Source organism: Camelus ferus, chromosome 29 (assembly GCF_009834535.1).
Source record: "Camelus ferus isolate YT-003-E chromosome 29, BCGSAC_Cfer_1.0, whole genome shotgun sequence".
Lineage (NCBI taxonomy): Eukaryota > Metazoa > Chordata > Mammalia > Artiodactyla > Camelidae > Camelus > Camelus ferus.
In genome coordinates this window covers 3,441,551-3,729,908 of record NC_045724.1, presented here as the reverse complement: position 1 = coordinate 3,729,908, position 288,358 = coordinate 3,441,551, and the positions used below count along the sequence as shown (strand labels likewise).

General features: G+C 39.4%; 4 protein-coding genes, 1 long non-coding RNA gene and 2 pseudogenes across 16 annotated transcripts in view; 2 read left to right on the top strand and 5 right to left on the bottom strand.

Moving 5' to 3' along the window:
- WWP1 (WW domain containing E3 ubiquitin protein ligase 1) overlaps positions 1–84,672 on the top strand; it is an 85,973-nt gene extending 1,301 nt beyond the window's left edge. The window contains exons 1-26 of one of the 8 annotated variants that reach the window (XM_032469922.1): positions 2,822–2,906; positions 15,372–15,416; positions 18,816–18,911; positions 26,565–26,658; positions 30,613–30,751; positions 31,366–31,490; positions 34,802–34,939; positions 35,033–35,099; positions 37,824–38,008; positions 44,006–44,342; positions 51,449–51,544; positions 53,037–53,211; positions 55,525–55,579; positions 55,664–55,748; positions 55,873–56,001; positions 58,848–58,923; positions 59,031–59,102; positions 61,798–61,886; positions 65,584–65,743; positions 69,304–69,437; positions 69,530–69,670; positions 70,375–70,495; positions 75,096–75,200; positions 77,587–77,683; positions 78,093–78,165; positions 83,689–84,377. In XM_032469922.1, coding sequence (XP_032325813.1) covers positions 26,586–26,658; positions 30,613–30,751; positions 31,366–31,490; positions 34,802–34,939; positions 35,033–35,099; positions 37,824–38,008; positions 44,006–44,342; positions 51,449–51,544; positions 53,037–53,211; positions 55,525–55,579; positions 55,664–55,748; positions 55,873–56,001; positions 58,848–58,923; positions 59,031–59,102; positions 61,798–61,886; positions 65,584–65,743; positions 69,304–69,437; positions 69,530–69,670; positions 70,375–70,495; positions 75,096–75,200; positions 77,587–77,683; positions 78,093–78,165; positions 83,689–83,788 — 2,772 coding nt within the window. In that variant the 5' untranslated portion in view covers positions 2,822–2,906; positions 15,372–15,416; positions 18,816–18,911; positions 26,565–26,585 and the 3' untranslated portion in view covers positions 83,789–84,377. Of the gene's footprint in view, positions 1–2,821; positions 2,907–15,371; positions 15,417–18,815; positions 18,912–26,564; positions 26,659–30,612; positions 30,752–31,365; positions 31,491–34,801; positions 34,940–35,032; positions 35,100–37,823; positions 38,009–44,005; positions 44,343–51,448; positions 51,545–53,036; positions 53,212–55,524; positions 55,580–55,663; positions 55,749–55,872; positions 56,002–58,847; positions 58,924–59,030; positions 59,103–61,797; positions 61,887–65,583; positions 65,744–69,303; positions 69,438–69,529; positions 69,671–70,374; positions 70,496–75,095; positions 75,201–77,586; positions 77,727–78,092; positions 78,166–79,011; positions 83,647–83,688 lie in introns of those variants that run through there. The other 7 variants (XM_032469921.1, XR_004315961.1, XM_032469920.1 and 4 more) reach the window with 7 other exon arrangements.
- LOC102513323 lies at positions 24,080–25,482 on the bottom strand (annotated as a pseudogene).
- A 3,919-nt stretch (positions 84,673–88,591) lies between the features above and the next one.
- On the bottom strand, positions 88,592–112,513 carry RMDN1 (regulator of microtubule dynamics 1). Of its 5 annotated transcripts, none has more exons than XM_032469930.1 (10): positions 112,237–112,512; positions 109,174–109,291; positions 104,651–104,747; positions 102,835–102,994; positions 98,563–98,652; positions 95,669–95,724; positions 94,261–94,348; positions 93,160–93,190; positions 90,695–90,828; positions 88,592–89,015 (listed from the first exon to the last, which is right to left on the bottom strand). In XM_032469930.1, exons 1-10 carry the CDS (start codon positions 112,363–112,365, stop codon positions 89,010–89,012), a joined length of 909 nt encoding a protein of 302 aa, XP_032325821.1. In that variant the 5' UTR covers positions 112,366–112,512; the 3' UTR covers positions 88,592–89,009. The 5 variants fall into 5 exon arrangements, with proteins under 5 accessions (XP_032325821.1, XP_032325820.1, XP_032325824.1 ...); XM_032469929.1 differs by lacking the exon at positions 88,592–89,015 and adding an exon at positions 90,148–90,273 and having other exon boundaries at positions 112,237–112,455; XM_032469932.1 differs by lacking the exon at positions 88,592–89,015 and adding an exon at positions 90,223–90,273 and having other exon boundaries at positions 112,268–112,415.
- On the bottom strand, positions 104,759–107,421 carry LOC102510199 (annotated as a pseudogene).
- A 7,769-nt stretch (positions 112,514–120,282) lies between the features above and the next one.
- Positions 120,283–154,276, top strand: CPNE3 (copine 3). The gene is given in 17 exon segments (XM_014567026.2): positions 120,283–120,301; positions 125,525–125,664; positions 125,942–126,079; positions 126,081–126,122; positions 127,700–127,774; positions 129,086–129,157; positions 130,878–130,961; positions 131,865–131,954; positions 135,303–135,401; positions 138,358–138,444; positions 139,323–139,382; positions 139,924–140,057; positions 143,811–143,865; positions 143,948–143,999; positions 147,161–147,294; positions 148,384–148,620; positions 150,514–154,276. Coding segments are annotated over 16 exon segments (1,602 nt in total). The 5' UTR covers positions 120,283–120,301; positions 125,525–125,532; the 3' UTR covers positions 150,625–154,276.
- A 15,105-nt stretch (positions 154,277–169,381) lies between these two features.
- CNGB3 (cyclic nucleotide gated channel subunit beta 3) lies at positions 169,382–279,386 on the bottom strand. The gene is made up of 19 exons (XM_032469998.1): positions 279,226–279,386; positions 275,549–275,630; positions 263,906–264,032; positions 236,743–236,897; positions 235,243–235,371; positions 234,170–234,378; positions 228,751–228,801; positions 226,173–226,259; positions 223,009–223,073; positions 222,139–222,261; positions 212,827–212,968; positions 208,747–208,906; positions 206,780–206,871; positions 204,198–204,203; positions 192,577–192,660; positions 186,634–186,752; positions 172,636–172,782; positions 172,229–172,403; positions 169,382–169,904 (listed from the first exon to the last, which is right to left on the bottom strand). The coding sequence occupies exons 1-19, from the start codon at positions 279,334–279,336 to the stop codon at positions 169,644–169,646; spliced, it is 2,325 nt and encodes a 774-aa protein (XP_032325889.1). The 5' UTR covers positions 279,337–279,386; the 3' UTR covers positions 169,382–169,643.
- On the bottom strand, positions 239,603–249,794 carry LOC116660455. Its single transcript, XR_004315992.1, has 3 exons — positions 249,585–249,794; positions 249,475–249,480; positions 239,603–239,614 (listed from the first exon to the last, which is right to left on the bottom strand). It is a non-coding gene; the product is annotated as an uncharacterized LOC116660455 (long non-coding RNA).
- Positions 279,387–288,358: the final 8,972 nt, after the last annotated feature.

The following is a 288,358-nucleotide window of genomic DNA, read 5'->3' as shown; positions in this document are numbered from 1 at the left end:
AGTTGAAAATTTACTGGCCAAGTTTGAGGAGCGCTTCAAATTGAGAAGTGTAATGTGTGTGGGGAAACAGTTCTTTCTGAAGCAGCTTATTGACGTCTTCAAATCTTTCTCCCCTTAAAATACAAAATTGTTTAAATGACCTACAACGTAAGGGCTTTGAAAAGCTGTAAGCAAGGGTTATGTTTTTTGGAAGCCTGGCTCGATAGAGGATGTTGCATGTAAAATCAATGCCTTCAAGAGATAGTAATCTGCTCACCCTATGAAGGCTGAAATTTCTTTTACTCCCGTACACAACTAGTAAGCATCTACTGCATGACTCTGCGATGTGTTTGGGGGAATATAAAGATGAGGATGATAACAATTTCTGCCTTCCCAGACTAAGCAGGTAGGGCTGTACACAGATGTCTGGTTTGTCTTTTAGTACATAGTCACGATTCATACGGAATTCAGATTCAGAGAGGTTAGAGCTCACATCTCATTTGCCAACGTGGGGTTGGGGGTTATAGAGTTTCTGGTTTCTGAAATCTTTGTTTTAGAAGATGATTATTGAACTATCTTTTGATAGGCTGGAAAGGTAATCCGGGCATAGAGAAGGGACAAAGAGCGCACAGAGTTCATACATGTGGGGAGAAGCAAGTAGTTATGTTTGGATGGAATATAAAGTATTTGGACCAGTATAAAGGGTCGTAGACCTTGAGGTGAAAATTCGGACCAGTTGATGGATTGCTTTTAGTGCCAGGCTAGTGACCTTGGATTCAGTAGGTGATGGGGATTTTGCAGATGATTTTTGAGTTGGAAATAAAACTTTTGAGCTGGGAATGAAACAATTGAAGCTTTGTTTTCAGAGGATTAATCTGGCAGCAGTGTGTAGTGTGAATTGAAGTAGGACCCGGAGATAGAAAGACTTCTTGAGGGCCATGGTCATAGGTGTGAGGGTCCGAACTGTGGCGGTAATGATAGGAATGGAAAGGAGAAGGAAGTAGTGTGGAATTTGTTGTTGAGAGAGAAAATGAAGACGGTGAAGATTAACTAAGATTCCGATCCAGTTTGGTTGGGAGAAAAGCGGTACCATTTTGAGCAGCATCCATGGAACCTTCAGCAGATGTGTGTTACTTTACAGCAGATGTTCTTCCTCTTGGGGGGATTAGTAATCCTTGGGGAAACGAAAGAAGTCTGCTGGCCTGGAAAATTTCCATATGCACCTGTGCTTTGTGGATATAATTTTAGGGGAGTCTGTGGACCACCTAAGGCTCATCCATGAAGCCCATGGGCCAGTGGGTTGGGAGCAGCACCCATAATTACTGGGGGCCTTTTAAAACAACAGAACCTTCAGAGTCTTCCTCTCACCAGTAAGAACCTCTTCTGTAGAGACAGATGGTGTATATACCTGGAGACATTTTCTGCTCAGACTTGTGTTGTGGTTTATAGTTTACAGAGAATTTTGACAGACTTATTTTATTTGCTATTATATTATAGAGCAGATATGTCCCCAGTATTTCAGTTAGCAAGCGGGTGAAGTGGAATCCAGAGATGAAGGACAGTGATGGTTTTCGTTCTTATCTGACGATGTGTGTAGCCAATTGACTGTCAGTGGGCTGTAGTCACTGCCTTGAAGTCACCTCGTCAGTAAGGACCAGATGATCCTGGGAGGATCTTTCCAGTTCTTAACATTTTGTGATTCTTGGGTTGTAGATTTTCCTTGGGCTGTCTGTACTCTTCTGGTTTTCCACCTGCAGGAGAGCTGGTGCAGCTGAAGGATGAATTGGGTGCATGGAGAGCACACAGCAGTAGAGTCACTCATGTTGAGAAGAATATACACTTTATGTTCTGGAATTTTGTGACTATTTGGGTTTATAATTAATTACACCCCTCCTTTTTTCTGATTTTGAATAAATTAGGCAAAAAGACAAGGAACCAGGTGAGCACTGTTTTGGTTATTTATTATTGTGTAACAAACAAACCTGGAACTAAGTGACTTAAAGCAACCAGTTTATTTTTTTTCTGCTCACAGTTTTGCTGGGCTGGGCTGGGCTCACTTGAGCAGTTCTGCTGGTTCTGCTGGTGGTCACTCTGACCGCTGTCATCCAGCCTGCAGTTCATTTCGGCACCAGTCTTGTCTCAGGGTCACTTCTTTCCATATGGCCTTTCCAGGGGGACTGGTGGCCTTACGTGGTGGCTTCTGGCTCACAAGAGTGCAAAAGCGGAAGCAACCAGGCCTTCTTAAGGCCTTGACTTGGAACCAGCCTAGCCTCATTTCTGCCACATTCTGCTGGTTAGAACCACTCACAGGTCCAGCCAGTCCCGAGTCAGGGGAAAGGGACCAGAGCAGACAGCTGAATTATACCACAGAGGGCTTCTGGAAAACTGAACGCTGAGACTTAAGCTGCCTGGTACTTTGAGTGCTTTGAATCTGGGCCTGTCGGAGGAAAAGCTGAGTCTGGAGTGCAGATGATAGCATGTTTGGCTTATTACACAGGTGGGAATGGCTGGCACTCCCTGGGTAGAAAAAAAGAGCAAGTGTTGGTCCTCTGGGCTTCACCCCGGCGTGGCACTGGAGTGGGGCAGGATTGACCCGCTCTGCTTGAGGGCAAGAAAGTGCAGGACGCAGAGCTCAGGCTGCTCTGAGCTGGTGATTTACCCAGTCTCCCGACTGGGTCAGACAGACGTCCTGGTCAGCACCCTCAGCAAAGAGTAGACCCTCGTGATTAGATGTGATCAGATGTGAGACCTGGGATAGCGGAGCTCCTCGGCCTTGAGCAGCCTTGTGCCTCACACAGTATTTCTGTTTGCAGTGTCTGGAAAAAGTTGGAGATAAGCCAGCCTTCCTTGAGGAGGAGTCATTATAGCAGAGAGAATATTCTTTTCTTGTGGACGTCTCCTCTCCTTAGAGAGATGTAAGGAATAAGGTAATGTCATCCTTTGCAGGAACAGGTAGATTCATTGATCCACACGCTGGGGTTTTCTCACTTCATCACTTAACTTTATCTCTCATCACTTTATCACTTTATCACTTTATCTCAGTCTCAGTAGTATCCTTTTTTTTTTTTCAGTTCAGGTTACACGCTAAGTAATGTTATGGCTAACTGGAATGAAGAAAGTGTGTGTTTCCCTGTTATCACATGATAGCTTCTAAGTGGAACAAGAATCAGTATTTTGTTTAAAGAATTTAGGTATGGATTTGGAACACTTTTGAATTTTGAACAGACTCAAAAATGGGCCCCTCCCTCCTAGTGCAAATATGTCTTTGCGAATTTCTGAACGTGGTAGCACGTTGGCTGTTGCAGGAGGACTTGGTGAGCGAGTGTGCTGGGAAATATGGCTTATATAAATAGGAAATGCCAGGGCAAGTGGAAGGTGTAGATAGGATTACCTTCAAGTGTTCCTTTATGGCTCCCCTCCCTGCCCTAAATTACACGGGTAGTTTAAAAATGTACTAGCATTAACAGAATTGTAGGCGTGATAACTTTTTGTTTAACTGAGGAAAGCAAGTTTGTTTGATAGCTGTTTAGGATACCCATAATTATGATGCAGTGGGATGGCAGAAGCAACCTGACTTGCGTCCTGACTTGAAGTAGACACGTAGAGAGCCCCACCTTGCCAACATGTGTTACCCTTTGTGTTTAGTTAGTATGGGGAGGAGAATTAGTTAAATGAACTTGCTCCGTGTAAATTAGGGCCTGCTCTACCTTAGGAGTAAATAAACTAGATCGCTTTGCTCTTAAGTTTTAAAAATTAAAGGCATTCTGGCATGTGGGTTAAGAGTCGTAGCTTTAAAGTCTGGCAGAGCTGCTTAATTGCAATGTTGCCTCAGTTTCTTCTTCTGTAAAAGGTAAAGAATATCTTCCTTACTGGATTTTTGAAAGGATTTATTGAAATAACGTTTGCAAAGCAGAAAGTGTGACCCCTGAGACGTTAGCAGCCCTTCAGTCAGTTTCATTGCTCCTGACGCGTTGTTATTAACAAGACGAAAATTCCAACAGGTAGTCCACGTTTCTGTGAGCCTCTCGTTTCTCAAGGGCAGTGTATTTTAGTTTGGCATGTGCAGAGCTGCATATCAGATCTCACCTCTTAACTTAAAAAATAAGTTGCTAAAAGGTTAAGAATGAATCTGAGGAAGATACTGACTCAGCATGACTGGCAGTGTATCAGCTGGTGATGGTTTGGCTGTACAGTCTGGAAACAAGCAGTTGTTAACACCGTCCCTGGATGAAGTGCCATGCACATCAGTATTTGTTGAGGTGCCGTCACTGCCCCAGTCATCTGGGATCTTGGTTGAACGTGTAGATTCTTGAGTGCGGTCCTTGGCCGTGGAGTTCAGGAATCTTCATTTTCAATAAGTACCTTAGATGATTTTGTACACATTGGTTTGAGAACTGCTGGTGTAAACTGCATCGGTAACTTGGGGCTCTAGTATTCTCTGAGACCATTTCTTAAGCTACAGTGTTCAGTAAATACACATGTATGATGTAAACACAGAGAGAGCTTAACATCTGAACCTATCAGATGTTTAAAGAGGCTTAAGATAATTGCCAAGGACTGGATCCAGACAAGCTATAGAAACGTGATCCCTGGTGATTTCAGTAAGATGTAGGCGAGAGAAGTAACGCTGCAGGAGGCAGATGTCATGACTCCTTGTTCAAAAAATTTCCCCGTACTTCTGCAAAAGACATTTTTTTGAACGAAGGTATTTCTTTTTTAAAAATGCCTACTAAAACAGGTTGGATAATGTTTTTATTTATCCGATAATCTTACTGCTTTCCACTTAAGTTACTCAGAAATTGAGATTTTGATTGAAGTGTGTCTAATTTGGAATTTGGTCTTCTGGGGAGAAAGTAGTTTGGATGGGGCCCACGATCTGCCTCTGTGGGGAAGAGCCATCGCTTAGCGTTAAGGACATTGTCTTGGGTAGAAAGTCACGAGAGAAGGTTTAAATTTTAAACTGATCAGTCAGTCAAAAACTTGAAGCTTATTTTCTCCAAATTTTGCTGTGAAGGCCTGTGTCTTTGTCACTTGAACCCTCCTCAGTCCTGTGACTGCATCTGTCATTGGAATAGCAGATCTTCAAATTGGGGCTGTTCCTGGAAAAACTTAACCTATGTTTGTATCAACCTTATTTTTATCTTGTTAGTACATTTTGTGGTTAAAAAAAAAAAAGGCCAAACCCATGGTTCTTTTTAAATTTGAGTGGAAAGGATTAGTTGGCATGTGTTTGAGAAGCCCGTTGTTCTTGTTTGTTTTTACTGACTGTGGCCAGTTCTTTGGGGGGAGCAAAGCAACAATGAACTCATCTCTTTTTGTCCTGCGAGCTGTGAAATGTGGTGTTTAGGTGCGAACACCCAGAGTAGAAAACATACCTCGTACTCCGGAATTTCATTGTTCTGTGATTAGAAGTCTTGGTAACCATCACTTGTTTTAAAATTTTCTTTGTGATTTAAATTTCCTTTTAACTGCTGGCTGTTTAAGAGATTAGGCCTTCAAGAGACACAAACCTAGATTTGAGTTCTGGCTCTTATTTCCCGGCTAAGTGATCTTGGTCAAGGTAACCTTAGGGTAAGCCCTGGCTTTATCGTGTGTAAACTGGATATTCATATGTAAAGTGGTGATAAGAGTACCTATTCACAGGTGGATTGTGTGGCTTAAACCTGACACTGAGGTCAGTGAATGTTCACTAGGGTGGGTTTACAATACCTTGTTTTTGGCATCAGATGTGTTTCAGAATTAATTTTTCAATTTTAGAAAGGTAACGCACCATATATTCCACGTTGCATTAAACCCCCGTGACGTCTTGGGGCAGCACCCTGCGCTCTCCTTGGCAAATGTTTAATTATGGATAAATAAGGACAATGAATCGCCACGTATCTGGTAGAGTCTGCTGCCCAGCGAGTTTAGGTCCGTTCAGTGTTGCTGGGAAGGAGCGTTTCAGTCTTTATAGCTTTCAGGGTTTTGGATTTGTGGATTGTGTGCCTGTATTTTAAACATGAGAAGAATCACGTTATTCAGGAGTAGAGTTTTAACTGTCTAATTGATTATCCCATTTTGGAAAGTTCCTCTGTTTTGGCTTCTGGTATTTTCCTCCAAGAATGGGGGTAGCCGGAAGTTCATACTTTTACCAGCCTGCTTTAAAATTCTTAGGAACAATATTTGTGAGTAGTCAATTAATAATCGTGTTCTGTTACTTGAGTAGCTTTAAAATATCTTGTTACTTGTATTTACAACAGAGATTTTGGCAGTACGATGTTCCTCTCAAGTGTTTAAATGTCATTTCCATCTGAGCCTTAACTGCTGATGTGGGGGAGCTGGCTTTGTGTGGTTTCGCAGCGCGGCCATGTGAGGAAGGTACCTCTCCTAGCCTCCTGCCCTGTTATCACTGTGGAAGCGTGGTGTGGCGATGACGGACTTTCTGTGCCTCAGAGTGGCAGCGAGTGTGACTGGGGGCGGGGTGATGGGGGAGGGTTAGGGGATGATCAGTGGTTGGCCATCATCTTCTGTGTTCCAGTCTAAAGCCAATTCTGGGCTCTTAGAGTTACTGCTAACACTTCTTTTCCCCTTCACAAAACCGCCTTTGTGTCTTCAGTTTACAGATAAGAAAACGAGACTCGGAGGGGCCCAGTGTGCCCAAGTAGTAGACCTGAAGTTTGGGCCTGGGTCCGTGTGAGTCTGAAAGGGGTTCTCTTACATGGCCCAGCATGCTCTTCTCACGCTAGGAATCGGCCCTGGAATTGGAGTTAGCGCATCTCCATGCTGCTTGGTGCTGTCAGATTAGAATCCTTAATGTATTTAGAAACAAACAATCAGGACATGTTTTGGGGGGAACATAAGTCTGGGTCACGATGTCCTAGTGACCAGCGCAGTGCAGGGGAGTACTGGCCCTGTCAGCAGGCCTGGCTTTGGCCTGTGACACTAAGAAGCTTTGTGTCCCTGAATGAGTCTGTTAATCACCTGTCAGCCTCGGCCTCAGCTCTTGAGCTTTGATGACTCTGCTTTCTGCTGCTTCATGAGGTGTAGTAAGTACTGTGTATTTGAAGGGTACCAAACCTTGAAAATTTGGGTGTTAGAAGGAAAAAAATGTCTGGTATTATATTGTTAAAATACCCCATGTTGAAACAAATGACAGATTATTTATATGGAAATGTTTGTGGGATTTTGAAATATGAGATGTTACATGATATAATTACATGAAATTTGATCTTTGCAAAGTAAGAATGTTAAGTTGCCTGGATGTTTTTCCCAGAATACATGGAAATGATTTATTAAACTCAGTCCCAGCAGCTTACCACTTTCACTGTTAATGGACTTATGTGCTTTTGCGCATTCTCTGTTTTAGATTACTTGTTCTTTCTCAACCCTCAGGAAAAGCATTTTTAATGAGTCGCTTAAAAGCCCCAGAAAACCACCCAACTACGAACTTGCTCAAGTGATAAAATAAGAGAATGTACACACCATTGTAAACTGACTATACTTTAATAAAAATGAATACATAAGAGAAAAGGAGCGGCAGGCTGATAGAGCAGACTTCTTGTTTTAAGGCTTGGGGTTAGCTCAGCATTTCTTATTTTACAGCATGTTTCTGTAGCACAAATGTAGTGAAAAGAGCATTGACTTTGAACCTATGAGATCTGGGTTCACAATCCTGATTTTCACTAGTTCTGTGTCCCTGGGCAATTGACTTCAATTCCTGAAACTTCATTTTCCTCACCTGTTAGTAGGAATAATAATGACTTTGAAGGGTAATTGATAACATTAGAGAGAGTTCTTTTTGTGGCATGACTGACAATAATAGGAGCCTCATGTTCACTGTGATTCTTAACTGTTTTGGGCATCTGAGATTGGATGCAGGTTCCGGGTTTAAGATTGGCCATGTTTCTGTGTCACTTACACAACCTCATAAGTGCCACAGGTCCCAGATAGCTATGCTCGGCCATCTCGTTCTTCTGCCTGAGGAGTGTAACTTAAGTTGATTCTATAAGTTTGGAACCCAGGTTTTAAGATGCTGTTATTTGAATTTTTTTTTCCTTAATTGACATTAGGCAGCACAGGAATGGGAAACCTGTTCTACTGATACTAAGGCATGGGAAAAATTACCAAATGGAAACATTTTCTGTTTGAAAAGTTTTGGTAATTTGCCATTGTCAACATAATAGTATTATAAGAAACTGAGAAATTATAGCAAATTAAAAGAAACAATTTCATTTCATTTTGGTGTAGTTTGCCTTTGTTTGATGGACATAACTTTTAGTATCAATTCTTTTAAAACAGAGAAATAGAAATTATGTACCTAAATTAAGAGTAATTATGAAAGTAAAAACGTGTTTCTTTTTTTTTGAAGGGGATGGAGCAAGGAGGGAAGGAGAGATGACTGTGATCAAGGACACAGTAATAGTGCCAGAGGCCTGGGTTTTTAGTTTATTTTTAAGGACCATAACTGTCTAGCTTAAAAACTACAATAGTTGCTGCTGGATTTGATGAAGATATTTTCTTCCTCATTAATGTTTTCTAGTAAACAGAGTGCAAACATTTTTGGTATCCCTTACATGCAGTGGAGGAAAACTATTATTTTCATTTTTCGGAAGGTTGGTATCGAGTATTTGATTCTTTTTTAAAGGTGCATTTTATAGTGCAACATCACCATCTTGTGGCCTTCCAGAAAATTGTTGCCAAAGTTGTTTTCACAACTACAAGCATAAATTAAATTGTTCTCTGATGTTGGCCAAGGGCTCAGATTTGTAACCCGCAGTTCTTACTATAAATGGGGGGGTGGGTAGGGAGTGGAAAATAAAGTGATTTGTACACTAGGGTTGCAACTTTGTTAAAAAACAGTCTATTGGAGGAAAGAAAATAATGGTACAGAAATGAAGACAGCTGCAGGTTAGGCTGGTGCAAAGATCCTGGATGGTTGCTGCTTTCATGTTTTCATGAATGTGCAGTGGTTACAGTCAAGTGGTTCTAAGCTAGACAATCTTAATATGTTCTGTCCTCCATTTTTTTAAAAAAAAAATTGGGGAGGTAGTTAATTAGGTATTTATTTACTTACTTAAAAAAATTATTAATGGAGGTACTGGGGTTTGAACCCAGGACCTTGTGCATGCTAAGCACATGCTCTACCACTGAGCTCTACCCCCCGCTCCCCCATTTCTTAATAAGGTTGCCAAGGCCCAGGGCAGTTTAGATGCCCTGGCGCATTCAGCCGCTTAATGAGACTGTTGTCCAGAGCAGTGTTTTCTAAGCTGGTAACTCTTGGAGAGGTATTTTCTACATGAATTTTCACACTTTTTTCTTTTCATTTTGATGTAATTTTAAAGTAAAAAAAGATCTATTTGAAAAGTACAGTAGTTCATTTAAAAGAGCACCTAGAAACTAAGTAAGACTCTGGTTTTAAGCCTGTGTTTACTTAGTTGTTTTTAAGATTCAAAACGTTGACAGTATCCAAATATCATCGTCTAATTAATGTTAAACACTCCTGTGTGCCAGGCTTTGAGAGAGACATGGTGGATCCAAGGCCAGTAGCCAGGATTTGTCCTCCACGCTGGAACTTAGAGTGTAGAATGCAGTGAGAAAAGTAAAGCTATTTTGAGGAACACAAAAATTTGCAGTCAGGGAGACTAGGGGGAAAAAAAGCTGTCACTCTTTACCGTGTGCCAGGCACCATGCAGAGTGCTTTTGGTACTTCTTCTCAGCAATTGATTTTGGAAGTTTGTTTTTTTTTTTTTTTTTTTCATATGCATACAAATACATATCTGTGGAAGCTCTGAAACAGTTAAGTTTCTCTGGACAGTGCGAGTGTTTCAGCTCTCATGGGTCTGGTAGGTTTTTGTGGTTTGGTCTCGGTATCTCACCAGCAGTGATAACATTTCTGTTGGGAAAGTTTGTGCTGTGTTCTAAGCAGCCTGTCTTTTCCCCCAGACTTTTAGAGTCCAACTGAGATATGATTTGGGGATTAGCATATGACTCTGAGTTACTTTGAATATTTAGTTAGGGACAGCGTGTCCAAGTTTAATAAGCTTTTGTTTACATACTTTGTTTATACACTTTTGGACGTTTGAGTGTTTAATAAATGAAATGAACATTTTATGTAACATTTGTCCTTTACTTTTATATTAGACATTTTTGTACTGAGCTTTTATTGTGAGCGTGGATGTGAAATCCCACTGGTGAGGTGAACGTGGACTTGGAGATCAGAATTACCAGGGCAAAGGCGGGAGAGGGTGTGGGTGGTTTAGCGCCCTACTTGCACGGGGTTTCCTTTATAACATTTTAATTTAAAGTTTCAGTTCTGTGCTCTATAGGTACATTTTTTTTAACCTAACCACTCTAACCAATTCTACAGGTTTAATGTTCTATTAATTGTAAATCTTCATTTAGCACACTTCTTTGAGTGTATAGCAGGGGCTGAGCAATGGGCGAGGGGCTGGAATTGTAAAGATGGGTACTAATATAGAAATTTACAGTGTCATGGTTGGAACACCATGTTTGCTTGAGCTGAATCTTGGGGGCTGGTAGGAAATTTGGAAGATGAGTGGTGGGAATCACATGTAGGAGGTCATTGGTACCCAAACGTGTCTGTGAGAATCACGTAGTATCCCCAGGCGAGTGAGATGTGGCAGCCAGGTTGAAGATAACTGGTGGTGGGTCAGAAACACGTGTCGTTAGTCAGCTCTGGGTGAAGAGCTTTTCTGGAGAGTACCAGGTATTTTATTTTCTCTAGCTGGATTTTAGTGAACGACGGTGTGTACATAATGCAGATGAATAACCAGAGGTGGTTTGATAGTAGCTGGAGTGTGTGTGGCTTTTTCTCTTCTGCAGCCTGTGCTCTGAACTGCTCTAACGTGTCTTTGCTTCTAAGCATGAACATAAAAGTGCCCTGGAAAGTCACACGTGGGACACGTCTGCGGGGTTTGGTGCTGCTGCTAATGGGGCCCAAGTCTGCTCCGCCTGCCTCGGATTCCTTCCCTGGCCACATGCCTGTTAAGACGGGATTTTGTCTGTTTGCTGACCATTGTATTCCCAGGGCCTTCTTCACTGAGGGAATCGGTTGGTAAAACCTCCTTAACTTTCTTCCCGGATCATTTCAGAGTTCTCTGCCTTCTCACGCATCCTTCTCTCTCTCTCTGGTCTCAGCGTGAGCGCTGTGTGTCTGCCTCTGCGTGACATCTCAGCCTGGCCTGCCTCCTCAGAGGTCTGGTCTTAGTCATCATTCTCTTCAGTGACTTCAGCTTCTTCCTGCCTGAAAACATGTGCAGGTCTCTCCTATCCTCAAAATCAAACCTATGCACACCTCCCTTTAAGCCCGTATCTCTTTTCTTTCACAGTCAAATATCTGAGCAGACGTTTCTGGCTGTTCATTGCTTCTCAGCTGCTGGCTTCTGGTCCTGCCACTCTGTCCAGATTGCTCCTGCTCAGGGCCTGGGAGCATCCATGCAGTCCAGTAAACAGTTTCCTCTTCCTGCTGATCTTACTAGGGTACTTGGTGGGCATGGCCACTCTTCTTGAAATTCTTTCTTGAGGTTTTCTTGTTTTCTTCAGCCCTGAGCATGGTCCTCCTCTCCTGGTCAGCCCTTCAGTGCTGTGTTCCTAGGTGCTGTCTGTTCTGCTGACTGTATGCAGCAGGCCTTTCCTGGGTGATTGCATGTGCATTCACAGAGCGCCTGCCACAGCAGGTGGCTTCAGTTTGCTCTTGGGCTGTGCTTATGGGATGTTACGCCTCCCTTTGCCTCCAGCATCTCTCTCTTTTCTGCGCTCTGTCTTGGTCAGTCAGTAGTATTTTGAGGGGTCCTTCCCTCCACCAGGCTTCAGCTTGCATTTTGGGAGTAGAGTGATGAATGAGGTGGAGTCTCTGTCCTTGGAGGCGGGGGTGGGGATAGGATAGGAGTGAGAAGACAAAATATATGAGCATAAATAATTGAGAATTACTAGGAAAGGTAAAACAGGGTGGGGTGGCAGAGCTGGAGGGGTGAGGCTTCTGCAGTGCCTGGGCTGGCTGGAGGTTCTTTCTGAACGGATTGTGTTTGAGTTGAGCCTTAAGACCGAGAAGGCAGCCAGGGGACTCTCGGGTGGAGCAGTGAACACAGAGGTCCCTGGGCAGCACAAGGTAATCCAGTTAGGGATGGCAAGCGTGCCAGTGAGAGCTGTGGGGGCAGCAGATCACTCGGGGCCACGTATGAGTCTGGATTTATTGTCGTTAAAATGAGAGCACGTTGGAGTGTTCACAGTTGTTGCGATGCATCCTGTTGTGGAAAGCTCATCCTGACTGCTGGATCCAGAGGATGGATATAGTGTGGAAGAGAGTCGGGGAGTGGGGGAGAGGGACGGGGCAGGGAGCACGTGTGCTCGCTGTTTGGGTGCAGCCAGGAGAAGAGGGCTGTGTGGAGGTGGTGAGAAGGCATCCTAGCCCCCCTTTCTTTATTCCTGCGTCTGGTTAGCCCACCAGTTACAGACTCCCGTCCTTAACATCTCTGCGTCTTCCTCTGTTTCAGGCCGAGCCTACCCTCAGGCTACCCTCACAACGCCGTTAGAGCAGTTTTCCCCAAGTTTGTCGCTATGTTCCTGCCCCGCTGAAAGTTCGTTGGCTCTCTGTGGCTTTCTTAGCTCGTCGTGGTTTCATCAGGTTTCACCTCTGGCGCTCCCCCTCTCCACACCCTCCCCGGAGCAGAACTTCTCGTGGATGCTCTGCCCGCATTGGTGGTCTCGCTCCTCGGCGCGCTGTTGTCTTGACGGCACCTGTGTCCTCTCGTGTGTACAGCGCCTGCGTGGGCATCCTTCCGCAGCTCACCTGTTGCCGTCTGCGGGGCCTTTCCTGACGCCTCTCCACCTGTACCCACGGTCTGGTCTAGGTGCTTCTCTGTTGTTCTGTTGTAGCGTTCTCTGCACGGCCCTACCAGGGAGCTTGGGGCTGCCAACCATCCTTTCCCACTGCTGTGTTATAAACCCACCAAGGGCAAAGAGCGTATCTTAGATGGCTTTTGTATTCCTAATGTTTGACACCCTGCCTGGAAGCGTGCCTAGTCTATGCATGTGCTGAGTGACTTAATTCAGGAAAATTGTTAAAAGAAGTACCTAATATCTAGTTTGTTTATTTGACCAGCTCTGTTTTGCCCCATGGTAAGTTGATTCTCTTCTACTGGAAAAATTAGAGGCTTGAGTCAGGATTTCATAGGGAGAGCATGGAGACCCAGTCTGTGCTTACTGAGTGAACCCTTGTCTGAGGGCGCATGGAGGTCCCGGAGGAAATGGGCACGAGGTGGCCCCTGTTTGGTCGTGGAAGAGGAGGGGAGATGCCAGAGTGGGGAGGTGGCAACCAGACTGCCTGAGTGGAGGAGTGAGTTGGAGGTGAGAAAGAAGGTTGACTATTTGAAGAAGTCAGGTAGTCAAAGCATTTGTCTTTTCTCCCTCTCTTTTTTTTATTGCTCTTGTTTTGCCTTGTTTTAATAGTCTCTGAGCCCCAGGTCTGTTTGATGGCCAAGAAAGAGGAGGGCATAAGGGAGGATAGGGAGGACTATCCTAGGAGGTGAAAGTCACGTGGGTACTCGTCCCTTTGGAAGGAAGGGGCATCGGCTTCATTTTCAGAGACGTGAGCATGTGTGGTATATTTTTATAAGAATCTGCATCAGAAATGATTTAAAATAAGTAGATGGGGATGAGTGTCCCAAAAGGCCAAAACATTAAGTTTTAAGAGTAATCTCAGTATTCAGAAAAATTAACTGATAAAATTGCAGTAAATACAGCAGAACTGTGTGTATTTTTCTAGAAGTGCTATAGTTTTCAAAACATTGTCTCTCATTTAATATCATTGTTCTTTTCATGTTATATTCTTAATGTTTAGCATTTAGACAGCACTTTGTAATTCACAAAGTGCTTACACAGCATTGACCTCTCCTGAGACATCTGCTGCTTAGAGAGTTTCAGTTACTTGTCAAAGGTCGTGTCAACTTACTTGTTAAGCTGTTAAGCATTTGTTATGTGCGAGGCAGTTTTCTAAGCGATTTGTCAATATTAACTCATTTAATTCTCTTAATAACCCTATGAAGTAGGTACTATTATCTTTCTCATATTATAAATATAGGAAAACTGAGGCACTGTGGGCTACAGGAGCTCGCCACTGGTCCAACTTAGTCAGGTGGGGCCAGGATCCGGACCTGAGCAGTCTGGCTGCAGAATTTACTCTTAACCACTGTTCCACTGCCTCTAAGTAAATGTGGGAGCAGACATTCAAATCCAAATTCAGAGTAGACTCTGGTGAACAGTGTGTTCTTATTTTCAATCATTTGTCCTCCCTCGACCTCCCCCCCAATCAGTCAGTCTGAAAGTCTTCTGTAAGTGAAGGTTTAGTTGACAGGGTCAGACTTGAGTTTCTTGTAACTTCTAATGTTACTAGGTGTTTAGAATTTTATATTAAGTTTGCAGTAAATGTAATTTTTTTTTTAATTGGTAACCTTTGACTTGGAAAAGAGGAAAAACTGGCACTTGGGTCAGCTCAGAATAGAAATATCTTTGATACTTGATCTTCCGGACTGGCCTTTACTTTGGTGTGTCATGGTCACTGCTAGGTTAGCCTCTAGTCCTCTGTCCAAAGTCTGTTATTAATTATTTATTACTTTTTTGGGGAGGAATTTGTATTCTGTATAGACTAAGTAGACCCTGTAAATTTTGCTGGATTGAAGTTTATGTGAAACACATTTTGCTTGAAAGGGCGCATGGTTAGTTTTGCGTTGGGTAGGTAATTGTAACTATTTTTTTTTATTAATCAGAAGCAAGTGCTTTGATAGAAAAAGCAGAGGAGGTAAAGTTGCTCTGATCGTGTTTTGTGCTGTGACGGAGCCTTGCTGTGATGAAAGGCTATTTCGAAGGCAGGGCGGTCGATGGAATTTAAAGTACCCAGAATCTAGAAGTAACTTGATTAGAATTAACTAGATTGAGGAAGAGAATTGAATTAAATAGTTTGACTAGCTACTGGGCTTGCATTTCTGTGAATGGTGAATTTTTAATGAAGAACAACAAGGAAATAAATTGCAGGAAGTTAGTTCCTGGGCAGTAGGTCTGAGGGCGTGTGCTGTGATAATTTGAGGAGGCGTGAGGCTATGTTCAGCAAGGCTCTCCAGCTGTCACAGTGAGGGGCCTGTTTGTTGATTTGAGAAAGGGAAAGAAATTTGTATTAATTGTGTAACTGATGGTTTAGAGCAGATTGATTATATAGACTAATTTTGAAAACAAGGCATTCATATACTTTGGAAACAGTTAAAATTGGCAGGAAAAAGAGAATCTAGATTTGGATCAAGACTTAGTGCTTAGAAAATTACAATTGCAATGTGTATGGTGAATTTCAATGTAAGATTCTTTAAAAAATTTTTTATATTAAAAAAATTTTTTTTGATTATTAGGTTGAAGTAGCAGCAGATACACAGATAAATGAGAGAAATTTTGAGGTAAGTTAATTGTAAAGTGGGTTTTCCATGTAATTGTTTGAGAGAAGTAGCACTTAAAAATAAAAAAAAATGGGTGAATGTAGACTCATTGTACACAAGAAGGTGAGTTAGGTGAAAAATAGCAAGAGAATGAACTTAACGAAAGGGGAGGTGTGCGATTTATCTGAAAAATAAAAGTCAGGAAAAGAGGCCTAGATTTGTGTCGCTGGAGAAGTGGAGGTAAAAATTGGAAGATGAGTGAAAACAGAGCCAGAAGTCTTGGGGAAAATTAATATATTTACCTCCTCTGGCTGAAAATCTGAAATTGGGTGGAGATAAGTGATAAGAGTTGGTATTAATATTAACTTAGGAAATTCGGCATTTTGAAGATAAATACATTTCCCTCATAAAAAACACTTCCTTGCTCTTCCCATAAAGTGCCATATACTGTGCACCAAAAGGGACTTTGAAATTGATTGAAAGTACAGAAAGAGAGGAGAGAAAGATGTGTTTTTCAGGTCCTGTGATTAGGTAGGCATTTTCAGAGTCAAATAAACACCCGCACCGTAGTTGGAGGGTAGAAGGTCCCCGTGGTGCCCATCTTTATAGCCCTGTGCCTGGGGCAGTCTGCTGGTGCGCGCCACGTCACTGGGATGGCACCGTTGACAGGTGTTGTTCCTTCTCACCCTGTGGCACTTGGAAGCATCAGGAGGGTGATATTTGCACTTGCGAGGATTAATCAATGAAATTTACGTAGCGAGATCAGTGTGGACAAGACAACTTTTTAAGAAATCAGCTAGCTTCTGTCCCAAACAATTAGAAGTATGTATTGAGACCTTTGCACCAAGTTTTCTTGAAGGCAGAGTTGGAAAGGCACAGTGGTTGAGAGATCCTGGGAAGGGAGGCCCCCTGGGAGGCGGAGTAGGAATTAAAGATAATGTTCATGTTGCATTGTTCACATTGGGAAGAGTCGTTCTGAGCCCGTTTCCTTGCGGGAGGGAATGTGACGGTTCAGTTCAGAGCGGGAAGTGCTGTGCAGGCGGAGTGGTGATGGGGTTGCCACCAGGTGCTGCTGGAATGGGAGAGCCGGGGGCCGAGGGTCCTGAGTTACGTGGGCAGAATCTGAAGGTGGAGTAGTGGTAGAGGTAACTGATCAGAGATGGGGAGCCGAGTAGCGGGCGCTCCAAGGCCTGGGTGGGGTCGTCCCCGCTAGTCTGTGGGACGGAAATCAGCAAGATTCAGGGCCGGGGGTTGTTGGCACAGATGTGGGGGCTGGAGTGCAGGTGATGGCGTGAGGTGGGGAAGAACAGCAGGATGGTTAGGAAGCCGCTCGGGAGGTTGCAAGTGTCTTCAGGTCCTAAGGAGACCACAGTGGTGATTATTCGGCGCGTTTGGGGAAAGTAAATGGTTCTGGGTTGTTGAGAGGCACTGGGTGTGGAGAAAGCTTCTGCTGCTTCCTCTTCCCGTCTGCCAACGTGTGGTCCCAGGGGTGCGAAATTGAGGCCTGGTGATAAGTGGTCCCTATAAAACCGATTTTTCCTCTCTGAATATTTAGGTCATACAGAAGTTGTAAAATCTATCAGGATTATGCTTCATTCCAACAGGATTCCACTGAAAACATACCCTTGAGACACATCAAAAAAGCCTTCTGTGCAATTAGAGCCATTCTGTTGTTTCTCACGGTTACTCCTAGGAAAGGAGGATCCCGGTGTGCCCAGGACTGAGACTTTTCCCAAGAGGCAGATCAAAAGCTGGATGGTCCTGGGCACACCAGGATGAGTTGGTCGCACTCTTGTTTACTGTCCTGCTTTATAAATTCATTGAAATGACTGACGACGTATTTTCATAAGTAATCTCTGTATAGAAGTAATATTCCTGTATTGTTTTACATTAAATCCTCTGTTTTGTAGTTCATGCTTTTATAAATGCTTACTCTCTGCTTGAGGGTTGCTGAATCTTGGGTATCTTCGGGGGAGGGGGGTTCTGTTCATCTATCTTTATTTTTGCCATATTCACTGAGCTTTAAATTTTGTGCTGTTGATACAGCAGTTTTGCCTAAATGCAGGTTTTCTAACCTTTCAAGTTCCACAGTCATTGGACTGAACTTCTCCAGCAGCTGCTGTGTGCCATTCTGTCTTGTTACTGAGGTGTTACTGTGTATTCATACTGTCTTCAAAGCTAGACTGCTGGTATGGAAACTGGGGCTTTGTCTTCTGCCATTTTTTGTGCCCTTGCCATACCTGCTTTACATTCTAGACAGTCAGTAAGCGTGTTTATTAATTGATCCAGGCAGATAGATACGTGACGATATTTCTCTGGCTTTTCTTAATTCCATGCATAGTGTGCAAAATGGATCAGATCTGTAGCTTCTGACTTAAGAATGACATCCTGAGGTACGTAGGCAATTAAGATACTCTTCTGAGTGAGGAGTTGGTAGTTCTGTAACCTTGGAGGACTGGGAATATAGATGCTTATCTGCATTCAGGACTCCCTGTTCTTTGCAGTTGAATATTAACAAACCTTTATACAGCTCTGTGGCATTTTCTTTAAAGGGTTGGGTTGCACATAATCAGCTTACGTTAAAATGGCCATATCCTCTGGGCATAGGTTATGACCTAAATTCATTTGGATGAATAACTGGTTCACTTGAAAGTTTGCTAAAACTCAAGACTTTGTTTTTTCTTTTGCCGCACTCTGTCACACAGCTGTTAGGTGGCAGAAGTGGAAATGGAATCCAAGCAGTCTTGACAGCAGAGCTGGCTCTTGAAAGCCTCGTCTCCCACAGTTTGCTCCTCCTTCTGTTCCCTGTCCTGGTTGCGGTGCCAGCATCCACCCAGACAGTGAAGTGGGGGATTCGGGTTGTTCAGAGTACTTCTTTCTGACCCTCCACTATCTGGTAATCGTTGGGTCAGAGATCTTACACACACGTTGAGCTTTTTCCTTCACACCATCAGGGCTCTGGTTCAGATAAATGCACTATTTTAAATCTAGCCCCACTGCTGCCAAAGTTACTGTTCTAAAATGCAGTTCTCGTTGTTGAAACCTGCCGGTGTCTGTCAGTTACCTTCAGGATAAGCTTTGAACCACTGCGCGTGGTGTGTCCTGAATACCACACGAGCTACCCCGGGGGACCCTGCACAGTGCAGATTACCCCGTCTGCCTGTCGGCCTCGTCCCTTTCACCAGGTTACAGCCTGTTTCCAGCCAGACCAGTCGTCCTGTGAACCCTCCAGACATCCCGTAATTCTTGAAGAGTGGCACTTGCAGACGGTTCATTCAGAAGTTCACCTTCTCTGTGAACCTTTTCCAAGTTCCTGTAGGGTAGATTATCCATTTTCTCTCGTGTGCCCCAGATGTGCCACTTGGCATTTTGATTCTATTTTAGTAACTGTCTTGCTGAAAGCTGTTTATTTGCTTACAGGTTTGTCTCCTCACTAGACTATGAGCTCCTTGAAAGAAGGAATCGTGTCTTACTCAGCTTTATATCCACAGTGTCTAGAACAGTTCCTGGTGCAGAGTAAGTGATTAACAACTTTTTTTAAACCAAGACTATATATATTTAATAGTTAAACTGTACAGTATCTTCATCTATAAGCTGGAAGCAGTACCTCCCCACTCACACAGTGTTTATTGTGACGCTTACATTAAAGAATGTATGTAATAGTACATTATGTGTGTTTTTAAGTGCCACGCAACTTTATGTTATTAAATGAAGTGTGAGAACTGATTGTGTGTTGAAATAGATAATTTTATTTGCTGTGTATCTTCCATCTTCAGGCAAAATAGAACCATTTGGAACCGTCTCTGTCGTTTGCAGTTTAAGTTTGCATTTCCTGGCTGCTATAGGCATGCGCTCTTGAGTCTGAGGATTGATTTATACAGAACAAAGGGAGAAAATAGCGTGGAGGTGGAAATCTGGATTCAGAAAGAGTTTTAAGCAGTTGGAGCAGACAGTCTCTTGCCTGTTTCCCAGTTGGCAGTTTCCCAGTCTGCACAGTGTTTGAAATGTAAAGTTTAACCTTAAAGTTTTTATTTAAACTTTACAATTCCTTTCAAGTAACTTATCCTATGCCTTTATCCTCAGCAATTACCTTTCTGTCTAATTCACTACTGAAGTCCCTCAATTTTCTTTTAATCTCCCTCCAAATGAATCAACACCTTCACTTATCCTTGGGTTCCTTACTTACTGTACAGAGAAGAAACATCTTTTTCTTGGAAGGCTGACTACGCAGCATCTGTACGAAAGCTGTGTCTTTACCTTTTCTTCTCAGGCTCCAGACGCACCCCCAGCCAGCAGTGTGTTTGGTGAATCAGTGATCTGCCCTGTCCTATGTCTACCTCCTTGCCTTCCATTTCTTTCTTTACATTTTTAAAACTTCTGTAATTTGAACATGCCAGATTACATATAACATATGGAAGTTCATAGTAAAAACAAACATTTGGGGACCAACCACCAAACCAGTTCCAACACAGTTAAGGAGCGGTCTGTGAGCCCCGCCGTAGTCCCACATTCCTGCCTTTCCCCAGCCCTCTGAAGCCACTGCTGATCTGAATTTGGTTTTTTATCTCCTCTTTTTAAAAGCAGTATTACCACAAATATATTTCTTTGTTTGAGCTTAATAGTTATATTTTAGAGTCTTTTTCTTTATTCAAAAAAAAAAAATGTAATGAAGGTACTGGGGATTGAACCCAGGACCTCATGCATGCTTAACATGCACTTTACCACTTGAGCTGTTCCCCCCAGAGTCTTTTTAAAGCTTGCACAAGTGGTATTTTATTATAGAGAAAAGTCTTAATTTATAAATCTGTGCATTTCGAAGAAAACATTCAAGCATCATAAAACATTCTCAGAATGCACATTCAAATTTGTAACAAGAAAATAATCCTGGAGACTTATTTTTGGACTGTGGATATTACGGTACCACATATAAAATAAAGCTTATCTAGAGTGCAGAAATGTGGAAGATCTATTTCCACACACTCCTTTTTCCGTTTTGGCAGAAGAGTTCTCTTAGATTTATAGCGCACTCCTTGGAAGACTGTTGTGGGTTATACACGCACGGTGGGCCGGTAACACGGGTTAGTGAAGAATTACCAGAGGCCGAGAAGAGTTCAGGAAAGTTTGCTGGTTACACTGCTGCAGGCAAGTGGGCCGCACAGATGCCTGCATGAGCGTTGGAGGGGTGGGGTGGGGTGGGGTGGGGGGACATGCAGGGTCTTTTATTGGAGGGAGGGGGCTGTGCACACAAGGAGGAGGGGGCTGCGTGATCAGTTTGTGCACAGGGACCTGACTAGTTGTCAGATCTGTCAGGGACTTCTCTGAACAGTAGGTTTTATGACCTTGGCAAGGGCAGGATGTGAGGCCTGCCTGCCTCGGGTGTTAGGATATAGTGAGCTGGGCCATCCCCTGGGGCAGTGAGTTGTGTTAGGATAAACACACATCAGGAGAAGGTGTTTTATATCTTGCAGAAATGCAGGTGCACAAAGGGTCCTGTAGCGGGCAGTGGGGGTTACGGTGTCAGTAGGCTCCAGGCACACAGAAAGCCCAGGGGTCAGGGTTTTATGACTCCAGAGAGTGCCAGCCAGCTCCACAGGCTTGTCATTGGATTGTCCTTGGACCCCAGCCATTCTTCTGTGGGCTTCGTTCAGTTGGTGATCATATGAGCTTTTGAGACTCAGGATCCACAGTGCCCCGAGGTTTCCAGGTATCTTTTTCTATCATAGAATCATGGCATTTTCAAAAGAAATGCATAGCCAAAGATGAGGTCAAGTTAACTGCTGAAGTAATTCATTTCTTTCTTCTTTGTCGTGAGGGGTTGGAAGCACTTCTTGATGACCTCAGTGTAGAATGTTAAATCTTGGCGGTGGGACTCAGTGAGAGGGAGATGTTAACACTCGCAGCTCCTTTGGTCTTGTTTCAGTTACTGTTACATCCCCAAGAGCCGTCCAAGTGCTCGCCTGCAGCTGTGGCTCATTCATGCTCACTGCTCTGTGATGCTCCGCTGTGTGTCAGCCTGATTCCTTTCACCATTTTTCTACCTTGGAATATTTGGGGATTTTTGTTGTTGTTGCTATTACGAAGAGTGCTTATACTTGGCACAAAAGTACAAAAATTTTTATAGTCTTTATCTAGAACTGCTCATTGAAAGGCATGCAGATGTTCGACTTTACATGATAATACCAAATTGTTTTCCAGCAATATTACCAATTTTAACACCTACCTATTTACCTCTTTTACACATGTACTAGCAGTGCTAAAACCTATGACCGCTCCACTTTTTTTTTGCCATAATTTGGTACTGTCAAAGTCCTAGTCCTTACCATTCTAGTGAGTTGAAAATAACATCTCATGTGGTCCTAACTTGTATTTCTTTGATGAATAATGAGATTCTGCATCTTTTTAAATGCTTATTGGCCTAACAGGTTTCCTTGTCTGTGAAATTTCTGCTCAGGTTTTTTTTGCCCATTTGCCTACTGTGTTGTCTTTTTCTCATTTTTGGTAGAAGTTCTCATATAGTTTAAATACTAATCTTTAATCAGTTTCACATTGTGTGAGTATCTCCCAGTTTGTGGCTTGTCTTCTTTTTCTTAAGTCTTTTAAGTCTTCTTTGTGATGTTTTATGATAAACAGAAGTTCTCAGTTTCCACATCGTCAGAATATTCACTCTTTTCTTCTTTGGTTAGTATGCTTGTTTAAGGAACCTTTGCATTTTGGGAGGAGGACATAAAACAATAGTTTTCTGCTGTAATTTCTTCTAGAAGTTTTAAAGTTTGCCTTTTCACATTAGTATGAAACTAGTCCATTTTGAATTGATTTTGTATATGATGTGAGGTAGGGATCCAATTTAATTCTTTCCATATCGATAGTATCAGGGCCGTTTCATTGTCTCTCCTTTCCCAGCTCGTATCTGCATTGCGACGTATGTGACGTATGTCCCTAGATATGTTGTTCTGTTATGAGGCTTTTTATGTTGTTTTATTTTACTTACCCTTCATCAGTCTTGCCAGGTGTTTATTTGAGTGTTTTCTAAGAGCTCTGACTTCGTTAGTCCTGTTACCTTTTTTTCTACTTCATGAGTTTCTGTTCTTTATTATCTCCTACTTTCTTTGGGTTTACTGTTATTTATTATGTTTCTAACTTAACAGGTTGGCCTATTAACTCATCAATTTTCAGCCTTCTTTTCCTAGGATAAATCTTTAAGGCTATAGAGTTGCCTCTATAACTTTTACCGTATTCCACAAATTTTTATATGTAGTATTTTTATCATTCAGTTCTCGGTATTTTTAGATAAAATTCTAGTATGTTTTCTTCTGACTCATGAAATATTTAGAAATGTTATTATTTTCTATTTGTATTTTAAAAAATTTATCTTTCATTTTTTTTTTAACTTAATTGCATTATGGTCAGAACTTGGGAACAATATGATATATATTCTTTGAAATTCAGTGTAATTTCATTATTTCCCAGTGTGTGTATTGTTTTTCTATATGTCCCACATATGCTTGATAAGAATATTTTCTAATAATTGGGTATAATGTTCTGTTGTGTTCATTAAATCATGCCTGTTCATCATTTTGTTTTTGTTTTTATTTTTATTCTTCTGGTCCACATGACCTATGAAAAACTAGAGTGTGTTGAAGTTGCCTGTGACAGTGAACGGTTTGTCAGTTTTTCCTGTAGTTCTAACAGCCCTTGGAGGCTTTACTTCCCCAGGAGATGGTGAGTTTTATTTTGTCTTGTCTGGATAGAGGTTTGTTTTGCTTAGAAATGATCTAGAGTAGAGAGAGACTAGGAAAAAGCACAGAATATTTAGGTCTATTTTGTAATCTCCCTCATTTTAATTTTCAAGTGGGAGAGCAGCATATTACAGTTCTGAATTTACAGGCTGGATTCTGTATTTGGCTCAGGTGCAGGTTGGGGGTTGGGGTTCTTGACCCTTTTTGCCATGTTGCCTTTCAGACTTTCTTCTGTTAATCTTTGTTCCCTTCATCTGATGACCCATGCTGGGGTTCCCACTCTCACCTTTGGGACACTCATTTTCATTCCCTTGGGATACTTATTTTTATGTTTCCTGGTTGATCCTGCCTGAGCCGGAGGGGCTTCTCCATCACTTGTAGGGCCTGCTGCTCTGAGTTTGAGCTCTAAGATCAGGCCGCAGGATTAGCACTTCACTCTGCCCAGGCATTCTCTTTTGACGGAGAGGCCAGCATTTCCTCTAGCAGCTAATCAGATTTGGGTGGTTTAGAAGTTGGAGAGTGACAGTCTTCATCCTTACTGAGTATTCAGTTTCCCTTGACTTAACACTGTCTCTCCTTCATGCATCCCGTCTGACTTCTGACAGGTGTAGCAGGATCCCAGTCTGAGATGACTCTCTTCCTGTCCTTGACCGTTACTGTTGTTGAGACCCTTCACTTTGCCAGTGTGGCTGTGTCTTCCAGGGTCGTCATTCGGTTCTGGGTTGTCTAGTGGCTGCTGCGACTCCTCCTGTTCCGTCGTAGCCGGTCTCCTGCTTGCTCTCTCGCGGCTGGGTCCACAGGCTTTGCCGCTCCAGATGGATGAGCTGCTGGGCTGGGCTGGGAGGCGTTAGGAGCGCTCTGAAGCTTCAGTTTCAGCTGGGTCCCTGGGAGGGTCCTCTGTCCACCCCTGTGATCATCCCGAGAGGAATCAACTTTGGAACTCCATAATCAGCCGTCCCATCCTTCTGTCTTCCGAGTGGTCTGGCTTCCTCTGTAGTTCTCGTCCTTTCAGTACCCACTGCTGCGTGCGTTTCTGCCACTGTTTATCCTGACGTCACATCCTCTGTCGTTGTCTCTGCTGCCTTAGTCATCGCAGCGATCCTGGCCTCCACAGTAGTCGTGATGTTTGCCCTCAAAGCTCTCCTCACCCTTGTAGGTGGGCAGTCGTCACAGCTGTCTGTGGCAGGGCAGTTCCTCCAGTCTGCATCTGTTCTGTGAGAAGCCTGATTTCTCTCTCAGCCAAAAGCACAGCCATGCTTGTCTTTATCCTGAGCAGTGTTCCCCAGAATTCTGTTACCGAGAGATGCTTTACTGAGGCTCAGGGCACTGAGCAGGGACTCCGGGTTCTCAAACTCAGCGTAATCAAAGCATTTTAACCTCTCTGGATTGCTGGTTCACATGGTAAATGCACCGCACTGCTATTTAATCCTCTAAAGAATTCCTCAGTGATGCCTTCTGTCACCACAATTTTGATTCCCCAGAAAAGCGGTGTCAGGTGGCATTTGGGGAAATGGCTCTGGTTGCCGTTGGGTTCTCAGGCAGACTGTGGGCAGGATGCAGTGGTCAGTTGCAGGAGCCATATGCCTGTTACCATCATAACTGTGCCGAGTGGTTGACACATCTTCCAGATCACCTGTGTTATCAGTGCAGCTGACTGGTTTGGGAACATGGGTGCTTCCTCCACCAGTGTTAGCATCCTCAGCCTGGAAGTCTGTTAGGGAGACAGTCTTCCCTTTCTTCTTGGCTGAGGTCACTGTGTTGGATTAGGGGAAGGATCCAAAGTTTCCTTAAAGCATGCAAATTTGGAGTTTTATGTCCACTTACTAGATTGGATCTTGTCTCATTTTCTTTGTTCTCCTTAATAATGCTCTTTCTCTGCTATTTAATTAATCCCAGCTTTCTTTTTGTTTATATTTGTCTAGTATGTCCTTTTCCTTACTTGATAGCAGGCCCAGTTCTTTATTACTTAATCCCAGGGCTGCTATCAGCATGCATGTCCAGAAAAAAAAATTAAAATAAAAAAACCTTTTTTGCTTACTAGTCATTATTTCTTTTTGTTATTTCAACTAAAAAAAAAAACTTTTTTAGGCTATTGCTGCGTGTGGTGGGAACAGGCTTAATAATTTCTTGTAATTCTTGAGAACACAGCCGTGTTTGAGAAGTGCATCGGTTCTGATTTATCTAGGATCTGTTCGCGTTGAAGCAGAAAGGCCTTTCTGGTATACCAGGTTGCTAGAAACTGAAAGCCTTCCGTTTCCATCGAGTTTCTTCAATGTGTGCTGATCCTCTGTGGCTTCCATTGGTTTTCCCATATGAACATGATGGCCGATGTACATGCAGGTGGAAGTCATCCTTGAGCCTGTTTTCTCATCTGCAGAATGGGGTTTCAGAACCTGTGAATATGTTAACTAGAATCACTTAAACAGTAAACAACTGTTTATCTTTTCACACACACACACACACACACACGTACACACATACAGACACATACTATATGCAACTACAAATAAGTGAAGAGAGTATAATGATTTTTAGATGGTTAGGTCTGTGGATTTGGTGGAAGGATCTAAATAGAACATAGAAAAGACTACAAAGAAGGGAAATAGGATAAACATGAATGTTTATTAGTATTTGTCAATCTTGCCCAGAATGTTCTACTTTATCTTAGTAGGCTAAGAGTGGGTAGAAGTTTAGCCTTAAGATATCTGCCATGCAGAAGAAAGCTGAAGTAGGTCTGCTTTGTATTGTATTTAAAAATTAAAAATTGGGTAGAGGAGTGAAGCAGAACTTGAGGGTAAAAAAAGGTCTAAAAAGAAGCATGCAGGTTTTACTGGAGACGTGACAACTAATGTATTTTATAAACCTGCGTGAGGTAGTATGTTTTAAAATTATGGTGAAGGGCATTGTTGGGACAGTTGATGAAATTACAGACTACGAATTGTATATTAGATACTTGTAATGCACTAGTTAATTCCCAGAATTCTGTCTTCGTATTATTATTATTTAAGAAAATACTTCTATTTTTAGGAAATGCATATTAAAAGTATTGCAGAGTAAAGAGACAGCTTACTTAGGTGGTTCAGATAATAAATAAATTATGTGTAATATATATAATATTTAATAACAAAAATATATAAAACCTTTGTACTTATTTTACATAGAAATCAACAAATGACCCTGGATTCTTACTATCATCATTTATTTTGTTGCTCAAGTTGACCCAGATATGGTTAATTGCCCATATTCTCCTGTAAATCTTATAGTAGTACTAAATCTTTATTTTAAATGGGGGATGGTGTGACCATATCAACATGTGATGGGTTGAAAATATTTAATTAGGTCTGATTTCTTAGTTAATTCAAGCAAATAGTGTTAATCATATTGAAAATTGTAATCTCTAATTTAACATATGAATAAATCAACTTTTTTATAGGTTTAAGCTGAATTTTGGGACATGGCCACTGCTTCACCAAGGTCTGATACTAGTAATGGTAACCACAGTGGAAGGTTACAGTTACAGGTAACTGGTAAGTTATTTTCATAATAATTTAAAATGGTGGTTCCCTGATGAAACTTTCTTTTTAATACCTAATTCAGCAGGCTTATTTCATAGGTGTCTTTTATTTTAGATTCACAGAGTGGTGTATTTGTTGCATGAGACCTCAAAGCTAGAAACTCTCTAAAAGTATTTTAGTTATTTAGTAAATATTTATTGAACCCGTGCTGAACGCAGAGACGCTGTATCCTCTCCGGTGGTGGGAGAGCTTAGGTATTGGAATAAGCATCATTGAGTTGGTCCTTAATGATTATTAGGGAGGAGGGGGCTGGTAAAGGCCTTCTTACATCCATCTGAGCCATTCATTCAATCACTGGCAAGTATTTGCTAAGTGCAATCACATATACGAAGGCACAAGGCCCTTGTTCTCCAGGAACGTCTGTGTCGCAGGATGGCTAGACACGCCAGCGTTGTTTCACCAGCTCATCGCTGGTAGGAGCTGAGGCTCCACTCTTTTGTTATTGCAGGAGGTGCTGCAGTCGGGAGCATGCGAGTGTCATGTCTTATTTTTCCCATGTGTCATTAGGGTGGAATCCTAGAATGAAATTGCTGGCTCAGAGAGTAAACACGTGTAATACTGCCAATTACAGTTGACCTCTGAACCCCAGTAGGGGTCGGGGACACCGACTCCCATGAGGTCAAATCTGTGTGTAACTTTACAGTCGGCCCTTGGTGTCCATGATTCCACGTCCGTGGATCCAGCCAGCCACTGATCGTGTAGCACGTATTTATTTTTAAAAATCTGCGTGTAAGTCGGCGCACACAGTTCAGAGGCCTGTTGTTCAAAGGCCAGCTGTGCAACCAGGTTCCCTCCGCAGGTCCTGTACCATTTCCATGTTCCTGCCGGCCCTCTGTGAGTGCCTGTTGTCCCACAGCCTCATCAGAACGTTGTCAGGCATGTTGACAGTCAGATAAGAAGTGCTATCTTAGTGTCGTTTTAAATACCATTTCTCTCCTTATGAGTGAGGTTGAGCCGTGTCTAAGGGAGGCTTGTCTTCCGTTTCCTGTGAACCAGGGGGATGTGTATTTTGACGCAGTTCCCTGGATGATTCTGATGTGCACTCCACTTGAGAACCACTTATAAGTGTAATTTCTGATACTCCCACTTCTGCTCTGCGTAAGCTTAAGAGCCACCCACATCTTTGGTTTTCGGTGTTAAAACGTGTGCAGGACCCGTGACCAGCATATCTGGGATGTAACTTTCTTCGTGGCCTTTACCTAGGTATGAATTCTTAGCTGAAGTAACAAAATCCTGATCTGGCTGTTTTGAGCCAGAAGGAAGCTCATTGGAAAGCTGTCAGGTAACTAGTGGAATCACCAGAAGTCTGGAGAACCAGTTGGAAAGTAGATGTGGAGCAAAGCAGTGTAAGTTGCCGGGATAGGGCAACCGCAGTGTTTATCACTTTGGGTGTCAGTTACTGTTCTTTGAAATGCAGTGATGCCCTTGGGAGGCTGAACTTGGACCTGTGCTAAATGGCACCGGATTTTAGCACCTTGCTTTTCTCTCTTCTCTCCTCCTTGTCTTTGCCTTTCTTCATTTTGTTGATCTAGTTTTTTAAATTACAAAGCACCTTAAAATCTGCAATCTTACTGATCTAACAATACCTTGTGGAATAAATATGTACTCCTGTTTTACTGGTGAAGAAACTGAAAATCAGATTAAGTGCCTTCCATTAGTAATAGGAAAACCAACCAGGGTCTCAGGACTCCAAGTTGTCGCTCCTTTTATTAGATAACAGCAACATGTATTGATTTTTCTTTATTTTTGAAATAATCAGATAGTACCAGGTTTAAGGTCACCTCTGCTCCTGCAGTCTGGCAGGCCATGCTCTGTAAATTAGATGCTCTGTTAGCTTATATATCTTCATTCTTATTTCTCTTCTTAACCCATATCTGATTGGCAGTAACAAATAAGAATAAGAACATTGACCATGGAAAGCAGGAAAACTATAACAGAAAAAATCAAAGAGAAAAGTACCCACGTAACACAGGCTAACGTACGCTTCAGTGCGGCACATGCGTAAGTGTAATAGCACACGGAAGCGTGGCATCTCAACATCCAAAGCAGTTTAGGTGTCCAGCTTTCTGCAGGAAAGTGACAGAAACGAAGTGCAAGATGGATAAAAAGACAAGATTTGAGACTGAAAAACTAATGGGCTGTTATATTCACATTTTTAGCTATTATGTCTTATAGTACCTTAATAGTTACTTTTAAATTAAAAAATTTAATCCTATGTATCATTTTTGTAAGTGTTGTGAATATGGATTTAACTTTATTCTTTTCACGTGCTTCAACATTTATGGAATAACCTGTCTTTTCCTGTTGAAATGCCACCCTTATATTTTTTCTGTTCTTTTCACCTCTGCTCTCACAGTGCAGTCAGTTTTAATTACTTTTATTTTATAGTGCTTTTTAATGATACATTGCAAGAAAGCTCTTATTACTTTGCATTTTAAAATATTCTTTTACTATTCTCTAATTTTCTTTTCATTTCATCTGAATGTTAGAGTCTCCCTCCCTTTTCCTCTGTCCTCCCTGGAAAGAAACCTCCCTCAGAACCAGTATTAGTGTTTTCACTTAAAACGTTTAAACATAACATATTAAACTGGAGATAATTGAAATCTTTCAGTGTTAAAAGGTCCAGGTCCAGGAATAGTCGTGTCATTCCCTGCACGTCTTGTATGTTCATCAGTGAAGGGTTATAGTTCTCTTCATGCATATGTATTGCTTATGTTTATCACTAGGTTGGGGGGCATGATTGTGAGTGGAATTGTTGAATTAAATTCTCACACACATGCACTGAGGACTCTATTTTTCTCATAGGTTTTTCCATATTTATATAATCTTTTAGTAGAGGACACTCTGGTATAACCCCCAAAGGAAACTCATGGGATAGGAAAATAAAATCTATCCTACGTATAAATTAGAATTCTTATTTAAATTAATAAGGTTATCTTTTGATTATTAAAAATTGTAGCATTCTAGTTTTTATGTGCACATTTTTGCCAGCATATTATGAATTCCTCATGAAATTAAAAATTGTCTTTTAAAAATCACTTTCCATACCCTGCCAGCATCTGGTATTATTGAAGATTTTGCCAGTTTAAAAGTATACAATGGGTGTCTTTTAAATATATCTACAGTTAGCTCAGAAGCGTTAATGCTGCGCAGTTACTAGTGATAGTAGTAGGTTAATAGTCACCAGTGTTGGGTGCTAGGCATTCGTTGGGATAATAGTACTTTGTTTGCCTTCACTCACCAATTCTAAGTATCAGGTACTATTTATTGCTCCCCTGTTTTTCAGATGAGAAAATTGAGGGTCAGACGGGTTAGTTGACTGACTTAAGGTCACATATCTAGTAAGTGGCAGAGTTAAAATGTGCATCCAGATATGTCCGACTCAGTGCTTTTTAAAAAAGACTGAATTTTTTTAGAGCAGTTTTAGATTCACAGCAAAACTGAGAGGAAGCTCAGAGATTTCCATACACGCCCACCCCAACACACGCGTAGCCTCCCCCAGCATCAGCTTCCCTCACCAGAGAGTAGATTAGTGCTTGCCTGGGGCTGGCGGGGAGGAGGTGAGATGGGAAAGGAGGGTGACTGCTCAACAGTATGGGGTTTCTTTTGGGGGTGATGGACATGTTTTAAAATTGCTTGTGCTGATGGTTGCACACTTCTGTGGGTGAACATATTAAAGGTACTGTATAGTTAAAATGGGTATATTTTGAATTATGTTTCAGTAAAACTTAAAAAGTTCAGATGGTTCTCAGACATGAACAGTAGACTTTTTGTATTGTTTCTTCATTCTGCCAGTGAGGAGTTTGCATTGCACAAGAAGCACAATTCCATGTTTATTGATTTATTACTGCAAAAAACTGCTTTTTAGCTAAATGTGTTCACTAGTGACTATCATGTCTCCGTTAGTTTCTAGTGCCAAACTAAAAAGGAAAAAGAACTGGTTTGGAACAGCAATATATACAGAAGTAGTTGTAGATGGAGAAAGTAAGAAAACAGCAAAATCCAGTAGTTCTTCTAATCCAAAGTGGGATGAGCAGCTAACTATGTAAGTATCTGGTGTAAGGGGTTCAGATTTTCCAAAGAGAATTTGCTTCCTGGAATGTTTTTCCGGTGGTGGTGGTGTTTTGTGGGGGTGTTTTCGTTGGATGACTTCAAAGTGAGGAATGCTACTTTCTAGTGTAAGTAGACAATTTCAAGTGTGAAAAATTTTTTGGTTCATTTTATTTTCTTTAGAGATGAGCCATGGTAATCCTTGCTTTTGCTGTACAAACTAGTATTTTCCATATAGCCATGTTTTCCCTTATTATCTTGTACAAATAAATAGGACAGAAAATCATTCGTTGTAAATTTGTATCTAAAGTATCACAGCTAATACCAGCAGCTGGCTTAAATTTTATCCATTTGTTCAAATAGAAATAATGTTACTGTGAAGTCTTAGTAAGACTTTTGATGTGTTGCTGGTGTTTGGCTTTATTAATTACAGAAAATTTTATCTGCTTATTAAAATCCTAATGTACTTGAAAGTAAATACTGTTTTTATTATATAGTTGACTATTTCATACAGTATTTTTTCCTTCAGTAAGCTGAATTCATGACTTTTTAAAAATTATTGAAGTTAGTGTTTACGCCTGTATTTTTGTTACAATTTTACCCCCGCAGAAATGTGACCCCACAGACCACATTGGAGTTCCGAGTTTGGAGTCATCACACTTTAAAAGCAGATGCTTTATTAGGGAGAGCAACGATAGATTTGAAACAAGCCCTCTTAGTACACAATAGAAAATGTAAGTTTTTTTGTTCTAATCTTTGTTTCTTTAAAAGTTTATTTTAGACACTTTGAAAATATCCTGAAGTCCAAAAGCAAAACCAAACCAAACCAAAAAACCCAGTTTTGTGTTTATACAGGAAAACTTCATGTATTGCCTGTACTTGCTTTTAAGTTTATGGTGTTATATGAAATAGGAAATACTTACCTGGCATTTCTCTATACAACAGATGTACAGACAATCTCAGTCCATGAATGTACTGTCTTATCAGTGGTATCAGTGGTTTATTACTTACTTATTATATACTTTAAAACTGAGGAAAAATGATCATTATCTGAGCCTATTCTGTTACTTAGTTAACAGTTTTATTTGTAAAAAATAAATTACAGCTCTTAAATTTTCTCTTTTCATTATGTAACTAGTTTATTATTAGAAAACATGGAGAATACAGAAAATCACAGAGGAATATAGAAATTACTTGTAATTTTTACTGTTGAGGGGTAACCACTTCTGATAATTTGGCATCTTTTTTTAAAAATTTTTTTAATTGAGTTATAGTCAGTTTACAATGTGTCAATTTCTGGTGTACAGCACAATTTTTCAGTCATACATGAATATACGTATGTTCATTTTTATATTCTTTTTCACTGTAAGCTACTACAAGATCTTGTATATATTTCCCTGTGCTATATATACAGTATAAACTTGTTTATCTACTTTATATATACCTGTCAGCATCTACAAATCTCGAACTCCCAGTATGTCCCTTCCCACCCTGCTCCGTCTTTTTCTTGTTCATAGACACAAATTTCTTTTTCTTCTTTGTATCCACTGGTTTATTCTCCTCTTTTTTTCATTTAGGAACATAATATGAATATAATGTTCCCATATTAAATTTTTCTCACTTGGGGATTCTTTAAGTAGTTTAAGCGTCAGTTATTTGTAAATTTCTAACACTGTATGCAAAAATTTGACCGTATTACATGTATTTCTATTTCTGGGGAGAGAGTTCATACTTCTATCAAATTCTCAAAATATTGTGTGGTCCAAAGAATATTAAAATCCAGAGTTCTAGTTTATGAATTAACTAATCTCATTATTTGACATTTAGGTAGTTTCTAATAGTTCACTCAAACCACCACCACTGTCAATCTTTGTGTCCATCTTCTTATTTCACACCCATCCTATTGTATTAGGGCTACCCTAATGACCTCGTTTTAACTTAATTACTTCTTTAAAGATCCTATTTCCAAATAAAGTCAGCTTCTGAGGCCCCAGAAATTAGGACTTAAACCTATGAATGTAGTGGGGGGAAGACCCAGTTCAGCCTGTAACAAAAGGAAAGTAGATTAATTTCAAAAATTAAAGCTGTGTTAGAATCATAGTGCTTTAAAGGCAGAGGAAAGCTATGGGCAGTAATCCCAGTGACTCATTTTATTGATCACATAACCTAATCTAAGTGACTTGCTCAAGATCAGAAGTAATTGCAGAGTTTTGACTTGAATACAGGTTTTGTTATTCTTAGCTGCTTAATTTGGAACAGAAGTAATAGAAAATTATCCTGGTTCTAGACAACCTTGCATAATCTAAAAATACACTCATAATTGATTAGATTCTTGGTTGCCTTTGATTCAGCCTCTTGGCTTAGCACTTGGACATTATCCTTCTTCAAATTTATGAGCCAGTTTCTTCCTGTGCTCAAAGCCTTGACATTGTCTTCTCATAAATTCGTGTTTTTATGTATCCTTTCTCCTGCTGTATTTGGGGTAAGGGTGGAAGAAACACAGCTTTGCTCATCCGTTTACGTATTTTCTACGGAGGCTTTCCCACGACAGTGGAAGGGCTGAGTAGGTGCTACAGAACTGCACGCCCTGCAGAGCCTGAGTATCTACCACCTGGCCCTTGGTGGAAAATGTTTGCCAACCTCTGCTTGTAGGTGGCTTCCTATAATCTGTAATCTTGGTGGTGAGTTCTCGCTCTCTGATGTCAGTCTAAGGGTACTCCTTCGGCTTTAGTCCAGGCAGGGTCTGTTTCTAATTCTGCACCTATCCAGCCCTCCCATTGTAGTGGGAAAGCCTCCATGGAAAATACGTCAATGAATGAGCAGAGCTGTGTTTCAGATAAAACCCTATTTACAAAAACAGGTGGTAGGCTAGACTTGGCCTGTGTAGTTTGCTGACCCTCATGCTTTTTATTTTTTTTCCCAGTTTTTTAAATTCAGCTTTTTTTCATTCAGGGTTTTCTTTTTTTGTACTTTAGTATTGTCTCTAGTGTCTCTGTTTTTATTAATGTTGATTTTGTGCTGTGGAGTGGAAGTGAGGTTTATGGTGGTGCAAATGGTTGGGGCAGACCTCCTACAGGGTTTCTCACAGTTTTTGCCAAGAGTTCCTGTTTAGTGATTAGTGGTTCCAGATTTTTTTGGTCTTGTCTCTCTATACTTGGATAATTAGTCAATATGTTTATGCTGGACATTTGGTAAATAGGAAAAAAAAAAAACACCTCAACTTTGTTAAATATAGACAAGACCAAAGTCAAGGACATACTCTAAGAAGTATGTTCTCTGATTTCAGAAGTGAAGATCACATTGAAATAACTGTCCTCGTTTTGGATAATAAAGGAATTACTGATAACTTTTGATTATTTCTGTGGAATAGAAGGTGTTGAAACAAAATGACTTTTAGTTAAGTAAGAACTAAATGTTCTAATAATAGGAAGAAATAGTTGGCCTTATATATGTATATATATTACCACTTATTGAGCACTAACTGTGTATCAGATGTGATGCTGAGAACTTCCTGTGTGGTTCTGCATTTGGACCTTATGACAGTTCCTTTAGTTTGAAGCTTTTTATTATCTTTATTTTATGGAGTAAATGAGGAAACTGAGGCTTTAAGGAGTTTGACCACTTACTCAAAGTACAGCCAAAGTTCCTGAGCTGGAATTAGAAACCAAACCCCCTGACTCTCATGCAGAAATTTTGGCTTAACCACAAGTCCTATGTGGTACCTCGGGCCAGAGAGGAAAGGAAGTTTACATGGTTGCTGTACTGTCTTGATGCATTTGTATGTTCTCTGAGGTTTATACTGTGCAAAGGAGCAGTTAAAGATGACACTGGGAGTGTGTGGTGGGGGGAGGAGTTACTCAGCTGGGTGTAAAGGATGTGATCCTGGGGTGATATGAAAGGATCTTCTGATTTCAAACAAATGATTCCTTCCATGAGTAGCCAGCAAGCACTGAAATACAGTAATTCTTGATATGTAGTTTTGATTTCTAAAACATATTTCTGTATGTGACAAAGCTTTTAAATTAGGATTATTTTTTTTTCCTAGTGGAAAGAGTGAAAGAACAATTAAAACTTTCCTTGGAAACCAAGAATGGTGTAGTGCAAACTGGTGAATTAACCGTTGTGCTCGATGGACTGGTGATTGAGCAAGAAAACATAACAAACTGCAGCTCATCTCCAGCCAGTAAGCTGACTTCATGTGTTTTTAGAATATGAAGGGAAAAAAACCCAGCAAGAAGTACATAAAAACCTAGTTTCTTTCTTTTTTGTCATTCAGTAGAAATACAGCAAAATGGTGATGCCTTACATGAAAATGGAGAGCCTTCAGCAAGGACAGCCACCAGGTAGAATATTTTATTTTAGTATTTGTGGCAAAGTAATGTAACATTTTCCATGTATGAAGTTTTAAATTTTAACCTCAGTTGTTTGCCATAGAATTTAAAAGCTTACACCTAAGCATGCCGTTTGGTTGAAGTCTTACCAAAATAGTTTTTTTTTTTAAATAATGGCTTTATTGAGATATAATATACATATCATAAGAAAAAAGTATATATTTCAGTGGTTTTTAGTATAACACAGAGTTGTGTAACCATCACCACTATCTAATTTCAAAACATTCTCGTCATCCTCAGAAAGAAACTGTACCATGAACAACTGCTTTCCATCCCTCTTTCCCTCCAGCTCCTGGCAGCCAGTACTCTGCTTTCTGTCTCAATAGATTTACCTGTTCTAACCGTTTCTTGTAAATGGTATCATATAATGTGTGACCTTCTGTTACTGGCTTCTTTTCCTTAGAATAAGGTTCCTCCCTTTTGTAGCGAGTGTCAGTACTTCATTCTTTTCTTTATTGGAAATGGCTTTTTAGAATCTGTGCTTGGGCATACTTTATCAGTAAATGGAGGCAGACAATGTCGGGAAATGGTTATCTTATTGCTGTCTGAGTTGGCAGCTTCCTGTCATCACCGCGAGGTAGATGTTTCACGGATTATGCCCCCCCCCCCCCTTAGAGGGCAGTCTGCCATCTCAGCGCCGCCCATGCATTCACATTTGATGACAATTAGTAGACTTCTGTTTGAAGTAATTAAATTAGAATGAACGCACGTAATAGACCAAACATAACGGAATGAACACCTGAAAATATGTTCCTGTGAAATTGACTTGTTGCATTTGAAAGAGCATGTTGGTATACGACAGTGCGACTTTTATTAATCAAAAGTTACTAATGTCATTATTCCTAAACTGCCATTAACTGATTTTCATAGAGCACTTGAACAGATAAGTATGTCTTCTGAATATATGTTTGGGTTAAATATATGTATTTATTTAGTGTCCATATTATAATTTACATTGAGAAAATTAAGAACTGAAAGGGTACAATTAGGTAGATTAAAATGTATTAGCGTGTGTGTATATCTGTTTTTATAATTTTTGAAATACAATTTTAGATGGATAAAAGAGCTTAAATCACTACCAGGCTAAAACCTAAAACCTAGTATTTATTGCATAGTAATACATTTTGAATCAAAAATTAATTCTGCAGCACCGTGAAGACTTCAGTCTGGTTCTTTTATTTGGACTCCGTGATCACTGACTCTTGCTGGGTGGCTTGGGGAGGGGTGTACAAATCAGAATCACTTGGGAGCCTTTTTAAGGCTTTATCTGTCTGAGTTCCTAGACATATCTCATCCAAATATATAGGTGACAGGGGAAGGGAGTGTGGCATTCATTCATTCGTTTATCCGTCAAGTGCTTAGTGAGTGCCTTTTTGATGCTGGACACTAGTCCAAGAATATCGGTCCTGTTCCTGTGAAATTTTCATTCTGGTGGGATAGAGGGAAATGGTAAACAAGTGAAGAACTAAACTAACTAGTCAGAGACAGGGATCAGAACTGTGGAGACATTGGAACACAGGACAGGGTGACAGGAGTGGCCTGTTTTAAAGAGAAATGTCAGAATCATCTCTGAGGAAGTGCCATTCAAGCTAAACTTAAAAAGTCAAAAATACACCATCCATGCAGAGTTCTGAGGGAGGAGCCCAGGCAGAGGAATTAGCAAGTGACAAGACCTTGAGTGTATTTCTAGTTAGCTTATGCTCTGCAAATTCTACCTCTAGAATATAATATTTAACCCTTTTTTTGGATAATCTTGTGAGTCATTATAATTTTACTCCCTGTATGTAATAATTTGTAATAAAGTTGAAGACTTACCATGTTTTTCATATACAATAAAATTGATATATTAGTATATCTGCTGCAAGGTGAGCCAAGAGGAGCTTGGAGAGAAAGAACTAGATAGAGAGATGGAGGGGTGGGGCAGGACTGAGATGTGGTCTGATTTATATATATATTTTTTAATGAAGGCTACTCTGTAGAGAACAGGTACAAGGCAGCCTGTGTGTTTGGAAAAGGTTGCCTGGTCACTTACATGAGTATCACCTAGCTCCTTTTCCACTGCCAAGATTTAAAATGTTTGATTTTGTAGTTGCAGATGTATTTATTTGTTTATTTGCAGTAATATAAACACTGTAAGTTCTTCTAACTCAGGGATGTGATTTTTAGGTTTTTCTGATCAACAAGTGCTCATTATTTTAGTGCTGGTTCATAACTTGCACTCAATAGTCGAAGACTTTTTTTTTTGTCTTATTTTCCAGTATTCAGTAAAATTCCAATACTTAGGAATTGATTTTTATAAGTTTTATGATCTTTTTGAAAATACTTTCAGAGCATTTAAAAATAAATATTAATATTCTTAGACAAATATTTTAAATGTACAATTTGGTCATTGCTTCATTTTGACTTAGTATTTTTATATACCTCAGTGTACATATATATGACAATGTGGATACACTTAGAACTGAAAGTAATTTAAACTTTAATGTAATAAAAATGTAGTAAAATGTAAGATGTAAAAAATAAAATGTAAAAAGTGTAATGAAAGTATCTTTTGTTCATTACTCTGTACCTGTCACTTTGCTTGAACGTTACGAACTCGGTATATGAAACTTCTGATGAGAAGCTATTTAATTGTACTTAATTCATTGAAGTAAGGCATCTTTTTTTTTTTTAAAGGTTGGCCGCTGAGGGGACTAATGGAGTAGATAATCATGTACCTACAGGCACTGTGGTACAAAACTCATGCTGTTCATACGTAGTTAATGGAGACAGCGCACCTTCATCTCCATCTCAGGTTGCTGCCAGACCCAAAAACACACCAGCTCCAAAACCACTCACATCTGAGCCTGCCAATGACACTGGTAAGCATGGCCCTTTGTGACTCATTGTTTAAATGAAGACTAAATTAAATGTTATGTAACTGTATCTACACTTACTGTACAGTCTTTTAAAATCTTCCATTCTATGATAGAAATGCAAAGATTACAGTGCAGTTTTTCATAATATTTGAATTTTTCTAGATTATTTAAAAATACACACATGAGGGACTAGAAATGAAGGCTCCATCGAACGTAATTCCCATGACATTCACAGTAAGTGCAATGAAACCTAAGACAATTGGAATAATAATAAGAGCTAACATTTGTGCTATGCATATTCTAAACACTATATCCATTTACTGATTTAACTCTCACAGTAGCTCTTTGAGATGGGTGCTAGTACTTTTCTCTTTGTCTCTGGGAGGAACTGAGGCACAGAGAGAGCCCAGCTAGGAGAGGAGGGGCTGTGACTGACAGCCAGCTCGCTGACGCTCAGCTCTCTGCTGTCCTGTTCGTTTGGATGCGTGTGATTTTTAGAGTGTCTCAAAGTTGTCCATCTTTTATACCACAATAAGCTTTAAGTGATATTCTCCCAGTCAGCTTCGTGTTTGTGTTTGCATGTTCTCTAATTATCATTGGTCACATCTGATAAAACAATCCAACTGCCACCATTCCATTGGCTGGTTTACAAAGGCTTCCAGAACCTACTGTGTTGGTAGCAACCACTTCACCAGTGTCACTGTATGATTTGTCATTGCTCAGTAGGAGGATGAATTCAGGCATCTTTTCAAGGGGTGGGGTTATCCCCTTTAAGGTGTTGGCACAAAACTGATATTCCTTTTTCTAAAGAAGAACTTTAAAAATCAGTTTTCATTGTTGGGATGGTGATGGGGGTGGGAGTGTGCATATTCTGTGTATAACACCTTACGTTTTTAATCCCTTCCTTGTGATCCCAGAATCCTAAAATCTTTAAAACCAAAACTCATTTTGATAAACTCATTTGATGGCAAAATGACTAGGACTGACCTGAGGGTATTTATCATACTTACTACGAGAATCCCTGCATTTTGCTGCAGAAATAATACTGTGTTTAATTTCAGTGTGTAGCGCCCAGTCCTGCTCAGTGTGAGTGTAATAGTATGCGTGCCATGTTACCTTTGTAAATTCTGGAAAGTTAGGAATTCTGGAATACGCTTGGCCCCAAAAGTTTCCAGATAAGGGACTGTGGACCTGTGCTAAGGAGTTTAAAACAAATGACTTCTTTTCACCAGAGACGTTGTCAAACGTAAGGGCTTTTGGCAGGGCGGGGGCGGGGCGGGTTGGGGGCGGCAGAGCGTAGGGTGCATTTCCCCGTCCTGTTCTTTTGAGGCTTAGGAGGATCCGTTTAACAAGTTTAGTAAGTAAATATTGGTACTTGTTCTAAGCTAAGATGGGAGGCAGTCATGACTGAAAAGATTAGATTTGGCTTCTAACAGGACGAGGCTTAATCCCAGCGCTTCCACTTACTGTTTTAACCACATGACCTTGGATAAATTTAACATCCTGAAATTTTAGGTTCTCCGTTTATAAAAAGAGACTAATACTCAATAATGCCTTACAGGTTTTTTTTGAAGCTTAAATGAGATAATAAATTTAAAACACCTACCACCTAGGACAGTGCTTTTTAAGAAAAATATTATTTTCTTTTCTACTTTCCGCCCCTCACCCTTAACTTCTAGTGTGAAATGACTATTTCTAATGTATAATTATTGTTCTGTTAGTAAAGTGGATCAGAGCTCAGTATGGTAAGTTTCAGGCAGAATTAACATTTCACAAGTTCATTAGACTTTTGCTTTTAGCTTTTTATTTTGAAATACAGATTTACAGAAAGTTGCCAAGAAATGTGCAGGTAGGTCCCATGCTCCCTTCTCAGTCTGTGCCAATGTTAACGTCTTGTATAACTATAGCACAATGTCAAAATCCGGAAATTGGCATCGACACAATCCACACGTCATCAGTTATGCCTGTGTTGTGTGTGTGTGTGTGTGTGTGTGTGTGTGTGTGTGTTTCTGTGCTATTTTCATGTGTGGCTTCACGTAGCTACTAGCACTGCAGTCAGGATACAGAACTACGCCATTACCAGAGGCTCCCTGGCTCTCTAATTCCTTCAGAGCTGCAGCCACTTTCAAGAGTGAATTGACTTTTAAAGAACCTTAGTGTGTATGTCATACTTTTTAAAAAGGGGTAAAAATGATACTCAGAGTCTTCCATATTTCCACCTTTTTCTACTTTATTTGGGTGAATTGTGAGAGTACAAATGCACAGCGCTATGAGATGTGCGTATCATAAAGTCCATGGGAAACTTACTTCTCAAGGACTAAATGTGAAATGAGGGAGGTCTGTCTTGTAACCCAAAAGTCGTAATGGCTGAAAGTAAGGCTTGAGATAGATTCATTAAGAAGCCAAGTCAGCAGATGTGGTCTTCTATCTGTAGAGAAGGAGATGCTCTGCATAAGCTTCTGCTGTCATTCCCGTCACGTAAGATTTCAGTTACTTGCTTAGTGTAATTCTCCATATTCTTTCATGAGCAAGGAACGTGTGATCCCTTTCTCCTTCCCTTCCTTCCCTGTCTATCTTGTCTTTTTTGTCATTGTTAACAGGTGTTTATTTTGCAGCTCCTGTAGACTGGACACTGCCTTGTGTCTGGGCATGTACACATCACCCTGAGTTTCTCAGCTTCGGCACTGTTGACATTTTGGGCCAAATAATTCCCTGTATGGGTGGCTTTCTGTGTGTTTTAGGATAATAGCAGCATCCTGGCCTGGACTTACTAGCTGCCAGTAATATCATCCCTTTCCTCTAGTTGTGATAAACAAACACTCCTCCAGACATTGCTAAATGTCTTTGGGGGGATGGAGGACAAATTTGCCCCCCGGTGAGAACCACTGTGTATGAATAGTAATCCCTCCAGTCAGATACATGCTCCCCATAGCCTGCTTAGAATTCCCCCTATTGTCAGCGTCTTGAATTGCTGTGGTATACTTGTTGAAATTAATGAGCCAGTATAAATGTATCATTGTTAACTGAAGTCCATAGTTGACCTCAAGGGTCATTATTGTATTGTATGGGTTCTGTGGGGTTTGAGAAATGCGTGTTGCCATGTACCCACCATCACAGTAGCACACAGAATTCTTTCTCCACTCTGCAAATACCCTGCACAGCTACAGTCCATTAACCCTCAACAAAGCAGGCGAGGATACACAATGGAGAAAAGATAGTCTGTTTAGCAACTGGTGTTGGGAAAACTGGGCAGCTGCATGTAGATCAGTGAAGTTAAAACTGCCTCACACCGTACACAGAAGTGAACTCAGTGGATTAAGGACCTAAATGTAAGGCTGATCACTGTAACATCCCTGGAGGGGAACATAGGCAAAACAGTCTTTGACATAAATCACAGCAGTACTTGTTTGGATCCTTCTTCTAGAGTAATGGGAATAAAAGCAAAAATGAACAAATGGGACCTAATTAACCTAAAAAGCTTTTGCACAGCAAAGAAAACCATCAACAAAATGAAAAGACAACCTACAGAACGGGAGAAAATATTTGCAAATGATGTGACTGACAGGGGACTAATTTCCAAAATATATAAACAACCCATACACCTTAATATCAAAGAAACAAAAAACCCAATCCGAAAATGGGCAGGAGACCTAAACAAGCAATTCTCCAGTGAAGACATACAAATGGCCAATAGACACATGAAAAAATGCTCAGCATTGCTAATTGTCAGAGAAATGCAGATCAAAACTACAATGAGATATCACCTCACACCAGCCAGAATGGCCATCACTGAAAAGTCTACAAATGACAGGTGCTGGAGAGGGTGTGGAGAGAAGGGAGCCCTCCTACACTGTTGCTAGGAGTATAGATTGGTGCAGCCACAGTGGAGGACAGAATGGAGGTTCCTTAAAAAACTGAAAACAGACTTACCATGTGATCCAGCAACCTCACTCCTGGGCATGTATCTGGAGAAAAATAAAATTCAAAAAGACACCTGCACCCCAATGTTCACAGCAGCACTATTTACAGTAGCCAAGACATGGAAACAACAAACGTCCATCAACAGATGACTGGATAAAGAAGATGTGGCACATACACATACATACAATGGAAGACTACTCAGCCATAAAAATGAATAAAATGATGCCATTTGCAGCAGCATGGATGGACCTGAAGATTGTCATTCTAAGTGAAGTAAGCCAGAAAGAGAAAGAAAAATGTTATATCACATCATTTATATGAGGAATCTAAAAAATAATAATCATAATAAGGACACAAATGAACTAATTATCGCTTTGATTTCTTGAACATGTGTGAGCACATCTGACTGTCCTTTATGATTGGATTACTGCATTCTGTTGATTCTTATTTTGTAGTTGGCTTTATTCCTTTGATAACTAAGTTTAAAAAGCTAACGCTCTAACCTGTTCTTAGAAACAATAATCAGTAAATATATGTAAAATAAAATGTGCAGTGTGCTGTATATATTTATTTACATGCAATATACTGTGTATGTGCGATCAGACTGTAATAATTCTACCTAATAAAACTGAAAGAGGAAAAAAATTAAAGTATTAATCAAAACAGACACAAATGTCTACGAATGTAAAAAAAAAAAATACTGTAATATAAAAGCCTAATAGGGATTAGACCAAATGTCAAAAGAATATGATGAAAAATTCATAAACAGGGAGGGAAAATGCACAATAAGTAAAGCTATATTTGAGTTTCATGCTTCTGTGTTAAAATATCCAAGACAATGTGATCACCTTCAGTCTCTGTAATTTAAAAGTAATTGCCATCTAGAGTATCTGTAAGCATTACAGTACTTAATTCTTGAATGGATGTTTTGTAGGTTAGCATTCCAGTTCCTTTCTCTGAGAATGTATATTCAGAAGAATTAATTTGTGATTTATTTCTTTTTGATTTTTACTTTAACAAACAATTCTAAAGCAAAAAAAAAAAATTCACAGAACGTTTTAAATCGTTTTCCTTTTTGTACATTAGACACATAAGAAATGAGTTTCTTCCAAGTTAGACTGGTTATAGATTCAACAACTCTAGAGAGACTTTTCAGAAAATGCTATAACAGCCCTTAGGAGATGGCCGGGTCCTTGGCCATCATCATTTCTGCACTGCAGTGTCTTACCTAGATCTTCAAACACTTGCATTTTTTTTGGCCTTGAGACATCACAAAGAAAACATTTTCATATAGTTCTAAGCAGGAGGACTCAAATTCAATATTTTCTTATTTTTGATAAATACACTGTAAAATTTTAAGAAAATAAAGCATTTTCTTCTAAAAAAAAAAAAAACTACCTGAAGATTCCATTGCTCTTAATTATATCTCTCTCCTCTATTTCACTTAGAACTTTAATGTGTAATTTTCTAATAAGTTTTGTTTAATAATCTATTCTCGTTCCAGTTTTAATTTGATTCACTTTTATAGTGACATGTAGTTGAAATGGATCAATCACGTTTAAAATGAAATTCAGAAAATTGTGTCACTGGATCCCAGTGCTGGCTGTTTCTCTAGGAAGTATAGAATGAGTTCCTGGATTTTTTTTTTTTTTCATTCTCCTCTAGGACTACCTTAAGAATTAATGCAACATTATATTTCCCACTATTGGCAAGAGTTCTTTTGATATTAGCTACATTTGCATATGGAAAGGGAGATTGAAACGAGTCATTTTAAAGTTTTTATGTAACCCATGCAGATTTTCAGAATAATTTTGAAGAAAAACATTTGGTATTTTAAAGTTGATTTCTCTTTCCTTAAGTTAGGGTTAAGGAATATATATATATTCTTAAATTTTTATTATTTATACATTCACATCTAAAATGTGAGCACAAAAAAATACCTGTTTTACTTTATTTCCATCGTACCTGATACATTGGTCCTTGTAAATTAGGGTCTGAGTAAGTGTAATTGATGAGTTAGTTGATTGCCTTGTCATTCCTTGATATTAATAGATCATCTCATGAATTTTCCCTTTTCAGTCAATGGAGAATCATCCTCATCTGCACCAACTGGTGATGCGTCCACCGCGGGTACCGCAGGAGTGGCTGAAGAAACCGCCTTGTCTTCAAATTGCATTAGCACTGCTGTCGAAGATCCTCCAGTTCAGGAAATCCTGGCTTCCTCAGAAAACAGTGAATGTATTCATCCTAACGGTGCAGCATTCGGATCTGAGGCTAGAAGCGCGTTAGACCCTTCCACCTCCAATTCTGGAAGTAGCTCAGCTTCTGAAGCAGCCAAATTAAGACAGCCAGAGGGGAGCGTGGAACCCATGCGGCCGCAGTCTGCAAATGCCAGCACAGAGACTCTGCCCTCGGGGTAGGTTGAATCTTTTTTTAAAGATAGGTAACTTACATTTAATTTAAGTGGCAACTTTTTGATATTATGTGACTGTTGAATATGTATATGTTTCCATTGTTCAGTAAGTTGAAATCTGATAAATAGAATTTGTTTATTTGCTAAAAACGAAGTATTTTATGGGGGAGGTAATTAGGTTCACTTATTTATTTCTAGAGGAGATACTGGGGATTGAACCAAGGACCTTGTGCATGCTAGGCATGCACTCTACCACTTGAGCTATACCCTCCCCCCACTAACAAGCCAAGTATTTTTTAAAACTATGAACAATTGCTCTTCTAGTTAGTATGTGCCGTATGTGCCTTACATTATTTGCAAGACCCTCCTGGTTTGAGTCTTGGTTGACTTTTAGTTAAGAGTGACCCTGACCCTGTGCATAATAACCTCGGTTCCCTAGCTTCCTTTATTGTTAACAGGCTCCCGGGCAAGAGAACGGGTAGCTGTCTTTTTTCGCAGTGAGTACTGAGTGCTGGGGAGAGTCCCCTAACCCTGCTGATTAGCGCTGTTACAAACTCAGGTTTTCACTGCTGCTCAGTAATTCTGGATCTCATTTAAATCTCCCACTGTAATTATTCAGCTTTCTGTGCTTGTCTTTAAAGGGTATTCCATTTGGTCATCTGTCCCACATTTATTAATAGGTCTTTTTTTTTTTGACTCTTTACTTGGCTCTGGTGATACTCACATGATTGATTCATTGTCTCTCCCTTCAGGAAGCTTATTTAGTCGCTCATTTTTAAGCGTATATACAATACAACGTGAAAATGCTGTAATAGAAGTGGGGTGTACACACGCCGTCGTACACAGCTTACAGCAGTTAGAGTGTCTACTCTCATAGCTGCTGGAGGTGCGGCTCTGAAGGTCTCGACCTCGTCACCCTCCTTGTCTCATCACAGTCACTGTGTCCGTGCGCCCCTCACGTCTGAACTGTTGTTTCTCAGTGCTCTTCACTGGCTCGCCTGGGTTTGCCTGTTGCCCAGGTGTGATTTCAGCCTTCGGTCTTCTCCTGCGTCTGTGCCTCCCCTGTTGAGTCTTGCACTACCCACCCCCCATCACTTTAGCTGTGAAATCTATTTGTCCAGGCCAGACCTTTGTCTGAGCTTCCTTTTCTCTACTTACTGGAAATCTCAACTTGCTTCCTGCAAGTATTTGGGGCCCTACAGTATCTTTCCTTCCCTCTGAAAAATTTCTCATTGTCCCTGTGTCTTCTGTCTTTGGCAACTTAATCATTTATCCTAGTCTCATGTGTCTGCAAGTGTGACTCAGGTATATAAGAAGCTGTTCTGACTGCCAAGGACATTCGTGATGTGGTGGGGGGTAAAGATAAGTAAAGAGTGACTGCAGTACAGTGAAGGCTGCGCCAGAGGGAAGTTTAGGGCGCTGCGGTGGGAGGGAACATACATAGAGGGAGGTAGTGGGGAGAAACCTGCGCTCTTGAGATCAAAGAATACCTTCTGGAAGAAATGACCCTTAAGCGGATTTCTGAAGGAGGAGGAGGGATGAGCAAGGCAGTCATGGAGGCACAGGTGTGAAAGGCCTCATTCTCAGCTGAGCTAACCGCGTGTTCAGATCTCTGGCGTCCTTAGAAAGCGAGTAAACTGAACTCAGGAAATAGGATTTTGTTGCAGCTTGCATTGAGCATTTAAGAAAGCAAGGAAAAGAGTCCTACGAAGAATTTTGTATACCTGCTAAGGGTTTGGGAGTTTTAAGCAGGGGAGTGGCATCGTCACATTTGCACTGAAGTACAGATCACTCCAGCAGTGGTGTAGACGGGCTATAGGAGCTAAGGAGACAAGCTAGGACGGCAGCCAGGTATGTGTTTTATGAAGGAGGGAAGCAGCATGCCCGTTTGAAATGGTAAGTCCCTAAACTTAATTCCGTGGGACCAGGTAAACGCTTCTCCACGCCTGTAGCCACCGCATGCTGTCTTTTGCGTTAGGAGAATTTTGTAGGAATCCAGATGAGTGATTTTCAGATCGCAGGTTGCAACCTGTTGATAGATTGTGACGAGCATTTCAACACATAATGAAGTATGTCAATATAGAATAGAGCAGAAAATACCTAAATGTGTTAGGTAAGTGTGCTAGTTATTTCTGGGAAGTCTTTTTCTGGTGTGTGTTTGTCTGTATAAAATCTGTAGGTAAATAGTCTGGCGCACACAGAGATGATTATGTCAAATATATTTCTTACTTTGTGATCTCTTGCCCAAAAAGTTTAGAAGCTGCTAATCCAGGTGAGAAGTTAAGGAGCCTGCAGTAAGGTGGGCGCTAGTCTCCTCAGGTGACGTTGGGCTGGGGGATGGTCACTGGCGTGAGGAGTGGAAGGGGGAGGGGAGCCGCGCTCGGCTCTCCGGCCCGTGCAGCACGTGGCTTCTGTAACCATGTGAGTCAGCAGTTTTCAGATCTACATCTTCCCTCTTTCCTCAGAAATCTCTTTCGTTCCTGTGCTTCCTCTCTTTGGTAACTTAGTGTTACTCAGTGTAACTTCGCCGGTGTTGTGAAGGAAGAGAATTCTAGCCCGAGGATGGCGTCTGAGCGTTACACCAAGTGTGATCTTACCCAAAGGCCGTTGCACTTGCTCTGACTTCTGTGTGGAATGTCGTTTGTCACATATCTGCATGTCTCTGCTCAAATGTTACCTGGTTCCAGAGGCCTTTCCCGATCGCTCTGTCCAAATCAGGCCCGTCTGTCCCCATCCCTCTTACCTGGACTTATTTTTTCCCAACCTACTGTTGTGAAAATTTACAAGCATGCAGGAAAAGTAAAAGAATTTTGCAGTGAACACCTATGTATCTGTCTACCACAGTGTCTGTAACTGACATTTTACTCTGCTTGCTTTATCTCCTGTCTCTTCATTTCTCCATTCGTCTAATTTTTAAACATAATTCAGTAAGTCACAGATATCAGTACATTTTGGCTCTCGAAACTTCAGCTTGTCTGTCATTAACTAGAGTTCAATATTTGTTTAAAGATTTTTAGGTAAAATGTACATAGAAGAAAATGCACATGTCTTAAATGTACCATTTTGATGAGTTTTGACAAATGCAAATCACCCAAACCCTTATCATGATTAGAATACTATCATCACCCCAGAAAGTTCTCTCAAGCCCCGTTTCAGTCCCTGTCCCTACTTTTAGGGAATAAGTCATCACTCTCCCAGTTTTTCACCGCAGTAGATTATGAATTAGTTTTCCCTGTTATAGAACTTAGCATAAATGAGATTGGTATGAGCTCTTCAGGGTTTTTTTTTTTTTTTTAAATCAGCATGATGTTACTTGTTTTATTTTTCTTTATAACATTTAAATCACCAGGTGACATGTATGTTTGTGTGTTACTGTCAGTTTCTCTCCACTAGACTGAAAAGGGGTTTACTGAGTCCATTTCTGTATTCCTCATGCCTAAAACGCTGTCTTCCATACAGCAGGTACTCAATAAATATTTATAAGTAAATTAGTGCTTGATTAAATGATTTTGAGTCAGTGAGCAATTGAGCAAAGCCCCTGGCTGGTAAATGCTTCTGAGGAAATGGTTGACAAGGTCAAAAGCTCCTGAAAATTCAAGTCAGAGGAGAATTGAAAGGCACTCATTGAATTTAATGACAGAGAGATTATTCATTGTTGACCTTTGACAAAGTGGTTTCTGGGAAATAGCGCTGTATTCAGATGGCTCTGTGATGGAGTGAATGGGCCGGGGAGGGGGTGGGGGGGGGTTGGAAGTGTGATAGAAAGCTCTTTGAAAGAGGGGGAACGATGGTGTAGAGCTTTTTCCCTGGGAACATACAGTGAAAGAGGAATGTTTGGTAGAGGCGAGCAAGAAGAAATACCGAACTGGGGAGTAGTCTTTCGTTTTAAAAAATGGGAATGACGTAGAAGGCGGTCAGCTGCTGATGGCAGGAGCCAGGAGAGGAGCAAGTGCACGGAACGGCCAAGTAGCTGCTGATCGTGGTTTACGAGAAAGCAAGTCTTACATCTGCCCATTATCCAAATTTGAAACCAGTAGAGACCCAGTTAGTAACTTAATTCTGTTGTTTTTATTGTAATGTCTTTACCAAAATCCTTCCACAGTGGGTTTTGGGGATTTATACACAGTGTCTTAGTGAGACAGGGAGACTGTGTCTAGACACTGGAGCGGGGAGGAGCGTGGTTGAAGGTGAGGGGCGGCAGTTACACGTCGGCGTGTGTCTCTCTGACATTAAAGAACTCCGCTAAGAAGTCTCGCCTGTCGGCCTGGTACCTGCACCTGTTTGGGGGGTGTTCGTGAATTTCTATGCTGGGATAATCCAGTCTCTGGCCAATTCCAGCCCCTCACTGTTACAGGGTCCACGGGGACAGCTCTTGTGGGCTGTCACTGTGAGTCCCCCAGACAAAGCCTGGGTGTACCCCTTTGTCCCTATACTGCCCCCCCCATTGCTGCCCAAATCCCGCTCTGGTCACCACTCAGGCCTTAGGAACTCATTCTTGGCGACTGTTGTTCCCTACCAAGTAGACTATCACTCTGGGAGTGACAGCTCAGTGAGTTGCTTCCTGGTGCACCGGCTGCCTGGGAGAAGAGGAAGCACACCGGGACCCCAGAGTCGCTGGGCAGATGGAGAAACTTGCCAGGCTCCTCCCCTGGTGGCCAGGAGCATTGTCAGCAGAGGGCCGCCGGGTACACAGCAGGGCTGCAGCCTGGGGCGCCCTACTGCAGGGGGTGGGGGGCGGGGGGGCGGTGTGATTTGCTTTTACTAGGGAAGTGCCTACGCGGTATTGATGTTGCCTTTTGGCCCACAAGGCCTAAAATATTTACTATCTAGCACTTCCCAGAAAAAGTTTGCCTACCCTTGATCTAGGGAATAGAACATAGAAAATTACAAAGATGGTATCCAAAAGTAGTTCTGAATATGAGGTTCTGTGTAACAACCAATTTAGTTGAGGAAGATAAATTCCCTTTGGAATAAAAACACTGAACTCTGGAAGTGATCCCTTGTGGAAAAATGAAGAACCATGTGGCTTGCATTATACTTGGAAGCTGAGTGCTTACTGAATATTTATTGACTGTTAAATTAGAAATGTTTGCAGTTAACTTAGGATGAAACTAAAAAAGGGCTTCGTAGTTCGCTTTATGGATGGCGCTCTTGATTATGTTTATTTTTGACGAAAGGGAAGCTTGTGGCAGATGTGAGCAGCCCCCACGCTCAGCGGTTCTAAACTGGCAGCTCCCCAGAAGGCAGGTGCAGCTGATCAAAGACCCAGTGAGCTTGAATGTTTTGGGAGACTTACGCAACTGGAAAAAATATTTGGAGTTCAATTAATAAGAAGTACATAGAAAATAAGAAAGTGGGGGGAAAGGAGACAATTAAAGAGACAAATCATGTCATGTTCCAATGGCTCAGTTGTTGGGAGGGTTTACCCAGCCCTAAAAATTGTAAGGGAAGGAAGGACATGGCGTATGAGTGTATTTGGAGCTGTTGGAAGGAGGGTCCAAGTTACAGAGTGTACGTTTGCAGTAAAGAGACAGCTTTATCTTCCATAGTGAGAAATCAATACATTATGTTTGAAATTAAACAAGTAGTAAAGCAAGCTTGTTAAAAAGAAAAAAAGACGTATATGTAATTTTGATAAAAATTCAAACCTAAATTAAAAGCAGTAAAGAGTACTTGTTAAGAAAGGATGGAAGCCAGGAAGTTTTGATAGAGAACAGCAATACAAATTCAACGACTGACTGTAGGAATTAATACCTAAAAATAGCGAAGGTACCGTTATCAGGAAGTTCTTGAAACTTGATACACTTTGCAGGTATTTGTTTCTGGCCATTAAGCTTTCATACAAATCAGTAGCCCATTGGTAAGTGTTCTAAGTATTCCCTGAAATGTCTTTAAAACGAAATTCCTTAAATCCTACCTTTCCATGAACTTTTTTGTTATATAAAAACAAAGGAAGTAAGTCTGAAATTTCAGGTTTTAGTGAAATACTTATATATCTAGATTTTTGTAGCACAGGATAGCATGGGTGTTTCAGTGTAGGATTTTATACCGCTGATTTGTGATAGATAAGGTTAATAGTTTATGTGATCCTAAGTCGCCTGTGAACTTGGGCACCTTCATTGTTCATGGTTACTATTTAAGCATCTCGTGACTAATGTTAGATGCGGCTTAAACAGATGATTATTTTTTGCATGCCATTTTAAGTATGTATGTATGTGTACACCTTGTTTAGGGAAAAACTTCAATATGTATGGTCATTGTGTAGGAAAATAACTTAATTAAAGGCCTCTAATCAAAAAGAAGTCAAATTAAATTGGATCCTTGTGTCTAAGAGAAAGGAAAATATTTTTCACTTTTTCTGCTTTCAGTTGGAACCAAGAATGTTAAACTCAGAAAAACCAGGTTTTTATTTTTTATATTTAAAATTTCTATGCCATTTTAAGGAAAGATTAGAGAGGAAGAAACAGGGATCACAGAGGAGAAAATGAGAGTGGGGAAAATGAGAGATTGAGAGTCTTCGAGATAAAACAGAGAAAGATAAAACTGAGATGCCCATAGACTCAGAGACTTACCAAAATGAGAGAGGGGTAGACGTGCACAAGAAGGCACTCTGCATCTAGAAGAAAGAGTTGTCTTAGAGCTGTGTCACCTCCTGCTTTAAGGCCATTTCTGCTGAAATCTTTCAGATGTGTATTTTTTTTAATAGCAGGCAAAAATGGATATTACTTCATTGACATTTTGTGCTTTGGGAGTGATATTAGGCTGAAAGTTCCTTTACCCTTGATTAAATTTCAGTTTTGTGATTATTTGGAATTCTGTAAATTAGTGACTTAAGAAATTCAGGTATTATTCAGTGCTCCCTGCTAACTGTACTTTCTGAGTTTCTGGTACTGGTATTAAAAAAGGAAAAATGAAAAAAGTGAAAAGCACTAATAATTGAGAAAAGAAACAACTTCATTTTGTGTGTGTGTGTGTATGTATATACATATACAGATATATATAAATGCGATCTTTTAAAGTAAAACGTATCTGTCATTTTCTGGATTATAAGGAGTAGTTTTTCAGGTTGTCTTGGTTTGTCATCTTTGACTTTTATTTTTGCGTTTTAGGTGGGAACAGAGAAAAGATCCTCATGGTAGAACCTATTATGTGGATCATAACACTCGAACCACCACGTGGGAGAGGCCGCAGCCTTTACCTCCAGGGTAACGTAGCGTCTCACCATCTTCAGCTGTGCTTTGTCATGCATGTAAACGTTTATCCAGTGCAACACAGAATGATTCTTCCATCCTGCGGGGTGCATGAGTTTCCTCGGTCTGCTTTTGTGGAGAGTGAATGTCCAGTAGACCAGATTGGTTATATTGTGTCTCTTTCACAATTAGTCTGAAGGGCTTCCTTAAGAGTTTGTCAAACACTGGTGTGAGTTTACTGAGAGTAGTTGCAGAATTTTGACCCAGTTTCGGTCCTTGTTCCTTTTTAGTGACGTACTCAGGACAAGTTACATGTATGAAAGGGACGCAAGTCTGATGGAGGACAGCTTATATGTGCGCTTCCCCGTAGATCGTGATCAAACCGGGCTTTACGTGAGAGATGTCAGTGTGATTCAAAATTACTATCTAGTAAATTGCTACAAGTAAAATTACATTACATTATGGCTAAAATCCTAGAGGATTTTTCATGAAAAAAAATATAAAAATTTTGAAAACTGAAAAAAGTTTATGCTCTTAGGCTGTGATTCGAGGCCATTCACAAACCGGTCTTCCTTCTCCTCCGTGCTCATTCATAACTCCCCGCACGCTGCGCCGAGAGCTGGCTGAGTTATGCTTACAGTCTCCTCCCTCTCTGCCTCTGCCCGGAACGTTCTCCTCACTGTCTTGGCCACTCGCGGTATCTGTCCCTGCACGCGCAACTCAGAGTCCGCCAGTGTAAACATACTCAAAGTCCAGAAAACTCAACGCAACAATTACATTATTTTGTGAGATTTGTTGCTGAAAGGGTTCTGAAATCATAAGAATTAATGACACAGATTGGCTTAAAGTGAGCTGCCCCCTGGAGGATGGGGAGAATTCTGGTTGGTGGAGAAGAGCCTTCTATTCTGAGGGAATATTAAAACAAAGCCGTGATAGAATGAAACGTATGACACATGTGGGGCCAGCAAGTAGCTGTTTGGCTCTCACATGGGGCTCCTGAAAGACCTTAATGGGGTTGAGGCTGAAATGGTGAGTTGATTTCTACACTGTGCCCAGAAACGGGGAGGTGACACAGTGTGGTCCCTTCGGCACTTCAGCGGGAAGGTGGGTTTAAAAGCTATGAATTAGTTGACTTAGAATCCTGTACTTGGGCAGGGATGATAGAGGCAGATTGCTAAGTATACAGTAAGCACGTAGTGTTTATCTGAAAAAGAGGGAGAAAGGAACGTCAAACTGACACGGGCACTGTTCAGTCTATGGCGTCTTTTTTAGACAGTCCTTAGAAATCACGTATGGGAAGAATGAGAAGGTAATTCAGCTAAAATAAATAGCAAGTGACACGTTCATAATTCTTCTGAAGGATGTCAGTATATCCTTTCAACTTATCATGTCTTAGACTTGGTTTTTAAGTGATTTAAGTGAAGAGTTACCGAACTATATTGTAGTTTCGTGTATTAAGAGATGATTGTTTATTTTCATTTTTCTCACTGCTGATTTTATTCGGTAGTTGGGAAAGAAGAGTTGATGATCGGGGAAGAGTTTACTATGTGGATCATAACACGAGAACGACCACCTGGCAGCGGCCCACCATGGAGTCTGTCCGGAACTTCGAGCAGTGGCAGTCTCAGCGGAGCCAGCTGCAGGGGGCCATGCAGCAGTTCAACCAGCGGTACCTCTACTCGGTAATGAGGGAGTTACAAGACATTAGCACAACCGCGTCCTCCAGGCACTTGCCCTTTTCTAACTTGGTGACTTTTCTCAAATGTTAGAGATTGCATTACAAGTTTTATTTTTCAGTGGCTGTTTAATAATTAGCATTTCTGATATACATAAGCACTTTAAGTTTTTTTGTTTTTCTTTAATTCTAGTTTACCAGCATCACTATACACTCAGGCTTTTGTCTTTATTAAGTGGTAGTTCCACCAGTGCAATTTCTTAATAAAGCAATTTGTCTTTGCCAATTCCCAATCCTCTGCTTTTAATTATAATCATTTTGTTTGCTTTAAATAAAACAAGTTGCTTCCTGCTTATTAAGGCCAGTCTTTCCATAGTACAGCTACTCTGATTCCCATCCCAGGTTCTCAGAAACAACGCTTTCATCTGCTTTCGCCCACCAAGTATGCATTCTTGGGATTGCAGGTAGTTTTGTCCGAAAAACTCAATGCTGTCTGAAAATTTGACCAATTGGTGGTCTATTTTTTGCCATAAGCAAACACCCACATTAGTTGGGGGGAAAATCCCTTTGTGAAATAGATTTGATCACAGTAAGTAGGAAGTACGAATTTTAAGTACTGGGCATCTCTATAGTGTTCTGAGGCAACTCGAAATCCCAAAATCTAGAAGGGAGTTAGGAAAGATACAAAAAGGAGGCTCACCTCTTTCTTCAGAATCCTGCCTCAGGCTGGCACATCCGACTCCACTTTCCTCGAGGGTTAAGTAGTAAGTTCTCATTTCCAGATTGCCCCACTCCTGGTTCTGTGCAGCCAGCAGAGAGCGGGCGGGCCAGCCCAGCCATCCCGCGTCTCCTGCTGCCATTGCTGGTTTTTCCATAACTTGTACAGAAATCTGTGTAAGGGTCCGCCATTTAGCTGTGCATAATGAACAGATTATATACTCTGTGTGGTTGAACTTCACTGTACACGTGAAAACCTTTGGGAAATGGCAGAATTAGGTGATAATGCACATCAGAAGTGTGTTCTGCACACAGCAGAATGTTTAAGGACGTTTCCTTAAACAGACTGAGGTTTGGTTATCCAAATACAACAGCAGGTCTAGGGTCAGAGTCTGGGCCAGTTCTTCCTTGGCTTGGTAGTGCCACCAAGTGCCCAGGTTCTCTCTGCCCTTTTGCTCCCCCATCCTCATCTGGCTTCATGCTTTGAATCTTGATCTTCTGGATCTGCTGCCCCCGGTCTCATTCTACATCCAGGCAAAAAGAAAGGGAAGGGGAGATTGGGAGAGGGGATGGCTTTTTTTCTAGTAAGCCCCTGCCCTTTACTTGGAAAGGATGCCCTCATCAGGGACTTCTGCCTGTCCCTCGTTGGCCAGAGTGGTCATTCTGCTAACGCAGCCACAGGGAAGGCTGGGAATGGAATATTCTCAGATGGACACATTGATACCACAGACAAAACAGTGATGTGGTTATCACACAAGGAGTAGAAAATGGATATTGAGTACAATTAACGGTATCTGTTTATAAAATATTTATCAAGATGTGTATACTTGTATCATTAAGAAGTGATTTTACAGGTAATGATTTTTATATTTGTCATTCTTTTAAAATTGATGGTAAAATGTTTGTATTTTCTTTTGACTATATTTCTGGGTTGTAATACATAAGCATTAATAAATTTTTAAGTATGAATATATAAAAGATACTAATACAAACATTAAAGTTTATTTGTCTGTAGATAATACTAAAGTTTAATTTTATTAATAGGCATTTGCTTTAAGGAGAACTGTGGTAACTATTTCTTTTGGGCAGGGCAGGGCGGGGTGAGGTGATTAGGTTTACTAATTTTTTATTTTTTAGAGGAGGTACTGGGGATTGAACCGAGGACCTTTTGCATGCTAAGCACATGCTCTACCACTGAGCTACAGCCTCCCCTTAGCTATTCTCTTTTAAAATAATATTACCTCATCTAAACACCACAATTTGCTATATACTCTCTGTCTCATGCCTTTGACTCCTGTAGACTGTTACGGAGTGGGCTAAAAGATTAAAATGTTAATGTCAGTATATCATTTCTAAATCATTTTAGAGAAACTAATTAAATTTTATCACTTGATTGACTTCTCTTAATCTATTATATTTTTAGGACTTTGTGTCTTAAAATTACTACATTCACATTCCTTTATTGTATTTTTTAAAGAATTATTATAAAATGTGATTCTGCCAAGTGCTTAGTTTATTCTTTTATATTAAAATACTGTTTTTAAATTTCATATATTAAAATACTGTTTTTAAATTTCCTCTCCCCACCCTCTTCTCCAATCAGGCTTCAATGTTAGCTGCAGAAAATGACCCGTACGGGCCTTTGCCACCAGGCTGGGGTAAGCGAATCGGTTGTTGGTAAAAATATCTGAAAGGTATATATAGCATATAGTTGTTAAATGCTCTCTCACTCTGTTTTTTAGAAAAAAGAGTGGATTCAACAGACAGAGTTTACTTTGTGAATCATAACACGAAAACAACCCAGTGGGAGGACCCCAGGACTCAAGGGTACGTATGTGCTGCGGCCTCCGTGTCCCGCACGTGTCTGCGGACAGAGCCAGGTCAGCCTGGCTTCGGGTGTTTCCCTGCACCTAGAAGATGCTCACCATGTGACTGTAACGTTACCTTTCAGCTTACAGAATGAAGAACCCCTGCCGGAAGGCTGGGAAATCAGGTACACCCGGGAAGGCGTGAGGTACTTTGTTGATCATAACACAAGAACAACAACTTTCAAAGATCCTCGCAATGGGAAGTCGTCTGTGTAAGTGAGGTTCTTAAATGCTGGGTGATGAGGACATAAAGGTTTGCTTCCCGTTTAGTCTCAAGGTTAGCAGCAAACTTCACATTGCACATCAAGAAAATCTATACAAATAATGCTCTAGTTTACCCGTCTTTGCTCTGCCTTACTACGGAATGGGTTTGTGCACAGAATTCCTTAATAACAGTAGTAAATGCTTAGCCAGTGAGTGCTCTGTGCCCAGGGTTCTTCTGAGCGCTTTATGTACATTAGCTCATTTTATCTTCCAGCAGCGACTTGAGGTAGATACTGTCATTTTCCAAGTGAGGCTTAGGGAGCGTAACTCACGCAGTCGTACGGCAGGTAGTGGAAGTGGCTTCCGACCAAGGCGGTCTGCCCAGGGTCTGCCCGTAACAGGCACATCTCCTGCTGCTGCATCAGGGAGTGCAGTGGTCAGCAAAACCGAAGCTCCAGGTAAACATGACATCATGAAGCATTTGAACGCTCTCCTTCATCCGCAGTCTACTTAGGTGTGATGTCCTTGCATCACCAGGGAAGGAGAAGCAGCCATAAAAGTCTTCCACAGATTCTCCCATCACATCTGCCCACCTGTCAGCATCGGGCTTCACTCTTCGTCCTGAAGACGAGCGCGCACTGTCGCTCTCGAGCGCCGTCCCTCCGCTGGTGCACCGGAGCCGCCCCGCTCTTCTCCGTTGCTGCCCCCGCAGCCGGCTTTCTAGCCCCCATCATCAGCTTTTCTTTCTCTACTGAACTATTCTCACTAGCTGTTATTTCTCCTAGGTCAAAAACAGACAAGCAAAAACCACAGCTCTTCACCTTACAAATCCATCAGTGACAGTTCACTTCTGTTGCTGCCCTTAGAGGAATACGACCTGGAAGAGCTGTCTCTGAATGGCTGTTTCTGATTCCTCTCTCAGACGGACAACAGGGAGGCTCCCCGGCCCTTGCCTTACTGAGGGCACCGGGGACCTCTGCGTTGTTCGTCTGGGGGCGGCTTTGCAGTTCTGTCTCATCTGACGCAGTCAGGAGCATTTGATGGAAATTTCTCTCTCCTGACTCAGCTTGCTTGGCATCCTTCTGCCTTTCTGGTCTCATTTCTTCCTCTGTTTTGTTGGGTCCTTCTTTTCTCTTCAGCCTCTTGAGGTTGAAGTGCCCAGAGCCCTTAAGTCTCTCCTTTTCTGTCTGTGCTCCTTCCATGGTGACCCTTGTCCAGGTCACACTAGTGACTCACAAGGCGTCTCTGGCTTGCGCTTTTCTCTTTAAATTTGCTTCATGCGTTCAGCGGCTTACTTGATAGCTCTAACTCGTAACCCCTTCTGGAGGACCCCCGTCACACCTGTCCGGCCTGGGCTGTTTCCTGTCTCGTTTGATGATGGTGTCACCCTCAGGTGTGCCGGGCCAGAAGTCTTGGACTCATCCTTGACTTCTCTTTCCCACTCACCTCACACACAGTCAGTCCATCAAGAACTAGCTACCTCGCCTTCAGAATGGATCCAGAATCCAGCTGTGGCCACCATGTCCACTGCCACCACTTGGCTCTAAGCCACCGTTGTCTCACCTGGAGTGGTTCCTCTAAGCGTCCCTCTGCTTTCTACCCACGCCTCATGTAATGTTATTCTCTGTATAGCAGGGAGACTGTTTTCCTTTTTTTTTTTTTTTTTAAGTAAAAAGTTATTCCTTTGCATAAAACCCTTCAGTGGTTTCCATTTTAATCAGAGTGAAAAGCAAAGTAATCACAGTGGCTTCCGGGTCCTTCCAGCATCGGACCCCAGCTGTCTCTCCAACCTCATCTCCGTTTTCCCTGCTCATTCACGCTGCTTCAGCCTCACCGGCCCCTTCCTGACACTTGAGGCCTCCACACTGGCCTTTGACTTCCTCTTCACCCAGTCTCACCTGTGTGGCTTTTGCCCTCCATGTCTTTGCTCAAATACTGCTTAGTCTCTGAACCCCACTCTGTTCACCCTTTCACAGGTGAAAAATTCCCCCCACTTCACTCCATGTGTCCTTTTCACACTGCCTGTTTTCCCTTCTTGAGGAGCGGGAGTGGTGAGACATTTATCCCCCTCTGCCACTATGTGGTTGACTTACTCATTCTGTTTCTTGTCTGTCTCCTTCACTAGCACACGGGCTCCACAAAAACAGGTATTTTTACCTGTTTCATTAACAGTAATGCTCTCACTGCTTAGAACAGTGCCGGGTACATACTATGCATTTTTGGAAATATTTGTGGAATGAATTCACTTGACCCTGACAACAGAAGAGAGCATTTTTCATCCACTCCAGAATGTTCCCTTTGATGTGAAAGTTCTTTGCACTCTTCTCTTAGGCTGTCACTCAGTAGGCGAAAGGCCCAGCCCCTCTCACTGAATAGACCCTCTCCCTGCCCGCTGCTCCCTCTGCCTCTTCCCTCACCCACCAGGTGAGCCGAGCCACCTGGGTGTCACTTGTTCCTGGGAATTCGATTCTGCTTTGCTGACTCTCTGCAGCCGTGTTTGTTTCTGTTTTGGATCAGGTTTAAGGTTCATGTCTCTTCTGTCTAGAGCCTCTGTCCTCCTTCAATTTAAGGGTTATCACGAGGTTTTCTGTGAAATAGTCAGTAGTAGATTTTAATATTTTAACTGACTTGTTTGCAAAAGATCCATCATACACACACTCTCCTGGTGTGTGTGTGTTGTGTGTCCTCATTGCTTGAGTCTCTGTTGGCCCACTAAATGCATCTTTACTTCTCTCTCAGCAAGTAAGTTTCCAAGGTCATTTGTAAGACTCTGGTACACTCCAGTTTCATACTGAGTATTAAATATGCAGCTTTATTGTGAGTTAACACATGGTTTGCTTTTATTTTTCTTTAGAACTAAAGGTGGTCCACAGATTGCTTACGAACGCAGCTTTAGATGGAAGCTCGCTCACTTCCGTTATTTGTGCCAGGTACTGCGGTGGTAAATAAAGCTTCTGCTCATAACCATTTAGTTTTACCTTCACACAGTACACACACTGGAACTCACATGATATTATGATACTGTTTTTGTTTTCAGTCGAATGCACTACCCAGCCATGTAAAGATCAATGTGTCCCGGCAGACGTTGTTTGAAGATTCCTTCCAACAGGTAAGAAAGAATTCATCAGAATGAAATAGTGCCGTCAGCCCCGCCCTCTGTATCTGCAGCTCTTGAATCCATGGCTTCAGCCAACTAGGTAGAAAATAGAAGAGGAAAATGTGAATCTGCTTTACGCTGGCAAATGACAGGCATACCGTGTTGTATTGCTCTGCACTTTATTTCGCTTTGCACATACAATGTTTTTTACAAATTGAAGGTCTGCGGCAGCCTTGTGTTGAGCACGTCGGTCAGCACATTTTTTTCAGCAGCATTTGCTCACTTGGCGTCTGTGTGTCACATTTTCGTAATTCTTGAAATATTTCAAACTTTTCCATTATTATTATATTTGTTATGGTGATCATTGATCTTTGATGTTACTGTTGCGAAAAGATGATGACTTGCTGATGGCTCAGATGATGGTGAGTGACTTTTTAACAATAAAGAATTTTTAAATTAGGTATGTGTGTTGTCTTCTGAGACCGAATGCTGTTGCACCCCAATAGACTACAGTACAGTGTAGCTTCTGTAAGCACCGGGAACCCAGGAGATTCCTGTGACTTGTTCTGTTGTGGTAACTCTCTTTATTTCAGTGGTCTGGGGCCAAACCTGCAGTATCTCTGAGGCATGCCTATACCTGAGAAGTACATACACTGTCTTAGGTATTGTAAGTAATTTAGAGATGATTTAAAGTGCACGGGAAGATGTGCATAGGTTACATGCTTGAGCATCCTCGGATTCTGGTGTCTGTGGTGGTGTCCTGGGACAGCCCACCCCGGATACTAGGGAGCACTGTACAGCTTGTCCCCTTGCATTCTGCGTCTCTAAAGGGAATTAGCACTTAGAATTGTAAATTATTCGGAACAGGAAGACTACCACAAAAAAGAGATAACAAGAGAAACTTGGCAAAAAAAAGGAAAAAAAAGAATAACTACCGCTTACTGATTGTCCATTATAATAATGGTCGTAAGAAACCCCATCATGTGTTGAGTGACTGCCTTATGCTTGGCACTAGCAGCGTGTATTCACCATTTCGCTTAATTCACCCTCACAGCATCCCTTTGAGACAGCTCCTATCATTATCTCCCTTTTACAGGCAGAGGTACTTAGGCTGAGAGACAAAATTATTCTGCCATAAATTAGATTAGTAAAATGAAGCTTAAAGAGCTTCTGGAACAAGTTGATGCATTTTGACAATTACTTTTCTAAGACTTTATTTACTGAGAGAAAAACGTCTTGATAATGCTACTAAATTAAAATTAGGTTGGTATAGGTACTGTATTCCATTTAAATACTCCTTTAATGACCTCAGTGTTAATTCCCACCTCCTCGGTTTCTGTGTAAGTGCCGTGATCCCGGGGGACCTGCCAGCGCCCCATGCAGACCCCGCTCACCTCCCTCGCGGTGCCGTTACCGCCGCTGCGCTGTAACACCGCCACCTCACGGGCTTCCTTTATCTCCCTTCCTGGAATTAGGCCCCAGGGGAGCACAGCTCTTTAGTTTGCTGCCGTTGCACGCAGGACCTAGGACGGTGCCTTGCACATGGCAGGCATTAGTAAACCTCTGGTGCGTGAATAGGTGAATGTAATAGGTCTGCCTCTCCTAAATCACCTGCAGAATACTTAAAAGATAAAAAAACCAAAATATTGTCAGTTTTTTTTTCTGATGAGGTTGAGAATTTTTCTTCTTAGTCCCCTCCCAGTGTATTACAGCGATGCGCTAGATTCTCCGTGTACACAGATACACGGGGACTTTTCTGTATATGAGCCAAAATGGAGTAACAACTCTCCGAAGTCAGAGATGTTCACCGCCCAGCTGCATTTTACTAGCTTTTGGAGTTTGGGCAAGATACTCAATGTGGCTATTATCAGAACTTTTTTTGGTTTAATAAATTCTTAGCTAGTCCAAAGCTCTGTTTGAACTTCACTTTAGAAAGCATCCATCTAAATTCAAGGTAGATTTGACTGTGCTCTGTCCTCTGGCCCGGGGAGACTCGCGCCGTGCACGACTGAGCCCGTGGCTGCCTGTGAAGTGAAGGCCTGCTGCCGACCTGTGCCCCGACCCAGCCCGGGCTCGGCTTTGGTTCTGACGTTTGTTTGGTGGAAGTAATTCATTTTTATCCAAAAGTAAAGCCTATTTACTAGTAACCTTTAAGAACTGTAAAAATTTGGTGTAGATACTGTTTGAAGATATGCTTTCTTACACATAAATTCATCATCTTATGAATAACTCTTTATAATAGCTGAGTTCCCTTCCTTTTTCGAATGGCAAGCGTGGTATAAAAGCAGGATCCACAGCAGTAACTTCCGCTTCTCATTAAGTGTTGCTAGTCAGAGAAATCTGCAGGTCACCTTTTGCAAGATTTTGGTACAAGTTGGAGAGTGACAGCGCAGGGGGTATTTTCCAACCTTAGAAACTGTGTCAAACTCTTCCTCTCTTGCTCCTCAAAGCAGAACTACCATTTAATACTAGAAGAAAGGAAAGATATTATATGAAAGTGGATCAGAGAAAGCTTAGTAGAGTAAGACACAGCTGTGCTAGTTTGTGGAACAAATCACTTGATAAGTATCATGAGTTAAAAGCACTGTCGTCTAAGATAAGGAAATGTATAATTTTGAAAATACAGATGAAATTTAAATAGAATTGCTTTGGAAGGATTTTGTGTTATATATGAGTGTTTAAATATCCATGTTTTTGTTTTAATTAGATTATGGCGTTAAAACCCTATGACTTGAGGAGGCGGTTATATGTCATATTCCGAGGAGAAGAAGGGCTTGATTACGGTGGTCTAGCAAGGTAATGCGAAAAACACATCTGCTTTGAAATAAGTATATCTCCATTGTATGCAGTGGGTATATTCTTGAAAAGATATATTTTTTCAACAGCAATCCAGAATTATCTTAAAAAACAAAAATTGAAATGTTGACACAATTCTAGAGGTAACCATTATTATGTTGGATATCCTATGCGTTTTCTCTGCATTTATGGTTGACCCTTGAAAAAATGGGGGTTAGGGACACCGACCCCTGCGTAGTCAAAAACATGCATCCTGCTGTCTCTGCCTCGGAGACAGAGGAGTGTGGGGTTAACAGATACAAGCTACTGCACATAAAAGAGAGGAGCAGCAAGGATTTACTGTACAGCCCAGGGAACTATATTCAGTATCTTGTAATAACCTCTAATGACACAGAACCTGAAAAATACATGTAAGTGAATCACTTTGCTGTACACCTTAAACACAAGAGTGTACATCAACTATAATTCAATTAAAAACAAAGCAAAGGACTTGATGAGTGACTCAGGCAAGGGTAGGAAGCTGAAGCAGCCTGGCTGGAATCAGAGCTCAAACCCTAGTTCTTTCAGTCCCACACACTGTGATCCCTAATTGAACACGAACTTTTCCCCACACTTAGTTAATTTAAAGATTTATTAAACAAAAATACAGGTACTATCTTTGTTGAAAAAAATCCTGCAGAGTTCAAAACATGTTGTTTAAGGGTCAGCTGTATATAAATTTGTATACATGTGTGCTCTATAGTACATATTGCTGTTTTGTTTGTTTTGTTTTTTAAACAGTTGATAGCAGCTTGATTTTGTTATTTTGTGTATCATGGATATCTTTCCATATCACATATTGAGCTCACACTAATGGTTGCACAATGTTCCATTGTAGAAAGAGAGCGTAATTAATGGAGGACCATGCATAAGGTTGTTTCTAATTTTTTGCTATTATAGCAGTGTATGTGGATTTTATGTTTGTGTTTTTAATCCAATCTCAGTCCTTTTGAGAATACAGTTTTCCACATTCACTAGATATAATGTTAACAGACACTTGTAAAGCACTATGAATGGGAAATCCTTTTTAATTTTTTCCCTCAATTACTTTGCCTAAACCTAATTTGACAGCAGTTTAGTTTTTAGTAAAATATTTTCATTAAATATTGCCAAAGAATTAAACTTGCTTTTCATAGAAACAACTCTCTTTTTAAACTCACATTTCATAGGTGGTCAGAATTATAAAATCACAATTTTAATACAACTGGCTTTTAAAGAGAGATGTGGGACTAGACACAACTGGTGGAAGTAAACATGTGGAATTAGCAGAGTTGATTATGATAACATATTTTCTCTTCCAAAACTTTATTAAGCTTTTTCAGAAAAGAAACTCTACTTATCACAATGAGTGTTCATACCACATCTATTGTGACTTGTCCAATTTCAGAAAAGTTCAGACATGAAAAAGAAACATACATCTTAGAAATGAAACATGGTATTACTTTCACAGCACCTGACTTTATAACATTCACATTCTTGTCTGAACCCTTACTCACCTCAACAGTTTGGGGTTTTATATTTTGATGGTGTTAATGCATATAGTCAGTTACTCCAGACCATGGTTTTCTTATTCCCAAACTCTTTACTTTGATTCACGTATTGGTTTTGGTTTATTCAGGAGTTCATAAGGGTGATATATTCCTGTAGTTTCATGTGTTTGAGAATGTGTTTTCTGTTGCTTTTGTATTGAAACAGCAGCACTGGATATAAATTCCTCACTCAGCACTAGTTTCTCCAGTGCTCTGTAGACATTGCTCCACTCGCCTCTGGGGCTGAACATGAGCACTGTCAGTAGGAGGTGAGCCCCTTGAAGGAAACTTTTTTCTTCTGGGTACCTAAACGGTCCTTTTCCTTGAAGTTCACTAATTTCATTGTTGATTGTTTTATATCTTTGTTTGGGAACATATTAAGATCTTCCTTAATTTAAGGGGAATTTTCTTCTATTATGTCTTTGAATATTTTTTCTGTTCCGTTTGTTCCATTTTTCTTCAGGAACATCAGTCATGGGTATGTGGAATCTCCTTTGTCAGTCTTACATGTCTGTCATCTTTTCTCTGATCATCTGTATCTTTGTGCTTTTTTATTTTGTCTTGGTTTTTCTCAAACCTATCCTCATGTCACTGTTTGCAGTACTGCTCTGCATTTTGCTGCTTCTTACGTGATTTTTTCATTAGTGGTTTTACTGTTTTCTTCATTTTCTTCTCTAGGCTCTGCTAGCTCATTGTTGTCTAATATTTTTTCAACCTCTTGTATCTCTTCATTTGAGAATATAGAGAAGGATATATTGAAAGTGAACTCTTCTGCCTCTTGCTAGTTAGAATTTTTCCTTATTTTTTCCTGGTATCAGGGTATAGGTTAAATGTGCTGTAGTCATTCTCCGTTTGAATGTATTTGGTTTTCCCTGGGCTGTTGTTTGCTAGAAGTAATCTTCAGCAGCTGGGAATTTGATTTCTAGTTTTTTTGTGTCTAAACATGTTCTCAGTAGATCTGTTCAGTCCTCTTCTCTGGGGACGTCTTGCTTCAGCCTCATCACAGTGGGAAGTCATCTTGGTTCAGCTGCTGTTTTGGGGCTGAACTTCGTTTTATAAATTGGTTTTTATCATTTCTCAGTTGATGTTGTGTAGGGACTCTCTTTACCCTTCAGGCAGTTTCCAGGATTGGATTTGAAAAGTTTTAGGAAGGCATTTGTAAACGGGCAGCCAGGCCGGATCTAGCCTGCGTAGTTTTGGCCCCCATTGTGGTTTTAAATTTTTTTTTTTTTACATTATTTGACAACATTAAAGAAGATCACTAGATTATACTTAAGAATCAAGATTTCTGGTTTCTCTTTAAAAACACCCCCCTGCCCACCCCACCCCCGCCCTCCCCACCCCCGGCCAGTCGCTGAACCAGAGTAACTGCTTTCCCTGTAGGGAAACATACACTTCCTTCCGCTTTGTGCCACTACTGCCCAGTTGTCTGAGGACTGTGATTATATGCCCAGAAGTAATTCTGCCTTAAAGCTGATGGTAACTTTGGTCAGGGATACGGTGAGGAAAGGGGGCTTGCGGCTGAGTAGAGAATGGGAACCCACGTAGGGAAGGAAGCCCCCTGTATTCATTTACTGGTCACTGTAGGCATTTGAGCTTAGAACCTTGCTTTAGAAGAAATTGCTGTTGAAGAGAATCTTTTGCGAATTGAGTTTATTTTGTAATATAAATTACCAATCTTTTATCTAGTTGGGTTTTTTATATTGAACTTAATTTGAAATGAGGCAGACTAGCTGGTAATAAGTTAAACAGTGCCTATCACATTTAAAGATTTCATCTTATAAAATATTAGTTCCATTTTTAATGCATTGGCAATAAAATTAAAGCCATTCCATAGCAGCAGTGCTACATGCATTTCGGTATCAACAGCAAACACTTACTAAAACCCATTGCGTACAGGTCCTAGAATGCCTATAAGAGTTAAGGGTACAAAGAATATATAAAGACGTGGCTTTTGTTTCGAGGAGCTTACAGTGTGGTGATGTAGTAGTCGTGTGGGGCTGAGGCTGAACGGCGGAGTTGTTAAAGGCTGTTGAGCAGAGGTATGTAAGGGTGAATTTAAGATCTATTTTTAAATTCACACATATATATATGACTGTTGAAAATAATGTTGACTTATTTTCTTATAGAGAATGGTTTTTCTTACTTTCACACGAAGTTTTGAACCCCATGTATTGCTTATTTGAGTATGCTGGCAAGAACAATTATTGTCTACAGATAAATCCTGCATCAACCATTAATCCAGACCACCTTTCCTACTTCTGTTTTATTGGTCGCTTTATTGCTATGGTGAGTCCTGACTTTCTGTTGCTTATTTATTCATTTATTTATTTAAATTTTGCTTATTTCAAAAGTGTTCTAGAGAGGGCTTTAAAAAAAGCTACACATTATCCTTGGTTATGGATGTTCACAAATTTTGTTACCAAGGAAGTGTGTCTAGAGAAGTTATCAAAACACAGTTTATTTTTTGAGTACCTGTATGAAACCGAGACTGTGAACCTGAGGGTTATTGATGTAGCCACTTGGTCTTTCAAAGTCCTTTCATTTAAGCCTCATTACAGCATGACTCCTTTTCTATAAAAGGAAGGTCTGAGTTGTGTAATAATTGAACTTGATTGATGTCTTTGGACTTTTCAGAGTTCTGCAGAAGCCCTTGTGAGACTCTTGTCTTCTTGAGAAGCAGTTGCTTTTATTTATTTGCACTTTATTATCTGTTCATTCACTCAGCAATTCACTGAGCACCTATTGTGGCATCGTAGTATGATATGGATGAAACCATGAAAAAAAGGCAGTCCCTGTTCTCAGGGATCTGGGTTCCACGAGAGGGAGACAAATAAGAAATCAGTGTGTGCCGAGGGAAGGGGAGTGCTGCCCTTTCATACACTGTGATTAGAGGAGGCCTCCGACGGGTAACACGCAGTACAGAAACAAGAAAACAAGGGGTTGAGTTATGCAGCTGTTTGGGAGAACAGCATTCTAGGCACAGGGAACAGCAAGCAAAAGACTCTTGGATGGAAGGACGTTTCTGAATGAAATGTCATGGCTGGAGCAGTGTATCGGAGAGGAGGTGGTGGAGGTGAGGTTGAGAGGTACTGCGTGGGGCCTTCAGGGCTCACTGAAGGGTTGAACAGGAGTGACATGATCTCAGTAGCACGACGGGGCTTAGCTTTGAGCAGGCTCGCCCCGCTGCTGTGCAGAAGAGAGAGTAACTGGGGGCAGAGGAAGGCAGCAGAAGCAGCAGGAAGACCTTGTGCGGCGACCCGGGTGAGAGGTGGCGGTGGCCTGGGCTTGGGTGGCGCGGCAGTGGGGTTCACGAGAAGTGCTGTGGAGTCTGGACGCGTTCTGCAGGTAGAGCTGAGAGGGTTTCTGATGGTTTAGATGCAGGGTGAGAGAGAGAGAGTCAAGTACGGCCCCAAAATGATGGGCTGTGTGCCTGCTCGCAGTTGCCTTTTCCTCGGGTGGCCGGGTTGTAGTGAGAGCATATTTAGGGGGTGGAGGGAGTCAAGAATTGGGATTTGGCTTGTTAAATTTTGTTACGTTTAAGGTGCTTGCAGACATCCAAGTGGAGAAGTAGACCAGCCGGATATACAAGTCTGCCCCGAGGGGTATCTGGGTTAGGCTGTGCGATTGTCTGAGGGTGACTGTGGGCAGAGAAGAAGTTGAAGCACACTTATAAGGAGGGAGGTAAGAAGGAACCAGCCGAAGAGCCAGGGAGGAGGAGGGGGTAGGAGAATCAAATGAGAGTGGTTTCCAGAAGACAAGGAAGAAGGAAGTGCATTTCAAGAAGAAAGAATTGATCAACCATATCAAATACTGGTAGGTTGAGCAAGATGAGGTCTGAAAAGTAACCGTTCAGTTTGGCCAGGTGAACGATATTCAGGAGCAGGGGAGAGGAAAGATTGATGGGAGTGAAATCAAGACAGAATGGAGGGAGACATGAATACAGATGGATGAATATAAACAGATCTTTTAAAGAAGTTTGCTGTAAGAATCAGAGAAATTGGGATTAACTCAGAGTCGGTTACTCCCAAACAGGGAGGGGAATAAAACATTTATATGCTAACGACGATGATCAAACAAGAGAGGAAGGAATTTGATGAGGTCAAAGAGGTAAGGAATGTGGGAGCAGTGACCCCGGATAGGAGAGTGAGGAAGAGCTCTGTGTGGTGCAGACCGAGGTAACAGGTAGCTTCTCCATCATCACAGGGCAGATTCAGGTGCCAGTAGTGAGTGAGCAGATGTGTGGAAACACACGAAGTTTCTCTTATGATGACTCTGCTTCGTCAGTGAAACAGGAAGCAAGATCTTTAGCTCAGAGTGAGGAGGTATTTGAGGAGCGAAGAGTCATCCAGAGAGTGGGGGCATGAGAGCCATGGGAAGTGTGATAACCGGGCGGCACAGGGCTCCCGCCTGAGGCCGCTGCTCAGGGACCGGTCGTCGTGGGTGCATATGTGTCACTGCGTGTTCCACTGCCCAGGCACAGGCGTGGAGGGGGGTGACGGTTGTATTTAGCTCAGCTTTGGATTTTACCAGCAACGCAAAGCCCTATTATCTTAGTATATGCCTTTGTACCAGGGAGGCAGGACTGGAAGGTGTACGAGGGAGTGATTTTAATGATTGACGATGGAAGTCAAGCCGAGTAAGGGGAGAAATAACTCCATGAGGGGCGAGAGACAGTGATAAAGTAATGGGTTCCGTGGATTTTTTTTTTTTTTAGATCCCAGTGGGGTCAAAAATTGCTGGTGTTACTGCTAAAGGCAGCGAGCTGCAAAATTAGGTGCTGTCTGAAAGGGACTTTGTGACGAAATCGCAGTCAGTGCTGCGAACAGTATCTAAGGTGCAGTGCGGAGAGTGTTCAGCGAAGCGAGAGTAAAGGCTAGGGCCATGGAAAGGGCTGAAAAGCCAGGGTGGTTAAAGAATCATCAGCGTGGACGTTGAAATCGTCAGATTGGTGATAGTCGTGTCTAAGAAGCCCGGGGATCTAAGGATGGCTGTGGTGGTGAGCCGCTGGTGTAGTGGGCTGGCATGGGCTTGAAGGCCGGGGCGGGTTTGGGGTGGAGGAATTGGTCATGGGAGGCAACACCCGCCCCACTTCCAGGCCTGGCTACAAGAGGGAGTAGGAGAGAAAAGGCCCCTCCTCTGAGAAGATTTGAAGGGAAGTAGAGTCCTCAGAAAAATTCCAGATTTCTGTTAGAGCATGATGCTAAAGGGTCTTCAGGGAAAGAGCTGAGGATGCAGGGGATTTTGCTAAGGATGGATCACGAACTTCAGAGGGCACAGCATCGTAGATGGTTTGAGAGTTTGGGGAGGTGTGAGGCACAGGATCAGATTTCGAGGTGGACAGGCAGTTTGGTGGGGAGAGTCAAGGTGCCGAGGGGTCTGGGGCTTCCTGGGAACAGGAGCAAAGGCACGATGGGGTTGGCCCTCAGTCTCTCTTGGGCAACTGTGGAAGAAGGGAGTGGGGAGGGGTCTTTGCAGACGCTTGCACAGGGAGCCCCGAGACTCTTTCATTTCTGCATCAGGTGAGGTTAACTTAATTCATAAAACATAATCCCAATAAAGAGTGGGGGTTTGGTAAAGCTCCTCTGTCATCCTCTCTTACACTCACTGATAGGTGAGTGTCGTTAAGTGTTTGACCTCGGTTAAAGAGAAGCTGTCTTAACTCTAATTTGTTTTTCATACTTAGCATTTTACGTAATATTTTAGTTTTTATGATTTATGCCAATTAGTTATTAAGTGCTTTTTTTTTGGCCTATAAAGCCTCATGATTTCTCTGTTATCATTGTTCTCTGGATAAGAAAATGGTTATTTTGTAAGTTTTCAAGTAAATTGTGTGTGTTTCTTGGCAGGCGCTTTTCCACGGGAAGTTTATTGACACTGGCTTCTCTTTGCCCTTCTACAAGCGCATGCTAAGTAAAAAACTGACTATTAAGGATTTGGAATCTATTGACACTGAGTTTTATAACTCCCTTATCTGGATAAGGTTTGAAGATTTTATGTTTCAATTAAGGTGTTTTTTCTTGAAACCAATTTATGTCTTTTGTTAACTAGTGGGTGTATGTTTATGTCACCCAGAGACAACAACATTGAAGAATGTGGCTTGGAAATGTACTTCTCTGTTGACATGGAGATTTTGGGAAAAGTCACTTCACATGACTTGAAGCTGGGAGGTTCCAATATCCTGGTGACGGAGGAGAACAAGGATGAGTACATTGGGTAAGGTGCTCGGCTGCTCGCCCCGCGTTTCTGGAACCACTGGAGCGTGTCAGAGCTCTCCACCTCCCTGTCCCTCTGTCCCTCGTCCGCTCCTCTGGGAAGATGCTCCACATTCGTTCCTTCCTTGACTTACTCCTTTTCAATTGTTTTCTCTCTACTTGGTCTTCCTCTCAGTTTATAAACATGCTCATTTTCACTGCTGAAAAATTCAACTGTAGTCAGAAACAAACACAAAACTCCCCTTGGCCCTGATAGACATTTATTGAAGTTCCCGACAGCGCCCGGGTTCTTGAGGGAGACTGTGCGATGACCTTCGCTTTCCCGCTGCCGCTTGCTGTGTGCGTCCCACCTCCGTCCCGATCAGAAATCAGGGAACATCGGTGCTGAAAAAGGGGGCTTTGCAAGGCTGAGGAGATGCTTCGTGTCTAGGGTAGGGGACAGAGACGCTCTGCTGGCCGGAGGCGCGCCGTGACCGGCCGGCAGGTGCGGGTCCCTGCGCCGCCGCCGCCCCCTCTCACTTGCGCGTCCAGGCGCGCTCAGCGCAGCCTCCGCTCGGAAGCTCTTCTCTTGGTTTCTGTGATCCAGACACCATACTGATTTGCTTTGCCTTCTCTTTTAATGATGGTTAAGAACTGCTGGTTGTTTTTAAGCCTTTTTACCTCACATACAAATTTCCTATTTTTAAATACCGTCTCCATTTTCAGTTTAATGACGGAGTGGCGTTTTTCTCGAGGAGTGCAAGAACAGACCAAAGCTTTCCTCGACGGTTTTAATGAAGTTGTTCCCCTTCAGTGGCTGCAGTACTTCGATGAAAAAGAATTGGAGGTTAGGATCTTTTATTCTGCTGTTACAGGGAACATTAACGGGAGGAGGGACTGTTTTTAAGCTTGTATAGAAGAATGTCTATGCATGGCACGATCTTCAGTCCTCTCGTTCATCCAAATCTTCAGGGGGTATTAAAACCCCAGCACTGGGTAAGGGTCTTACATTCTCTGAAACGTAATGACGTTGTGAGCACGAAGTCGTTAATCAGTGCCAACTGCCAGGATTCCTAGAGTGAGCACGACCTTGTGAGTAATTTGGGAAACTTTATGAAATCCTGGTTTAGTAAGTGAGTTGTCCCAAAGATTAGATTTTTAAATCATGAGGTTTTAGGTGTCTTTACTATGCTTAACCATATTTAGAATTGTTAGAAGCTTATCAGGACTTCTTTTTTTCTTTTGGTGATAAAATACACATACAATTTACCATCTTGAACATTTTTAAGTGTACAGTTCAATAACATTAATTATATTCACATTATTGTGCAATCAATCTCCAGAACTTTTTCATTTTGCAAAACTGGACCCTGTGCGCATTAAACAGTTCCACATTTCCCTTTCCTCCCCAGCCCCCGGCAGCTACTGTTCAACTTGCTGCTTCTGAGTTTGACTACTCTTGTTACCTCTTATAAATGAAATCATACAATACCTGTCTTGGTATTACTGGCTTACTTCACTTAGCATAATGTCCTCATGGTTCATCCATATTGTAGCAAGTGTAGGAATTTTTTCCTTTTTAAGGCTGAGTAATATTCCATTGTATGTCTGTACCACATTCTGTTTATCCATTCATCAGTCGATGGATCTTTGGGTTGCTTCCATCTTTGGGCTGTTGTGAATAATGCTGCTGTAAACATGGGTGTGCAGATACCTCTTTGAGACCCTGCTTTCAGTTGCTTTGGGTGTACACCCAGACGTGGTGTTGCTGGATCATGCAGTAATTCTCTGTTTAACTTTTCAAGAAACTGCCACACTGTTTTCCAGAGCAGCTGCACCATTTTACATTCCCACCAAAAATGTAAAGACTTCAGTTTCTCTACATCTTTGCCTATGTTTGTTATTTTCTGCTTTTTTTTTTTTTTTGGTTTGCTTGTTTTTTAGATAGCTGTTCTAATGTGTGTGAGATGGTAGCTCACTGTGGTTTTGATTTGTATTCCCCTAATGATTAGTTACTGTGAATTCCCAGTCTTCTTGCCCCATACAGATTGGAACTAGGCAGGGTGTTAAGAGGGTGCCTGCATTTCCTCTCCGCCTCCTCTAGGGGGCAGTATTTTAACTTCAGCAGCCTTGGGTCCTTTATTAAGAAACTTGATTCATTCATGTAATCTAATGTGCATATGAAAAGTTAGCATTTTAAATTTTATAGAGTAATATTCCTATGTAGAAATTAGCCTTCTAGAAACTCTGACATGGAAAGTATGTGAAAATCCAGACTGAGACTTCGTGACATGGAGACTCCCTGTAAAACTTAACATCTTTTCTTTACAGCTTGCTTACACAAACGAGCAGAAACACATTGAATAGAAGATATTTTTAGAGCTTTTTTAATCATTGATCATTTTTAATCACCAACTTCATTAAGAATCTGAAGAAAATTAAACCATTTTGTGTCCTCAAAATGCATTCACCTAAAATATTTCATAGCCCCAATTAAGACCTCCCATTTGGAGGCCCACTCGGTGACAGAGGGCTGTCATGGCGGGAGCCTGACGTGAGAGCAGCTACGAAACTGAAACAGGAGACCGAGAAGGACAGTGACAGGGGCACACTTTAATGTGAGCCCTTGCCAGGCTTGCTCCCCTCGTATGGAGCCCCGTGAAATAGTTTGGCCATATAACTTCCTTACACATGTAAGGAGACTAAAGCCCTTATTTATTACTGATTTGCTGTTAGGTCATAATACAGAGCTGTGAGGAAACAGATTTTTTTTTCACTTTGTCGTGATTTTTAGTCCTCTTGTTCTCTTACTCCCTGCATTGTCTCTCTTAACTATGAATAATACCACAATAAGGGCGACTCACACCATTCTCCGAAATAATGGTTATTCATAATCATGTCCCTTTTTACAGGTTAAAATCTGTTTTAACTTTAAGAAGATAGAACAGTCATTCTTTATAAAAGAACGCTTATCATACTAGGAACAGAAGGTAACTTTCTCAGTTTGATAAAGGGCATCAAGAAAAAAAATAAACCCTAATAACATCATTCTAAAAGGTGATACCTTGAGCATTTCTCATCGGGATTGGCTAACAAGGCAGAGACGCCCACCCTCACCACTTGTGCTCTGCATTGCCCTGGATTCCCAAGCCGGTGCCACAAGGCAACAGTTAGGAGTAAAAAGCATAAAGACTGAAAAGTTAGGATTGTCAACTTAGAAAATCCTAAGGAACCTATCAAGAAACTACTAGAAATAATAGAGTGAATTTAATAAGACCATAGGCTACAAGGGCAGTAATTTAAAAATATCTATTGTATATCTTGTGTTACTAGCAACAGACATTTTGAAATTGGACTAAAGCGTCAAAAAAAAAAAAAAAAAGGAACATTTAGCAAAAGATGTGGAAGACCTCTAAACTAAAAACTTAACATTGCTCACAGCAATTAAAGAAGACTTTACTAGATGGAGCGATGTACCATGTTATGTACTGGAAGAATCAGAATTGTAAATATGTCCATTTTCCCCAAACTGATCTGTGTATTCAACACAATCCCAGTCAATGTCCCACCAAAAGTTTTTATAGGAATTGACAGGCTACTTCTAAAACTCAAGGCAATGCAGAGGCTCTGGATTCGCCAAAACAATCTTGTAAAGGGGCAAACTTGTAGGAAGTTGATTTCAAGAATTACTATTAAGCCATAGGATTTAAGATACTGTGGTATTTGTGAAAGGACAGACAAATAGATTAGTGGGACGCCAGAGAGTCCAGAAATAGGCCCACGTGTATATTGTCAATTGATTTGCATGAAAAGATTTTGTTGGAGAAAGTGAAAGTCTTAAACAAATGGTGCTGGATCTACTGGATATTCTTATGGAAGAAAATTAACCTTGACCCCTGCTTGAGCCCATAAACAAAGATTAATTTAAAATAAATTATAGACATAAGTATGAAAGCTAAGTAGAAAAATCCTAGGGTAGGCAGACGTGTCTTAGGGAAAATGTAAAAAAGCAGTAGACCACACAGACCCACACCCACACCCACACCCACACCCACACCCACACAGGATAAATTGGACTTCATCAAAACTAAAAACTTCTCTTCAAAAGATGCTGTTAAGTAAATGAAAAGGCACCCTACACACTGGGAGAAACTCTTGAGACAAAGGTCTTCTATCCAGAATATATTAAAAACTCATAACTCAGTAAAAAGACTCATTTTTTTTTTAAATAGGCAAAGACTCACTTCACAAAAGAAGCTACACTGATGGTGCGTAAACAAGAAAGGTGCTCATTAGTCGCTGGGGAGATGCACATTCAAACTAAATAAATTACCACTCTGGGATAGTGCTGGAAGTTTCTTACAATGTTAAACATAATACATCAGCCTTATGCCCTAGCAGCTGCACAAGTAGGTGTTGGCCCGCGTGAAATGAAATATGTATTTACACAAAGACTTTTCGATAAATGTTCATCACAACTTTGTTCATCCAAGTTAAAAATCTGAAGTAATCTAACTGTCCATCAACAAGTGAATGGATAAACAAATTGTTGTGTATTTATGACAAAATACCACTTAGCAATATGAAAGTACCGGTACCCGTAACAACGTGGATGAAGCTCGTAAACACTGTGCTGAGTGGAAACAGAAAACAGAAAAGGGGGCGGGTGGGTGTGCAGTACACAGGATATTCTCAGAAATCTTATCTGTGGCGAAATCATTGATCACCTAGAGCACAAGGTGAGGATGATGGTTATAACTGCGACAGGGGACACATGGAAACACCCTACATCTCGATTATGGAGGTGGTTCCACAGGTGTATGCATCTGTCAGAACTCACCTAACTCTGTACTTAAAATACATCTTATCGTATGTAGATTACAGATCATAGTTGATTTGTGAGAAATAAGTTGTTATACCATTTATTATGCCCAAAATAGTTTTCATCCCATATATAAGAAACAAAGGTTATTTGAAAATTTCACATGTAGAATATTTTAATTCTCGAAGCCTAGATAAGTGACTAACAACAGGAAGTTAGTATATTTTTAATTTTAAGTAGATAAGATAGCATAGATTGAAAAAAGAAGAACCAGAAATTTGTTTGAAACTTAATAATTTGGATACTAATTTGGGATATATTTGTAGTAAAAAGAGGTATTAAGAAAGAGTGCATCCGTTTTGGCCCAGCTATTGTTTTTCTTGGAGAATAGTTACTTTCAGTGTTTTCAGTTTACGTTCAGTAAACGTGGGTAAGATAAGTTCTGAAGAATCCTGCGTGCTGAACTGTCACGCGTGTTGTCAGACTGGCTTTTTGTGATCACGGTTAGTTGTGCACGGCCGTTCCCAGGACCGTGCGTGTGCCCAGCTGGACGCGAGCAGATTCAGGCGTGAGCCGCTGCCCTCCCTGCGTCTGCGCCGCGGCCCACCGTGCGCTCCTTCCCCAGGTCATGCTGTGCGGCATGCAGGAGGTGGACCTGGCGGACTGGCAGAGGAACACCGTGTACCGGCATTACACGAGAAACAGCAAGCAGATCATTTGGTTCTGGCAGGTATTTGCTTTTATCTTTTTAAAGGAAAGTACCCAAAGAAAATGTTTTCTAATGCAACTGTCATTTAAAACCAGTTTGTGTTTTAAATTGAGACTGCTTTGGGATGTGGTTTTTAGCCTTTGAATTTTAAGTCAGAAGTAGGAGTGTGAACGCCTGCTTGCTTGTTTCCTACATGAAAGGGTAAATGACCATCTTCTCTAAGCCACAGTTTAATGGTAATAGTTGTAAGTACAGCATTTTTTCTCGTATTATGAAAGTAGTCCACAAATTCTACTTAATTCTAGAAGTAAATGAGGAGGGAGTATGTTTTTAATGAGAAAATTAGTGCAGATACTTAATTCCTCTAAATGTGATAATATGCTAAGAAATTAGAAAAATTTAGAGGATAATGTCCAAGAGTGACTTTATTTTCTTCTTTTTTTTTCTTTTCCGTCTTCTCTTCTCACCTTCCTTTCTCTCTCTCTCCTTTCTTTCTTTTCTTGGTGTTCATGTGTTTGAGAATTTAAAATCTCTGGGCCAGGGATATTCTCCACATAAATTTACCCACTGCAACTCATTTGAGCAACTTACTAACTGAACTTCTGGTTTACTCACACTTAACTGTTTCAGGTGAAAAGCCTGGGTTTTTGTATTATTATGGAAAGGTTTTCCAAAAGTTGCACCTTCTCATAAGGATGTGTCATGTTTATTGCTTCCATACTTTAAAGAAGTGTGGACACTTCTAGAAATGTATCTTTTAGGTACACTTCATATATGCGGAACGGCCCATCCCGGAGTGTTTATCGCTGCATTATTGGTGCGCTAATGGACACTAGAAACACCTAAATGTCATAGGGTGGGGTGACTGAGTAAACTGTCATATATCCATTCTATAATTCTGTACCTTGTCATCATTCTTTTTTTTTAACACAAATTAACAAAAATATTAGAGAAGAATGTTGTAGTACAATATTAAGAGGAAAAGGAAGGTGTGTGTAATATGATGGTATTTGGTTAAAAGGAAAATACATACTGTGCACAGAGTCAGCTAGGGCACGAATGCAGCCTGGGGAGGGGACAGCGCGCTGGCAGCTGGCAGGGGAGCTGACAGCGGAGGCACCGTGCACGTGCAGACTGCCCTATTATAAAATAATAAACAAACTAAAAGGCAGGAATGAGCCCACTTTCAAGCCTGAAACATCAGAACCGCCTCACAGAGTGTGGGCGGGTGTCCGTACTCCTCCCTTGTAGGCTCTTGACCAGCATCCTTCCTCCTCGTGGTCCCCGACTTTCCATTTAGACGTTCATGTCTGTATCCCTGAGGAGCAGAAGCTTTGGGTCGTGAAAATCCAAATGAATAGGTGTGTTTCTGAACTGGGTTTGTTTGAGGGAAAGTGGTGAGGTTATGCCAGACCTGGTAATATGCTCTGTTTCTTTGTCTTGACGAAATAGGTGTGTCAGCACAGTTCTGGGTGGACACACTTTTGGTCGTGATCAGCACCACGTTTTGTCTTGTCCTTAGCTCAAGTTTAGTCCCTGTTTTTAAGATACATTTCTACTCTCAGGCTTCCCTAAGTTCCTCGCCTTCTGAGATACTCAGACCAGTTCAGATCCGTATTTCATATTATTGATTTATGTCCCTCTTAGAAAAGAGATAGTCAGTGAACTAGATATTTTTAGAAGAATGTGTACTTTAGGTTTTCAAGTCTGAAGAACAGAATTGGGAAATGGTGTTTAAGGGAAGGAAATACCACAGGCTACTGAGTGGCAGTTGGGAGCTGCCCGTTCCTCTTTGGCAGCTCACGGCGGTCAGGATGGCAGTGGTTAGAGCTCACCCAGGCCCGAGTGTCGGTGTTAGTTCTGCCACCTGTTAGCCGTTTGAGAGGGGCACGCTGTTTCACCTCCGGGCCTCCGCTTCCTTCCATGGATGGTGGGGATGCTAACGACAGCCCCCGTCTCGCTGTTACTGTGAGGGCTGGATGCTCAAGAAGCGCCTGGTGCAGCGCGTGGCGGGAGCCGTCCACGACGGCAGCTCTCGTTGTGCGGCCGGGCCGCGTCTGCCCGGCTTCCCTCCTGACAGCCCGACCTCGGACAAGTGCCAGCCTTCCCAGGCCCCTGTTTCCTCTCTCAGATGCACTTACTGATGACAGCGGCCAGCCTACGTGTAATCCTGAGGAATAATGGAAGTACTTAGCGTGGTGCCCGGCCCTAAGAAATGATAAATGCAGCAGCCTCTTCTTATCACATGTTTTACACCTAATTTCAGTGTTAAATTTCTTATTCTTCAAGTTAAATTCTTGATTTTTCTGGAAGAAATTTAAGAATAATTTAAGTCTCTACTGTTTTCATCATTGAAGATAACCTAGTGCGTATTTGATACTGAAGTAGATGTGATTTTGTTCCGCAGTTTGTGAAGGAGACGGACAACGAAGTAAGAATGCGGCTCCTGCAGTTCGTCACGGGCACCTGCCGTCTGCCGCTGGGGGGATTCGCCGAGCTCATGGGTAACCGCGGTCTCACTGCAGCTCCTCCCCACATAAGTTTGTGGTAATCATGGCCTTTAGACACACAGCGGCTTGAACCTAAGAACTGTGCTTCTGTGCTCTGTGGAGGGTGTCTGCCAGTAGACAGGCAGACTGATGGTTAATATCAAATACGTTTGTCAGACGAAAATGAAGTCCGCTCGCGTGGGCTGCCTGGCCTTGGCTCTGTGAGCGGGAGGATTGTGCAGGGACAGCCGCCTTCTGCTTTGCAGTTCCCACTGCTGGGGCTCCGGCAGCCATGAGCAGCAGCCCACGTTGTAGTTCATTCTGTGTCCTTTGGTGTGACCGCGTGACATGTTCTCTTACTTGACTATTTATCAAAACCAAAGTTTAAAGGATCAATAAATTTTGTCTTATTTTCCTGGTTTAGGAAGTAATGGGCCTCAAAAATTTTGCGTTGAAAAAGTTGGCAAAGACACCTGGTTACCAAGAAGCCACACGTGGTAAGTTCAAGAATTTTAAATAGCAGGGTGAAAGCCAGTCTTTTTTTTTTTTTTTTTTTTTTTCTTTGTTTTACATAAGATGAACTATAATTATTTATTCATTAAAAGTAGTCAGAATTTCAATTTTGAGAACAGGCTGATTAATATAGTATTCTATAACTGAACACTTTAGAATGATTTCTAGTTGGTTAATACAGATACCTGAGAAATGTGTCCATTGATTCAACAAAAATAAGATTGAAGTGCTCCCTACTATTGACAAAGTTTGCGCTCCGTTGGGGAGGGAGACACAAATGACAAACAGGTAAACAAATAACTATTTGCGAATTCTAGGAATCCTTCAGAGGAATTCAGGACAGCGCTGTAATAATAGATTAGGTGCTCAGAGAGGTTTTTTGGAAAGAGTGATGTTGATAAGCAGCGTGCGGTGGAAGAAAGGGGGAAGTGTGTTCCGTGTACAGGGTCATGTCCAGAGACCTTGAAGTAAGAAATCATTTTTCAAGAAAATAAAGGACGTGGTGTGAATGGAGAGGGGGGATTAAAAGAATTTGGAAATGTAGGCAGAAGCTATATTATGTAGAGCCTTATTGGCTGTTATAAGGAATTTGATTCTAAGGGCAATTAGAAGACTTTGAAGAGTTTTGAATAGCAAATAAGATCCAGGAAAAGTCATTCCGGCAGCAGAGGGGAGAGTGAACGCAGGGAGGTGAGTTACAGAACTGCTACAGTGTCCAGGCAGAGGATGGTGATGGCTTACAGTGAGGTGCACGGTTCTTTCAGGAGGTCAGAACTATTTTCATACCAAGCCATTTTTTTTGCCTTCTTATTGTTTTGACATTTGCACAGAAGGTGCCAGAGCAGTGGCGGGTAGAACTGTGGACGCAGCGCAAGCCAAGGCAGTGGCAGCAAAGTGCGGTCTCTCTGTGTCTCTGCTCTTCAACACTGCACATCTGAAGTTTAAAACACAAACAAAAACGAGGCTTATTGAAGGTTGTTCTCTATGAAGTAGTAAAAATTATTAACTTTATTAAATCTTGATGCTTTAAGTATGTAGCCTTTTAATATTCTGGATGACAAAATGGAAGTGTGTGTACAGCCCTCTGCTGGTTGTCTTGAGGGGACGCCCTGAGGCAATTGTTTGAGTTGAAAGCTGAACAGCTTGCTTTTTTTATGGAACTCTCTTTTTGAAAGAATGACAGACAAACTTGTTTATTTGGACTTAGGTATTAGGCGGACATTTTCTTGAAAAATAATGAAGTGAGTTTTCACTTCAAGGGAAAACAGCATTTGTTGGCAATGAGAAAAGTTGAGGTTTCATGCAAAAAGCAGAACTGTGGAAAACTTGGCTATACCATGATGAGCTTGACAGGTTCCCAAGGCTTCGCAGAGGAGACTGGTGGTGTTACTAGCAAATGTGACTTTCTTCAGCATCTGGAAATCCTCTGGAACTTAGTGAGCTGGTATTTCCAGATGACCAGTGCATCAGGTTACCAACTCACGTGTGGGTAAAACATCCTTTCAGAGTGCAGAATAAACCAGTGGATTTTACATGAGTACAAAGGTTCTTTGACATGACTTCAAAATCCGTATTATGTGTAACCTTGTAAAATTTAGTACATCATCAAAGAATAATAATACCCACAATTATCTGAAAAAAATGACTCAAGTCCATCTCTGTTTGCTAACTGCATGTCTGTATGGGGACATTTTTCATATACTTAACCCAAAACAATATAGTGTAGCAGAAAAAACACACACATAGGTATCAGAATTCAGATGCCTGCTCTTCAGCCAGACATTAAAATGATTTGCAAAAATAGAAAACAAAGCTGTTCAGCACTACTTTTTTGAAATCTTTTTTTTTAAATAAAAGTAAGATTATTTTATTTTAAAATAAACTTATTTTTCAGTTTGTTTTAACTTATGGTAAATATCAATGGATATAATTCACATGAACAAAGGCTTTTTGCACTTCTCAATGTTTATAGGTGTGAAAAAGGATCCTGTGACCCAAAAACATTGGAGAACAGCAGCTTCAGCTAGTGAATCCAGCAGAGGCGGGATGGCTGAGGCAGGGGGCAGAGAGTTCATAACCAAAGGAAGTCATTCTTTGAGAAAGATGAAAACACTTGGGATTCTGAGGATGAGTTAAGGAACTGGCCTTTGATAAAAACAAGGACATTTCTTTTGTTTTCACAGAAGAGGAGGAAAAGCTGGGGGCAAACTACAGATAGGGTTTAGATTTTGTGAAGGGAAGATAGAGTTATCAACTGTTGGTTTCTTTTTTCGCAAAGTATAAGGTGAGGTCACTGGCTAACAGTGAAGAAAGGAAAAACTTTTGAGGAGAAAGAAAGGGAGAGTTGTCAGGAAGCAGACGACTATTTACTAGAGAAATACGGCTAAGAACTGCTGGGCAGCATTGGCTTGCCCATTGGGTCTGGTAGCTCCTCTGAAGTGACACTAATCTATCTAGTTGTAGGACCCCCCACAGGGATTTTCAACTGTTAAGGAACAAGGAACGAGAAAGAAGGTGGAATTCATTCAGAGTTTGAGTTTAAGTTCAACAAGGGAAACAGGGATTTAAAAAGCATGTGCAAGGTAGTGATTATAACGGTGGGCCACAACTCTAAAGTAGTTATGATGGCTTTGGATTAAGTAAAAAGTGAAGATGAGGGGAGTGTGAGGATGAGATAGGATGGTGAGAAAGTAATGGGTTAACAGGTTGGCATTGTAATTGAAGTAAGTTGGGAAGAACAGATGGTCAGAGAATAGAGTATTTAAATTATTAATTTCCTTTACGGGTGATGACAAGGTTCAAGGTACAACAGTGAAGTAGACAAAACAGGTCACTGAAGAAGGGCAAGAGCCCGAGGCCCTGGCATTGCAGGTCACGCACGTGGGTGGGAGGAGGACTGAGAAGTGGGTGCCAGAGCTTTCAGTGGCTGCAGGGGCACGGTCAGCGATGACGGTGGAAGAAGGAAGTTTGCATAGCTCGACTGTGTCTCCCTAAGAGGAGGGAGTTTTGACTGGCTGCAGAGGAAATGGTATGTTTCAGACTAGCTGGGTTTCAGTTAAGAGGAATTGGTAAGGTTAGAGAAGCCTGCAAATCATAAAGCAGGAGTTCAAACCAATGGATTGGAAAGTTCTGAGATTGCGGAGTCAGGTGGGGATTTATTTTTAAAGGAGGTCCTGGGGATTGAACCCAGGACCTCGTGCATGCTAAGCACGTGCTCTACCACTGAGCTGTCCCCTCCCCCAGGTGGGACTTAAGTCAGATCAGAGGAAATAGAGTTGATCAGTACTGGGATGAGAATCTAGATGAAAATAGATGATCCAGAAAGACTTGAGTTTTCCAGTAGTGACTGTGGTGAGCAGGGCTGTAATCTGTGGGGAAAGCAGCGTTGACCATTCTAAGGTCGGTCCATTCTGCTGTCATCCGCAGGGCAGGGGGACGTCCGGCTCTACACAGTGCTATGGCAGGCCAGTAAGGCTCTGTTCCCTTAGAGCCCATGAGTGTGTTGGTGTCTTCCCTTTTTATATATAAAAAAGTAGAAGTAGCAAATTCTACTCAGAGCTGGAACTAAAAAGCTAAAAAAAATTAAGACAGTACTGTGATATTCACATAGTAAGTACTCGAAGACGAACAGATTTTAGTATGTCTTTGTCCCTCCTGTAAACCAGCACAAAACGTAATGGCTAAAGTCTTAGAACCTTGTTGTACATGTTTTCAAGTAGGCCCGTCAGTCATAATTTAGCACGTGCTAAAATAGAAATTAAAGAGTTTACAGAGAAGGGGAATCATTAAGTCTATAACTTGTTCAGGGAGAGATCTTGGAGGAAGTTGTAGCGTTTGGATTGATTCTTAATAGTATTTCATATACCAGGAAAGGGCGTTCCAGAACGCAGGAGAGCCATGAGAGCACGGTCACAGAACAGCCATGTGTGTGGTTTGCTTGGAGAGTATTAAGTAAGCTGATGGGGGGCCGTGCCAGACAGCACAGGCTTCCTCCCCACTCCCCCCGCCCCCATAGGGCCTGGGAGCCGCAGAGGTTTTTTCAAACTGGCATGTCTTTTTTTAAAGGTACCTCTGGCAGCGATAAAAGACTAGACAGGCTGTGAAATTTTTCCTTTTTTTTTTTTTTTAATTGGATGCAAGATCAGTCGGCAGGAAATTCTGATGGTCCAGATAAGAGCTGATGGGAAGGTACATACAGGAGACTATGGTAGCAGTAGAAACGACCAGGAGGGGGAAGATGGGAGATCAGTGGGTAGAATGGCAGGATCCGACGGGGGCAGGTGAATGGCTGTCTCAGTATAGGGCTCTGTGGACAGTTTTCTCCTGACCTCCGCTCACTGTCAGACTGTGCCTGGAGGCATAGGTTCAAGGCAGGAAGGGGAGGTGGGGGTAGGGATGGGAAGATGTAGCCTGCTTGCTTAACCGTAACTGTTAATATATTTAACAACTTTTCACACAAAGAAGAAAATGGTCTGAGAAAAGCACCATTTTAACTGGCTGCCTTGTTTCAAAAGGCTCTTGACTTCCCTGCTCTTAGATCCGAGTCGAGGGGAGGGCAGACGGGAGCGGTGGGAGTGGTGGAGGGGACTGGACCATCTGTAGAAACCTTCCGCACGAGCAAGTGGAAAGTCCAGACAGGCTTTGGCTTCCTGAGAGCTGTTTGAGCACACACACTAACAGAGGTGGGGCTGGGGGCAAAACCCTGGACTCCCCTGTCTGAATTCATCCACGCAGGGCTGTATCTTAAAAAATGAAATGTTATTCCACACCTTTGTAAATTGTAAAACACTGATATTTAAGCATTTTCAGTATTTCCTATATTTTGTTGGTTAATCCCATCAGGGAATTCTTTGAGTCTGGCAAAACTGAAAACGTATTATTTTAGAAATGGTTATACTTGATGAGATGATTTGAAAAGACAGAAGTACGCATTCAGTTATTGACTGTCTCCACCCTGGAATGTCAGTTCGATGAACAACAGGGTCTTCAGTTTTTTCATCATTGTATCACCAGCTCCTGGGAAAATATGTGATAAATAAGATTCTCAGTAAATAACTGATGAATGAATGAATTGGGTGAGTGAGTGAAAGAAATGGACTCTTCCACCCAAGAGAAGTTAGGGAGACTCATGACACAATGTAACAATAATAGGTAAAGAGAAAAATTAGCAATTATTTTAAAATTGCTGCTTTTATCCGTAGTGCCACAATTACTATTTGTCATTCCAGTTTTCTCTGGGAAATGGTAAAATATTTTTATGAATAGGTCTTAAATGTGAATAGACTGCTATAAGAAAATGTGTACATTTAATATTATATTCATTAACTAATAGCATAGTAGTAAATTATCTGTAGTAAATAGTGTTAGAATTCTTCTAACAAAATTTTTATGTTCTTCCTCTATGCGTTTAGTTTTTCAAATGTGCTTTAAAAAATATTGTTATTAGAAATCTTTTCAGAGTTTGTTTTATTGAAAACACATCTGATTTTGTTTTTGTTTCTGTTCAGTTTTAATCGCTTGGATCTACCACCATATAAGAGTTATGAACAACTAAAGGAAAAACTTCTTTTTGCAATAGAAGAGACAGAGGGATTTGGACAAGAATGAATGTGGCTTCTTGTCTTGGAGGAGCTCTTGCATTTAAATGCCCCAGCCAAGAAAAATTGCACAGATAGTGTATATAAGCTGTTCATTCTGTACAGTGAATTTTCTGAACCTCTCAAAGTATAAATGTTTTCCGTTCTTCCACAGAAATATGCAAAACAGTTCATCCTTTTCTACTTTATTTATTGTTCCCTTGAAGTGACTGACCAGGAAAAAGATCATCCTTAAATTTTGAAGCAAGCAAGAGACTTTATTAAAAATAATAAGTATATATCTATATAAGCATATACGATAGTGGCTCTAGTTTTATAGAGCGCCAAGTGTATTAAACATGACAGCCGTTCATTCAAAAAAATAATCTGGATTTGCTCTACCTTGTTTCTGTTATCCAGGGGAAGAGGTTCAAGTTGCGCCATGTTTTTCTCCCTCACGTAACATCTCCTGAGGGTGTTTAGTTGCATGGCTGTTCAGGAAGGTATTAAGGGCTTAGGCCAAATCTTTGAATATGTTTTAAAAAATGCTGCTGGCTTTTCTGAAGACAGGTGCTTGAACCTGTCAATTTGTTTTAAATAAATATAATAGTTGAAAAATTTCCCTCTTTGCTACATCACTAATATAGTTAAAAAGTCATGAATGAAATTGTAACTTACATGGAAGTCATATACTAGATCCAGTACCACGTAGTTTATTCTAGAAATTGGAGAGAATTCATTGAGCAGCTTAGAGGTTTGTTTACATGTTACTTTGGGATGCTAGGTGTTCGTGGAATTAAAAAGAATCAGACATTTCTGTACTTTTGTTTTAAAAATCTGTGATGTTCTTTAAATTTAATTCATAATAAATTGATGCAGTTTGATACCTAGGAACATATAAAAAGGTAATGTGAACCTTTCTGCTTCTGTTTGTGTTAAGTTTTGGTTTTATAAAACCAGATGAAGACTTATGTAAGCATTTGAACACTCAAATAAGGCTAATGATTTTCTATTATTAGTGTTTAAATATCTTCATTCCTCTTAAATTTATGAAAATTCTATGTATCTGAATAGGTATATAAAAAATATTTTGGTCCCTCCTTCCCCCTTTTTTTACAGATTATTATTTTTGTCCTAAGTAAATAACACTGTTTTTCATTATCAAGGGCATTTGCTAAACTACAAAGATGTATATAACAAGTTAAAATCTGATGTGAATAATATCAGTGCTACTTTAGCAAACTGGGCTTCCTTATTAATACACAAATTTAAATTTCCACTTGTATCATTTCAATATCACTGTAAATTTCATTAACTTAAAATTTTTTATAACCATAGAACTGACACCTTAGAATGTTATCTGTAACACATTTCACCAAGGACATTCAGAAGATACTAGTATACAATTTAATTTCCCTAAATAGTAGTTTTTGTTTTGCCAAAATTTTATTTTTCTACATATTTAGATTATATTCTCCATTTCTATTCAAATTTCATAGTCAAGATGAAATAAAGTCAGTGATCCACTTGGTTGAATAGACTCCTTTCCCAAATCCTAACTGCTGCTATTGTAGTTATTCTGAAGCCTAAAGATTGAAAACAAAATAGAACCCTCATGTATATGACAGACTATGCAATAAAGGGTGACCAGACTTCGAAAGGGCTACTTAAATTACACGATGCAGCCCGCACCACTGCAGGTGACTTCTCTCTGACAGGGACACTGTCATTCAGTGGAGGTGTGTGAGAACACCGTTTGGTAGATTTGACTGAAGGCAGGGTGCCGGTCCCCCTCTCCTCACTTCAGGTGAGAAATTATTGTACAGCATTGGTGGGTACACAGAGCTGCCTGCAGAGGGGCCGGACCAGCTTTCTGGAGAAGGCTAGTTTGGAGAACTCATCTGGGCCTTCTGTCTTCCATGCCAGTTGTAGAAACCCCGGCCTAGCAGCAGGATGTACCGTCCTGATTTACCCAGCCGGCGGCAGTGAGGCCGGAGGCTTGTTCTCCCCTCCCCCCACCCTGCCCCCCGCCCCCGCCCCGCCCCGCGTGGGCGGGCGCCGAGGAGCGAGGGGGGCGGGCTCGCTATGCTTCGGCAGAGACTTGGTGAGGCGGTCGGCAGGAGCGGCGTGCTCGGTCTGTCCCTTCGTTTCAGCGGCATTCCCCGCCACTGTCGCCAGAGCGAGCCTGGTCAGGGCGTCACAGGCACGACTCGTCTCATCAGATTAGGTGTCTGTCTGCCAGCACAAAAAGCAACAAGTGGTGGTTTCGTTTTTGTGTTCAGTACTGCCGAGGCAGTTAGAGCTGAAAGCTCTGCCCGCCGGCCTTTGGTCACGGCCCGGCTCCTCCAGGCCTAGACTAGACCAGGGTCGGGGTGGGGGGGTGCCAGCAGTGTTGTCAGGCAGTGTTGCTTCCGCTAAAAATGACCCCTGACTGACGTGCTGCGTCTGGACTGGGCGAATTCCAGACACTCGACAGGGAACCATAGCCGGGAGTGTGGAGACGAGTAACCACACATCCCTCAGGAGGCCCCTGAGCTGGCACCTGGGGAGACGATGGTTCCGGGAGCTGCAGTGGACGTGCTGCTGTGCGGACTTGCTGCTGTAAGGGCACCTTTTGATTGTGCGGAGGCCTGACAGACCTGCTGGGCCAGCTTTCATTTCTGTAGCCTTCTGAGCAAACTGGTGCCAAATGAAGCCTGTCATGGGCTTTTTGAGTATGAATATTTGGTTGACCTAAGAAGATCCTCTTGTGTACACTGCAGAAGTCGAACAGAAATCTCTTGTTGAACTAGGTGGATGTGAGAATAAAGGTTCTCTTATGACACTCCCTTTTCGTAATCCATTGAACTTAAAAGCCAAACTTGAGGTCAACTCGGGATTTGGTCTGTCTCTCAAGGGAAAAGCCCAGACCGCATCAGGGGCGGCTTTCCTTTTATGAGGCTCCTTTGTACGAGTGTATACTCCTCAGTTAGAAGACGGACACGCAGGTCCCCGTTCTAAGAGGGCAGTACCGTGGGTCAGAGCAGGACATTCATTAAATAAACTCCTTGGCCCTTGCCAAAGTAATTAACCCCTCCTATTATTTCTCCCCAGTAATGCCCAGGCAAGAGTCCAAAATAGGTTGCATCATGAGTGCCACATGAATGCAAAAAAATCCAAAAGCCCCAAACCAACAGCAAAGACATATAAGTCCAAAAGTGGCGCTCCTAAATTCCAGATTCCTCCCCAGTCTCAACCAAAGAGAACGCAACCAGACGCTGATAGCACTTTATAATTACGTACTGATACTCATGGTAAATCCTTTCTTTACATGACCTTTAGCCCTCAAAATTCTATGAGGTTGGGTGGCTTTTTTTTTCTTTTTCCTTGTAATTATGCTTATTTTAAAAAGTGAGTGAGAGACGTCATTTTTACAAAGTCCACAGCTAGTCCACAGTCTATAATTGAACACTCGGTAAAATTTTTGGTAACGAGCAGTTAATTGAGAGCTTTCAGGGTCTTGTAAGATAACGGCCGCTTTCCAAATCAGATTTTTTTTCTCTCTTTCATAAAAGAAGGAACATATCCACAAGAGGCCGTTATAATAACTCACAGCCCGTGTTGGTAACATGTTTAGAAGGCAGAATACTAAAAGCTTCGGTTTACACGTATGTGGGGAGAGGCATCTCCGACTAGCAGGCATCCCTGGGCGCAGGCAAGTGGGTGCTGCGCACGGAGAGCACAATGGGGCCCTAGGGTCCCTCCCCAGAAGTAGCAGGTCTCACCCGAGTGGGGAAATGCCAAGAATCGGACTCCTGGGACGTCAGAAGAGGCTGAGAAAGCGCACAGGCTCAGGAGCCTGGGAAGACACCACATCTGGGAGAAGGGAGTGTCCCTTTGTAAACAGGAAAAGAATTAGGAAGCTCTGTAAAAGGCCCAGCAGCCACGCTTGTGGACGTTTATCCCAGAGAGATAGAAATTGATGTTATACAACCCCTACCTAACGTTCACGACAGCCACAGATCGGAAAGGGCCTAAATGCCCCAAGCGGACGGTTGAATAAACTGGTAGGCCCATTGAATGAAACATGATCAACAATAAAATAGAAGGAACTGTTGACTGGATTTAGATCGGTCTCAAAGGCGTTATGCTGAATGAAAAAAGCCAATCTCGAAAGGTCACATCCTGTACGATTCCATTTATGTAACATTCTTGAAGTGACAAGTTACAGAGAACAGATAAGTGGCTGTCAGGATTAGGGATGGTGGCAGCGGAGGTGGGTGTGATTATAAAGAGCAGCACTAGGGGTTTCTGTGAGGGGACAGTTCTGCATCTTGACTGTCGTGGCAGTTACAGAAAACACGTGTGACAAAACTGCACAGGACACACACGAGAGCATTTAAATATGGTAAAATCAGTAAGCCTGCGGACTGTGCAGTTTCCGGGGTTTGATACTGCACTACAGGTAAATGTTAACCACTGAGGCAGACTCGGGGAAGGACACACAGGACCTCTCTGCACTATTTTTTGGCAACTTCCTATGAATCTATAATTATTTCGAAGTGAAATTTTTTAAAAATCTCCTTAAAAGGCTTTATTACTGAAAGATTCTTCATTTTACAGAAACCACTTAGCAGAGGGAATTTCTGAACTAACCCAAGCCCCTTACCTCCCATTTGATAACCTGGCATAATGGCTGGCAACTCAACACAGACAAAAAAACAAAAACAAACAAACAAAAAACACACCTCCAAAAAATAACAGTCAAAGTCACAAAGACAAAATTGAAAATGAGGAAATTTCAGGTGAAAATGCTGAAAATAGAAAAAAACAAATTCTTTAACACAAAAACTAATAACTAATTAAACATAAGTAAATAATTGCAGAAATGAAAGAAAAATCCAAATTAAAGGACTCAGATTTGGACAAACAACATGAAGATATAGAATGCCTGCTAACTGAAACCAGGGGAAAATGTTGAAGACAAAAACATCTCAGAAGTGCAGACAAATGGTATCTAAGGAAGAAAATATATAATTAAAATAAAGTAAGGGACATGAAAGACAGAAATGAAGAGAGTCAAGATAATGAAACAGAGGTAAATAGAAAAATCAGAAAGAAAGTGATAATTATAAGAGGCAAAGATCTAATACACATACAATTAACTGGAGTCCCTGAAAATAAGATGGCACAGTGTGTCTCTAACTGTGGTCTGTGAGGCCATTCTGGAGTGATGGGCCATCTAAGACAACTGGACTGGCCTCTTCAGAAAGTCAGTGCTGTGAGGAGAAAAAAAAAAGATGAAGGAACTGTTTTAGATTTTAAAAAACTAAGGCAGAAAATGAAATGCAATGTATGATCTTTGAATCCTGGTTTTAAAAAGTGTAAGACCTTTTGGGACATTTGAGGATACTTGAATATGGCTGGGTATTATATGACGTTACAGAATTACTGTTAACTTTCTAGTTGTAAACGTTCTGGTTGTAATGTGGATTTGTGTTTGTTTAGAAGGATGCCCTTATTCTGAGACAATGAATGCTGAAATATTTAGGGATGAAATATATTGTCTTCAACGGTTTAGAAATACATATATATACAGGAACAGAAGTAAAATATAGCAAAGATCGGCAATTGTTGAATCAGAGATGGGTATATAGAGTCAAATGCGTTCAGTTTTCCCTTTTGTTTGAAAATACACATGATAAAACAGAAACAGCACATCCCCACAACATTACAGTGTGTCTCCTGTGAGGAAAACCCATGCACACACGCACTCAGGTTATCTACGTGGCATGCACGGTGCTCCTTTTTACAAAACTTAAGAGTTTGGAGTGGTGGCACCCCCAGTAAGTAGCATCGTTCTATTTTAAATATTTTAATTTCCATTTCACCCTTGATTTCTGTGTTCCTTTCATCCCATTAGGGAATAGAATTTGGGCTCTGCCTAGTGACAAAATCAATCCACTTGTGAGACTACTTCACATTTTAAAAAGCAAACCACTCCATTTTCAGTCCTCCTGACTTGAGTCCTTTCCTTATGCAGGCTGGCTCCAAGACACGTCCTTTAACTGCTTTACACCAAGAACCCTCACAATCCTAACCTCTTACCATTCATTGCACCTTCTCTGCAAGATCTCAACCTTGAATCACTCCAACCTGAAAATGCACTCCCCCTATGCCACTTCTTCCACAGAGCTTTCTTTTCTTGATCTCCTCCCATCCTGATGTGATCCAGTCCCCCTTAGAAATCTCGTACCACTCTGTATGGCTGGTGTCTCGGATGCACAATCATCTCTACCACTCTTGTGACAGTTACTTATATTGCCTTGTTATTTGCAAAGAAATCTAGAATTTTGTATATTTAATTTGTTAAATGGTCACAACATTAAAAGAACTGAGAAAACATCCATGGAACAGTTAATGTATTTATTATTGTTATAATTTGATGAAAAGGCAGTGTTTGTTAGATATTTCACTGGAAAATTCTTAATTCTTGTCACTGAAACCTGTAAGCAACTGAGCAGCTTCTGTCTGTACCTAAAATACAAGAATAAATGTTGCAAATCAACAGTACAGCAGAAATCAACTTGTGAAATTTAAGTTCATAAAATCTAAGAGTTTCCAAAAAGCCAGGAGAGCACACTATAAAATTCCTTTTATCTTGACCTGGTGAGACTCACAGAGCCCTTCCACATTAGTACACACCCCTTGCTTTTTATGTTCTAGAAATCTTACTTGATCTGCTGTATATATCAAACAGGACTAATTCTACACTGCAACACATAATTCACACATCTGTTGATAGCAGCTATTTGCTATACACACTTGAAATTAACACTGTTATTTTAACAATATGCACTTAGACAACTACGCTTTTAAAGAAGTTCCTAATTCACCTGTACTTCATGGTGCCTCAGTGGAAACATTAGGTTTCCTTACTCTATTGGTGACATTTTACCTGTTTATCCTCCTCTGTGTGCGCTGGGTAGTCCTTGGCTTTTGTTAGCCAGAAAGCAGCAAGCTTTTTGTTACGTAGCTTCAAATATGTCTTTCCTAACAGAAGCAAGTTTTTGCTGTAGAAGTTTGGATCCACTGTACATAAGAAAGAAAAACAAATTTATCTCACGTGAAAGAGTATTGCTCTTATTTTTAAGGGCTTAGTTTTTTGGCCTAAATTCCAGTAATATTTTGTGTGGTCAATAAATGATTAGGCTAACTGGAATTCCCTTTTGTTCTATCATTCTATTCATATCTCAAAAATTTTATAATATAATTACTATTTATTGAGTGTCTACTATGTGCTAGGCACTACAGTATACACATTTCTCATTTCCCACAACAAGTGTATAAAATAGATACTCCATTTTGGAAGAAAACATGGTCCTGAGAGAATGTACGCCCCATAAGGACAGGGGTTTTCTTTGTATTATCACTTTTATTCTCTGTATCCTAAGTGCCTAGAACAGTGCCTGGAACTGTACTCAATGCACATTTGCTGGGTGAGTGAATGAAATCATGATGATACACACACTTGGGATCAGTGTTTACTGAATGTGGGCTATCCTTAAACATCGATAAAACAGAGTCACTGCTCTTTGGGAATTTACAATGAAAAGGAGAGGCAAGCATGAGCACAACCAAGCGTCACATGAGAGTAAAAGGAAGGCTCTCACTGGTGGACATAGTTAAAGTGCTGTGAGAAACCAAAGAAAAAACAACGGACACCTGGGCTGACTTGGAGGCTGAAGAAGATTTTAACAGAAAAAGGGAGAACATTCCTGGCTGAGGGAAAAATGTGAACAAAAGCCTATGAATGAAATCATGTGACTGTTTCACTAACTTCATTAACTCTTTACAGTTTGCTCCTATCTACCTGGGACCCTTCTATATTCAAAGCATACTTTTTCCTGGATATAATTTATGATTAACTCCATTTGCTCCTTAACCCAAAATTTACTTTAATTTGAACACACTGTGAGATGCCATGGCGATGTGCTTAAGGTTTCCCTGCAGTTAAGTAAATTCATTCATTTATTCATTCATCTACTTATTCAGCAAATTTGCCAAGCATTATATTAAACAATGAGGATGCAACTGGGAGCAAGAAGACAGTCCCCACTTTACCTGAATTTGGTTTTAGACACATAAACTTCATACTGTGGAATGATAAGGGCCATGATGGTGGAAGTAAGAGGTACTCAAGCATCGGAGAAGCCTCCCAACCAGTCATGGGCCATAAGGAAAGGCTGCCTAAAGGCTGCCTTCAAGGTAAAGCCTGGAGGGTGACTGGAATTCCTGAGGATTATTTTAGCTCCACAAGAGTATGGCCATGTTTTTCTCAACATCCCGAACCCCTAGGTCTCTAAGGCCCTATTTTAACTTTACAGTTACACTTCTAAGTCTCTCTGAGGAAACCGCATTCCCAGGTCATATCTATGATATGTAAAACTACCATTATGAGAGGATATCAATGGAAGATGGTAACAGTAAATGAGGATAAATATATTACAGAGTTAAAATTCAGACAATTCTTTAGAAGTAATGTTTTAAAAAATGCTTTGCTATCAATGAAAGCTTTTGAACAAGTTCATATGAGCAGGCTCTCAAATGTAATAAACTTTCTTTAGTTTTCTTCTGATTAAGTTTTACAGAAATATATTTGCTTTTCTTTTTTTTTTTCGGTGTTCCTGGCAACACAGGGCTTCTGTCCCTTACTGCTCTAATTTGTGCTGTAAATATTAGGGAGGATAAACAGGATAGGCTGATGTTAGTTTCTAGACTGGCTATTTCTTCAAGTAAGAGTGACATGAAACTCTTCTTCACAAAAGGCAGTTAATCTGCAACAGAACAAAAACTGGCCTGAGAGTTTTTTTTAAAACCAGGTCTCATCTAATTGCCATCTGAAATTTGCGAAGAGTCAATCTTGAAAAAATATTTTTTTCTTATTATGTAAGGTGACAGGTGTTAACTACACTTACTGTTGCAGCTTTTCGCAGTGTACACAAATATCAAATCATTATGTTGTACACGTGAAACTAATATGTCAATTATACTTCAATTTTAAAAAATAAAAATTTTAAATGAAAATAAATATATGTCTCTAATTGGCTGTGTAATCTTGAATAAACAGTTAAATCTTGACAGGTTAACTATTCAAGATTACACAGCCTTCTCAAAAAGGAAGGCTGAATTCCACTAAAAGAAGGACCATTCCAGAACTGTAGCTCTGAATTCAGAAGTGGGCTGTTTCTCTTACTCAGGTGATCTTTAAATAAGGGCTTTAAAAATTATTGGATAATGTCTAGCTAAAAAGTTTATTAAATATATCAGAACAAATAATTTATTTTTGTTTAAAAAATTTCTATTATACATATGAAGCATTCATCAATTTCAACAATTAGTATGTGAAATTAAAAACGTTACCTTGCTCTGCTCTGTGAAAGTAGCCTAGAGCCTGTTAAAAACACAAAGAGCCCAAACATAAGGAAAAGGATTAAAACAGAATCAATACTAAAAAAGCATTTTCTCAAAAGATCTATTACTATGTTAAATGTAAGATAGGAAGTACATGAAAACATCTTAAAATAATGGTCCCCCTTAAAAAAATGATCAATTCATCAACAGTAAGTTAGTTAATACAGCAAAACTGAACATAACACTATTAAATCATCAAAGTACAGATTACAATATGTGGACCACTTCTAATAATAACGTGACTGCTCTTTAGAACTTGTACCAAACCAGCATCATATGCAGAGAGGAAAGAACATTATCATGTGCACCTCAGGTATTTTGATCTCCCTCTTCCTGAAGCATCACGGTGACCACTGTTAAAATTAGATTAAGTCAAAGCTGAGTCCACTCAGTAATACATAGGTTGCGCCAGTGAATATACACAGGTGTACCAATGAAACTCCCTGCTAATTCTTTCTGTCCCACTTAAAGCTTGTTATTATACAAATATTGAGAAAGCTTCTTCAATTGCCTATTTCCTTACTCTAAAAATTTTGTGATGGGTAAACCCAAAATCCTTTTCAGATTTTATTAACAGGAAAATCAAAAGGCCTTGGACATATGAGACACTATAAGCCTTTCAAACCTGCTTTAAAAAAGATGTTATAATTACTCTTCCTTTATCAATACAAACACATGCTTTATTTTCCAGGTGAATGACTATTACTGTACAGAATGTGTACCTAAAACATACTGAGAAATAGTTGCTGTATTTCTTGTTCTAGTTTATGACTTTGGTGTAGATTTCAAACAGAAAATGAAGGTAGACTTTAGCCATCAGCTATATTAGCTGACAATATACCAGAATTATCAGCCACTCACCTAAAGGGAAAAAAAACACTCACCAGTCATGGACAATACGTATTAAGACTTTGTGATAAAGACAGTTGCACTGGGTCATTAGAAACGTGCTCAAGTCCCTCACTGATCAGAGCTCCAGATGTGTGGACACCGCAGCGTGGCAGAGCAGTTAAGGAATCAGTACTAACTTAACAAAGGACATCACACTACCTCCTCGTAGGTGGAACTAGGAGGAGCTGCAAACAGCATTTTAGCAATTCTTCTTTGATACCAAGGCATTTCAGCAAAAGTGTAACACCTACAGGGAAATAAAACAGCACTTACTCAGCTGAATTGCACCTTCTTTTTTTCTCTTAAAGAGAACTAAACATCTTAACATTTATAAAAGGAATCTTCTCCTGTTCTATGTTTAAAGAATTTGTACTTTACATAATATCCAGCAGGTTAATATTCATACTGAATTACCTAGAGACTGACTTATATTGATCCATCAATTAGGATGTATTTTGTGACTAAGTATAAATAGTAAGAAATATTTGTAACAGCAATGGTGACACACTATCACTGACCTCTGAACGCTCACTTTGTGCTAAGTGCTCCTCTCCTCTACTCCTTACAATAACTAAATGAGAGCAAATCATTATCCCTCTTTTTCCCATAAGACAAACTAACTCAGAGAAGTGAGAAAAAAAAAAGAACAAAACTAAACATGATATGCATAAATAATAATGGCAACTAACAATTTAAGTCTACATATTGAAAGAGTGAGGCAAATGTTTAACATCCAGAGTTCCTGACAACTTTCTGAAATAAGTAGGAAAAAAAGTGTTGGATCTTAATTTGTGTCTGAACTCCCTGAGAAAGAAACTGTCTCACTCACCAGCATCTAACTTGCTAACTGTCCCTCAATTATCATTAATCCTCAGTAAGTGTTTTGTTAGTTTAATATGTCCTTTATCCTGAAGGATATTTACTTCTCTTTTAAAAGAGTTTGATACAGTACTTTGCACTGTTACCCTTCTTAGAAGACAATAAACACTTAGATCCGCAGACTACACCCAAATAAAACAGGGTAAACCTGTCTCAAGAGAGACTCTTAAATCAGAAAGCACTTAACACATTGGTATATGTTCATACTAGCAAAATTATGATGTACATTGAACAAAAGTTGCATAAAAATGGAAAGATACTGAAAGTCAGATTATTCCTCAGGTCAACCAGACTGTATCTGATACACACTGAAGATTCAAAGATCCTCTTAGGGCATCCTGTATTACTACAGTTAGATTAATCCAATTTCATTTTAGTCTGGCAAATAAGAATAGTCTTTCCCAACAAAGGGAATTTAAAGGTCTAACAAAAAGTCTCAATGCTTTCTTATTTTTTAGTCTTAGTACATGTTTCTAAATGATGTAAATAACAGTGTTTAACATGATCACAATCAAATTTAGTATTTCCTAAATACTAAACTAAATAACTAGTACAACTCCTAGTTAATGTACGGTTTAGACACTCTTGGCTGCCAAATAATATTTTAAAATATTTTAATTTTGCTTTTTTACATACTACAAAATAAGATCATATAATACCACTGAAACATTTAAAGAAATTTTCTTACCAAATACCCATAAGGTGAACTGAGGTAGCATCTTTAGGGTTCAGTTCAATTGCTTTCTAACAAGAAATGAGAAAATGAATCATATTTGTTTTTTAAACACCAATAAGTCTTTTTCTATGTATGATGAAGCCATGATTTTAAAAAAAATTTGCAACCCTGAATTTCAGTTTTTCTATAATCAACTTTCTTCCTCCTGATTCTTTTAATTTGTTTCAAACATGATAGCTATAAATGAATCTAATTTTGAAAATAACCTATAGCTCTCAATAGTTCTTCTAGATTAAAGGAAAAATAAGTAAAGAAGTTCTTTTTGGCAATTCCCATATGAATACTGAATAAAAGGTATTCTTAAAAGAACAAAATACATAATAATTTTACAAAGTCTCTCCCCGTAGGCAGATTTGATTTAACTGCCCCATCTATACTTAACAAAGGAAAAGTAACTATTTACTCACAGAATAATTGAATAATTATGTACAATATAAGTTGATAAAGTCTCCCTATTTCTACTCACTGTGTGAAAGTCCTATGTAAGTTAATGTAAAGCATAAACTACAGAATACTTTAAAGAAATTACTCCTCCTTTTATCCCTTATTTTGCAAACTGCTAAGGAAAGCTCACAGGTTGATGTTAATCCTATTGAAAAGACCCTTTTTTAAAAATTAAGACTTCCTAGTTTATGCTTTTCTGTAAATCCACATTTTCACTTGCAGCTAATAATGTTTGAGACACACATTTTGAAATACACGTATTGGTCACCAGAGTGGGCTGGGAAGCCAGACCACCTAGGTTCAAATCACAGCTCAATGACCTCTAACCTTTTGACCCTGGCAAGTTCTACACTCTTTCCATGCCTTAGTTTGTTCTTTCACAGAATCATGAAAGTAGCACACCTACCTCATAGGGTTGAGGTGAAAATTAAATGAGCACATAACAGGAGGTGCTTAACACAGTATTTTCTATCACCAGAGTCATTATTATTTTTACTTTTCATAAGGACCAGACACTGTATTACTAACACTGGTTAACGTCAGTAGTAGGAGAGGAAACAGCTAGAGTAGGGAAAACCAAGTATGACTTGGCAGAAATCTTATCTCAGTAACATGGGTAAGAATCAGCCTGGACCTAATTTTTACTTTTCTATAAATACAGTGATATGATTTATATGTCAAACTATATTTTAAAGTATATACAATTTATATTCTAAGCAACCTTTCCCAATGAGAGTTCCACTAGAAAATTAAGCCCTACAAAAATTACGTGAATAACTATATTGTCCACTCTGCCAAAAATGGTAAAGAGCTAGTCCATGCAGATTCAAGGGAGAGAAGTTAATTCACCATACACAATGGATGTCTTGGGATGTTAGAGTTTAATTTTCTTATGGGATAGACTGAGAGGGGCTACTCTCAAGCAAAGCTTTTCTAATTTTTTTTTGCCATTAGTTTACGTGTCTTCAAAATAAGTACAAAAATAATAATTTCTTATGACTTTAAATGTAATCATGGAATTGAAAATAAAAGTAGTATAAATGATCTTTTTAGTATGTAAATACTAAATTGTCACTTTTTTATATATACTTCACACACTTGGAAACTCACACAAAACACTTATTTTTAAATACTGTACAGCCTTCACTGTTTCTTTTAAAATATACATTAACATATTTTACGCAATTTTTCATTATTCACATTGGAAGTTATTTGTCATATATTTCTATATTCCAAGGCAAAGTAATTTAAGTGATTTTTCTAATGCCACTGAGTAAATTACTGTATTTCAGTAAATTGAAGACACCATAAAAGTTATGATACATCATTACTTTATGTTCCATTAAGAAAAGAAAAAAAGCACTGCCAATTATAAGATACTGCTGATTATATATAATGCAATCTGATTTCAAAGGTCTTAAAATGTGAAAAATGTACATTATTTAATTGAAATATATATGTAAGAATATACATATACATATGTGTGTATATACTATTTATATACTACTGATGCCTGAATATGCCCTAATCCAATGTTCTTTCCACTTGTCATTACATAAACCCAGGAACTGAGACTATAACCATAAAGTGTTTCATCACTTTCTCTTCCTTTGTTGTTTTTTTTTTTTTTGAGATGGTCTATAATATCAAAAGAAAGAAAACATTCTGGATTTTTAGCTGCAGTTTTTTTGTTGTTTGTTTGTTTTACTGGACAATGGAATAGTGTATTTGCAGCACATCATGAAGTATATAAACTCCCGCAGAATTTCAGGCACCTAAGGAAGAGCTTACTATAAATAAGTAAATTAACTTTAGGGGGAAATATTAAAATACACACACACGTAACATACACTCAGAGACCATAATCATGTATCACTGTGGGAGTGGTATGAGTGGTATGTCAGTTGTGTCAGCCTGTTAGATGAGACCACACACCCTAGCACTTGGGACCCTGTATGGTCCCCTCCCACATACTCTGGTCTTGGCCACATGACTTGTTTATTACGTCGACAGGTTCTTACTAAGTGTGATGCAAACATGCTTGATGTAAGTTTGCACACTGGAACTTTTTCCTTGGAACGTTCACTCCTGGAAGCCAGCTACCATGCTATAACGAAGCTTTGGCTGGACTACTAAAGGATGGAAAGAAAAGTAGAGAGAAACTGTCGCAGGTGAGAGGGCATCTTATCCCTGTCCCAGATGAGGGCCCAGGTAAATGCAGCCATCTAAAGACCTCAGCTACAAGAAGCAGAACAGAAGTACCACTGTGCACAGTTAATCCACAGAATCGTGAGAAATCAACTGTCACTGTTTTAGGCCACTATGTTTGGGCCTATACAGTAATAGATAAATGAAACAGAAATCTACTCAGAAAACTAATGACTTTTAACATTCATCAGTACCTCAAAATGCTCCTTGATAATGTAGGAATTGGCAATTTTAGCCTTGATGCCTTCATAATCTCCAACATCACTAATACAGATGGCATACCACTAAAAACAGAATAGGAAAAAGATGTAAGAATAGTAACACACAATAATAGTCCATTCAATACAAGGCAAAACTGAATAACTATTCCTCAGTAGTCATTCTCATTTAACAAAAAGCTGAGCACAAAAACCGTATTAAATATACTGGAATATATATTCCTCACGGAACTCAAGGAGAGGACATGTTTTTAGAGAACTGTATTACAAGGCAGAGAACAGTGAATCTCTAAGAAAGTTACCAACACAATGGAGAAAGAATGATTCATATTTACGGTATGAATATAAATTTAGAAAAAACGGTCAATTTAGTAACTATCATTTATTTCCGCCTCCTCTTTTCTGGGTGTGCTGCTCCCACATCTGCACTGTTACAGTAATAATACCATATCTGTCAGTTGTGACCTTGTCCCCACATCCATGGCTGGACAACAGACCCAAACTCAGATAATCTAAGTTTTTTTTTTTCTCTAAGAACTGAATCCAAAATATCCAAGCTTCATATACCCAGGTGCTGTGGGAAGTCACAAGACTTAGGATGAGAAAAAAAGTTTCAGTTAAAAAAGATTTGCAGATAACAGCAAAGAGAAAAGACACTGAAGCCTCAAAGCAATTGAGCCAGTTTTTCCTGAAGCCTAAATGCATCGTGCCTTTAGGTTCTGTGAAATACAATAGTTTTCTTATAAACACCTCCCCTTTTCTTTTTCTTTGAGTTTACATCTGTGAAATTTTAATAATTATAACTAGAAAAATTTTAACAAACACTTAAACTTCTGTTTAAATCTATTTTCCACCAAAATCTTTTATCTTGATATTTTTATTGAAAATTAAAAAGTATAATTTAAAACGCATACCCTCTCTATAGACCATGCTCACTTAATCTCCACAGACAGTTACCCAGTTCCCCAAATTCAGACGACTAGAGGGGTCATACAGCGTTTCAAGTTTGGTGCTCTGATCTTTTCCCATGTATCAAGGCTCTAGATAAAATCACCTCCTCTTATGCATTTAACTATCATCTATACACAAAGCAAACACAAGCTTACGGATGAATCCTCCACATTCTGCTGAGGTTGGCATTTAATTACTGCATAGGACTGTTAATTTATGATATTCATACTAGCAAGATGATAGGAGCTGTGATCACGGGTGATTTTTATTTCCATATTTGTACTTCAGTTTCAATTTCCAAAGTGTCTGTTTTCTGTAGTGAGTTAATTTTAAAGGAAAGTTTTATAATAGATCTTCTAGCCAAGAAGGGATAATAGATACTATACTTACCTTCTTGCCTGAAACACTAAAATAAGCAAAGTAAAAGAAATAAAGACTCTCAAGACATCATACAGGGCAATAGTAATAACTTGAGAGACCAGAAACAAACGAGATGACTGCCCTATGACTGCCCTGGAGACATACCCAGGTTGAAGCCCAGGGAGGCAAAATAGGCTAAGCAGTCTCTTTTCTTTGAAGAGATGGAACTGGGAGTCTGCGGAAGTCCACATGGCTGGAGTTCACAGAGAAGAGCACTGAAGAAGAGACAGCTGACCAGAGAACTACAGAGGGTCACCCGTGAGCGTTCAGCTGAGTAAAGGTTAACCCCTGCATGGGAAGAGGCTACGCAAGGCTAGAAAAAGAACCCCTCAAAAGGTTTAGAAATACAGAGCTCACAAAGAGCTACAAATATCAGTTGTAGGAAAAGACAAAAACCCCTCAATATTAAATGCTACTCTCGTCCTGCCTAAAAACCTTAAAGCAAAATCCAAAAGATCAAACTGTTTGAGTAACTCAACTGTGTCCCAGAACAAAGTTCAAGAATATTTTTCCAGTTTTATTGAACTACAATTGACATACAGCTAAGTTTAAGATGTATGAAGCATAATGATATGACTTACAAATATTGTGAAATTACTATCAAAGAATATTTTTAGTATTACAAATATACCCAGTACCCAACAAAGTAAAATATATAATGTCTGGCATCAATTAATCAAAAATCACAAATCATACAATAAGACTCTTACTGAGGAGAAAAAAATCACTCGATTAAAAAAAATCTATAAATGGCATAAATGATAGAATCCACAAAGACAATAAAACCACGATTATAACTATATTTCATATATTCAAGAAGCAAGATGAAAGGCAAACATATTAAGTAGAGAAATGCAAGATACTAAAGACAGAGCAAACTGGAAGAAAAGCTTACTGAACTTGAAGACACAGAAATGAAAATAACCAAAATAAAAGACCGAGAGGGAGAAGAGTAAAAACCAAAACACACAGCTCATCACAAAACTTCTGGACAATTTTTAAGTGGGCAAGCACATGTGTAACTGGAGTCCTAGAAGAAGAGGAAGAGTCAAGGGTAAGGACCAAAAAACTTTTTATAAAAAGAATGGCTGAATATTTTCCAAATTTGATGCAAACTACAAACCCACAAATCCAACAAACGCTATGAAACACAAGAAACATGGAAAAAAACCATACCATGGCACATCACGTCAAATATTTTACAACCACTGATAAAGAAAGAAACAGCCAGACATCCTCCGGCCAAGAAAAAGAAAAATACCTCACATACAAGAATTAAAGCAGATTTCTTACTAGAAATAAGGCAAGCTAGAAGATAGCTAAGCAATATCTTTAAAGCATTCTTTACTCAGAAAAAATATTTTTCAAAAACAAAAGTGAAAAAGAGAATTTTTACAGTGATAGAGATGTTAAAAGAATTCATCATCAACAGACTATAAGAAATGTTAAAGGTACACATGTTGAAGGAATGTTCTACAGAAAGGAATGATGGACACTGTGATGGTAACTATATGGGCAAACATAAAGACTCTTCCTTCCCTTATTTATGTCTTTTTAAAAGATAATAAACTGTTTAAGACAAAATAACAAAGTATTCTGGGATTTTTAACATATGCAGAAGAGACAGCACACTAATAGCACTAAGAGCAGTTATTACTACATGAAGTGTTGTATCACTTGAGTGGGCTATAAGTTAAAGATGTATATACTATAGACCTTAAAGCAACCGCTACAGTAATATAATACAGAGTTATAGCCATTAAGGCAATAAAATAAATAAAATGCAAAGGTAGAAAAAGAAGAAAATGAAAACAGATGGATGAAACAAAAAACAAATAGAAAGATAAGAAATTTAAATCCCCAAAATATCATTAGTCAAACAACCCCTTTTAAAATTGCATCCAAAAAAATAAAATACTTAAGAATAAACCTGACCAAGGAAGTGAAAGACTAATATGTGGAGAAGTACAAAACACTGACAAAGGAAATTAAAGATGACTTAAAGAAATGGAAAGATATCCAATGTTCTTGGATTGGAAGAATTAATATTGTTCAAATGGCCATACAACCCAAAGCAATGTACAGATTTAATGCCATCCTTATCAACACCCAGGACATTTTTCACAGAACTAGAGTAAATAATCCTAAAATTTATATGGAATCACAAAAGACCCAGAATTGCCAAAGCATTACTGAAGAAAAATAACAAAGCTGGAGTAATAACCCTCCCAGAACTCAGACAATACTACAGACCCAGAACTCAGACAATACTACAGAGCTACAGTAATCAAAACTGCATGGTACTTGGTACAAAACCACACATATGGGTCAATGGAACAGCAAAGAGAGCCCAGAAATAGACCCACAAGTTTTGGTCAATTAGTCTTTGACAAAGGAGACAAGAACACACAATAGAGTAGACAGTCTCTTCAGCAAATGGTGTTGGGAAAAACCGACAGCTCCATGTAAATCACTGAAGAACACTCCCTCACACCATACACAAAAATAAAGTCAAAATGGCTTAAAGTCTTAAACATAAGACAAGATACTATAAACCTCTTAGAAAAAACATAGGCAAAACATTATCTGACATAAATCTCAGAAATGTTGTAGTCTACCCAGGCAACAGAAATAAAAGCAAAAAAAAAAAAAAAGCCTTCACAAAAATAATTTATCAAACACACTATTGAAGTTACAAGTTCAAGAATGCAAAGAAAAAAACTACTTCCTTTTGGAAAAAGTTCTAAAAATTAATCTCTTCCCTACTTTTTGAAAATGGAACAATTTTCTTTCCTATGTCAATTAGGGATAACAGATAAGTATAAACCTGAGGTCCTCTCAGTACATGTAAAAGTTTCATTACTTTGAGCACCTCACCTTATGAGCTGCAAAACTTGACTCATTTTTTTCTAGTGCTCTTTTTGCATACTCTAGGGCTTCATAGACCAGGAGCTTTTTCTCCTCTTCTGAGGTTCCGCTAAGTTGAGCTATATCACGTGATGCCCGTGCCAAACGCCACAGTAACTCTGCATCTTCACTAATTTGAAATAAAATATAAATAACAACCATTTTAGCTCACATTTAAAAACTGTTGAAAGTCACATCACTAATGAATACATATGATCTTTCATGTCAGTGAGGATAAGGCAAGCAACATGGTATCAAAAGCCATTATTCTTCATGTTAAATTTATTATTTTCTATCACACAAAAACTTTACCTGCTAAAAGTCCCTACAAAATATCCATTATTCTTAAGTATTAACTTAACCCATAATATCTAAAATACTAAGTTCCTTAGAAAATATCTCATATTTGACTCTCTAAACACTTGCCCTACAAAATTCAACATATAACTTGAGGCTTGATTTCAGCGGCTACTATGCTTCAGACAACTAACTGGTTTAGACAGTACTATAAAATACATAAATTTATAGACAGGGTCATGCTCTATAAAACAGAACTGCCATATCCCTAGTTCCAAATACAATACCTAGCACAAAACAGGTATATGGTAAATGATTGTTAACGAATGAATGATTAAATGTAATGTAACCTCAAAGTAAATCCTACCTTTGAATGTCATCTATGCCATGATGCATGGAATATTTAAAGCAAGGGCTTTGGACTCCTTGAAGAACTGACATTGAAATATGATTATATAAAATATGAAATGGCTAATAAATAAAATGGAAACCAAGATTTAGAGTTAGAAATATTTTTTAAAACTAACCTTACATTCCTTTTTATTAAATGTTTGTCTTTAAGCCCACTACCCTATATATTTCTTAACAAAAAATGGTATTCACATAAAACTGTGAAACTAAAAGTAACAATAGTATATTTATAATGCAATGACTAGGAGTAACTATCTTATAGCTTACTTTTCAAGTAATTACCAAAATGACTATAAAATGCCCAAACAACCACCGCAAGTTACTGAGGGGAGAACGGAGAAGGAAAGTTGCATCCTATAGACATTTTAGGAAGTAAATTTGATGGGTCCTTGGGGGGAAAAAACTGGTTTGGGGAGTCTAAAAAAGGAAGTTGAAAAAAAAAAGGACAATATTTTTAGTTTAGGGGATGAGGTAGAGTAGTGATCTGGAAATGCAATTTAGCCTGATTTGACTTATTTTATGGGGCTGAATCTCCCTCCACTCTACCCTCCCCCCCAAAAAATAAATGCACGTATTAATGGACTCTGGACTAAAAAGATAAGCTGATAGTGAAAACAGAAAAAGGTATTTCTGGATCATCTATGAGACTGCTTGTACAGTGACACAGAGATAGTAGTCAATGGTGGTGTAAAATCATCCTATCTCATTTAAATCTTAAACCAGTAAGAAATTAATATAAAAGAAATGAGAAATAAATAATATACATAAATGAGATAAATATCTATTCAGTGATTACCTTGTATCCAAAACAAAGTAACAAAATGGAAAAAAATATTTCAACAGTCTATTCGAATGAGTAAATTGAACCACCTTTTCTAAATCAATGAGATACATGTAGCACTTCTGAGTCATTTAACATAAGGAAAAAAATCACACTATAAATTAAACTCTTAAGAAATGTTATTTTGAAGTAAAAATTTAAAAAAAACTATAAAAATTAAGCACTAAGAATATTCAAGTGTTAAATAACCAAAAATTTGAGGAAACCACAAACCCAAGGCTATCACACACAGCCCACCTCTCTTTGTATTGGGATAGCAACTGATAAAGTTTTTCTGTTTCTCCACTTTCATACAGGTAGTCTGCTTGTTCGAGGATTTCTTCAATTCTGAAGACTATAAAAGAAAAAAGACACAATAAAGTAGGTCTTCCCAAGCCAGATGGCAATAATTCTAAGAAACATAAACATTTTCATATATAAGCAAAAGAAAGTAGATATAGAAATCACCTATAAATAAAGATCAGAAATTCTGAAGACTCTGGATGGAAGCACAGCAGAAATAAGTATAAAGTTATCACACACAGTAAATGATTTACTGAAAACATGGAAAATAACAAATTAGAAAACTTATTCTGGTACTGACTAAACATGATACATTTTAAAAAATTAAAAAATTTCCTATGAGGAATTTATGCCACACAGTCTTTGTTGTTGTTGCTGCTATTAAGTACCACCCACTGTAGAAAATGATGACATAACAGCCATTTAGAGCACTGAAAATTATTATATTTGCATAGACGGTACCACACTCTTTTACTAGATCCTTCTTATGGCCTAACTTATACAGACATCGTTGTGGAAAAAGAATCAAATCTGTCATCAAAAACTTAGACGAAGCTAATTACACAGAGGATCTGAAACTTACCTCATTGGCACTATACTCCAACCAACTCATTAATGAGTTTAGACATTACAACAAAACCTGTAAGCCTTACAGAGAGGGTAACGCTCTAAAGAAGTTGACTAGTTACTAAAAACCCAGGTCTGAATTTCAGATATTCTAATTATTACCAAGGAACATACACATTTAATTTTGTCTTCTATAAAGGTGCTGTATTACTTAGTTCTATATATAAGCCAACATTCCAATGTATTCAGTTAATGTACTTTATTTGAGGTTAAAAGTGTTTTTAAGTTTATGAAAAATTAAAATCTAGACTGAAAAAAAAAGCAAAAACAAAACCTCATAAATTTATGACACAACTGTGTAAAGCAAACTATTTTTAAAGTTAAGATCATCATTGTAATTATAATAATTTAAGAAAAATTAAATGACAACAGCAAAGAAACCCGAAAATTAAGTAAAGATTTTTTCCTCTATCATCCTACTTCAATCTGGTTAGGTACTATAGTTTAATATCATTCCCTTGGCTGGTTAATTTTCTTAAGTTTGCTTCCACTCTACTCTGTATTTTTATCAATGGTGGATTCTCCAAATTTGGGTTATGAAAACCCAAAGAATCTTAAAAAGAATAAGTAGTAGCCTCAGTATTCTTAGCTGGTATTTGTGGCAGGCAGAATAATGGCCACATTTTAATCCCTGGACCTGTGAAAATGTATAGATTACTAGGGCAAGGGGGGGGGGTAATTTTGTAGACAGAATTAAGGCTGCTAATCAGCTAACCCTAAAATAGTAAATTAACTTGGATTAGCTAGGTGTGTCCAATACAATCACAAGGGTCCTTAAAAGTGGAAGCAGGAGGCAAGAAAAAAAAGTCAGAGTTGGTATGACAATGAAAACAAGGTCAGATGCAATCACTGGGGAATTGTAAGTATCATCCAGCATCTGGATGCTAAGCAAAACAGCTGGAGGGCTAAATAAACAGAGGAGTCACTCTACCCCATTTCCTTTTCCAACTTTCATGAGTTGTAGTTTATTCAAAAGTTCGATATGTAATCCTCTATTATCTCTTCAGTAACTTCAGAATGGTAGCTTTAAACAACTTTAAAGCGTGAGCTCTTCCTGAATTTCCCAAAGTTTTTCTATGCTCTTTTTCAAACGGACCTCTACTTCAGGGGTCAGCTTTATCTTTAAGGTCTGCAATACCATTTCCTCCCAGAATACAAGGAATACTAAGAAATACTTCTTATTCTGTAGAGGTCCTTACTTATGGTGGAAACTCTCCTAAGATTCTTAGAAATGCTTTCTATTCAATCAGCCAAACATAAGCTACTGGCCCAATTAATATAACCTTTCCTTTTAACCATTTCATAGCCATAGGTAATCACTTCTTTATGGACATCTTCCTACTGCTCAGGATCTTTACCCATTTCTACATCTTGAGTTTCGATCCTTCAGAGGGACACAGCAATGTTCACTCCACTCCACACAGGTAAGTTGAGTTTCCATGCTCTCTAAGGATCCATCTATGACAGCTTTCAGAGTAGATACCATTCTTTTGCCCAATAAAGAAATGGAAACGGGTAGAGTTCAGATTACAGCCACTTCCAGTAACATGGTTCTGGGAAACACAAAGTTAAGATATCCACCGGATTGGAATCAAGTATCAGTTTGCAGCCAGGACTATACTGGGTAGTATGAGAAATCACTAATTTGGAGATGGGCACACTTCATTTGACTACAGCAAGGTGTGTTTCTCTTTTTCCTGGGCGTGCACCAGGCTGGAGTCTGCAGTGACGAGGCAACCTTTGCAGGAAACAGTATTTGGCATTTTCAGTGAAAGCGCTGCCGTGCTAAGCGCCACTGTCTCAGCCTCCAGTCTGCCTTCAGCACCATCCTCAAAGGCAAGTTCATCACTCAGGCCTTTTAATAAGATGCTGCCAGGCCAACCAACCCTGTTCCACTAATGGAGGTCTTACTGTGATGAATGGTTTCCTCTAAACTGGAATTCTTAAGAAGTTCATACTTAACCGTGGCCATTTTGGAAACAAGAGTGAAGGGCCAGCCATCCCCGAATGGGCTGTGTGAGCCTGGCTGGGAGACAGCCATCTCTGGGCAAAGGACACTTGCCCCTTCAGTGCCTACTCCCTGGCTGCTCTGCAGGACTCCTGTTACTCATGACCACTCTCTCAAGGGGTGAAAGAGGAAAATGTAGGAAAGCCACACCAAAGTTCCTTCAGGTGCAAAGTAAGGAAACAACTCCCTTACCTCTGCTATAGTGACTGTGCAAGGTCACGCCCCAGATCATGCAGGTCTCACAGGGGCCTAGCACCTTAAAATCTTCTTTTTAATTTACTAAATATGCAGTAATTTCTTGTCATTAGGACACTTAAAAAACAGACTACGATCACTTAGGCTATAAATAATTTTGGCTTTGCCTTTCAAAGTGCCATATTGTGTTGCTTAGGGAAACATTACATTTTTATACTCATTTCTGTAATGAAATGGTGCTAAAGCACACTGAAGCTATGACAGACTCGAAAAGAAACAGATAAGAGTTCCAATCTCTGCTCTGGTACTTTCAGTTTGAAGAAGTTTCACTTTGTGAGCTTCCTTTCAAAAATTAATATAATGGAACAGACAGAAAAATCTTAAAGGTGCAACCATTGGGCACATCCCTCAAGGGATGTTTTAAAAAAACATTAACATTGTACTGTGAAAATAGGGCTTGTCCTAACTATTTTAAAAGACTGCTGTGAGAGTTGGAAGTTATAGTGAAAAGTGTAGGAAGTTTTAAAAAGCTGAGCTGTTATAAATATTTGCCAAAATATGTCATTGGATCAGTCACAAAACCGAGTCCTCTACTTTGTCCTTAATGAAAATTATGTTAAAAAAAGAAAGAAAAGGTAAAACAGAAATGTAATAATTCAAATATCTGCTTTCATTAAATATAAGAATAATCACAAATAAATGAAATCAATTAATAACTAGTAATTTTTAGCTAATATTCTCAAAATCTTCATCTACCAGAACTTTAATAAGAATATCTATTCAAAATCAAATCTCTGCTTCTTTCTCCAGTCACCTTCTTGATGGTTAAAAAATGAGGACTGTGAAAAACAAAAAGGCTTATTATATTAACCTATAAATTAAAAGAGTTTTTGACACAACATTGTAAAATGACTATAACTCAATAAAAAAATGTTAAAAAAAAGCTTTTTCTCTAATAGATAGAAATTTTGGCTCTATCCACATATACAACTGGTTTAAATTTAATTTTTAAAATATGGCAAGTCTTAACATACGTTTATATATCTACAGGTATGCCAAATAAAAAATTTGATGGAATTTTTCTATTTTTCAACCAGTTATTTAATATTCAGAACCAAACTGCATTCTATTTGTAAATAAAATATTTCTATCTCAGAGTAACTGGGCCTTTCTTAATTACATCAAGAAGAGTGTAACACCTTGGCGGTAAGGAAACAAAAGAATTGTTGTACCTTTATAAATGATTGGCAAACTTCTTCTATAAAAATCCAGAAAGTACATATTTTAGGCTTTGTGGGCCAGATAGGGTCTCTAGTATATTCGTTTTTTTCTCCCACAACCCCTCAACCCTTTAAAAATGGGAAAAAAAACATCCTTAGCTCAAGGGGCCTATACAACTATAAAGTATTAATGGAGTATTTCTCACTGAAGCTCTACCTGCTAGAAAGCATTATATATACATATATACAGACACACACACATATATACATACATACATACATATCCCAGATGATAAGCAGAGAAAAGCAGAAAATAATCTAGCCTATAACATGTTAGTTTCATTATCTATTCAAAAATAACTAAATTATTAACAAAATATAACAAACAAAATAACTCTAAGTGTTCCTGGCGTTTAGCTTAGGCTTACCTTTGGCTGCGGCGTGAACCACAGCAGCTTGGGAAATGACTTGGTAAGTTTCAAAACCCAAATAAGACAAGGCTGAGAATAAAAGACTTCTTTTGAAGGCTCCTGGGTTTCCCATCACCTGTGGAAAGAATTATGGTCACAGTTATCAAACTTAGAAAATCTGCGGGAGCTGCTATCTCAAGTAAAAATTACATCAGTTTTCTCCTACCTCCAAAGCCATCCCCAGTACCTCCATTAAAAAAGAAAAAAATAATAATAAAACAAATATATTAAGAACTCATACAACTCAATAGCAAAAAAAAAAATCAAAATGGGCAGAGGACCTGAAGACATTTTTCCAAAGAAAACATACAGATGGTCTAGAGGTACATGAAAAAGTGCTCAACATCACTAATCACCTGGGAAATGGAAATCAAAATCACAATGAAATCTCACTTCATACCTATTAGAATGGCTGTTATCAAAAAGATAAGATATAACCAGTGCTGGAGAGGTTGTGAGAAAAGGGAACTCTTGTTAATGGAAATGTAAATTGGTGCAGCCACTATGGGAAACAGTATGGGGGTTCCTCCAAAAATTAAAAATAGAACTTTAATATGATCCACCAATTCCACTTCTGGGTATTTATCTAAAGGAAACAAGACCAGTAACTCAAAAAGATATCTGCACCCTTATGTTCACTGCAGCATTATTTACAATAGCCAAGACATGGAAACAATCTAAGTATCCATCAACCAATAAATAACAACAAAAATGTGAATATATATACGTATTTCTGTATCTATAGATATGTATATATATAATACACATACACACACAATGGAGTATTAGTCAGCCATTGGGAAAAAAAGAAACCTTGCCATTTGTGACAATATGGACCTTGAGGGTGTTATGCTAAGGGAAATAAGTGAGACAGAAAAAGACAAATACAGTACAGTCTCACTTATATATGGAATCTTAAAAAAAAAATCCAAAGTCAAAGACAAGAGCTTAGTGGTTGCCAGAGGCAAGGGAGGAGCGGGGGAAGGTGTGTGGGGAAGAGCTGGGTGAAATGAGTGAAGCTGGTCAAAAAGTACAAACTTGCAGTTGTAAAGAAACATATCTTGGGGATATAACGTACACCACGGTGACTGCAATACTGTATTGTATTTGAAAGATGCTGAGACAGTAAATCTTAAAAGTTCTCACCACTAGAAAAATAATTTGTAACTGTATGGAGATGGATGTTAACTAGACTTACTGTGGTGATTATTTCACAATATATACAAATATCGAATCACTGTATACCTGAAACTAGTATGTTAAAGGTCTACATCTCTCAATTTAAAAATAAACAAAATAAAATAAAATGCCCCCTAATGATCCCTGCTTTCTGATATTCATTCCCTTTTGTAGTCCCCCTGCCTTAAATGTTGGCTAAACTTACTGCCTCCCTTGTAAGAAACAGACTACGCAGAAGCAAAGGGATGTTACTTCCAAGATGTGATTATAGAAAGACTGTGTGTCTTTCATTTTTGACACTGACTCTCTCGTGTGTTCCTTCCGATCGCAGGTCTGCCTTGGGGGAATCTAGCTGCTGTGTCTTGAGGCAGCTCTGAGGAGAAGCCCTCCTGGTGAGTAACGGCCTGCTCACAGGCCGTTGAGTGAGCTTGGAAGCAAAACTTAACCCTCTACCCCCAAACTCAGGGTTCTCATGAGACCTTAGCAACTAAACAGCTCGATTCAACTTTAGGAGAGATCTTCAGCTAGAGGCAACCGGACAAACCTCACCTGGATACCTAATCAACAGAAACCATGATATAATAAAAGGTTTCTGCTTTAAGACATTATGTTTTGTGACAATCTGTTATACAATAACAGATAACTAATAAACTAGCACATGCCTGACTTTCCAGCCTTGCTTTATTTCAGTCTACTCTCCCATTCCAGGATTCCGTTACACTTTTAGTTTCCCCAAAATGCCACTTTTTCTTACTCAAGGCCTGTATCATGCTGCTTTCTTTACTGGCATATTCTTTTGTCCTCATCTTTCCTTTACCAATTCCTAATCTTTTTTTTTTTTTAAGGTATAGTCAGTTTACAATGTTGCATCAATTTCTGGTGTACAGCACAATGCTTCCATCATACATGAATATACATGTATTAATTCTCATATTCTTTTCCGCCATAAGCTACTACGAGATATTGAATGTATTTCCCTGTCCTGTACAGTATGGAAACGAGGCTAACTAGTTTCGTACTGAGTACTCTTCCCCATCCCTCTGCTTATATCATTTAACATCAACCCATCTAGGCTATAAACTCTTCCTAGGAAAGGGATCAAGCCTTACTGTCTTTCATCCCTCCCTTTTCTCCCCGCCGCCCCCCATAATTCCGAACATAGCAAGCAGTCAAAAAGTATCTTAGAATTTAAAATAGTGAAACACCCAGTTCAGATGATATATATGATCACCCTCACCCTTCAATACCCTTTCAGAGGTAAACAAACCAAGGCCCACAAAACAGTCTAATAGAAACATCAACGCTGGGATGACCATCCAACATCCTGACAGCCTCCCTTAACATTATGCAGATAAAACATGAAACTCAAAAGTAATTTTTTTAAAACCCAGATAAGTGCAAAACCAATGTTTCTGAGTCATAGGAATTCAAAGGTACACCACAAACTTTTCAAAGTCTAGTAGACTGATAACCTCAGGGGCTGTTGTGGAATCTGGCATTACTGAAAGTGAAAATGACCCCACAGCGGCCCAGGTCTTCTCCCCTCCCCCCCGAGTTTACACAGGAAAGACCGGCGGGAGACAGGCTCTCGGGGCAGACGGGAAGGGCGGGGTCTCTCTCCGCGTCCTCCGACCCGTTTTCAGAAAGGGAAGGAGGTTTGCAAAAGAGAGAGGATCTGGCCGCCGCGGTCGCCGGGAGCGCGCCAGGCGCACCGGGCCTAGTTCCTTCCTCAGGTCACCACATACCCCAAGGTGGTGCGGGGCCACCAAGCCTGAAGGAGCAAGGGGCCGCCGGAGCCCAGCCGGCAGGGGAGGGAAGCGGGCGCCAGGACGGCGCGGGTACCTCAGAGCCGCGGGGTCGCCAAGGAACGCACCGCCCGCGGCTGCCGGCAGCACAGGTGGGGAGCCGAGGTGCCGGGGCGGAGCTACGTCCCAAAGGGAGAAAGCGCCCGAGCCGCACGGCTACAGCCATGACCTACAACTCGCAGGCGTGACCCTTCACCCGCTTTGGGCTGCTAGGGAGCGGGGCGGAGCAAAAGGCGCCCGACCCCTTCCAAAGAAAGCCGCGTCTACCCGCTTGCTGGCGGGCGCCTCTTCCGCTCCGCAGCTTCCGGTCCGCGAGTTCTGGGGGCCGGAAATAGCCCGCTCGGGCGGGACTTAGAAGCCTTTCCGCGCCTGCGCAGAGTAGACTGGGGCAGTAAGCGCGCCGCTGGTCGCTGACTCCCTTCTGCGTCTCCTCCCTGGGGCTGGGGGTTTGTTCTGGTGTGGGCGCGAGCAGAGATCACCAGAACAGAATGGAAAGCTCGGAAACAGACCCGAGAATTCACATATGCAAGAAAATAATGATTTGTTATTTATAATTCTCTGCTACCTTCAAAGGTAGGGAGAATCCTGGTACTGGCAGATCCTTTTTGGAAAAAAAATGCTTGGAAGAATTAAAAACTGTTGCACTTAAAGAAGGGGATGAAGAGATTAAAAGGGTGAGAGGCAGTTTCTTGGGGAGAAGAGAGAAGCCAGAGATGAACAAAGAATTCAAAGCCCACGCTGGTCTAGTCAGGAACGACTAGGGAGAGGAGGCCTCTTGACAGTGTGTGCAGTGGGATGTGTGGTATAAACCCCCTGGCTTCCTCTCCGAATATGTATTAAGGGCGATACTGCTTGTCACCGAACTGGAACCCTTTTGGAGGGAATGAAGAGGTTTTAACTCCTACTTCAGAGTTGATGTGGATGAAGACACAAGCTGCCAATGGAGTACCCACTATACGGACTATATGTAAATTTTTTATGGGCAATAAGGAAGGTAGACATAGTTTTGAAAACTTAGGTTGCACTTATACTTTTAATACTACGTAGTGAATTAACACACTTTTATTTTATTTGACCTTCTCAGCTACCTTGTGAAGTAATTGATATCGCAAGTTAATAAACAGGTTAAATTGTAGCTCAAAGAGTTTTATTAACCAAGGGCACAGAGTTAGTAGGTGTTGTTAGAAGACTAGAATCCATGTCTCCTAACTCTAGGTCCAGTGCGTCTTCTATATGATTGCTGCTTCCACCACTTCCCATTAAGTTAGCCGTATTTCTTCAGGATTACATCAGTAATATCTCAATTTTCTTTGTTTTTAAAGCACATTTAAAAAAAATATATAGACCCTCTTCCCAACTTTTTCTGAACTCTGGCCTTTTTCACCAGGCTTTTTTTTTTCCACTTTTTTAAAAAAAGTATATATTTTTAGATATTTCTACTGGAGCTATCTCAATATTGCTAAATATTTATACCACTGGATGCCATGATAATCCTGAAATTGAGTTTCTGATATTTCAGCCAGACTGAAATTTTAATTAAATTTTTCATCTTGAAAAATTTTTAGATCCTGAGAAAAGTTGCAGGAAATCCCATATGTTCTTCACCTAGATTCATCCATTATCAACATTTTGTCACATTTGCTTTATCTTTCTTTACATATATTATATGTTATATTTCTATTATTATTTTCTGTTGTTGAATCTTTTCAGAGTGGATTACAGATATCATGAGTCTTCATGCCTAGAAACGAAGATGTTCCTTATTTAGTCCCAATACAATGATCAACTTCAGGAAATTGAAATCGACAGAATACGCTTATTTAGTATACAAATTTTGCTTATTGTCACAGTGCTGTCCTTTATATCAACTGTTTTTTCTCCAACTCGGTTCAAATTCTGATTATATATTGCATTTAATCGTCATGTCTCTCTAGTCTCTTTAAGTCCATAATATTTGTCTCTCGGCTCCGGGCACAGTGCCTTTTCTTTCCTCCAATGAGCCTCTCAGACGTCCCTACGTGATAGGATTCATTCCTATTTCACCACCTTGGCAGCCTTCCCCATCCCCTACTCCACTCCACAATTCCTTACCTGCTTAATTCCTGTTTATCTTTCAACTCTCAGCCCAAATATCACTTCCTTAGAGAAACTTTTCTTGATTCTCCCAAATACACTTTCAATTCCTTTATGGCTCTAAATGCATTTTGTAATTTCATGTTTATATTTGTGATTATGTGTCAATCCTAAGTATATTTTGGAGGTAAAGTTGGTAAGAATTAGTAATGACTGCCTTTGCTATACTATAAACTGAATAGCATATCTGATTTCTGCCTATAACAGGGCCTGACACAGTTTCTTCATTTATTAAACAAAGATTTATTGCATATCTGTAACATGCCTCATGCTCTTCTAGATGTAAATGAATAATTCTTAGTGGAGTGTATATTCCAGTTGAGGAAATATAGCAAGCAAGATACATGATGTGATAGATGCTGATAGATGCTGAAAGGGAGATAAAGCAGGAAGCTGTGCAGGCATTGCAGTTTTAAATAGGGTGGTGGCCACAGAAGAACTCACTGAGGGAGAGTTAGAATAGAATAGAATTAGACCCAAGGAAGAGGAAATGAGCCGGGAAACGACCCAGGAGCCTAGCATCCAGGGGATATATAGCATATGTATCTGGGGACCTGGCATGTAGACAGAACTGAAAGTGCACAGGCCTTAACTGGGAAGGCAAGTGGCATCTTCCATGAACATAAGTCCACTCTACATGGATGAGCACGGAGGAGATTATTAAGAGATAAAATCAGAGAGGAGATGGAGACCAAGGAATATAGGACCTTATAGGCAATTGTAAGGGCTTTGATTTTTTTTATTTAATTGTGTATTTTTTTGGTATAATTGTGTGTGACATAGTCTAATTTACATTTTAATTAAATCCTTCTGACTCTTGAAAATAGACAGAAAGGGAGCAAGTAATGAAGGATGCTACAATAACCTAGAAAGAAACAGTGGTGACTTGAACTTGGCTGGAAAATATGGGTCGTCAGAATCTGGATGTATTTTGAAGTAGAGCTGCCAGGAGTAGCTGACAGACCAGACCAGATGGGATGGGATATGAGAGAGGAAAAATGTCTGCAAGTGTTTTGGCCCAAACAACTGGAAGGAAGCTTTGCTATTACTTGAGATAGAGGAGACCATGGGAGATACAGATTTGGGGAGGGAGATCAGGAGGGTGGATTGGTACATTTAGATTTGAACTGCTTATTAGACATCTGTGGTAGCCAGTTTTCAAGATGGCTCCCCATAATTCTTAATTCTTGGATTTACTCCTACTGTTAGATATAGGCTGGTCTGTTTGACCATTAGAATGCTGCCAAGGTGGTGGTGTACGACTCTTGAAGCTAAATTATAAAACTCATTGAGCTTCTGCCTTGAACTCTTGGATTTTGTGCCCTAGGGGAAGCCAGCAGCCATGCCATTAGGTTGCTCAAGCAGCCCTATTAAAAGGTGCAAATGGAGAGGAACTGAGGTCTCCTACCAAAAAGAGCATCACTGTTGCATGTGAGTAAGCCCCCTTGGAAGTGGACCCTCCAGCCTGTAAGATGACTGCAATCCTTATAATACCTGACTGCAACTCTCATGAGAGGCATTGAGCCAGAATCACCCAACTAAGTCACTCTGAAATTCCTGAAGCTATGTAATAAATGACTACTTAGTTGTAAGCCACTAAATTTGGTATGATGTGTTATGGAGCAGAAGTTAACGAATACAACATCTGAGTATAGAGTAGGGAGTTGGAATCTAGAGTTTCAAGGTTTACAAGTGTAGTAGCCTTCAGAATATAGATGGATTTCAAAGCTGTAAGACTATATGAGGTAGCTAATGGTGTGGATGAAGATACAAAAAAGAAAAGTGAAGAACTAAACCCTGGGGGCACTCCAGTATGAGATCTAGGAATATGAGGCTCAAACAGTTTCAGAGATTAGAAAGAACAGCCAGTGAGGTAGAAGAACAGCAGAGTTGTTTATGAATATCTCATTCATTTCAACATCCATTATTCATTTATTTATTTATTCTTTTTTTTTAATGGAGGTACATGGGGATTGAACCTAGGACCTCGTGCATGCTAAGCATGCACTCTACCACTTGAGCTATACCCTCCTCCCTGGTTTATTTGTTTATTCATTTATTTATTTATTCTTTTTTTGATTTTAACGTCTGTTAAAATCTCCACCAGCCGTTGGGTTCCATACTTATTTGTTCTTTACTTTTTGAAACTTATTATACCTGATAGATAATATGCTCTCAATACATGTTGAATACATGGGTGAATAAATAAGAACAACAGTGGAATGGAATTTAGACCATGTTTAAGGAGAATTAAGTACATTGACAAGCTGTGGTACTATATATTTAAATGAGAGGTTGTTTATTGGGTAATGAAAAGACAGTTTCATTGTCTCTACTCCTTATGTTATAAAAGGTCATGAAAGTTGGGTATTGATGCCGCGTATTCTGGAACATTTGAAACTTGCAGCTAAATTAGTGATGCCTGAGGACCTTCGCTTTAATGTAAAAGCAGAATCAAAAACAAAACAATAAGGTTGTTTTTACCAACCTTTAGTAAAAACAAAACAAAACACTTCTCTTTCCTCCCCCACTCTGCTCTGACCACAAAAGCATTATTTCTGTCCCTGCGATTTGCTAGGTCTGTTCTTACCTTTGTCCCTCCTATCATTCCTCTGCCCTCAGATCTTTTGCATGACTGGCTCTTTCTTATTTTTCAGGTCTCACATAAAGTATCACTACCTTAGAGAGACCTTCTTTGTCTGAATGGGTTCCTGTCTTCCCCAAGGCCCTTTCTGTCCCTTTACCCTGTATTGCTTTCCTTGTTGAATTGTTGAACAATAATCAATAGCAAGGCTACAGTGAACAAAGAGCTTTATTTGAGGATGTAAAACTTGCAATTTGGAAGATATAGATTTGAGGAAAACCATAAGAATGTTTCTGGGAAGAGAGAGTCAGAGGCTTAAAAGGTAGAAATCACAAGGTGGTTAAAGTTGTCTGTCGAGAATTATGGATGATTCTGATGCAGAAAAGGAGATATTTTTCCTTAAGCGCTAGGCTGTCACAAGTGATTTTAGGGTAAGAGTCTGATCAGTATCTTGAGTTTCTGGAACATTGGGCAGGTGTTAACAGTCCATCTGGGCTGAGATGTGTTCCTGGATGGGCTCCTGGCTGCATTTTAGAGAACTCTCTTAGCAATACCAACTCCATTTTAATTTTCCTTTCACTGAACTTATGGCTATCTGAATTTTTTTTTAATTGAGGTAAAGTCAGTTTACAATGTTGTGTTAATTTCCTGTGTACGGCATAGTAATTATCTGAAATCATTTAAGTTCATTTTTAGTAACTTATTATTTGTTCTCCCTCTGGGATAGAAGCTTCTCTCTGTCACTGGTTTATCACCAGTCTCTGTATAGAGCAGTGCTTGGCGCGTAACAGACACTCAGGAGGTGTTGGGTAAGTACATGAATGAATCTTCACTTGCACTAATACAATTATTTTAAAGTGTTTAGTTTGCATTTTTTGATTAAAAGTTTTACTTCGAAAAGTCTATATTTTTCGTTTGTTTCATTTTTTTCCATTTCTTCTGTAATTAAAAAAATATTCTTAGCCAACTTTCTATTTTTAAAAATCAGATTTTTAAGATATTAACTAACCCTTTATCTGAATGTCAGGTTTGTGGCAAATATTTTTCTCAATGTGTTTGCCTATTGATTTTTTTTTTCCTGTTTTTTCTTGGGCATAAGTTCTAAATTTCAAACAATCAAATGCAGCAATGTTTTTCATAGTAGTTTGCTGAATCACAAGCAGCATCGTCTCAGTCATGTGGGGCACTTTGTTTACTTAGAATCTGTGACTTTGGGCAAGTAGCCAAGTACTTAGCTGTCAAATCAAATTAATCGAATTTTCCTCGTTTACAAAATGGGGATAATGGCACTAAATACGTCACAAAGTTTTGAGAATGAAATGCAGTTAAGACTATCAAAAGACTGGTAGTGTGCACATTGAAAGCGCTCTAAGTAAGAATGGTTAGGAGTTAGCATTTCAGTACTTTCATGCTGCTGCTGATTCTTTCACGGTTCAGAGAGCAGCATAAATTTTCTGAAATATGAATTATTTTATCCCCAGGGACTTATTTTGGTGCCCCCAAAATAACTTATTCCAATGCGTGAAGTCAATTTGGGGTTTTCGGTAAGCAAGTGAGCTCTGCTAAGGAGCCTGTACAGGTAACAACGGATCAGCGTGGAGAGCTCCCAGAAGGCTGCGGCGGGTGGGCGGGGCCGTCCTCGGCCACGCCCCTCTAATCACAGTCCCGCCCCCCTGCCGGATCCGCCCCAGGTTCCTGCGAATCCCCAGCGGCGGACGACTCCGGGCTCTGCCTGCCTGGACTCCGCTTCGGCGCGATTTCCACCCTAGAGACGGAGATGTGAGTGCGGACCTTTCTCTGCTTCGGGCGTGGTGTGGCAGGGCCCCTGCAACCCACCGATCCCCTGGGGGAGGAGGAGAGTCAGGGCGCGGAGAACCGGGCCCTCAGGCTCGGCGCGGCGGGGCCCGCCCGGCCCTAGCGCTGGAAGTGCATCCCGGGCTCTGCGCGGCCCGGGGATCGGCCCCGGCGCGCGGGGCCTCTGGAGCCGCTGCACGCCAGGTCTAAGTCCTGGCGCGGCCCAGGTTGGCTAGAGCCTCCGGGGGGAGCTGGGGAGTTCAGGAATCAGCTCCGGGCCTCGAGGCCCCTCCTGGGCCTGAGGCTTGTGCACCTGGGCGGACGGTGCCTGGGGTCCTCCAGCCTCCCCTGGCGAGGGGCCGGGCCTGCAGCCCGGGGGGATGGTGTCACGCCCCGAAATCGCCTCAGCTCCTAGCGGAGGGAGGGACGGGGTCACGCTCCCCGCTCTGCATTAAGCGAATGCCCAGAGGAACGGGGCGCCCTTCAGAGTAGCCGATGGTCCCAGGAGGAGCTGCTAAATGGGGTGGACAAAAGTGATTCTTGATTTTGGTGTAAAGCAGGAGGTTGTGAGATGGCGTATCCCACAGCTCCTGTTCGGGCTCCAGCTCCGGAATTCTGTCTAGTGTTTGGGGCTCACTACAGCCAAGGGCGTGGAGGAAGTGCTCTTTTTGAAGAGCAAGAACCTCCGGGAGACGAGCAAACTTACCCTGGACGCTGCGCTTGATAAAGATCCTCTGTTTTTGCGCATCCTTGGTGTTACCTTTTCGTCGCTGCCTTTATAACTGATAGTCAGATAGAAGGAAGGTGGGGATTGAGTGCAAGTGAGTATTGTTTACAGCGTCCCACAGACACTGCCAGACAATTTTTACACATGTTCGCTCATTTAATGCTCACGAGCACCAACTTTAGTAGTATTGCTGTTCCACTTCATACTCTGGAAATTCAGATTGAGTAATTTACCAAATTGCACAATTGGTAAGTGGTAGCATTAGGGTTGAAATTCAGGTCTTTGTGATTTCAGAACACAAACTTAATGGTTTAATGTAAAGAACATTATTACTCTTTGGGTGAAGATGGATACCTAGATTTCAGATCTATACTTTGAGATTTGTCAGCTGGATGACCTTGGGCAGGAGACGTAACCTTTTAGGGCCTGTTTCTGCATTTGTCAGATGGAGATAAAATACCTCCTCTGTCATAGGGCTGTTATGAAGGTTAAAGAAGATCATTTTTGGGATACACTTAGCAGAGTGTCTGGCACATGGTGGTAAGCTATATATAGCTGCATATATCCTTCTGTTGTCATTAACTGGGGACAGCGGACTCCAGCTCTGAGTGCTGCCAGCCAGAGCCAAACACAACTTGTGTGTGCCTAGAGGCATAGGTGGGGGGAGGCAGGAAAGGATAAGAAAAGAAAGGAGAACTGAGCACAGATGATATGGCTGATGGCAATTTTAAGGACACCAGGTAGATTAATCTGTGGTACCCAGGGCCACTTTTTTGCCTTTGTGAGAATCTTTTAAAAGGCAGTTTCTTTTAGCTGATGAATTGGAAAAATACATCCCACTCTGGGCTGAAGACTTTCCAAGAGGTGAGTGTCTGGGCCAGGACCGTCCCTGCCGAGGCTTTCTCCCCGTGACAGTGCTTGGCCCAACCCCACAGGGAAGCACGGGTGGTTCTCTTTCAGGATTTCTTCTCTCGGATGGAGGCCCTGAAGAAAGGAGAAGGACAGGAGATTCCAGCAGGAGGGCAACAAAAGATTGCTTTGTTTTGCCTTTTGAGAATTGCTTAATGACTGGACACCTCTCCCAATTTTATCTATAGCTGTGAACACTTTAAATACAATGATCACCATTTCCACATATATTTAAAGCAACCTAAGTATTACAGCTTTTTATATAGTCTTTAAAAAAATTTTTTTGGTTTTTTTTGGGGGGGAAAGGGGGGATTAGGTTGGTTGGTTTGTTTGTTTGCTTGTTTGTTTATTTATTTATCTTTAAATGGAAGCACTGAGGATTGAACCCAGGACATCATGCATTCTAAACACGCGCTTTTCTTCTGAGCTATCCCCTCCCCCTTCTTATATACTCTTTGCAGTGCTATCACTATTGCCCGGAATATTTCCTTTGTAGCACTGGCTCAGGTACGCGGTTCATGCTGCACCCCTGCTCCTGTCAATTCTTGGTATAGCTTTTGACATAGTTTTCCTTGCCCCCTTTCTCTTTTGTCTATTTCTGTGCTCTTTTTCCTACCATTGTTAGGGTTCTTTTTCTTTTTTCAAAGCTTTCTTTAGCCAGTGATTTTTTTATGCTAGAAAGTGTGCCTGTCAGCACAACCAAGAGAGTCAGTGTTGGATGTGAATACAATTAAATAACATTTTGACCTTCAGAAATGTGTCATCAGCCACCACTGCTCATCAAAAGGTTGATCTTTTAGGTGTATCTTTTAGCAAGGATTAAGGCCTCTTTCGCTGGTGGCACTCAACAAGTTTGAGGAGGCCAAACTTGGCCATTCCTTTAATGTACCCATTATTACCTTCACCCTACCGGTGACCTTCCTTCCCACCAATATTATCCCTTCATGTTCTCACTTATAAGGACTACTCATCAGGTTAAAGTCCAATTAAGTAGAATATTTGTTAAGAATTATTGAGATGTTGGCTGAGGAGGAGGTTTAAATTAGCCTCCAAATGTGAAGTATCATAGATTTTATTTAACTACATTATTTAAGTGTCTGATATGATAATCAAAAGCAGACATTATGCAGACATCTGTATTTATTTATTTAATGGAAGTATAATTGATCTATGTTAGTTATAATTGACTCTGTTAGTTCCAGGTTTGATATTTCTATACATTACATTACAAAGTTATCATCACTATGTATGCATTTTGACAAGATTCTAATAGCTACGTTAAGTCAATTATGCTGGTTTAAATATATTTGAGGAAGCTGAGGGGGAGGGTATTGGGATTCTTTTGGAGAGACAGTTTATTCTTTTAATATACAACAGCTTTTGAGTATGCAATCCTAATTTTTAAAAAGACCTGAAAGTCAATACAGTGGTCAAATTTATCAATATAAATGAGATAGATAGCATACTAACACAATTTCCCCATGAAAAATAGAAGGAAATAGTTACATATTTGTTTTAGCAAATAATTTTGAAATGTCCTCTTACCAAGTGGATGTATTATGTCTGGTTCCGCTGAAAATTACCAAAGCAACAGTGTGGTTGCAATATGCATTGTCATCAGGCTACTTCAGTATTCTGAGCATTGAGTTTACCCTGCGTCTAGACCCTAAGATGATGTTAAAATAGGGATCCGCAACTTTAAGGAGCAACTTGTCTCCCCTGCCCCCCTTCTCTTGGTATTTGACTTTATAAAAATACGCAACTTGAGTACATATGACACTCTCTATATAAGACGTAAACAGCTGTGAGATTTAACTTTTTCAGTTATTTCAACAGAAAGCAAATATGAAAATTACCTCGTAAGGGCAAAGAGTTTCTTTAGAGACTGCCTTCACAGTCCAGAGAAAGAACACGCCGCAAGCCATCACTGTCCATGCCAGAAGCTAACCCAACCAACCAGCTTTCCAAGTCATGTCCATCCCCGCAGGGTCTTTATAGCACGGCTTCAGGTCACACTGCTTGTTAGACACAGTCTGACTTATCCAAACCACAAGTTTAAGCTTTTGTCTTCTCTAGAAGCATTTAATGAGAAAAAAAAAACAATGTACAATCTGCTTAGGGGTCAGGATTTTTTTAAAAGAATGGAAAATCAACACAAGTATTTCTCAATGGTGTTGTCAAGATAAGTTTATGAAATATTTAAAGTTGCACCCCACCTTCAGGATTTCTTGCATCTCCTTAGCACTTGACCACCACTTAGCATACCGTTTATTTTTACTTATTTATCTTTTTTTATTGTCTGTCTCAGGTGTTTGTTTTGTTCATCCTTGTCTCCCAACCCCTTAGAATTGTGTCTGACACACAGTAGGTGTTTTATAAACGTTTATTGAATGAGTGTTGAGTAAATGAATAGAACTATTAAACTCTTCATGATTGGGAAATATGAAGCAGTTTGCCAGAAAGTTAGAAACAACTGAAATGTATGTGAAATCAGGAAATGTATAAACATCTCAACAGGCCTTTCCCAACATACAAACTTTTAAACCTTGAGGACGAAGTAGTTGTAGTTGTTGCTGCTTTAAGTGGAAAGAATTTTCCTATCATCGTTGACCGTGAACTAGAGAGGAGCATATAGTGTTAAACCGTGAAACGCCTGTCTTGCCCAGTTAGATAGCACGGGGATGTGCCCAGCCACGAAGACAAGGAAGGAAGCCACGTTTTAGGAAGTGTGCTTTCAGAGCCGGGCAGAGTTGGATAACTGGGGCAGGCGATATGTTCTGATTGCTGGTCCAGCATCTGGGAAGTTGCAGAAAGTGGGAAGTTATTAAAAACGCTCTGAGGGGAGTGAGACCCCAAACCTTCAGTCTCAGCCTTAATAAAATATCCAGCTGCCTGCTGCACAGCTGGTCGGCAGCTTCACTGTGTCTTTATAATTCAAAAAAAATTTCAATTGAGCATTCTGGAACTTTGTGCTGGGGGATCCGGTTCTGTTTTTTATCAAGGTAGTTTTTGGTAAAAGATGATTCACTTAGTAGGTGAGGTGTACACGTTGTGGCTAACTTTGCCAAGATGCTTGTTTCCACAGGTGAGGCAATCCTGAGCTGTCACTGCTGCTGACTTATTAACACCTCACTTTGGTGCACCTACGATGAACTGTTCATTTGATAGGCTTGAAAATACAATCAGTGCCATTTCTTAAATGTATGTACAGTAGCCAAGGGATACAGTGTTTACTGAAATACAGTTTAATAGTGCTATTACTGTATTTACTGTACAGTAAGGCAGTGGAACCTGAAACAAGTTAAACTTATCTCTGTAGCCTGCTGTGACTCATAGAGCAGGGCCAAATATCTTCGGAATCTTCTTGAGAAATCAAGGAAGGGGCTCTGGTGGATTGCTCACTTTGTAGCAATGACAGGGTGAAATGCACATACTTCTTGTGTTTAAAGTAAGAATGACCCGTGGGGAGGGTATATCTCAGTGGTAGAGTCCATGCCTAGCATGCAGGAGGTCCTGGGTTCAAGTACCGCCATTAAATAAATAAATAAAAATGTAATTACTCTCCCCTCTACACACACACAGAAAAAATAAGGTAGGAGTGATCAAATGTCACCACTTCACTATTACCTCCTGCTGTCCACGATTCTGTGTGTTCAGGTATCAGCAATCATATCACTATTTAGATATTACTCAGGATAATTGAAGAATTCTGGAAATTCATTAAAAAAAAGTGGCGCTCAAAAGCTGATTCCCTTTGCTGCCCTGCTGTGAGCTGAGAGTTTAATAGTGTGAGAGTCCCCGGTTGGTAGTAAAACTCACTTCCTTATTATGCTGCTTGTATCCAAGAGACTGGGCCCCGTGTTTTGTTTGCTGATGTGAATTATTTTTTCAAGTCATCTGGGGACGGGGAATTGAGTGACAATATGAAGCAAAGGTAGCTCCGTAAGTGGGAAAGTATTATAAATGTATGTTTTTTCAGATACAGCTTTTTGATAATGGGAGATGGAGGCTGGCTTTGGAAAACTTTATCCTTTTCCTTTCATTTCTCTTTTTGGTTCTTATAAATCTTCTGCCTGACCTTACTTTTTTTTTTTTCTCCTACTCCTTTAGTACCAGTTTCTAAACTAAAGTTCCATATTCACTGTAATTAAATTAGTCACAGAACATTACCTGGAAGAAGCTTTAGGAGTTAAAGTGATTGACTGCACTCCTAGAGAAACTGAGAAGCTGCAGCACTTGTGGTGTGACTGACACAGAGCTGCAGTCCAGGGTTTCTGACTCCTGAGCCAGTGACCCTTCCTGTTGGTCCCTTTTGCACATTGAAAAGCAAGCATGCCCCTTTCTCTGTTTTTGCTTGTTTGTTTTTGTTTTTGTGCTTTTGTGCTTGACCAATTCCCTATCCCTGCTTCTAGCATCCCATGGCAGGGATTAAAAATGTGGACGTTGCTGTCTTCTGAATACCAGACAAGCTCAGTGTAATTTTCTTTACTGTGAGTTTTTCCCGAGAGCGCGCGCGCACGCGCGCAGGACTCTCTAGCGAGGAGAAAATGCTTCCTTAGCCTAACGTCATTTACAATCTAATGTGCTGCCTTAAAGGGGTGTAGGGGTAGAGCTCAAGCTTAGCAGCCAAGATTGAGAACCACTGCTGTATAATGTGGGGGGATGGGGTGAGGAGAGAAGGGGCTGTTTGGGATCTTTCATTCCCCGGGTTTGGATCTTAGCCAAAATTCCGTGAAGATAGCAAATAGCTCACTCGATATCTTGTCAAATGAACATCCATAAAATTAAGGTTGTGGTTTAATCTGTTTTGTTTTGTAGCTGAATGCTACATTTACCTTTAAGTGAAAAGTAAAATTCTACTTGAACGGTAGAATTTATAGTAAAGTGAGAAGAAGATGAGTATGCCTTATTTCCCATCTTAAAAGCTGCATTTTATTGTCACGTAAGTAAATGAGTTTTATCCCGGCCAGAGAACCTGGCTGAAGCCGCATCACTGGGTTGGGCTCACGGACCTCTGAATCACCAGGAGACACCCAATAACAAAATCTTATTCTAGCAGGTTCCTTCTGTGATCCTGGTCTGACCGCTTGTCTTAAGAGTTCAGATGTTTCATTAGGAATTCCTGGGCTTCTTAAAGGCACCAGTTCACTGGCTCTCATCTCCTTGGTTTTCTTACAGCTCAAGAGATGGCTGCCCAGTGTGTTACAAAGGTGGAGCTGAATATTTCCTGTGACAATCTTTTGGATGCAGACGTAGGGTCAAAGTCCGACCCTCTATGCGTGCTGTTTTTGAATACAAGCGGTCAACAGTGGTATGAGGTAATATTAAATACTTGTAGGTGAAAAGCAATCTGAATTGCTCTATTGACAAGGTGAAGAGTTTATTAAAGATATTAAAAATAATAAAACCATCTCATCTGTTAATGCAGTTCTGGGGGCAAGTTTGTCCTGAATTTGTGGAGTTTTTCATATACATATAGACACTTCCTTTAGCTTTCATGCCTGTATTTAGTTACATGTGGTACATAAAGATGTTGAAATCTAAGTGCACTTTTGATCTGAAAAAAACTTTTTTGTTTTGGGGTGGTGGGTATAGGTTGACCGCACAGAAAGGATTAAGAATTGCTTGAATCCCAAATTTTCCAAGACGTTTATTATCGATTACTACTTTGAAGTGGTTCAGAAGTTGAAATTTGGAATTTATGACATCGACAACAAAACCATCGAGCTGAGCTGATGACGACTTCTTAGGAGAATGTGAATGCACCCTTGGACAGGTGAGTTTAACTGGCAGCTGTCCTATGTTTTGTCTAAATGTGAACCAAAGAATTGGGTGTCTTTAATAAGTGCTCATTGGTTTAATTTTTAAAGTTGAAAAGCATGGAATCACTTTAAAGCCTGAGTTCCCATGTTAGTATGGTTGCCTTGAACAGTGTAGAATTTATCTTACTTTTTATAAGGGTAGGGAACGTGTTTTTTGGCAAAGTCTATTAATTCTTTCCCGTTAAGCGTATTTCATTCGTCATTTCAGTAAATAGTACCATTGCTCTAGGCTTTGTCTGCTGTTGTTTACAGGTTTCAGTACAGTGTTGTTTCTATGTTTAAGTCATAATTGCTGTCAAAGGCACAGCAACCTTTCTGACGTTCTAACTAGCATGACTGGTGCCTCTTGACCCGCCAAGTCCCAACAGCATTCCTTTACCTAGCTTGCTCCCCCGCTAGCCCTAGGCGTAGACCTGACTGCCCCTAGCAAGCCTTCCCTGATGCCCTGGAGTAGTTTGGATCTCGTCCTTGTGCTCGCTTGGTCCCTCCTTCGCTTCTGCCTCGACACTCACCATATCTTGCTGTAGTTGCTAAATTATCTGCCTTTCCAGTATATGACAGGTTGGGTCAGAGCATGGGTGTGTCTGTGGGCCCAACATCGTGCTCCTAGCTCAGAGTTTGACTTCTAAGGAGAAATCAGGACCATTTGTAATAGAATGGGGAAGGTTTCAGGAGAGAGGAGTCTTTTTTTTTTCCCCCATGGGTAACATTTTTCCCCCCAGATTTGTCTTTTATGAGTTTATTTTTCAGTGTTGAAGTTCTTGGAGCTCATGGTATTTCCAATGTCTCAAGGACAACATAGAGCTGATCAGTTTTCTCAAACTTTGGTAAATAGTATCAGAGAGAAAATTAAAAAAGTATTTTTGGGGAAAAAAAAATCACAGTGTATCTAAAATTATAAAGAACTTGAGAAATATATCTGCTTGAGAGTACCTAGGTCTACTACATTATTTTAATCAAAGTGATATTTTGTGGGGGTTATATATTAAAGTTATGTGTCAGTTGACGAATTGAACCCCATTTATTGAGTATTCTCAGGCCCACCTTTAACCTACAGGAGTTTCAGCTCCATGATTTGTGTATGTGATGAGAACCTGATCCTCTTTTTTCATTACAAGGAAGAAGTTAAACTTTGAAGTAGCTGACAAAACGACCAGGGATGGGGAGATTGTATCTGCCAGGACTGGCTCCTTGGATATCTTTTCCAGTGGGTTTTAAACGTGTAGATGCATTTTATAATCTCTAAATCTTTTTTTTTTTTTTTTTTCTCTTAAACTTTGTTTTTCCTTTATTTTTTAATGGAGGTACTGGAGATTGAGCCCGGGACCTCGTGCATGCTAAGCATGCACTCTACCACTGAGCTATTCCCACCCCCCTATAATTTGTAAATCTTTAAGGAGTGAATTTAATGTTTCCATTTCTAATGACTGTCAAGTGAACTTTATACTCAACTCTTTTTTGAAACCATTCAATTTAGATGTTCACCTGTTGAAGTGAAATAGCTCTTTGTCTCACTTTTGAATTTTAACAGATTGTTTCCAGTAAGAAGCTAACTCGACCACTGGTGCTTAAAAATGGCAGACCTGCAGGAAAAGGAAGCATCACGGTGAGGATAAGATGCTTGTCATTTGCCTCCAACGGTTTAGTGTAATAGGACATGCAGACACTGTACCTGTGAGAAGATACTCAACAGTCTTGCTCTATCACTTGATCCTGAATGTTGCCCTCCATCCACCCTTGCCCTGTAGTGATCACTAACGGGAACTGTGTTGTGCCGGAAAGAAAGAAAAATGCAGTATGAGAATCCCTTCTTTGAGGTTTTTTAATTTGCCCATGGAGTCAGGAGCACTTCGGCGACGCTCGCCTGCCCCAACTCTTTCCCCCATGGAAGCATCACTTCGCAAGATAGAAAGAAACTGCGTAATAGTCTGAATGGATCAGTTTGGACCTCTACAAGTCAAACCTGGTCCCCTCAGCACGACAGAAACTTTCCATAATGGATTTTATTCCAGAATGATCTTGTATTATGACCTGGCCACTGAACCTCTCAACTCTTAACAATTTTTTTGGGGGGGGTGCTTGCACTTTGTTGGCCATCCTCCCACCTAGGTTTTCCACTATTGAGTACTGGCCCTGGGCAAATGAATATATATGCATTGGCCTATGTCAGGTTTCAGTTATATAATGCCGTGCTTTTAAATATTGTTTCTTCTAGAGTTTCTGTCCAGGTAATCACTGCCTACAGTGATAGCTGTCTAACTGTAGTTCTGCCTGAGGATGGAAGGCTGGCGCCCTGAGCGAGCCATGTTTGAGGATGACTATGATCATCAAACACAGTTCTCTGAGCAGCTCTTTTGCTCTAGTTTAAATTCCTGAGGCATAAGAATATTCAGTCCGGTGAGACGTTGACATCTGTGTGTGGGCCCGAGAACATTCTCAGTCGTTAGCTTTACTGCCTTTGGGCCATGGTTGGCTTAGAATTTGTTTTTAAGTGAAACAAGTCTTTCAGTTACCTTGGATGGAAATACTGATCTGATAGTTTGAATTTACAGTGTTCTCTAGGTATGAGTTCCTCATACTTCTCAATATTTGGAGAGTTCTCACTAGTGTTGTACAGTCTTAAGGAGCTTTGATTTTTATACTGGAATAGGGAAGAGCCAGTTTGGGCAACAACATTTAAAAAGGAAGTTGCATAATGTAGATTTGGCATATTTTCGGAAAATATTTATTTTCCATACATAAAAGAAATCATGATAACTCTTAATGGTACTATTTTGTTATTAAACATTTTAGAATTTGTTTATATTAGTATAGACTTTATAGACTATTAGATAACAGAATAACTCAGTACTTTCTGAATGTATCAGAATCTCAAAATATATATATGTATTTTTTCACTTACCCTGTCTACTCATAGATTTCAGCTGAAGAAATAAAGGATAACAGAGTAGTCTTGTTTGAAATGGAAGCAAGAAAACTGGATAATAAGGTGGGTAGGTGGATGCAGATTGCAACCAGGGTATCATGTTTTGCCTCACAGTGATTCCTTTTTGAGAAAATAATAATGCAGTTGATATTATGACATGACCTCTGTCATCTAAGCATCACTAGGGAGTGTGTTTACTTCCAGATTCTACTTTGAGTGTGTGAGGGTGTATGTGTGTTTAAGCAGAATCCATTTCTCTTTATCTCCTTCCTCTAGATGTAATCAAAGAGTTTGTATAGCTTAAAAGAGGAGTTAATACAAGCATTAATGTTACTAGAAGAGACATTTGAGAGTGTAGTTGTATTACCTTAAGGAAAAAAGCAAAAATTCCATGCTTTATTAATTACAGATTTTCCCTTTTGCGTCCAAAAGTCAATCTTTTTTGAAGGGTGAGTACAATGCATAATACACTACAAATTTTTGTATAGCATGGATTAATAATTCTTTGAGTGATTTTTGTATATATTTCTATAATTCAATCAATATCCTTTACCATTTACATTTACTTTACAATTCAGTTTGCAAATATCTTAGACTAGTAGCCAGTTTCTTTTTTTTATTTTTTGAAAAATTGAAACATATACAAAAATAGAATAGTATTTTAAAAAATTCCATGTCCCCATCACCTGTCTTCAACAATTTTAACTCATGACCAATTTTGTCTCATCTCTACCCCTATCTGCTTTCTCTCCTCTGGGACATCGTATAATTTCACCCATAAATATTTTGGTGTATCCCTAAAGACTCTTTAAAAATTATAATTGGTTCATATGTTGTTAATTTTTTTTCAGTCTATAAATTCCCCCCTTCCTTTTATTTCTTTCCTCCCTTCCTCTCTTGTTCCCTCTCTCTCTCCCTCCTTCCTATCTGTCCATCCATGGAATTTATTCAATAAAGAAACTGACTCCTTTGTCCTGTAGAAGGCTCTGCACTCTTTATAAACTGATGAAATCCTGTGGTATCACTTCACATGCTCCTCTCTCCACCTTCATTTCATGAGTTCTGTAAGCTGGAATTGAATCTAGACGTATGATCTGATGGTATTTTGAACTGTTGGTGTGACAGTTCCATAGGTGGTGGCATTCATTCCAACAGGAGGCTCACATTGTCAAGTTCTGTGTTTTTGGAGTATTAATGACCCCGATGATAACTACCTAGATACATTATTTTGTTAAGGGGTCTGTAAAAAAGTGATATTCTCATGCTGCCATTGCTTCTTCGTTTATTAGTGAGAATCCTTCTGTAGAGAGAAGTATTCTTCTCCACATTAGGTATTTATTTATTCTGAGCTACAGTTTATCCAGAAAAGGCAAGTTAAAATGTTTGATTTTTTTTTCTTATATTTACCATTTTTCAGAATTAGAATTCCTCTAAATGTGACCAATGTGGGTTTTTTGTGTTTTTTATTTTTTAGTATTATTATGAACTCCGTTGGTTAATTGATGCTCAGAGTATCCCAGCTTTGGCCTGTGGGAGGGAACCTCTGTATGCCAGTTCCTAAGACCATTTGGCACAACCCCAAAGGTCTTTGAATAGCTTCCTTGCTCTGTGGCGTGACCACGTGGTTTGTGAGGAACATGATGGGATTTGTGTTTACTGCTGTTTTGTACTGTATGTATCCGTGTTGTGGAATTAGACTTCAGGTACTGCTAAAATGTAGCATGTATTAAGTCTGATTTCACATGGTTTAGAGGAAGATAATTACTTTTTTTTTTTAATGTAGGATCTATTTGGAAAATCAGATCCATACTTGGAATTCCACAAGCAGACATCTGATGGAAACTGGCTAATGGTTCATCGAACGGAGGTGAGTATCTGAATTTGAAAAGTAGGGTTGAAGTTTCCTTTGGGATTGGCAGTAATCTGAATTTTAAAAAATTATGTGTTTATGAAAATATCAGTCTGAGTTCAGACATATATAATTGCTAGAAACACAAGGTCAACATAGTCAGTTTTTTAAATTTTAATGAGGAGATGCTACTATGCTTAATTTTTAAAACCCTGTAGGGGAGGAGGGTATAGCTCAGTGGTAGAGTGTGTGCCTAGCATGCACAAGGTCCTGGGTTCCATCCCCAGCACCTCCATTAAAAATGAATAAGTAAGTAAATACCTAATTACCTCCCTTCTCCGCCTCTAAAAAACCCCTGTGAAGAACAGTAAACTATATACCAGTGTATCTTTCTCCTAGATTCACCACGTAGTCTTACCTGCACACATGATCTCTCTCACACACATATACATTCACAACTGAGGAATATGCATGTTTGTGTATATATGTTTATTATGTACACATTTAAAAAAATTTTAAATCACAATTTTAGGCTATTTTTTCCATTGAAATCCAGCATAGCAAGATTCTTTCTCATCCTTTCTTATTACATATTTGAATCTTCTATGTCCTGTAATGAAAACTCTGGTTTCCAACAAAATCAGTAATCTTGTATCATTTCTAAGTGCACTTTGTAATGGGTGCACGTATTTCCCAGTTGTTTCCTTTCCTCAGAATGTATCACAACTAGACAGTCTATTGCATTTTTTGCGTAACACGTGGATAATATTGTCCTAGCTAGTTTTTCATGGACACAGTTGGGTGAGTGAAGAGATGAAGGGCTGATGGTGAGAGTGTGGCAGGAATCTAGGAAAGGCCAGAGCAAAGCGTTTGATGAATGGAATGCTTTTCTGACTGGTCTTTGAATCCTCATTTTCACAGGTTATTAAAAACAACTTGAATCCTGTTTGGAGGCCTTTTAAGATCTCTCTTAACTCCCTGTGCTATGGAGATATGGACAAAACGATTAAGGTAATTTGAAATTATATGTATGTTCTATACACACATTCGCACTGCTTTTATAAACTAATTCATTAGGTAGTATTTTTTAAAAGTACATGATGTAAGGTTGAATTTTATTTACATCTAGGAACCCTGAAGTAGGAACGTTGCTGGTAAGTAGTCAGTCTGAAGGAGCAGACATTTTGAGTGATCTCTTGACCTAATGCTTAATCAAACGTTGTGATTTTTATTTTATTCTTTATTTTTTTAAATAACGTATTTAATTTAAGGCTTCCTTCCTTTTAATAAGATTCCTTTGCTCTGCGAATAGGAACCTTAAGTCCACTCTTTGCTTCTGGTGTGTCCCTTTCAAATAAAAAGAGATGCTACCTCCTGCCCTTAGCCCAGAGCAGGACGGTGCCTCCTGCCCTTAGCCCAGAGCAGGACGGTGCTTCCTGCCCTTAGCCCAGAGCAGGACGGTGGTGGTCACTGACTTTCACAGGAAGGTATAATTCATTAAAACATTTGGATGGTTTTAATTTTAGAGTGTCAAGAAAGCAGAATGGAGAATAAGGAGCAGCAACAAATAGCAAAGAATTTTTAACATTTATGTATTTATTTGCTGTTTATTTGTTTATTTACTTACTTATTTATTATTTTTATGGAGGTACTGGGGATTGAACCCAGGACCTTGTGCATGCTAAGCACATGTTCTACCACCACTTGAGCTATACCCTGCCCCCCAGAATTTTTTTTTTTTTTTGATGTTTTCACTTACAGCCATCTATCAGGATAGATACATTATTTTTAAGACACTTTTATACTAGAGTCATGTCTTTACATAAGATTCCAGATACAGGCCGTTTCTTATATTTAGGTGTCAGCAAAAAGAGGTGAGTTTTTTGTTTATTTTGGGGTTTCTTGTTACTGTTTTTGTTTTTGGTTTTTGATAATTAGTATGGGAAAAGCAGGAAAGGTGATGTCATGGGACAAACAACGGACTTACAAGTGGACCACAGTCCAAGGCTTAACTTAAGCAGCTAAGGGAACTTGGGCAGGGCATCTGACTTCTTCACTTCTATAGTAGACAAAAATAATATCTACCCCCCAAAAAAGGTAAGGATTAAGTTAACGCAGGAGAAACTTTTATAAACTCTTAAACACAATACAGACGCTGTCATCATTGAAAACCCCTTCATTTCTTAGATCTGTAAAATTTTGTCCTCAGTTTGCAGAGAATTTAAAAAAGCAATACAAAGCTGATTTGTATGATGTATCAAATAGCAGTGAAATCTAGGTACAAAATAAACAGTAGAAAAGTAGCTTTACAGGTTGCTTTTAATTGTTCCACTGAATCTAGAACTTTTGGTCTTCACACTAAACATAGTAAGTTGAAACTTCATTAGATCTGAGAAGCAAGAAAAGCTGAGGGAAAAAATGCCTAAACCAAAACTATTTGATTGTTTATAATAATATGTTAACAATGAAACGATGTTTTTAAACTTTGTTTTTTGCACACAGTGGCATGCTTTCAGGGCTATTTTATTATAGTAAGTAAACTGATTTTCTGAGCTTTCTCTGATGAATGTCTACCATTCTTAAAAATGTCTCCATTTGTTTTAACTATACACAACTTGGTTTCCCACGCCATCACTGTCTTTATTTCTTTAGTTCTGTATTTCTTCGCAATATCAGAAAGTCATACATCTGTGATTCTCTTGGTGTTTGGAAATTATTTAGAGGTGTAGTAAAGAGTTACAGAGGAAAGAGTCAGGATTTCTTTGCTGCAGTGGAAACGTGTCAGTGTTATCACTCTAGCATGTATTATTATTTTCATAAGATCATGCGAATAAGAAAAATAATCATGCATGCTTAACCTGGGAATGCCTTAGTGAATGTACTATTGTGTGATGTGTGTAATCTTTTACATATATACATATGCACATATGTATATATGCCTACATTTCAGTTTCACAAAAACTGTTTAAAGCAGCCAATGGTACTAGTTTTTGAATTCTCGAGAACAGAAATTAAATGACAGATCATTACATCATTTACCTCAAACTGTATTTGGATATATGCCAGCATTATAAATGTTACATTTCCCTTAGCATCTAACATTTGCCTATAATGGGGCAACAGTGAGTTTTTCTTATTTATTAATTACTGTGAATTGTTAATAATCACATTTTAAAAATATTTTTACATCCCCTGAAGTTTCAAGCAGTTTAAACATGAACAGTTTTAACTCTTCTATCAAGTTTTGTTTAAATAAAATCTTGACCTTATTAAGGCTTCACCTTGTCTTAGATTTAAACTAGAGTTTCCTGAATGCAAATCTAAAATATAACATTCTGTTTTCTGTAATTAAAAAAACTCTTAAAAAGGAAATTATTACAATATTAAGATTGTTTTTGACTTTATCTTAATTTTGGTTCCTTTAGAAAAACTTGTTAAGGTCATTAATCTTCTTTTGGCTTCAAAAATTGAGTGTCAGAGATACAGGGCAAGAGTTAACCGATCAGAATCGGTCAGTGACTGAAGTGTTTGAAACCAATAAAAACTCTCTACTTGCTAAGAGTTCTCACCACCTTAATTTTTCTCATTTCAGTGAAAAGTTCAGGTATTCTTGTGAATATTTGCTCTTTAATTGCATCTGTCAACCTGGTACAAAACTACATGGAGATCAAATACTCTCAACTTTCTTCTGTCTGCTTTAAGAAAGAGCAAGCATTCAATGAGAGTCCTAGCTAAAACTAGAGCTGACCCTGTCTTAAAATGGAAAGCGTAATTATGACCCAGTATGATAGATTCTTCCTCAGAACACTGCAGAGCTGACTTCAGCATGTATAACTCCTAAGGGAAGCCTCGCCTCACCAGGTTGCAGCTAAGGAAACACGTTTTCCATAATCCTAAGTCATCTACACTTACACAGTTTTTAGCTGCCCAGGATACTGGCTTCCTTTCTTCCTGTAGACATACAGTGGCCTTTAGCCGTTGTATAGTGATAACCAGGTAAAAAGTGGGTGAGAAAGAAGGTCTAATTCCCTTTTGATTTTATCGGCACTGGTAAAGGCGTGTACAGGAACTGGACGCTGCTTAATGTGGAATTTGAACAGTATTTGTGTTTTTCATCTGTCTGTGAGCTAGTCTAGAGCCCCATTCCAGGGATAGCTAGCAAGGGTTTGAAAAGCGTTTCAGTATTTCTCCTCTAGGAAGTTAAGTCAGTTCCTACTTCTCCAAGTAGGACTGCATAGTAAACATTTTCACTTATTTTAATTAAAAGTGCACTTCTTGGTAAGTCCCGTTTGATTGCAGCCAATCCTTTTAAACAAAATTATATTGATCTTTACAAATTTTTATTATACTTACTTCTAGGTAGAATGTTATGATTATGACAATGATGGGTCACATGATCTCATTGGAACATTTCAAACCACCATGACAAAGCTGAAAGGAGCCTCCAGAAACTCACCTGTAAGTTGCATCTTTGTCATTTGCATATACCTTATGGTTGGGCCCTGTATTTATTAGTTCATTTTTCCCTCTTGGCAAAGCGAATAGTTTTTCATGCTTTTACTCTACATTATGTAATGCTCTGATATCCGTGGATTTTGTTTGTTTAGGAATTGGGTGATCCAAAATTCTTATTTGGGGCCAGTTTTTACATTTGTATATATAAAGGTTTGGTTTCCTTTGGCTTTATACAATGTTCATGGTTGGATTCAAAATTCTTCATATTAGAGATTTTGGCATTTTGTTGGCCACGATAGTTAAAATCTGTAACACTAGACAAATACCTAGGCTTGAATCTTGTACATTTATTCTCCTTTTGGACATTTCCCAAGTTGGCTTTTACAGTCTGCCTCTGGCTCTCCCCTCTGACTTGTCTTCACCCACGGGAAGGATAAATGCATAGTTACGCTACTTCAAATTATGTAATATTAAGCTGTGACCTAATTGTACTAACTTTAAGATGTTTATCTGCCTTAACTACATTCAGTTTATTGTTAGCATCCCCACATCTTTCTAAGGGTGCTTCTGAAACTTCTCTGTCTCTAAGGCAAAGTGCCTAAAAACTATTCCAGAGACTTTTATAAACAAAACTCGCAAGTTGCTTTCTCTTATTTACCTTTTCTAGTTTGAATAAGTTGTTAATTCTCTGTATAGCCTACGTAGAATAATATGAATTATTTATTACCTCCTTAGAGACCTGAAGAATGCTCATATATATAGCATTTGCTTTTGAAAATCCAAACATGAGGTTTAAGAGGTAAAGGATTATTACGGTCAGTGGGAAGGTCTTTTCTACCAAGTCATGTAAGTGAAGTGACCCAAAACAAGATACTGATAGTTGTAGATCAAAACTTAAATACTAAAGGAATAAATAAAACTTATTAGCTATTTGATTTAAATAGCTGGGAGAAATGAGTTTTAAACAAACATAGTGGGACTAGAACTTTAAGTAGGTCACGTAGAGATCTCTAGTCTTGTTCCAGCACCCTGGTCACAAAGCCCAGGTACTGGAAATGGAAATGCTTGTGTAAAGCAGGAAAGTCTTTTCAAATCACCTAATGACTTAAGTGCAAAGATTCAGTTGACTTTTAACAGACTGAATTAAAACAACAGCAAAATTCAGCAACACTTAAAAGCCTCATCTCTCACGGGGGAGGGCTGGATCAAGTTAGCTGGGCTTAAAGTACTTGCCCCATAAAGTGATTTACAGTTAGGTGCTGGTTCACTGTCTCCTAAAAGCATGTCATTTACTGATTCTGGAAAATAACAAACTGAAATCAGGGGAACAACAATCCAGATTACGCCTCGCATTTAATTCTTTTAGTTGGCTTGTTCATGTCTTCACTATTTTCCATTAGTTCTGCCATTTAAAATTTCAAAGATCTTTAAGTAGGATATTTACAGCTGAATTTTCACCCTCTCTTGTTCTTCAAAAGCAGGGCTTTGTCTTACCTCTGTGTTCTCAGTGCCTAGGACAGTGCCTGCCACTTGGTAAACACTCTGTAAAACTATGAATAAATGAGATGAAGTAATACAGCTTTTTACCAATGAGCATTCTGTTTAGGGCATTTCTGTGTCTCTAACAGTCAATAATTAATATGTATGATAATGACTTAGACTTTGGCAAGATCCTGAAGCATCAAGGAATTTGTTTAATATAATTTTGTTTTGTATCATTGTATCAAATGCACTTTTTATTTTTTAATAAAGCTGTTTTTTCAAAAATTTATTTGAAACACTTTTTTGTGTGTTTGTATGTGTGTGGAGGAACTGAGGATTGAACCCAGGTCCTCGTGCATGCTAAGCATGTGCTCTGCCACTGAGCTATACCCGCCCCACCATCAAATGTACTTTTTAATGTTTGATTCTTAGAAAATTAGTAATGACTCTGTCTAAAGTAGGTAAGTTGCTTTCTGTTAACCGGAAGAGGTGACTTATCCAGTGTTCACTGAGCACCTTTCATCTTATTATTAGGCAGGACAGTGAGAATCTCAAGGCATAACTTAGAAGTGATTATACCCTAGCTCTGAAAAAAAAATTAATGAAATGAAACAATTGAGAATAATATTAACCAAGAATGTAACTAAGCTGTATGTGGTTGGAGAAGTTCGAGGAGATAGATGGAGATCAGAGAAGACTAGCACAGGAGTTGGTGTTACGGAGGAGGATGACTTGAGCCACGCCTCCCACGTGGATAGGTGGGTTGGAGGTGGAAAGGACGGTCATCTGTCTGGGGGAGGGAACCGTACTGAGAAGATGTCATTTATTAGATCTATTTCTAACACATACTCCCAGTGAAAAGACATGATATTTGCTGAATATTTTACCATAGTGTTGGGCTTCACATGTTTCTGTTTTCTGAGGTTTTAAAACATTTTCTAAGTAGCGTGTTTTTGTATTTTGTGTAGGTAACAGCTAGGAGTAATATTTTATTTCCTTTATTACAAAGAAAAATTTTATTACTTGGCACATTTGTAAGGAAATGATCTCCAGAAGCAAAATTTATTCTTAGGAACTATTTTAAAAGGTACACAATTTTAAGAGGGGTGGATATAGCTCAGTGGTAGAATATGTGCTTAGCATGCATGAGGTCCTGGGTTCAAACCTCAGTACTCCCATTAGAAAATAAATAACCCTAATTACCTCCCCCCAAAAAAATTAAATTAAAAAAATTTTTTTTAATCTGAAAAAAAAACTTATTTAAAGGTAGACAATTTGAGAAGTGCTTTTTGGAAATGTTACTGATAAATATTTCACATATTTAACATACTATGTAATTGTTTCAAAGCTGTATTTTGTAACAGACCTACATCAGTAGGTGATTTGACTCTAAGAGAAAAGAGTCATTCATTTAAATTTACATTGACATTTCTTATCTCACTAGTAATAATAAGCATTTTGTCTTTTCTTCCTGCAGATTGAATTTGAATGCATAAATGAAAAAAAGAGGCAAAAGAAGAAAAGCTATAAGAATTCAGGGATTATCAGTGTGAAACAGTGTGAGGTTAGTCGCTCTTAACTACTTACAGTGTAATGAGGTCGCATTACAAGTTTTCTATCAATGTGGTGTATATCAAACAGACATGTTGTTTGTACGGTTGAAAATTACATGAGCATCTGGGCGCCTTTAGGGCAAAGAAGAGAGTAGGAAATAATAAAGAAATCTTTCAAGTAACTTTGCAACCAAGGTTTAACAACTTTTTTAGCACAGGACAAAGAATATTGAAGTTTTCCGTTATCTTAGGACCTATGAGGCACATTGGTATTTTTGCAGCATATTAGAGGAAATGGCTTGACCCAGTACGTCTATCCTGGTCCTAATTTCAAGATAAGATGTTATGTATGAAGGGAAAAAAAATCCGAGAGATTTCTTACAACAAACAAGCGGGAGTTTGGGGGCTTTTTTTAAACACCTTTATTGTGGTATGACTCCTGTACAGTAAACTACACACATTTCAGATGTACAGTTTGATGAATTTTAATAGATGTATATACACCAATAAAACCACCACCACAATGAAGATAGCTAACGTTTCAGGTGGGAGTTTTTTTTTGTTTTTTTGTTTTTAATCTTGTTATTATACTTGCTAAAGCTCTCAACATATTAGACTCATTACTAGTTTCTTAAAACTTACAGTGAGTGTATGTCATCTTTGGCTCTTAATATTCTAATCATTGCTATAATTATCTTGAAGTAAAATCTTCCAGATTCATGATGGGAAGGGGCGGGGGTGCCTTAAACGCAACATGCAGGGATAGTTATCACGTGTTTATGTCGTGTGCCGCTCACTTTCAAATGGTTAAAAATAGATGCCAGAGAGCTCTCTGCTTCTCTTGTGTAATAGGAGAGTTTTAATTTTCAGTTTACTGTTTGTTTTTTAGATTACAGTGGAATGCACGTTCCTTGATTATATCATGGGAGGATGTCAGCTGAATTTTACTGTGAGTAGCACACTGAGTTTTTCAAAGTAGGCTGTAACATGTTGCTTTTTTCTCCTCCATTTTGCAATACACTTTCTTTTACTGCCAGACTGACTTTGTGATGAAATTGACACAATCTGTTGAGTGTGGACTCCTCAGACAGGTTGTCAACAGTCACCCAGAGGCTTTTGGCCTTGTTGATAAGATCTGTTCCTCTTGCAAGAAAGCAGATATGTACACATCAGTGCTTACCCTGAACTAATTTAAATAATCAAAAGCGTTAGTCAGACAAACACAAAAACCAAGCCTTCTGTCTAAGTCGTGGGTATAATCATTCATGATTTAAGACATCTAGAAAGATGAGAACAGCACGTTGCTTCATGCTGAGGGTTTAATTGTTTATCTGTGGGAATACCTGTGGGTTCAGGCAGTTGGTAGGAGATGGCAGAAGCAGGCTCTGGAATAAATGTTTGCATCTCAACATTCAACATGTGTTTTCCTGGACATCGAGCACAGTGTCCTTGACATCACTTTAGTAAGGGCTTCAATTGTCATTTGGCAGGTGGGTGTGGACTTCACTGGCTCCAACGGTGACCCACGTTCTCCTGACTCCCTTCATTACATCAGCCCCAATGGCGTTAATGAGTATTTGACTGCCATCTGGTCTGTGGGATTGGTCGTTCAAGACTACGACGCGTGAGTATGACTCCAGTGCCCGTTTCCATAGCTACCCAGAAAGGGCAGTTTCTGTGTCATCTGCTGGGTCTCTGATGTAGCTGAGGGGATCAGGGTGCTGGGGAGAAGCAGCTTTCTCCCTAGTCTCTGGCTCTGATCAGTTACATTATGTATAGCTTGCTTGTTTAACAGCTCACTGAGGTTGACAATGCTTTCGTTACTCTGATCTGGTTTTCCTGGAGTTGACCCGTTAGGGATAAGTTGTCTGTGTTACTGAAGTCCAGACGACACATTTTGTAAACACTCATAGACACTATTTGTTAACCTATTTCCTTGGCAGTCATTGTCAAATTTATTTTCATAATGGTGACTTTCAAGAAGTACTGAAGGCTAGCTTGACATAATTGCTGTAAAATATTTTGGAAAGATTCTCAATGGATAGATTTTGGTAGATTTTAAATAGGTCCCCTTGAAGGTTTACTAAACAATAGGAAAAACAATCCACATTAGTAATTTTTTGTTCTGGATCTGTTAAGGCACAGTTTTCACTTGTTTTTGCCTGTTATTTTATGATAAAAGCCCTTACATATTGATGGAACTTTTCATGAATTTGTTATGACATTTAAAGAGATGAAGTTTTCAGGCAAATGCAAGCAAATCTAAAGCAAAGGAGTCAGTTCCAATATCAGCCTAGTACAATTTCAGGCAAAACTTATTAAATCTAATTTAAAAATTACTTTATAGGATACTTTGTTATATAATCCAGAATGAAAATATAACCACAGACATGTTTAGTAACAGAGTGGTAAAGTATTTCAATTGAAAATAGCTAGAAATACAATAAAAATTTCAAATAACACAATTGTAACCAGACTCAGATAAAAAGTACAAAGTTTACAGGCTTATATGCTCAGACTGCCTCCTTAACAAAAGGATGACTAAAGGAAATTTACCACAAGGAGATTAAAAAAAAAATTCTTTAATGTTCTTTAATGATTAGAGTAACAACAGACTACCTAGAAATAAAGGGTAATGAGAGAAATACATGTGGTTCTGTCTTTATAGAGGAAAATGTCTGGCTTTATGTGCTTTTATTTTTAAACAAGATTTGCTTGTTAGTGAAGTAGGTTTTCAACAAAGTAAAATTAAAAAATAGGAAGAAAAAATACAGATACAATAGTAATAGGAGATTCTTTTCACATATTAGCTATGATATGTCAGAGAAAATTTAAAATACTTTCTATATGATATTCATCTAATCCTCACACTTAACTGAGATAGGTAGTGTTACCATCTTCATCTTCAGATGACAAAACTTGAGACGTAGCAGAGTGAGTGGTCCAGGGTCACTCAGCCGGTAACTGGTAGCGACAGGACTGAACCTGGGCTGACTGGCTCACAGCTGTGCTGTGCTGTACTTCTTGTAAGCACAGAGTGCAATGACTTGGAAAGTTTAAAAAAACACACACCAAATTAATAAATTAAATGAGGAGATGAGTCTTTGCAAGTTCAACAGAATTTAGGCAAAACTCTGGCAACACTGATCTCCAATAAAAAGAGGAAATGTGTAGACTATTAATAATGAGAGAGATTATAAGCATAAATTCAGAAAAAAATTAAAAATTATGTGTTAATATTCTGTAACATCTTATGCTATTACATTGGAAAATCTGGATTAAAGGATTTTTTTTTTAAAGCTGTAAATAACCAAAGTTGACCCCAGAGGCAGGGAAGCAGAGTAGCCCAGCAATCTTGGAAGGAAAGAAATGGCTGGTCAAGGAGCCACTCTTCACAAAGGCACCAGCCAAGACAGTTTCATACATAAATTCTAGCAGACCTGTGAGGAATGAATTCAAACCTGAGAGAATCAAGTGAAAAATATTAGAAAGTAATGAAAGTTCCACAAGGTGGTCAGATACAATGTAAAGTAAGAAATCAACAATTTTTCACCAACCAGCAATAACCAAGTGAAGAAATTATTGTGGGTAAAATACCACAATTCATAATATTATAAAAAATGACAATGAATGAGGGGTCTAGGGCCTTTAGTGATGGTAAATGACAAAATTCTACTGAGGGACAAAGAAGGAAGCTTGTTTAAATGGAAACATGCCATGATTCTAGATAAGCAGATGTGATAATTGTGTAAAATACAACATTTGCCCCTGAATTAGTTAATTTTAATCAGAATTGCAGTGGAACCCTGGCAAAATGACTCTTAAAATTTTCTGGGAGGCAAAATGAATCAGAACAGCCAAGAAGTTTTTCAGAAAAAAAGTGAAGGGGAGTTTGTTCCAGCAGGTATTAAAAGTTATTTTAAAGCTATATATATATAATTTAACTTTTTATTGATTTATAACATTATATAAGTTTCATGTGTATAATATTATGTATTAATTAAGAGAATGGAGCTTGTATCTGACCAGTAGAAACAATAAGCTGTCTTGAAATAGACCCAAGAGTGTATATGAGTTCAGTATGTGATGGAGATGACATTTTAGGGGAAAGGACTGTAACAGCTGTCAAACTGGACAGGAACTGAATTTGGATCCCTGACTCATACCTGTATATGTTAGGAAACTATTCTGTATAGAGTGTAGACAAAACTGCTGCAATGGAGACCCCAAAACAAAGTGGTTTGGACAAAAGAGAGGTTAATGTCTCTTACGTGTTGCATGTCTGGAGGGGAGTAGTTCAGGTCTGAGGGGCGGTTCCACCACTCACAGCGTCCATCCTGGGGCCGAGGCAGCTGCTCTGATTCTCATCCTCTGCAGCCAGTGGGGCAAGGACAAAGGGACTGAGAGGGCACGTGCTCTCCCTTTTAGGGTGTGATTCAGAAGTGGCTGACGGGGAGGGTATAGCTTAAGGGGGAGTGTATAGCTCAAGTGGTAGAGCACATGCTTAGCATGCAGGAGGTCCTGGGTTCAATCCCCAGTACTTCCATTTAGGAAGAAAAAATTAAAAACAAAAACAAAAAAAAAACCAAAAAAAAGACAATCAACTGGGAAAAACACTGTGACATTTATGATGTAGGTTCTATCCTTAATGCAATTAAGAATTAACATAAAAAATATTCTTTGTAGAAAAATGACTATATTCATTGCAGTGTTTTATAATGGCAGCACATTGGGTGGCCATCAGTTAGAGGAAACTCTCCACCCAGTGGAGTCCTTAGCAGCCACTCACGTGGTGTTATTTGTTCGGGGCCATAATCCTTTATCTGTAAACCTTTGGGGTCAAATACTCACACATTTTGCTGCAGAAGTGTGAGAGTTTTGTAATATGTGGCATTTGCACGATGTTTCAGTGGCCAAAGGAATGACTGTTCATATCGAGTGGCATAAGTAAAGGCTATAAATAATTTCATGTCATTGAGGTCGGGTGTTGTAGCCAAATGAGTTTTTGTAAACGAGTGAAATACCCTGTACTTTTTAGGACTTTATGGATTCACTTACATATTTATTCAGTGAAATGACATACAGTATGTAGGTAGAAAAGAGTATGTTATAAAACATGAATATAAACTCCACTGTAATAAATATATATAGAGAGAGACATTTTTCTCCATCAATGCACAGAAAAATACTAAGAATGAGAATTGCCAAATATTAACATTGGTTCTCTCTGGTGATTATTATGGCTAATCTTTGTTTTTGTATATATTTTTTGAAGAGTTTTGAATTTGAAAAAAAAAGCTGATATTGGTTTTATTATAAAGGTAAAACTCTGTTTTGAGAAAAACAATCATTTGCTGTTTTCAAATTTTCTTTCCAGTGATAAGATGTTTCCAGCTTTTGGATTTGGAGCTCAGGTGCCTCCTCAGTGGCAGGTAAGAGGGACCCTCATTGTAAAGCTTTGCCTCCCAGCAAAGCCAAAGTGGCCTCGTCAGCCTTCCTTTCGTCTTTTCACAGGTTTCACATGAATTCCCGATGAACTTTAATCCATCCAATCCCTACTGTAACGGTAAGTTAAAAATAGACACGAAGATTTTAAAACGAAAGCCTCACTAGTCTTTGTTACTTTTCTCCCCCTGTGGTTTAAACCTATTCAGATTTCCTCTGTAGGTTCCTTTTTGTGACATGTTGCACTTTCTGTTGTTTCAAGTAGAATTACACCAAGTCGGTGGTGGTTGGCGTGGTGAGGATGATGGTGGTGCAAATCACAATGATGATAAAGATTGCAAGCTAAATCCTTCTACCTCCTGAGGGTTAATAGAACAAAAGAATTCTTAATCTTGAGGGTAGATCCATAAGAAGAATCATCTTACTTTCCCATAAAAGTTGATTTTAAAATAAACCTGCAATACAGTGAGTCATTCAGTGTACGGATTTTCTGAGGCTTTTCTCAGAGTAGCAGTTACCATCTACAAAGAAAGTGTCCAGCATCAGATTCCGTGCTATACAGGGCTCTGTAAGGAGATGGGGTGGCTCAAGGAACAAAGAATTGGGCTCTTTCTGAAATATTCCAGTACTTCTTCCTTTTTACACCACTGAGCCATCAACCTAAAATGCCAGATCTCCCACAGAATTATGTAAGACTGAACAGTTTGGAGGAGGAAAAGAGATAGGGCAGAGGAATAAAATTGTAGACAGTAAGCTTATTTTCTGCAAAGGGTCCTTTTGATAATTATAAAATGTGTAGATTTTTCACTGAAGAGGGTGTTCTTTCTTTCTCTACCTACAGAATGTTCATAAAGTAAAAGAGCATGAGCATTGTGTCGGGGGTCGTTCGTATGAGGATTTTCTCCTTTTTCTTTTTTTTCCAGAACTCTTTTTCTCGTACTGATTCGGTGTTCTCTGATACACTTTCAGTGGCTGGCCATGACCTTTTGTATCCCTAGCCATAGGAAACTGGGAATATTTTTACGTTTCAGGATGACAAATTAGTGGATGCCAAAGGTTACTAAGGAAAGGGTAGGGGCCGGAGGGAAGTGAATATAGCTTTAAAAGTGCAACGTGATGGATCCTTGGTTGTCCATTGACATTGACCACGTCATTGTCAATACCCTAGTTGCATGTTCTACTAGAGTTTTGTCAGATGTTACCCTTGGGGGAAACAAAATACTTTTACCACGAATCTCTTTGTATCATTTCTTACAATTGCATGTGAATCTATAATTATCTCAAAATAGAAAGTTCACTTAATAATTGAAAAAAAAAAAAGAAACGTGCTTCATGCTGCTGATGATATTGGAACAAATTTTTGGAAATTGTCGTAATTGGGTTTTACTTATTGCAAGTAAATTTGGATGACTTATAGCATGGGATAATTCGTTTCAGAAGTTGATTTAAAAGGAGCCCATCGTTGGGCTGCCACCATACACAGCTTTTCCGCTTTTGCTTTAAAGTCTGGAAAGAGGAATCAGTTTGGCTTTAGACAAGGGAGATACTACACAGAAAAACATACAGCCTTATTTTAAGGCGAGGAAATTTAATCCCCCTTTTCCCAATGAATCATTGAACTTAGTTGCCCAGAAAGAACACGTCTCACTTTCTTCTTGAGTGCAAAGGAACGATTTCGGCACAATTCAGTTTTAGTTGAGAAACTGAAGGCAATTGAAATTATGAAGATATTTAATTAATAGTTTTGTATACCTGTCGATTGAAGAGCAAGCTAGATGATAGAAATGGAAGAAAATACTATTATTGCTGTGGTTTGGGGCTCAATTTTTCTACAGTGTGTATCGTTTCAGTAAGACCCTGCCGGCCTGTGTTAGTATTATTAGTTTTGTTACTACTGGAGCCGCTGACCTCATGCATGTAAAATCACTTCTGTGTGTGAATTAGTTGCATTCTCAGGTTTTTTGTAAGACCACTTATTCCTAAATTCAAGGTGCTTAGGACCCTTTTACTGGCACTTTTACATTATTAATATAGAGGGTTGGTCACGTGAAGAAGCTTTTACAGCTGGTAAATATTTCTCTCCTTTGTTGATCTATGTTCTGTTGGACATTTCTTTAAGCAAATGTTTTGGTTTGTGTTAAAAGTCTTTTAAGATTTCCTTGAAATCTTAGCAAGTACTGAGGGGAATTTTTGTAGGATTTCAGTATCTTCCCTACGTTCCAGACACCACTGAGTATCAGGGGCAGATTATCAGCAGTGCCTTAATCGGGAATGCTGTTCAGCTTTCCAATGGTCGTGCTATTGTGATCAACAATCTCTAAATCTCAGTGACTTACAGCGACAATAGGTAATTTCTTGCTCGCTCTACAAATCCCTTTACTTGTTGGCAGGCAGCTGCTCTGCTCAATCTATTCTCATTCTGGGTCTCAGGCTGAAGGCACAGCCCCCACCTGGGATATGCTGCTCCCCTGGCAGAGGGAAGAGCAAGAGAATGGGTGAAAACAGGCAGTGGTTCTCGAGACATCTTCTTAGGCATGTGCATTCGTATGAACTGGTCAGAGTTAATCAGATGGCCCTGCCCAGTCTCCCGTTACAGAACACCCAGCCCAGGCCATACCCAATAAACAAACGAATTAGTATTTCTGCAGCAAAATGCAATGAATAACTTGAAAGTGAATATTTGGAGTTGAAACAGTCTCCCACAGATACCATGCTTACCCTGTGAGTTATTGAGTAAACCCTTGGCTAGAATGAACGTTAAGTTTATAGCCATCTGGTATGGTTTTAGAAACTGTGTATGTAAAAGTTTTCCCATTTTATCAGTTACTTTTCCTTACCTCTTCTCATCAGCCGTATGAGGCAGCATCTCGTTCATGGTTATTTTTCCATCAGAGTCTTATTCCCAAAACCTATCAAAATTAAGCAGTTTGACACAACATTGTAAAATGATTATAAATCAATAAAAAATGTTTAAAAAAAGAAAATAAATTGATAAACATGTGAAAAAAAATTAAGCAATACAACAGTCCTACTGTAGACTAGTGAATAATTTGGCTGAGATGAAAACAAATGCCTTCTACCAGGGGTGAGTAGAGTTTATAGGTTTTTGTGATGGAATATAGCTATGCGGTTCTGTAATATATACCTTAGAGGAACCCCTGAATAGGGCACTTTTGACTGTTTAAAGCACTGTATGTTGGTATATAAATTAGCCAGCACGGTGAGTAGTAAACAGTTAAATTGTACTTGAGAATTTTTAATCCTGCTTTTTTTTTGGTCTAGGAATCCAAGGCATTGTAGAGGCATATCGGGCCTGCCTTCCTCAGATAAAACTCTATGGACCAACGAATTTTTCTCCAATCATAAATCACGTGGCCAGGTTTGCAGCTGCAGCCACACAACAACAGACGGCTTCTGTAAGTGCCCTGTCGCGAGGGGACAGGGAGAGTGTGGATTGGCAGTTGCTCCTAGGGCCATTTTTCTATTTATTTTGTCCATCAAGATACAAAGGCAGGGCATGAAGCAATGACATGGTCGTGCTTGGCTTGGGAGTAACATCTCTTGTTGTTAAATTCGTGATCATTAAAAACAACACAACAGCAAAACAACCTTTATATTCATGAGTATTTTCTCTATCTTTTGAAATTTAAAAGAATATCTGTTGTCTATGTTTTTGAAGTAGATTTTGCAAATTAAGGCTTGAGAAGACTTACCCCTTCAGTCGCTGTTGCAAATTACTTCCTAAAGAGACTTGCATTAGATAATCATTACCTGTTGGATCTTGGATACCACATCTCGCTCAGCTTCAGTATTCTCAAATAAGGCAGGAATGACTACTTCATACAGTTGTCCAAAGCGTGAGAGGAGGTGATTCACATAACGTGCACAGTGCCTGAGTCAGAGAAAACACACATCATGTGATAGCTACTGTTATAAACCTTATTTCCATTTTAGACTCAAATGGCCCAAAACATGGAGTCAGAACTTTATGTAACACTTTATCACTCTCTAAAAAGATTTATCAGAGATGACAGGATTGAGAGATCCCCCTCCCCCAACCAAGTTCATTTTTTTCCAGTATATTTTAGTTTGATAACCAATTCTGCTTCTTCCATATTTGATCTTTTGAGAACGGAGTTGCCACTTGCTCCCTCGATCGATACTTTGACATATTTAATACTTCGGTTACATCAAAGGGTTTATTCATAAGCTAACTGGAAGTTTAATCTTTGACGTTAAGATGTCTTGCTTCTGCTTATTTATGCCAGCCCTCTTTTGTGGTCTGTTGCACTTTTGATGACCCTGCAGTTTTTGTATCAGTAAATTTCCTTGTCACCAGAGAATCTTGGAAAATTTCTTGTTGATGGTTTCCTGGGTGGAGACTGGCCGGGCAGATGAGCAGGAAGGAGACTAAATGACTCATCGAGCTGGAGATGTCATTAACCATTGCTTTTATTGTTTGGGAGCTCAGCCTGCTCAGTGGACATAATTTTCTCTTCCGGCAGCAATATTTTGTGCTCTTAATCATTACTGATGGCGTGATCACAGACCTGGATGAGACCAGACAAGCCATCGTTAACGCTGCCAAGCTGCCAATGTCCATCATCATTGTTGGAGTTGGAGGTGCCGACTTCAGTGCCATGGAGTTTCTGGATGGCGATGGCGGAAGTCTCCGCTCCCCATCCGGCGAGGTAGCCATCAGGGACATCGTCCAGTTTGTGCCTTTCCGGCAGTTCCAGAACGTGAGTACCACTCCCTGCTGTTCTCCGTGCACTCGGAGGCGTTTGAACCCAGACCTTTGCCCGTCCGTAACCAGGCAGCTGAGTAGGTGACTGGGGTTAAAAATGTGAATTTTCCATTTGAAGACCCTTGACTAGATTTGGCAGTTTTGTTTCAGCTTGTATACTTGTGTGACCCTTACACAGTACGTTGTTAAAACCGATGTTGTTGTGAATGTTTTGAAATATGTTTCATCTTCACCTGTGTAATAACAGAAAAGCTCTATGCAAATATATGATGAATTGACCACACTGGAGGTTGATTTGATGAAAATCTCTGGGGAGGCTGTTTTACGCAGTTTACTCCAGCGGTAACACCTTGTACAACTCTGGCCCGGAGTCGTAACCAGCACACTGACACTGATACAGTCAAGGTCCGTTACAGCAGGTGCCCTCCTGTAGCCCTCTTATAACCACACCTGCTTCCCTCCCGCCTTCATTTCCTTTTTAACTACTGGCAACCACTAATATGTTCTCCATTGCTGTAGTTTTGTCATTTCAAGAATGCTATGTGAAGGGGGGGAAGGGTATAGCTCAAAGTGGTAGCGCGCATGCTTAGCATGCATGAGGTCCTGGGTTCAATCCCCAGTACCTCCTCTAAAAAAAGTAAATAAACAAATAAACCTAATTACCTCCCTCCCCCCAGAAAAAAAAAAAAAGAATGTTATGTGAATGGAATCATACAGTGTATATAACCTTGAGATTGGCTTTTTTCCCACCCAGCTGAATTCTCTGGAGAGTCTTCCCGGTCGTTGAATGCATTCCTTTTTATTGCTGAGGGCCCTCCTTGATGTGGGTGTACCAGTTTGCTTAACCTTTCACCCACTGAAGGACATTTTGAACTGTTCCCAGTTTTCACCTATTACATACAAAGCTGCTATAAACATTTGTTTGCGGGTTTTTGTGTTTTTATTTCTCTGAGATAAATATGCAGAAGTGAAGCTGCTGGGCTGTCTGGTTGTTGCATTTTAGTCATTAAAGAAACTGCTGAACTTTTCTGGCACAGTTATGGCATTTTATGTTCCAATATTCTAAGTGAGGGTGGGGTGGGGAGGTAGAGGGTGGGTGTGTATTAAAAAATGTGGTAATATGAGGGATCTTTGTGGTGAAGCAGTTCTGTATCTTGATTGTGACAGTGGTTACACAGATCTACCAGATGATAAAATTACACAGAACTATACACACACACGCAAATGAATGTGCGTAAAAACTGGCGGAATCTGAGTTAGTCCTGTGAACTGTATCAGTGTTCATTCCCTGGTTTTGATGTTGTACTATAGTTATGTAAGATGTTACATCTAGAGGAAACTGGGTGATGGTTACATGGGATCTCTCTGTACTGGTTTGTGTTTTTTTTTTTAGGTTGGGGGTTGCAATTAGGTTTGTTTATTTGTTTGTTTGTTTGTTTATTTATTTATTTTTACCGGTACAGGGGATTGAACCCAGGGCCTCGTGCATGCTAAGCATGCACTTTACCACTGAGCTATACCCTCCCCCCAACTCTGTACTATTTTTGCAACTTCCTATGAATTTGTAATTATTTCCAAATAGAAAGTTTTTAAAAAATGAATATCAAGTGAATGAAAGACCCATATTTAAAAGTTAAAAAAAAAAATCATTGAATGCCAAAATGCTGGCACCAAAAAAGGACTTGACAAATGTTAGGGAGCATAATAAAGCATCCCCAAGTGACGTTGGTTAGTTTAATTCCATGTTTCACGGACTGTCCCTGAGACAAGCCCAGGAATCGGGAAGTACTGCTTTTTCCTCATGGGTGATGTGTTCCTCGTCTTTTATCAAAATGGCAGTAAAAACGTGGTTGCTAATAAAATCCCTTTGCTTTTAATTACTCCCCAGGCTCCCAAAGAAGCCCTTGCTCAGTGTGTCTTGGCGGAGATCCCCCAGCAGGTGGTGGGTTACTTCAACACATACAAACTCCTTCCTCCCAAGAACCCGGCTGCCCAGTGAAAGGAGCTGTGTGGTCTGTGGTCACCGGAGCGGGATTCTTCTGTGCTGTGTGGAGCGACGGCTTCCTCTCTGACACCAGATCATGAATCTGTCATTTTACCTGGTTTTCCCCAACCCCAGCATTTAGGATATAAACCTGGTTCTGTGGATTATTCTTTTCATGCTTTTTGGGGAGGAAAGTGCTAAGTTAATCTTTGCCCAGTCAATTCAGTGATTGCTAGTAATTGCGGTGAGGCTGTTTGCTCAGGAACCAGTGTGAGAAAAGCAGATTTTGTCGTGGTGGTTGTTTGCTTTCATAGGATGAAAATGGTGTTTTTGAGTATATGTTAATTGAAAGAATCGAAATGGTTAGAATGATGGGATTTACAGATGGGTATACACTGTTTGCTCCAGGCAATAAATGTTTTATAAGCCACTGTTCACAGCTGATGACAAGAGCTTCTTGAATTAGATAGTGTTAGAGGGGAAGATATAGCTTAGTGGTAGAGTGTGTGTTTGGCATGCATGAGGTCCTGGGTTCAATCCCCAGTGCCTCCATTAAAAAAATAATAATGATCAATAAACCTAATTACCTCCCCCCTCCCCCCCAAAAAACTGAATTAAATTAGATGATACTGAATTTGTTCCTATATTTAGTGCTTTTCCATGGGATAAAACTACCTTCACTTGTACCTGAATTTTGCTGCAGTTCAGACATGCATAGTTCAACGCAGCATGCATTCCTACAGGACTTCATGAAAAATACTATGAGAAGGGAAGGCATACATTCAGTTCTTAAAATTGTACAATCATCACGTAAAAAGAGCCTCATATAAGTAAGCCCTTTTTATTTCCCTTCCTAGATCTTTTATTTTCATTATGGAATACTATAAACATGGTCCGATGCAAACTCTTCCCTGCCTGTATGAGACACTCAGGATTCTTTTTCTGCAGAGATGACAGATTGTCCTACATTGAGCATTGTTAGCTTATTTTAATTGGAGTTTGTCAAAATGGTCAGTCCTGCTTTGTCTAGGAAAGCTGTAAGGACAAAACATAGAAGGAGAAATTCATAATTCCATTTCCTTAAAACTAATGAAAGACTTAGTTATTTAAAAAAATTTTTTTTACTTTCCTTGCTAAGATCCCATATATTGATTTGTGTACTTGTATAAATTCATTAAGATATTCTCTCCTTTTTTTTTTTTTTTTTTTTTTTGGTAACACTTTTAGTCTGGTTTTTTAAACTCATGATAGTGGTTATTAATTAAAATACCATTTGACATTTTAATAATGTGCTATTTCCTAAGCCCAGAATATATTGTAGTAAGTGTAAAACCTGTTGTAATTAGAAACAAAAAATCCAACTGCTGCATAGGATGGAGTGGTCGTTACATGCTTTTTATTAGACTAGACTTTTTTCCCTGATTTTTACCTTTAGAACATAATTCTTAGCAAGTGTTACATGTTCAGAATAGACTCAGTAACGTCTTACTGAGGACCTGTGCGCCAAGTACTGTGCATATCCGTATAGTGGCCACTCATCTTTAACATTCGGAACTGTGTGTTCATCACACGTCCTTCAGTGGATCCACCCTGTGCCATTCATTCCTGTCACTCTTGTTGAAAACTTGCACCACAGCTCATGTCTTTTGTTCCCTGAAATTTCTGAAAGACGTGAGCTCTCAGCCGTGAGCAGCTCTTGGCTTCTCGGAAACAGCTCATTGCCAGGGTCAGGCTGAAGAGAGTGGGGACCTGCTTGCCATCGTGGTTGCCTCGTCCAGGTGAGCCGTTACCACCCTCCCACTCGGCCGGCTGGCCTCTGGATGTGTGTTGTTGACCTGAAGGTAATAATGAGCAGTCTGTTACCCTGTAGCATGTCTCCTTAGTTGACACGTCCCTTTGACATCAGTTAGGGGAAAAAAAGAACTGGTGCGTCTTCCCCTGGTTTGAGCCTTTCTTGTCTAAGATTTTCTGGTTGCAGTTCTCTTTCCATGCTTAGAAACAGCATATGTATGTTGCTGTTGTTTTCAGAATTTTCTTTTTAAACACATGAAACCTTTAACAAACTGGTTTACTATATTCTTTCTCAGTCTGCAGTAAAACAGATAGAAGGTCTCCTGTTTGAAGCTGGGGCGCGGTCCAGAGCCCTGCTCTCCGGGCCTCCTCCCCACTCTCCTTGACCAGATCCTGGTGGCGCCGGAGTCCCCTGCACAGGACCCCTGGGAAGCGCTGGTCACGAGCACTCATTGTTCTCATTGGCCACATAACAGTGCTGCTGGCACCACTGTCCCATTGATGATTTGGTCTTCATAATTTTCTGTTCTGATTTTAACCAAAATTGTTCCCTTTTGAAAATTGCTTTTGTATTATTCAGTCTTGACCTGGGTCATCAGGAGATGCTGTTTTTCATAAGGACCACGATTCCAGCAAATTAGGGTCGCTGATAACCTTTCTGCAGTTTTGAATCGAAGCGTTTACAGTTTCTAAATTACCGTTTTTATAAAATTCTTACAATTTCAACGTTTCACCTCATCACATACTGGTTTAATATTGTTTTATATTAAAATAGCCCTTTTCCCTATTATGTCGGCTTTCATTAAAGTGCTGTTAGTTCTTTTTCTTTTTTTCTTTTTTTTTATTGAAGTACAGTCAGTTACAATGTGTTGATTTCTGGCGTACAGCACACTGTCCCAGTCATGCATATATATATATATATACACACACATATATTTGTTTTCATACTTTTTCATTAAAAGTTATTTCAAGATATTGAATATAGTTACCTGTGCCATACAGAAGAAATTTGTTTTTTATCTATTTTTATACATACTGGTTAAATTTGCAAATCTGAGACTCCCAAATTTATCCCTTCCCACCCCCTTTCCCCCGTAACCATAAGATTGTTTACATGTATGCGAGTCTGTTTCTGTTTGTAGATGAGCTCATTAGTGTCCTCTTTTTTCTTTTTCTTTTTTTTTTTAGATTCCACATATGAGTGATATCTTAAGTGCCATTAGTTCTTAAAATGTATTTAGAGAAAAATAACAAGTTGACTTTCACACCTCATATGAGCAGATATACTGCAGACATACAGTGGGGGTGACGGTGCCCTGGATAGATGTAAAGTTTCTCACATCTGCCTGAACTGAGAAAATAGTATACCAGTTAGCACTGTCATGTCGCCTTGTGCTTAGAATTGAAAATTTTTAAATCGTAAAAATTTAAAGTCAGAGCAGGGATTTACAACTGTCCACTTGGGTAGTGCCTTAAGCAGCCTTTCCAGAGTAAATTCAGGGCCCCCTCGTTGCTTAACGCTTTATTTGACCTGCTTTGCCTTTTTCATTTTGTAAATTTTCTGGAAAGTCATCCTCAATAAGTTTCTCCTTGTCTCTTTCTGTGTGTGGTGGATAGTCAGGGGAGTGACTCATCAGGTCAGCTGGAAGTTTGGTTGAGGTCACGAGAGACTGGTTTTTGCTTGTCCGGATGTCATACTTGATAATAAGTGTATGTTACTAATGTATGAATTGATGTTAAATGTATCTTCCACTTGAATTCCCTTTGGATAAAATTATCTCTTGATGTGATACAGTAATTCCTCATTTTGGTTTTTATTCTTTCTCTAAATGTTACCAGTTGAAAAGTTAGAAATAAAGTGAATATAGTACTTGAAGTGACCTGTATTCCATATTTTACTGAATTAAACACCAGGGTGGGGGGGTTATTTTATGGGATTTATTCGTGTTAAAGATATTGAATGCATTCAAGATACTCTTCAGGGTGCAGTAAGGGACAGGTTCTCAGCTTAGTTAGATAGTGCACTGAGACATGGCGCTCAAATCTTAATAGTTGTGTTAAGCAGGAGAGTTTACCCACCTGACATTAAAAAAAGATGCTTCCATTACAATGTAGTCATTGGACAGAGCCTTGGGGATACAGTGGTCACCTAGGCAACCAGTTGCTGCCTTCATAGAAATAATGGGCTGGGGAGTAAGGAAATAGTAAATGAGTAATCGTAGAGACATGAGATTAGTGTGTGCTGTAATATATTGTGGGGGAGACCCGACCACCTACCTGTCGAGGGGTGCTTTCCTGAGGAGGTCCATTTAAGCTGAGACCTGAAAGTTCACTGGGTGAAGAAAGTTCACACCTTCATAAATGCTTTCAAGTCAACAGCAATATGGAGTTGAACGTTTTAGGAATGGAAAGACATTTAAGTCTGCTGGATTACAAAGTATGAGCAGGCAAGTGGTCAGGCAAGAGTGGAGAGATGGGGTGGAGGGGTTGGTGGGTCTTGCATTCTAAGGGGCCATCTGGGGCATCAGGGGAGTGTGTACCTAGGCTAAAAATAATGGGATGTCACTGAATGGGCTTAAGCAAAGGAATGATGTGATCAGAGTTGTAGTTTTGAAAAACTGGAGGTCTTTGCATTTTGGGACAGATAGGTGGGACGCTGTGTCAGACTTGGGTGTGGCCACAATGGCTTTGTCTTGGGGAGGCCCTGATGAGGGAGTTGGTGGTGGCCACCTTCAGGCAGAGACTCGGCTGTTTGATGACACACTTGCCGAGTTCTTATTCCTAGTCAGTTTCTGAATTCTGGACTTTTCCTGCCACAGCCCTGCCTCCACATCAAATCATCTGTTAGCCCCCTATCATCTCATCAGGTCCTAAATGGTCCCAGCCTGGCTCCCACCTAGTGACGACACAGACCCCGGTGTTGCCAGACCCTTGCTTGTAGCAAGACCATCACCTTTGTCATTTATCATGCTTGGTGTGATCCTGGACGCAGGGATTTGGGATTTTGTGTTTTGTATAATGGGGGCATGGAGTAGGAATCTCCAAATTCCCTTTCAGTTCTGAGATTCTGGAATAAACAACAACGACTGATTTATTTAAAGCTGGGTGCGAGAAGCCACGCCATGAGCCTGGTTAATAACTCTCGGCAAGCACTGTGTCCTGAATGCTGTGTTACATAGGAGTCCCAGCGCGGAGAGTCCTCGTAAACTTACAGCGGAATCACGGCGTGCAGCCGGCAGACAGTGACCGGGGGGCAAAGGGACGTGAGAGAGGCTGTGACCTCTCACTGCTTCCCCTTCCTCATCCGAGGGAGGAATCGTCTAGAAGTGTCAGGTTGTACTGTTTAATGATGCACATTTATCTGACCTTTGCTCTGTCAATTCCAGTCACAAAAGTTATAGTAGGAAAAATACGGCCAGTCATAAAAACTCTTAGAGGAAAACATCAAATTTTACCACAGTGTATGGGGAGGGTACTTAAAACATGAATTTCAAGTATCCTTGATCTGATTAGATATAGTAAATTCCAGGACAGCATAATGATTAATATCTTCCAAAGATTTTTAAAATGCCTCCTAGGAAGGTAAAAGAATTATCATTAAGTCTGGAAGAGGTCCAGATTACAGAAAACGTAGACCCTTCTCTTGTTAGTGTTCTGTGAAGCATTTTTTTTTTTCATCTAATGCATAACTGAAATGAAACAGACTCTGTTCTGTATTATTTTAGGGTTATTTAATACCAGTGTTAAGCTGAGACGGTTCCTAGACTAGGAGAGGGGCCGAGTTACTCCTTTCCTGTGGGTATACTTGGAGCTCTTGGCTCGTGCTAACACAGTATTTGGCCCACTGTAAAAGTAATTTCAAGTTCAAAGTTCTTTTTCTCTTTCAGATAAACAAATTTTTTTTTTTTTACTTTTGACATGATCTGTGTGTACGGTTGCCAGAGAGTAAATAAAAATACAGGACATCATGTAAAATTTCAATTCCAGATAAACAAAGGATAATTTTTTAGCAGAGACATGTCCTAAATATGGCATGGGACATAGCTATACTAAAAAATTCTCCATTAACTGGGTGTCTTGTATTTTATCTGGCAGTCCTAGCTGGATTGCAAAAGTGGCCATAATCTTTCCCCTCTCTGTAACCACCTCTTCTGCAATGTAACTTTGCAGTCCTCTCATCAAGAGGTGATTCTATTTCTCCACCCCTGGCATTTAGGCTGGTCTTGTGACTTGGCTGGTAGAATGTGGCAGAAGTAATTATGTGCCGTTTCTGAGGACAGACCTCAAGAGCTTTGCTGACTTCTGCTTTCTCTCTCCTGGAACCCTGTGGAGCCCGTTGGAGGCTGGAGACCACATGGATGAGAGACAAGCTTTCCCATCCGGGACTTCCTAGCCCAGCATCCCGCAGGCAATCCAGCAGCTGACTACAAAGTGTGAATTAGCCCAGCTAAAACCAAAAGAACCACTGGCTGAACCTAGCCCAAACTGGCAACCTACAGCATCACGACTGTTTGAAGTCATTAGATTTTAGTGAGCAAAAGCAAATGCATATAGTCTAACAATGGCAAGCAGAGCTGGGCATTTTTTAAGACTAGAGAACAGCTCATAGTTTGAGCTTAGTTTTGAGGGCCACAGATGAAAAGAGGTAATTTTTGTAATCAATTTTGAGCAAATAACACTTGAAGATGGCTTCAAGGAATCAGAGGGAAGTGCTTGTTGAATAAACACTGGGCCCCCCCCCCCCCACACACACAGATCACTTCTATAGAGAGACATTGTTTTGCCTCTTTAACCATTTGATGTTTATAAGGAGTAGGGTGCCCTACTTTCTGCTTCCTTCTTTGTAGATCTTTACAGGGCGCACTCCTTGTAACCAGCCCATTCTGCATTACACCTTTGGCGAGTGACTACGGAGGTGAGATCCGGGGGCGGGGGGGACGGACATGTATCTGTGCATCATCAATTAGCCAGTTAGTCAACAGACTACATGTTGATTAGTCAAATGACTAGTGGACATGGGCTGTCAGGGGTTCAGAGAAGAGAGTACGTGGCTTAGCTGTGGTCGGGGAAGGAAGAAGAAACAGCAGGGAAAAACTCAACCTCTGTCTCTGGGGACCTCCTTGCTATCTGAGTATTGACTCTTGGCCAAGATAAAGCGCTCCACTCTGCTGGTGACCCCAGAATCAGTCTTCACGGAAGGTTTTCTAGTGGCTTAAGTGGTTAGTCAGCCTGGCTTCATTATGTGGCTTCAGGGGCATAAGATTCTCACTGGGAAACTCAGCTTTGAACTTTCCTGAAGCCTAGATCCCTTACGCAGATGTGGGGATTTCAGTCCTGAAACAGAATGTGATCATATCCTTGCATGACTAAGAACACTGGGAGCTTGTTCATGGAATTTTAATCAGAAACCCCTCCCCACCCTCCACAGATGCTTGAGGGGAGGGTAGAGCTCAGTGGTAGCATAAAAATAAATTAATAAACCTAATTACCACCCCACCCCCCAAAACAGACCCCACCCCCATGCTTGCCTTGACTCTTTCTTTCTGCATTGTATCCACTGCCTTTACATAAAGTCCCTAGGGAGTAAAGGGTGCTCTGTGCAGTATGGTGAGAGTCCTTTCCAACATCCTAACTTGGGAAATCTTTGCACTCACGGTGACCTGAGGCAACTTAATGATTACATGTCTCATTTTCCTTATCTGGAAAAGGGTGAAAATGATAAAAAATAATGACTACCTCATAGAGTTAAGATGAGGTACACCACATAGAACAATGTCTGGCGAGCAGGAAATGCCATGTAATGTTAGCTATTATTATTTTGAGCCTATCTGAAACCTTAGCGTGGAAGACTTAACTCTTGCCTCAGCTTTTTGTTTGTATGTGTGTGTATGATAATTGTTTCCTCTCCACTCACCTAATATTAAAAATAATATATCTTATTTTAAAATAGTTTAGGTTCTTCATTGTTTGTATGAGTGGATCATCCTGTGGTGGAGCCCACACAGTTAAAAGTTAATTTATTGTTTTTCTGCAGTACAACATTTGAACTTTTCTTGGTCACTTTCAAAAGCCCTAGTGTGTGTTAAGAGAATAGCACCCAGGTAACTGTTTTGCTTCCTTAATGATGTTGGTTTAAGCTAGTGCTAGATTTAGCTTGCATTCCCTGGAGAGCACTACTGTGTAGGCAAGGAGATGGGTGAAGGAGGGAGGTCCTGCAGGGAGGGATGTCAGCGCTAACCCACATCTCGCAAGAGGAAACCAGGGCTGCATCACGAATGCGGATTACTGGCAGGAGACAGCATGCCTTTGGGGAAATCAGGGATGAGGTTGGGTGGATGTTCTGCACCAGTAGCATTTGGAAGGCTTTGTCAACAGCAGTGAGACTTAGTGTTACTTGAGATCGAGTACAGGATGCTGGAAAATCAACCCTGCCTCTTGAGTGGATCTGGGTAAGGAAGAGAAAACCTGAGTGAGCACTCCCTGGGAATTTATAGATCCTCAGCTGAGGAAAGTGAAGAGAGAACAGAAGAATAAGACCTGGAGGGCTCTATGTGTTGTAAAGCCAGATTATTTCAGCAGAAATCTCAGCAATAATACAGGTGGAGTCAAGGAGGCTGGGGCTGGCTACAGCACTGGACGGGGGGATTCCCACATTTAATTCGGAGATTCCACTCACTCTGCTACTCTTTTTTTTTTTTTTTAATGAAGTACAGTTGATTTACAATGTTGCGTTAGTTTCTAATGTACAGCACTAGTGATTCACTTATATGTTTACATATATTCTTTTTTATTAGAGATTATTATAAGATATTGAATATAGTTCCTTGTGCTATATAGTAGGACCTTGTTATTTAATTATTTTATGTATTGTAGTCTGTATCTGCAAATCCCAAACTCCTAATTTATCCCTCCCCTCTACTTTCCCCTTTGGCAACCATAAGTTTTTATCTATGTCTATGAATCTATTTCTGTTTTGCAAATAAGTTCTTTTTCTCATTTTTAAAAAATTCTACATATAAGAGATATCATACGGTATTTGTCTTTCTCAGTCTGACTTACTTCACTTAGTATGATCATCTCTAGGTCCAGCCATGTTGCTGCAAATGGCATTATTTCATTCTTTTTTATGGCTGAGTAGTATTCCATTGTGCACATATACCACAACTTCTTTATCCAGTCATCTGTCGAGGGACATTTAGGTTGCTTCCATGTCTTGGCTCTTTTTTTTTTTTTTTTTTTTTGAGTAAAGGTAGATTTATTCAGAGAGATACACTGAAAGGCAAGAGAAAGGCCACAAGGTGTGTGCGTTGGGTGCTCAGATCAAAAGTAGGTACACATTCCATAGACAGAGTACAGGCCATCTCCGAAGAGGGAGAGAGAGGGGGCAGCCTCTTGGCTCTTGTATCATCACTCAGCTACTTTTTAATTGAACACAAACTATTAGTTATGCTATCCTGTGGGGGAGGGGGAACCCCACCTTTTAAAAATGTTTTTAGTAGGTCAGGGCAGATTCCCTGCCTTCCTGTAAGGGACAAAGCAATGATCAAATAAATTGTCCCACAGTGGAAAAAATAAATAAATTTTTAATCAGAAAATATTTTTGGAATTCATAGGAAAATAATGTCTCCCCCATCCATGTTTACCACATTCCTACCTTCCCTCTCACGTATTTCACATCTTTAAGCACAGCATGGAATTAATGTTATTATGAGTGGGCTCTGGGCCTGGGGCCTATCAGGATCCAGGAGATGATGATACCGTGGAGCTTTATGAAGAAGGATGAATGTATTAGGCTTTGTTGAGAGGAGTGTGGTCAACATCTACGGAGGTTACAAATCCAGACTTCAACTACTCTTTGTCCCCAGAGCCAAGTTTCTGGGAACCGTGTTTGTGACGTACCTAACATCAGAGCTGATAAATCTAAGGCTGGCACTCAGGATATTCATGCACTGCTGCTTCCCAGCTACTGTTATCCACACCCACCTCCCCGACTGTCTCATCACTGCCTCTTGAGTCCTCACGATGGACTCCTCATTCTTGTTTCCTAGTTCTCCAACCAACAGCATTTGCCACCAGAGTTCACAAAACTAAGTGTATCAGTCTGCTGGGGCTGCCCTACAGAATACCACAGAATAGGTATTTAACAACAGAAATGCACTTCCTCATGGTTCTGGAGGTTGAAAGTCCAAGGTCAAGATGCCCGAAGGTCTGGTTTCCCCTGAGGCCTGTCTCCTGGGCTTGCAGACCGTCTTCTCACTGTATGTGGTCACATGGTCTTTTCTCTGGACACAAGCACCCCTGGTATCTCTCCCTCCTTTCCCGCTTTTTATAAGGACAAGGACGCCAATCTTACTGCATTAGGACCTCACCCTATGATCTCATGTAACCTTAATTACCTCCTTAAAGGCCCTATCGCCAAAGTCACATTGTTACCGAAGGCAAGTTCATGTGCCCAATGTACAGTGAGGCCAAACAAAACACTGGAGTTTAGAGCAGAGAAAGCAGGGTCGAGCAAGAAGAATGGGTGGCTCATGCTCCCCAAACCCTAACTCCCTGAAGGGTTTCAGCAATGCATTTTTCAAGGCCAAGTGAGGAAGGGGCGGCCTAGGGTACGTGATCAGCTGTGCACAGCTCCCTGATTGGTTGATGGTGACCGATTCTTAGGCACTGGAAGGTCCAGGGGTCACGTGCTCAGGATCATCAAGTAGTTAATTTCTTCCCTTTGGTGGTGGTTTTTAACATCTGAGAAACTCAGGCAGTATACATGGGATACTATTGTCTGGGTATTTCAGAGAGGAGCTGCAGCAGAGGACATGGGGCGAGGGGTCTGTTCTGGGAAGGCCCCACAGGGTCCTGCTTGGTGACACCAACACTAACCCTGCAGGGGTCAAGTGGAGACCTGTGCACATGCAGAAGAAGAGCCTCACTGGCAGGTGAAGCCCCAGAGAGCAGAGGAAGTAGCGGCTGTGTCTACAGCGGCTGCCTGCGTGACTGAGGGTAATGAAGGCTGAAGGAAAGATCCCAGGTTTGATGGGGCTCCCATTTCTTCATTGGCTTCTTCCTAGACACAGCGCACAGTGCAGCACATAGAATTGAGTTACGGATGTTCCTCAGTTCATGGCACATTATCCTCATTAGCTGATGCTCTTGATGTATTATTCTTTCTCACATCGTCTGTTCCTGTTGCCATTTCCATGTTCCTCTCCCCTCATGGCCACCATCTCTAATGCATTTGACTTAGCTCTTTAGGCATGTATATAGGTTTGACAGACATATACTGTTTTGAGTATGTTTTAAATTGGGAGCCTGTAAACACTGCTTTTGTTCATCGGCAAAAGGATATAGTGCTGAGAAACTTTGCTCTCTAAAACCATAGATTGTTGGAAACTTTGCAGTTGTCGGATCTTATCGACAGACTGAACCACCTCACTTTTGCCTGGAGGATCTGAGTCATTCTGACACCAGAAGCAACCAGGTTCACAACTTCAGATAGGGGGCTTCTGGACATTGCAGTCTATTTATCTTAACTGAGTAGTTTCCAAGGAAACAGGACCCTGAGTCTGCTTGTTGGCCCAGGACTGATATTAACTCCTTTACATGCAATCTTGCTTTCATTTGAGCCTCTCAAAACATCACTTCATTTAAACTCTACCTAACCTCTGCCTTTCCCCAGTATCTTCCCATAACCCTGTCCTTTTGCGTTTGGTGGGACATCCATGTTTCTTGTGGGGAACGGTCTTCGTTGTTGAAGCAACTTAACAAACTTGGCTTTGCTGGGCTATGGGTTTGTCCCTGAAAGACTTAAAAAAATGTATTGCTATTATTTTTAAATTAAAAAATTTTTATACAATTTTAGAGGTTACTTTCAATTTACAGTTATTACAAAATATTAGCTGTCTTCCCTGTGTTGTACAATACATCCCTGAGCCTGTCTTATACCCAATAGCATGTACCTTCCACTCTCTTATGTGGCCTCTCCCTGTTGCCAGAGAATAGGTTCTTGACTCTCACAGGAAAGAATTCAAGAACAAAGTGTAATAAGTGAAAGCAAGTTTATTTAGACAGAGTGCAGGCCATCTCAGAAGGCAAGAAGCAGAGACACTGAGAAGTGCAGGGGGTTTAGTTTAAAGAAAAAGCAGGTACACACTTGGTAGACAGGGTGTGGGCCAACTCAGAAGGCAAGAGAGAGCGACCTTGAGGTGCAGAATTGTTAGTTTTTATGGGCTCAGTAATTTCATATGCTAATGTGTAGGAGGATTATTCCAGCTACTTTGGGGAAGGGGCAGGGATTTCCAGGATCAGGGCCCCTCCCACTCTTGGACCTTTTATGGTCAGCCTTGGAACTGTCATGGCCCCGTGGGTGTGCCATGAGGCTCAAGGTCTACCGGAAATCAAATCTTCTGCCATCTCGGTTCTAACCACGTTGTCCTGTCCTCAATTTCTCTGTCATTCCTTCAGTGCTTGTGCCCTGCCCACTTCCTTCCTGTCTCATCCCTACACTCTGGTAACCACTACTTTGTTCTCTGTATCTGTGAGTCTGCTTCTTTTTTGTTTTATTCACTGGTTTGTTGTATTTTGTTAGATTCCACATATAAGTGATATCATACAGTATTTGTCTTTTACTGTCTGACTTATTTCACTTAGCATAATACCCACCAAGTCCATTTATGTTGTTGCAAATGGCAAAATTTCATTCTTTCTTATGGCTGAGTAGTATTCCATAGTATATATTTAGACCACATCTTCTTTTCTTTAATTTAAATCAAAATATAGTCGATTTACAATATTGTGATAGTTTCAGGTATAAGGGAAAGTGATTCAGTTTATGTATGTATGTATGTATATATATATATATATATATATATATATATATATATATATATGTTCTTTTCCAGATTATTTTCCATTATAGGTTATTACAAGATACTGAGTATAGTCCCCTGTGCTATATAGGTCATTGTTGGTTATCTGTTTTATATATAGTAGTGTGTATGTTAGTCCCAAACTCTTACTGTATCCCTCCCCCGACTGCTTCCCCAAAATAAGTTTGTTTTCTATGTCTGTGAGTCTATTTCTTTTTTGTAGATAAGTTCATTTGTATCATTTTTTAATATTTCACATATAAGCAATATCACATGATATTTGTCTTTCTCTGACTTACTTCACTTCGTATGATAATCTCTAGGTCCATCCATGTTGCTGCAAAGGGAATTATTTCATTCTTTTGTATGGCTGAGTAATATTCCATTGTGTATATGTGTGTGTGTGTGTATAGCTTCCATGTTTTGGCTATCATAAATGGTGCTGCTATGAACATTGAGGTGCATGTATCTTTTTGAATTATGATTTTTTTCAGATATATGCTCAGGAGTGGGATTGCTGGAGCATGTGGTAACTCTATTTTTAATTTTTAAAGGGGCCTCCATACTGCTTTCCATAATGTCTGCACCAATTTACATTCCTACCACCGTATAGAGGGTTCCTTTTCCTCCACACCCTCTCTAGCATTTATCATTTGTAGATTTTTGATAACAGCCTCTCTGACCAGTGTGAGGTGATACCTCTTATAGTTTTGATTTGCTTTTCTCTAATTAATTAGTGTGTTGAGAATTTTTTCATGTGCCTTTTGGCCATCTGCATGTACTCCTTGGGAAAATGTCTATTTAATTCTTCTGCCCATTTTTTAATTGAGCTGCTTGGTTTTTTGATATTAAGCTGTATGAGCTGTTTGTATATTTTGGAAATTAATGCCTTGGCAGTCACATCATTTGCAAATATTTTCTCCCAGTCCATAGGTTGTCTTTTTCTTTTGTTGATGGTTTCCTTTGCTGTGCAAAAACTTCTAAGTTTAATCGGGTTCCATTTGTTTATTTTTGCTTTTATTTCCACTACTCTAGGAGATGGAGCCAAAAAAATATTGCTGTGATTTATGTCAAAGAGTGTTCTTCCCATGTTTTCCTCTAGGAGTTTTATAGTATCTGGTCTTACATTTAGGTCTTTAATCCATTTTGAGTTTGTTTATTTATTTAGAATGTTCTGATTTCATTCTTTTTTACATGTAGCTGTCCAGTTTTCCCAGCACCACTTTTTGAAAAGACTATCTTTTCTCCACTGTATATTCTTGCCTTCTCTGTTGTAGGTTAATTGACCATAAGTGTGTGAGTTTATTTCTGGGCTTTCCATGCTGTTCCAGTGATCTATGTGTGTCTGTTTTTGTGCCAGTACCATAGTGTTTTGATGACTGTAGCTTTGTAGTATACTCTGAAGTCAGGGAATGTGATTCTTCCATCTCTATTCTTTTTCAAGATTGTTTTGGCTATTTGGAGTCTTCTGTGTTTCTATACAAATTTAACAATTTTTTGTTCTTGTTCTGTGAAAAATGTTCATTGGTATGTTGATGGGGATTACACTGAATCTATAGATTGTCTTTGGTAGTTGGTCATTTTAACAATATTGATTCTTTCAATCCAAGAACATCATATATTTTTCCATCTGTTTGTGTCATCTTCCATTTCTTTCATCAGTGTCTTATAGTTTTTGGAGTCCAAGTCTTTTGCCTCCTTAGGTAGGTTGATTCCCAGGTATTTTATTCTTTTTGATGAGATGGTAAATGGGGTTGTCTCCCTAATTTCTCTTTCTAAACCCAAAGTTAGTACAAGGAAATAAATCATAAAGATCAGAGCAAACATAAATAAAATAGAGACAAAAAATTAGAAAGACCATGAAATTAAAACCTGGTTATTTGAAAAGATAAAACTGATAGATCTTTAGTCAGATTCATCAAGTAAAAAAAGGAGAAGGCCAAATCAATAAAATCAGAAATGAAAAAGGAACAGTTACAACCAACACCACAGAAATACAAAGAACCATAAGAAACTACTGTGAGAATTTACAAGTCAATAAAATGGACAACCTAGAAGAAACGGACACATTCTTAGAAAGGTATAATCTCCCAAGACTGAACCAGGAAGAAATAGAAACTATGAACAGACCAATTACCAGTACTGAAATTGAATCAGTAATTTAAAATACTTCCAACAAACCAAAGTCCATGACCAGACATCTTCACAGGTGAAGTCTACCAAACATTTAGGGAAGAGTTAATGTCTATCCTTCTGAACCTATTCCAAAATATTGCAGAGAATGGAACACTTCTGAACTCATTCTGTGAGGCCACCATTGCCCTGACACCAAAACCAGACAAAGATATCACTAAAAAAAACTATAGGCCAATATCACTGATAAACATAGATGCAAAAAATCCTCAACAAAAATACTAGCAAACCAACTCCAACAATACATTAAAAAATCACACACCATGGTCAAGTGGGATTTATCCCAGGGAGGCAAGGATTTTTCAATATACACAAATCAATCAGTGTGATACACCACATTAACAAATTGAAGGTTAAAAACCATCTGATCATCTCAATAGATGTAGAGAAAGCTTTTGGTAAATTTCAATATCCACTTATGAAAAAAAAAAAAACCTCTCCAGAAAATAGGCATAGAAGGGACATAATTCAACATAATGAAGGCCATCTATGACAAACCCACAGCTAACATCATACTCAGCGATGAAAAACTGAAGGCATTTCCTCTAAGATCAGGAACAAGACAAGGATGCCCACTCGCATCATGCTTATTCAACCTAATTTTGGAAGTCCTAGCCACAGCAATCAGACAAGAAAAATAAATAAAAGGAACCCAGTTTGGAAAGGAAGAAGTAAAACTGTCACTGCTTACAGATAACATAACACTATATATAGAAAATCCTAAAGACACCACCAGGTAACTACTAGAGGTCATCAGTGAATTCACTAAAGTTGCAGGATACTAGTATTAATATACAGAAATCTGTTTTATTTCTATAAACTAACAACAAAGTATCAGAAAGAGGAATTAAGGAAATGGTCCCTTATAGTCTTGATCAGATAGGCTTTATGAAAATATACATACTGAAAATCTCATTCTTTTTTCTTAAAAAAATCCACACTATTTTTTAAAAGAGAGCTATCTATGTTGCTATGTGTAGATTTAATTAATTACTACTAATGGCTGAATAGAATTTCATCTTAAAAACACATTCCACATTCCCGCATGTCATATTTTTGGGGGGAAGGGTAATTAAGTTTATTTATTTACTTATTTTAGTGGAGGAACTGGAGATTGAACCCAGGACCTCATGCATGCTAAGCACAAACTCTACCACTGAGCTACCCTCCCTCCGTCATATATATATATTTTTAACCACTCTCCCAGTGTAGTCATTACATTGCCTTCAGTTCCTTTGTACTGAAAACAATGCATTTCCTCTTGCATTTTCTTTTATCGACTTGCTTGAGAATTTTCTGGGGTATATATCTGACGAAATACGGCTGAGTTCTAAGGTGTATTTCCAGAATAGTAGTTCCAATTTACATCCTTGCCAGCACTTGGTATTATCGTCTACTTTCAAATATTTTTCCACTTTGACGGGTATAAAGCAGTCATCCATTTTTGTTCTGATTTGTATTTCTTTGAGCACAAGTGAAGTCATGCATCTTTTCTATGTTGATTTCCTAGTTATTTTGCTTCCATGGATTGACTATTAATATCCTCTCTCCTTAAAAATAAACTGGGCTTTCTGTCTTTATACAAATAAAGTGTAAGAGCTAGTCCTTGCCTTATTATAATTTATAATTAAGCACAAGTTAGAGAACAGTGGAGTGCTGTACTATGTGATATGTTGTAAATGTGCAAAAGATAATCCCTTGAGACTAGAACCTTCATGGGTTGATGTTTTCAGAGGCAATAGGGAAAGATTTAGAAGGAAAGAGGTAAGTGATGGAGGAGAGACAACACTCCACACTATAACAGGCAGCATGGACAAATGCCAGAGGAAGAGAAGTCGGTGGTGGTTCCAGAAAAAAGAAGATCAACTTCAGTAGAGGGTATGGTTGGGATAATGGTAATTAAATTTGGATAAATAAGATTTAATCCATAGAAAGGACTAGTAGGTCCGTGAGCAGAGAAGTAACATAGTCAAGAATGATTGTCATGGTTTGAATGTTAGTGTCCCTCCCAGTTCCCTGGCCAAGAAAATGTATGTGTTGAAATCCTAACCCCAGGATAGTAGTATTAGGAGGTGGGGCCTCTGGGAAGTGGTTTGGGGAGAGTTCTGTCCTTGCAAATGGGATTAGTGCCTTCATAAAAGAGGACCCAGAGGGAAACCAGGAAGAGGACTGTCACCCGACCACGCTGGACCATGATCCTGGACTTCCCAGCATCCAGGACCGTGAGAAATAACTTTCTGTTGTTTTTAAGCCACCTAGTCTGTGGCATTTTTGTTATAGCAGCCCGAATGGACTAACATAGTTGTATTTTAGAAAGATCTGATTTTACCCGTGGCAAAAGGGTGGAGAAGGTAGCAAGGGATTCGAGCAGATAGTCGGTAAAAAGTGAATGTTTGAATTGAACAGAAAATGTGAACTGAGGTGTTAGCATTGGAATTGAAAAAGAAACGACAACTTGAAAGCCTTAAGACAGAAAAAGGACTTAGTGACACTCTAGATGCAATGGAAGAATTACTGATTATTCTTAGATTTTAGCCTGAGGGACTGGAAGAATGAAGCTATTGTCTGAAATAGGACCTTTTGGGAGGGGAAAGAAACAACAGGGGAAGAACATAAAAATGGGGTATATTTTAATCTATTTAAAGGATGTAAGTGGAGAACATTATTCACAAATGCAGGATTTTCTTTTCCTATGATCAGATTTTTTTCAGGACCTATGGCCACCTTTTCTTTCTGGCTTTTCTAACCACTCTTTCCACACAGAAACTCCCATTTATTAAGCAAGCCCTGCTTAGCAACGTCTCTTCATTGACTTAAATCCTGAAACACACCAAACAGCCTTTTGTAAAATTTGTCATGTTTCTATGACACTCAAACACTATATTCAGAAATGGTGAGTATCAAATGATACATTTTATTATAGTGATGGATGTAAACATGGTTGGCTGAATACAGCTATGTTGTAGGCTTTTGGGCTAATTTGTTAAAACACTCTCAGTGAAGTGCTGTTACAGTGGCCATCTTCTGGGACTTGGAAATAGCCTCATTATACAGAACTTAATGTTACACACTAATGGCATTTATTAGAATGGAGTTCTATATGTATTATTACTTCCGACAACAGCCTGGCTTTTTTAGCCTCCTCACAGCATGAGATTTGGGTAATTATGCTAATGCTAGGTGATTCATGAGGACAACTTCCTAAAGTGCGCTTAATTAACTGGGAGATTTTTGTCAACAGCTGCACATGTAGGTTCTGCAAATTGTAGGGATATGTCAATCTGACATGTGTACAGCCTGCCTTCCTAACCTCATCACTTTTTACTAAAGCTGCAAACGAGAAGCTCAAATCTGGCACCTTTTGAAGCAAAGGCTTGCAAAAGTTTCTGGAAAATGTTGCGTGACCCTACGTGAAGTTGGGGATAATCTGTGTTTGAGTCTGTTGAGCCAGATGAGCCTTTCATGATGGAAAATATTAAAGTTTGTTTCTTTAGCAAAGGGTATGATTTTTCCAAACATGTTGCTGTAATGTGATTTTGCTCAAGTGTTTGTTAGCATTGCTGACCAGCACTCTCTTCAGAGGACTCCTTGCAAGTCAGATTCACACCCATTGGCTCATTGTCGCCTCTTCCCTTCAGTCTCAGCTACTTTATCGGATTGATTGATCGGATTGATTGATCGGATACTTGACTAACTCATCACCCTAGCTTGAATGGAAATCACCTGATCTTTGACACTTTTATTAAAATCTCCTAGCCCCAAGTAAGAGGTAATATTCATATACATAGACCATTTAACCAAGACACAGTGTAATACAAGACTTTAACACACACACATACACAATTAAGAGAAAAAAGTTAGTAAATCATTTCAGTGCTAAGACCAAGCTAATCAAAATGGAGGGAAGAAACATCCAGAAAGAATGGAAGAAAAATAACCTACTACATACAAGTAGAAGAAATACCAATTGCACAAAGCTAATGACAACAGAGAATACGGATGGCTTTTTTAATAGTCTTATTACCACTGCATAAGGTCACACTCTCAGGTAAGTCCTAGAAACTTAGCTAGGGTTTGCCTACGGTTTCTCAAGGGTCCCGGCAAGGTTTTCCCCTCTCATGAACGTGAGCTACCATCCTGGCTACAATCTCTTTGGGAACTAGCTAGGTTGTATCTAAAGATGGGCATTTACTGCTTAGCCTTTTCTTTGACTTCAATGGTCAGAACCTCTTCCCCCGCCTCGGCCGAGGGAGCCATGCTGATGATGAGTGATTGGCCGGTGGTGCCTCTGGGCAGACCTGCCCTTCTGATTGGCTGGGGCCTTGCCTCCGCTGTAACGGAATTTGCTCCATGTTTAGCTGCGTCCAGGGGTGTCTCTGCTGGCTCGCTTCCTTTTTCTTCATGTTCTTTCGTTTTATCCTCTTCTCCTTCAGCATTTTCACTTTTTTCCTAGTTGTTGAAAAAAATTGGTATTGAAATCATAATCACCACCAAGGCGAAGACTGTCCGAATGAAGTCAATAGGGGACTTGTGTCTGCCTCTGACTAGCACCTGACTGCTTCCTGATGTGCTGGAGGACGGGCCTGAGCTGTCACACTTGAATTACGGTGTTTGTCCGCACTGCATTTCTGTGCCTGTCTAGGAATTCTCTTCCTATACCGGTCTCTGAATTATTAGACTTAATGCTTAGGACTCTTTGCTTTTTAAATATTTGCTTATTTATTTTATGAAGATGAAATTTTAAATATTTATCTCTTCTTAAAATAAATATTAACCGAATACCATAAAAATACTATGGAAAGTATGATTTTCCTCTTGGAGAACCTCATAGAAGAACCTCAGGGAGAAAAATCTTCTCTCTTTCCTAGTACAATCTTCTCCATGAGTCTGTCCCATGAATGTTGGATACAGTTTTAGAATCTGCTGTATTTAGGTCATCTGTAGAATTTCCATCGTCAAAAACATGCTATGCTCTTTATGGGTGAGGCCTGGGATCAGTTTGAGAGAGGCTTGTACAAGGCATGGATATGCCAGTATGAAGCTGGGGACTTGACTTAACTCACTGACATATGTTTCTTTACTGTCAAGTCTTTTACCCAAATTACTATTTCTATGCCGATTAAACGAGGCATTTGGTAATTTTCACCACAGCGTTGTGTGTGTGTGTGAAAAAGGAGGAGGCAAATTTTAGTCTCTTGAGTGTGACTTACGCTAATATTTGATTTACCAGTTTTCTGAAAGGTCCACGGCCACCTATTTCTTACAGTTTTAGAGCTAACATGATGACTAGATTCAGAAAACCTGAATCCCTGCTCCATTCTTTAGTGTCTGCCCTCATAGACTTATCAGAATCAAATAAATACGAAAAAAAGGAGAGAAAAACAATAACATTTGAGTTTCTTAACATTACTAGGAATTGGGAGACAGCTTGGTGTAGACCTGGAAGTCTGAACACCTGAATAATAGTTTTTGTTCTGTCATCGATTGTGACCTTATCCAAAGAAACTGATCCGGAGCTCAGTTTCTCCACCTGTAACATGAAGGCTTGGATGACATCCATGAGGTTATTTCTGGCTTTAAACATTTGTGATAATAATTGAATGAATATTTGTGAATATGTTTATTGGCTTGTTGGCAAACGTGTTATATATTTAAAGATATATATGTATATTTATACATATACAGTTCATCCTCACTATTCACAGTAGTTTTGTTCTGTAAAACTGCTGAATTCTATAAAACACTGAATTAGCAAATCCTGAACTATGGCTCTTCGGGGTAACACAAGTTTAGGTTCCTAGGAGACTGGCTACAACATTTTGGTCAACCGATCAATACATAACCTTGATCCATGTGCGTTTCTGTCTAGAAACACCTCACTTAATAGATATTATCTATTCGTCACGTGGAATTCACAGCCAACAGCGCTACAACTCATGCCTAAATGAAGCTTATCTCACGTGTATGTCTCTGTAAGGGACATCAGAGCATTTTGTGGTTGGGAACACTGGACAGCACTTCCACACTTTGCTTGGGGGCCCTTTTTAACCACGGGGGAGGCAGAGGGGACAAGAGACACAAACACGCAAAAAAACATGGCGCTAAATAGACCATGAAAAGGTCACTTGTTTGCAGTGTGAGAATTGAAACTAGAAGGCAGAGTGTCCCTCGTTCAACCTCAGCTGGGAACTTGTGCCTCTGGCAACTTAAATTTTTCGCAGCAGTGCACACGTATGCCTGCGAATGACCACAGAAACACCCCAGATGTTGATCTGGAGGTTGCAAATACATTTTCGCAAGTAGGCGAATTCACAAACAGAATCTACAATCATGGTCAACTGTATTTATGTATATATACATTAAAACTCTCTATAATAAACCTATGAGGGTGAAATGTGATGGTATACGGGCAAGCAGTATTAATTTTCTTTTTTTTTTTTTTGGTTTGTTTTTTTGTTTTTTGTTTTTAATTGATTGAACCCAGGACCTTGTGCATGCTAAGCGTGCACTGTACTACTGAGCTATAACCCACCTCCTTTCTCTCTTTTATTTAAAATTTTTCTTTTTTTCTTCATTTTTCCTTATTCTTTTTTTTTTTTGGAGGGGGCATACAGTTTAAATAATAATAAGAGTTATATGTAAAGTCATAATTATTTGCATTAGATGAGTCCAAATTATCCCAGTGTCTGAAATGGAATTAAAGCAGGGGCTTGTCTGGGTGTCCTTAGTCCTGTGGTCTCTGTGACAGCCCTCCTTCCACTCTGTCTTATTACCTGAATGGCTTGTTCTCTCTTCAATGTGAGCAGTCTGGCAAGACCTGCTTTTCCTGCGCCTCCTAGGAGAGCTTTAAACATCTTGGGTGTCTCTTGTTTCGGTGGGAAGAGAAAGGCAAGCCCTTTGTTTGGAGGGGTCGCCCCTTTGCCTGGAGCCTTCTTCTTTAGAAGCACCCTGTGGACAGGAGAGAAAGGCCGTTTTAGACAGCACTGTGAGAGTTCTGGCAAAACCTACCAGAAATACTGTCATTCCTCCTAACCTGTGACGTTTTCAGTGTATAACTGCATAAGCAGTTGTTAAGTGTATCTCACGGAGAAAGTTGATCCCTGCCGTCATAATATAGTTCTCAATTTAGATTTTACGAAGTAAAACCACCTCCTCTTTAATGAGGTTATAAAGGTTGTACCTGGCTTTCTTCATGAGGAGCTTTTCAGAATCTGGATAATGCACTAGAATTTCTTGGAGGGTCTTCTTGTCCAGGGTGAGAAGGTTGGCAAAGCCGTGCGCCACCACGTTGGCAGTCCTGCGGTTTCCCCCTCTCGCTGCTAGAAGGCTGAAAGAGAGAAGAGCGAATCTGGGCCACCACTTTCACTCTTCCTTCACCAAAATCTTTAAAAAATAAAGAAAATCAAATATTATAACCATTTATGCTGCTTCAGAGATCATTCCCTGGAGGTGAGAGTTCAGATAATTGTGCAGAGAGAGTCAAGATGTGGTGGTAACAGAAGTGGCAAGAGTTTTCAACATGTTTTGCCTCCAGCTCCCACCTCAGATCAAGGCCCTGTAGCCATCGGAGCCCTGTGAGAGTCTTCATCCCAGACTGCAGGCTGCAGGCTCCCTTTGGACTCCATCTGCCCTTCCGGATTCACTTTTCATCCTTCCCCATCCTCTCTGCTCCCCAGGAAGCTGACCTCTGTGGGCTTGCTCTCTGACTTTCGTTTGGGTTCAAACAATGGGAAGTACCAGTAGGAAAGCAGGAAGAGAGTGGGGATGGGGCGTTTGTTCCCTCATTCTTTCCTGGCCAGGCCTTAGGATAGCAATGCCTGCAGTTCCAACAAAATCCACAGCTCTTGACACATGCCATCTCCCAGAGATACAACTCCTACAACTTCCTGGGCTCTGGTAACCTGCCCTTCCCTTGTCCCCTTTTGTCTCAGCTATGGAAACAGCTCCCTTGTGGCTAGCTTTGAGACGTATCAGCATCCCTTGATGGGTCCTCAGATTTTCCTTCTAATTTCCTTCGATTTTTTTTTAATTGAAGTGCAGTCAGTTACACTGTGTCAATTTCTGGTGTACAGCATAATGTCCCAGGCATGCATATATATATATACATATATTCATTTTCATTAAAGGCTATTACAAGATACAGAACATAGTTCCCTGTGCTACACAAAAGAAATTTGTTTTTTGATCTATTTTTATATATAGTGGTTAATATTTGCAAATCTCAAACTCCCAAATTTATCCCTTCCCACCCCTTTTCCCCAGGTAACCATAAGATTGTTTACTATGTCTGCAAGTCTTTTTCTGTTTCGTAGATGAGTTAATTAGTGTCCTCTTTTTTCCTTTCCTTCTTTTAATTTTTTCAGATTCCACATGACTGACATCATATGGTACTTTTCTTTTTCTTTCTGTCTTACTTCACTGAGAATGATGATCTCCAGGTCCATCCATGTTGCTGCAAATGTCATTTTTCTTTTTTATGCCTGAATAGTATTCCATTGTATGAATATACTACAACTTCTTTGTTTTTAGCATTTTTTTATTGAGTTATAGTCATTTTACAATGTTGTGTCAAATTCCAGTGTAGAGAACAATTTTTCAATTATACATGAACATACATATATTCATTGTCCCTTTTTTTTTTTGCTGTGAACCACCACAAGATCTTGTATATATTTCCCTGTGCTATACAGTATAATCTTGATTATCTATTCTGCATTTGCCTGTCAGTATCTACAAATTTTGAAATCCCAATCTGTCCCTTCCCACCCCCTGCCCCCTTGGCAACCACAAGTTTGTATTCTATGTCTGTGAATCTGTTTCTGTTTTGTATTTATGTTCTTTTTTTTTTTTTTTTTTTTAGAATCCACATATGAGCGATCTCATATGGTATTTTCTTTCTCTTTCTGGCTTACTTCACTTAGAATGACATTCTCCAGGGACATCTATATTGCTGCAAATGGCATTATGTTGTCATTTTTATGGCTGAATAGTATTCCATTGTATAAATATACCACATCTTCTTTATCCAGTCATCTGTTGATAGACATTTAGACTGTTTCCATGTCTTGGCTATTGTAAATAGTACTGCTGTGAACATTGGGGTGCATGTATCCTTTTGAATTAGAGTTCCCTCCAGATATACACCCAGGAGTGGGATTGCTGGATCATATGGTAAGTCTATTTTTATTTTTTAAGGAATCTCAATACTGTTTTCCATAATGGTTGAACCAAACTGCATTCCTACCAGCAGTGTAAGAAGGTTCCCTTTTCCCTAAAGCCTCTCCAGTATTTATCGTTTGTGGACTTTTGAATAATGGCCATTCTGACTGGTGTGAGGTGATACCTTATTGTAGTTTTGATTTGCATTTCACTAATAATTATGATACTGAGCATTTTTTCATGTGCCTTTTGGCCATTTGCATGTCTTCATTGGAGAATTGCTTGTTAAAGTCTTCTGCCCATTTTTGGATTGGGTTGTTTGTTTTTTTCTTATTAAGTTGTTTGAGCTGTTTATATATACTGGACTAATTTCCTTCTATTGACTTCTGTCAATAATCCCTTTATTAAAGTTCTTCTTAGTTACCTCTCTTGAGTGTACCTTCAGTCTTCGCCTGAACTCTGACTGAAAGCTCTGACATCAAACCTTAATAATACCCTGGTTACATTAGGTGAATTCGGTCTCTTCTGATACTTAACTCCCAGATTAAATTGTTTCTCAGTAGCATAAATTGCTCTGTAGGATAGTCAGACACATTCAACTTCCTACTTGGAATGTCAGTGAGTTCTGGGCTTTAGATCGCTCAGGGACACAGCTGGGGCACACTGCATTTGGGAAGTGACCCCCAAGTAGTTATCAAATAAGTGAACTCGCAAATGAATAAACACGCAAATGAATGAAACAAATGAATAGAACTTCTATCGTTCACAGATAATCTGGAAAATAAAGGCTGGTCTTTGAAACCAAGACAAGAAAAAACACATTTCAAGTGTTTAAAACAAACAAACAAAAAGACATTGCAGGCTCTGCATGATAAGGTAACACAGTAGATTTTATCTCTTGGAGTCAGCCACTCAGAAATGAAGAAAGAAGGCTCACATTAAATAAAGCAGTCCCTAGGGTTGGAAAAGACAGAGCAAGCATCTGGAGATCGGAACGTTCACACTTTCACAGCCCTGCCTTTGGGGGCGATGAGACGTGAGAAGCTGCTTGGGTCCTAGGCCTGAAGATGGATATCAGACCGTGTACTTTTCTCCAACTGTTGCTGCAGAGAAGGGAACATTCCGACTGGCTGTTCGTCGTTAAAAAAACTAACATTGGGTTTCAGCTCTGACATGTCGAGAGCTTAGAAGTTGTCACTCCTGTCCTTACAACACCAAAAAGCTGAACAAACTGAAAATCAGTGATTTCCTAGCACTTATCAGGGACCTGAAGTTGCAGGGTAAACTCCCACCCAGATCTGAAGAGACAAGACAGGTGAATCCAGAAAGCCATCGCCAGACCTGCTTACCTGGAACAGAAGCCCTTGGAGTTTTAACTGGTAGAAACACTTATATGGTAATTTAGACAAATTGCTATAGGTTGAGAGTGAACGAGAAAACTCTGGGGGGTCACAATTATGGGGAAATATACTTGTATGGGTTTTACCTTGAGAAACTCCAGCGGGTTCTCATGGCTAAGAGCCAAGAAAGATCTGCTTGTTGCTCTGGCAGTAGAAGGGAATAACTGATCATTGTAAAACACACTCAAGAGTTTATTTGTTTTCCATTAAAAAGGTCTACTATCCAGGGAAAAAGATTACCAAAGCCTTACCCCACCAGGAGGAAAGGCATTTCTCTCATCTTTATCTTTCCCGTCCTACCTAAGGGAGTAAGAAAAACTTGTGAAGTGTCCCCAGGCCACTTACGAATGGATTTACTCCTCCAAGACAGAAAGCATATACTTGGAATCCATAAATGTTGACCATATGAATGCCTACTTATTTTGCTCAAGATTGCACATTGACACTTTAAAGTCTCTTGCTCCATGGCAAAAGAAACCACTTACTTTTTAGTCCTTTCCTGAGGTTCTCCCCAAGACAAGCTCTGCCTTCACCTTTTTTTTTTAAGGAAGAGAAACGAATTTTACTCTATCATCCATCTATCTGTCCATCCATCCATCCATCACAATCATCTCTTCAGTCACTCACCTACCCAACTTCCTACCTGTCTTCCTACCTATCTGTCTCTGAAATGGATGTTAATACACGAAGGACAATGATTAGATGAGCCTGTTTCATTCACATTCCTGTCACCTTGGACACGGAGTAATCCAGTAGCTAGGCAGGGCTAGATGGCATTGGGGAGCTTAATTTGGACCTGAGAATGTCTGTGTGTGTCAGACTGTGAGAGCAGAACTGAAAATAACATATTTAAATGTCAGGTTATTTTGAGATTTCTCAAGCTTTAATTAAACTTGCCTTCAGGTTACACACTTGGAGTGCTTGATGAGTTTTTGAACGGAAGAAATTGTCTGTCTGCCAGATGGATTTTGCCCAAACTGGCATCTATTTTTTTGTTGTTGTTGTTTCTCCTCCTGTCCACAAAATGCTTCTCCAGCACTCCTCCAGTGGAAAGTTTCACTCATTTAATAGCTTAGTAAGAAGATCCCTAAGTATTCCCAGGCCCACACAGAGTTTCTCAAAGAGCACGTGCTGCAGGACACACCCCTGAGGTTGATGGCAAGTGTCCTCAGGTCAAAACCTAGTGAGCAGAGCAATGGCCCAGGAAGCAAAGGAATGGATTTTGATTCCAGATCCACCTCTGTTTGATGTGGATAACTTAAGGACAATACCTTAATGGCCTTTCTGATTTTCACTCCAATTGTATGTTTATTAAGTGCCTATCCTGTATGCAGCAGGTGAAGCAGGACAAAAGGAGAACTATGAAAGCATGGTATGGTTTTTTGGAAAGAATATAGATTTTGGACCCAGATAACTCTACCATTTAAAGTGTATTTCTGAGCAGGATACTTAATCTCTCTCTTAGGAAAAGACCATCTTTCAGTACCTAATATGGGTGTCTGATTACTTTGAACGAAAAATACCACAAACCATACCAGTAAACAAAGAATGCTGAAGCCATCAAGTCATCCGTGGCTGCCACCACCCTAGTAAAGACAAGCCTGCAGCCCGGCCTCTGCAGCTACTCACAGTGGTGCACCCTGAGGGGACTCAGAATAAGAAAGGACAGGACACTGGCCCTAGATAGCCAGGTGCTTGTCAAAGGAATGAATTCAGTGAGCCCAAATGTTTGCTTCCTCCCATACACAAAAAAGTGCTAAATTCTTTAACTTGAGATGCCTGGCTTTCTTTAGTTAACAAGTAATCTTTTATTATTCTAACTACCTGGTCTTTGTTGTAAAGCTCCCATATATCCTAGCTCCTCCCCTACCTCTTGGGAGCAGTCCTTCTGGGAGATCTGAGAGGCTGTCATCCTGGCTTGAGTCCTCCTGCCAAATAAAACATAACTCTCAACTTTTAGGCTGCGCATTTATTTCAGTTGACATTATCTTTAGGGAGATACAGGTGTTTACAGACTCCTGATATTCAATTAGGAAGGTGTTATTAGGCCAAATTTCTGGCTAAGAAGTTTTAAACCCTAATTTGCTGTATGTAACTGTAACAAATAACAATAAGTATAATGACTTTTATTACTCAGGGTTCTCCAGAGAAACAGAAAAAATAGGACATGCACAGATATGTACAAAAGGAGATTTATTATGGGAGTTAGCTCCCATGGTTACGGAGGCTGAGCATCCCACAGTCTGCTGTCTGCCAGCTGGAGACCCAGGAAAGCTGGTAGTGTCATTCAGCCTGAGTCCAAAGGCCCGAGAAGCGGGGAAAGGGGGAGCCTCTGGTTTAAGTCCAGGTCTGGTTTGAAAGCCCAAGCACCAGGAATGTCAGTGTCGCTGTCTGAGGGCCGGGGAGGTGGATGTGTCAGCTCCAGCACACAGAGGGAATCTGCCCTCCCTTCACCTTTCTGTTGTCTTTGGTCCCAGTGGATCAGATGAGCCCGCCTGTGGTGAGGAGGGTGGCCTTCCTTACTCAGTCTACTGCTCCAAGTGCTCATCTCACCCAGGCACCCTCCCAGACACACCCAGAAATAATGTTTTATCCACTGTCTGGGCATCCCTTAGCCTCGTTAAGTTGACATGTGAAATTAACCGTCATAGTGCTAGTGTGTCAGAGGCGGGTAAGTGGATGGAATCAGTGTGTGAATGGCAAAGGGAGAAAGTATATGTAGTTTGAGATGACCTGTATGTGCAAAGCTGTGAATGTGAGCAATATAGAGCAACATGGAGATTATACATATGTGTGTTATAACATATTCATAGACACATATACACACATGCATATAAATACATATATTATATAATATAAATTATAATAAGACTGTATACAAAAGAATGTAGTGAAAATACAAATGCATATGTTTAACACAGGCAATGTGTGCAGGTTTGAGCTAGGGGAAAAAAATGGAAATGGAAAGTTTTTCCCCCTCAATATTAATTGATTTTTCTTACCTCTGCTCATACTTCCAATGTCTCTACTATTTCTGTCTTTTAGGAAAGGCAGGGTCAGGGGGAGAGGAATGACAGAGTTATTCCGATGAAGACTATGTATATGGAGTTAGAATAGTCCTAAGAACTAGAGGTCTACCTTGGTACTCTCATTTTGAAAACTGAGTCTTCAGGAGAAACAGGCAAACACTGGAGGGAACAAAGATTTAAAATCATTTTTTTCAAAATATTTGACTTCTTCCACAATGATACAGAATAAATATTTATTTGATATGCAGAATGACCCACTTGACCAATATAACAAGTGGAAACTCAGAACTTAAACCCTTTAGATGAAACCCAGACTATCTAAAACATAGAAGGCTATACCAGTGCCTAAATTCTACTCAATAACTTGTTATATATGATGAAAAAGGGATGTTGTACAAAGAAAGAAATGCAGAAAATAAATGATCACATTTATGAAAATAGTAGGTTCATAGGAAATTAATTCATTTAGCAAATATTTATTGAGGACCTATTTCCCAGGCACTATTTAGAGAAACTGCAAATTAAAACAACCTATTAAAATGCAAAAGCAACGAGAATAACGAGGTTATATCACTGACGCTGGGGAAAAACAGCCCTTACACTGCATGTTGTACCTGTAAATTGCTTCAGTTTTTCTAAAAAATAATCTGCCCCTATATTCCAAGAGTTTTAGAAATGTTTCTACCTTTTGACCTAGTTATTTCACTTTGGGGAATAAACCTCAAAGAAATAAAAGAAAAAACAAAATAATTTTACAAAGATCAACATAGCAGAGCTATTCTTAATACTGAAAACTGATAAAAAGGGCACAAGGCTGTATATGCATATTCATGACAAAAATGTATCTGCATTAGTCCATTTGCAAAGATAAAAAGATAATTACATTCACTTATTTATTCAACAACCATTAGGCATTTAATGTGGGCCAGGCACTGCCTTAAGGGCTGGAAGTTGGGTGCCAAACGATAAAAACATGATGTCTGCTAGGGCCTGTGTCTTTGTGCAGAATGGAAAAATACAGCTTCCCTGGGCACATGTGGTCCTCTGGGCACAAAGCTTGACTAGAAAAATGCCCTGCTTTTGTAAAGCAGAGGGCACCTGTGGCTGCGGGAGAGCGCAGCAGCAGGGCTCACGCTCAGGAGCAGAGTGCAGGCTGCAACCCAGCCTTCCTGGCCCCTCCCCTGTGAGGCAGGAGGGAAGGGGGCAGGGCACAGCCACTTAAGGAATGACAGCAATTGAGACCAAAATGGTGGAAGATTCAATAACCAGTTGGCCTTGAGGATTAAGCTGGCCAGAGGTTTGACTTCTAGTAGACCTTAAGCTTCATTATATGCTCATTGTAACATTAGCAAGGTAAATAACATGCCCGCAGGCGCCATGACAGCGCCAAGGCTAACCGTAAAAGGCCGAAGAATGGGCGGTGGCCCAGTTCCTGGGAATCCCAGCCCCTTCCCCAGGGTCCCACCTGCAGGCTACCGAGCCCATAAAAAACTAGCAACACAGCGCTTGGTGGCCGCCTCTCACTTCCTCCTCTTTGGAGGTGGCCTACACTCTGTCTGTGGAGTGTCTACTTACTTTTAGTCTAATCTGAGCATCCAACCCCCACACCTCATGGCCTTTCTCTTGCCTTCTGATACAGCTTACACTCTATGCAGTATGTATCTCTCTAAATAAATCTGCCTTTATTCAACTGTGGCTCGCTCTTGAATTCTTTCCTGCGAGAAGCCAAGGACCCACACTTCGGTGGGGCACATCCTAGGGGTTCAACCGAGACCTTGGACACGGCCCTCCTCATGCCCCACATCTGTTTTTCCTGCCTCATCTGGACATCTTGAGGCAGAGTGCAACTGCCATGGTCATGCGCAGTAGTCCTCGTGCTTATGATTTAGCGGGGAAGGAAGACATTGAAGAATGAATGCACCAGTGAGTGTATAATTACAAAGGTAAGTGTTCCAGAAGGAAGGAATGTAGTCCAACCAGAGCAGGTAGCAAGGAGACCTGGGAGGCCCTTACAGTGGAGAATAAAGCAAGTCCTGAAAGACGCTGAGATGAGGTGGAAGGGGTGGGAAGTGTAACCCAGCAGAAACTCCCTGCTGCTTCATGGAAAACAGTGTGGAGATGCCTCAAAAAATTAAGAATAGAACCACCATTTGATCCAGCTATTTCACTTCTGTACCTGCATCCAAAGAACACAAAAACACGAATTTGAAAAGATATATGCACGCCTCCGTTCACTGCAGCATTATTTCCAATAGCCAAGACACCGAAGCCACTGAAGTGCCCGATGCTGAATGAATGGATAAAGCAGCTGTGGTGCAGATATATATCGAGGTACTGTGCTGAGTGAAATAAGCCAGAAGGAGAAAGACAAATACCATGTATTTTCATTCATATGTGGAAATATAAAAAACCAAGCAAAATAAATGAACAAACCAAGCCAAACCAACAAACAAAAAAACAGATACAGAGGACAAGAGTAGTGATTACCGGAGCGGAAGCGGGGTTAGGGAGGGCAAAATGTGTGAAGGGGATCAACTCTATGGTGACAAATGGAAACCAAGCTTTTGGCAGTGAGCACGTTACAGTGTATACAGAGGTCGAGATGGAATGTATACATGAAACATACATAATGTCATAAACAAATGTTACCTAAAAAAACTTTTATTCCAAAATTAGGAAAAACCCCAACTCCCCACGGCTGGATGGCATTCAAGGAACCGCAGTCTGGGTTAGAGACAGCCAGCGGAGTGGGGTGCAGTCTGAAGTAGAGAGGTAGGGGCTAGACTCTGCAGGATCTTGGAAGTCATGACGAGGACTTCAATCTTACTTCTGAGCACGGTGTGAAAGCATTGTCTGGTTTTAAGAAGGAGGGCAGTGACATGATCTTATGTATGATTCCAAAGGATCCCTCCAGCTGCAGGGTAGAGGCTGGATTACAGAGGGTGAGGTCCTGGGCGTGGGAGACTGGAAGTAGGCTGCTGCAGCTGTGCAGCGAGCGAGGGACATGGTTTGGACAAAGGTGGGGGCAGTGGAGAAGGTAAGGCACAAATGATCAGGGTCACACTTTGGAGGTAAAACTGATAGGTCGTTAGAGGTGGACTGGCCATGTAGTGTGCGTCAAGGGCATGTCAAGCAGGCTTTTTCTGTGCTTTTTTTCTCCCCCAGTAAAATTTCGAAAGTTAACACTGTGAAGAGCTGGGTATTACGTTAATTTCTTAGGGCTGTTACAACAAATTGCTAAAACCAGTGACTCCCAACAACAGAAATTTGTTCTCTCATGATTCTGGAGGCCAGACGTCCAAAACCAAGATATTGGCAGGGCTGTGCCCCCTCCAAGGCCTCTAGGAAAGAATCCTTTCTTGCTTCCTCCAGCTTCTGGTGGCCCCAGGAGTTCCTTGGCTGAGGCCCCTTAACTTTCATTTCTGCCTCAGTCTTCACACAGCCCTCCCCCCTTCCCCCTGTGTTCGTGTGTCTTCTCTTCTTCTGTCTCATGTAAGGACACTTGTTGTTGGATTTAGGGCCCATCCAAGAAGATCCAGAATGAGCTCATCTCGAAATCCTTACTTCTATCTGCAAAGACTCTTTTTCATTTTTATTTTTCCCAAATAAGATCACATTCCCAGGTTCCAAGGCTTAGGGCAAAGGGCATCTTTGTGGGGGTCAACATTCAACCCACTACAGACATCATGCGAATAATCCTTTACACAACCCCCTGTGCTGGCCACCAGGACTGACCTTTTTGCCCACACATTGTCTGCACACATTATTGTCTCCACGTGTCTCTTGAGAAGCGAGGACCATCTGCCTTCAGTTCCCAGATAACCTCAAGCTACTGCTAAGTCTAACGGACTGGTCCTTGTGAAGCCTCAGCCCTTTGTAACATCCCGTGTCTCCTCCATTGCTGAATGCAATCCAAATGCTTCATCACCAGGCATTGGAATCATGTGTTTCCTTGCCTCTTACTTGTCAGGCCCTTGAGGGAAGCGGCTGCTTCTTGTTCACCACGTCAGGCACGGCCTTCTTTGAAGCACTTCATGTCACGCTGTAAGGGATCCTGAATATAATTTTCTGTTGTTTTTATCAAACCACAATTACATACTTAATTAGGACTCATAGCACCTGCAAATTATTTTTGAATGAAGGCAGAAGGTCGACGAAAATCGACACTCGTGTAGTTTTTATGTAGCTGCTGGTGACATAAGTGTGAAAAGTTCTGGTTTTTGTATTTTAATAGCTTAGTCTGTTGAGATCCATTTGAACAGATTAGTTATAAATTAGTGGTAAATACTGTCGCAAAGTCATGGATGAACTATTATGGAAGAATAGCACAGGGAGCAACTAGCTTTTGGGGGGATGGTTAGAGATGGCTTCAGAGAGGTGACATTTAAACTGAAGTATCGAAGGGTGAGTGGGTATTTTCTGGGGGAGAGGACATTCCAAAGAGAGAGAAAACCAGAAGGGATTCCTCTTGAAATCGTAATAGCATACAAGGGTAAAAATTCAGATGCATTTCAAGAAAAGTGGGATTTTAACAGATGCTGCAGGGAGAGGCAGTGGTTAAACACAGTCGATGAGTAAGACTTGGCAATAAATGTATTTGGAAGGAAAACAGTGGAGTCAGAATGACCATGAGGCCATTCCTCGGCAGCCCCTGGGTCTCTCTATTAAAAATGGAGCGTTTGCACTCTTCAGATGTTAATCGGAAATGTGGTCTGGGTTTTCTCCGTGACAGGCTGTAAAATCTTTATTTTAGTCAGGGCTTTGCTCTTTTGGGTTGATGTATAATGTCCTTGAAAGCCCTCAGTCCTTTTCTTTCTTAATTGTAAAAAAAGAATGTTCTTTAAAAAGCTGCAGGATCGTGCTGGATTTAGCTCCTTTTAACAAAGGTCACGGCATTTTTGAGTAGGAAACCATGATTACTAGATCTTTCCAGTATCTAGATGTTTGGCAGGTATCCCTCAATTGCTGAAATAAATAACTCAAACTCCAGGGGCGTATGATAGCTGTGAAGCCTGGGGGTATCTGGGAAGAGGCAGACAAATCCTATTTCTCCTCAACCACAGCCAAGAAGAGAATCGAGGCAAAAAAACTCCCTTTTGCTTGAATCAACCAGATTACTGAGCAAATTTAGAGCTTGTCTGGTCTACTGGTTTCAATTTGGCCTTAGAAACCAAATGGGTAACAGGAGATTTATTTGAGAAACCGCTGTCAAGAATGGAAAGATGCCTTTCAGTTGCAGCTCCGCGGCACCTGGATTCTATTCCTAGGTTATTTCCTCCTGTGATGGTAACACCAGCAATTAACATACTTGTATTTATAAAGCTTGGTTTTTTAGGGAGCACTCAGCCCTTGGGAGAGATCAGTTTAATTAAAATCTGCAATGTTTTAGATTAGACTTGCGTGTATTGTGACCTTGAAGATTACAGTGATTATTAAGTCACTCAAATATTAAATCACTTTTGCAAGGACTCCCAGTAAGGAAGCAATAGAAAATGGTCAAAGAACACCCAGGTCTGGACATACTGAGATGTGTTTCCACCACTGCCCCAGAGCAGAACCCTCACAGGAGAGCCCATCCAGCTTTAAGCAAGGAGGGGGAAAAAAAAAAAAAGAAGCCACATTGTCAACCGAAAAATAAGTCTTTAACTCTCTATGGAAATGCTAATTATGCTAATATGAAGTCATCTGAAATTATTCGTCTCTCTGGAACCCTGAAGATAACTTCTTAGCAGCTCTGACATCAGAGGTTGGATGAACACCTTTCTTCCGTGGAGTGGTAGAAAGATCACTGGACTCAGAGCCATGAAACGCATGTTTGAATGTTATCCCTTCCACTTATTAGCTATGTTATCCTGGGCAAAATAATTGACCCCTTGGAACTGCAATTTTCCTACTTGTGAAATGGATATGTTAACAGCGCACTCGTCTCTTCACCTTAAGAGCCAACGGTCTAGTTCAAGACTCCATCATCTTTCACCTGAATCACGGCCAGTGACTTATAATTGATCTCCTCTGTTTTATTCTTGCTCCTCTACTGCCTCGTCTCCGCGGAGCTGTTGGAGTGGTCTTTTAATAGCATAATTCAAATTGTATCATCCTTTTGCCCCAATCCTCCACTGGCATCCATTGGTATTTAGAATAAAATACAAATTTCTTACCATGACCTAAAACACCTGTATAATTGGGTTCTTGCTCACCTCTTTGACCTCGTCTCCCGTCAGTGCCCTGTATTCACCGAGCTCCAGCCATACTGACCTCTGTGTCTTTCAGCCTTGCTTACCGCTGGGCCTCTGCACTCGCTCTTCCATCATCTGGGAGGCCCCTCCCCCATTTCCGGTTGGCTGCTCCATTTCCTCTCTCAAGTCTCACTTGGAATATCATCTGTCCAGAGAGGTTGTCCCTGGCCACTGCATGTCAGGTAGCATCTCCAGTCACTTTCTTAACCATCTGTACCTCCATAGCAGTTACTACAATGTGGATTTATCTCGTCTAGTTAATTGCTTACTTATTGTCAGGTTTTGCCCACAAGACTGTAAGCTCTTGTTCACTGTCTTCACAGTATATCCCAAAGTTTACAGCAATACCTGAAATCTAGCATGCTCCAGGCACTTGATACATGTCTACTGAATGAACACATAATATGTTTAAATACAATAATGCATATGGAATGTTTCACCCACAAAATGCTTACATTTGCCGTCTGTAGTGTTGGACCTCTATACTCACGACTTGTGCATTTGCATATGGGTTGTGTAATCGGGTTGGTTGAATTCTGAGCTTGTTGAATCCTGGGATGTGGAACCCTCAGATGAGGAACCCACAGACACGAAGGGTCGACTGTATTATGCCATTTCACATAAGGGCCTTCAGCATTGGAGAATTTTGGTGTCAGAGGGGGTCCTGGAAGCATTTCCCTGCAGATACTAAGGGATGACTGTGATCTTACTCTTGGGAATTTACTTGTAGGATAAACGTCTCCCAATACTGGCCAACAGGAAATAGTAATAACAATGTCATACCTACTGAGCTCTCAATAGATGTTGGACATTGTTCTAAGTGCTTTTAATGAATTTAGTCACTTACCAACCCTCCAAGATACGCACTATTGTTATTCTAATTATTAAGATGAGGAAACTGAGGAACAGAGGGGTCAAGTGACAGAGGAACAAAGCTAGCAAGTGGCAGTACTGGGATGTGGACTCAGGCAATTTGGTTCCACCACAATAATCATTATCACTCACCTACTCGAAACCACTGTCTTAGTTGGCATTCAAGTTTTCCAACAATTTGACAACTAACTCTCCCAGTCTCTTCTTTCATCATTCACTCACTCACATAGTCATTCAACATATATTGAGCACCTTCTGCCAGGCACTGACCTAAATCCTGTGCCTACAGGGCTGAGGGAGCTAGGTCTTTGGGGGAAGGGAAGGGGTGAGTAGAAATGAGAAAATCCTTATTTTACCAATGCTGTCAGTACACTCAAACCATTGATAAATTTGGGCAGCAACTCTACTTATTTTATGACCTAAGATTTTTCTTTTATGACAAATGACAGACTTCAGTATTTACAAGGTGTCTTTCAGTTACCTGATTTCTCCAAACACTGCCCCAGCCTTCAGAGTAACCAGAACTTGAGCACCGTCGGCGCCTCCGAGAACTTGGACTTCTCCTTGCTTGATGATGTACATTTCCTTGCCAATTTCTCCCTAGGTGCCAGATGGAAAGAGGAAATGGCAATTATCTCCCAAAGTAAGAAATGTAAGCTCTTCCAGAGAAATAAGTACAAATGAAGAAAGCAAAGAACACCAGAGTAAAAGTAATTATCTCAAGACCCGAGGCAGTTATGGACAGCTGGATGCATCATGTGAAAGGAAATTATTAGGAAAGTGGTCCTCTCTGCCATGTCAGCACTGCAGGCCATCACTGGACAGGTGCAAATATTTCTGTGAGTATCAGCACGTTGTGTCAGGAATGCGCATGGGCAGAGGAAATAACAAATTGTAAGCATGGTCACCTTGGCTTAGGTGACCACTGCTATGCCTTGAGGAAGTTGCTTGGTTTATCCAAAGAGCATGAGTTACAGTCATTCAGAAGTCAACTCTGCTCTTCTGCCTATAGCACTGAGGTCTGATTTTAGTAACTGGGGCACAGGAGACCGTTAAGCGATTATTCTTGCTCCATTTTGAGAGGGAAGTGTTAATGCAGCAGGTTTTACTCAGTTTTTGCTTATCTCTGGGGACTCGGGAACCAGGGCAATGACCCTTGTTCAAGCCCTAAGAACTAAACTCCTGCATTGTTTACACAGCCACTGGTTAATGATGTTATTCTGTATGCCTCAGGCAGTGTGGCTGGATGTGCCAGGCTGTCAACACTGTTTAATGTAAACACCAAGGTTTATGATGTGCCCTTGGTATCTGGTTTGGAATCTGAACCATGGCTGGGCATGCAGCTATGTGACCAGCCCCATTTAAGGACTCTGGACCCCAAGACTTAGATGAGCTTTCCTAAGTGGAGATATTTTGCCCTTGTCTCCATGGTCCACAGTGGGAAGATAAAAATGCATCCATGGGATCCTCTCAGAAGTGGACCTAGGAAGCCTGCACCTAATTTCTTTAGTCTTTGCCTGTGCATTCCTTTTTCTTTCTGTTCCTGCACTGTATGCTTTGCTATAATAAATCTTAAGTGATGAATATAACTTTATGTTGAGTCATGCAAATCACCAAACTAACAGGTGGTTGTGAGACCCTGGGAACACATCTTCTCACTCCAGGATCCAAAAAGAATAAACATTACAAGAGATCTAAATGGCACTTGGGTCAAGAAAAACTGTGTGTAACTCTAAATAAGCCAGTTTATATTATTATTATTATTATTAGGCAAACTGTTCTTGGATAACAGTACCTACATGTCTTAGTGAGTTGAGTCTTGATCACTTTGAGCTATAAAAAATAGCTCAAAGAGCAATAAATTCTCTTATACGTGGTTCAGGAGAGGACTGGGTTGAGTTCATCAAATATTCTCGTTAACCATACTTTCAAAGGATCAGAATACACTAAAATTAATTTAGGATTAAACACTGTTGATTACAGTTCAGTGATGGCTGCCACAATGTCTACTTGGTTCCAGAGCTGAGCAGAGGGATTATGACAGGGGCACCCATTTATGAATGATTTATAATTTAACCATTCTCTGGGAAGCTTTGAAGTCCTTTAATACCAAGGGTTATTTTCCTAAACATTAATTATTATCATATGACAACTTTTAGGTTAAATTTAAAGTTTTCAGACCACCTCTTGGTTAACATCTGTGACACTGAAATTCTCATTTTATCTCCCCACGGCCTTTATCAGGGAGTTAGAGTAAGTATTATTATGTCCATTCTACAGAATGAAAAATAAAGGCACAGATTGGCTAACTAGTCAATATTTGGCTGAATAACCAATGCCCCATGACACTCATTAGAAGCCAAAGGAAAGCTAGAATGCACATCTCCTAAGTGAGCAATGCAAAAAGTATATTTAAATTTTGCATTGTGTAGACTATTCAACGTATATTTATTCTCAAACATAGATCCAAGTAGAAATTCCAATGCAGATGGGTGTGATTATAGTTATTTCCATAAAATCAACGCTAATACATCTTGCATTTGCAAAGTATTTTTAAAAATCTTAATATCTGATTTCACATTGCTCCTAATTTTAATGTCTGTGTTTGTTCCATGAGAACATGTTACTTTTTGGTTGTAAAACATTTTTATAAATACTAACTTATTTAATTCTTGCAAAATTCCCAGTGAAGTCAAATGGGAAAGATATTATTACTCTTATTTAAGCATTGGTAGCGGAGGCTTGAAAAGTTAAGTGTCTTAAGCAAACTTACAAGGCTGCAGATGACAGCAGTCAGAACTAGCAATACCTATGTTACCGGACTATATAATTTTTATGTACAAATAGACTGTATCTAATGATGAATCCAATATCAAGACTGATCGCTCTAAAGCCAATAAAATAGCTGTGAATTATTTTAAAAATAAAAGAAAGTGTCTGCAAATTAGTTTTCCAAGAGATGCTCTAGGAAGTAATGATTAGCACAGGGTCATATTCCTTAATTCTTTGCATGAAGTAATTCTCAAGGAACTGGAATGATTTTTCAAAGGCAGTTATTACAACTGACTGGACGTAGAAGTCCATAATGGGTGCTTAAATATAGTTCGGCACTTTTAATTATTTTTTAATGATCATTTCAGTAATTTTCCAAGGAGATCTGGCATAATCACCGAACCAAAACTTCCACTATTTCTTGCATATTTCTAGGCTAATTTAAGACTTTCCTGCAAGTTTAATTAGCGTTCAGATGAAGTAGGCATTCCCTAGAGGGCAGGGCCTGCCAGCATGTGCAAAATAAGATCAAACCAAGCTCTTGGGGTTGGTTTATGTTCTAATTTGGAGAAAGTGTAGAAATGCAAGCATTTTATGTGCAATGGGGTAACCCTTAGAGTACTTCAGATTTATGGGGGTCCAGTGTAGAAGGCTTTTTCCAAGGCTCGTGGGGGCATCACGACACTCACATTAATTCTTGCAAATTAATCCTGGGTAAATTCCCCACTACTCTTTGAAACAGTCCAAGCTACCAAGATACCCACTCAGTTAAGTTTAGGAGCCATTTCAAGGATTGGGTTAGGTCAGCAAACTCGGTCTCTAGCCCTGCCATTTCTTCAATTATTTAGACAACTTCCAATGGAAAATGTTCTTTTTTTTTTTTTTTTCCCCTTCCCCTTTCCTACAAGGATTTGTGGAAATGATAAAGCAAAAACCCAAAGCTGAATTCAGCTGTCTAAAATCTGGTCAAGTAACAACTTTTCATCTCTGTCCACGTCTACTATTAATTAAATCCCTTCTCAAAAACAGAAACGAGGGAATGTGGTTTGGAGTCTCGTGGCTTTTCATTTCTGCTCCTCCCCTGCTGCTTCTTCTTCTTTTTCTCTCTCGTTTGGGTTCACTGCTCTGGTTTTATTATTGAGTGATGAATGTGATGTGAGGAAGAAATTAGCAATGAGAAGGCTGCATCCACTCTGCATTTCACACTTTGTTAAGCAAATTTTCCTTGCTTGGGGGCACAGATCCTAAAGTCTCTGTGAGTTATCTCGGTTTTCAGCCCTAGCTGCTATTGGAGCAAGCTGAAAGGCCATTTTGGTGAATTAAGGCTGTGTCATTCCAAATGCATCACTGCCCTAAAGGGGTCCTTAAACTGCACAGTGGTTTATTATTTCCCATTTCGATGGAAATGATTTCATATCACCGATCTGTCTACTTTTAATCTGGGCTAATTTGTAGGGGATTGTATATTCTTGGTTTCTATTGTATCACAATCTCTCCTCCATTTTTCCTTTTTTTTACTTCTGATGGTTCCTTCTCATCGCTCTCTCTGGTGGTTCTTCAGTGACCTCCTGCATAAATACTGGTATTCTTCAGAGTTACAACCTTGACCTTCTTCTTTTACCTCTTTTTCAGCTTTTTATTCAGGCAGTTTCCATTATAAACCAGTTCCCAAAGATCTACCTCCAGTTCTAACCTCTCTCATGGGCTAGACTGACACCCACCTCCTTACTAAGTATCTCCACCTGGATGCCTTGAAGTCCTTCACTCTGTTAGACTTTGTCTTCCATCATTATCCCAGATGATCATTTGCCTCCAATTCTTGAATATGTCCAGCTCTGTCCTACCTCATGGCTCCAAGTCTTCATCTAAAATACTGTCCTCTCCATTTTTTTTTTTTTGACAGAAAAACTATTTCTCTGTAGAGTTTCACAAAGATCATGCTTGACAACCCAAAAATCTTCCCCCTTTGGACCCCCCTATCTAAATCTAAGTGCCTTTGCCACCACACACACCCCTAGAAAATTCCATTTTCCCTTTATAGAAGTTAGTACATTTTGGAGTTAGGCATTTATTTAATTTCATTTATTTATTGTTTGACTCTTCCATCAGCTCAGTGATACCCAACTTTGGCTGCATTTTAGAATCATCTGGGAGCTTTTAAAGAATATTGATATGTGGGCTCCACCCAGACCAATTGAATTGCTAGGGATGGAGCCCAGACTTCCAAATTCAGGTGATACTGATGTACACTGTGAAATGAATGCCCTGGTATTAGACTGTAAGCCCCTGGAGGAGGAGAACTATCCTTTTTTTGCTCACTGCTTATTATGTCCAATACCCAGCATAGTGCGTGGCCCATAGCATTTCAAAATTATTTATTGAGTTTCATTGAATAAATGATGCTAAAGTTTTCTAACTTTTGAATTATTGTAGTTCTGTAAATTCCTTCTGAAGACACAGTTGCTTCCTTTCTGCCTTAGCTCATGCTAATTCGTTCCTCTATCTGGAATGCCTGTTTCTTCTTCTTCTTGGTTCATGCTGAATCATTTTTAAAGACTTAGCTTGAATAGCATCTTCTCCAGGAAATCTTGCCAGTATCCCAGTGCAGAAGTGTCCTTGCTCCATGTCCTTCCACTTTACTTCTACCATAACCCTTAACAGTTTATTTTGGAATGACATCAGTGCTTCTAACCCTCACTTGCATGTGAACCCCCCAGGGTTTTGGATCATCTCTCATTTCTCTGAACTGCTCATCTTTCTCTGTTTTTTATTTTGATTATTGACTTCATTATTGATCTAATATCTCAAGAGATAAAACCCAAGGTTTTATGTATTCCTTCTCTCCCTCCTTAAGTTAGCCATCAGAGATGTGCAAAAATGTTCACTTTAGAGTTGTTTATAATTTTTTTCACTTTAAAGTTTGTTTATAAGGAAATATTTGGAAATGGGTTGGGATATATACATAGACTGGAATACTATGCAGTGTTGAAAAAGGAGGTTTTAGAAGATGACTTAATAATATGTAAAATGTTCATATGATATATTGTGGCATGACAAAACAAGTTTCAAACATAAATACAGTATGATGCCAACTTCATAAAATAAGCTCCAACTACCCATCAATCAGTAGAAAAAGATAGGTTGAAATACATTAATGGTAGTTATTTCTGGATGGTGGAATTTTTGTCAGTCCTTTTATGTGTTTCCCATTTTAAAAAACAATGAACATGTATTACTTTTGTAGTCATAAAAAGTACAGTAAAATTTTTAAAAATGTGGCATTGATTATCCACTGGCTGGGTGAGCTGAATGGAAATAACTGATAGTTTGCCGAAGACATTAAAAGGACGGATCTATCTTTCACTTTCCTCCACTTTAAATATTTGGAATTAATGGGGTGTGATGACTGATGATTTACATTTACATAAGGCAACTTTTCAGACCACCCACACTTATATCCTATCAGTAATGAAATCCATACTGTCTGGTTCCGTTTTGAAACCTGAGAATACATTATTGTCTTACAGAATTGTATCTCATGATTATTTCTACGCCGTGGAATTCACCAACAAATTGTTTAAACCATTTTCTTATGTCTGAACTCCTCAGGTATATCTACTAGTCATGCATTTGAAAAATAGCACACACTCACCTTTTTACAGACAAAGTCACCAGGTAAATAGACAATGGATTTCAATTTTAGCAGCATGTCGTAAATCATCTGTGTGTCACAACCCTAAATAAAAAATAATAAAGAGAAAAATAATCCTTATAGACGCAGCTCAAAGGCCAATATCTCAAATGATTTCAAAATGCAATGGAAATAAACAGCCATAGGTGTTGTCTGTGTTAACACAAAATTATTAGTTGCCAGTGGATATAAGACTTGTCTTAACCCAAAATGTAGGAAAAAAAATACTTATAGTATGATGGTTAAATGGCACTTATCTCAATGGTAAAATTTTACTCATGTAAAGTTTAACATAATGCTTAATTACTGATAGCTATTAAAGATTATGTGAATAGTGAAAATAATAATCATTGATTTTTTATATATTAATGCTGACATAAAAGTCTTTGCTGAATATTTTCTTTTTTATAACATCTTGCATACTTTTGTTAGATATTACTATTTAACTTTGCAAGTTTGTATGTTTTCTTCTCCAACTGAATTATCGTCTTCTTAAAGGCAGGGTAACTGTACAAAGAGATAGAAAAGCAATATCTGTTGAGTGAATGACTGACTGTCTATATCCACTTCAATAGTGTAAGAAACACGTTTGATTTGCTAGAACACATGTCTGTATTTCTGTTCTGTCTCAATAATTACAATTTATCTATATGATAGGCTAAAAAAATCTATAGACGGTTCAAAAAAATCTCACTTTATGTCATGATTTTGAATCTTCTGCTTTCACTGAATATTTTTAGTTTTTCCTCCCAGAGCTGTTAACACATAGCAGCTTTCCTTTTGTGGTTGGCCGTGCCCACCCCTTAGGAGAATTATTATTTTGCAGAGAACTAATCCTAGAGAGTAGCAGAGGAAGGAGGCAGAAAAGCAAAGGGCCTCCCCACAGTGTGTGGATTGGATAATCATTCCTTGAGCAATCACCAGTTTTCCATAATGACTTCCGGAGCAAACACTTGACCTAGATCCATATGAAATTCAGACATGGCAGTTGCTTCACTGATAAGGAAAGTTAATGATTTGTGATTGAAGTATCTTCAAGTAGCCATTGGTGAGAAGCATTCAGATGAACTTGAAGTCAGAATTTTAAAAATTTATTTGAGAAACTATAGCTTTTGGTTATCCAGGGTAGGAACAAAAGCCCAAGGCCGACAGGAGTACCTCCTTAACACAGTTCAACAAGTGTGCTGAGAAGCTGCTGTGAGCAAGTCTTTGAACCCTTGGTGCAATCAAAGATGCAAGAGAATAAGTCTAGTTGGGATGATGTTTTGAGTAAACAGGAAAGCTGTAATTGGCGGTAGAAGTTACTCATAAGCCATCCCAGGTAAATACCTATAAAACTGTTAAGAGGCGGGGGCTTTAGTTCTGCCTGGGAGTGGGGATCGGAAAGAGAGGCAGCAGCAAGAAGGCGCTCATTTAGGTCATTTGAAGATGAATTTGATTTGTATTTGCAAAGACGCACACAAGTCCTTTTAGGTAGAGAAAATTTGCCTTTTCTTTCCTTGTTATATGTTCATTTTGTGCAAAGTGTGTAATTTTTATTTATCTTTGCTTTATCCTTTCTATCTCATCAGTTACAATATTTGCCAAAGCAAGTAACAAATATTAATGTATTTCTAGAAAGTATTATTTTGGTAAGAAATTCTCTAAATATATGGCTCAGGCATCCTATTTCTCTTAACACTATCACTGGTTTAGGGTAATTTCATTTTAGAAATCGGTGTTCTGATCACTCAGAACTCTCTTAGAAAAAAGAGCAAATCTTTAGATTGATCTTAGGGCCTCACACCCTCAAGAAAGTAGACACAATTCATTAGATATATACTTGGGAGTTCTTAAGCATAAACGTGTCTGGAGTATCACTGCAATGAAGCTAACACTCTTCAGATCCATGGAGAAGAATAACCCTGCAAATGATCACAAACAGGATCTAAAAAACCCACTTACATTTATTTTCATTGGCACAATTTGATTTTTTTGGCATTAATTTTTACAATTGTAATTATAATCTCTAGGCCAAAATTAAGTTTCCATTCCTTGAATAATTCCTGCTGGAATGAACTTTGATGAAAATTCCCAACTGTCTTAAATTGTATTCATAGGAATTATTCATGATTTAAAGTTTTGTTTTCCTATGATAGTTCCATAAATGCACAAAGGTGGAAACAACAAGATGGCAATTTGTAGACGGATAAAAATATTGAAAAAGTATTGGCTGCGATACCACAGAGCGGTTAAAAGAAAGAAGCCAGTCCTTTCTCTATCTCTCTCTCTCTCTCTCTCTCTCTCTCTCTCGATATGATTGAACTCAGCAAATAACCTGGTCTGAACAAATGCAAGGTATAGAATATATTCAGTATGACTCCAGCTATGAAAAGACTACACAGAACAATACTGCATGTCATTGATGATTATACAGATAAAAAAATTAAATTATAAAAATGAGGATTGGAAAGATACCCTTCAAATCACCTTAGTGACCACCTCTGGGGTGGGAGAAAGGACAATGGAACTGTGGAGAAGGACTGGTGAGGCTTCAGCTATAACCTGTGTTAACATTGACAAAAATAAAGTAAGACATGTGTCCCAAGATCATTCTTGGGAACAAAATCCTTTTCTGAGAAGGAGCATATTTTATCTTTTGTTTTCCGCCCTTCAGGTTAGCTCACTGGCAGACAGCACTACAAAGGAAACCCAGTTATTGGAAAGTGTTGGACCAAACTAGGGGATAAGCCCTAAGACAGATTAGCAAGCAATTAGTGTTTTTCCTCAGTAGAAATGCCCAGATACTCACATGGAGGGCTGTTAGCTTAGAGCTTGGATTTTCTCAGAGAAAAACATCTGAACCATTATAACTATGAATTTTTACGAGCGCACTTGTGTAGAAGATGTATTAATTCATGTAAATGGAACATAGCAGCTGTGCATAATAAAAAATTACCATTTAAGCTTCATCAATGAAGTGATTCTGTCCCCTAATGAGTGCCTGATGGCCAGGTGCCAGGGGCCTTGGGGCAGCCGTGATTTAGGGTTAGATCCTTCCCTTCCGCATCCTGGCTTAGTGGAATCAAGTCTGCATTAGGAAGTCGTTAAATTTTATGAGGCGTTTGAGAAGAACTATCTCCTCCTGCGCCGAAAATGATTATTTTCTTGAGATACACCTTGGTCCATTGTTGTATGATCAAAAAGAATGACATCCCAGGGCGAGCATTTTTTTCTTCATAATGCAGCTCCATTTCCTTTCTAGAAGTAGTTAGGGACATTTCTGAAAGAACGTGGTCATTGTTCCATGAATGTCCCTTTTTCTATAAAGTGAGAGTACTTGTGTAAGTGTCAACGTTAACGTTATATTAACGCAATGTTTGTATTAAATTGTGCCTGTTTAATTCTTCCAACCTCCCTGTGGTGCTTGGCATTGAATAGTTTATTGTTAACCTTTTTTTGATTTTGGATGAGGGAAAGGAGGCTGAGGAAGTCTATTGTCTATTTCCCTAAGGTCACACATGCAATAGGTGTCAGAGAGAGACTCACCAGAGTGTGTGTGTGTGTGTGTGTGTGTGTGTGTGTGTGTACGTGTGTGTGTACGTGTGTGTGTTTAATCTACATTCTGAGCCACTCTATATACCCAGGGTCTTGCCAGGGCTTGGGGCATGCTAGGCACTAAATAAATATGGGCTGATGTATATAGAATGAAGTTGTTGGAGATTATTCCATTTTCAACAATGGGAAATTCAGTGCTGTATCAAAACTCTGTTACAGATTTGAATAAGGCTTCTGGAGATTGAAATGGAGTTGGGAGAAATTCTATTTTTATTTAAAACATAACCTATACTTTAGATGATGGATCCTAGGAAGTTCTCTTCACACTGGCAAGCTCTGAACACAATTGTGAAGTTGGTAACATTTATCTTTGGATCCCTACCTTCTCAGTCTTGAAGGATTTCTTCATTTCTAGTCTCATTCCTGCTTAAGTTCTTCGAAACTGAACTTAAGATATTATTGGTAATAAATAACTCACTATGACTTTAAGTCACTCTCATATAAACAGCAGCCTTCAGGGCTTTTCTCAGCTCAGCCTTGTTTATTATAAATGCCCGGGCTGTGCCCCTTCTTAAACTCCGTTCCCACTAAGCAGGGGATGGGTGACATGTCCAGGGCAGGGAATCCTGCATCCACTGCCCATGCTATTGACCATGTCAGTCATTGTCAATAGCTACCGAATGTAGCTGTTGGGAGCAACAATGTCTAATGGCATAAATAATTTGCAAGGAACTGTGATGTCATAACTTACTGAGTTTTAAGTGATATTGGACCCAAAGCTTAAAATCTGCAAACACTGGTAAAGTCATCTCCATTACGCTGTCCTTGAGAGCTGACCATAATCTATTTTTCTAGGAGCTTCAGCATCACATAGCCAAACTGGGAATCACAAGTTGGATGGAACCCTAAGGAGAAATCTAATCCACCATCCTATGATCAAGCAGAGCCACACGCTGACTTGATCTGTGTGGAAACTCCCCTGTGATTGAATGTTTTATTTCTGGGTAATAATAACAATGTAACTTACTGTGGCCGAGGTATTTCTACTAAGCACTTTTGTATATTTTGAGTCACACAACAACCAAGGATGTTACCTCAAGGATGTTTCTTTAGAGTTTCCCCATCTTCCTGGGAAGCACTGGAAAGCAGGGTTTACGTCGGGTACCCTACTAGGGCTTTAGACAGAGTAACTTCTTGGGATGTAGCTGAATGGAGTTCATCTGGGCTATAAGCTTACTGTTCAACATACTTAAAAGTCTAGCAACACTGCTTTATTACTGATACCACCAGGGTTAAAAATAAAGTTAAAACAATGAAATGTACTAAGTCTCCCGAAATGCTCCAATTTCAAGCCCTTGGGAGAAAATATGTGACCGCGACACCTGATGAAGGTGGTCACCCCGGGGGAGCCGTGCGTGACGGGTGGAAATAATCCTGCCGTTCGCCTCCCACTTCCTGGCTCGGTCACTCACAAACAGAACTCCCTCCGCACCTGCTCGCCACTGACGTCACTGCACTCCCAGGCGCCACCCGCCACATAGTCACAGCGGCTCACGGGGCCCGGTGAGGTGTCTTGTCTGGGACGGGTTCTGCATTTTCACCAGGGCAGCAAGCAGTGGGACACACTGTGCTCTCCTTGACAACCGGTGTCTCACTTTGGTGGCTCTGGGTCCCTTGTTTTCCTCCCGTTCAGCCGTGGGCTCTTTTTCAGTTTCTAAAGGATGCGATTTTAATTCTAGACACTAGGTGGCGCAACAGAACTTGTATTAAATTTTCTCCCATTTCTGGTCATTAAGCTGTACAGGCAAACTGATTTTCCTAGCATTTAATTTGATAAAACATATTTAAAAAAAATCAAAATAATAAGTCATCAGAAAGGAGGGGAAGTTTCCTGGCCTCATAGAAATGAACCACTATTTATTAGCTTAATACTTGACCGTGGACTGGAAAAACATCCAATCAGCAAGAAAGAAAGCCATTTTTGTGAAAAAAATTTTAAAAAATGACTGTTCATCTCTAAGCTCCTTAGAAACTCTGATTACACCACGTAGAAGCAGCAACTCTTAGTAATTAACCACAAATGATTGAAGCAAAGTTTTAGTGAAATTCTATGACTTTAATTCTACCCGTTTTGATTAAGAGGGAGATACCACGTGAGATTCAAGGTCTTGTCTTAGTAGAAGAGTAGCCAAGGGTGTATGAATTTAGATCTCTGGGTGTGAAACCAACCGACACGTCAAGTCTAAGTCTGTGAAAATCGCCAAAGGGGGGCCTTGAGCTTACGTTGCTTTTGACCCTTGGGAAATTTCTTAGGAACTTATCACTTATCCAGACAGGGCTGGTGGGGAACTGAAAGGTGGCATCACTGAGTGGTTACATTTGTAGACTGCGGAGTCAGAAAAAATCTGTGTGCAAACCCTGTCTCACTGCTTCCAGCTCTTTGGCCTCAGTCAGGTAAGTAGTTGCTTTTTCTGTAAAATGGGGTTAGTAATACTTTTCTCAGAGGCTTGCTGTGGGAATTGAGACAGGGTAACAAAGCAGATAATACACCATAGCACATGGTCAGAACTCAATAAATAGTAGCTATTATTTTTGAGAAGAGTCAGGTATCAATTTTTTTTTATGGTGGGGGCAGGTAATTAGGCTTATTCATTTATTTTTTGATGGAGGTACCGTGGATTGAACCCAGGACCTCATGCATGCTCAGCCATGCACTCTACCACTGAGCTATACCCTCCCCACTGAGTCAGGTATCAGTTTTAAAATTTGGGTTTAGCAAGAGCTTGATTGCTTACCTTTGGCTTAATTATATTCCATGCAGCTTAACAATGCTTGGGGGTTGTGATGGTTAACTTTATGTGTCAACTGGGAGAGGTGCTCAGATATTTGGCCAAATACAAGCCTCAATGTCACTGTGAAGGTATTTTCAGATGAGATTAGCATTTAATCAGTAGGCTTTCAGTAAAGCGAGGTATACTCTATTATGTGGGTGGGCCTCATCCAATCAGTTGAAGGCCTTAAAAAAAAGAGTCTGAAGTTCCTGAAGAAGAGGAAATTCTGCCTCCAGGCTCCCTTTGGAGCTGCAACACTAACACTTCCCAGGGGCTCCAGCCTGCTGGTCTGTCCTGAAAGTTTTAGGCTTGCCAGCCTTCAGGATTGCAGGAGCTAATTCCTTAAAATAAATCTCTCTCTCTATATATATACAAATCCTATTGATTCTATTTCTCTGGAGTACCCTGACTAATACAGGGGCCATGCAAGGGAATAACAAGGTATATGGTGACAGTGTTGAGAATGAAAGATCATGGACAGTACGGGCCACCTTCATGCGACATTGTCCGTATTATAATTTATGCTGCTCCAGCATTACTTACATAACTTTTGCTAAAGCTTTAGGACACTCACTGTTCCACTAATATAAAACACATTTTACAAGGCTCAAAGGAAAGGAATATAAGCACGTTGTCCTTTTCTAAGTTTTAAAAATTGAATATCATGCAAAATGAAAGCAACGGACCTATGTCTCTGGAAAAACCGAAGCAAGGTTATTTCGGATAGAATCATTCTCCACTGCTGTGTTGCAAACAAACGCACCTGCATCTGTACCCATTCACAAGTGGACAAAATGGACAAAAGTCCTTGTGTGATTTTTTGACTGAAGGCCCAAGATATCAACCTAAAATAGCCTTTAGGGCATCTTAAACTAGATATTTGTGAGTTAAATGATTTTCAAGGATGTGTGATGTACCCTAATCCTGAGGGTGGGAAAGACACAAAGCACGCCTGTCAGCCTCCAGTCTTGGTGTGAGATCTCTCTCTTTCTCTCTCTCCTCCTGCCTGCCTGCCTTTTAAAGATACAGAAGATTCATTTCCAGGGAGAATTCAAGATGTGGAAGTCTTCAACAGTGGACAGTCAGCCTCCTTTGCTATCCCTGGATATTCTGGTCTATTCAATGCATTCCATTTCTTGTCTTTGTAATCCTGGCATCTGGGCTGTGGGTTTCCTCCTTTCCAGACTCCTTGGCCTATAGGATTGGATGCACAGCCTGGCTTCAGGTGACCTAGAATTCATCTTTGGTTGTCACCTCATGCTCTGGTTCTAGAGAACTTTTTTTTTTTTCACTTTTTTATTGATTTATAATCATTTTACAATGTTGTGTCAAATTCCAGTGTAAAGCACAATTTTTCAGTTATACATGAACATATATATATATATATATATTCATTGTCACATTTTTTTCTCTGTGAGCTACCATAAGATCTTGTGTATATTTCCCTGTGCTATAGAGTATAATCTTGTTTATCTATTCTACAATTTTGAAATCCCGTCTATCCCTTCCCACCACCCGCCCCCTTGGCAACCACAAGTTTGTATTCTATGTCTATGAGTCTGTTTCTGTTTTGTATTTATGCTTTGTTTGTTTTTGTTTTTGTGTTTTTTTAGATTCCACATATGAGTGATTTCATATGGTATTTTTCTTTCTCTTTCTGACTTACTTCACTTAGAATGACATTCTCCAGGAGCATCCATGCTGCTGCAAATGGTGCTATGTTGTCAGTTTTTATGGCTGAGTAGTATTCCATTGTATAAATATACCACCTCTTCTTTATCCAGTCACCTGTTGATGGACATTTAGGCTGTCTCCATGTCTTGGCTATTGTAAATAGTGCTGCTATGAACATTGGGGTGCAGGTGTCATCCTGAAGTAGGGTTCCTTCTGGATATATGCCCAGGAGCAGGATTCCTGGGTCATATGGTAAGTCTATTCCTAGTCTTTTGAGGAATCTCCACACTGTTTTCCATAGTGGCTGCACCAAACTGCATTCCCACCAGCAGTGTAGGAGGGTTCCCCTTTCTCCACAGCCTCTCCAGTGTTTGTCATTTGTGGATTTTTGAATGATGGCCATTCTGACTGGTGTAAGGTGATACCTCGTAGTTTTGATTTGCATTTCTCTGATAATTAGTGATACTGAGCATTTTTTCATGTGCCTGTTGATCATTTGTATGTCTTCATTGGAGAATTGCTTGTTTAGGTCTTCTGCCCATTTTTGGATTGGGTTGTTTATTTTTTTCTTACTGAGTCGTATGAGCTGCTTATATATTCTGGAGATCAAGCCTTTGACGGTTTCATTTGCAAAAATTTTTTCCCGTTCCGTAGGTTGTCTTTTTGTTTTACTTATGGTTTCCTTTGCTGTGCAGAAGCTTGTAATTTTCATTAGTTCCCATTTGTTTATTCTTGCTTTTGTTTCTATTGCTTGAGTAGACTGTTCTAGGAAACAGTTTTGAGATGTATGTCAGATAATGTTTTGCCTATATTTTCTTCAAGGAGGTTTACTGTATCTTGTCTTATGTTTAAGTCTTTGATCCATTTTGAGTTGATTTTTGTGTATGGTATAAGGGAGTGTCCTAGCTTCATTGCTTTACATGCTGCTGTCCAGTTTTCCCAACACCATTTGCTGAAAAGACTGTCTAGAGAACTTCTTGTTTTGTGAATGCATTATATTTTCCCACACTTGTGATAATGAGGCTTCTGTAGTCTCCTGAGTGTTGTTGGGGTGCATGCGTGCACACGCATGCATGCAAACACACACACACACACACACACACACGTGAGCTTTGTGCCTCAGCCCCTTGAGGGTATGAACTGTGACTGATTCAGAGGCAACATGAGTCAATGAGGTAGGGATATAAAAATCCCTGTTCAGCCTATTTCCTCCCTAAGAAAACAACAAATTTGTAAAAGCTACTAAGACTGTCTAAGTAAGATTTAGAAAAGAAATAAATGTAGAAACATTCCATACCTGTTCATTTTCTACTTCATTTGGCTTTATGTAAAAAATAACTCATTTTTTTCACTGAACAGAGATATAAATGGAAATGGGTTCTTTCTAGAAGGAACTACTCTTTAACAGATGTGTCAGGAAGGAATGAATCTATGTTTATGTACAATGTTAGCAAGATGGGACAATTTAACCTTTTTTTTTCTCAATCAGATGTTGCTGAGCTAATGGATTTCAAAAATATATGTAAAAACAAAGGGAAAAAACTCTGAGGCTGAAAACTGACAACACCCAGATGAGAGATCATTCTATGAAAGTCATTAGTATATAATTTAAAGCTTTTGTTTTCTTTAAAAGAGAGCCAGCTGTTCTCACTTATTCTCAATTAAGCTAGTTTCATAACATTTAAAAATATTGTTAAAATAACTTAGCCTGTGGCTTTCATACCTTTTTTAACCATAACTTATAGTGACATAGACACTTACATTGTGCCCAGTATATGCATAAGTAGGTATATGTGTATTTAAAAAATAAGTAACAAAAATTTTGTAACAAAACACTTACCCTTACTGATGTGTGAGGCACACTGATATTTTTCTCTTCTAGTTTCTATGCTGGTTGTGACTCATTTAATTGAATTCACTATTCCTGAATGGATTGCAAGCGGCAGCATGAAAATCATTTATCTAGATGAACCTGTTCACCAGGGTAGGTTTCCCTTTCCCAGGCTCCCTGACAGAAGGTCAGAAGACTGTTTGCACATAGTCCATGATGCTGGTGCCTCACCAGGCTGTCCACTGTGGCCCTCCCACTAGGACTGGGAACCACTTTCCAAGGAGGAAACTGCTTTCCTCTGATCTCCAGGAGTTGGCCCCAGTGCCTCCTCCGTCTCCTCCCCTCCCTCCCTCCCTTCCCCTCCCTTCCCCTCCCTCTCCGCTCCCACCTCCCTCCCTCCCTCCTTTCTTTCCTAAGGACTTTACTAAGCGCTATTCTATGTCTGAGACCGTGCCGTGTCCTGTGGGCATCAAGACTGTTAGGATAAAGCCTTGTTCTCCAAGGATGTTTTATTCCAGGAGATGTGTCTGCAGTTCAAAAACGGGGTTTACAGGTGAGTGTCATTTTGCTGGACAATATAGAGGCAGTCTTATTCCTTGTCCCTATAATAGACATTAGGATATGTAACTTCAGCCTCTCTGGAATTAATTTTTCCCCATAATTAAACATCCTCAACATCTACACATTTCCTTTTGAAGCTACTCTTTCTTAAAATGGAAGAATAATTTATATGCAGTGAAATATGCAAATTTTAATGGACAGTGAGATCAATTTTGACAGATGCCTGTGGAACTTCCCTAGTAAGAAAAACTCTATCACCCTACAGAGTTCCCTCATGCCTCCCCCTAGTCAAAATCTTCATCACATTTCCCCACCAGAAGCAATCATTAGTCTGATTTGTATTATTATAGAATAATTTTATTTCTAAAATTATCCTTTTACTGTGTTCTTGGTCCAAGACTCAACCCTTACCTCTTACCCCCTGGAAGATACTCTAATTTGTCAAAGTCCTTCTTAAAGCTGGTTATTTGCAAGATTTGTTAATACAGATGCAGTTGAACTAATCAAGGAAACTAATATTATTTTAAATTTAGGTTAATATACATAAATCTGTTGACTCACATGGAGTTTGAGGTCAACTAAAACCCCCAGGTATTAAAAAAAAGTTACAAAACTATTACTCTTTTATATTTGTAGTGTTTAATTTTAGGACTAAATTCAAGATTTTACTTTTATGCTTGTGGAAGTTAATCTCGGCTTTGCTCATTGTCTCAAATATTCAGTTAATTTCCAGTCTTGTAATCTAACACGTTTTAAATGATTCCTTCTTGCTTTGTGTCACCTGCCAATTTGAAAATCACATGGTTTATATTTTCATTAAGATCTTGATGGACATTTAGAACAGGATATGTCAAGAGAAGAGTCCTGGGTATGATACTGGACAGAACTCGAGTTTCCTACGGGGGTCTTGAGTTAACCCAGCACTGAGATTTGCCACCCGGCTTCTGCATCTTCATCCTGCCCACCACAGTCTCGGTGATGTGTTTTCAAGGCATATCATTCTGGCTGAGTTACATCATGGGGAATCCCATCCAGCTCCTGGCTTAAAATCCATCAATATGCTGATATGGCTCCAGCTTGGACCTCTCCCCTGAACGCAGATTTATTTATCAAACTGCCTACATGACATTCCATCTGAAGTCTCTCACCTCAAACTGACACATCCCCTAACAGACTCTATTTCTACCCTCATCACCCTACACTTACTCTAAAAATTCGTACTTTGGAAATGGCATCTGGGTTCTTCCTGCTCCTCAGCTTAAATCCTGACTTCTTCCTGAATTCCTTTCTCCCGCTCTGTCTCACTCGCCTCACACAATCACACAGCAAAAACCGTGGCTCCCCCTTTGAACACATCCAGTTTTCACCACTTCTTAATGCTGCTCCTACTGTTCTGGGTCTGGTCACCACCATCTCTTCGATAGATGGTTACCTTCCCTTTATTTATTGATTTGTAAATTTCTTTTTTTTTTGAATTGAAGTATAGTCAGTTTACAATGTGTCAGTATGTGCAGCACGATGTTTCAGTCACACATACACATACATATGTTCCTTTTCATATTCTTTTCATTACAGGTGACTACAAGATACTGAATATAGTTCCCTGTGCTATACATTATAAACTTGTTTATCTATTTCATATATAGTAGTGAGTATCTGCAAATCTCAAACTCCTAATTTGTCCCTTCCTACCCCATTTCCCCCTGGTCAACATAAGTTTGTCTTCTATGTCTGTAAGTCTGTCTCTGTTTTGTAAATAAGTTCATTTCTGTCTTTTGATTACCCTTTTTCGAACCTCCCTGACTTCCACACTTGCTTCTATTCTCCACACAGCAGGAAAAATAGTCCCTTTCAAACAGATCTCAAATAAGACACCATCTGCTCAAGACCTTCAGTGGTTCCTACATCTCAGAACACAACCCAGAGTAACCTCCAAGGCCCTTCATCAGCTTGCCCCCGACTCACTCTCTTCGTTTTTTGTTTTCCTCTGACTACTCTTGCTTTCCATCACTCTGTCTTTGCTCCAGCTGCCCACCCTCCTGTAATATCCTGTCTCTGCCCATCCCTGCTTTCCTTCTCCAGTGTCAGCCTGGCTCACTCCCTTGCTTCCGGTAGCCCTCTGTTTGAATAAATGCTCAACGGCACTTCATCAGAGACGACCTCTTATGCCCAGTGCCACCCTCATCCTCCTTAATCTGTTTGATTTTGTTCTTAGCATTATCATATGTTATATATATTTTTTTCATTTTCCTCCTCTTTTGGAATGTAAACTCCATGTGTGCAATTATTTGTTTTCAACTGTTGTACTCCTAGTGGCTAAAATGGTGCCTGGGACATAGTAGAAACTTAATACATGTTCACTGAATGAATGAATTAAATAGATGAATCAGTGGATGCCACACGCAGAATGAAGTGTTAAGTGAGAAAAACTTACATGTAGTACGATGGATTACAAAGAGGATAGTAACGCTGTTGGTAAGAATGTAATTTAGTGCAGCCATTATAGAGAACAGTATGGAGATTCCTTAAAAAAACTGAAAATGGACTTACCATATGAGCCAGCAATTCCACTCCTGGGCATATATCTGGGGGAAACTCTAATTTGAAAAGACACATGCACCCCAATATTCACAGCAGCACTATTTACAATAGCCAAGCCATGGAAACAGCCTAAATGTCCATTGACAGATGACTGGATAACGAAGTTGTTTATATATATATAATGAAATACTACTCAGCCATAAGAAAGAGTGAAAGAATGCCATTTGCAGCAGTAAACATGGACCTAGAGATTATCATACTAAGCGAAGTTAAGTCAGACAGAGAAAGGCAAATGTCATATGATATCACTTGTATGTGGAATCTAAAAAGATGGCACAATTGAACTTATTTACAAAACAGAAGCACACTCACAGACATAGAAAACATGCTTATGGTTACCAAAGGGGAAAGTGAGGGGAGAGATAAATTGAGAGTGTGGGATTAGCAAATATAAGCTACTATATATAAAATAGATAAACGCCAAGGTCCTATGGTATAGAACAGGGAACTATATTCAATATCTTATAATAATGTATAGTGAAAAAGAATATGAAAAAGAATATACATATGTATAACTGAATCACTATGCTGTACAACAGAAACTAACATAACATTGTAAATCAACTATAATTAAAAAAAAGGGTAGTAAAAAACATTTAAAATGTTAAAAATTTCTTCTTTATATGTTTTTTTCTTTAAAAAGGCTTCTAAATTTGAATTTGGCCATCTAAAAAAATCTAAACCCAAAGCATTTGTAATAGGAGACATAATTAGGCATGATTCTCTGATTACCAGGCCAATCCAGAGCTAATCTGGGGACTGTCTTGTCGTGGGTTGCCAGGGCTGGTTCACAAATGGGGAATGACATATGCAGTAGCAAAGACATAGAGCTGGAGAATTTAATTATATTTAAATTCGTGCAAGAGGAGCCTGAGGAACTCTTCTTTGACACCAATTAGGAGAGGAAGGCTTTTAAAGAATAAGTCATCTGCTGAAGAGAGACCCATAGTTTACTTGACTCTAATTTCTCATAAATTCTCCAGGTTATGTTAAACCATCAAGGCAAAAAAAAAAAAAAAAAAAAACCCCTCAAAAAACCCATAAATGCTATATACAGCAAGAGCTTTGATGTTTACAGAGAAATTGATGTGGTGTCCTTCTATGAACTGGAAAAGCACTTGCCTTGAACAAGTCTGACTTTGCTGATGATGCTGAAGTTCACGTCCACGGTGAGGGCTAACTGCATCGTGGTTGGCAGGGTCTCAAGGAGATCAGACTCATCTTCGCAAAGATAAACACGTCAATCCACAAAGCAGCATAATTAATGAAAAAAAATGCCAACGTTCAAGAAACATTTAGGAAAAGTGACAGGAAGAAAATGCCAACTCTCTTTTATAAATAAACAGCTGCATCTCAGTCTGTCTTTTCGTTACTTCTATTGGACGTTCAGACTCATCACAACAGCGCTATTACTTTCGTGAAAGAAAAGAAGAATGTTCGCTCTTGGTGACATAATAGTTCTGAATAATTCAGAACGTTTGTGTTTGCTGAAACTTTAGACGTAAAGTGTAGCGATGAGAGGACAAAGGCTGGCAGACAAACTGGGATGGGAAAAGGGTCTAGAACTTATCTTCTGATTCTGCAGGTCCCAGCCCTGACGTCCGAGGGCTGGCAAAGCATAGCAGGTGGCTTGCAGAGCCCTGTCGCGCTCTCATTTGATCCTCATGACAGCCCTAAGGTAAGTGTTCTCATCCCTGCTTTCCAGAAAGGAAAACGCTAAAGCAGAACTGCCTCTCAGAGAGCCTGTAAGCGGCTTGCTCCTTCGTGCATGATTGGTGGGTGGCTGAGCTGGGGATGGGCTCTGAAGAAGAAATGTGCTAAGTGAGTCCATTCAAATGATTGCTTTCACTGGCTCATACTCAGGGAAGCTTGTGAATACATTAAAGACTTTTTCCACGTGTGACTTAAATGAAGGGTCTTCAGGCTGGTAAAATGTTCCACGAAAACACTGCCCATTCTTAGACTACAGTGTATACTCTGGGTTTCTGAGAGTTGATAATTTTTGATGTTTTCTTACATCCATTTAGAAAAGAAAAAAAATATTTCTATCTTATATCCTTATTTTGATTCCAATATTGATTCTAAATATGAACATCCTTTCTGTAAAAACACAGCTCGTGGTTTCTGAGGGCTAGTTCTCGCCTACACCGAGGATGCCCTCGCGCAGAGCTGTGGGTGCTCAAGAAAGAGATGTGTTCTCTGGTCATTCAGATTCAAAAAGAGGTTCTAAGCCTGTGGCTGGAGTCTCGCACGAGTGGCAGAAAGGAGGAAGACCCTACCATCAACAGCCAGTGGTTCTCATCTGCTTTTCAGAACCTTTGTGATTTGGAAATTGCTTTGTAATTTGCATCCTGGAGCCAGAAGCCTGTTTGGCTTCTCAGTAGCATGAATTCCTGTTTTTCTATGGTGAGGTGCAAACTGAAAGATGAATCTGGTTATTGTCAACTAGCGCTTTATCTTTAACTTACTTTAGATCCTTTAGTAAAAAACATGTTTTAACTCCAGTGTTACAGGACTGACAGTAGACACCGTGGATGATTAAGGGTCTCTTGGAGGAGAGTGTGTGCCCTGCGGCAGGCTGGAAGTGACCTGAAGGAGCTGTGCCTTCTGAGTGCTGTGCTCTGGGAGGAGACAGATACTGCAGAGATAGCAAGGGTTTGGAGGAGAACAGATGTGCTTCTGAGTTCCATTTAGGCCATTTGAGCACTCTGCGCCCTTGGCCAATTTCTTCAGTTAGGAGCCTCCATTTCCTTGTCTTCTAAAAGGGACTGATGACACCTAATTTTCTCAATTCTTTTTTTTTTTTTCGGAGGTGGGGTGGCAGTGAAGATTATATGAGGCAAATATGTGTAATATCTAGCATCTGGTAGGCACTGAATAAAATTTAGCCTTTGTTCTTCCAGGATTTACATAACAAGTAAATTATGTCTGGATAGTCAAGAAAAAAAATCCCATGGAATTAAATGAATGCATTAAAGATTATTTCCTTGTTTCCCAGTCTTTTGTTCTGATTCAGTTAGTCTCTGCTTCTGCCTTACAGGATTTTCATTATAGGACACGGTTTACGGGGATTTAGTCAGTCATTGCCAGGCTTACCTAGCATTCTTTGCGAGTCCCACGTATATTCATACCAAGTCCGGACCCGATTCTGCACAATCTTAGGGATGGAGTAAGTGTTCATGTAGGCGACGGTATGATCCATGCAGGCACGGAAGTTGTTCTGATTGGCTGTAGCTGCCCCAATGACATCTTGCATCTAGAGCCACAAATATGAGGGGGAGGGTATAGCTCAGTGGCAGAGTGCATGCTTAGCACGAGCAAGGTCCTGGGTTCAATCCCCAGTACGTCCATTAGAACCACAAATATGGTCACTCCACACCCGGAAGGTGAAGTGGAGAGTCACTATAAGCCCGATTGAATTGAGTCCTCACGTGACACATCCCGTTCTGATGCTGACTACTCGATTTTTAACACGCTGATACTGGGGCCTCATTTCAACCATTTACCTAAAATATTGGGCAAATCAGATCCTCTTTCTGACCCAATAAGGAAAACGGAACCAGTCCTAACCTAACGTGTGACGTTTTTGTGAGGATCCAGGCACGCAACTTTCTTTGCAAACTTGAATATTACTGCAAAGACCTTAGTTGATATTTTAAAAGTGTTACAGCCTGTGCTTATGCAAGAAATGTGCAAAAAGAGCGGAGCCATTACCTGGCAGAATGGCTACTTCATTTTGGTGAGTCTCGCGTTGAAAGCATCCTTCATAGATTTTGCAGTGACTGGCTCTGTAGGCTCGATTTATCGTGAAATTGCAACTTCTGTACTTCCCTTTGTGTTGTTCAGACAGATAAAATCAAATCTCATCATGCTTAAGGCACAGGATTCAGCAGAAGCTGAAATGTGCTGAAATGACCGAAGCATCCTCTGCTGCCGTGACAATACTTAAGGAACTGTCAGGTTTTAGTTCTTGGATGTTTATAACTCAGCCATAAAAACCCACTCTAGGTTAAAAGCTGATCTTTAAGGTCTCAGCACATAAAAAGATATATAGCTCGACTCTTCCTCTCACATAGAGGGAAGCAAGTGGCTGTAAATTTGCTTTGACTGCGGGTTCATAACAGGGAGGAAAACCTGGACCTCACTTCCGTGCTCTTAAGACGTTGCTCATTCATTTCAGCAGCCGAGGCTTTTCTGCGTAGGGAAAAACGACTCATTCTTTGAGGTCTAGATTAAATGGCTCTTTGATTGTGATGCCTTCCTCAGTTTCCATTTTTAGTTAGTAAGTTCTGTTTGTCAAAAGTGTGTGCTGAGGAGTCACACAGAGAGTCAAACTGGATATGCCTTTTTCAGTGTCCAGCTTACTCCTTGAGGGCTAGTCTGAATATTCCGCCAACCTCAGTTCCTAGCTCTCCTTTTTCTAAGCCCTTCTTGACAGATGGTGAACATCACTGAGTTCCCGAGGGCCTTGAGCATTGAGATGTTAGAGGTTGGGCTGGGAGATTTAATAGAGTTTTAAATTGGGACGCAAGGACAATTAAAATCATTATTGATCGGGGTTGAGGGCCGAGAATTTGTGGTGACAGTAATCTGAGTGGTTTATGTGCCACGCTGGGTTTTGGTGGTGTGGGTGAAGAGGACGTGTGCCCCAGATGACGGGAAGGAAATGTCAGTCTCTGTGAGTTGCATGTGAAATCAGAAAATTGCAGTTAAAATGCGGTGATCACGTCCTGGGTGGAGTTCTCGGTGTGCGCAGGAACCTCATACTCAATGTAAAGGCAAGTTTGGTGTGGTGTATAAAGCAGCCCTTTCAAAGTTTTACGTGCATGTGAATCACCTGACAATCATATTAGAATGCAAATTCTGACTCAGTCGATCTGGGGTAAGGCCTGAATTCTGAATTTCCCCGGGGATGCTTCTATTGTTAGTCTGAGCAGAATTTAACCGGAGCTGGGCATAGTTTTTCAATTTTGTAAAAACTGCCTTGAACATAGTAAGGGCTACATGCATGTTAGATTTTACTATTTTTATCATCCATATATATTATATGGCCTTATCATACCACTATCTGGATTACATGAATGAATTAGGGATGACTCTTAAGTTTTCTAAACTGGAGTTTTCTCAGCCACAAAACTGAGAAAACATTGAAGGGGCTGTGGCTACCTCACATAGATTTTTATGAGAAGTCACGAAATAATATGAGTTTTGCCATTTATATTCAAATTAATTGCATTTCTCTACAAGCCAGCTTCCTATTTTCAATCACTGTTAATGCAGTCTCCCCAGCTATTAAGATTATGGTAATTTATACTTAAAATTTTTAACTGCTTGGTGTTCACCTTAAAGCCTAAATATTTCTCAGTAGAGTTTGCTTTACAATCTCTCCACTCGATTACCGTGTTCGGGCTGAAGGTGCCATATCCCTGAGGATCTGCATTAACTATATTTTAAAATTTTCTGTACTTTGATGCTTTGATATCTGGACTACCCCTCCTAGAGTTGGCTAGCTCTTAAAGACAGCAAACAACGCTGCTGGGAGCGCTCCTTCCACGGCAACATAGGCGATCCAGAGCCCACATCCCAATCGACAGCCTTCTTTGTATTCCAGGCTACTATCCACCTGCCCCACTCACCCCAGGGCCAGGAACCAGGCAACTAGATCCAGCCCCCACACCCCAAAGCCTGCTGAAATTATCCAAACTAGCCGATCTTGAACCCGCTTACCCTGCGTCACCAGCTCCTTCCCTGGTGCTTCCCTGTGGAGCCCCCTAGGCAGGGTGTGACCCCTCCTGGATCTGTCTGTGTGACAAGCTATCTTTTCAATGTCAATGGCCTCCTGATCTGCTGACCTCATCATCCCTAAATGATAATAAAACCTATATTTTAAAACAGTGTAATCTCTCTAATTCATAGTGCATCTTGATTAATCTTCCTTAAATCTCTTCTTTGTTCAAAATCCTCCCCTGGCTGACTTCCTGTTGCCCTTAGGACAAAGTCTGGCATCTTTAGTTTGACATTCAGAGCCTCGTCCTTACCTCTAACCTTATTTACAGGGGTCCTTCCCTCTAGCCGGTCAGGTATTTCCTCAACACACGTCTTGTGCTTTTTCATTGGCATCCCTCACACACTGTTTCTGACTGACTGAGCTATCTGTCTACAACTGCTGAATCCTATCTGTTTTTTTAAGATGTTGCCAATACATTCTCCTCCATGAAACCTCCAGAAGCCGTCCTTTTTCTGATCTAAAACAGAGCCTTCAAACGCTCCTCTGAAACTTAGCATGGCTAGAAGCCCCTTGACATTCATGGATGTAGGACTTGAGTTTTGACTATTTGTGATCACATGTTATACAGAATACTTTTCATTGCTAAATTTTGTGAGAGCATGGGTTTTATTCATAACCACTGCGAGCGTAATGAGTGACAACCAATCATTTATCCAGTGGGAATAATCATTTTCTGATTTCGTCTAACTGTTTACCCAGTACACAAATCTCAACATGGCTTTTTGCTCTCAAACATATTGTATGGAAAGTACCTTCCAACGAAGTATAACTTCTAAAGATGTTATGCTGTCAAGCTTTTTATTTCTTGCGAATCCAGGAATTCACAAAGGTGTTGGGCTCTGCCCCTTGCAAATGCCAATTGCCTTGCAATGGAGTTATTTCTGCATTTGTTTTACTTTCTTACTAGACTGTGAGTCCTTAGGAATAAGGACAAGGAGATGCCATAATAAGCATTTATGAGTCAATGATTTATTAATTAAATTAACTTAGGTGGTATTTGGTAGCCTCTGGTTTAAATGACCTCTGAAGTTGATTTTAACCTAGGGATTTTATGACAATATTTGAAGTTTAAGTGAAAAAGAGAGCTTCTATAGGTTTTCAGGAAACTCCAAGTAAGACTGTTAACTTAGAAACTTGACTTTCTCCGAGAGTCTAGCCTGATGCTCATTGTGTATGGGTCTTCTGAAAGATTTAATGGTTTAAAAATTGAAAGGCAATGTTCACCCATTCGCATCCCCCTTCAGTTCATTAAAATAGATGAAAGTTAGTTAAAAAAAAAAAAAAACACCAGATAGATTTTAATGTTTTCCTCTGTAAAATTTATAAAGACTTGTTAGCCTTTCAAAAATGACGGCGTTACGCACCTAGGGATTCATGTCTCAACTTACCTGACCAATTAAGCTGGAGAAAACAAACACTCCAGAAAAAAAATTCAACAGCTGAAAAACAATTTCAAATGTGGTTTGTGGTTCTGGAAGGCCTCCGATGGTAATTAAACTCCGAACCGCCCAATAATAACACCTCAGGTACCTGTGGAAAGCGGAGACACACACGTTGCTTTTCACTGTAACAGTGGAATACCGCTATGCTTGGGGATACAGATCGCTACTAGATTTTAGCACATTTTCTCTTAATCAGGACTGTCTTTCTGTAGGCAGCGTTAGCAAATACCACGTGTGCTAATGGATGGGTCTTAATAAACATTGCAAGATGACTGAACGAACCCAAGGAAGATATTTACTAGCTGTTCTGCTTATTTCTCCCTGCAGCACAAGTCACCCTAAAATTCGCTGGTATCAAATAGCAGCTATTTTATTAGGCTCACAATACTGAGTTGGGTATTTGTGAAAGGCTCCCCCGAGATGGCTTGTCTATGCTCCATGAAGAGCAGAGCCTCGGGTGACTTGCGAGGCTAAAGATAGCTGGGAGGGCTTGACGGAGGCCAAAAGTCTGAGGCTTTGACACTCATTGTTGACTGGGCTCCTCTGTTCTCCATGTCATGTCTGTTTGGAAAGCCCAGGGTGTCTTCTCTCATAGTCGGAGCCTGGGCTGGCATGGTGGCAACAACGGTGGGGGTGGCTGGGTATCACTCTGTTTTTCTCATTCAGCCTCTCAGGACGACTAGCTCGGGCTTCCTTCCAACACGGATGTCTTAGCGTAGGTGGCCTTCTTGCCTGGTGGCTGCTTTCCCCCAGAGTAGCCGTAGCCCAGGCAGTAGCTGTGAGGCTTCTTAAAACTCAGAAGCCCCATAACGTCCTAATATCCCGCCACATACATTTGCCAAGCAAGTCACCAAGACCAGCCCAGATTCAAGGGCAGAGATAACTGAATCTCTCTCTTAACAAGAGGAGGAGCTAAGAATGTGAAGCCGTGTTTTAACAGCAACCACCCCAGTGATGCATGAGGGACATCACAGAGATCAAGGGTCTTTATGGAAGTGGGAGAGCCCTTTACAGTTTAGAAACAGTTATTTTTTTACTGATAAAAAATACCGCAGGTAGCCATAACACCTCCTCTCTCTTTTCTGCCCACATCTTATAATATTGACTACACAAACCACAGCAGAGACCGAGGAGAACTGAGTTCCTTAAAAGGAAAAGTCCTCTTGGCTGTAATACATAATTTACTTAGAAATTTAGTCTTGAAGAAAACCAGGTATGTCCAGAAATATATTTGATAAAGATTCTGTACTTAACCTGAGCAATTGCAAATGGAGAGACAGATCATTACAGGCCAGATAGGAAGGAAATCAGGAGCCAAGGCAATAGAAAAGAGATGATAAAGACAAGGGCTGGACCTGTAAGATTGACTTAGCTACGTTTGGTTAAGGGTTCCATGGAGTCTAGAGTGAGGTGGGGATAGAAGTTAGTCATACAGTCGCATTGTACATACACGTATGTTTATGTAGTCATTTTTGGGCACAATTAGGTGTACTATTTGGTGTGTTCCATACAGCTCTGATAACATGGTCAAGATCAGGCGTTTCCGCTAAACCCTTAAACACAAAGATCCTGTGGATAGAGAACATCTCCGGACGTTGTTATAGACAGGCGTTTACATTTAGTGGACGCCAGCTAGGCTCCGAAAAGCAGCACCTTTTGCAGAATCCGGCCCCAGTCAGGCTTTTATTTCTGTCTGAGTGTGCCACAAGCACGTTTGCCCTTTACGCAACTGTGTGTTCGCCTTGGAACAAGGGTGGTCTTTTGCTTGTGAAAATTGATTCCAATTGTCAGATCTTCAAATAGTCAGAAGTTGAGGTTTACAGAGAAAGAATCAAACTTCAGTTAGAGTCAATATTCAAATGGAAACAAATCTCGAAAGAAATCACTCGTTTTGAAATTCAATACCTTTTGAAGGGTGTGAGTTTTGTTTGTTTTACCTGGTGGAGGATGTAGGAGCAGAAAGGTAATTAAAGAAAAAAGAAAGATAATTAAGTCTTTGGTAGGGTTTGAAACCACTGTGCCAAGAGAATAAAAATATTTCTACTCTGTGATTTTTTTCTAGCAGGCTTCCTTGGACTTAGAAACATTAGAGTAAACTTAATGTCAAAGAGAGCCACCTTGAAGAAATCCACCTTCATTTCATGGATTGCACTTTTAACTTTTCAATTCCAACTTATAATTTCTTGTTACCTGATTTAGTTTGAGCACGGGTCCTGGACCTGTGGGTCTCTTGGAATTAAGGAAATTTATTGACCCCAATATCATCCAAGAGTGGGACAGGGACCAGATTCTCAATCAGTGTGGCCAGTTCCAGTGTGAATGCTGGGATTAATATTCCTTGCAGAGTCACTCTAGTGTTAACGGGAACAAGCGTACGAATTATTTTCTCTCATTTTCTTATTTAAGGGTGTTAAAAAAATAACACTTAAATGTAAAACGTAGGCATTGATTTTCCAGATCTGAAGGGTTAGCCTTGAGCTAGTTTTCCACCCTGATGATTTGAGGTTTATTTTGGGTGTCTTTTCTCAGTCATGTCTTACACCCAGACGTGCACAACCAAAGGTAAGATTTGTAATTTAATTAGATGGCATCTTACTGATTTTCTAGGATTAGCTTAATTAGTCAAGTGTGTCCACCTCTGATATTTACACCCCAGGCAAACAGATCTTTTCAAGGAGATTCTATCTGGTTGATTTAATACATGAGCTATCTAATAGGCTGCATATATACAGCCTCAAGTTAAAGCATTAGGGCAGAATTTGACATAAACCATAAAAAAAAAAAAATTAGCATGAAGATAGGAATTCTTCCTTTGTGAAACAAACACGACATGAAAGTTTCTCCCCAACATTCTGTTCTGAAATATTTCAAACAAACAGAAAAAAGGGAAGAATTGCACAGTGAATGCCCATAAATCCATGACCTAGATTCTGTTACAAACATTTCACTTTACCTGCTCTGTCACATATCCCTACACTTTTTCATACAACAACCCATCTTATTTCTTGGATGCATTTCAAAGTCATTTGCAGACAGGAAGATACATTTTTTTTTTCTACCTGAGATGAGTTTTGCCTGCTCTAGAATTTCCCATAAATTCCACAGTACCCACACATTTGTGGAAGATGATTTTCACTCACAACACTGTTGTTGAGATTTAGCCCCGTTGTTGTGTGTGTCAGAAATTTATTCCACTTTATTGCTGAGTAGTATCCAGTGCGTGAATGGAGCACAGCACGTTTACGCATTCTCCGGTGCATGAACGCCGCGGCTGTCTCAAGTTTTTGTTTCTTATGAATAGACATTCTCTCAAAACACTTATAGAAGTTTTTAAGACATATATTCTCATTTCTCTTGGGTAAATATTTAGGCTTGGAATTTTTGTTTTTAAGGTAGGTGTTATGTTTAGTTGTAAAAAAAACTGTCAGATTTTTACCCCTCCAATAATGTATGAGAATTCCAGTTGCTTCCTACCCCAAGATTTGCTGTTATCAGTGTTTTTAATTTTCACTATCATGGTGGATGTGTAGTGGCACATGCAACTTTTAAAAGTCCCCAACTCAATAGTTTTTTTTTTTGATGCTAATTATTTTATTTTATTTTTTTAATTGAAGTACAGTCAATTACAATGTGTCAATTTCTGGTGCACAGCACAATGTCCCAGTCATGCATATACATACATATATTTGTTTTCATCTTCTCTTTCATTAAAGGTTATTATAAGATATTGAATATAGTTCCCCTGCGCCATACAGAAGACATTTGATTTTAGTCTACTTTTATATATAGTGGCTAACATTTGCAAATTTCAAACTCCCAAATTTATCCCTTCCCACCTTCTTTCCCTGGTAACCATAAGATTATTTACTATGTCTGCGAGTCTGTTTCTATTTTGAGGAATCTCCATACCGTTTTCCACAACAGCTGCACCAAATCACACTCCCACCAGCAGTGCAGGAGGCTCCCTTTTCTCCACACCCTCTCCAGCATTTATCGTTTGTGGACTTTTGAATGATGGCCATTCTGACTGGTGTGAGGTGATACCTCATTGTAGTTTTGATTTGCAGTTCTCTAATCATTAGGGATATTGAGCATTTTTTCATGAGCCTATTGGCCGTTTGTACGTCTTCATTGGAGAATTGTTCGTTTAGGTCTTCTTTCATTTTTGGATTGGGTTGGTTTTTTTGTTTGTTTGTTTGTTATTAAGTTGTATGGGCTGTTTATATATTCCCCAACTCAATACTTCTTGAGTGGGCCTTCTTAACTACCTCAATCCATCTCAGTTCTAGGTTTCAGTAAATTTATCATGGAAGACACTGAATGTGGAGGAGAACTGTCTCATTACAAGATAAACTCCTCAGACAGAGAAGCCCACAAACAGCTTTGGGGGCAGAGCTGGGGCACAATGATGCTGGAGGCAAGGACCGCACCTGCCTGGGTGGGTGGAGGATGAGTGAGAGCTCCCAGGCCCACTTGGGTGTCCCCGGGGCTGCAGAAGGCATCTGTCCAATGGGCTCCCTACAGGCAGGAAGTGCAGGGACAGGAAGAAGGTGGAAGGGGACCACGGTACAGCCAGGGCTGAGGAAGGCACGTCCAGGGGTGACCCAAGCGAAATGAGACACATCCACACCGGGACCAAGGAGACTGCAAGAATAAGGGGTCTCACTGCCTGGAATTTCAAAGACTTAGTGCCCTAGAAAGTCCAACCAGCCAGATGAGAAAGGGCTGGGCGCATACCCCTCATGCCCCCAACACACACACACACACAAACACACACACACACAGGGCACTATCACAGTGGCAGGGCTTAGCAACAACAACAAAACAAGAAGATAAACTCTTCACACAGGTATTACACAATAGGAGCTCAGTGATGTTAGTTAAATGATAAGAAAGAGTAAGTGAATGGTTACGCAGACCTAGACCCACTGAAATAAGAACACAGGAAGACAGTACCTGTGAGCACATGTGTGTGATCTCCTCCCAGACCCCTGCTGTCATGCCGCCGGCTGCCTTTCATCTCTCTTCTGGCCCGCTGAATTCTGCTGTTCTGATGTGTTTTTGTTACCCTTAAAGGGTGTCTAAGTGTCTTTTTTTTTTTTTTTTTCCGGCCAGTGTCTGAGCTGAGGCACCTAGGGGACTCTGAGTTAACGCCTTCATCTGTGCTGGTCTCATCTTCTTCATTGTAAAATGGAGGGAGTAAGTTGTCCTGTTTCCCTAGCCCCGCGGTATGGAAATTCCGATGCCTTCTTCACCCCATCTAAAGCCACGATTCCCATGACAACCTTGCTTGGTTTTTTACCCTTTCTTTTGACTATCTATGTGTAAGAGATTGAGTCTAGGGATTTGCTAAGAGGTTTGTGCACGTTGGGAGATTTATGTCAGAAAATAAATAAATTAGGGTGTCTGTGGATAAAGGGACACTGATATTGGGAACCTTTCTGGGCACCACCTAACTTTAACTCCTTATGTTTTCCTTTTGAGCTAAGTAAGCCCTTTCCTACTTTGTAAAATTTCATAGTCTAATGAAGGATGCCATCTACTTAGTATAAATGAAAATGACTTCGTATCTGCTGTTGAAATGAACAGCCATTGTTATTCTAATGAGGATTAATGGAATAGTAATAAACTTGACTCTTATTTTAAATGTTCACAGTGCTCCACTTATGCCCCACAGTTGCTGCATAATTCTAACTAGGACAAAGTTTACAAGTCCGGTGATCTCATGAGCAACCTTCAATTTATAGGTCATCAGAAACCATCACAAAGGTTAACCAAAAAAACACTTTAAGCTTACGAGGTCAAATGGTAATACGAAGCAATAGAAAGGGCAAGTGATGTTCAAACACTGTGAGGAAAACGTAAGTATGTTAATAACTGTCATTTACAAATTATGTTTGTGTGTGTATATGCTATATATATAATATATACACTGCTTTTCAAGGCATTTTCTTTGTAAAGATGTGTCCCCAACAGCTGGTAACAGGATTATTGGAATTTTGGTTTTGAGCGAGAACCCTCCTGTCTAAAGGAGCAGAGTATGTGGGCTAAATGATACCAGAGCTGTGAAATGTATTGAAACTTGCTTTTTGGTCTTAAAAATGACCACTTTTTGTCATCTTTCCATGAGTGATTAAGAAGAATGAGTGGTTTCTTTTTCCAAAGAGGAAATGCAGACAGGCTACAGACACACGAAGAGATGATCCACATTGCTGATTATCAGGGGAATGTAAATCAAAGCCACAGTGAGCTGTCATCTCACACCTGTCGGAATGGCCATCGTCAAAAAGAACACAAATAAGAAATGTCGGCGAGGATGTGGAGAAAAGGGAACCCTTGTACACTGCTGGTGGGAATGTAAATTGGTGCAGCCACTGTGGAAAATGGTATGGAGGTTTCTCAAAAAGCTAAAAATAGAACTACCATATGACCCAGCAGTTCCACTCTTGGGCATATATCCGAAAAAATCAAAACACTTTTTAAAAAGTTACATGTGGCTCTCTCTCTTGCCTTCTGAGAGGGCCCGCACTCTGTCTGTGGAGTGTGTATCTCCTAAGCCTTTTTCCCTTCTGAGTGAGACAGACCCCACTCTGTCTATGGAGTGTGTCTCTGTCTAACTAAACTTGCTTTCAATAAAAAAAGTTACATAAACCCCAATGTTCATGGTAGCATATTTACAACTGCCAAGGAAAGAAGCTACCTAAGTGTCCATCAACAGAAGAATGGATAAAAAAGATGTGCTCTATCTATCTATCTACACAATGGAATACTACTCAGTCATAAAATAGAATGAAAATCTTGCCATTTGCAGCAACATGAATGTAACAAAAAAGAAGAAGATTCACAGATACAGAGAACAAACTAGTGGTTACCAGTGGGGAGAGGGAAAGGAGGAGCGGCAATACAGGGGAAGGGAATTAAGAAATACAAACTATAGATATAAAATAAGCTACAGAATATATGGCACAGGATGGGGAATATAGGCAATATTTTACAATAACTATAAATGGAGCATAACCTTTAAAAATTGTGACTCACTATAATGTACACCTGTAAATTACACTGTACAGCAACTATAATGCAATAAAAAATTTACAAAAAGAATGAATGGTTTATAATTCTTGGGTACAAGGTCCCATTTGTATCTGTTAAATCAAGCTTGTTAATTGGGTCTCAAATCTTTTATATCTTTACCAGTTGTCTTTGGTTGCTTGATTGATCAATCAATTGTTATGTCCCGATGTCTCACACTTGGATGGTATATTTGCCTATTTCTCTTCCTTTCACTAATTTTTGATTTATGAATTTCTTTGGTTCATCAGAAGTATTTTATTAGGTGCATACACATTTAGAATTGGGAAATATTAATGGTGAGTTGAAACTTTTACTATTATATAGTGACCTTATCACTTCCCTAAAATGATTTTTTGTTTTAAAGTTAATTTTGACTAATATTATTTGTCAATGTCTTTTAGTTGTGAATTTAGTCCATATTAATTTATTCTGCTTACTAATACACTTTACATTGTTTCTACTATCTGACCCTTTTTTCCCCTTCTACTGATTAAGAAGTTTTCTATTTCTATTCCTTAGTGGTTATCTTCCGACTTTACTCCAGCTTCAGTACACGCTTCTGTTTTTCAGACTTTGAGATTCTTTCTACTTTCTAGAGAATTAAGCAATCATTGAAAACTGTCATAATTACAATTTATCTAGAAACGTATCTTATAACAAGTAACTACAATAAGTAATATAACAAAAATGACAAGTAATTTATCTTCGTCTGTTTTAGAGAGAGTACTTTGGATATCGGGGCTGCGGCTGGAATTAAACGTCTAAAATACTTGCACACTTTAGCTTAAGTTTCTTATGGGTTGAAGCTGAGATTCTTTTCTTCTTGTTATAGTACAGATTTGGTTGTTCCTTCCTTTTTTCTCTACTCTCTCTCCCCTTTCCTGCCTTCTTTAAATACCCAACATGTACTGAGTGTATGTTACATACTTAACAATGTTCTAGGCACCAGGAACGAGATATATTCTCTAGCAATGCTGCAGAGTGGCACTGAGGTGTGAAAAGAGAAACAGCTCCACTTTTGCTGGATGGCAACTATACATTATTTTGCTGATCTGATAAAAGCAGTTATCAGACTCATGCATCTAATGATATTGAATTACACACTTCTAGGCAACATTTAATATAGTTGGCAACTTACTCAGTTTTCTGCATAAATTAGTTACTTATTTTAAACTAAGTACATACTTAGGTTAATTCATATTCTAAAGGGAATTACTTATAGATTTTCATTATAAACTTTCTTCTCTGTGTGTGTGTGTGTGTGTGTGTGTGTTTTCCCAATCCATGGGCCTTCTGACTTAAATTTTAAAAATCAGTTCTGGTTAAAAGTTCAAAAAAAATGTTATTACAAGCCCTCATTCACATCCTACTCAGCCGAGCTGGTGTGTAATTTTGTGCGGTATCGTCAATCCCTTTGCTCTGTCCTATAATTGCTTTCCTTCCCAAGGCTGCTGTGAGTTGCCCTTCAAAGTCCTGCTGGGACCTGCTATTTTCCAGTAAGGACATCGCCTTATCATATGCTCAATGTCATTTTATTGGAGCAGAAAGTTAGCAGAGGCTACTTTATGCCAGGCCGTTGCATCTACCAAAAGAAAATTTCGCTATTCAATAGCTCAGTGGCCATGACTGAGTCCCGATTCCACTGGACTAACATTTTCAAATGATCTCTTTTATTCTTGAGGTACTTGCATATCTAAGTGTCAAGTTTAATTTATGATCCTTGTTACTCTCTAAGTGTTTAATTGAGTTAGTGGTTATAGCTGGCTCAGAAACCCATAAAACCCTTCAGCAGTAAACTGATTAGCCACCCCACCTGCCCTGCAAATAATGAACATTGTTCATTGCTAACAATCAGCATTGGAGTTATTAAAAGTTACCTGACCATGCTGTTGTCCAAAGCAGAGGCTTTCAAACTTTTTTGATCGTGATCCGGAGTAAGGAATGCGTTCTCCAGGTCAGCCCAGGATACACACGCCCATCCCTACCAAGTGGGATGGACTCTGACATTTTCTGTTCTGTTCTCTATTCTAGAACATTTAACAACATACTGACCTACTAAGGAGTTTTGACTGCCCATTAATGGATTGTGATTTACTGTTTCAAAACTACTGGTTTAAGAAAACTGACATTGAAATGGAAAGTTATGAGGAATCAGCAAAAGTTTCCTTCAAAACAAGAACTCACTTGTTTCCTTCACCATCATATACCCATCGAGTACTTCCAATGCCTTCGTAGTCTGAAGCCCAATAATACAGACAGGCATTAATGTGCAGAGTAAACAGCAAGTATCCAGTTGTGCGAATGACTCTGTCAAGGACAATAAATGCAAAGTAAGGCTCATGTTGTTTCTGGAATATGGCCGATGTTAACGTTTTCTTTTCCTGAAACTCTCTGTGGAATCTCCTTGCTTTAAATTTGTGAGCTGTTAGCTCTCATTAGTACGGCAGAAAATGATGGTGCCGTCACATGGATTCTGATTGCAATGTCTTGACTGGGACTGACAGAGTGGAAAAAAAAAATTTTCGTTTTCTTTTCACAGATGGTATGAGTCAACTCCCTGAAAGACATGCCTCCAGGGTCACCTTTCCACGCTGAGTCCCATAAAATATACCACGCTGACTTCACTGGATGTCTCTGAAAAGCTCAAGGGACTTCAGGCTACGATTAACTGTAACTGGAGGTCTCTGGGCAAGTTAAGTTCAGAACAGCAAACGAATGAAAATTCAGATTAGAATGAATTGTCATGAGAGAGATGTAAAGTCAGCTTATGAAGAAAGAGCATGTTTCTCTGTCCTGGTTCTGACTGAAGCAGGTAATACGTCCTCTTTTTCAGTCCTATATTTTTCTAAAATCTAATGAAATTTTCATACTTTTGTCTTGCTTCAAAATGTTCAAATCTGTTTTAGCACATAACCCAATATTTTTTATTGCCCCAAATCTGAGATGATTCCCTTCTTTTTTCGCAGGAAGTCATATTCTTCCCCATCTGCTGTCTAAAATGTTGTGTTATTGCATCTCTCCCATACCCCTGAAGTACACCGAATTAGACTTTACCTGTAGATGTATGCCTTGTTCATTATAGACTCCAGGTGATGGTTAAACTCAAAAAATGAAGTATACTATGGAAAACAAGCAAAAGAAATCCCAAAGTGTGTTAGTCTTAAATACATCTATTTAAATATAGCAATATAAAATAGATTTTGTTTGTTACTGAAAATAATTCTACTCATGCCTTTAAGAAAAAACTAAGGTCTGTTTAGTGGTATTTTCCTCTGGGCAGTGCATTTTAGCAAGGTGCCAGATTTCCAGAGCTTCTTGCTTTATTTTATTTCTACCTTCTAGTTATAGTCTTGTTTGTAATGCTTGTTGAAAATCAAGCTTAAAAACATTTCTTTCCTTTTTCTTTTTAAAGCATAAAGTAGCATATTTTATTTTACAGTAATTAAAATCACACTCCCCCCAAAAACGAAAGTAAAATAGGAAAAGAATAATACATTGACGTCATAAATAGGTGTTAAGTCCTGTTACTCAACACTAACATTATTTTTAAGCAAGTTGCATTAAACATGTTTTAATTCAACAAAATTTAAAGTCCAGTAAACATTAGCATTGGTTATCTTTTTTTGACATTGTTCAAAGAGCCAGTGAGTTTATATGCATCCAATCCAAACAAAGTAGCTATTTGTCTCAAGGTTTTTTTTCTGTCTCTACTATATCTACCTGCATCTCAACTCATCCTCCCTGCGCTCACTCCTACCCACCTCTTCCTCTTTCTAATCTATAGATCGTAAAAGGCAAGAGCAAGAGCATGAAATCCAGAGCCAAATACCAGTCTCATCGCTGACATTTACTAACTGTGTGACCTTGGAAAAGTCACTTAATATGTTTGTACTTTGCTTTCTTCATCTGTAAAATGGGAACAATAACAGAGCGTGCTTCCTAAGCGGGTTGTGTGTAAAGATGAGTTAATGCATTTGATTATATACTGTGCTTGGACTCATAGGATCTCACGGACAGAAGGGGCTATTAGATATTACAGATTATTTAGTTCCAAATTTCATCCAGTGTAGCTATGGCTGTACAATTTCTTATATTTGAAATTAAAAAGCACCTATAACCGCAATGACTATTTAACTAGAAATATGCACAAATGCTTTGTTTTCCCCGAATTCCCGAGTGGGGAAAAATCCCTTAAACATTCAGATTTAGATAATTTCAATTTGTGGGAACTTGATATTGGGCTCTCAATAGACAGTTGCACAAAGGCATGTTTTAAAATTTAGCTTAAAATATTCACTGTAGAGGAAATTTATATTCTTCATTTGTTTGCTCATATATAATTTGGTTACAGACAAATGATACTTTTTTCCTAGAGAACTGTGCATTAAAATGACACACTTCTATGTGAAATGGCTGGACAACGAGGCTATGAAGAGATTAATGTTGGCTTTCAGGATCTCCTCCATTTAAAAAAACTAGTGAATATCGTGGGCTTTTGGATACCACAGGGATAAAGGGGGTGTGAAGGGGTGACACTTTACGAGCTTTTATTGTAATACCAGCCAAACCCAAACTCACAGGAACCTGATCCCCTCTGAAAGTTGGCTGTCTCTGAGCAGGGGGCTCCTGAAACATCCATTAGACACCAGATATTTTGAAAAAATTGTTGTTATTTTTTAACACCTATATTGTGACACTAGAAATTTGATGACGGACCATCAGCCACTAAGCTGCTTGGAACGTTAAGTTCTCCTCCATCTAGACTCACATCCAGTGGTCAAACCAGGGTCTTCAGGGCTGTCTTGAATGTCTGAGAATATAAAGTAAGGTCCTCCCTGACTTGGAAAAATCATGGGCATGGAAGGAAAGCCCTTTCAGCTGGAAGTTTATTTGCCCATCTGATTGTAGTAAAGAATTTTGAGTCAGAAAAATATGTGATAGTTTCCAGACACTGCCACTCACCAGCAGCGTCTGGACAGATTATTTTTTACTCTGCTAGTTCTCATTTTCCTCACCTCTAAGATGGGGTTGTTTAGAGGAATAAATGAGGTAATGAATATAAAGTTAACAAAATATGTAGCCCCGAGCGTGTGGTCAGCTAATGGCAGCTGTCGTGTCCTCAGGGTCCACCCGGGTGTCCAGGTTCCGCCATCTTGTCTTCCCAAGATGTGACAGAGATCACCTCTTAAAACTGATACAACTTTGGTGTTCCTTTTAAGAAGGTTGTCTTTGGACATGCAAGCTATCTGCTATTATTAAAGATTTATACACAATTTCACATCCTGACTCTCCTCAGATTCATTTTATGTACCTGATAAAACTATGAGTTATAAAATATTTATGTTTTAGAATCTTTTTGAATAGGTAATACGTTCACGTAGTCCAAAAGCAATAGGAAATATAGACCATCAAAGTTCCTTTCTCTTATTCCTGCCCCAATCCACTTTGACTTCCCCTCTGGCCTCCCATACACTCCTCAGTTAACCATTTTCATTAGATTTTTGGGGTAGTATTCCACTGTTTATGTAATACAGAAAAATAGAATATTTTCTCCTTTCTGAAACAAAAGTTAGTATTGTCCTATCAACTGTTCAGGAACTGGCTTTTTTTTTTTTTTAACTTAGCTTATCTTTGAGGTCTTTCCCTATCAGTTCACAGAAAACTTCTTTGTATTTATTTTTTTGCATTACAAAGTATTCTATTGAATAGATGTACTGCGATTTATTTAACTAGTTCCCTCTTGATGGACATTTGAGTTGCATCTAAGTATGTAAGTAATTTTGCTATGCAAACATGTGTTTGCCTTTTATCTACAGTTATAGAACTTCAGGTGAGTGAGATAACTTAGAGTTCATTTTATAGCCAGAATTCCAGGTATTCAGTGACTGTCTAATAAAAAATGATAAGTGGAAAATAATACCATCATAAAATATTAAATTGTACTTATAGCTGTATTTAGAAATACAAAAGTATTCCTATTTTGAGTTATAAAAAATGCCTGTTATGGATACAGAATCAAAACAACCACGAGCAACTTCCATCATAGAAGCCATGGTGTTTTTCCTTCATTCAGTTTTTACAATTCATAACACTGATGAGGGCAGAAAAATAGATGACAGTTTGGGAAAAATTAAGAATGTAATACTTTTAGGCTATTTTAGATTGCGTCAAGATTTCCATTATTATAAGAAGAAGACAATGAAATATAGTTACCTTACCTTTAACATCCTATTTATCCTGAATATTGGATTAAACCCAAAGAAGAGGTAGAAAACATCAAATGGCATTATTGATGCGACATCCAACTGTTGGAAGAACACATTCACAATTAAGTTGTGTTTATATGCTTTTGTGGACATGACTTGATATGTACCAATGTATGTCAAGTTGACCAGTCACCATGAATTAATGTTGTTTAATACAAAATCTCCTTCAGTTAGGTATGCATGGTGTCGCTGGAAGGTGTATCAGCACCACGAACACAAGAACACTGTTTCGTAGCCGATTTCCCGGGAATTTTATTTCCAACTTCGTGCATCTCATCTCTCCTTGGGCACTGTGTTTTCTGGGATTTCTGTTGAGCTGTCACATATATTTCAGAGATGGCATGGTTGCTAATGTTAACATACATTTTAGTAGTGTTTTAAATGTAGGGTTTTTAGGCTGAAAATCAAGTCCATTCTTGATTTTATTTAAAACCATTGGACATTCATTGTAGTGATATACTTTTATGTTTCAGTGAATTCTCCAGAGTTCAGGGCTGAATGGTGGTGGTTCATCCAGATTCTCCAGTTCTTTCGACTGCTGTCTACTTTGGGTCATATTGCTAACAATAATCAGCTGTGGATGTATCTCTCAGAGACTGCAGGCTAAGAGAGAGGAGAAGAAAGAAACCACTCCTATTTACAAAGTACCAGCAGCTCCGATGGGAGAAGTTACTGAAAGATATCTATTTTTAATTTGTCATGTTTTTAAATTATTTTGGCCTTCTGTTACCTGGTAATTGTGAAATGACAACAACACACTTGCATACTTTCCTGATTGCAATGATAACAATAAAAATTCTCTTCTGTAAGGTAATTATTCATTTTGATTAATTTTTTTATGTCGCCTTGAAAAACAGGGTGCATTAAAAAAGCATTTAATTTATTTCAGACAATTAAGAGCAGTTAAGAGTTTTCTGTAAGGCCACACATATGAAATGCAAAGTTGAGGCAATTGATTGTGCACCAGAATTTCAAAGCCTGGTGCTGTTGAAAAGAAATGGGACCTTCAATTTGAATGAACCAGATTGGCTATTATAGAGAAATTACTTACTAGAAGTATTGGCTTTAGAACTGCATACTATGATCAGACCTCACTGACTTTACCTTACAGGCATTGAGCCTCATACCAAGTTAAGAGGTGCACAGAACAGTTGCTAAAATAATGTCTAATGAATAGGGAGGCAGGAACACAGAACTGTAGACTTGTCCAGTGCTATTCCAGCATCCAGTCGCTCAACTGCCCGCTTGACTTTTCCATTCTATGAAGGCAGTCATTAGTTGGGTCTGATATTAACACATGAGCCTGGATTTGTGTAGCTAGAGGTGATTTATTTCCCATTGAATTGCAGAAAATTGAATTAAGTGCTGACCAACACTGCACTCTGCACAAGGCACTTTGCAAAGCATGTTGGGGTGGAAATAAGAGTAAGGTATTGTTTCTGTTCACAAGAAATGAACAATCTAATGGTGAAATAACCAAGCACAAAAATAACCACAATCCACTGCCATAAGACAAGCAAGATGTGCTAAGGAAATTCAAAGGAGAAGTGACCGCAATTAAATAAATGTAAAAGTTTACATTTACCTACCAAACTGGATATATGAGTTAATTTGCTGTTATTCAGATTTAAGAAAGTGATTAAGCGTTTGGAGTAAGCTTTGGGGAACTTACAAAGAATAGTCCTTCCCTTTGTAGAGTTCATCAAAGTAGTGTAGATGTTTTATGAATATGTCTAAATACATGGCAATTTTTTTACAAAGAAAATTCGTTGGAGAGAGAAACACATTGAAAGGAATTTTAATCACCATAGATCGCCAATAGGGACAGTTTGGCATCTAAACCCAGATTTGCATTTTTGACAAAAACTTGAGGCTCCTAAAGTGTTGTCCTTGAAATGAGAGGTCGGAGTTCACTCATACAGATTGGGCAACCTTGGATAACCCTCAAATCTCTGCCTATTTCTCAGGGTTAGGAGGAACAATGAAAGATCATAAAGTACTTTGTAAAGAATTATGGGTGAAAAAAACATATACTAGGTGAAAAAATAAGATTATATTGTTAACTGAGAAAAGGAAGATGCCATGTTATCAAAATAATTGCTTCTTTTCTATTTTTTATTTTGCTCATATGAACACTAAAGAAATAGGAGTAGAAACAGCTTTGTGGACTTTTGTATCATTATGCTACTTGAATTGGAGGCTAGTTATGTATGGACAAGACAAAGTATACCCATACTTCTTTATTGACATTTAAATTGGAATTTAAATGTGGGCACAAAGATTTTGTTCTGTCTAATAAAGACCCAGATGTTGAAGTACACATGCGCACATACAAGGACATATATTGTGTAATTATCAAGAAGCAAAAACTTTGTTAATAAAGCTTAATCTGTACAAACTTTGTTACAAAGGCTATAAACCTGAAGGGGAGCAGTTTTTTTTTTTTTTTCTGGTAGAAATTTATAGATGGGATTTAAAGTCAAAATGGTAATGGATCACTTAAACAATTTTGGAATTGTAAGTTACCTACCTGAAATTTTGTGGAACTCCTGTAGTGTCTCTTTAATTCATTTGAATCCACCTGAAAGTTATATTTATATTTCATATTAATTTTAGCCAATTTCATTAATCATTTTCTCACAATAAAAATATTTATAGCTATTTCTGCCTATTAGTTCCTTCCAACTTCAGCCTATAAATGTGCTCTATCTTTCCATATCTTACATCAAAGAAACCTTCCTTGGCTTTGTTTTCTTTTTGTTACTGCTCTATCATTTGTCACACTCCAGCTTCTGAAGAGAGCTGCCAACCCTGCTTTGTTCCAAATCCTCCCACCGTATTTATTCCTCAACCCATGGCACTTTCGTGGCAATTTGAGTCTTGCTTATTTCTTTCATTCCATCAAGGCTACCACTGTGAAAGCCACCAATGGCCGCCTAATGATCACACCCAGGGGTCATTTTATAATACTAACATTCTTTCGTGACCCTCACCACGTTTTGAAATCACACATATATTTCTTGGTCCATTTATTTAAAATCACTCTACTCCATTAAATGGTAATCTATCTCAGGACAGGGTTACTTTGTTTAGGAGTAAAGAACTAGTTACTAGAATATATTAGAAGCCCAGTAAATATTTGAGTGGATGAATGAGGAGATGAGTAAAACTTCTGAAGCATTTGACTTTTGAGGGACAATTTTGTCCTTGAAACTTTCTCCTTCCAAAGAATTTATAATGCCATTCATTCTTGGTTTACTTTACTTCTTCAAGTTCCAACTTTTCAGTGTCTTTTTGGATTCTAGGGCTGGCCATTTAAAAGTCAATGTTTGGCCAGAATTCAACCTTCTTCTCTTTTCTCTTTGTATCTACTTCCTGGGAAGTTTCATCCATGGTCATAGTTTCAAAGATCACCATGGACGTTGATGCTCTCAGACCTCTATCTCTACTTAACATTGCTTTCCGGAGCTGCTGGCCTGTGCGATACCTGCTCACTGCCTTCCTCTCTTAGCAGCGCTGCTCGTCTCAAGTTTAACCTACAACAAACCTGAATTCATCTTCGTCTTCCGTTTCCCCTCAAGCCTCACCAAGATCTCCCGCCTAATGAGTATCCCATGGGCGTCCTCATGAACACTGGTCGGTGATCCCAGACCACTCACTCCCTCAGCCCTCATCCAACCAGCACCCCAGTTCTACTGATTCTCCTTCTTAAAATGTTCCCATGCCTCGTCTCTCCTCTTGGCATTGATTTCCTTGCCGTTAGTCTTGTTTTCCTTGACCAATTCTACAGTGGCAGTCGGAAGAGCTCTCTAGATCAGGTCATTAACAATTCCAATTTGTGTCAAATCCTATGACTCCATATGACTTACAGAAAAAAAAAAATCTAAGCTCCCTTTCATAGTAAATAAGGCTTCACTTTCTCTGTCTTTCTGGTCCCCCGTAGCATCTCACACTCATCTGCTCAGCAGTGCGTCACAGAGTTTCTTGCTTTGATGCCTTTACTCATGCTGTTCCCAGAACTTGAGACTTATCATTCCCCTTTTTTATGAGGACAGAGGTGCACAGATAACTTCAATTCATCCATCAAAATTTGGACCAGGTGCTCCCTCCTTATAGGGTTTTCTGTGCATCTCATATTCCCCAGGGTTCACCTGTGTCTGACTCACGTCACAAAACTCCATCATTTTTCTTTGGTCTGTCTATCCTTCATACTCTGAGCTGCTTGAAGTGTCAGAACGATATCTTTGACCTCTGTTTATCAGAGCACAATGTCTAACACGTAGTAGGTGCTCAATAAATATAATGACTAGGAAGGCATTTGTTAACGTTCAGATCTAAAAGAATTAATTCTAACATTGGACGTACATTCTTATATTTCAGTTAAAGACAGGAAGGAATTGTCTATGTACTATTAATTATTTGGCCAAAGTATTATAACTTGGACACATGGAAGCAGCTACTTCTAATAATTATTATCCAGGCTGTCCACGTTGAGAAGTGTAAAAAATGCTGTTGAACAATGTTGAGGATTGGTTAGCCAGCTTCCCAATTCCTTACCCACCCCCCCATTTTTTTGGCTATAATTTCTACCCACGTACACATAATAAATTTTACAGAAATATTTTAGAACATATATCAACATGCTTATTTAATGATTTTTTTTTTCTCTGAAACAAAATGTCTTACTGAACCACAGGTCTATATAGATAAATACACACAAATTTACACTGACTCATGTACCCGGGTTGAGTAAGATGAGTCAGCTGCTTCAAAGCTTCTATGGAACGGGCAGATATTTCAAATGCTAAGACATTAAGTTAAAGTATCGCCCCCTCCTCCAACTCTGGAAGAATGTTCTTAGTATATTTGTCCATTTACTTTCAGTTTTGTCTCTGAGCCTATAACTGAATGAACATAAGTGAAACTAAAGCTTGCTAGATTAAATGAAAATGCTATCTTCTTTGGTGCACTAAATAAATTTGGCATCATTAGCCTTCTGAGGATCGGTGTAATTACTGGTAACAATTAGTCACCTATTTTCAAAATGCAACCCTATTCAATTCTCTCTCTCTCTTTTAAGCCTCGTTATTGTGCAGGATATGACTTTAAGAAGGATATGATAATTGCACTTAAATCTTTTTTCCAACAGAAAAAGACCCTCAACCAAGGTATTATTGTATTTACTTATTATTTACCTCTTCTTTTAAACAACTCATAGAAACTCTATAATTTCACATAGAACAGGTAAGTGTTTCAAAAATAATAATATTGTATAAAACAACTACAACGTAGATTAAGCAATTATTCAAAGAAAGAAAATCCTTGAACCCAGATTGCCATTCATTCACTCCTTCAAACATTTCTCGAGTACACCCTCTGAGTTTCTAGGATAAACAGGGAGATGGATTGAATACTGTCCCTACTCTCAAGAAACTTATGTATTTCTTACAAGAGAGCTACAGACAAGAGTAGGAGACAAGAGGAAGTTAGTGTGTAACATTCATTCATTTGATTCAGTCAACAAATTATCGTGCGTCTTCCAGATGCCAGACTCTGGGCTAGGTGTTCACATTGTCTCCCTCATCTTCACAATGAGTTTATGAGACGGGCAGCACTATTCCCATTTTATGGATGGAAAAGGTAGTACTCCAGGAAAGGGTAAATTTATTTTCTTCAAGTAATGCTGTTAGTCAATTTCAGAGGTGAACTTGATCCTGGTTGGGGTGTTCCTACCGCATCATGATTAGCTGAATTGTTATTTAACGATTAAATAACAGCTATATGAGCAAAGTGCACAGAGCACAGAGAAGTGAGTGTTTAATTTTCTTCAGGTCAGTTTATAAACAGTAACTAAGCACCAAAGGGGGTTGACCCCAACGGCGGGCCTGACTGACGTGGTCACTAGATGGCGCTGAGCATTTCCATGGATCCTTGCGGCTGGCAGGTTTAGCCAAGTGTCGTGGATGCAAGTCTCATATCTAAAAAAACCTCCACTGTCATTTCCAGCTCTATGTCTGCGGTGTATAAAGGAAATTTTAGATTAGAGACTTCTGGTTGGTCCGTGAGTCAAAAGTCTGTTCTCTGTGCAGCATCATTTTCAGAAGAAAGATATTGCACATAAATGCTGTGTTAAATTTGTAAACCTTCCTGATTCCTTCTACTGTGACCTCCAGCACCTCAATCTGTGATCTATTACTTGTCTGTTTTCCCTCAAGCCGTTAGAGAACTAATATTTCCATTCTCCAGCTCTGGGATATCTGGCAACTGTAGATATTTAATAAGTGTTTGCTGGAAGAATGAATGAATGAATGAATGATTTGATGGTGCACAACAAACGTAGCATAGGTAACTAAATGTAGTGAGATCTTCGGGTTCGGTGCTCGACTTGCATAGTTCTCTTACCAAAATATAGTCAAGTGTCAAAAGCTAAAACTGCCTACTCTAAATTAAGGAAACCATTAAACTTCTTTTGAACAAGCAAAGCAATTAGTTCCTGCTCTATATTTGTAGCTTGTGATAATGCATTTTAAGCAGAGCATGTGTTTTTATTGGTTATTTTTCTTGGTTTTAACACTCTTGCGTGCAAAGGCTTCTTAGAAAATTGAAAATGAAAGTCTCCCCTTACTGCTCTTTGTCGTTTTCCATTTGTCAAACATTGATTTTCTCCCTCCTTGTGCATCTAATGGAGGTTGAAATTAGCACTCCTTGTTTTGGGTGTTGTTTACTTCTTATTTGTAACCATCACCATCATTCATCAAGCTGCCAGTGAGATCTGGGGACCGTACTGGTGAGTTAACTAATGCTCTGAAGTCCACACAAGGAATATTTTGAACATATTTTTGCTACAGCTTTGGCTCTTGCCTTTAGAATTTCTTCTTAGAAAAGATTTCAAATGTAGGAGGCATTCTCAAACAAATAGTGTTTTTTTAAAATTTTAAATTTTGAAATAGTATCTTTTTTTAAATTTTTAATGGAGGTACTGGGGATTGAACCCAGGACCTTGTGCATGCCAAGCATGCGCTCTACCACTGAGCTACACCCACCCCCAATAAACAGTATTAAAAAAAAGAAAAACCCAGACTACTCCTTTCAGGTTTTTGATAATTTAAAGTCACCTGAAGAGTCAAAAAGAAATATTGACAAAATTAAGGAACCTACTTGTCTTCTCCAAAAACATACGAGCCCAAGGGCCATATGTTGGTCACTCTGCTCTTTCCATGGTGACATTGGTGGCTCTGTTCTGTGCAGCCCTCATGGGGACTGTGATGAAGATACTACAGTGGACATCAGTTGAAAAGGAAGCACTGTTCTAGTCAGCCAGGGAAGGGACTGGGGGTCTAAGAGGCAATAAGATGCGAGTATGTGGTTGTGAAAACATATTCTTCTGTTTCTGTCTTTGATTGATTGGATTGGCTATGAAATTCCTTCTAGAGGGAGAATAAACCCAGGAGAAGATGATTTCTCCTATGGGGAAGAAAGCTATTCCTGAGGCTGACCCATTGCATTTGATGATGAGGAGTAGGGGATGGGGTGTGATCAGTCTGGAAGGTGAAGAATGAAAAAAAGATAAGCACCAGACACAGTTTCAGCATCTTATGTGCAGCAGTTCACTCAGTCTTCCCATCAATACTGTGAAGGCACTATTGTTACTCCCATTTTTAAGATGGGGAAACTAAGGCTCGGAAAGATGTAAGGTCCCCAGCACATAGCGAGTGCTCAATGGCTGTTTTGTTATTATTGTTGCTATTATTATTACACTGGTGGTTTCTGGTGGTTTCCAGTGTTTGAAGATCCATACATGCAGACAGCAAGTCAGACTTTAAAAACACAGTGATGCTACCAGTTAGTCACACATTAAATAAGCCAGTGTTGTTATTATTATTATAATTTTTTTGTACTTCAATCTGCCATTCCTTTGTCAGTTTCTGCTTCTTCCAAGTCCTACTTACTATGATGTCTCCTCCTCTCATAAACTGGAGCCGGGGCTGGATGAGCAGCAGATCGAACAGGTAGATGAAGTCACATGCGATGTCCGTGACAAGCCAGTAGTGTGTGTTGTCTGGCGTTTGATACGGAAAGACCGCGCGCAGAGGTACCAGCCAGCAGTTCCAGTTGTAGGCGATGGCGACGGGCAAGAGCCATAGGAGATAGAACCGATCTAGAAAAACAGCGACTGGAGTCCGCCACGTGGCGTGGAAAATTCAGTATAATAATTCCATTGCTTCGTTTGGTAAAGTCGCGGCACTCCCCCTTCCCGAGATAACAATTTGTGTAAGAGGTTCTACTGAAGGCATTCAGCACAGTTCTGCCCCGGAGCTGAGGCACTGGGCTTTACAAGGGATGATAAGTGAGCTTATCAGCTTTTCTGACATTGGTGCCTGTCCTTTCGGTCTCCTAGAGACGCGGCCACAGAATCTGTGCCCCCAGGTAACTATACTGTTTGGATCAGGAGAGGGGAACCCAGGGAGAAGTGGGAGGTACCGTGACCGGGAAACCGCAGCAGTTTGCCTTCTGCTCGCCAGTAATTAAGCTGTAGGATCACCCAAGGCACTGAGCCAAAGACCACATCTTGCCTGCAGGGGTGTGACTGAAGTGGGGAGGGGGGAGAATCTCAGGGAAGGCAGTCCACGCCCTTGCACACGTGACTCTGCCCCAGGGAGGCTGTCGGAAGGGGTCTGCCAATTAATCAACAATTCGAAGCCATGGAAGAAGACACTCCATAATGATTTTGGGGGAAGGGGTGGAGTTTCAGTGTCCATATTGCTGAATGCTTTGGGATTTCTTTTCAAAGGTCATTAGGGACAAGACAGGCCCCGGACTGGCTTTTAAAAACAGACAGGAATATTTTATCTCTCATCTTCCCCGGAAAGGGGCAAACGATCCATTGCAGATAATTCAGTTTAAATGTGGATGGTTCCGAATGTGGGCTGGGGAAAAGGGAAGCCGCCTGTGACTTTGGGTTCCAGGGGTTCTTGGCAACAGCCAGCCCATCCCTCCGAGCCAGTCCGCCCTGTGACGGTACCTGTGTATGAATCTATGCTTCTCGGAAGTCTGATCCGCTTTAGGTGCTCTGTCAGGGGCACCTTCTGGTGATGCTCTTCTTTGAGCATGGCACTGCTTTCTTGTGCTGATGACACAACGGTGGGCTTTGCTTTATAGGGGGAAAAAACGGGAACATTTTAAAGAGTTAGCTTAATGAGGAAACACTTGGATTTTTTGGAGTCAAATCGTTCCAGAATCTCCGCCTCTCAATGCAGGCAGATGCGGCATTTCATGACCTTTAAAAATACTGTCATTTATGAAAATAATCCAGGTAACAAAAGCCTTGAAATTTGGAAATAATCAACAGGCTGAAAGCTCACTAATGAAATGTCTCAAAGGTGTTACCAATAGGCTATTTTAAACACAAGCTTCGTGCTCACATATTTTGAAGCATTAATAGTGCTTTGGATTTACATTGAGTAGAAACATTACAGACGTACGATTTCCCACAGGTTTCAGCTTCCTGCTTTTTTAGCTTCATACATGTCCTTCCAGTTTTGGGTGAGCAAAACTCAAACTATTTTCTTTTCACTACATCTTTATCAAATTGTATGGACTATAGTTTTGACTCTTCTCTTTAAAAAGAAACTATTATACAATACATCGTTTATTTTGAAAATCCAGCTTCCTTTCTGCAGAATTGTAAGGAAACCCTCAACTCCACTGTAAGTAATAAACAATTTTATTTCTGTGTATCCGTTATTAAACCCGACTTGCTCCTCTACTTTGTCTATGCATATATAAACATTTTAAATGGATGTAATTGTGATATATATAGATATTTATATGTGACATATATATCTGACTTTTGTGCTCTACTTTTCTGTACTTATTAATTTTTCATAAATATTTCTGTAATTATTAGAGAGATTAATAATTGGCTTTCCTCATGTGAGTAGTTCGTGGATGTCCTTTGCTCTGTTGTGAACTCAGGCAGTGTTCTTGTATTTTTATTATACGTGCTTTGTAAATTATCGGTATTATTAATTAATATTTACAAGAAATCTTGCTGTAGCAGATACCGCTGTTGGCTTGCTCACATACTGTGGGCTAGAGGTCACAGGCAGAGGGCTCCTGCATCTCTCTGCCTGGGGTTTTCTCCCAGCTGGCCTGCTTTAAGTGCTGAAATGTTAGCAACGCGCCCCAGCAGCAGCCGTCAGCCAATGAAGGACAGGAGTTGGTGGATTGATACCCCAGCTTCCTCCTCCATCAGGGTAATTCTTATATGTCATCCACACGGATTTTCAGCTGGACGGAGCCCCACTGCAGTAACCCTGTCATTCACATACCTTCATTGTCTTAACTCCCTTCTCTCTGTTTCCTGCTCTCACTTTTCTAGAGCACCCTCAATATAAAATGTTTGTATCTAAAATCACTGTCTCGACACCTGCTTTTGAGGGAACCCAAACTAAGACATTTGCAAAATACGTGTCCACTCATAACGTCCTTCTTCCCAGTACTTTGAGGTGATGCTGCTCACCAGTCTGGGGGCTGGCCTCAGGAGAGGACAGATCGTCTTCTGCCAGCTTTTTCTTGTAGAAGTCTGTTCTTTGGCGCAGCCTTCTCACCAGGTTATGTAGCTGGGCATCGGCATACTCGTTAATAACAGGGGCTCCAAGTGGTTTGGTTTTTGGACTAAATGGGAAAGAAGATGGCAACAGAGTCAGATCCATGAGGAAATACATACTGGGAAGGGGGCTGAGTCTTTTTACCTTCCTTATATACCCAAGATTATCAACTGCTCCTTTCTGCAATTGACTCGAACAACCCAAGAACTAAGTTTGATGGAGACAGTCCCCGTGCAACCCAGATTTGCCACTGAAAAATTAGAATCCATGAGTAGCAAGTGGTCATTCTTGGCCATATTGAATCTTGATGACTGTGATTCTGCCGTTGAATTGTACAGTGAGAAGGGAAAAAGCCGTAGCTGCCATGGTAGGCAGAATTCTAAGACGGCTCCTTGGTGCCCAGTGTCCTGCCTAATCCCAGGGGCAATGGACATGGTGAATTTTACTCCCGTAACTGGTTGTGTTACATGGCTCACTTGACTTTGACAAAAGGAGATTATACACATGGGACTGATGTAATCAAACAAGCCCTTTAAAAGCAGAGTGTTTCTCTATCTGGTGACAGAGCAGAAAGTCAGAGATTTGAAGCACAAGGGGAATTTTACTTGAGAGACATCCTCCATTTTTGGCCCTGAAGGAGAAAGAGGACCCCTGATAAGAACTGCCTGGGGCCTCTAGGAGCTCAGTGGCCCATGGCTGGTTGATAACAAGGAAACAAGGACCTCAGTCCTACAACCACAAGAAACTGCAGCCAACAATAATTTGAAAGAATTTGGAAGTAGGTTCTTCTTCAGTGTCTCCAGGTGAGAGCCTGGCTGAAACCTTGATTCCAGGTGTGTGACTTTAAGCAGAGAACCCAGCCAAGCCCACTCAGACTTCTGATCTATGGAACTGAGAGCTAATAAATGGGTGTTGTTTTAAGTCACTAAGTTGGTGATGATTTGTTACACAGCAATGGAAAACCAGTATACCTAGTGTGCTTTAATGAACTTCCAGGGAAGCATACAAACAGGGTATAACACATCAACTAGTGTGCTTCACAGCGACCTGAGTTTCCCCACAGGTTTTCCTCAAAGCTCTGACTCACTTTCTACTTTCCTTCTGAGGCCCGACACTGGGTCTACACAGGCCCACATAGATTCTATCCATTCTCACCCCCTCATATCCATATCTGTCTTTTTTTTTTTTTAACTTTCATTATCCAATTAAAAAAATTTTTTTTTGAGGAGGGAGGTAAGTAGGTTTATTCATTTACTTATTTTTAGAGGAGGTACTAGGGATAGAACCCAGGACCTTGTGCGTGCTAAGCATGTGCTCTGCCCCTTGCGCTATGCCCTCCCCCCATATCTGCCCTTGTAATCTCACTTCCAAACTGGAACCTATGGGGTTCACAATGAAATTGGGTAACCTGCAGCTTCCACTTAAAGAGAGCCCTAGTATGAGTTCCTCTTCACCACTAATCTCCATTTTCCACCACCAATATATCATATCTAATTGTTTACAAATTCCCAGGCCATTGGTGTCTTTCTCTCTCCCCTTCTAACGATCATCGTGTAATTTATATCTCTTTCAGATGCCCAAAGTCCTGCTTCAGCATCAAGATTCTTCAAGTGTGTCCCATCAGGACCTTTATAGACCATTCAAGGATGGTGAAGACGGAGCCGCAGCGGAAGAAAGCCTGACACATCATGAATAATACAGAAATAGGGGGGCATTAGGGCCATAAAACTAGGAAAACCTATTTTTTTTTGATTAAGAAGTGCTGTCATTTATATCATTTCACAAATTTCTGCTTAAAACCTTAGTATTCCTAGAGGTTTATTCATCCACCGAACAGTTACTGAGTTTCTACTTTATATACTGGAAATATAAAGATGAGTTTGCAGACACTGGCCCTATTTTTTACGTGTGTATATATATATATATATATATTTTATTGAAGTATGGATAATTCTTTATATATAAATATGGAGGTAATCAGGTTTACTTACTTATTCTTATAAGGGGTGCTGGGGATTGAACCCAGGACTTGTGTGTGCTTCACATGTGCTCTACCACTTGAGCTATACCGTCTCCACCTCCTATTTTTTTTTCCAGTTCAGTATTCAAATATTTTTATTGAAGAATAGTCAGTTTACAATGCTGTGTTTATTTTTGTATTTATAACTGAATCACTATGCTGAAACTAGCACTATTAATATTCATAGTTGAATGGGGGAGGCAAGGATGTAAATAAGCAGCTAATAATAAGTAATAAAAATATGCACAAGATGGCATACCCACGTTGAACTTGGCCTGGGGTATCAAGGAGCGGCTTCGCAGTGGAAGTATCCTAAGTCTGAAAGGACTGGAAGGCTTTTGACAGGAAAATGTAAGAACAATGTGCTCAAAGATGTGAAAAGAAACATGACACATTCAGCAAGTACTCTGATGTGACTGGAAGAGAGTGTGTAGGTGGAGGGGACCAGGTGGTGGGGGGAAGGCAGGAGTGATGGTGATTTGGTATGGAAAGGTGAGTGGGCTCAGGTCATGATGGTTCCTGTAGGATCCGCTCAGGAGAATAGACGTTAACTTGTAGGATAATGGGAATCAATGGAGAATATTAAGCAAATGAAGGGTATGAGAAGATAGAAGTTTTGGAAAAGTAGCAATAGTAGGATCGCTGAACAGGAGCAGTGTAAATTCATGGAGGCAAGGAAAGAAGCTACTAGGTTAGGTTAGTTAGTGAGGGGAAAAGAGAGGGACTAAAGAAGCATTTTAGGGGCAGACGTCAAAGAATTTGAACTTTCTGGATCTTTTGGATAAATCCAAATAAAGAATCAAGAATAATTTCTAAGTTTTTATTCCAAGAGACTTAGATCCACAAAATTTCTGTTACAAGAGACTAGATTCATGAAAACATTAATATACATTGAAATTCAGAAAGATGTTTGTGTGTGGTGCGTATATGGAAAAATTGAGTTGTGTGTATGTGTGTGTGTGTGTGTTCATGATATTTGTAGGACCTTGTGTGATAAGACCGTGTTTGTAATACCCAGGAAACATTTAGGAATACAATTCTGGCACCATGGTCCTTATTCATTGGCCCCTCCTCTACTTAGGTATATAATTTACTGTCCTGGGTGTTGGGTTTATTTTTTCAGCTAACATTACTTTCCTTAAAATTAGTAATCATTGACAGGGCAGCTGATCACCTGGGTACAGTTCTACATTTTGGAGGTCAGTAATGTGGAATACTCCCTCAGTTTATTCTTCATCCGAGAGTGTACGTTTTAAGTTCCTCTCAAGTTGAAACTCTCTTCCTGTTCCAACGATTGCACCTTAGTGTCATATTGGAAATCAGAACAGAATTTTAAAATTATGATCTTAGATTATGGTAATAACAATTTAATTATAAATTAATTGACTCTTATGTTCCAAAAGACAGAATTAAGACTATGGAATATCAAAATACTGCATATGTGTACCATTTCCAATAGACCATTTTTTAGCCTTTATGGATTCTTGTTGAATGTTGTCTCTGATGCTGGCCCAGGACAAATAATGTCCTGACATCCACAATAATCAATAAAAATAAAAAAAAAAAAAAACTGCTGAAGCCGTCTAGTCTTTTATTGCTTGAAAACTACAGTTAGTTTGGATAGAAGTTTAATTTCCCATATTTCAATCTCACTGTGTTAGATCCTTTTCACTAAATTTATAAGGTTGTCAGAGCATTTTTTTTGTACAATGCTCATAATCTTCCAGTCTTAGCAAGTGGTGAATCCTTTAATCTTCCCTCTCAGGTTCTTTAAGTGCAGAGTCAGTTGGAATGAAAAATACAGTTTAGCCTCTTTCCCACTTATCTTCTTCCCTTCTTCCTCCCCTCCCCGTCTTTCTCCCTAATTCCCCCCCTTTTCCCTTCCTTCTTTCCTCCCTCCCTTCCTCCCTTCTTTCCCTTCGTCTTTCCTTCCTTCCTTTCCTCCTTCCTCCCTTTCTTCCTTCCTTTCTTCTCTGTCTCTTTTCAATCCAAATCAAGCCAAATAAAATAGCAAAGCATCCACAAAATTTTAACATGCTCAATTTCTTGTTTTAGTAATACAGATACACTTCACTGCTACAATTTTTTTGTTTGTTTTTTGCTATACATTTTTATTTCAACTTCAAAAAAAGGAAGCCTGAGCATTTCCAAACTAATTACCACAGAATAAGAGCAACATCCTATGAGAAGCAATATTTTAAATAGGATTATTACACTTTAATATAAACATCTGAAACTCCTTGCGGTATTTAAAAAAAATTGTCAGTGATGAACTCAGCTCTGTCTAGGGCTTTTGTGTAGCACCTTAGAGATTATTAAGGCATATTGCTTGTCGTTTCCAGACGCTTACATACTCAGCACCATTTAGTTGACCATATGGAAATTTATCACTAGGGAACTTCTGTGATTAAGTATTTTCAGCTAGATGTATGTAAAAGGCAGCTATAGTAAAAATTCTAGAAATTGTTCTTAGTGTAGGATTTGTCTCTTTAATGTTATTTTCTTCTTAGTCTCCCAGTGACAGTGATCAAGATTAAATTGTTTAAATTCTCACTCTTTTTCTATCCTCACCTCCAACAGCTTCTGGTGATGGTATGAATCAAAACCAGAACAGTCCAAAGTGGATGAACTGGTAGATTAAAGGGAAAGAATATTTTTGGATATTTCCAATTCTGGATAATTATCATTTTTGAAATAATTTAAAATATAAAAAATATTACAAATATTGAATCCTAACTCTACTAAAATCCCTGTCTCGTTAGCCTGGAAAGAATGCTTTTTTTTTTTTTTTAATACTTTGATAATTGATGAGAATTAATCATTTTTATATTTTAGTAGCTATGAGCTCATAATTTTTCAAATCAAATTTTATGCAGATAGTATATATCCCTTAGACTTTCCTTGGCTATAGAAAAATCTCTCTGGCAAGCAGAAGGAAACAAAGTACAAACTGGAACTTCAAAATTTCAAGTCTGAGATGGCAAAATATGTCAACAAGAGTAATGTTACCAAATTCATGGGATTTCATTTCTTCGTGTTGAAGTATTTCCTGAAATGTGGGCCTCTAACTCTACAATAATCCATAATTTTTGTGGATTAGGGTGCATAAGGCAAGGTTCGAAGGATCTCTCAGCAGACCTCTAATCTGATGCTTCTCAAGACAGAATCCTTTCTACGGTCCATCTGGATATACAGATAATTTCCCACTCTCTCAAGATGTGTCTGCTGTGGACTTCATGAAATAATTTAAAAGATTAGCAGAACAGGAAGATCATGGTGTAGTGGGCTGTTATCTAAAACGGCTCTCTTACCGGACAATCCCTATCATGCCATTCATGACACATTAAAAAAATTATTCAATAGAGAATCACCTGGAAATGGTTACTTCCCTTGTGGTATTTTTGCAGTCTTTTGTTACGCATTTTACTGTTTAAGACATTAAAATTAATTTTTTAATGATTGAAACAAATTATTATTGAGGACTTGGAAGATACAGGAAGGGGAAGAAAAACAATATGAGTTTCAGGTCTGCTCTTCAAAGAAAATCACTATTAACATTCTGGTGTTTATTCTGTATCTAGAATTGAAAACGTATATATGAGATTAGATGACTTGTATGACTCTGTGTTCTGTTTTTTTGTTGTTAATAGTTTTTTAGAATTAGAATTTCCTTGTAAACATTTTAATGGCTACATAATAACCACATTTAATGCGGTTAATACTATAAAATGCTTTCTAATCGTTTTTCGTATCACGGCACATCTAGAGAATGGCAGTTTTTAAGACACTCTGAGGTGAACAGATGCAGGTGCTTGAGGTCTGAGGCAACTGTCCTGGGGCTCTGGCTGCAGGGACAGACCCTGTTACTGCCTTTGAGGGCTGAGAGGATAAGTGATTGTGTAACCGCTTCACCAGGGGGGCGGTTCTCAAGGCTGGTCTGTGCTGTTCTATCACTGGGCATTTTATGATGCGTATACATTTGTAATATTATACATAATGTTGTAATATCATCTTTGATCACAAAGCTTTTTGCACATTTATGGATCTTTCCTTAGAATAAATTCTCCAAAATAGTAGCACTGACTATTTGTGAGTATGGATATTTCTGCTGCATGTCAATTGTTTTTCTAAAGGTATATAGTGAACATTTGAGAATGTCTATTTTACTTTCCCTCCTCCAGCACTGGCTATTCTTTTGAAAACATTTCTGCTAATTTGGTAGCCTGAAAAATGGCTTGTCGGTTTTGAGTCCTCTCTAGGTGAACGCTTTCACATTTACTTGTGCATCATTTTTTTTTTAACTTGTTAATTTCCAGTTTTGACGTCAGATTCTTTTTCCCATCTCTCTGTACGAGATTTTCATACATTACATAAGTATAAACATTTTCTCTGCTTATTGTGTCCCTGCTCATTTAAAATAGGGAAGTTTTTACTTTGATATAGTTGGATCATCCACATTTTACTTTGCCATTTCTTCCAGCTTAGAAAGTTCTCCCTGTGTTTGATAAAAGTTCTCCCTGTATTTGATAAAAGTTCACTTTAATTTTCTTATCATGTTTGAAAATTGGTTTTGGCTCACATTCCAGGCATCTGTAATCTATTTGGCTCCTTGATCTGATGTGAGGATCTAAATACACCTTCCTTTCTTCAAAATAGCTCACCACCTAACACGATGTTTTGAAATCTTTCATGCTCTTGTGATTTATGATGTCATCCCCACCGTCCATTAATGTATTATTCTTTTTCTAATCACAGATTTCTTTTTCAAAAAAGGCTAATTAATCCTCCCTAAACATACAAATATTTATAAATAACATAATTCCTAATTCATAGCTTTATTACGGGATCCCTTTCCTTCCAATTACAGGCGTGGTCAGAATGAAACATAGTGTTTATGCATTGCGTTGGTAAAGAGAGATGGGGGTGGGGAGGAGGAGGAGGAGAAAACGAGAGCTTTTTGATCATTTATTCTTCCGTAGCAGGAGCTGGCCGAGTGCACTCAGTTTAATTTCTTTTCTAATCATTTCCTCCTACCCCTTAGTCATTGTTTCCCTTTGATCTTGTTTTTCGTCTCTGCAATTATTCCGGTTTTGCACGTTGCTGCATCGCACTCAACGGACGGACGGGCACTAGAGGGCAGTGGGCGCGCACGGTCAGGGGTGCAGACCTGGACGCTGCTCAAAGGCAGTTCTGAGCAAAGTTCAAGCTTTGTTGTGACTGACTGCTGCTGTGGCCCTTTTTCCTAACTTAATCCATACTTTGGTTCGGCAGCCCCCAGCCCAGGAGGAGCCAGTGCTGGGCAGACTCCTGCAGGCTGCCAGGAAGCTTGTACAACCAAGGAAAACCTTTTTTTTTTTTTGGTCTTACACTATGAACTTACTTATTCACTCATTTATTCATTTGTATTTTTCACCAGAGTGAGTAACTCGGGTGTTATATCTGCGTGTTGTGATGAAGAGTGGCTTTTGCTTTCAGTTTGTGCTATTTTTCAGATTTCCTACAGTGGACATGTGTAAAAAATACACTATGAGAAAGAATAAATACTATGAAAATGAATACTTATTGTTCCTAGCAGTCAAAACTCACTGCAAGTGATTAAAGGACCGTGCGTATGCCAGAGAGAGAGGGGGAAGAAAATCCATCAAGCTGTGTTTTCCTATATTGTCAACCAGGGATGCTGCAAACATGGCTGTCGGCAATGACAAAGCCAAAGGAATAGGTTCGCAGAGAAGAAAAGGAGAACATAAATCACTGGAAACTAGGCTTATTTGAAGCTGCCTGGGTGGGAGGTCCTGCCTCATCCCCCCAAACAGAAAGCCTTGTGGCCTTTGCCACCTCCTTGCAGGCCCTTTCTGCCCAGACTTTGGAACCACCTCGGGGACCTGGAGGCCCCTCTCCCGTGGGTTGATCTCTAGCTGATTTCACCCACACTGGGGGGAGCTGAACGGGGAGCTCTGTGTTAGGGGTGTCAGCAGCGACGTGTTCCGACGTAGAACTTGGAATAGAGCTTCTCACAGATTCGTTCTGCGGTTCTTTCCAAGCGGCACTGGTCTGAAGTAAATTATAATCTAATTTGAATTCTGTAGGTCTGCCTTGGCATCTAAGTGCTACTTTTAACATTGTTACAATGGAACAAAGTGCATTAGGAGTTTCAAACAACCAATGACTTCTATTTTTTTTAAATGTAGAGGATCATCTGTACAAGCAAATGACAGGGGGTAACAGGTCTCCTTCATTCTGGGGTCACTAGCAAGCCAGGAACTAGAAATGTGGTCTTAGCAGCTAAATTTAAGGACAGATTAGAGTTCAAATTAGATTTGGAATTAATTTACACATGCCCAAGCATTTAAAGCTGTCCACAGACTGTAAACCCCTCCCCAAACTTCTCAAAAAGCATCTTGGAAGAAGCAAGTTGCCTAGGAATTCTAATTAATTCTGCTGAAGTTGTTTGCCAATATTTCACTTTGAGCAGAATTCTCATATGTATTTCTGTCAGTGAGTAGGCAGCTTTTTTTTCAGGGCCAATTAAAATTCAGGTCTTGGAAAGTTTTCATTGTCATTGCTTTAAGTTTTCTTGACTATACTTACCTGCCAAAATTAGACTACGGTTCAGTAAACTATTTGAATTCTCCAGAATGGATAAACTTCAGAGGTAAATAAAAATAAAAGGTGGCCCTTTCAAAGTTGTCCATCCCTGGACTTGGGCATATGTTATGTTAATGGCAAAAGGTTGCAGACTTTAACATGAGAGGTTATCTGGGTGGGCCCAGTCTGATCATGTAAGCCTCTGAAAACAGAAGACCTTTCCTGGTTACAAACAGAAAATATTATCAAATCCAAATACTGAGGACTGTTTGGGTACCAGGGACATACCTGACATGAGTGTATAAGGATTCAGAGCTTTGGGGATGGAGCCACGGATGGCTTACATACGGTGCCGGAGGCTTTGGCCTCCGGTGGGCAGTGAGATGTTCAATTGCTGGGCCTCCTACATGTGTATTTGCCCCAAGGCATGGAGTTGATCCCGTGGTGTAGACACAGTGAGATATGGAGTAGAAAAAAGGATGATGTAGAACCAGCTGCATATTTGAAGCATCCAAGACAGAAACTTGTTATTACACCCGGCTGAGTCTTCACCACATCATTGATGAGCAAGAATTGTTAATTTCAGAACTTTCTTTATTGAGGCCCTGTGTTAAGAGTGAGCTAAATATGCGAATTTCATTGTTTGTATAAATTGCCTGTTAATCAGACCACAGTTCCTTCCATACTGTGGTTTATATTCCTCAGTGAATCTTTTCAAAATTGTCTTAATAAAGTAAGGAGTGAAGTACTTTTTCAGTTCCTATTAAAACCAAATATCTGATCTAAGAGGAATAGATTGATAATTGAGTAAAAATTGCTGTGCTTAAGGGGGGCAAGTAGGCAAGCAGGCCCTCTTCCCCACAGATTAATGTCTGAACGAGGTCTATTTAAGTCTACGTGAACCATATGTTACATTTCCAGTTCCTTTCAAAACACATGTTGGTACGATTTAAGCAAAACATTCATTACTTTAAAAAAAATCCTCTGATTCTAATTTTAAAAGCATCTGAGTAAATGCATTGCTCATTAGTGCGAGAAAAACACTGCACTGAGCTCCAAGTGGGTAAAAGTGCAGCAGCCTTGAGAGCTCTTTCGTGCGGCCGCCATTTCTATCTTAATCCTGGGGGAAGGAGACCCTTTTCTCCAATTAGCTTTGCCTTGAATAGAAGGCTCACTGTGTCCCATAGCCTAGTGCTTTTGTTACACGGGCAGATGCCTACTGAAGCCCAGACTTTAACCATCATTCTCTTTTCATTTGAGTCTTAAATCATGTCCTAGATTCTGGAGGTGAACAACCTACGGCAATCACCACCTGATTACCGTGCTGTCTCCAAATCTGGTTGTCATGTGAGTCATTCGAATGATTGCAGTTAAAACCAACAATTGTCAACAGGAAATCAAATGCGTAACTTTTACTTCTTGTACTTGTGGAATCAGTTAAAAGCATGAGGGTCCAATTTTGTTTTTGACCTCAACTGACTTACAAGCATATTAAATTGTGAATTTGCTCTGAGCCGTTGAAAAAGACTTTGGACGGATTTTGTGATTAAAAATATTGTAAAATCAGACATGGAGTTTGATTAAATATATTCATGGAAGGAGATGTGCAGTTACTTAAGAGAAATTAATTTGACAATATTTTAAATTTAAGAATTTTAAGAATGAAGTAAATATTTATGGGAAAAAACATTATCTTCCTGCCACAATTATATAATTGGGGGGAATCTCATTCAGTCATTCATTCATTCAGCATTTATTTATTGTAGGTTTACTATATGCGAGGGACTCTTCTTGGCATTGGGACTATAGAAGTTCTTCTCTGAAGTATCTTATCTTCTGTTGGGGCGAGATGGACAATATAGACGTTTAAAAAATACAGAATATATGAGGTGATGATAAATGCTACAAAGAAAAACAAGTCAGAATAAGGGAGCTGAGAAGTCAAAGGACTGTGATTGTCTACGCGATGGTCTGGGAACGTCCCTCCAGTAAGGTGACCTTTGAGCAGAAGTGAGGGAGGAGGTCATGAGAGATCTGAGGGAAGACTGTTCCAGCGTGCGTGGGTCAGGGTGAGGGTGTGAGTGGTGGGAGCTAAGGTTTGAGGAGCAGTGGAGAAGGTTGGGGGAGGGGGATAATGTAAGGCCCTGTAGGCCATTGTGAGAACTTCAACTTTCACTCAAAATGAAATGGGAAGCCACTGGAGAGTCTGGAGGAGAAAGAGATGATTTGCCTTTCAACATGGTCACCCAGGCTGTTTTGTTGAACACAGATCATAGGGGTGCAAACAGCGGACAGGAGGACATTGCAATAGCTATGTGAGAGATGATGGACTAGGGTTGTGGCAGTGAAGATGTTGAGATGTAGTAAATTCTGAGTATATCCCAAAGGAATAGCCAACAGAATTTGCTATTGGATTGGCTATGTGAACCTAGAAAGAACTGGGTGAATTTTTGGCTTGAGAAAATAGAATGAAGTGCCTTGTACTGACATAAGAAAGACTGGAAGGAATAGATTTGGAAGAGGTGAGGGAAATTAAGAGTTGGTTTTGGATGTGTACATTTTGGCATGTCTAATAAGCACCCAGTGGAGATACTAAGTAAGCAATTGGTATTTGAAACTGAGGTTCTGGGGAGAGAACTGGACTGGAGATATAAATTTGGGAGTCATCAGGGTGTCAGTGTTGCTTAAAGCCATAGGACCAGGTAAAATCACATACTAAGGGGATGTAGGAAGGGCAGATGAGGGGTCCGAAGATTGTGCTTGGGACCTTCCAAGATTAGGGGCTGGGGAGATGAGGAGGAGACATCAATGAACAGTGAGGGGGGTGGTCTGAGAGAGAGGTATCTGGGAAACCAAATGAGGGTTGTGTTTCAAGGAGAGAGTGAGCAATCAACCCTGGATTGCTGCTGAGGGGTTGGAAAAAGCAGAACTGTGGCTTGACCATTGGCTTCAGCAGTGTATTGGGCATTGCTGATTTTGGTAAAAGTGGATAAAACCAATAAAAACTTTCAAAAATGTAGACATAAAGTGGTGGAATGAAGGAATAAAATCCTGGTTGAAACAGAATCCAGAGGACATGGGAGGAGGGGAAGTGGAAAAAGTGAATACAGATAATTGGTTTGAGGAGACGTGCTGTAGAGAGGAGCAAATAGGATGATGGCTGACGCTCCCGTGAAACTAAGGGAGGCATTTTGTTGCCATTGTTTAAATGTGAGAAATACTACAACATGTTTAACGCTTATAGAAGTGATCCAACAGAGAGAGAAAAAATTACATGTAGCAGGAGAAAGGGAACACTGCCAGTGTGACATTCTGAGTAGGTGAGGGGGATGAGCTCTTGAGTGGAGTCAGCCTCAAAACACCGTGTGTTCGGCTCATCCACTGTGACAGGAGCAAAGGCTGATGAAGGGTACAGATCCAATGAAGATGTCCAATGAAGACATTCAAAAGTCCATAAATCATAAATGCTGGAGAGGGTGTGGGGAAAAGGGAACCCTCTTGCACTGTTGGGAATGTAAATTGGTGCACCCATAATGGAAAACATTATGAAGGTTCCTTAAAAAACTAAAAATAGAATTACCATATGATCCAGCAATCCCATTCCTGGGCATCTGTCTGGACAAAAATATAATTCAGAAAACACATGCACCCCAATGTTCACAGCAGCACTATTTACAATAGCTAAGACATGGGAACAACCTAAATGTCCATCAGCAGATGACTGGATAAAGATGTTAGGGTATATATGTACAGTGGAATACCACTCAGACATAGAAAAGAATGAAATAATGCCATTTGCAGCAACATGGCTTGACCTAAAGATTATCATACTAAGTGAAGAAAGTCAGACAAAGAAAGACAAATGTTATATGGTATCACTTATATGTGGAATCTATGAGACAAATGAACTTATTTACAAAACAGAAATAGACTAACAGACTTAGAAAACAGACTTAGAAAACAAACTTACAGTTACCAAAGGGGAAGGAGGGTGGAGTGTGGAGGAGGGATAAATTAGGAGTTTGGGATTTGCAGATACAAACAACTATATACAAAATAGATAAGCAATAAGGTCCTACTATATAGCATAGGAAAACTATACTTAATATCTTATAATAACCTATAATGAAAATGAAATGTATATCTAACCATGTATGTATGACTGAATCACTTTGCTATAGACCAGCAACTAACACAACGTTGCAAATCAATTACAGTTCAATTAAAAAAAAGGGCAGGGCGTATGTATTTTTTAAAATTAATTCTTATTTTGTGGTTGGCTTTATTTCTTTGATAGTCATGTAAGTTTAAACAGCTAAAGCTCTCAGGGTTCTTAGAAACAACGAATAGTATGTATATGTAAATTAAAAAATACATGTGTAGTAAAAAAAAAAAAGATCAAGCCGTGGAAGATGCGGAAGAAACTTAAAACACATATTACTAAGTGAAAGAAGGCAGTCTGAAAAGGCTACAAACTGTACAATTCCAACCAAATGAGAAAAGGTACAGCTACAGAAATAATAAAAAGATCGTGGTTTCCAGGGGTTTGGGGAGAGGGAGGGAGGGAGGGAGGAATGAACAGATGGAGCACAAGGGATTTTTAGGGCAATGAAGTTATTCTGTGTGATACTATAGTGGTGGCTACTTGTCATTATGCATTTGTCAAAGCCCATAGAATGTACAGCATCAAAAGTGAACCCTCATGTAAACTATGGACTTTGGTTGATAATAATGCATCCATGTTGGTTCAACGATTGTACCAAATACACCACACTGATGAGGGATGCTGTGGGTAGGGGAGTATATACGTGTGGGTGGGGAGGGCTATGTGCGAACTCTGTATTTTCTGCTCAATTCTGCTGTGAACCTGCAACTGCTCTAAAAAAAGAGTCTATTAATTAAAAAAAAAAAGGCACAGATCAGACACATGTTACACTTGGTGGTGGAAGCTTGTGGAACTTCTGATCCATGCTGCTTTGTCAACTTGTCCCCTTGCTGCTTTTTCCTACAGAGCAGACTTGTTTCTCTATTGTCTGTCAGTGTCTTACCATGACCAGGGCTTGGCTGGGCTCAAACTGGCCTGTTTCTGTGAGTTGGATGCCCAAATGAGGACTCTGGTGGACGGTCGCATGTGAACAGTTAGACTGAAATGAATCATTAGGCTCAGCAGGTGGCCAACGGCTGGCACCTTCACTAGTTGTGAGACTATTTCTCGTCTCAGCAGAATTAGGGCGAACATTTATTGGTATAGGGTCATTGGACATTCAAGCTCTCAGTTTCACGTTTTACATTATATAACGAACTGACCTGATACTATGGGATGCCAGAAGAGGGCAACAATAAATTAAGATGTTCCATTTCATGTTAAGGAAAAACTATCAAGACATTTCATGTCTCGCAAAAACAGCCGTAATTGAAAACTTCGTATACTTAAAATGAGAACAATATTTAAGCCTTAAACTATACCTATTCATAAAATATTTATCAGAAACTTAAAAAATACAAATACATTTCACTTTGTGAGTCACCTTCTGGGAATCTACCTGGAGTAGAATAAAGCACATAATATCTTATTCACAAAGCAATTATCTTCAACAGCATTTAGCAAGTGCCAGACACTGTGCTCAACATTTGAGATTGAATTGTCAACCCCTCTGGCAATTGCCTCAAGTTAGCAAATGAGTAATTCTCCCCACACCTTTGCTGACTTGCTGGAACATTCAAGTCTCTTCCTTCCTCAAAAAGGGAGGAGAGTGTGTGAGGGTGTCTGATAAGCTTCCATTGCCCATCCTGAGCCCCACAGGCCAGCTTCTTTCTAGGATGCTTATGGGGCTGTTTCCCTCAATTCATCTGCATGGCTTTTTTGCTGCTTCTTGAAAATCCATGCGCTGCAAATCACTGTACCAGTTTTGCTGTTCCCCATGGCTGAGACCATCTCTCCCTAGGTGAGAATCTCTTTCTTTCCTTTCCCGATTCATTCAGCTCTTCTGTCTGCTACTGTCACCAGGTAGGGTGGTCCCCACCTCCCCACCCCATCTCTACTCTTTTGTCTCATCTTGCTCTTGTCTCCTGCTAATGCCAGTCCTTGGCATACCCATCACTTTCCTCTTCCTAAGGAGATAAATATTTTAAAAAACACAATGAGTCATCTAGCTATTCTCTCACAATAGGGAGCTTCCATTTTACCTGTCTGAACCAGCTCTTCCAGCTTCCATCAGCCAGTGAACTTTCAAATAGAATCGACCAAACCTCTCTTCTAGGCTCTTGGTGCTGAGGCATAATTGTGCTATCATAACTGCATTAAAGAGTTTGCCTATAAAAACATGCTGTTGACGTGGAAGTCCGCTTGTTAAATAATGTCAGACAAAAGATAGCTGAAATATCTTAAAGTACAATATAAACCCAAATCCTAAAAATAACAAAAATAGTACTGAAAGGAAGTGCACAAAGTTATTCATTAAAATCCACACAGTACTCTTACAGTGTGGACTCTGTCCTCTGTGGGCTTTACATTGGAAACAGCATTCATGAATGCTTTTCCTGTAGATCGCATCTCTAACTTTATCATGGAATTATATTTTTTATCAGTGAACTTGTTTAGAGCTAGCCTACTCTTTTAAGGCAGAGGTGGTAAACTACCACTGTGTATGATAACCCAGGGCAGTGTTTTGTTAGGCCTATAGTTTAAAATAATTTCCATTTGTTTTGGTAGTATTCGCCTTGGGGCTTTCTTGAAAAATCCAAGGATGCTGGCATCATGGGACTCCCTTTTCCAGATGGCGGCTCTCCGCCGGACTTGCTCCTTGTGGAACGGGAGAACCTGGAGGTGAGCTCAAGTTCACCTCTGCCTCCCCGTCTCTCCTGGTGCTTGCTCTGTGTTTCCACGTCCCACGCGCTTTATTCAGGAGTATTATTTGCCTGCCTCATAGTCATCTGAATTTGTCTGCTTGCGTAATTTTAAAAACTTTCCATCAATCCGTCAATTATTCTATAGTTCCCTTCACTTTGCTAGGTAAATAAGAAGACCTGTTTTTTTTTTTTTCCCAGATGTCATAATTTAGCTGCCATAAAATCATACAAAAATTGTCTAATTTCCTTCCTTCTGTGCCAAAAAAGAAAGTAGATACACGTTCTGTCTGCTCTGGTTTTCTATGGCAACAGGTGACTGACTGGTCATCTCTCTACGATAAACAGTGAAGTGATTTAACTAGGATCCCAAACTCTTTCTGTAGGCTTTTTTCTCTCTCAGGGCAATGACGCATATTTATAGAGTTTTTGTCTTTTGTCTGCTGACTCGTGTCTAACCAGCTACCAGTAAACCGCTCTAGCTGTGTCTGACACTAGTCTGTTCCATCTTGGTGTGTCACATCTGATTTCCGGCACAATATTCATGACTTTTAAAAGTAGAAAGCATAGCTGGAGGCTTAGCAGGTAAATTGCCAACAAATATACATACACATAATATATGTATGTGAATATATATATATATATATATATATATATATATAAATATCTATGAATATTATATAAGCTTATATTATACGCTTATATATAATCTCATAATTACTTTTTTTTTTTTGAACTTTAGATTGCACTGTATTGCATGTCAGGATCATTGTTTCACTCCTGGGATTACATGACATGTTGATTTTGTTCTATGCTACTAATTAAGTACATGGTGCTTCTGGTATTGAATTTTGAAAAGAAGAATCTATTTCTGTCCTGTATTTATGCTTTTTTTGTTTGTTTGTTTGTTTGTTTTTGTTTTTTAGATCCCACATATGAGCGATCTCATATGGTATTTTTCTTTCTCTTTCTGGCTTACTTCACTTAGAATGACATTCTCCAGGAGCATCCATGTTGCTGCAAATGGCATTATGTTGTCAGTTTTTATGGCTGAATAGTATTCCATTGTATAAATATACCACCTCTTCTTTATCCAGTCACCTGTTGATGGACATTTAGGCTGTTTCCATGTCTTGGCTATTGTAAATAGTGCTGCTATGAACATTGGGGAGCAGGTGTCATCCTGAAGTAGGGTTCCTTCTGGATATAAGCCCAGGAGTGGGATTCCTGGGTCACATGTTAAGTCTATTCCTAGTCTTTTGAGGAATCTCCACACTGTTTTCCATAGTGGCTGCACCAAACTGCATTCCCACCAGCAGTGTAGGAGGGTTCCCCTTTCTCCACAGCCTCTCCAGCATTTGTCATTTGTGGATTTTTGTATGACGGCCATTCTGACTGGTGTGAGGTGATACCTCATTGTAGTTTTGATTTGCATTTCTCTGATAATTAGTGATACTGAGCATTTTTTCATGTGCCTTTTGATTATTTGTGTGTCTTCCTTGGAGAATTGCTTGTTTAGGTCTTCTGCCTAAGAAAATGGAATTATAGTAGTAATATATCACAAAACTGTCAGCTTGGTTAGGTTATTAACGACATTGAAGTATCTTTTTTTCCAGAACTTTAAAAATTTTTTTTTTATTTTTTACTGAAGTGTAGTTGATTTACAATGTTAGTTTCAGGTGTATAGTAAAGTGATTCTGATATCTATCTATCTATCTATCTATCTATCTATCTATCTATCTATCTTAATCCCCCAATAAAATGATCAATTCCCAAAGAAAGTAGCAAGGAGAATTTTCATGTCTGGATATTTTGCTGATTTTTTCTTTCTTTCTTTTTTTAAGCCTATATATATATTTTTGTAATGCAAAGTCTTTTTTTTTTTTAATTAAGCTCTTCTTTTTTGCTTCTGCATTTACATTTTAGGATTAATGTACCTCTCCAGGTTATGGAAGAATTTGCACCTTTTTTCCTAATACTTGTATGCTTTTGCTATTTTAGGTTTAAAATCTCTGATTTATTGGACATTTATCCTCAGCATGAGGGACAGATCCAGTTTTACTTTTTCTTCTATATGGTACCCAATTACCCTAATACTACGTATTTAAATCTACCTTGTTTGTACTGATTTTAGATGCCAACTTTATCATACACTTCCCTTTTATAGGCGGTTAGATCTATTTCCTTATTTTCTATTCTGTTCTATTAGTTTATCTATTGGTTTATCTATTCATGTGCCAATACCACACTTTCTTTCTTAATTACAGAGGTTTTAAATTGGTTTTAATATCTGGTAGGACTATTACCACTTCCATTACTCTTACTGTTTAGGGTTTTCCTCATTATTTTTGCTTGTTTGTTCTTCCAAGAAACTTTATAATCAACTTTCTAGTTAAAAAAAAAAAGGAAAAGGAAAAAAGAAATCCAAAACAGAAAAACAAAAGCAAATACCTGATGGTATTTTATGATTCTACAGGTTCTGTGTGTAATATTTTCATTGTTATTACTTTCTGAATATTTAATAATTTTTACTAATGATTTATTTGTTGACCTAAGGGTCACTTAAACGTGTGTTTTAAATGTTAGTTATGTGAGTTTTTTTCCAAAATTTTAATTTTTTAAAAATTAACTTTTAACTTTATTGCATAGTGGTTAGAAAATACAATGTGAAATCTTTAAAATTTACTGAGACCTACTTTAGATCTCAACTTGTGAAATGGTCACTTCTGTTGAAATGGTTCTTCATTCGGGATGACCTTAGAATTACTTTAAGAGATTTTCAGACACACTAATGCCTAGAACCCACCCTAGACCAATAAAACCAGTTATCACTGGGGGTAGAACTCAAATATTTATATTTTTAAGGTGCTCCTGGGAGATTTTACAGTGTAAAATCTCTTTACAGCCTGGACATAGTGTACTGTGAATTTCTGTAATGTTCTATGTAAGCTTGAAATAACTGCATTCTTCAGTTACAGGATATGAGGGTTCTCTAAATGCCCTTTAGATTTAATTTGTGTTGTTCAAATATATACTACTTTAATTCAAAAAGACACATGCACCCCAATGTTCATAGCAGCACTATTTACAAGAGCCAAGACATGGAAACAACCTAAATGTCCATCGACAGATGATTGGAAAAAGAAGCTGTGGTATATTTATATGATGGACTACTCAGCCATAAAAAATAATAAAATAATGCCATTTTCAGCAACATGGATGAATCTGGAGATTAAGTGAATTAAGCCAGAAAGAGAAAGAAAAAATACCATATTATATCACTCATACATGGAATTAAAAAAAAAGATGAATTTATTTACAAAACAGAAATAGACTCACAGATGTAGGAAAACAAACTTATGTTTACCAGGTGGGGAAGAGGGTGGGAAGAGATAAATTGGGAGTTCGAGATATGCAGATACTAACTACTATATATAAAATAGATAAACCAGTTTATACTGTATAGAACAGAGATCCATATTCAATAACTTGTAGTAATTTATGGTGAAAAAGACTATGAAAACAAATATATGTGTGTTCCTATATGACTGAAGCATGGTGCTGTACACCAGAAATTGACACAACATTGTAAACTGATTATACTTCAAAAATAAATATATAAAAACAAAAAATGAAAATAATATATACTGTCTCCTTAATGAATTTTAAAATATTTAATCTATTAATAAACAAAAAGAAGAATTTTTAAACTACCCATTCTGGGAGCATGGAATTATCAACTTTAATTTGTAATGGACAGAAATGCTTGTGAGTTTCTCTCTCACCTATCATCTTATAGTATTAAAATCAAATAAGCTTAGTCTATGGAGGTTAAATGCTGTTTTAATTAATTTAGTGTTTTTCAAATATATTTTAATGTGCCTGTCTAATTAAGAAGTTATAAAAATAAGCAAATTCTTATTATTTTTGTATAATATCACTCTGCTGTAGAGGGGAATAGTTTAGTTCCATCTCATTTTTTACCCTCAGTTTAGACATCATTGTATTGTTTCATGGGGTCAATGTATATTTCTGTTGATTCACACGCTTGCCATCTCTTCACTTACTTCTTAAACCCAATCAGTAGCATTTCTGTTCCTTTTTATACTCTCCCACGTTATTGCAGTGGTGAAGGCCTGGGAGACTTACTTTTAAGACTCCTTTGCCAGGAAGGCTCTGATTTAGATTCCACCAGTGAGAGACGTTTGTAGGAGATTTGGACGTTGAAAGGAAACACAATTCATTTCTCATCTGGAAGAAGAGCAGAACATACTTCCTCAGATGCAGCAGATCTTCTTCTTTTTTTTTTTTTTCTTTTTTCTTTTTAAAAATTGAAGTATAGTTGGTTTACAATGTTGTGTTCATTTCTGGGGTACAGACAGTGATTCAGTTATACATATATATATATATTCCTTTTCATATTCTTTTCATCATAGGCTATTACAGGATATTGAATATAGTTCCCTGTGCTGTACAGAAGGACGTGTTGTTTATCTGTTTTATGTGTAGCTGTTAGTATCAAAAGCAGCAGATCTTCCAGAACCTTCTTCTTACTCTCTATTCTACTCCCAGTGTCCAGCTTCGGAGTTAAGGGGCAGCTGTGGATTTGGCAGCTACTTTCTGCACTTTCCTAATTCCTGGGTTTCAGTCTCCACCCTTGAAGTTTGCTTACCTACCTCTTACAACAATTTTTAAACTACAGAACTCTCTGCATTTAATTACTTCTTCTTGAAATATTTAGAATAAATTCTTTTCTTTCTGACTGATCCCAGGCTACCCTCTTTCCTCCTCAAATAATTTTCTTTTCCTGAAATATACATTAAATTTTTTCTAAGCTCCCTTCATTTTTGCTTGACTGAAAACATCTATATTTTACCCTCTTGTTTTTTTTATTGAGGTATAGTCAGTTTACAATGTTGTGTCAATTTCTGGTGTACAGAACCATGCTTCGGTCATACACGTGTATACGTATATTCACTTTCATATTATTTTTCACTGTGAGCTACTATAAGATATTGAATATATTTCCCTGTGCTATACAGTATAAACTTAGTTTTTTTCTATTTTAATCAGTCTGTATGTTCTTTCTGGCTAATTTAAAAATCTGTTTCTTTTGTCTTTTCTACTTTTAAGTTCCACTGGAATATATTTAGGAGGGTGGGAAGGGATAGATGGGATTTCAAAATTGGAATATATTTAGAATTAATTCATTTTATTTACATTTATTTGGCTTACTGAATTTGAAGATTGTTTCTCTTTGAATAGTGATTCTCAGCCATTTTATTTATTATCATTTTCTGGAGTCCTGATTATATATACATTTTGTACCTTTTTATACTTTCCTTCATGCTTTTGATTTTGATTTCTCTCTCACACTTTCCATCTATTTTCTTAATGGTGGAAGTTTGGATGATTTCTTCAGATCTGTTATCCACTTTACTAATAACTTTTCAATTCTGTCTAATTTGCTGTCCAGCTCACTGACTTTCTATTTTAGAGATTCAATTTTTCATTTCTAGACACTCTTCTCAATTTGCAAAAATGTCTTGTCAATCCTGACAATTTCTTGTTCTTTGTTTCTTGCCTAATTTTCAATCTTCTCTTTCATTTCTTTTAATGTATATAACATGCTGATTTTATACTGTTTTGATAATTTTATCATCTGTAGGTTTTAAGAGTCTGATTTTCAGTTTGTTGTTTCTGTTGCCTTGTTCACAGTGATTTATTTCCTCATGGGTTTAATAATTTTTGACTGTGAGTTCATGTTAATTGGAACTTTCTCTCTAGGGATACTTTGAAATCTGGTTTTAAAGTTCGCTTTCTTCCAGATTGTGTTGGGTTTTGGCAGATGTCTCAGTTCTGAAACTTAATTGTTTCAAATATTTTTCTTAGCCTTATTTTTTTTCAGGATGTCGATGTCATAAGAATTCTAGCTCCAGACGTATTTGAATACTGGCTCATGGCTAAGAATGTTTTTTCCATCCCTTCCTTTTCCCTAGCCTTCCAAGTTTCCTCCCCCCACTGCCACCTCCCCAATTTTAAATTTCTTTCCTTTTTTTCCACTCAGATCCAGGACGCAGACAACTATTACACAAACTGTTTCCCTCTGAGGTAGAAGTTACCTCCCAATGAGTTATCCTTTGGAATCCTAGTTTTATGAAAGAGTCTCTTACCTGTTCTTACATTCAGCTTAACCCCAGGTTTTGTTTCACTAGTGACACATTTCAACTCAGATCTAGGCTGTACAATTTGGACAAAATCCTCAGGGCAAATACCAATTCTTGAAACTTTCTACCAGTAGAATTTATTTTTCACCAGCTCAGGCATGCATTCAAATGTACGTTTTATATTTTACCTAGTTTTTTTTTTTTAATTAAAGTATAGTCAGTTACAATATGTTAGTGTACAGTATAATGTCCCGGTCATAAATATACATACATACATATATTCACTTTCATATTCTTTTTCATTAAAGATTATTATAAGATATTGAATATAGTTCACTGTGCTATATAGAAAAATTTGTTTTTTATCTATTTTTATATCTAGTAGTTAATAATACCTAGTATTTAAATTACATTCTCTCCAAAGAATTTTCTACAAGTGTTTAGTCTGCCACATTGCTAGAAATAAATATGTTACGAGTCATTATTAAAGAGGAATTGCCGGTCTGTTGTTAAAAGTGTTTGCAATGCCTAATTATAAATATTGCTTACCACAGAGGAAAACTTTAATTTGGGGCTAAAAGTAACAGTGCATCATTTTTAACATGCATCCCACAAACTGACAAATGTATAGCTGACTTTATTTTTTTTACCAGCTTACGTATTATTGAAGTATAAATTGTATTTTATTTTTGTAAACTTGATAGCTGACATTCCTTTTGTATTTCAACTATAAAATTGCATGTGGATTTTTGAATATCTTGACTGCAGTGATTCTTGCCTTTCGAGCTACAAGACAATAAACGCCAGTGTTTATGAGTGCTGATAAGATTCTGAAATCTCTCCGGCTCTCATTGTTCCTGCTGTGAAATGATTGCCTATTTTAAAACCACCCAAATAGAGACTGATTGTTATTATGAACAAAGAAGACTATTGAGAGAAATAACCTTCCTGCGCTGTATTATTGGTAGCAATGGTGATGAAAAGCCACATGCTACACTGTAACAGTCAGTCTTGTCGTGCTTCCCAGTTATGGGCATGGAACATTTCACTCAGTTTGCTTGTTCATCATTTAACCACTTAACCTATCAGGCATTCAACTCTGATTCCTTTTCAGACATAGCTATTTGACATTTCCAGGCAAAACACATCTTCTTTTGCTTGCAATTCATTAGTGTCCATCAAAATACACTTTTTTATATTAAAAAATGAGAATGGGCTGAGATGGAATGGCAGAAAAGGGTTGTTTTTCTCGGTAATGGACAAATGGCATCAGATGGGACCTTCCAGGGGTGAGCCACGTGTCTTTCAGGAGCTCAGTGATTCATCTGACAAGATAATGAATTGCTTGCTTTTCTCTGGGAAGATTTGCAAAGGATATTTTCCTCCTGGATAAACAATTTAGAAAACATTCTGAAAGGACATAAGAAGAATAAATAAAGCTAGTTTAACACAAATGGATTCCAGTCAGAAATGGGGACATGTAATACTTGTAATACATGTGAATAAATACCTTGAAAAAAAAATTTCTTCCTGGGCTGACATGAATTTGAGGTAAGTATTATTACCGTGGCTAGAAAATTAGTTTTAGGTTCTATTTAGAATCATTGAAAGATTAAGAAAAATCACAGAAGTGATTTTTATTTTATGAAATTCACATCTTTATAATAGTAGTGTACACTTTACTCACCTCTTCGTTTTGTGTTTATATAAAAAACTAAATAGACATATGTGAATTTGGCTTATGCATATGTTCATACCATTTTATCCTTACATAACAATATTTGAGACAATGGAATAGTTTATAAACAGGATACCCAACTTTGTAAATAGTTGACATTAGGATTTCTATTCTGGGGCAAGACAAAGGAAAAGGTCATTATTATGTATGCCCAAGGGCACAGAGGTTCTATGTTAAGGAGTTTTTGGGTGAGTCTGGGTTGAGTAATATTTTACGCAGTTCAGGATGCTATAACAAATACTATGGACTGGTGGCATACAGAAAACCCAGAAATTAATTTTTCTTAGTCCTGGAGTTTGGGAGTCTGAGATCACTGTGCTGGGTTATCTGGGTTCTGGTGAGAGCCCTCTTCTGGTTTGCAGGGTTCTTGTATTCTCACGTGGTGGAGAAGAGGGCAAGAAAGCTCCCTAGGGTCCCTTCTGTAAGGACACCCACTCCATTCATAAGGGGTCCACCTAATGACTTAATCACTTCCCTAAGGCCCCATCTCCTAACACTATGATGTGAGGGCTTAGGGCTTCAACATATGGATTTTAAGGGAACATAAATTCAGTCCATTGTAGATAAGATGAGAGGACTGTGTGAAATAGTGAGAGAAGACTGCATTTTAGCATCAGGAAATCCGGGGCTTGTCCAGTTTCAGTTCGCTTATTTGAGTAATGGAGATGGTGTGATGGCTGACTCTATGTGCCAGCTTGACGGGGCTGCAGGGTCCCCGCTTACTTGGTTGGAGGTTATTCTGTGTCTGTGAGGGTGTTTTTGGAAAACATAAGCATCAGACTAAGTAAAGCAGATCGTCCTCTCTAATGTCAGTGGCCCTCATCTAATCATTTGAAGGCCTGAATAGAACAAAGAAGCTGACCCTCCAAGAGGGAATTCCTGCCGCCTGACTGGGCTGGGGTGTCATCTCGTCCTGCCTTCAGATCAAACTGAAACCTTGGCTCTTCTTGAGTCTTGAGCTTGCCAGCTTTTGAACTGGAATTAAACCATCAGTCCTCTTGGTTCTAAGACTGTCCGACTCAGACCAGAACTACACCATTAGCTCTCCTGGGTCTCTAGCTCGCTTCCATAATCACGTGATCAATTCCTTATAATTAATCTCCTTATACATGTATATATAATCTCTTACAATGTATATCTCTCTTATATATCTCTCTTTTATTTTATATATATATATATATATATATATATATAATCTTGTTTAAAATTGTATATCCTGATGTGATATCTATGTCTCTTTCTATATATACCTGTACCTATATCTAAATCTATATCGATGTGACCTGTTGGTTCTCTTGGTATCCGCCTCCGCCTACCTTCTGCTGAGTATGACAGAAACAAAAGGACAAGTCAATGATATCACACCCGGAGACAGAAAAATCCACAACACATAATCTCCTGAGTACATATGGACCAGCCCAGACACACAATTCCTATTCAACCCAGGATAATGTGAACACACTTAGGATAAAAAAAACAAACAAACACTACTTTCAAATTTTATTTACTAATAATCTTTTTTCAATTCAAAAAATTGAGGGGAGAATCAGTCCCTCACACAGCATCTATGTTTAGTGACTGCAACCAATCAGATCTTCACTGTTTTTCAGGGAGAACAAGCGTTTTAAAAGCTGGCCTTGCCCAACATTAAGGTTGTTCATTTTTAGTAACTGCAAATACCAAAATCATCTTTACTCGTTGAGATTATTGTGAAATAACACTTTCAGTAGAAAGCATTTTATCATAGATATTTTCTAGTTATGTATAAAAACTCTGCTATCTAGGATTCTAGATGTGGTACCATTACTGGCTTTGAAATCAAAACAGGAAGTTGGGTAGGTCCTGCATGGAGCATTAGGATTCCTGGTCATATTAGTCAAAAGTGACAATGGAACTTCCAGTGACCCTTTTAAGATGCTCCTTCAATGCAGCTGGTTCTCCCTCAACCTTGAAGAATAGCGTGAGCTATTAAGAGCTTTAAACCAGCTTGGGTCTCCTAAGTTTGTCAATTAATTCTAAGGTGACTTTGCTGCCTACATTGCAAAAAGAGCAATCAATTATTACAGAGAATAATCAATTCATGAGTACAAGAGACAGAAATGGGACCGGTGTGACTGGAACAGAGAGATGGTTAAGGTAGGGAAGGAGCTGTGTGCTGGGAGAGGACACGTGAAAACACATGGGAGATGGACAAGGCCATGTCCAGGAGTTCTGTGTTCTGAGATACGACCCGTTTTCTGGGTAACTGGAATGTTTCCTTTCTCCTAGTTCAGAAGAGTAAAGGTACGACCCTGGGGATGGATATGGGTTAAGAGGGATATGTCCCTAAAATACCTTAGTTATGGCTTCCAATTCAGTCCTTTGACAACCTACCTGTCTCCCTGGTTATTACAAACAATTAAATACACCAAAATAAACGCAAGAAAGAGAGATCAGCTCAGAAGTTTAAACTGATGAATAAAGGCGAGTGTATTGGTGGGAGGGAGGAAAAATCTCCACTCGGGGATCTGAGTCTTTTGCCGTCTAATCTTTGCTGAGCTGAACTATAAGCAAACTAATTAACCTCTTCATGCCTTGGCTGCTTACCCGCGAAGTGAAGATAACGATGATCCACTAACAGGACCGTAAACCATCTGCAAACACCACAATTATAGAAATAATACAAATAATTACTTACCCCTAGTCTTTACTCCAGAGCTTACACATCTTCTCTCTGTCTAAATAATATGTCAGGTTTAATTTTTGTCAAACTGTGCGTGTGTGTGTGTGGTAGAGTGAGCTTGTGTTTACTTTTGTATACAGTCGAATTTGTGTTCATTGAAAAGCACTCTTTCTGATGCCTATTGTTCAGTCTAATACACCAGGTCCTAGATTTTCATGGCGACACCTATTGGCAGCACACAGTTTAATGCAGTAGAGCTGCTGAGAGAGAAATGGGAAAGGGGGTTTGGGGAGGAGTAGGTCCTTTTGGCTTCTTTATAAATGACAATGCTTCTTGCCTGTAAAAACTCTTTTTGCTTTTATTGTCTTATAAGCCTATTGCAATTACATTAACTAGAGTTAAGCAATTCAAATTGGATCAGCAGGTGAATAATAACATGCCAAGAAGTGGCAAGAAGAAGGGGCTCCTAGTTGGGTTTTATTGTGGATTCACTGATTCACATTGAATTTGCCAACTCCTTTGTGAGATTTCCAGCAATTTTGTAGGAAGTATTTATATAAATGTATTCCTTAAGTAGCATAAAGATTATCCGTTTTTATAATGATTCTTGGTTATCATACCATACTTTCTTTAGCAGGTGAACGGAAGTAGTAATCAATATTCTGAAACAATAAAATATTTACAGAATTGTTCTGGTTATTTCTTTGTGAATTCAGAGAAGATTCATACATTCTCTTCAAACTTCTTTTTAAAATTCATGCCTGCATAGTAAATATGTAGGCTGTTTTCGAGATGGTATTAATGACACAGACATGTGACTACAATGTTTTTGTTGGTGAGATTTGGCCTATAGCAAACTGATCTGCCCACAGATCCTGGTTATGGTCATGTCTGGTTGGTAAGGGACAAAGAACTGGACAGAAAAGACCTTTCAGTTCTGGCTCAGTTTTCCTGTATTATGTGACTACCGTAGTTCTCCTAACCTTTGCTCAGCTAAAGTGGGGAATAGCTGTCTGAATTTTTCAGTGCAGTACTATGTGTTCTGTTGAATTCTCACCTGACCAGGCCTTCTTTCCCAGGCCCCATGTCCTCCTGCTCTGGCTTTGTTCCAGTTGACTCTGCTGGATTTTGAGAGTCAGGGTTTACAGTCTGATTTCTGAGTGCAGTTTTCTCAGAGGTTTTATCTGTAGAGAGGAAACAAGATATAGATTGAACATATGCCACTCTTGATACAGCTTTATTGGACAATATAAATCACAAGAGATGCTGCTTCTTTTTCCAGAATAGTCTTCTCAGGAACTCCTCCCCTACGATTCTGGATAAACAAAGTGGGACCTTAGGCAGGAGGACACCTTCAAACTGATAAAAAATTATGCTTACATCATATGATCCAACAATCCCACTCCTGGGCTTACCTGGAGAAAATTCTAACCCAAAAAGATATATGCACCCCAATGTTCATAGCAGCAGTATTTACAATAGCTGAGACATGGGAGCAATCTAAATGTCCATTGACAGATGACTGGATAAAGAAGATGTGGTATATTTACATATACAGAATGGAATTCTACTCAGCCATAAAAAAGAATGAAATAATGCCATTTGTAGCAACATGGATGGACCTAGAGATAATCATATTAAGTAAAGTTAGTCAGAGAAAGACAAATATCATATGGTATCCTTTTATGTGGAATCTAAAAAAATTATACAAATGAACTTATTTAGAAACCAGAAATAGACTCAGAAACATAGAAAATGAATTATGGTCATCAAAAGGGAAAGGGATGAGGGGAAGGATAAGTTAGGAATTTGAGATTAACATATACACACTACTATCTATAAAACAGATAACCAACAAGGACCTACTATATAGCACAGGGAACTATATTCAATATCTTATAATAACCTATAGTGGAAAAGAACCTGAAAAAGAATATATACCTGTATATGTATATTTATAACTGAATCACAGGACTGTGCACCTGAAACTAACACAACATTGTAAATCAATTATACTCCAATTAAAAGCATGCAATTCAATTCAAGTAAAATTATATTTAAATTTTTGTGTATTATGTAACAAAAAGTTCACATGGTATATTTCTTTTTGATATTAGCAAAGCTGAAATTAATAGGGAGTCATCATTCAAAAGGCATTTTCAGTTCTGCTGAAGTATTCATGATATGTGGCTGAAACTGAGGCGTCAGAAAATGCAGAAAAATAAATTAGGCAGAAATGATGTGATTGGCATTGTTTTAGGATTTTGCATTCTGATTTTTTAAATGAAATCAAATCTTTGCTCTTGGTTTCATCATCTTTAGCTATGACCTCTTTTCTGAAGAAGCAATGCAATCTAATATGTACTAGCTTCATTTTCCGTCCAAAAATAAAATTTCTCCCTTCAAGCCTATAAGTACAATTTCCAATTAATGTACTTTAAATTGCAATTTGCCTAGAGAATAATCAATTTACTGGTAAATATTTGGATTTTAGAGAAGATTTTAATGAAAGTAAATTGTTTAATATAAAAAGAAAATATAGAGAGAGCAAAGGAATAGAATAAATACAATTTAATTCATCATCCACAGTTTCTAATTTATTTTTAATTGAATGTACTGTGCTTAGAAAATTGAAACCAAAGCCCAAATCATAATTCTTATTTTATTGTAGTATATTATAATTTTAAAAAACTTAAGCCAAACCAGTATTGAAAATCCAGATTGCAAAAATGATAAATCAGAGAATGATCACTTACTTTACAAAGGTTTTCACTGTACAAATCCTTTAGTATGAAAATTCTTATGATCCATCTAAAATTTTTCAATGAACTAAACTTTTTGGGAGCCTATTTCAAGAGTAAAGGGACTTATAAAGTTGAGTCACTACTTCCAGTTTTAAAAATTTTACGAATAAGAAAGTTTAAACCCCTGGATTTCTCAAGATGATTTTGTTCATTATATATATCTTCATCTACCTTTATTTTGGAATTATAGTAATTTTGGCTGAAAGATAGGAAACACACACTTTCCTTTACATCATTTTTTACTAAGAGGCTTTTGATAGAAATAAGAGAGAAGGATCTAATTTCCCTACGTATTTGAGTCCAGTCATATTTTCCCAAAATATTGGCCTTCAGTCATTTTTCAGATTTCTGACATCGTGCCTAAGAAAGTGACAGCCAAGTATTTTTCCTATATCTGCCAATATTGGGGGCAATCACTGTAAAATATTTTAAAACACAATTCTTAAATTCTGGCCATGGATGCCAGTACATTCATGGATTGGAACTCTTAAAACTGTATGTTGTTTATGTATTTTTACATGGAGAGGATCTAGGGTTAACATGAGCTCCTCATCGGAGTCTGGACCAAAAAAAAAAAAAAAAAAAAAAAAAGGGACTATGAACTATTTGGTGGACTTACATTTTCTAGGAACACGTGTCCCCAAAAGAATATTAGGATTGAAATAGAGCATGAAAAATGAGTAAAAGAATTCAGATTAAAAAAAACCCCTCCTGAATGTAAAACAAGCAGAATCTGTAAATCAGAATTTTCTTTAAGAGGCTTTTCGTGAGTCTTTCTTACAGAGGCTCAGGAATTAAGCTGTTTCATACGACTTTCATCACTCATTCAAGTCACAGCATACATATGACAGTACGGTGTTACCTTTCTGCTAGTACCAACTACAGACCAACTGTTCTGCAATAGTTCTTTTCTTCCATTCTAATAAGGAATTTTTGTTTATCCTGATAACACTTGGATTAAACTAACTCTAAGTAGATTTATCCCATCTCACCAGGTCTCCTCTAGGCATCACCAAGCCCTTTGAAAATGGTGCTGCCTCTATTATGACAAATCTAGGCTATTTAGAAATTAATTATAGCCAAATTTGCTTTGTGGATAAGCATTTTAATTATAAAAGAAATGCTCAATTATAGCTTGTTGATGAAGATGAGAAACCAGTTATTTCCTATTCTTGGATTCAATGCAAAACAACTTAAAAAATACCCACGAAGACTTAAAACAAAAAGATCTCCATCAACTACAGTCAGTGTGGGTGTCTTTTTCTCCATGCAGCGTGTTATTTGTTTGTGGGAACAGATGGTCCGACTGTTTGCATCATCCTCATCATGAAAGAGGAAACTAAAATACATGGCAAATCTTGCTTTGGCATCTGGGTGAAGTTTTGCGAACTGCGTGTTGTACTGCTTCCCAGCTTCACGCATGGACAACAGGATTCCCCTTTTTGTCACTGCCCCAGTGGATAGAATAAAACTTTCTGCCAGCTGTGCTCTTTGTGCACTGCATAGCAACTGCCAGATCTCATCAGTACACTTGGCCCCATCCTGCCCTGGAATGTGTGCCCATGGCAGACATCAAAGTGTTCTGATACTGTTGCTTTTATTGAATGTACAAGAATGAGCGCTGGGTTTGCCCTGCACGCACCTGGCTGATTCTGTCTCCAGCCTGGCAGCATCTCACCCTGGGCCTCTGTGATACACTTCCCGCCTGTCTGACTCCCCTGGAGCTGCGCGTGGTGGAGACCTGCACAGGTGTGAAGCACCTGCTTCCCTCTCCAAGAGAGGAAACAATTGATGCAGAAAGCCATTAACCTTCCACGTGCTATCAGTGGCACTAAACAATGGCTGGAAAAGGAGGGATTCAAAGAAAGAACCTAATTTGGGGATAAGGTCGTTAAATAGGCGTTGGTTTAACTGGCTCATTTTTCAGAAGAATATAAAAAGGGGGCCTGAAAATGCTTTCATTGGTTGGGATGTTTGATGCAGGTGATAATATCACTTAGTTAAATTTCGAACTCTTGAAACACCACGTATATTGTGGGCTCTGTCTCAAAAACAAACCTCCTTTAATTAGACACCAACAGTACCTGAGTTCTAGATGTTAGATGAATTAATAAAGGCTGAGTCTGAGTCCTTTGATTAGATGCATAAGTGGCACTATTGTTCCCATCTTAATGAATGAACATTTGGAGTTAAAATAATGAATAACACACTTTTAAGAAGTGTATGATTAATGGCTATTTTCTGGCACCAAAGATTGTCTTTTTGACTCAGCTTGTGGTTAATTTTGTAGTTGCTAGAACACATAATGTTCTTAGAATAGTTTTAATCTTTGATCCCACTTGAAATTTCATTGTATCTTTGCAGACTGTCAAAGGGCACGGAGGAATTTGACAAACATTATAGCAATGCGTATAAAATGGAATCTGACAGAGCACCTTAAAATGCCACAGAACAGAAACACGGAATGGTTTATATTAAGACGCATCCATGCAATCTATAAAAATCCAGAGGGGGCAAAAAATCCAGAGGAGAAGGAGTCAGAATAGGTGAGAGTTCTGGAAACCATCCTACAGGAGGAATGGCTAAGGAACTTAAGTTCTTTGGCTAACGTATTAAAAACTAACTAGCGACCTAGCAGTTATTTCAAATTCTTTGAAGGGCTGTTTAAATAGGAAAGAAAATAGATTTATTTTATATATTCACTCCAGAAGAGAGAGGAAGGGTCCATCAATGGAATTTACAAAACAAGCAAACAAAACCCCAAATGGTCTAACAACTAAACTTGTCTAACAGCAGAATACACAGTTTTGTGAGGCAGGGAAAGCCCCATTGCTGGAGGTGTACAGGGGACCCGGGGACTGTGGCAAGGGAGACGGGATGGGGTCCTTGAATCTGGTCAGAGGTTAGAGTTCCTCTAGTCAGCCTGAACGTGCTAAAAAGTCCCAAATATAAAAGAAGGAATTTTTATATTTGGGCAGATTTTTTGCTTAAAGATATATCATCACAGGTAAAGAAATGAACAACAACAAACAAAAAAGAGAACGGATCCATCTAAGGTAGCTTTGGTGCTGTGTCGGGATCAAGGAAATCCTGCCTTCTCTCCGTGTCATGCTTAGTTTCAGGGACTTTTTTGTTGGAGTTAATTCATCTAGAAAACACATTTTAGGTGCAGGTTTTAAGGAATGTGGTGGTGGGTTGCTGGTGTTGGGCACCAAGGAGAGAGCTTTAATCCTTACGTCACTAATCTCTGGGTGACTGGGGATAAGTCGCTTTCCTGTAACAGTTTCCTCATCCATAAAATGAGAAACACTTTTGTCATGGGGATTTCTGTGAGGATTAGATAAAGACTCCAAGAAAATGCAATGTAAACACAAAATGTTCCACTAGCCAGACTGGGGTAAATTAAAATTATCTTTTTTTCCCCCCCAAAAAGGGATATAGTAACTCTTTTAGGTCTGCACAGCATTGATGTATGTGGCACATTCAGGAGCTTCTATTTCCTTAAAAAGGTTGCAAGGATCAGGAAAGAAAGCAAGATGGAATTTCCTACAAATCAGCTCAGCTTTAGCAGAAAGAAGCCGAAAAACAGAATTTGATGTAATTGAGTTGTGCAAATATTTTATTACGTAAACTACAAAAAATATATATATATATAGCCGAAACACTCACTGTATCCACATTAGAGTCTCAAGATTTTAGTTTAAAAAAGTAGGTGGAAACTGAGGAATTTTTTTTAAATGAAGGTACTAGGGATTGAACCCAGGACCTCATGCATGCTAAGGATGCGCTCTACCACTAAGCTATACCCTCCCACCTAAAACTGGGGAATTCTTTCAGTCTCGTCTTCTAGTTGATATTTAAAAGAGTATGCGATCTAGCCCTAACTTCTCCTTTTAGCTGACATGCTTTCTCCATCTCTACTGCATCACAAGCAGAAATGGTAACTGGTTGTGCACCCAACTGGGTGCCTGATCGGGGGGAGGCAGCCCGCCCACAGCTGGCTGGTGACCATGGCGGTGGTATGAAGGCTCTGCCCAGCGGCAACAGTGGTTGTTATCTAAGTCAGGCAGGCTGCTCTTTCTGGAATTTGGACCTGGAAGTTAGTAGATGGGAGTGAGAGGAGTCCAGAGCAGATATGCGTAGGAGTCACTAGAAATGAAGCCATGTTGACTGTGAGCAAGAATCAGAGGAAGTAAGTAGCTCCCAGGGATGCCTCTGTCCCCCGAACGGCTTTTCAGGTCCAGTTACCTGCAGGTTTTCTTACGATGAGCCCTTGATGCTGGAAGTGCCTTGATTATGTCTCTGTCCTTTGCCAAACCAGTGTGGTTGGGAATTTTCTTCATCATTTCAAACTCTGAAGCATAATTATATTTATCTTTTTCCTAGACTAAGTTTTCAGAAATTTCACATGCCAGGCTTATTCATTTCTCATTCCTTTTGTTCATCATCACATTCGATGTCATTTTTAGGGGGTATAGCTCAGTGGTAGAGCATTTGACTGCATCATATTAGATAACATTTTTGAAAGAGTATTTCTCATTGAGTTCTTTTTGAAAAAATTTTATCCCTACCTACAATGACTTTAAAAAATTATAATTATTATTTTTAAAACTGAAATATAGTCTCATTGTATCTTATATAAGACTATTCCTTTCTGGATGAAGCAAAGAAATATGCTTTGAGTAATTTTGATTAAAAAGTTTCATTTGTTTATTTGTTTTTTGTGGTTGTAGTTTCTGTATTCCTACCTTATCCTTTGGCTGATGGACTGGCCCACAGTCACAGAGAGTGGACCATACTCCTGAAATTAGCCACAGTAGTACCTCTCATGCCTGCCTGTCGAACTATGGTTGATGCTACATAAGGAAGCCTTTGCTGATTCCTGTAAATTAAACTTCAGTGGACAGTCTGGCTATTTTCTTATTCCATACAAAACAAATTAAATTGTCTAAGCTGATTGTTGCTGCCAAGGACTAAAGAGTGGCTTCCTGCTTAAACAAGCTTCCCCTTCCTTTTTTTCTTTTCTGACTATATTTTAAAAATTAATAGACTTTATTTTTTGGAGCAGTTTTAGCCCCAGAGCAGGTTTTAGCTCTCTGGATTTCTGTTCAAACTAATTGCTGGCTGAGAAGCAGGCTAGGTCAGATTTTGGATAGATGGGATGAGCTGCCTCTGCAGACCCAGGACTGTCCTGGACCTGGAAACCTGGGATCTTGGCTGTAGAGAGCTGTTTGGCCCAGGAGGTCCAGAGCGAACCCCATCCTTGCAGTCTGATGGCAACACAATCTGGGATGGAGGTCATGAGCGAAGAGGAAGGGGAGAGTAAGGATAACCAAAAACGTCTTGTCTCGGGCCATCACTGTTCACAGGTTTGAACAACAGGGACTACCTACACGTGGTTGGTTAGAGGCCGCAGAAGGGTAGTATGGGCGAAATTTGACAAGAATTCAGCTTTGCTTTCCGTGATTTAAAAAAGGGAATATTTAAACAATATGAAGTCAACATTTAAAAACCGGGAAATCTCACGTTAAAATTTGTCTTGGCAGTCTCTCCAGACTGAGGATGGGATGTCCGGGAGCACTTGACTCTTACCCCACACGGAAGCGATTGGCCAGGGCTCAGTGGCCTCTGGGCTCTTCAGACGGGGCGTCCAGGACCCTCATTTATGCTTTCTGACCTCTATCAGCCCTGGAGTTTACCAACCTCCACGCTAAATGCTTTACATGTAGTAATTAAATTCATCCCCACAACCTAGTGATGTCAATATTATCCTTATTTTGTATGTGAGTGAGATGAGATGCAGAGATGTTAAACGTCTAGACTGAGGTCACACAAAACCAGTAAGCAGCAGAGTTAGAATTTGAATTCTGGGGCATCAAACTCTAAAATCAATGCTCCTTGTAGTGTGAAATACTGCGTTTAGTGTGAATTACATGATTGCTTGGACTAAAACTTAATTTCATTATTTTTATTGTGACTTTTTAAAGTCTGGTGCATTTTAAAGCCATATACGTTAGTTTTCTATTGCTGTAGCAGATTATCACAAATTTAATAGCTTAACGAAACAGATACATTCATTTGTAGTTCTGTAAATCAGAAGTCTAAGATAAGCGTGAAGGAAAGTGTTCCTTCTGGAGGTTTTAGGAGACAATCTGTTTCCTGATCTTTTCCAGCCTATAGGGGTTGCCTGCATTCATTGGTTCATGGTTCCCTTCCCCATCCTCAGACTGCATCAACGCAGCCACATCATTTCATCTCCTTCTTCTGCTTTTGAACCTCTTGCCTCCCACTTATAATGACCCTGTGACTACACTGAGGCCCCCTAACCCAGAATAATCTTCCCATCTCCAGATACTTAATAACATTAGCAATTTTTTAATAAGTAAGTTAACCTATTCATAGATTTCGGGGGTGGGGGTGTAGATGTCTTTGAGGGGGCATTATTCAGCCTGCCACACCATCCTAGCTGTGCGTACCTACTTCGATCCATTTCTGCAAAAATAGAGTCACTTTACGACCTCATAAATCACTAGGTAAGTCATCTAGATATCCTCTGCTGGCACCAAAACATTGGTTTAAAGAAGCATTTCATGTAATGTAAGGAAAGCGAAGCCTAAGAAAGATGATTGTAATCAAAAGAGGACTTTAGTAAGTTATCTTTATTTGAATCCAAAATGTGTTGCGTTCTTCATTTCCTCGGCAGATATAAATTAAAGCAAGCTCTGCAGAAGATAAGAGTTCTATAATCAGAAATCCACATCTGCAGATATTATGACATTGCACCTGGGTGTTTTGAAGTGAAGACGCAAAAATACCAAGCACGTATATGAGGCTATCTTTAAACACTAATAATTTTGCTTTTGCTTTTTCAAAACAAAATCTCTTAAATGTGACTGTTATTCGTAGTAAAGTTTTTGAAGACATGCTAAGTCTGCAGATTTAAATGAAACTATTTTTTTTCCCTTCCCACTCAAATAGCTCCTCAGTTAAATGGAGCTTCCACGAAAGAGTTTTTTTTTTTATTACCAGCCATGAAAAATTAAGCTTACAAATACACTTTGAAAAAAGTATAACGGGAAGAAGAATGAACTTGTAATTCCAAAGACGTGATCTTTGGTTTCATGCCATTAAGGTTGTATTTGTATGTGAGAACTGTAGATTTAAAACCATCACTATCATACAATAACTCAGAGTAAATCAGAATTATAGTTTGAATTATCTAGACAATTCTGTGGGTTTTTTTCTTCCCTCAGCTTATGTAGATTTGATTTCTACTGTACGAGGTTTCTCTCTTCCTCAGTACTTCCATTTGTTAACCACAGTTCATGTCAATAACACACCTTTTTTTTTTTATTATATCCTCCGTTTATTAGCCTGACTATTTGTGTAAGTTTTATACATGGGAACTTTTATCAGAAATGGAGCATTAATGATTATTAAATTCTTCCCTCTTTCAGTGACACATCATAGTAAATATTTTAAATCAGATAATTTAACAATTGAAGGACGTAGCTTAAGTAATCAGCTAGGAGGTTCTATTAAGCTGCATTATGCTGAAAACCTTATTGCAGAACATTCACTCCCCTCCCCCTATCCCTTTGGATAGTAACGGCTGACTCTCTGGAAGATACTGTGTCTTCTTGGCTAAGATGAAAATGCAAAAGAAGGATGGTGTAGAAAACAGCTGATCTGTCCAGGAACAAGGACGTATTCTCTACATTCTGATCAGAATAGTAAAAACACAGAGCTGTTCTTCAGAATGAAGAAGTAAATAAATAAATAAAATCAAGAAAGCTAAAGTGAATTTTCTCCCTTTGATTTTCTTTTTTCTTTTTTTTAATGTATTGTTGAAAATGGATAAGGAGGAGATCATAAAAAAAATAGACATAAGAATCCATTACCAAAAATAGATCTTTATCCTTGTAATGTTTTCCTCCTAACTGGGAACATATTATCTTCCTCCCGTTATTCAAGATTATTCTACATTTTTCTGTTAAACTGCTATTTCTTCAAGTGAGTCCTTTGTTTTTCTCTTAAATAGGAGCAGGCAAGTATAATGACAGTAGAACCATTTCTTCAGCTTTTGACTGTGGGCATATGTCTTTCGAGGAATTTGTTTACTTACAGTCTTTCTTGTGATTTGCTTTTTTATTTACAATCTTGCTTCTAATTTTCGTGTATTTCTTATTTTGCTTCCTTAGAGATAGAAATTTTGGGTACTGAAAGCTCATTTGTGCCTCAGCTCAAAAACTTGTTCTAGTAAAAATAGAAAGTCATTAAAAATTATCACACAGACTTTTGTCTAGTAGATGAAAATCAGAAACATTTACTCCAGTTTTGTAACAATAATATTTTTTTAATTGAAGTGTAGTCAATTTACAATGCTGTGTTAATTTCTGATGTACAGCATAGTGATTCAGTTATACCTATATATGTATTTTTTTCATATTCTTTTTCATTATAGGCCATTACAAGGTATTGAATATAGTTCCCTGTGCTCTACAGTAGGACCTTGCTGTTTCTCTATTTTATATATAATGGTTAGTATCTACAAATCCTGGGCTCCCAATTTGTCCCTCCCTACCTCCTTTCCCTCTTCATAACCATGAGTTTGTTTTCTATGTCTGTGAGTCTGTTTCTGTTTTGTAAATAAGTTCATTTGTGTCTTTGGTTTTTTTTGTTTTGTTTTGTTTTTTTAGATTCCACATATTAGTGATATCATGACATTTTTCTCTCCTTCTGGATTCCTTCATTTTGTGTGATGATCTCCAGGTCAATCCACGGATAACAATAATTTCATTTTCATTTTTTAACAACAGCATACTCTGTTCTAGGGATTCCTCTGTCGTTTTTGTGTTTTCTTGGTGACAGTGTGGTGTTCATACTGGAGAGAAACAGGATAGAAGACCTAGAAAAAGGGGCTGGGGATAGATTTTAGTAGATCCTATAAAGTCAGGTGGAGTAATTTAGATTTTGTCCTGCAGTCAATATTGAGGTGCTGAAGGTTCTTTAGGAGAGACTAGCAGAGACGTGAGATTGAAATTGCTTAATGGAAAGTAAACTGCTAAACGGTTAGGGCTGGAAGAAAAGGGGAGAGACTGAGTGAAACAGAGTCCTAACCACAAGAGATCACTTAGAGCCCGGGAGCAGCGTAGGCATGAGTTACTAATAAGGATCGTATTGGTGGTGGGATTGGAAAGGAATGAAGTGGGTGTGAGGGCCATTATGAAAGGAGATTTGAGGACTAATTTCCTTTATAGGACAACCTAGATAGAGGAATAAAATATGAATTAGGTTTTGAGCTTGGGAGCCTGAAAAAGAGTGACAGGACTAGGAATAGAAATAAATCAGGGAAGGGAGCTTATGTGAAGGGGATGATAAGGGAATTCAATTTTAGACATGCTGTCTTTGGGATGGCAGCAGAACATACAGGGACATTTGTCCAGAGATTACTTGGAAATATTGGACAGGTTATTAAAAAAGAAATTGGTTTGCTATGGATTTGGAATCATCGATGTAGAAATTAGTATGGTAGCCTTGGGAGTAGATGAGCTTTCTAATGGAGAGAGTTTAAAGGGAGAAGAGGAGAGGTGTGGGCAGAAAACCTTTAAACACATATAATCCACGTTTATTTTTATTGTTTGTATAACCTTTCTCTGAAATTACATTGTTCATTATATGCTAATGTTAACACAAACTTGGCCCATATTGGTAGGTGATAAAAAAAATCTGTTGAATAAAAGTGATTGAATAAAGAAATATTCAGATATTCAAATAGTCTCAAATGTGACCCTAGGTGACTTACCTAGTCAAAGACAGGTGTTTCATTAGACAATACATTTCAGAGAAATACACATTCTACTTTTTAGTTTTTTCCTACAGATTTGGGTTCTGACCTTGGATTTTGGTGTGTGACTCTTCAGATGAGACTGGAGGCATCTCGGTTTCGAGAGATTTCTTTTCATTTTTGTTTTCTCCCTTTGAGGAAAAAAAATATAGAGATTGTATCTGTGAATTTACATAAAAATGAAGTTGAACATAAAATATAACACAGAGGTTTTGAGTCACTCATCAAGCCAATCATTAAAATTGATCATTTGTGTATAATGTACTAAAAATGAAAATCTTTGCACTTGAATGAGTGCTCTTGGCTCTACTATTGAATAATCAAACCCGACCTGCACAGTTTTCTGGCGAGAGGCATTCTCTGTTTTTGTCAGTGTGGCTGCTGCGACTCCCTGGCACGTGTTCCTCCCAGTTCTGGTTCTCACTTCCCGCAGCCCTAGCATTGCTCCCCGACTAGGTTTTTAACGATAGACCTTAAAATGATGGAGAGAGGAAAGGACTTTAGTGCCTTTACTCATAGCTCTCTTCTTTTTTCTCTCCATGATTTCATTCACCTCTACCTCATCATCTGTCTGAACATCTAAGCTTCCCTTTGAAATGTAGGTTTAGCTCAGTGGATGTGGCCAGTGTATACCTGAAGACTTTCCTACGGGGACAGAGTAAAACAGGATACGAGTCTAGGACATGGAAAGACTGGCCTCCATGCTGCTCACAGTCTAGTCCGGGGAACAGACACACAAAATGCAACTGACATGAAATGCTATAGAGGTGATGATTAAATGTCTGTAGAGGACAGAGGTGGGGCATAAAGGTGGAGTTGAAGGGAAGGAGAAGGAAGTGACGGGGGAGGGTATAATTCAGTGATAGCGTGCATGCTTAGCATGGACAAGGTCCTGGGTTCAATCCCTTGTGCCTCTGTTAAATATAAAAACAAACAAACCTAATTACCTCTTCCCCTAAAAATTTTTCAGAAAATATTTAAAAAAAGGAAGTGACTCTTGAATTCACAACTCAAGATGAAGTTTTTGTCTTCTAGATGGACAAGGCATGGAAAATAATCCAGACACAGGATGCACATTTAGCAAAAGCCTAAGCTGTGACTGTACATAGGTGAAGGGGAGACAACAGACATGCTTGGAAGGGAAAAGATGTGAGAAGACAAGGCTAATGAAGAAGGAAGGGAGGAGGATCTTGAGAGTCCTGTAAGCCTGGATAGGGAGTTTGGCATTAATTATAGATACTGTATGTCAGGAACATATTAAACTGAAAAGCCAATTAATCAGATGATTTAATTGGAGCCTTACAGTAACCAGATGTGTTAGATGAGGCAGCTATTATTATTCTTATGTTGTTGAACAGGAAATTGATTAGGTGGCTAGAAAAGTATGGATCTCTGGATATATTAGAACTAGTGATACAGCCTTCTGATTTCAGTGAAGCACTTTTGCGTCATGTTATGATGTTATCCACAGATACTTCCGTCACAGTTTTATGTGTATGTAAATGCAGATTTATGTGAATAGTGTCTTATCCTGGAGTGTGAGAGAGAGTTTGGATTAGTCTGAGTTGGTACTTCTTGATTTAATGGTTATTGACAAACCTGAATTATTTCTGATATTTTGGTTTGAGAATTAACTGTTTAAATGATACTTAAAAATGCAATATAAATTGATTTATTCATTCCTGCGTATTTTCTTGTAAGATTCAAATAATCTATTTGTGTTTCAAAAGCATGTTGTTTAAATGTCATTTTAAAAGGTTATATTCTGTAGAGGAAAATAGTTTTAACTTTGTGTCATTTTTGGTATTTAGCATATTTGAAACTGGAGAAAAACCATTTTTCCTTTACTCACGTTACTGGAAAAAATCGATGCAAATAATTCTCCAAATGTGACTTTCAAGATATGTGATGCCAGTAGACTTCTTGACTGATGTCCATAAATTACGGCGTCAGAATGGCATGGGATATAGCCAAGAGTTGCTCTACCCATGTCTAATCTGAGTGCCTCTCCAGTATTCATGTTTCTAAAGGAAGACAACGCTTTAAGGAGTTTCTGCTCTTTTTACCTTCTATCTAACATCCCTTTATCCTGTGGCTAAAGAGTTGGAAAAGCTGATTCAACTAATATTCCTCCTGTTTTGAAGTGACATCACCTAGCGATTTAGCGCTCAGTTGCTGAAGTCAGTTAGACCAGGGATCCAACCCAGGCTCTGCAATTTGCTAGTTGTGTGTAAGCAGCAAATTTTTAACAGGACCTCTGGTTATTGTGAGGATTCAGTACAGCAGTGCTTGGAAAGGGACAGCTCCTTGCCTGGCACATAGTAACTCCTGTTAGCTGTTACATTCTCCAAGAGAACAACGTATTAGCTATTTTTATGTGCTCCGTGGGAAAATAGTCATGACTGGCAAGGGTTAAACATCACTGTACTGACTTTTCCAGAGAAAAACCCAACAAGGCTAGCTGAGGGGAAGCCCTCAGCTCAACACTGGTGATATTCTTTAAGTTTTAAAACATGTAAATAACTTTTAAAGTGTCAGATTATTCATTTTGACGTAAGAATTAGGAAGAAGTCGAGGGCACTCTCATCAAGCCATGCTAAACACATTCCCCACATCTCCTCTCCACTGCAAAAACAGTCAACATTGATCGGAAAAGGAAGGCAGATTTTCCAAGGCCAGAATTAAGTAATCTCAATATTTTTTATACTCCAGGCTAATTTAAATCTGAATCATCAGAGCATGCTATTCTAGCCCCTGAGGGACACTCTTGCTTAGATTTGATATCTTTCATTCAACTCTTTTAGATGAGGAGATAATTGTTGCTCTAGAAACCTTATGTAGTGCTTTTGGTTAAATCTAGTGAGTAATTCATGAAAATTGTTCTATAAATAGTTGTAAGCAAATATTGATCGTGTAATTATCACTTGGACTTAAATCTGTCATAAGAACACAAATTATTAAATGTTTAAAAAACCCCACAAATTATTAATGATGATAAGTATTGCCACTTAGGAAGTCCCTGCTAGATGCTTTATCTACACTGTCTTTAGTTTGTATAACAAGTGTTGTCTTCATTTTATAGAGGACCAGACTTAGGACCTAACAAAAGATTTGCCTAGAGCAGGGTTCCTCCACTTTGACAAAACTGAAATTTTAAACTGGATAATTGTATGTTGTGAAGGGCTGACCTGAACATTCTAGGACATTTAGCAGCACCTCTATTCTTTACCCTTTAGATGCCAGTAGCTTCCCTGTCCTTGACCTGTGACAACTCAAAGTATCTTCAGACATTGCCCGTTGTCCCAAGTGCAAACTGCCCCCCGCTGAGAACTCCTGGTCTAGAGAGATTACTGTTACAACGTAGTTTGCTAAGACCAGGATATTTGACGTTCTCTGTTAAAACTAGATCACATAACCTGTTTAATCCTTGAGAAAATATTTCATTTTGGATGATGGCAGAAGTGAAAATCAGCAAAAAACAGTCTTACTTAGCTTTTCCAAATCATATTAGAATCTTTTAAGTATCTATTAAGCAATAATGCAACTATGTACAGTGTATATAAAATGATGGGGATAAACCCCAATGGGAAACAGTCCATAACTGTTGGTAGCAGATGGTAGGAGGTAAAGCTGTGGAGCAGCCACATGTCACAGTGTTTATGAAAACCCATCACCAGACAAGAAACAAGGAGAATCAAGGCTGATTTAGGAACGGAGGGAGCCTACCTGTGTTGTGGGTCGCGGCGGCTCACTGCGCGTGCCAGGGCCTCGTTTGTTTTCATCATTCTCTTCACTTGGCTTCACCTTGTTGAATTTTATTGTCAGCGATTTCAGCATCTCTGAGGTGGTTCTGAAAACTTCTATTTTTATAACTCTGTGTCTCTCTCGAGAGAAATGTACTTTGCTTTGCTTTTCATTAGGAGACAAGCCAATTAGTCAGTTTAATCAGGATTTTGTTCTGGTTAATTCCTCCAGGCAACTCTCTGACTGGTCAGAGCTTTGGCTTAAAAGCAGCAAATTACTTCTGCCTGGACAATCTGAATTCTGTTTATGAACTTTGGAGAGTCAGAAATGCCCCTGTGAATAATTTATAGGTGAGGATTAAACAAAAGTTTTTGATTTGAATTGTTTAAATGATTGTTTAAGTGTGATCACATTGTCCGTTGTTTCCTTTCTTTCCTTCTTTCTCTCTTTCCTTCTTTCTCTCTCTCTCTCTTTCTTTCTTTCTCTCTCTCTCTCTTTCTTTCTTTCTCTCTCTCTCTCTTTCTTTCTTTCTTTCTTTCTTCTTTCTTTTCTTTCTTCCTTTCTTTCTTCTTTCTTTTCTTTCTTCCTTTCTTTCTCTCTCTTTTTTCTTCCTTCCTTCCTTCCTCCTTCTTTCTTTCTAATTTTTGTCAGTAATACATGAAAATAATTTAAAAAAAAGTACCTAAGGGCTTAAGTAACCCTTCCAAAGTCCTCATCTCTAGTTCTGCACTGTGAAGTAACTACTCTTACCTTTTTCAGTTTTTTAGTGATCCTGTTTTTTAAAATTAGTATTTTATAATTTGATTAGCTTAATTAAATTCTTAGAAAATATAACGAAAAATGAGACATACTGCTTCCCACTCCCAGTAGCTCAAGCATCTATCTCAGATTTATAATGATGATCACGTTAGAATTAAGCAAAGAGAGTGTCTTAGTTTGCTCGGGCTACCATCACAGAGCACCACAGACAGGGAGGCTTAAACAGCTTTCATTTATTTCCTCACAGTTCTGGAGGCTGCATGTCTGAGACCAGGTGTCAACATGGTTGGCGTCTTCTGAAGACTGTGAGTAAAGGCATGGGAGCAAGTCTCTGTCCTTGGCTCTTAGAAGGTCATCCTCTCCCTGTGTCCTCACAGTGTCTGCGCTCTGTGCATGCCTGTGTCCAAATTCCCTCTTCTAATAAGGACACCCTTTATATTAGATTAAGGCCCACTTCACTGACCTCATTTTACTTTACCTATTTAAAGACCCTACCTCCAGATACGGTCACAGTTTGAGGCATGGCAGGGATTAGAACTGCAACATGAATTTTTGAGGGGACACTATTCAGCCCATAAGAAAGAGACGTATGTTTGATGAACATCACTTTAGAGGAAATGTATTTCATTGCTCAGGAGCAATTTATTCCAACATTTCTTACAAGTTTATTATTTTCTTACAAATGGCTGAAATATTCTGAAAGCTATATATGTGCTTCTTAGTTTTTCTAGTAAGTCTTAATAACTCTATTGCATTATTAATTTCATAAATTGTAAAAAAAATGTATATTTCTCCAGCATGAATTTTTTTTTTTTTTCTGATTCACACCATTTAGCCAATAAGGCTAAAATCCTTGAAGGAGAACACCACACATCACTTATTTTATCCCCATGGAGCCTTTATATAGAATGGAAACTCAAGCCTCTGCTGAATAGAATTTAATTGAAAGCCCTTTAAGAGATCTGACAACTCTAGTCTTCACTTATACCTCTGCTTTAATTCAAAACTAATTAAATATATTACATTTGCAGCATTTAAATTTATGCATTTCTTCAATACGCGGCACCACAATGTGCCATTTCTTTAACTATTGTTTTTCTACATCTGTGTTGTCTCCCTAAATAGATCGAAAGGTCATTACCCTCAGAATCTTTGCTGTCACTTCTCCTAATTATCACCTTGTCATCTAATCCAGTATCCTTTCATTGTATGTGTACCATTTTAAACAGATGTATAGAATATCCTGGTTAACAGGCAAATTGTGAAAGAAATATTAGAGTTTTAAAAAAAATATTAAGAGCTTTGAGAAACTCAAAATCTTGTAAAAGAGCCAAGTCACCAAAGTCTACATCAGAGGTCTATGAAACTGCAGTAATGAGCTCATCTCTTTCTTTTTTGGAAGTTCAAGATCAGGAGAGAAGTAGAGGAAGGTGGGATCACCATCTCTAGGAGCATCATGGGACTCTCATTTCCATCCTGCTCGTGACATGTCTGCTACATGCAAGGAGACCGCAGTGGGAGACAGTATTTTGATGATTGAAATATAGGCGGTTATCACATCCATATTACATATGGGAGAGAATAGGACCCGAGATAACCCCTGACTGTCTGCACACCTTAGCTCTACATGCCCCCCAAACAGTAATATGATCGTTGGAATTGCTACTTTTTGTCACAAACTAAGTTATTCTTCACAACCCATCTCCTGGTACTCTAGGTCTAAACACACAAATAACTATAGACAACCAGTTCTTACCGTCAGTAGGTTTTTCTTGCAGAATATCTCAGAGACCCAGCTGGATTGTCAGGATTCAGTTCCTTCCACAGCACAGAATGGAAAGTCATGGTATTAGCCTTCAGCCATTTAGCTTTTTAAAAAATATCAACCATCTTTTAAAACACATAAAATAAGTATTTCAATTGCAAAAATTTGCTCTGCTCTTCCAAAAAGTATTGAAATAATTTACATAATAGAAAATGCTCTTTCCATGACATGAAAATACTTTTAAAGTGAGGTTTTGCTTACTGCATGGAGTTCCGAGGACTCCTGAAACATTAAAATACATTGAATTAATTAAATTTTACTTATTTCTCTGGTTAATAAACATTTTCTATAAACGTAAAAATGTTACTTGAAAAGAAATCCAGGATTGCAGGTGGGGACATAAAAATACTTGCCTATTTTGACAAGAAATTGTTAATGTTCAGTCCTATTTATTGGTGGACCTTTATTTCTTAATTTGCCTTATTTTAAAAAGTAAAATGGACTTAAAATACTTCATTTTTTCCCCAGCTTTATTGAGATATACTTGATATATCAGGTGTAAAATATGATGATTTTATATTCTCATATTTTACACAATCTTTACTACAATAAAGTTAGACACCACATCCTTCACCTCACATGATTACTTTTTTGCTGTGTTGTATGGTGAGAACATTTAAGCTCTACTCTCACAGCAACTTAATAATTCAGTATTGTTACTTACCATTACTTCTGCTGGTTATTTCTACATTGCTAAAAAAAGATCTGCTTATTCTTCTCTTTGTATGTGTGTAAATTTGGACCCCAAACCTGTGTGAGGCACAGGTTCAACATTAAGAATTGTTAAGGGGAACTTTGTTTTCCTACCCAGGGCTCAGACAAACTTCTCTAATACTCTATGATGTTGGATTGATTATTTTTTCAGTCCCCTAAGGATGCTGTTTTTTTTTTTTTTTTTTTTTTTTTTTTTTAGGAGGTCTTGTCTTTGTTTTTGTTTTTAGTGGGAACACTTTTGTTGTGTGAGTCCCAATGAAAACCAGAGCATTTCAGCACCAAGACCACCCACCACATCCCCCACACCAAGGGCAGCCTGAGTTAACTCATCAAATACTTCTTTCCTCTATATTTTTGCAACCTAGGGATTTCCTTAAGATAAGAGTTATGCATTTTGAAGTATATTATAGAAAAAGTACACAGGAAAAATTTTTTTAAAAGAAATTAATTTTTGAATCAATCACTTCATGAAAAAGAAACTTGTATAATAAAACAACTTGATTGATTATGAATATAATTCAATTTGAATGTCCTAGAAATACAAAATTACTTATTTTTGTTCAAAAAAAGTTTGTTCTTTACTTTAAGAGGCAAAGTTTTCTTTTGGGTTACATTGTTACTTCAGAAATAATTCTGAATGAATTATCAAATATGTATGGAGTCATTTCAGATAATCTCAGATAATCTCAGATAACCACAGGCTTCTCAGATAATCTTCTAAGCCTACAGTTGATCATATTTTTGAGCTTAGGATATAAACATCAAAGCCAAGTCATGAGAAGCAAAGGTTAACAGCGAGTTTATGACTGATTCTTTCCCTTCCCAGGACCGTCAGAGGAATAAATGGCCACCCCAGACCTCCTCATAAGCCTTATCCTAGTATTTACCAGTTGAAAATTATCAAGGAATTCCCCGTATATGAAACGTATTTAATAGGACATTATTGGTCTGGCTAGATTGCTTATTGCAGATGAACCTGGGATGTGTGGATTTCTGGGGTGTGGCTGGCTGGAAATTGGGGAAGCTTTGTAAAGAAGTGTGAAGTGGAGATATCCTCAGACCAAACTGTCTTTCTTTCATGAGAAACGCTTTTTGCATATTATGCTTAAAGACTCCTTATACATCTGAAACCAAAATGTGCCAAAGTGCATGGAAAGTGGACAGTTTGGGATGCTGTGTCATAGTTTTGGGGTTTTCCCCAAAAGGATATTTTGTCTAAGTCTGATAGTAGCCTGTATCTGCTGAATCATTAGTCACTTTTTTTTAAATTGAATTATAGTCATTTAACTTAAAAAAAATTTTTTTTTAACATTCATTAGTCACGTTTGGTGCAAGGTAAGCTCTGTGGTTTTAGAGCATCTGCTTTGTCAATTAAACCCTTAGGATTTCATCACACATAACATAGACATTAATTTCAAGCATCTTTAAAAAAAATTTCTGTTATTTAAATTTTAATTCATTTTAGTTGTCAGTTAATTCAATTTTGGTGGATTTCCAATGGATAATTACATCACATGTAAGAGGCTTTGGCATCATATTTTTAAAACTGTAAGAATACATTTTTTTTCAAAGAAAACCAAGGTAAATCATATTACATACAAGATGATATCTTTTAGAAATTATTTCACTGTTTTTTGATTCCAGGAAAATGCTGGAGGGGAGAGGGTGGTGGGGAGAAGATAAGAGATTTTGGCCACTTTTCCTAGATGGGGATGGAGGAAGCACAAGGCTGGCACCCCCCTCCCCCACTCACCCTAAGCATGGCCAGCCCTTCAGGGCCCTAGGCTGGGGCTCAAGTCCATGAAGTGGGCGGGGCCTGGGAAAGGGGCGGGGATGGGATATGCTCTCCCGGGTGTACTTTACAAACTTGGGCCGCGGGGGCTTCTGGGGGCTCTTTCCATGGCTGGTGCGCGTGCGCGGGAGGGCGCCAGCCTGCGCCTTGACATTTAGGAGACAGACGGCCGGCCTTGGTGCGTTAAGGGCCAGCGTGGCCCGGCGTTTTAGTTCCGGCATGATTACCATCGCAAGCAAGCTCAAACACTCCCATTGAAGAGTGATTCTGAAGGGGGAGGACTTCCTAATAGTTCTAAAATCACGGCTTCCTCTGCTTCTGAGACGCGGCATGGGTTGGAGCTTTCTTTTAAAATTTATCTTATTTTTTTCTGGCAGACTATTGGAAACAAACTACAAAACCAAGATCGTATTTCCCCCTATGTCTATCAAAGAAAGTAACATTTAGATAATTTTCTGAGGTCACTCTGAGTTAAATTCAAATAATCTGTGTATTATTTCACTAGGAGAACACCAACCACTAAGTTATAAAGGGCACAGCTGGTTTACGTAGATACCCTCAAGCAGTGACTTGAATGGAAACAACCAAAAGGTTTGTCTTTCCAGTTTTTGGGGGAAGTTGTATTTTTGGATAATAAACTGATATTAAGTCTGAACTTTGACCAAGTCCTGAAAAATTCACTGTGCTGAATACATTATATTTAGTGAAGCAGGGAAATTATGAGCATTTTTTTTCAATTATAAGACTTTAGAGGTAACAGTAATGGGCACGTTGTCAGGCCACCTGTGAAGGCGGTTTTGACCTTAACCTGTAAAGTAGAAGATAGATCCAAATTTTAGGGATTTGGAAAGATTACAAAAGATAATGAATAAGATAACATATGAAGAGTATCTGGTAAAATTAAAGTGCTGAACAAGTATTTGTTACTTAATTGAATAAAACAATTTGTGTTTCTGGAGAGAACTAGGAGTTAAAATGCTCTGTTTACTAAAGTGTGTGATTTTACTAAGCAATAAACATTTGAGTAACTGTAGTTCTGCTGCTCTGCTAGCTGTTGAGGGGGTGTATAGAGATGATCAACATATGCTTGACACACTCAGATTCTTGAGGGAGAGATGTATAAGTGATCACAATTCACCTTTTATAATGGACAGATGTGAGTGATGTTATAATACGCAGAAGAGCAGGTGACTGAGTCTGCCTAGGTGTGAGTGGGCGGTAAAGTGCAGAGTAAATCTTTGCAGGGGAGTTATTGCCCACAATGGGTTTAAAGGAGGAGGAATTCACTGGGCAGACGTGGAAGGATAGGACATTCCGGACACAGAGACAGCGTGGAGTTAATTAAGGTGTTACAGTAAGTGGCAGCTAATGTGGCCAGCACATTGCTCTTAGCAGACACGTAACAAGGCTTCGTTAAACTACTGGTGAATATTAACAATAAATATGAATATATACACAATTTTCTTTACATTAAATGCTAACCATAGTCCATATCATTTCCAAAAGGGACAAAAGACGCTAATTTTATGTTCTTTTCATTTTTGTAGGGTTAGTAAAACATTAAGTTCAAAAAATACATATTCAAAGAAAACGTCCCAATATGTTTTCCTTGAGTTGATGACATTGACTATTTAATGATCTTACAAAGTAGATTTATAGCAACTTAACTTAGAGAAAAATTTCCATCATAAAATATGTATAATGCTGTTTAGAAATATTTGCCAGTGTGATTTTATGTGATGACAAATTTAGAGTAGGTATTTTTTTTCCATTCACCTGTGGGTGTAATGGGACTAGATGTAATGTAACTGAGCTCACATGAAGAATTTCTGAAACTGAAAGGGATTTTAAATACAGAATTTCAGTGAGTAGAAATGCTGTTTCTCTGATTATAATATTTGCAACGCTTTTAATTTATAAGTAAAATGCGTGAGCAGCAAATGTAACAGATATTAAGGGTAAAAATGCCTTCAGGAAATTTTTAATGAGTAGTGGCACTGTGACTAATGAACCCTATATTGGTTTAGACTGTGACTAATAGAATAAATGTTTTGAAAAAAATCCTTATGTTCGTATTTTATAAACAGTAATCAGGTCGTGATGGATTTGTTATGTGAGTATGGATGGGGTGACTATGTGAAGTTCCCTCATTCTTTTACAGTCTCTTACAAAGTTGATTAGCCTGTTTCAGTATTTGGTTCCAATTATGGACTATCATTGCTTATTTATTTATTTTTTATCACCAAGAGAGCTAACTGAAAGCACTTTAGTTAATTGACCGGCACGATCTACTGTTATGTAAGGAGATTAATAGTGCACTTCACAAAGAAGATTGCCTATACACAACCAGCTCCCTAGCTAAGCTGCTTTTAACTGGATTTTTTTGGTTTTTATATTCTAAATTTATCCATGATCTAAACCTAGTATTTTAGGAATTTCTGAGCTATACCAGTATGTTCTTAATTCTCATAAAAATACATCCAGCTACTAGTGAAAGTAGGGGTTGGTTTTTGAGTAATAGTTGTTGTTTATCTCAATATTGAAAGCAAATGTATTAATCCTTGACCTAATGTGAAGATATTACTACTTTTTAACACTCAAATTTACAATGGTGAAAACTGTATTGGTCTCTTAGGTTTGAGCGATGAACATAATTACACAGTAATTTGAAAATCTGAAAATGATAATTAGTTCTTTGTTTAGAAGCCAGAATCCATTTCATCCTTGGCTTTTAGCCTCCTGGTTCCTAGTTTGCTGGATATTTAATTTAAACTGTCTTGTATTCACGATGATCAACCTACTTAAAAACAAACTTAACTGCTTTGCCACCAAACTAGCAGCTTCTTCTGACTCCCTGTTTTGTTAAGGGCACTGTCATTCCTTCAATTTCCTCCCTTATCCTAATTATATGAATTATTTACTTGCTTCTTTGACTCTTCCTTTACAGCTTCTGCTCCTATCCTGTCTTCTTCATTCCTGTTTTCACCAGCTTCAAGCTCTTAGAGAGTGCTTTACTGTTGAATTAACTCCTGGGTTGGCCAGAGAAAGCTGTGAGCAGTGTGTTCAGAGTCTGGATGGCTAGCCTGTGAATGTGGAGGACGTAGAAGCCTGCCCCGGAAAGGCAGCGTGGAGTCCAGCAGGGCAGCTGTTGGAGCAATGTTGTCCATGTGTTTCTGTAATTTCAAAGAAGCCACTGGAGTCACTGAATACAAGTTCTAAAACTGACTTATAAGTATCTCTCATGTTGAATCTCCCAATGCACTCACTAGAAATTTAAAAGAAACTCATTTTGAAATAATATTAAATTTATAGAAAATTGCAAGAACGCTGCAAAGAAATCAGTGTCTGCTTCATTCAGGTTCCCCAACTGGAACACATTTTACAATTTCATTATGGTTCTCTCTCTGTCTCACTATTTCTCTGTATATCTACTAATTATCATTAGTCTTTTCCTGAACCATTTGAGTGCAAACTGCAAACCCGATGCCTCATCACTCCTAAGAATTCCAGTGTGTGTTTCCCAAACAAAGCCTGTTTCCAACACGACCACAGTTCAATTGGCTGGGGACTCAACATTGATACAACACTGCCACCCAGTCCACAGACTGCTTAAATTCTGCCGACTGTCTCAACCATTTCCCCGTCCTTCCTGGTCCAGGGTCCATACAGGATCACGTGCTGCATTTAATTGTCATGAATCTTCAGTCTCTTTCCAACTGGAATAAGTCCTCTGTCTTCCTGTCTTTCACGACCTTGACAGTTTAAAAAAGTACCAGCTTGCACCATCTATTTTATACAACCTTGTGCAATTAATATCTCTAACAAGTTTAATTGGATCTCTCAGATACCACCAGTCCAAATCCTACACTGGTTTTCTTATGCTTAAGGGGTGAGTTTGGAGGTCAAGGAGTTTCCAAATGTTGCTTATGTTACTCATGCCATTTGTTAGATATTGCTGCAAATATGCTTGCGTTCATCCACTTGTTGATTCATGGAGTCATTTGTTCATTCATTAAATGGTTCGG

Bases quoted from the DNA above. Each gene is read 5' to 3' on its own strand.
- RMDN1 (XM_032469929.1), bottom strand. From the start codon at position 112,365: ATGGCTGTAGCCGTGCGGCTCGGGCGCTTTCTCCCTTTGGGACGTAGC. The intron at 102,995-104,650 runs GTGGGCTGTGTG...ATTTCAAATTAG, and splicing joins CTATCCCAATACAAAGAGAG to TGAAGATGCAGAGTTACTGT. The intron at 90,829-93,159 runs GTAACGTTTTTA...TCTTATGTACAG, and splicing joins CTTTCACAGAGCAGAGCAAG to TGGATCCAAACTTCTACAGC.
- CNGB3 (XM_032469998.1), bottom strand. From the start codon at position 279,336: ATGCTGAAATCGCTGACAATAAAATTCAACAAGGTGAAGCCAAGTGAA. The intron at 235,372-236,742 runs GTGAGCAGCATC...CCCCCTATAAAG, and splicing joins TGAGGCCAGCCCCCAGACTG to CAAAGCCCACCGTTGTGTCA. The intron at 172,404-172,635 runs GTACAACCTTTA...TCCTGTCCACAG, and splicing joins CTCCTCATGAAGAAAGCCAG to GGTGCTTCTAAAGAAGAAGG.